Here is a 224,740-nt window from a genome sequence, read left to right as displayed (position 1 = left end):
AAAAAAAAAAAAAAGACCAGGTGTGGTGGTGCATGCTTGTGATCCCAGCACTGGGTTGGCAGAGGCAGAAGAGTTGCCGAGAGTTCAGGGCCAGTGTGAGCTACATATCTAGGCCCTGTCTCAAAAAAAAAAAAAAAAAAAAGGAATGTAAACAAGCTGGGTGTGGAGGCACAGGCCTGGAGCCGAAGCCCTTGGGAGGCTGAGGCAGACAGTGAGTGAGTTAGCTGAGGGCTGGCCCAGCTGCATGCAAGACCCTGTCTCAGTCCCTGCTCCAAAAAGAGACCACACAGGCATGCACAGGAGACATACACCAAGTGTTATTAACACCTGTATCTGGATGGATCACGAGTCAAGTTGTTAAAATTCATTTTAAAAATTTTTCAAAAAACTTTGTGTATGAGTTTTATAGTAAGAAAACATAATTGATTTTGAATTTATTTTCACTCTTTTTAAATGAATTAAGAGGTACCCTCAAATTTAGAGCTCCAGAGACTAATCGCTTATTTTGATTCCTTTTTAAAACTAGGTAGTTACTCATGGAATTAGCCCAAGGTTTTTATTTAAAACCTACACCTCACAGTGATTTAACAATTTAGATTAGATTTGCTGTGGTTCCAGGATGTGGTATTGGGATGTAAAATAAATGTATGAAAGCTATCTGATGAATCTTTTCAATTAACAGTAATTGTGCCTCAGATAAACCTGAGTGGCTACGATACTGCCACTGCACAAAGCTCAGATGAATCTTTTAAGCAAGTAATGTGCTTTGTGACAGAATTTAGCAAATATTTCTACTTAATCATAGTTTTAAAATAACGCTTGTAATTCTTTGTTCCTTTTAGTTTCCTGCCTGTGATGGCTCCCATAATAAACATAACGAGCTGACGGGAGATAACGTGGGTCCACTCATCCTGAAGAAGAAAGAAGTATAACAGGAATGATGTGGGATTGATTCAGTGTGTGCTGTAAAGTCTTGCAGTATTTTCTCATCCTTTGTGTATAGAAAATCTCTGAAATGGTGGTCTTAATTATTACTAGGTGAATAATTATTTCTGCCGGTTTATTTTCTTGCTACACTACTGTTTATATTTGATATTTTGTATATTTAAACATTTATGTAGAAATAAATTGTCAAGGCTCATTCTGTCTTCAGAGAATTAACATATCTTCCAGCAATAAAATCAATTTCTCTCATTTTATTTATTTTTACTTTTTTATTTTTGAGACAGGATCTCACTTTGTAATTCAGGCTGGTCTTGAACTCACTCTGTAGCCAAGGCTGGCCTTCAACATGTGTTGATCCTCTTGCCTCTGTCTCCTGAGTGCTGGGATTACAGGCCTGGGTCACCTTGCCCAGCTTCCTGTCATTTTACTTGAGAAAACCTAAATTTTGGCAGTGCATCCAAAACTGTTTGGATATTTCTATTTCAACAGAGTCTATACTTTAAAAAATTTCCCCTCCATTGTTATTTTTTGTATAGCTTTCGTTTTGATCAGTTGTGTGGTTTACTTCTTTTGACTTTCTGCAGCCCCTTTTTTTGAATGGACTGGGGATGGAACTCAGGCCCTAGCAAGTACGGGGCAGATGGTCTACCACTGAACTCCATCCACAGCTCTCTTTTTAGGGGTACTAAGAAAAATGTTGACATGAAGAATTACTAGAGGTCACAGATATAAATTTTGGTGTATAGAGATTGTTCCTCGTGAATATGAATACCACAATTTCAGAAATAAACCAGACATAAAAAGTTCTAGAAAGCAACAGTTATTTAAAATTGTAGAGGGTTTGCTTACAGAAGGTGTGCATGTGTGTTTATGCTCCTTGGCTCATCGTCAGTGGGGTGGGGTGGCAGGAACACTTGCAGGTAAACTCAGCAGCTGTTGCAATTTGATTTAAAAGTAAAACATACCTGAGTTCTGAAACAAAATTATGTTTATTTAAACATTTTCTCTTTAAGCCATTAAAATGAAGTACAAAAAAGTTTTCAAAATAAATTCACTGGAGAATCTAAAACACATTCGTAATTTTTAGCCTACAGTTAAGTCTTTACATTGCAGTTCTCATATTACTAGCTCCTGGAAGTCTATTAAAGGTGAAATCCATTTCCTTTGGACGTTCAGTCCTCCTGGTAAGCAGCCGAATGTCACCGAGCGTTCCGAGGGAGGCTTGTGCTATGTGTGGGGGACTTGGAACTTACTCCGTGGGACATCAGGGGGCTTGCTGTGTGACCTGGCTTTTTCATGACCAACAGCAAGGATTTTAGGGTTACACATGTAGTCTGTGGTTTTTTGTTTTTTGGAGAAGGTCTACAAGGCTTTTGTCCAGAATTGTTACTCTTTCCTCTCCCCACCTGTCAGTGGGGGACGTAATGTAACACTGCTCTCACTTCTTTGGCTATGAGTATTTTTTCTGAGACCTTTTATTCAGCATCTTTAAGCCCAGACTATTGGATTAACCAATGCTTTTTCAGCATGTGGTTGGACTACTTCGGAGAAAGTTCTCACCAAAAGTTGGGATATGCTTGTCTGTGGTTATAAAAAGGCTTTTCATTTTGTAAAATCATTCACAACTCATAGCAACATGCTTTTAAACATTTCAGCAGGGTGTGGTGGCACATGCCTGATATCCCAGCGTCAGGAGGCTGAGGAGGATCATGAGTTTGAGGCCAGCCTGGGATGCATAGTGAGGCACTGTCTCAAAAAATCAAAACTAAAACATGTTCTAGTGGTTTCCATAGTTAGATTTCACAGGCGGTAAACTTATTAAAAATGTGTAGTCTCAAATGAAATAACCACCTTTTAATTTGTCAAATAAGAATACTTACAAATTGTGGGCCGGGGATATATAACTCAGTGGCATAAGTGCCTGCCTGGCAAGCGCAAGGTCCTGAGTTCAATTCCTGGTACACACCACCCCCGCACAAAAAAATTTACAAATTGAAAACAAACTCTCTCATAAAAGGTTAATGTTAATATACAAAAAAAGAAATGGAGCCAGGGGTTGTGGCACACACCTGTAATCCCCAAACTTTGGGAGGCTGAGGCAGGAGGACTACAAGTTCAAGTCAAGCCTGGGCATTTTAGTGATATAGTGAGACCGTCTCAAAACCAAAAGTAAACAAACGTCTGGGGATGTAGCTCTGTGTGAAGGACCTGGGTTAAGTCTGCAGTACCACAACAAACAAAAGGTAGCCTGGGGGCTGGGGATTTAGCTCAGCGGCAAAAGCGCCTGCCTGGCAAGCGCAAGGTTGTGAGTTCGGTTCCCGGTACTGGAGAAAAACCAAAAAAAAAAACCAAAAAAAAAGGTAGCCTGGTGGTGTATGCCTGTAGTCCCAGCACTCTGGGAGGCTGAGGTAGGCACATAGCAAATTTGAACCAAGCTTGGGCAGCTTAGCAATTTAGCAAGACTCTGTCTTAAAAAACAGAACCAGAAAGGCTGGGCATGTAGCTCAGTGCAGAGGTTCAGGGTTCAGTCCCCAGTACTGAAAAAGAAAAATGTTTACTGCCTTCACATTTCTTTTGTTCAAATATATTAAAGACCTGTGCCTAGTTTCCTTCCTGTGTGGAGTTTTCAGAAACGTGAGGTTGGTAGGAAGCTGTTACTTCATTAGTGCCTTTGCATAAGCACTGGTACCCTTCCCGACAGGGGAGTCTTATCAGGTGGACCTTGGAGAGGAGACCCTATAGCCCAGGGTGCTATAGGGACCCCGAGAAGTACTGCAGCTCCCTGAGGTGTGGCGGCCTTCCAGAGTTCCTGCCTAGGGTGACAGTGCTGGGGCCGCCATGCCTGCTCCTGGGACAGCCAGTCATGCCTTGCTCAGCACAGGTACTGCCTGACACATGCGTTTGGTATCTGCGTGTGCACAGTGAAGCGAGCTGTAATCAAGTACAGCACTTGTGATCAGATCTGAGTTCAGTGCCTTGCGTGAGTCACTTCCGTATTTTGTAACCTAGTTTGTTAGTAAGTTTATGGGAAGCCAGTTAAGACAGCTGCTACTCTATATGGGTCTGCCCTTCCTGTGGATCCTGAGTTGTCCATCAGAAACTCCTGGAAAGAACTTAGGAACTCTGGTTTAACGGGGTTCTTTTTTTTGAGCCAGGGTCTCACCATGTAGTCCAGGCTACCCTCAAACTAGTGGCTATTCTTCTGCCTCAGTCTCCTGAGTGCTGGGATTACAGGCGTGTGCTATCCTGCCAGGCCTTATCAGGATTCTTAAGAGATTGTGGTAGATACTTTATTTGGTGGTATTTGGGATTAAACCCAGGACGTCAGCATGCTCAGTAAGCAAGTGCTGTACACTCATCTACAGCCCCAGCCTTTTTAAAAAAATTTGAGACAGGGTCTTAGTGTCCAGGCTAGCCTTGGACTTGTGATCCTCCTGCCTCAGCCACCCAGATAGCTGACATTATAGGTGTGCATGGTGACACCCAGCTGGTGTTTCATTTGATCATGGTAGAGACATGAAAGTGACTACTACATTCATTGCCAGTGCGTTTGGAGCAGCACTGCACTCTGGAGAAACCCAAGTTCGTAATGCTTATGCTTTTGAAGTGAGTGCCTCTGCTCCCCATCTTCAGAGTCTGCTATTTTTATTTATTTATTTATTTATTTATTTATTTATTTATTTATTTATTTATTCGGGAGGGTCTTGCTGTGTATTTCAGGCTGACCTCGAACTCGCAGCCATCTTCTCCTGCCTCAGCCTCCCAAGTGCACAGCAGTGTGCATATCTTTACTTCACACCCAATTCTAACAAGTTCATTTGTCTTGATTTCTGCTTCTGAGCAAATCACAAGTATGGAAAGGATTCTACTAGAGATGGGTAAACAATAAAATGTGACAGCTGGAGGGAAGACGACTGAAAATAAATTCAAAGTGAACATGAAGGGCGTAGCAATTTGAGAGAGTTTAGCGTAGGATCCTGTGGGACATCACTGTGCTCTAATCTCCAGGGGTGTGTAGTGGTGAATTGGGTGCGCAGTGCAAGGCAGTTAAGAAAGCAGGATATTAGCTGAATCCAGTGACACCATTTCCACTTCAAACAGTTAAAAGCTTGGTGCTTTGCTGAATGTTCCTTGACTGATGCTTGACTTACTCCTTGCTGTGTGAAGGCTTTAATCACAGGATCCACATTCAGTCAAAACATTTTTCATGCTAATGACTGTAATTTACTATGCAATTTAATTGTTAAAATACAGGAAAAACTAAGCGATTTAGGCCACATAAATCATGTCAAATGATCTCCACCTCAGAGAAGGCTGACAGTCATATTTAAAAGCCATGTGATGACCTCATTGATATTGTCCCACAAGGTTGGATTTAAGGACACCTATAGCTGGTTGATTTGGGGCTCACTTTATCATGTTGAGCAAATTAACTAGTTTTACTGGTTTGGTTTTGTTTTTTGAGACAGGGCCTCCTATTCATGATGGTTCTCCTGCCTCAGCCTCCCAAGTGCTGCGATTACATACATGTGCTATCATGCTCAAGGTAGCAAATCAACTAGTTTTGTCTTTTGCAGAAATCCATTTAGAAATGACTGGTAGCAGACATCATTTTAATACAGTATAAACTAGATCCTCACTCAGTTTCCTGTCAGTTTGGTCTTGAAGAACATTGAAAGTCCATTCACAAAGATAGAACTGTGTCTTTTAGCCAGAGGCAACAGCACTCTGGTTGTAGTTGAGTGCTCGATTCATTGTTCACTTAAAACCTGTTTTAAGCAGCTCTTGTGAGCATGTGTATTTGAGACTGTTTTCTTAGAACACTATGGTCGTGTAGATCGGCCACAATGTTAACAAATTCTTTATTAGAAGGCTCTAGTTTTCTAAAATACTATAGAGAAGGGTTGGACATTGAATAATTGCAGAGCGGAACCTTAAATTTCCCTTAGTACCTTCATGCATTTCTCTGATTGCCACCTTGAAGACTCTGCCGCATCCATTCCGTACATGTGAGAAACACAAAGTAGAAGTAGCTTAGAAGTAGTCTGTAGCTCTGCAGGGTGCTACCGAGCAGGGAAGAAGATGCAGTGTGTTGGCTCTGGACAGCAGCACCCTGCGGAGCTAGAGGAGATGGACGCTTCCTAGAAAAACTTAAGTGACCAAAACTAACCCAAGAAGAAATCAAAAGTGCTAGCATGGGCTGGGTGTGGTGGTGCACGCCTGCAATCCCAGCACTTGGGAGGCTGAGGCAGGAGGATGGCTGCAAGTTCAAGGCCAGCCTGAATATATAGTGAAAGTCTGTCTCAAAAATACAAAACAAAAAAAAACCAACAAAACACCCCTAGCACAGCAATTATAAGTACAGAGTGCAAAAGCATTTTTAAAATCCATACCTAAAAAGTATTAGAATAATACTTACAAGAAGGATAATGTGATGTTTACCCCAAACTTTTAAAAGAAAGACATTTACAATTTATTGCATACAGCTAGTACATACTAATATGAAAACCTGGTAAAGAAATGGTACCATATCAAACCAAGCCAGCCGTAGACCAATCTCATCTACACATGTGGGTGAAAACTCAAAAAACTATATTCAAAGGAGAGAAGTAGTATACTTTGGCCAAGAGCATTATACTGCAAGTGTTCAGAGATGTCTCAGTATCAGCTATACATTAACACAGTTACATGTATGAGTTAAAGGTAAGACATCAATAGAGGTGGAGAGGGTTTTTGGTAAATAGTACCCTTTTTAAATGATTCTTGACTAAAATGAAAAATTTAAATAGTATTTATGAAAAGTACTATAACTATTTTAATTATTTTTAATCATAAAACATTTCAACTAAAAATCAAGAACTACCAGGAGTGGCTGCTGCCATATTTTGATAATTAAAGACTTACCTTGGAGGATCTGTGGATGTAACAGGAGTTTTGTTTCAGTGCTCGTGATCAACCTAGGGCCTTATACATGCTAGGCAAGTACTTTACCACAAAGCCACATCCCCTGGCTGTAACAAGATTTCTAAGTGAAATAACCAGTGTACACACAGAAAGACAGAAAACTTTGTTGATGTGATTATATGCCTAAGAAATCACGACTAGGAAAAGCCATGAGATCTTGAGAAGGTATTAGAAACAAGATGAATACAGAAACTACTAGCAGTAAATACCTTGAAATGATAATGGGAAAAAATAAATTTACCAAGATACATTATAAAAATAACAAAAGCAATTAAGAGCTGGGCATGGTGGTGCACCCCTGTAATCCCAGCACTTTGGAGGCTGAGGTAGGAGGATCAGCATGAGTTTGAGACCAGGCTGGGCTATATAGTGAGTTTAAAGCCAGTCTAAACTATGAAGAGAGACCGGGTCTCAAAAAACAACAAAAATGAAAGCAATTAAGATTTGAACAAATAAACAGAATAATTACTATTGTAAAGATATAAATCAAATTATATATACATTCAGTAAGTCACATTAAAATCACAAAATTTGATTAAAGTTCATATAGAAGGTTAGAAAATTCTAGGAAAATAAGACTCCTGAGAGGTGGTTTCTCACCAGATAGCTGCACCTACTCTGCAAGTACTGGAGTCAAGTCAGAAGAAAAATAATTGGATTAATAAGCAAGAACGGTGAGAAAGAATCTAGGTATAGATAAAAATCTAGCTATACCTGAGGATTTAGGTATGGATGAAAATATGACAAATGTACTGTCAATTTAAAGAGCAAAATTAGACCCTCAATTTATGCTGAAGGCATAAATTGGTTTTAAAAAGTGACTTAAAAATATATATGAAAAGAATATATTTATGAAAATATATAAAAGGAAATTAGATGGCTGAAGATCTAGGCAAAACTTTTCTGGCAAAAGATAACACTTCTGACAAAAGAAACACCCAAGTATTAATAATCTGTAATAATAGGGGAATCTCCATGTGGGTTAACAACAAATAGAAAAAAACAAAAAAGGAAAACAATACTAAATTGCAGGTATGACATCCCATTTTGAAATTATCTAAATTAAATGTGTAAGCCAGGTGTGGCACATATCTGTAATCCCAGCACTGGGAGGCTGAGGCAGGAGGATCGCCATGAGTTCAAGGCTAGCCTAGACTATATATAGAAAGACCCTATTGCAAAAAAAAAAAAAAAAAAACTGTGAATATAATAGAAATTTACATAACTGTTTGACAGATGGAGGTTATTTGGTATTGGGAATGGAACTTAGGACCTTTACACTGAGCTACAGTGTACAGGCCTAGGCCTTTAAGTATTTTTTATTATGAGAGAAGTTCTAAGTTGCCCAGGTTGGTCTTGAATTTGGGATCCTCCTGCCTCAGCCTCCCATAATAATGGGATCATAGGTACACACCATGGCTGGCTTCAAAAAGGTTATTAATGACATTACCCAGAGCAGTTTTGGTTATGTGGGGATGTAGAATGGAGCAGAAGTTCTGTGGAAATCGCTTGAATAATAAGTTGTAAGATAGCAGACCACAGTAAACTGAAATGTTGACTCCAAAGTAATATCAGCAAGTAAACCACAAACATGAATGAAATATAATAAACCATGGTGTGCCGAAAGACTAAAGAGTCACTGCGTGTTCCACAGGTGAGGCAGGGATGCCTTTGTGCCTTGGCCCTCTGCGGCTTATTCCTTCCCAGCAGGCTGAGACCCACTAGCTCCAAAGCCCAGCAACAGCCATTATTCCACAAGCAGATGGGCATTTTTAGCTTCCACATGGGAGCAGGAATGTGCAGTATTTGTTTTTCTGACTTATTTTACCTAATGTCTTCCAGTTTCATTCATTGTTCTGCAAATGACAGGATTTCATTCTTTTTTAAAAGTGGATGAATAGTGTAACATTGTGTATACCTAGCACATTTTCTTTATTCATACAAAGATGGGCAGCAAGCTTGATTCTGTATCATAGCTACTATGAATAGTGCTGCAGTAACCATGGGCTACCTGGATCTGCTGCTTTCATTCCCTTTGGATGCCAGATTAGGGAGAGCCAGATCCTATGGTAGATCTATGGTAGGTTTTTCAGGAACCTCATACTGTTCTCTATAGTGCTGAACAATTTACATTCCCACCAACAAAGTAAGAGTTCCCCTTTCTCCACATCCTTGCTTGCATTTGTTATGTTTTCTCTTTTTGATAACATCCATCTTGACTGGGCTGGGCTGACAGCTCATTTTGGTTTTGACCTTCTACAGGCCATAAAGGGAAGAGTGGAAACTGCAGTTGAGTAACAGGCACCAGAACACAGTTACATGGAAAAAGTGAGTTCTGGAGTTCTGTAGCCCAGTGGTGACTGGTTCACAGTAACTTCTGATGTATTTGATGAGTAGCTAGAAGAGGAGCTCGGAGTGTCCAAAGAGAAGGCAGTGATCAGGAGATGCAAATGTTAATTGCCCTGATTTGATCTGTTTTTTTTTTTTTTTTTTTTTTGGTTTTGGTTTTGGTTTTTCCCCGGTACCGGGAACCGAACTCACGACCTTGCGCTTGCCAGGCAGGCACTTTTGCCGCTGAGCTAAATCCCCAGCCCCCGCCCTGATTTGATCTGTATACAGTGTACCACACTGTATCCCATCAATATGTACAATTATAATAATTACTTAATGTTTAAGGAGATATACTTGCAACATTTGATCATTACACATTGTACATGTATTTTGTCATTACACTATGCCATACATATGTACAAATTAAAAATTTTAAAAGATACATTAAAAAACCACCAGTTTTGGTTTATATCTAGATGTCCCCCGACAGCCTCATGACATCATAGGCAGGACCACTAGAGAGTAATGGTATATTAGGGTCATTATAGTGTACTTGCTGTCAGGAGTTGGGCTTGGGAGTAGGCACGTCACTGTGAGTGTGAACTGGAAAGTTATGCCTCCCTTTCTGGATCATCCGTTGACACTCCCTGCTCTCCCAAAGCCATGCCCCTCTGCTATCTCATCCTGACTCAGAGCCAGATGACCATGGATTGTTAACATAAGCCAAACAAACCTTTCCTCCTTTAAGTTTTGGGTGTTGGGTATTGTGTTCCAGCAATGAGGGAAGGAACTTAAGATTTTGGTAACAGAGAAGTGGGGTCATTGCTGTGATGCTACCTGACCAAATGTGTGATTCAGAAGCCTCTGTCTTTTTGAGACAGGGTCTCGCTATGCAGTTCACGCTGGCCTTGAGCTCACTTTGTAGCCTAGGCTGCCCTCAAACTTGCAAGGATCCTCCTGCCTCAGCCTCCCGAGTGCTGAGATTACAGGCATGCGCCACCACACCCGGCTTCGGAAACGTTTGGAACTGGTTCATGGGAGGAATTTGGAAAAGTTAGTGGGTGCAGGCTAGAGAAGCCCTAGAATTCTATAATCCAAACTTGATGGGAGAGTATGGTCAGAGTGCAGAAGACCAGAATGCTGACAATAATGCATCCAGGATAGAACAAGCTGAAGTGATTTCAGTTACAAAAAAGGACTTCATTGGCAGTTGTACTCCAGGTTAGGAATGTTATGCTTTGGCAGAAAATTAGTTTACATTTTGCTCATGACTTGAGATTTTGGGGGAAGCTGAGATTAAGGGCAGTGGGCTAATTATTCTGGTGGAGGAAATTACAAGAAAGCCCATGGTTGAGGCTGGGTATTATTGGAGGCTTTTAGCCAGATCTGTATTGAGAATCAAGAGCAAGTGGCACAGCTGAGTGATTTTAAGTTTTGAGTTTCAGCAGAAAGGAAGCTTCTGTAAAGTTGAGACCTGTAGGTGGAGTAGAGGAGAGCTTGGTTGCTGTAAAGATTAAAGAGAAGCCAAGTACTTTGGATTAGAACAATAGGAAAAATGGCTGGAGGGCATGTCTGAAGTCTGCTGGCCCCACCTTTTGAAGGGTTAAAATTACAAGGATGAAAGACACTGCTTTGAGAAGAAAGTGTTCTCCAGAATGGGCCATCTAGGGAATTTGTTTCCTGTGATTCTGTTCATAGTGCTGAGCTGTGTAGGTACTGAGAGCCTCTAACAGATTCAAAGGGGCCGGCCACTGCTCAAGATGGTGATATTATCTACGTGGTGCTAGTTTTATAGGCATGCAGAATACAAGAGTTGTGTGGTCAAGAAGGCTTCCAGCTAGATTTCAGAAAGTCTGGGAGGCCAGGCAGTGTGCCTCCGAGAGGGAGAGGGTAAAGTAAAAAGTGCAGTGGAGACCCCAGGAAGTTGGAGAAACCAGGAACATGGAATGAGGAAAGCCATGAGCAGTGAGTAAAGCCTGTACAAAAGGGAAATGTGAGGGCTACAACCACTGGCAACGCTGTAAGGATGGGGCCACCTAAGCCCCACGGAATTTACATCTTGCCACAACTTGCCCTGGGTGGTGGACATGGAGCCACAGGCTTAATATTTACCCTGCTGGGTTACAGTCCTGCTGTGGTCCCACTGGTTCCTCTCTTCCTGTTTCTTCTTTTTGGAATGGGAATGTTTACCCTGTGCCACTATATGTTCGTAGTGTTTAACTTTTCGATATTTATAAGGGCTCACCACTAAGAGTTTGCTGTCAGTCTCGGATGAGACTTGGGACTTGGGCTATTCAGCAGTGCTGGACCTGTTAGACTTGGGCAACTCTTACAGATGGACTAAGTGCATTTTACATAAAGAGCTACACAGGAGTCTTTTGGGATCCAGGGGGATGTTATTGGTAGATGTGCCTCAAAGGCCTCATGTGCTCATGGGGAAGCTTTTGTAAGGCAGTTGGATTATGGGGGCTTTTAGTTGACTTGGTGTTAGGAGGTGGGGCCTGTTCAGTAGAGGTGGTAACTAGGGGCGTGGCCTGGAGGGGTTCATCTTCCTCCTCGGCTCTTCCCTTCTGTCCCTCCTTCCTGTCTGCCATGCCCCTCTGCCATGCAAGGACTGAGACTACTGAAACCTGAGCCAAAATAAATCTCCCCTCTTTAAATTGCAGGTGTTGGCTATTGTGTGTCAGCACTGACACCCGAGAACACCAAACTCAAAATTTTACATATCCAACTGCTTTAAATATCTCCAGCAAGCGGCATATTAGTCATTGAGAGCCTCTGGCTTCACATATCCTGTGTGACTGTTAAAATCTGCCTGGGCTATAGACCCTGAGCTGCTGCTGTCCTTGGAGTTCTATGTCCTGGACACTCCAGACTGTGCTGCTGAGTGACCTCCCTGCTGAGTGACCATATGCTCTCCCTCTCTGAGCCTCCTTCCCTGAGTCTTACTCGCCTCCTCCCCACTGGGGTACTGGAGCCCAGGCCTCAGGCCTCTGTTTATTTTAATTTTTTTATTAGTAAATGTTTGTGATACATAATAATTATTCATTTTGGGAAATTAGTACACATATTGTATCTTGATCATTTTTTATCACTTTTCCCCTTTTCCCCTCTCCTCCCCACCTTCCCCATCTCCAGAAATTCTGACTTCTCTTGCTGTTGCGGCCTTATGCCCAAAGCAAACAGGTCAAAGGATCCCCAAATAAAGCTTGCTTGTGTGATCTACTGCCACCTTCTGGTCATATCTTTTCCTTGTGTAGCACTGAAATCCTCAAACCCACCCCCTTACACTAGTACTTAATAATCTCTAGTAAATATTCAACAAGATATCAATCTTAAAATTATGGATACACACTAATATATCCTCAAATCCAGAATTAATAGAGTTGCAAAGAGCAATTAACAAATTTCTAAATACAGCAAGAGATTGTAGCACATCACTCTTACCATAGAAATCAATGGAGTAAGGTTCTTTAGATGATACAGAACCCCAGTTAAAGAGTTCATATTCTTTCCAAGCACACTTGATATATTTATAAAAGTTGATGAGACATTAGGCCTAAACATAAGTACCAGATTTGTGTCTTCGTTATAAAATATAGACACTTACTAGAAATAATAACAAAGTTATGCAAAATAAATCCAGAAATTTTAGAAATTAAAAATGTCTTTCCAAATAATGTGTGGAACCAAGAAGGAATTATAATAAGGATGAGAACACATTTAAAATTGAATGGAAATGAAAAGATTGTAGATATATATGTATATAAAACAGCTAAAGTAAGACTCGGGAATTTACCAGAAGCAATCTACTTTCACAGGAAAGTCATTTAGGGTCTTGTTTGAGACCTGTGTTTACCCCTTGTCGCAGTATAGTCCAGAGACCAGTGGGCCGTCCAGATGTTCTACAGAACATATTTGTCCATTGTATCTATCAGTTACAGTAGACTAAGAAGTGGCATGTATATTGGACATCCCAGTGAGGCACACACATCCCCAAGAGTGGGAGAAAACCTCTACATGAAGGGGCTTCCACATCAGTAATGATTTTAGGAAGTCCAGTGGCCTAGCATGTATCTAAATTGGACAAATAATAATAATATTGATAGTTATTATGTTGTTTTTTTGAGACAGGGTTTCACTCTGCAGTTCAGGCTGGTCTTGGACTCACTTTGTAGCACAGGGAGGCCTCAAACTCACAGTGATCCTCCTTCCTCAGCCTCCTGAGTGCTGGGATTACAGGGATGCGCCACTGTTCCTGGCCAGGAAAGTAATTATTGCAGTTCACATTTTCACCACCAAGAAGGAAGCATTATAGGCCTCTTTGAATTTTTGGAGGCAGCATAATACAACATGCTGAGGAACACTGCTCTGATGCTTGTGCCGAGTGACACGGCTGGCAGCTTTGATAGGAAAGGACTGTGCAGCAGGTCCAGACTAGAGTACACGCAGCCTTAATGTATGGGCCATACGCCTGAGTAAACTTTGTGGTATTAGAGTTGTATGCAGTGGGAAAAGGCACCATGTAGAGATGTGGCAAACATGATAGGAGACTCACAACATCAATCTGTGGAGTTCTCCATAGCTAAGTTGATGCCGTATACTTATACAGCACACTTACACACCTTAACAGCTCCTGGCATACCACTGAACTCAAGTGGAGACGGAGTGCCTGCAGCAGGCATTCAGTGACCATGTGACTAGATGGCCCCTTCATGGGCTTGTTTTTTTAACTCTACGATGGCCACAGCCATCTATAATGAAAGGGAAAGAGCACATGGAAGGTAAGAGGACAAAAGCAGGTGGCATGAGCAGGTGGCACAGGTCCCCATGTCAGCAAGAGCGGTGGCACTAGATTCTCTCCCTCAGCTTGCAGCCATGTGACGGTTCCTGTGTGGTGGCAGGAGGAAAAACGGTAAGCTTAGTTCACTGAAAGGCCAGCTCCGGACGGGGATGCAGAACTGAAAAGGCCTCCTTCAACTCTAGAAAGTCAGCAACAGATCACATCCTACCAAGGATGTTCAACACGTTGTCAGTAAATGTGATATAACCCATGAATGAAGGACAGAGATTGTGTAAATATTTCCACAGATGCATGAAAACATTTGACCAAATTCAGTACCTTTTCATGATAAAGCTGGAAAAGAGTGTACCTTATACAATAAGCCCATTGACAACATTGTACTCCACAGTGAAAAGCTGAAAGTTTCTTCTCAGATAGGAACAACACAAGGATGCCCACTCTCACCACTTCCATTCAACATTAATGTTCTAGCCTGGCAGTTAGGCAACAGAAAGAAAGAAATACAAGGCATCTGAATCAGGAAGGAAGAGGTGATACTGTCTCTATTTGCAGATGACACAATCTTATACAGATGCTGCTCACTTAACAACCTACCAGTTTAACGACTGTTTGGGCTCACAACCCACCACTTGGAGTTTATAACCTGTCTTTTTTTTTTTTCCTTTGGTACAGTTCTGTACATCTTGTTTATACAGCCTGAATGTCTTTTTTCGGTACAGTACACCTTGTTTACACAGTACTGTAATTTTTGCTGATTGTATTGTACAGTCCTGTAGTTTTATATTTTGTTATACGTTACTGCACCTAAGAGTTATGCAAATAAAAGCAAAGTCATCAAGTTGGAGTTTCCTTTGACCGTTTCTTTCTTCTGAATATTGTAGTGTGCATAGTAAATATGATTACTCATTTAGTGACTGATTTCCTCAGCCACCTATTTGCAGGAATGGAACCTAGTTGTTAAATAGGGAATGTCTGGAAATGGAGAGTATATATATATATATATATATATATATATATATATATATATATATATATATAAAATGGGAAATATATTCAACTCTTTGCTACTATTAAAGTAGCTCTGTTTTTATTCCACACTGGTTGGCACTTGTAAATCTGAATTCATGATTCTTCAAACATTTCTTAGCAATATGTATTGAAAGGGCCTGGAAGTAAAGATGAGCCGTGGCAAGGAACATGTCTGGCACCAAATATTTGCTCCTAAATACCCTTCCCCCTGAAAGAGTCCTGGCATCTTTGAATATGACTGATTGTAGGGTGGTAAGGAGGAATGAGTTTCAGACATGTGAGTGTCAGAAAGCAAAGAAGTACTTTAAGTTGAATGAAGTCATGTCTAAAAGGTACAGAAGCTAACATAGAGAGGCTTTCAGTGCCCAATTTGGAATATTAGAAATCACACAAAAAATAATGCTGGCCTGGCACATGCTACAGAACATGGATGGATCTTGAAAGCAGTACCTTAAGTGAAAAATGCCAATCACAAAAGTAACATAATATGGTTCTATTTATATGAAATCTCCAGAAAGGCAAAGCTGTAGAGACAAAAAGTAGATGAGTGGACGCTTGGAGTTGAGGGGTTTAGGGGGAAGTGGTTAGTTACTCCTAGTGGATTTAGGATTCTTTTAGGGTGGTGAAAATGTTCTACATTTTATTCGTGACAATTCTTAACTGTAGTTAGCTTTTCATCACTGTGACCAAATACCTGCCAAGAACAACTCAAGACAGGAAAGGTTTATCCCGGCTCATGTTTTCAGAGTGTTCAGTCCACTTAGATGTTTCTTGTCACAGGCTAAGTGGCAGAAGAAGGCTGCTCACCACGTGGCAGCTGGAAAGCAGAGAGAAAGGGAAAGCCAGAAAGGAGGCAGGGACAGGAATATACCCTTCAAAGGCACTCTCCTGCCTTTGACCTGCAGCTAGGCCCCCTTCCTAACTGTCCACTCAGCTAATGGCTTCCAATCCATGAATATAAGATATGTTTATTTAGCTATTACCTGATTTTTTTCATTAGCAATGTCATGATCCTCTCATTCACTAGGCGCTACCTCTAAACATTGCTGCATTTGGGACCAAGCTTTCAATGGATGAGTCTTTGGGGGATGCTTCATATTCCAACCATAACAGTAAATATATACATATCACTGAACTGTATACTTTAAGTGGGCAAATTGTATAGCATGCAACATATATCTCAACAAAATTAAACACAGTGACCTTCCGATGACCCCCTCAGTTTACTACTCTATTGAAAAACAGTAAATACTTTCAAATGATCAAAATACATACATACTTTGAAAAGCAAGCAAAGAAAAAGAAAAAGTATTCATCTGTATAAACAAATGAAAAGATAATAAATTTCATTGGGCACCATGGCAGCTCTAGCACATCAACTCTGAAAACTGGTTGTTAAAGAACATTGCGTTTATCTTGTCTTTTATGTAGGAAATATAGTTCATAAAAACCAGAGGAAAGCTATTTACAGGGGAATGACAAGTAACAACTACTGAAAGAACAAAACAACGCTCATTCTTCAACTCTTACTGACATAACTGATTTGTGAGGAAATTGCTAGGGCAAAGCTTGAGTTGAACACTGTATTGGAATTCCAAGGGAATACACACACACACACACACACACACCAAAAAACCAGAAAGATATATACAGATTGGGAAGACAGAAAACTGCAAAAGGCATACATTTTTATGTACAAAATCTTAAATCATCAGCAGAGATAATGGAACTCATAAGTGATTACTGCAAGCCTGTGGGGTATGAAATTAACATCTAAGTCCACTGTTTACCTCTCTACAATTAAAAAAAACCAACAATTTACATTAGCACCAAATACACTGATATAATTCTTATAAAATATGTACATGATCTACATAAAAAAGACCACAACTAATAAAAAAGCTACAAAATAGCTAAATAAAAAAGATACTGCATGTTCATGACCTGAAGACTAAATATTAAAATGTAGCTTCTTTCCAACTTGATCTACAGATTCAATGAAATCATAACTGGAATCCCTGACAGTTATTTGGTTAATACAGACAAACTGATTCTAAAATTTCTATGGAAGGGAAAAGTTCCAAATTCCTGAAAAGAAAGGGCAGAGTTGAAGGACTGACCCTACCCAACTCCCAGACTTATGAATAAGCCATAGTCGTCAAGAAGATAGGAAGTTCATGACAGACTATTGTACGATTCAGTTTATTAGCAAAACTGCTAAGGCTATCAGTATTTCTGTGAGGGCTGGGGATTTAGCTCAGTGGCAAAAGCGCCTGCCTGGCAAGCGCAAGGTCGTGAGTTCGGTTCCCGGTACCGGAGAAAAACCAAAAAAAAAAAAAAAAACAAAACAGTATTTCTGTGAGCAACAGCCTTGGCCACAGGCCTTATGTCTGAAATATGGAATTTTATTGTCATTCTTTTCTAAATCAATATTTACAACTTTGATATTTCTGACCCCAGTAATATTTTAAATACTATTATATATGACTAATTTACTTCATTACATTATAGTCAAAAGCTTTTGTAACTTCTGCATTTTAGAATATATTGAAATCTTGTTTTTTATATCATAATTACTTTTTTGAGTGCTTTGGACTTTAAAAAAATTACACAGAGCCAGGCATAGTGGCACATGCCTGTAATCCCAGCATTTGGGAGACTGAGACAGGAGGATCACTGCAAGCTCGAGACCAGCCTGGGCTACAGAGTGAGAGGATCACTGCAAGAGGATCACTGCAAGCTCAAGGCCAGCCTGAACTGCATAGCGAGACTCTGTCCCCAAAGGACAATAAATAAATAAATAAATAAATAAATTAAATTAAATAAAACAAAATGAACCCTTTTGCTCAGTGAAAGACACTGTCAGTGAAAATACAGTGGGCTGGGTGGAAACCTGTCCAGAACACACATCTGAGAGAGCCCTGGTATCCAAAATATACATTCAGAGAGCTCAGAATTACAAGACAATTAAGCAAATTAAAGAGAGACAAAAGATGTGAACGGACACCTCACTGCATTGGCTTTGCGCCACTGCAACGAGGTGTGTCCAGAGGCAGCCAACTTCCTAGCAGAAAGGTCGTGTAGCTCAGAGTCTATCCAGCATCCCCGTCAGCACGCTGCCTGGAGAGAACAGCGAACTCATGATGGTGTGGAAGAGAGGAAAGGGAGGGAAGGGAAGAAAGAGGAGGAGGAAGAGAACGAAGAACAGAGAGAGAGGTGGAGGAGGAGGCTAAGAAAGAGGAGGAAGACAAGTGGGGAGGAGGAAAAGAAGACAGAAGACAGCCAGCTGGCCAAGTCCCTCACTGCCTGGAGGACAGGCCTTCAAGGACCGAAGTTCCCCTCCAGCCCGCCCTGCAGCACCTCCTAAGGAGCAGCCAGCCACACCCGAGCTGGCGACATCCAGCCCCCAAGCCTGGCACTCACCCAAGCAGAGAGTTCAGGAGGGTTGGATGGAGACTCGGTTCTCCATCATCACCGGACGGCAGGCAGGTGAGCACTGCTGCTCGGGACGTCATGTCGTCCACTAAATGCAAGCCAAAGCGAGCAGCACCTGCAAGGCTGCTGGAGCGGACGTGGTCCTGTGAGGACAGGAGCGCAGCCTGGCGATACACAGGTATTCACACGAGCCTGCTGCACCGGGGTCTGCACAGCTGCAGTCCCGCCACACAACCTGTAGATGCGCGGTGCCCACCAGCACGGTGGACTCTGGTCTGCCAGGTAGCGCAAAGCACTGGACACTGCAGAGATGATGCTGAAGCAAGAATGCACACGATACCTTCACTCCTACTGTGACATGCAAGACACTGGTAAGAAGCCTGCGTAAGAACAGGGTGCTTGGGAAAGGCCCACCTGCTGAATGGGTCAGTGGTTTCTAAGGGCTCGGGGAGAGATGTACAGGCGCACAGTATCCTCTCGGCCAGGTGGCTGCTCACACCGAGCCCTCCCAGGCTGCCAGGGTGCTAGACCTCACCATGTCAGCCATGCCAGGTGCTGAGCTCCCAGTTACCCTGGACTGCCAGCTCCAGATCTAGGAAACCAGGAGTCCTGCGGACACAGCTGTCCTGACACATTGACAGCAACAGGGTCCATCCCGTTGGCTGCTGCTTGAGCCAGTTCTGTGGCTGGTTCTCAGTGGCATCATGGGGTTCCATGAGCTATGCACAGTGACCTGCTGTCCCCACCAAGGCCAGGACTGGCTGCTCAGTACGGGTGGCCACCTCTCCTGAGGAGCGCAGACAAATGGTGCTAATGATCACGTCCTGTTATTTCACCCATACCCCCTACCCTGCTGGTCAAAGCTCTGGCTCTGTTGGACATGAGGAACTCACAGCTCCTTCTCGCACCAGGGCTCCAGGGTCCTGTGGATTAAGGCGGATGCATTCAACCGGGGCCCCAGGCCCAGCAACCCCAGGCCCAGCGCTGGCAGGCAGTGAACACTGCCACAGGTGGCCGACTGTTCAAAGTGGGTCAGGAACCGTGAAGAAAACTTGTGCTTTATGAAGACAAATATCTAAACCTCAAAGACTTTAATATTATGGGGAAATTTGTCAACTATAAAATAAATTATAAAAAGAAAGGAAATAGTGAAGCTTATGTATTAAACAAACGTCATTTGGCAAACAGAATGTTTCCTGGGTTACTTATTGATTTAAACACAAAGAATCAACCCAAATAGTAAAATATAAAAATATACCAATGTTTTACAGGTTCTGGGAAAAAGAATTTTCAGCAGAATACAAAAACATAGCGCATTCTTTAACTTGTTTGTAATGCTTTAGTGCGGCAGAGTGAAACATGTCTGTTTTCAGTAACAGAATCAATTACTGAGCAAGATTAAGTTAGTCCCCAAGATGAATGCTATTACGCATCATAAACATACAAGAATAATAAAGAAAGTATAATTTCAATTTTAATTTTTTAGAGACAGGGTCACACTATGTAACCCCGGCTGGCCTTGAACTCACTATGTAGCTCAGGTTGGCTTCAAACTTGCAGTGATCCTCCTGTCTCAGCCTCCCAAGTGCTGGGATTATAGACTGTGATAGTCTCGCTTCAATAAAAATTCTTTAAACAGTGAAAAATGGATAAAGACATACCTGATAGTTTTACATTGGCACACAGATTTCCTCAGCCAGAATTGAGTAAAAAGTCTGTATTGCTAAGAAAAAACCTCCCACACTGACAGTCATCTGTTAATCTTTCATTTCTGCAGCCTGCCTTTTAATGCCTTGGTTTTAAATACCAATCAAAAATATACAGTATTTTTCCATTTGTGATTTTATTTTTGCAAATAAAAACTACAGATAATTTTTCATCTAAAAACTGTTTAAGCAGAGTTCCTTTCAAGTGTACTGCATTAGAAGTGTAAGGCTAATGGTGGCTCTTTTTCTTAACATTCATTCAGGTAGTCACTAAAATGAGAATTAAAAATTTATTTAGCTGACCCACTTGACGTTGCCTGTTAGTCCTAACACTTTTTTTTCTTTTTCGGATCAGTTTCTGAGGTGAACTAACGGGATGGGAGGGCTGTTCCTCTTGTCTGGAAATGCATGCTTCTTACCAGGTTCAACATTCACGTGTGCTTCTCTGTGTCATTTGGCTCGTTTACTTTTTATTATGCTTGGTCTGTATTATGACATCGAGTTCAGCCTTACTGACTCAACGTTCCCAGGACATTTACAGATTAGCTTTGTTCTTGAACTATGAAGACACTGAGCATTCATTTTAATGCTGTTTTATCAAATGCAGTTTGGAAGCAATACATCAGAGGAAAGCCCTGCGGATGAGCCAGGTATGTAGCGAGGTCTGGGTCCTGTGTACAACCTGCACGCACTTGTACCTTAGCCTTCCCTTGTCCTGAAAGAGAATCCATTAAGACCAGCAGGGGTGGGATGGCCATGACCTTCAGTGCCCCCTGTGTCCGGGCAAGGGCAGCTCCATCTTGCTTGGGTCACAGTGACGCGACAGGATCCTGGGCCCCAGGATGCCGATGAACAGTGCCCCGTTTGGGGCTGTGATCAGGATGGCTAAAAAGGCCACTGTCATCACGTCCTTTGAGTAGGCCACCAAGTGGGGCGCCTTGAGCCGCGCTGTCTCCAGAGCCAGGGGACCTAGGACGGCCTGTGATGGAGGCGGGGTGCGAAGCAAAATGCTAATCAGAGGTAATAGAGTCAAAGTAAACGTTCCTGTTAAAAGAAACAAAATCTAGTACTAAACTATTAGAGAAAGCCGAAAAGTGCTGAGCAGTCTGAGTTCTGCTTTTTCCAAGCAGACAGACCTGGAGGAAGGGATGAGTACTAGCACAGCCGCACAGGGCTGTCCCCCCAGGCTGGGCTCACTGTGCCCTGGCCTCAGAGTTCCAAGTGCGTAGGCACTGCTTGTCTGCTCTATGCTATCACCAGGTCAGCTGCCCAAGGCCCTGCACAACCCTGAGGGTTCTCAGTCTCTAGGCTTCCTTGCTCAGCTCATTTGTGTGTGTGTGTGTGTGTGTGTGTGTGTGTGTGTGTGGTGAGACAGAGAGAAAGAGAGAGGGAGAGAGAGGGAGGGAGAGACATAGCACCAAGCATAAGAGGACTGGAATCTGGCAAACTGAGTGTGAATTCTGTTTTTGCCACAGCTGGGTGAGTGATCTCTTAAAGGTGACTCAAGCTCTCTAACCTAATTCCTTGTGAAATCAACATACTACCTCACTGGCTATGCGTGAGGGTTAATACGAGAAGCCAATGAACACCTGGCACATAGTAGGTATTCAGATGGATGTGCATTCCTCTTTCTCCTCACCCACTCCTCACCCCTGCCAAGCGATGAATGCCTTTGAAGTCTTCATTTTAGAGTGACCACGCTCAGTCATACATTTTTTGCAAGGTGTTTGTATTATATTTATTTTAATGACATGAAACAAATTCCTTGCTAAACCTCTTTCTTCATATTAGCTACTCTAGGCAAAAAATTGCCTTAAAATTTTTAGGGATGAAATACAAATATATATATATTTCAGAGTTGCGAAGTATAGCAACAGCATGTTGGCTTACGGTCACTGTGACAAAATACCTGAGAAATAACGATGGAGTGAGATGGCATGAGAGAACTGGAGGGGAAGGGGCTGGGGACAAGATACAGTCCCTGAGGTCATGGCTTTATCCCCACTCCGCCAACTAGGCCCACGCTCCTCAGGGCCCATCATTTCCCAGTGACGCCATTATGTCACACGTGCAAAAGTGGGTTAATACGTGGCGGGGGGTTGGCCCCCAAGATCTAGTGACCTCCCATGAGCCTCGCTTCTGCACATACAGCAGCCTTTGGGGGGCCTTTCAGATCTGGACCATAATAGCCTGCTGATAGAAATATTACCTCTGATAAGGGACAATAAGGCAAGAGAGCCCTCAATTTAAGGTCAGCTTCCACATCCCAAATCAATGACTAGAGACAGGACAGCTTATTGTTCACTGAACATAAGCCAGCCAGAGTACAGGATGCTAGGGACAAAAGATAAACCAGGGAACAAACTACAAAGACTCTTCCAATTTAGAAAAGGGTTTAAACATGAACGTGTCAAAAATCACTCTTAGGGGATAATGATGGTAATAATGGTGATCCTAACAATACTACTTAGGCACTTCTAAAGCACTCATCATGCAGCAGGTACTGTTTTTCAAGCTTGACATTTAGGAACTCATTTAACCCTCCCGCAGACCCTCTCTGGGAACTTCTATTAGACGACAAATGAGTACCATGTAATGACTGAGATTTAGGATTCTTTCTTTAGCAGGATGCAATGAGCAAACTAATCTTAAATTTATGAACTAAATTCCTTACCCTTTTACGATGTCCCATTTGCTTACTCTAATGTTCACTGGTATTTCTAAATAGAGTTAAAAAAAAAAGAAGTCCAGCCAATTCTACTTTAGGAGCAGAGAACGGAGGAAGAGGACAAAGATGAGGAAAGTGTTAAATTTTGAATTTAAGATATTTGCTGATTCAATTCATAGGGAGGACACTATTATTATCTCTTGTGTTGTGACTTTACTGCATACATAATTAATTTTGGCCTGTAGTTACAGCTTGGTGGTAGTTTACCTAGCATACACAAGGCCCTGGCTTCAATTCTTAACAGTGAAGAAAAAAAAGCCTTTTGCAGTCCCTGCAACCAGCTTGATACTCTTTTCGGTGATGACACATGGCCTGGACTCAGCAGCAAGGATCAGGCAGAAAGAGAAAATACCATAGGACCCGGGTGAATGCGTGGTCTCTTTCCCAGGTTTCTTTTCTCCTGCTTAAGGGAAATCTGAATAAGAAAACAAAATTGCAAGTGTATTGCTGGAAGGAGGGAGAATAGGCAGATATTCCCTCTGTAGATTTACTATTCCCTACAACAGAGGTTAAAAACAAAAAGTCATTATTTCTATTTATTCAAAGGTAAGATAAAATGACAGCCTCGTTAACTGAGCACCCCCATGAGCCAGCAGTCGTTATAAGCACTTCACACGGATTATTTCATTTAACCCCTACAACACTGTGCTGCAGGAGCTGTAACTATACACTCTGCTGTAATATGAGAAAAAATGAGGCTTTAAGAGATGAAGTCATTTGCCTAAGGTTATAGGCAAGTAACACGGTATTCAAAACAGACAGTGTGATCCTATCAGTTTGCTTTCTTCACCATGATAATGGAGAATTTTGTTACATGGAAATTTATAAGCTTCTGTTTTGCAACTTGATAAAGAAAAGAATTCCAGGAAATGAAGGTGTGATACTAAGTTAGTTTAACAGTCAGTAACAATGTCTTTCAGTGGGAGAAGAGTATCACTGAAAAAGAGAACAAAACTACATTTCCTTTTTCATCCATCCATCCATCCATCCATCCATCCATCCATTCATCGATCCATCCATCCACCCATCCATCCATCCACTCACCCACCCCATCCATTCACTTTTGCAGGCTTGCAATGCATATTTACCCGCTGCCTGCCAGGCATTGTGTTAAATGCTGGGGAAAAGTAGTGAAACAAAAACAAAAAACAACAAAAACCACTGTCCTCCTTCCTATATAGTATCTTGGGGGGATTTAGTCACTAATCAAACAGCCATAAAAATAAATGTATAGAGCCAGGCATGGTGACGCACACCTATAATCCCAGCCCTTGGGAAGCTGAGCTGGAAAAGATCACTGTGTGTTTGAGGCTGGCCTGCGCTACTGAGAGAATTCAAGACCAGCTCAGACTACATAGTGAGACTGTCTCAAAAAAAACTACAATTAAAGACAACATTTACATATTCATGTGGTGGAGTGAGTGGCCGGATTAGGAAATGTATAGTTTAAAAATAAATGTCTCTACTTTAAAATCTTAACATTTAGCTCTATAATGTTTACCAAAATATAAAATTCCAATTTCCACATATATTATCATTTTATACTTTAGGAAAACAGAAACAATATTTGCATAAAATTAAAGAAGTATTTGTCACTAAAAGTACACTTTCAATTTTTAGGATAATTACTTTTAAAAGTGAGATTCTTTAAAAATTACATTACTTTCAATAAACAGTTACAATCAATCCAGCATTTCATTTATTTATTTATTTTTTGGTACCGGAAGTCAAACTCAGGACCTTGAGCTTGCCAGGCAGGTACTGTGCTGCTGAGCTATATCCCCGGCTGGAATAACATTTTTCTCTAAGAGTTAAAAAAAAAAAATCACCAAAACTAAAATTATTACAATGATTTAACATATTCTTACCTGGACTGTTGCTTTGGGCATCCACGATAGAGCAATAAATATTTTCTCCTTAAAAGTAAAACCAGCAAAACACATTAGTGCAAATGTGCTTAAAATTCGGACAAATACTGCCAAACAGAGGGTAACGACACAAGTGCCTACAACAGATAAAAACACATGTAAGCAATGAAGTATAATAGGAAGAAGTGTTTTTTTTATGCCTAGAAATATGATTTCTAGGCTGGGCGTGGTGGCGCACACCTGTAATCCCAGCATGCAAGAGACTGAAACGGGAGGATAGTTGCAAGTTCGAGACCAGACTGGGCTACAAAGTGAGCTCTAGGCCAGTCTGAATTGCATAGTGAGACCCTGTCTCAAAAAGACTAAATAAATGAATAAATAAAATTCCTGAAACGTGAAAGCATTTTAAGGCCGCTGCCTCTGTGTTTTTAAAGTAAAAAGAACAATGATAAAGAATGCAGATATGACTGAGGCGGGCACATAAGGTACCAATGACCTTGGGGTGGGACCGCTGTGACAGCTACAGAGACGACAGATGCTCAGTTGTGAAATGACAACTTCTGAATTGAATTTACTCAACTCTGAACTAGTATACTTTTGGAGAAACACTTAAAGGAAAGCGATAGCATCTGATGCTATCTAGTATTTCCCCTCAGAGAAGAATCTTAATCTCTTTCCTCAGATCACTCAGGAAGGTATTCAGGGCTCCTTCTGGTCAAACAAATGAGTAAACACACAAACAAACACAGGAAGAGCAAACGCAGTGTATTAACATGGAGTTTTTTAAAAAAGTAGTTTACAGCTACTTAAAATACTATAAGGTATTCATAGGTATTCACAGTTTTCCTAAGTATTTTTGAATCTTATACCTTCTGTGCTCTAATTATTCTTACCAATAGCATTTGATTCAAGGGATGAAACAGATACTTCTGATCCAACTAAGCCAAAAAGAAGAGGTTCAAAAATATCCCATGCATTTGTAATAAGTTTTTGGACTCTAATCTGAGGAAAAGAGAAATACATTTATAGTTATTTGTGGCTACATGAAGAGAAGTGCACTTAAAAGTCGTGTTTAACATTTAATAGCCAAGATATTTTATTTTTATGAGAAATGTTACAACCTAATTAATAAAAATGGAGTAGGCCAATCCTTTATTCAAATATTTATATAGAGTGCAAAGCCAGCTTCAAAAAAATTTATGTAGAATTTGATGAAAAGAAAGCCACAAAGCTATTAAACACATAGTATTAGTATTAGGTCATTAAGTCACAGAATACGAGAGGTCTTCAGCATTCCTGCAGTATCCAGTAAGAGTTCCAGCTTGTGTTTGTGAGGTAACTAAACAGAGACAGGAGCCCATCCTGCTTGCTGAGAACACACAAGGTCATGCGCACATTGGGTGGGCGGAGCTCCTGCAAGGCAACTGGGAAGACCCACACTAAATTATCTCCGAACCCAATGCTAGGAAAGTGAACCTGAGATGTCGCAGGCTACTATGAAAACAATAATGGCAACAAGAACCTTCTCGTAGTCTGTTAGGCCTACTCACAAAGGACTCAGGTTGATTACTTCAAATTATTTTTCCTTAAATCTAAACCAAGAAATGTATACTGGATTCTTCTGTGGTTGCCTGTCCAGCTCTGCCTTCAGGGATGCATCTCTCTCAGTGTCATTTTACAGTTCAAAGGGAAATGACAGGGAAACCCCTATGGCATAACAGTACTCCGGCTTTTCTCCAGGAATTGGTATGAGATTTTAGTCTCCATCTGGGCTTCTTGTTCATTACAGATACATAAGAACTTTGATGTCCATTGCTTGGGGCATAAACTGCTTTTGTAATTAGTCCCTTGAAGACTGGATTTTCTGATTGCCATTTAGAAAAGTTTTAAAAAGGGGAAAAAAAGGAAAACAATATTGTCACTTCTTTATGGCATACTGTCCTATTTGTTACTTTTAATCTTTAAAACCCATTTATTATTATTTCTTTTATACTAGTTTTGATTTTATTTCAATTGAATTTAGTGAATTAGTAACCACTTAATTAGTTTTATAATCATGATTATATTGGAATACTACACAAAATGCTAGAGTTTTGGGTAGGGAATTTCTCAAGCAGGTTCTAAAATTAATCTAAGAAAGAATATGGGGGCCAGGCATGGTGGTACACACCTGTAATCCCAGAACACAGGAGGCTGAGGTAGGAGGACTGCTGTGCGTCCAAGGCCAGTGTGGGCTGCATATGAGTTCAAGGTCAGAGCTAAACTACACAGCAAGACCCTGTCTCAAAAAAGCAAAACTACAACCAAACAACAACATCAACAAAACAAAACTACAACCAAACAACAAAAAACTACAACCAACCAACATCAACAAAACTACAACCAAACAACAAAAAACCTACAACCAACCAACATCAACAAAACTACAACCAAACAACAACAAAACTACAACCAACCAACATCAACAAAACAAGACAAACCTACAACCAAACAACAACAACAACAAGTAAAATGAGGGGGCAGCTTCTATCTTGTATTTATTTTGTGATACAAAACTGTACTGATTAAAAACAGAGTAGTACTGCCATAGAAATACAAAGGTAAGTAAAATTAATAGGATAAGTAGAATATATAGGAATCTATATATGTATGTGTGAGAATTTAGCTTATGTTAAAAGAAGCATCCAAAACAACTGTAATATATGTATAAATAATTCACTGAAAATTACTAATTTATATGGACATATATGAAGGTACATTATCTATTATAAGTCTATATGTGTGTATGAATACACATACACATGTGTACATATATCTGGAAGTAAGGACTTCACAACATTCACAGAAATTCCAGATGAATTAAAGAACTAAATGCCAAAACATATAAACAAAAAATACTAAAATCACTGTATTCTGCAATTATCCTTTAAAACTGAAAGAGAAATAAAAACCTCCCATGACAAAAAGAATCTTAAGAAATTCATGACTCCTAAGCCAGCACTGCAGAAAATACTTGAGGGAATTCTAAACAGAGAGTGAGCCTAACATCAACGAAAGCCCTAAGGAAAGGATACATCTAACTGGGAGAGCAGTTAAATGAAAGTAAAACAGAATGGAATCAGTACTGAAAAAATAATATGATAGGAATCAGCAAATACTTTTTAATAATAGTGCTCAATATACACGGACTCAACTTCCCATTCAAAAGACACAGATGAGCAGATTAGGTCAAAAAGCAAAACCCAACTATAGTACATGGCACCCATAAGAGACACCATCTCATCCACAAAGAAAGACATACACTGAAAGTGAAGGGATGGAAAACAATACAGCTGAGCCCCAAAGCACGCAGGAGTGGTTATCTTAATCTCAGTCAAAGTGAATTTCACGCCAAAATTGATCAGAAGAAACAAAGTCACTACGAAATGTAAAGGGAACAATTCAATGGGAAGAGATAACAATTATAAATATTTATGCACTGAATATGCACCAGATTTCATAAAACAAACAAAAATCACTTGACATATAGTGACAGACTCCAAAACGATCATAGAGGGAAATTTTAATACTCTACTCTCACAAATAGGTCAAGCAAACAAAAACTCAACCAAGAAATACCAGAATAGAATATACCATTGAACAAACGGGACTTACCAGATATCTACAGAGTGTTTCATCCAGTAACATCAGAATACATCTTCTTGACAGCAGTTCATGGAACTGTCTCCAAAATATACCATACCTCAGGCCATAATTCACATTTAAATTAAAGCAAGAATGAGTCAAAATAATCTCTTGCAGTCATTCTATCATTTCCCAAGAGAAGCAAACTGGAAATCAACAGCAAAACAAGCCACAGAATCCGTGGAAACACATGCACAGTAAATTATACACTCTGGAATAATCAATGATCACTGAAGAGATCAGGCAGAAAATGAAAATGTCCCTAGAATCAAATGACAATGGCAATACAACATTCCAGAAACTGTGGGCCACAAAGCAGTTTTAGGAACCATGAATAGCCATGCATGCTTACATTACAAAAAACAGAGAATGATCTCTAATAACCTAGTGATGCATCTCAAGGTCCTAGAAAAACAAAAGCAAGCCAAATCCAAAACCTGTAGAAGGAAAGAAATCATAAAGACAAGAGCTGAATTAGGACAATAAACCACACAGAGTCAGTGAATCAAAGAGCTGATTATTTGAAAGGACAAATGAGAGCAATGCAATCTTAGCCAGGTTTACCTAAAAAAGGAGACAAAGACACAGCTCAAGGAAGTCAGAAATGAGAAAGGTGAGATCACAGCAGACACCCCTGAAATCCAGAGGATGATAAGCAGCTTAATTTTGAAAACTGCTATTCCAACAAATTGAGAACCTAGAAGAAACGGATAAATTCCTAGATGCATAAGGTTGACCAGGATTGAACCAAGAAGATACAACAATCCTGAATAGATCAGTAACAGACAATGACACTGAAGCAGTATTAAAAAACCTACCAACTAAGAAAAGCCCAGAACCCCATGGGTTCACTGCTAAATTTTACCAGAACTATAGCACAGAACTAACACCAAATACTCCTTAATATTTTTAAAAAAATTTATTTTAAAGAAAAAGAAACAAAAAAAATATAAACAAAAAACCAAAATTCCAAAACAATATGATAGGAGGGTAACAATGGTCAACACATTGCATATTGTTATCTTCAAATCAGTTACTCAGAGTACAAGATATCAGCATTTAATTGCCCAAACAATATTAGCACAAATCTATCTCTTCCACAAAATGAGAGAAATTAGCAGTATAATTATCTTAACTTTTATATATACTTACATATATATATATTTTTTTCCCTTTGCTTTTCCTTCTTTTTTCCCATTCCCCTAAACCAGTTTCTCTTTTCTTTTGAAGTTTCTTCCCATTTTACAATATCTATTGTACATTTTGGATCACATTTACTTTTTCAGCTTCTCACATTAGAGAGACAATATGATATTTACACATTTGCATCTGGTTTATTTCACTTATGAGTATGGTCTCAAATTGCATCCATTTACCTATAAAAGTCTCCAGTTTATCCTTCTTTATGGCTGAGTAGTACTCCATTATATAAAAAGACCACATCTTTTTTATTCATTCTTTGGTTGATGGGCATTTGGGTTGTTCCCAAGATTTAACTATTACAAATTGTGCCACTATAAACATGGATGCACATATATCTCTGTAGTACGATACTTTTAATTTTTTCTGGGAAGATACCTAGAAGGGGAATAGCTGGGTCAAATGGGACCTGCAATCCTAGCTTAAACTCTTAATGAAACTGGAAGTAGCAGAACAGTGCCACACTCATTCTATGAAGCCAGCATTGCCCTGATGCCAAAACCAGACAAGGACTAACAATAACAACAACAACACCACCACAAAACTATAGGCCAATATCCTTGATGACCATAGATGCAAAACTCTTCAACAAGATACTTACAAACAGAGAGCAACAAATCATTACAAAGATCAAATATCATGACCAAGGTTAGCTTCATCCTAGGGCTGCAAGGATGGTAGAGCATATGTAAATTAATAAATGTGATATGCCACATAAATAGAAGTAAGGATAAAATGACATGGTCTTCTCTATAGATACATAAAAAGCCTTTGACAAACCAACATCCATTCAGGATAAAACACTGATGAAAGTAGTTAAAGAATGATCTTAGTGCTAACTGATAAAGACCATTTATGACAAATCCACAGCCAATATCATACTAAATGGGGAAAAACTGAAAACATTCCCTTGAAAATCATGAACAAGACAAGGGTGTGCAATCTCACCACTTCTGCTCAATAGGTAAATGAAATTTTAAGCAGAACAATCAAGCAAGAGAAAGAAAGAAAAGAGATGTGAATAGAAAAGGAAGCGGTCAAACTATTATTATTTGCAGATGGTATGAACCTTTCTTTACCTGTGAGACACCAGAACTCCACCTGAAGAATGACAGCTAATAAACTAATTCAGCAAAGTGGCAGAATACAAGATCAACACATGAAAATGAAGAGAATTCTTGTACACCAGTAATAAACTCACCAAGAAGGAAATCAGGAGAGCAATCCCTTTCATTGTAGACTGAAAAATTAAATACCTAGGAATCAACCTAAGCTAGAGGTAAAAGACCTCTATAATGAGAAGTATGGTACTCTGAAGAAAGAGACTGAAGAAGACACTGGAAAATGAAGACATCATCCTATTCCCAGGTAGACAGAATCAATTTTGCCAAAGCCATACTATCAAGAATGGCATATGGGTTTAATGCAATCAGAATACCAACAGCATTACTCATAGAACTAGAAAAAATACTAAAATTTATATGGAACCAGAAGAGACCAAGAACATCAAAACGATCTTGAGTGAAAAGAGCAAAACAGGGGGCACTACAGTTCTAGATTTTAAATTATACTATACAGCTACAGTAAGAAAAACAGCATAGTACTGTCACAAAAATAGACACATAGACCAATGGAATAGAATAGCAGACACGGCAACAGACTTATACACCTCTAACCATCTACAGTCTTTGACAAAAGGGCTAAAAAACAAATGCTGGAGAAAAAATTGCCTTTCCAACAAATCGTGCTAGGAAAACAGGTTATCCACATGCAGAAGAATGAAACTAGATATGTCTCTCTCACTCTGTACTAAGATGAAAATGCAAGAAAGATGCAGGTATAAAAACAGAAATATTAAATTTCCTGAAAGATACAATAAGAAAAACACTTGAAGACACAGGCATAGGCAAGGATTTCCTGAACAGAACCCCAGTTGTTCAAGAAATAATACCATAGGTCAACATATGGAATTATGTCAAAGTTAAAGACCAGCACAGCAAAGGGAACAATCAACAGAGTGAAGAGAAACCTTTGGAGTGGGAAAAAAATTTTGCCAGCTACTCTTAGAGAACTAGTATCTAGATATATAAAGAACTAAACAAACAAAAAACCAAAAAACCCACAGCACCCTCACATAAAAAATGGGCAATTCAAATGAATAGATACTACTCAAAAGAAGAGGTACAAATGGCCAATAGGTACATTAAAAAATGTTCAGCATCTTTGGCTATTAGGGAAACACAAATCAAAACACTAGAGTCTATTTTATCCTTGTCAGAATGTCTATCATTAAGGACTAAGTACAATAAATACTGGTGAGGATATGGGGAAAAGAAACCTTTCTACATGTAAACTAGTACAACCACTATGGAAATCAGTGTGGAGATTCCTCAAAGAACTAAAAATAGAAATTCCATTTGACCCAGCTATCTCTATCCTGGGTATCTTCCTGAAAGAGTTAAAGATGTATATTAAAGTGATATGTGCATATCCATGTTTATATCAGCAGTATTCACAATAGCTAGACCTTAGAAACAGCCTATATACCCATCAACAGATGAATGGATGTAGAGAAAATGTGGTATATATGAAAAAAGAAGTATTACTCAGTTATAAAGATAAATCTGAGTAATTTGAAGGAAAATGGATGGATCTTAAAACCATAATATTAAGCAAAATTAATCAGATACATAAGTTTAAATATCACATGGTTTCTCTTATATGAGAGCCCCAACATATAAATAACTTAAAGAGCAAAATAAAGGAGAGAAGGGCTGGGGATACAGCTCAGTGGCAAAAGCACCTGCCTGGCAAGCACAAGATCCTGAGTTTGATTTCCTGGTACAAACAAAACAAAACAAAACAAAACAAAACAAAACAAAACAAAACAAAAACACCAAAAAAACCAAAATAAAACAAAAAACCAAAAATAAACCAAAATAAAGGAGAGATAGTACAAAATAGAGAGGCAGATTTTTTGTTTTTGAAAATGAGTAAAGGGATCTGGGGGAGGGGAGAAAGGAGTAGGGCAGTAGTGGCAAACTTATGGCATGTATGCCACAGTGGGCTGTTTGTATCACTGAAAACTCTAAAAGTTCACCATCACTGGGATAGGGGATTAAAAATGTTAAAGATACAACAAATTTATCTATCTATCTATCTATCTATCTATCTATCTATCTATCTATCTATTTATCTATCATCTAATTCATATATATATTCCCTACAATAAATGTTACTTTTATATATCACAAACACATACTAATAAAAAACTATCAAAGTTTTAGACGGCAGTATAAAAAATAGTATATCTTCATAACATTCATAATGTTAAAATCTTGGATGAGGAAGTCTTTCTTAAACAAAACACAGAGTCCAAAATCAAAAAGGAAAACCTGATAGGTTTGGCTATAGGAAACTTTATTTCATACACAACTTCATACAAGTGATACCATACACAAAGTTGAAGATAAGCAAAAATTATATGCAACACATGTTATTATATATACATATATCTGTATGCTATATATATATGATATATATTTATATAAGTATCAGTAGCCATAACATAAAAAGAAACTATAAATTAGAAACAAAAAAGCAAATACACGAATAGGAATGGACAAAGAATACCAATTTAAAAAGAATATGAAGAAGCTTAGTTCACTACTAATCAGAGAAATATGAAAAGGAAAAAAAGTGTTATGTAGTGTCTTACCCAGGTGACTAAAAAAAAATAGAACCACTTAAGATATTAAGACATTCTCCTATGTTGTTTGCAGAATAATGAAAATTTTTTGAAGTAATAATTTGGCAGTACTTATCAAAATAAAAACAAACTATCTCTTAACCCATAAATTCTACTCTAGGCAACTACTTCTAAGAAATATGTGTAAAAGACACATGAATAAGACTATTCATAACAGCACCTTTTTTGTTAAAAATGGAAAAAATCTAAATGTCTACAGATGGTTGGTTAGAAGAAATAATTAATTTTGGGAAGGGAGTTACACATTTAGGAATGATGTAGGATGAAGGAATCTTCTGCATTTTATTGTTTTAATATTTTATGAAACTATTTCCATGGATGAACTGTATAACTAAAATTTTAATGAGTGAAGTAATTCTATTACTAAGTTATATAATCATATTACATAAAATTTATGAAAAAAGAGAAGCTTGATGTAATGACTATTTCTGAATGCATTTTGGTATATTTCTAAGTACTTTTCTTAAATATTTTAGTGCTTTGACTGATACATACAGTTCCATGACCATGATATATATATATATGGTAAGTTATTTTATCTTTTAAAAAATATTCACCTTGTCCTTGGTCCATTTTAACCCTGCTGTGAAACATAACACTAGCGTGAATAATCCTCCAGCTCCATGTAAACCAATATGCTGGCTGCCTAGTACAGCAGAAACAGACATACTCAAAATAAGGAATGCTCTCTTCATTGGAACTTTTTCCTAGAAATAGATATTTAGAAATTGGTTTACATTAAATATGTAAGAGTTAGCATCATCTATCATTTTTTTTGACCTTTTGCTAACATGTCCCTCAATATGTTAGGGTCTAAAATGTTGATTTTCTTCCTAAGTGTTTCAGCAAACTTGATTTCTAGTAATAAAATTTACAAATATTAAACTTTCCTTTACTGATATATATATATATAACTGATACCAATCAATAAAATGGCTATAATATTTTAACTGAAAGTGAAGGGGAGATTCATATAATCTTCAGTTTTATAGAAGCTATCCACCAAAGTTTTTAAAATAAATTCTTAATATCTCTTTAGTCAAAGTAATTGTTACAGGTAAAAGGTGGAAGGTATCAAAATACAATAGTAATGGTATATCCTTTAGAGCAGGAAAGTGTTAATTTTAATAATGCTGACTCTGTCAAAGAAGAGCAGGAACAAATTTATGTCAAAAAATGTACAGATAAATGGGAAGCTATCTTTTTCCAAAAATGTTCAAGGGAAACTTTGGGGGAAAAAAAGATTAGGAAAAATTGTCAGACTTAATAGGCAATCTAGTGGAGAAGGTGGGGGCAGAATGAAGAGAGATGCTCAGATTTAAATACATTTTCCTTATTTGACAAATTAAGAAGCAGAGACATTAGTCAAGGCATTGTCAACCTGTACAAAGCATGACTGTGCTCGGGCATGGAGGGCTCCTTGAGGGGAGAGGGTTAAGTGTGGAATTTAACATTTCACAGATGTCTCCAAAGTTCAACTCTTGGAAAGAAATGTCTAATGTTACATGCTGTGGTTTGGATGCTGTTGGAGGCGTGGTTCTCAGGTAGAGGCACTGGGGAGACCTTGTGGGAGGTCCTGGGGCTACTGGGGGCATGCTCCCTGGGGGACAGTGGGATGCCGGGTCCTTTCTCTCTCTTTTGCTGCCTGGCTCCTAATGTTAATGGATTTGTTCTGCTGCATACTTCTGCCATGATATAGGCCCATGATGACGGGCCAGTTGATCATGGAATGGAACCTTCAAACTGTGAGCCAAAGTAAACCTCCACACTTATAAGTTAACTATCTCAGGTTGTTCATTGTGGTGATGGAAAACTAACATCCTGCAGTTCTACAGAATACATAAATTTTTAAATTTACCTGATCTTCACTTGGAAAATACTGAATAAAAACTCCGAAAACAGTTCCTACCAGCACACCAACAAGTACGTCCCATAAAGTTGTTAGGACGTTATGAAGTATGCTACCTGTGAGAGCACATAGAAAAAGATACTTTTCACAGAGAAATATTTGCACATCAGAAAATCAAATCTATGTAGTTTATGAAGAAAAGTAACATTGTGTAGAACAAATAAATAAATTGGACCTTTAACAGTGATACATATAAAAATGTATTGGGATCTAATTGAAATTAAATGCCTACTCTCAAATAATTTAAAATATACACAAAACTCAGAAATTCCCATTGTTTGGGTCAGAAAACAAGTAAGTGACAAGCCACAGTGTACACCTCTTGCACGCTCACCTGTGAGACCAAGTGGGGTGGAAAATGGGGAGAAAACGACAGGGAAGACCATGGCTCTTGACATGTAGCCAGTAGGGCTATATGAACAGTTCTTCGCTGATGTGCTACTGTGCAAAATAACAACAATAACAGCAGAGTAAGATAATTTTACTCCAGGGTTGAGCCTAGAAAGAGCCAAGGAGCAACTGAGTTTCCAATACCTATTTTATCTATAGCTATTAGGTATTCATATTTGTAGTTCACAGTAGTAAGTAAAAAAATGACAAACAACTCTGATCCTCAGTTACAAAAAAAAAGTTCATTTCTGCTCTGGGTATCGGACTCGCCGAGGCAGCAGTGGCAGATCTATGGCTCAATGGCACAGGGGGCACCCACAGCCCTCTCTGCACTTGAGCCAAATTGCCCCAGTATTGTCCCTGCAGCCTAACATTCAGGTTTAATCGCAGTGTTGGCACTTTGATAAAAAAAGTAGGTTTTGGGTTGCAGTTTGGGCACTCGTATCTAAAAGGTTCACCATCACTACCCTAAAGGATGTATACATTTTAGGATTTTTTTCATTAAAAATCATAGAAAGAGTGGTGTCAGCAAGATGGTGGAATGAGAAGCCCAAACCCTGACCACCTACAGACTAGAGCAAGCACCAGCATGCGGTCCAAAGGCTCAGGGCAGCACCGCAGGCCACGGAGACGTGCAGCAGTCCAGGTGCGTGCAAGGCCAGGACGTGTGACATGGACGGTGGGAGCAGCTGCTACATGGTGCCTGTCAGGGTCCTTCCCTAAGCTGGCACAGGCTGGCAAAACTGAGGAGAACACCGGACCTGCCACTTCTCCATCAGGAGGAGACCAGGAGAAAGGAGCACTTTTTGGAAGTTCCCCAAGGCACTAGTCTCTCCATCCCCGTCTCCCAACCTGTGTACTGTGAATACCAGAGAGCTGCTGAGAACAAACAATAGGTCAGAGACGGCTCCAAACTCAGGGAGCCTGCAGTGTACAGACAACAGGGAGCAAAAGCTCCACAGAAAGGCCCTGAGAAACCTATCTGAATGGAGTGCATGCATGAGCCTGGAGCGGTCACAACTACAGCACCCAGAGGCTGGCCATGGTCAGTCAATAGCACAGCATCAGCCAGTAAAGACTGGCAGGAGAGGCAGTCTTCTTAAATGCCAAACCCCCGAATAAAGAGTCATAGCACACACACAGAAACAGGACACAGGACCAATGCAAAGGAGCAACTAACTCTCCAGAAACTGACCCTAAGGAAATGGACACTTGTGAAATTGACGAAGATTTCAAAATAAGGCTAAAGGAGGTAGCTTAGTTGTAGAGCTGTCTACCATACCTTAGGCCCTGGCTTCAAGCCTTAGCACTGTAAAACAAACAAACAATAAAACAAATAAATAAAAATATCTTAAGCCCTGTATGAACAAGAAGGTCAACTATATAAAATCAGGGAATGACACATGAACAAAATGAGAATATCAACAGAGATGGTAACTCCATATAAAAAATACAGAAACTCTAAAACTGACAAGTACAATATTAAAGTTGAAAATTTCAGCAGAGGAAATTGATAGTAGGCTGCATTAAGCACAAGACAGATGCAGTGAAATGGAAGATAGTTTATTTGTGCAGAGCCTCGGGCCTTACAGGCTGCCATTGGGCAGACCAGTGTATGCATGGTGGTACGTCAGAAGGGAAGAGAGACGAAGAATGGCCCCATGCTTCCCAAATGTGAGGAAGAAACGGACATGGAAGAAACCTCAAAGAAACTAACTGGGATAAACCAAGAGACCTAAAAACAAGGCACTGGCACCAAACCGTCAAAGTCAAAGGCGAACAGGGTTCTTGAAGGCAGCAGAACAAAGCACCTTGCTTCACATGGGAACTTCCACGAGATGGCTGCAGAGTTAGCAGACAATGCCCTACAGGCCTCATGGGGTGGGTAATGTACCCAGGGTCCTGGACAAAGATAACCCTGCCAACCAAGAGCAAGACACTCAGCAAATCCAATCCATCTTCCAGAAACAAAAGGGAAACAAAGTCTTCCACAGATTCGTGAAAGCTGAATGAGTTCAGCACTGGGCCTGCCTTCCAGGTGTGAGGCAGTACTTATGGGACAACACACACAAGTGTACAAAACACAAGCTTTTATTTTAAAGGTAAACATACAGACAATTATAGAATTTTGCAATACTTTTAGGGTGGTAAGTGAAGAACTTTTAATGCAAGTATGGAATTTATTTCTTTTTAAGTTTTTGTTTTTTGTTTGTTTTTTTTTGTACTGGGGATTGAACTCAGGACCTTGTGCTTCACAGGCAGGCTCTCTGAGCTATATTGCCAGCCCACAAGTATGGAATTTAAAAGATAAAGTAAAAATAAATTTAACCAAGTGAGCAAATATACAATATAAAAGATGCAATTTGTGACACTAGAGCAAAGGGCAGAGAAAAAAATGTAAAGGAGTAGTGTTATGGTTTGTATTTGGAAGTCACCCCAAAGCCTCGTGTGGTCATGGGAGGCAGGCTTTTTGGAGGTAGCTGAATCTAGAGTTTGTGATTGGTTCATTGTCTAGTGCTGGGATTGGCAAAGTGAGTGCTACACCTGCCCTAGGGCGGGTAGCTTGTATACAATGTAAGGGAGGAAGAAAGGCTTGCTTTCCCCTTTTCACCCTTGTTGCTTTTGCTGTCTTCCGCTGCCATGAACTGTTGCCCCTTTGCCATGCACCACCCTGCCTCAGAGCCAGCGAGTTGTGGACTGAAACCTCCACAAACTGTGAACTAAATAAAACTTTCCTTGCTTAGTTTTGGGCATCAGGTATTTTGTTTCAGCAACGAGAGAAAAGTAACCAAGACAAGTAGAGGTTGAAGTTAAGTGTTACTGGTTTAAAACAAACTGTTGTAATCATAAGGTATTCTATGTAATTCTGTGAAACTATAAATAAAAGACCTATGGAAGATACAGAAATAAAAATGACAAAGGAATCAAAGTGTGTGTCTATAAGAAGTTAAAAAAACACAGAAGGAGGCAGGAGGAGAGAAAAAGGGAGAAAATAGGAATTAGACATAAGCAAAATGGCAAGCATAAGCCATTCTTTTTCAGTAATTACTGTAGATGCTCCACAGATTAGTTCCCTAGCCAAATGACACAGATGAGCTGAACGGATTAAAAAGCAAGATTCAAGCCACAGTATGTGCTCTGTATAAGAAACTCACTTTAGAGCTAAGGACACACAGAGACTAAAAGTGAAAGGATGGAAAAAGACATTCCACACAAATGGTGACCAAAAGAGAGCAAGACTAAGAAAAAATAAATCTGAAGTCACATACTGTCACAAGACACAAGGACATTCGATAATGACGGAAGGTGAATTGATGATACATACCTAGCAGCAGAGCACCCACACATGTGCCTTTAACACAAGAAAAAGCAGAATTGTGAAAAGTAGAATCAAACTAACTTAGTATACAAAGTCTACCAAAAAATGTATACACACTTCAGGAAAAGAAAAACTTGTATTAATACTTTAATACTAAATTTATTGAGACATCTTGAGTTTAATACAAGCTATGTTTGGCCTCTGCAATTATAAGAGTTGCTAAAAGGGGTGGCCATTAGCTTCCAGACATTTAATATTTTTCTTTTCCTGAGGTGTGTATGCATTTTTTGGGCAGACTCTGTATTTAGGAATTTCAGTTTAATAAAGGTGATGTTACAGAGATGTAATATCCAACAACAAAGCTGAAAGTACTTTAGTTACCTAAAAGTGAAGTTAGATCTCAAAATAGGCCATGTTCCAAAATAAAGATGTATGGAAGATATACTGCACAACATAAAGTCTTAAAATTTTACATGGAAGTTTACAGAATCAGGAGGTAGGAAAGGAATTTTAAGATGTAATCTTGCTTGGTTTTTCAATTCCTTTGGGTCACCACAAATTAGGCTTGATGTCACCCTCTGCTATAGGTTACTCATCCTATTTGAAATTGCTTGACATAAGCTTTGTGAAAACACAGGCTATCTGGACTTGTCCATCTGCTGTGTTGAGGGGCAGTATAAAACGTCATCACACATGCAGCTCTGGGGTAGACTGCCACATTTACATTCTGGTTCTCCTACCTACAGCATCTATGGCTTTGACCAAGTTACTTGACTTCTATTTCTCACTTTCCTCATCTGCAAATGAAGGGAAACATTCATGGAACTTAGAGCAAGTCCTCTAAGATGATCACATTGTTCACTGTTTATCCTCAGTGCTTGGCACAGAACCTGGCATAATGAAGAGGACTACAAAAATACTTCTGAAGGAATGAATGATACCACTCATGGAAAACCATGGCCAGAATTCACACGAAAAATTAAACTTTCTGAATGGCAAAAATAGAAAACTAGAAGGCAAATTACAAATAGGAAAATCTATAGTACGTAAAACAAAGAGTTATTACTCTTAATTTTATGCAGAATCCTAACACATCAAAAAGAACAGAAAACAAACACATCTATAATAGGAAAAAGACTTTGAAGAGAAGCAATTCACCAAATATTCCAAAATACCAATGGCAACACATATGAATAGCTGTTTAACACCACCAGGACTCATTCATTTTAATGCTTTAATAATACAGAAGACTGAATTTCAAACACTGCAGATAAAGCATTAGTACCTGTGAAAATGCCTACTTTCCCGATGTCTTCAAGACCAGATTGCACCTGAGAATCAAACTAGTGTGCTTGGATCCTGCTCTATCACAACTCAAAGAGGCACATGGTTATCCCCGCTTTGCATGTTTATATTGTCTTAATGTAGAGCAACAAGTTATTCATTAGGATGGCCAAAAAAGAATATTTCAAAATCCCTATTAAAGTATTAGCAGTACTAATAATACTGATGCTCAACATTCTCTTAGTGAAAACTGAAAAAATCCCAAAGCACCATGAACAGATAAACAGTAATGATATGGATTATCAAATTAATCAAAATGTTTCCTCTTAAAATAAAACCACTTTGTTAAGTGTTTTCTTAACCCACTGAAATTTTTTCCTTGGCCTGGGATGAGCTTTCTATCAAGAATAAAAAGATGTGATGCTGAGAAGTCTTGGTTCATAAGTGGAGAAGTAAAGCCTGAAACCTTGCTTGAAGAGCTACAAAGGTCATGAGTGATCTGGTAGTTTGGAATTTCATGCTCACCTTGGGAGAAGATGAGGTTCAAGAACGTATTGAACCCCGTAATAGCCACGATGTCATCCATACTGCTGGCAGCGATCAGCACGGTGGGAATGCCCTTCTCTACGCCGTACCCTGCCTCCTGCAAGCGCAGCATGGATGGGACCACAACTGCAGGAGAGACAGCACCTAGCACAAACCTGAAGAAAGACACCTTCGTCACCAGTGCTGCACCGTGCACTTTACTATCGATGTTCTTATCATTTTAACAACTCCATGTGCAGAAGTTCTGCTTTCAAGTGAGAGCATTCAATGGTGGGAAAGTTTTCCATGCATTCTTTAGCACTGGTTACGATTTACAGACTTGTGGGTCAAGATCAGGGACTGAGCACAAATTTCAGCCTCTCCTTCTTTCACTAAATCCTTTGAAATAAAGATAGAAAAATTAATGGGAAATTCTATAACTTGACTAGAAAATAAAAGGAAAACCCTAGACAAAAAGTGAAGTGTGGTCTTCAAGGTGAAATATAGACAGTGTAGTACTTAAAAAGGAAACCATAAACTAAAAAAAAGATTGCTACGGAAGATGCAGCAAGTGCTCCATGCCCAGAAAGGGGAGGTTGCAGAGAGAGATCTGGAGAACCAAGGGACTGTCACTCCCAGTACCACTGTTAGAAAGGCCCCTTCCATGGCACTCCTACTTCTTGAGTAGCTCACCAAGGAATGGGATGTAAGGCCCCTCCTAGCTATGCTCATGTGGGGAAGGGTCCCTGGCTCCCCTACCCGCATTAAGTTGAGGCACCTGCCAAGGTCAGGGTGGAACTAGAGCATTCTGCAGCTTGGTGCATTTCTTTAGCTGGGCTGGGAGTGCTGCTTAGTGGCAGAAGCACCCACCCAACATGTATAAAGTCCCAGGCCCAATCCCCATACCACAGAACAGTAAATATGCAATGACAAATTACAAACAAAAATCCTTCTGCCTTAGCTTTCCAGATAGCTGGGACTGTAGGCCATATCACTGAGCCTGGGCCTTATATATTATTTTTCAACCTAAAAGATATTTTAATGCTTTAATAATACACAAGACTGAACTTCAAATACTGCAGATAATGAAAGTATTAGTAAATATGGAAATGCCTCTTTTCACAATATCCCTCTAAAATTAACAGAGAAGAGGGACATCGAATGAAATAAAAGAATAAAAAAGAAGAAATCAGAAGAAATGTGAAAAGAAAAAAATGTTCTCCCTCATTGCTGAGATGCTTGAATGAGGGGGACGGGTGGATCAGTATGAGCTACACTGGTGAGTGTCTCTCTGGGTCCTTCTAGGCTGTGTGCCCCGTGGACAGAGCCAAGGCAAAGAGTCATTAATGCTCAGTTCTGCTGTGGTGCCCGCCAGGGGCCTGGCAGCAGCGATGGTGGCTGAGGCTGTTGAACCTCTCAGTAGCTCCGCATGCTGATGTGAACTCGCGTGGGACACAGCACTCAGAACATTCCCTCTGGAGCTTTCCCGGCAACTCTCCACAACCAGGGCAAAAGTTGGCACCGTGGCGTATCGCCGAACACCTGTGCAGACAGGGAGCCCAGGGCCTCACCAAGTCCTGGGTTGGAGCAGGGCTGGTGGGATGTGGGGCCTACAGGACCCTGGGGGGCTGTATGTTCCGACGCCACAGCATACACAGCATCAGGGTGTGTGTCAGGGGCTTCTAACTCCTGAAACTGAAGCTCAGATACAGGTCACCTCTCAGGATGGCTCTTGGTTCTCCACCCAGGAGAACACGCAGGAATTACTCCTCCAGAGCCAGCTCACTATGCAGACCCAGGTCTTTTCTCTATTTTGAGGGTGTGTTCGTGGGGCTCTCTGAGTCACTCTCACCCACACTTCTGCTGATGGGGTATTCCCAGCCCCATTGTACCTCTGGGCCACCATGTGTCAGGGCTGGCACAGTCTGTCCCTCTTACTCTTACTACCTGTTGTCCACACTCTGTGGGCCCCACCATCCCTCTGCTGTTGAGTTCCGTGCTCCCCATGGTGCTCACCTCAGCATGCAATTGCACACCGAGCAGGAGTGCTGGGTGCCTCTGTATGCCATCTTGAGTCTGTTCCCCATGCCCTTTGTAAGGGCTTGACTGTGCCATGTAGAGATGCCCCTGGTGCTCTGCCAGGCCAGTGCACATTTGCCTGAGCCACTGCACACTGGCTACTACCACTGCTACCTGCAGGTTCCTAAGAGGTATGCCTGCGGAGGAGACTACCTTGGGATGCTAGGAGGTCTTGCCACCACCTATGCACCGCAAGAGCTCTCACCAATGTGAGGGTCTACAAGTATAGTCTCCCTGCTGCTCTGATGCAGTTTATGCTCCAGACTTCCCGGTGGCCTCCAGAAAAGACTTCTCAGAAACCGTGGGGTTTCCAAGTTCAGTGTGCTTGGCTGCTGCACACTGGAATCACCCATTGTATTATTTATTTCTTTTTGCTTAACAAATTTTTGAACACTATCTCACTTTTTCTCTGGGTTAGGAATCTAGGTAGGGCCTAGCTGTATACCTTGGACTCAAGACCTCTCATGAAATGAATAAGAGAAGGTCAGCTTTCAAGTTTACATGATGGTTGATGGGCTTTTGTCTCTTCCCAACAAAGCTACCCCAGGGCAGGGCAGCTGGCATCCTCTGGGACCAACCACCACAAAGAATGCAAGACAGAAACCACAGTCTTGTTATAGCCTAATTTCAGAAGTGACATCCCATTACTTCTTCTGTATTCTCTTCATCAGAAGCAAGTTAGTAAGCCCATTCCACACTTGAGAATAGGCTCTTGCCCAAAGGTGTAAATATAGGAAAGCAGGGATCACAGGACGTGATCTTAGAGGCTGAGCATGCACTAAGAAAGCACTGAACAGTGAGGGTGCCCGGCTCCCATTCTAAGACACTCTGATCTTATGGAAATGGAGTGTGACCTGAGGGCTCGGATATTTTTAAAAATTATGGTAGAAAATATAAATATTTACTCTTGTAACTACTTTTAAGCATATGTCAGTAGTGTTAACTGTATTCCCATGGTTATATAAAAGATATCTAAATAAGTACTCATTATGCAAAACTGAAACTACATCCATCAAACAACTCCCTTTTCCCTTCTTTCTCCTCTCTGGAAACTACCACTCTGCTTTCTGTTTCTGTGCTCCTGACTACTCTTGATAGCTTATGTAAGTAAAATCATACAGTATTTGACATTTTATGACTGGCTTATTTCAATTGCCATAATGTTCTAAAGTTCAACCACGTTGTACTATGTGATAAGATTTCTTATGGCTCAGTGATAGTCCAGTATATGTCTATATCCCATCTTCTTTATCCACTCATCTTTTAATGAACATTTGGGCTGTTCCACCCTTGGCTCTAGTTAATAATGCTGCAAAGAAAATGAGTATCTCTTCAACTATCTGCAAATATCTCTTCAAGATGTTTATCTCAATTCCTTTGGGTGAATATCCAGAAGTGGGATTGCTGGATCACATGGTAATTCTGCTTTTGTTATGGAGGAATCTTCAAACTGTTTTACATAGTGGCACAGCATTTTTACATCCCACCAGCAATGTACAAGGATCCAGTTTCTCCATATTACAGACAACATTTTTATTTTGTAAGTATTGTTTGTGGCAATATTTTATTTTTGATTTGCATTTTTCTAGTGGTTATAGATGTTGAACATTTCTCATATATTCATTGGCTATTTGTATATTTTCTTTGGAGAAATGTCTATTCAAGTTACTTGTCCAATTATACTTGGGGAATTTTTTTATGTTATTGAGTTGTAGGAATTCTTCATATATTATAGTTACTAATCCTTAGCTTATAATTATTTTTCCCATTACAAAGGCTACCTTTTTATTGTTTCCTTTGCTGTGTGAAAGTTTCAAAGTTTGATGTAGTCCTAGTTGTCTATGTTTGCTTTTGTTGCCTGTGGTTTTGTTGTCATATCCAAGATATCATTACCAAATTCAGTCCCCAAAGCTTTTTGCCCCAATTTCATTCTTTTATATGTGGATATCCAATTTCACCTCCAGTGTTTGTGGAAGAAATGTCCTTCCTCAACTGTGTGATACTGGCCTTTGTCACATATCAGCTGACCATATAAGTGAGGGTTTAAGTCTGACTCTGTATTTTATTCCATTGATTTCAGTGTCTGTCTTTATGTCATTACCACACTGTTTTTATTATTGCAGCTTTCTAATACTTTACAGCATTTTATAAGTCCTTGAGTTGCTCTTCATTTTTCTTTTTGTTCCTCTAACTTGGTAATTTCAAATGGTCTGTGTTCAAGTTCACCAATTCTTCTGCTTGGTTCAGTCTGCTATGGATACCCTCTAGGGAACTTTTCAATTCAGTTATTGTTTCTTCAGCTCCAAAGTTTCTGCCATATACATAATACAAAATAGTAAAGGGTAGCTGAAAATGTAGATGATCATTGAATTCGGTTTATTTCATGAATGAAAGTTTAGTTTACATTGGAAAAATCAATCAATGGCACTCACTATAATAAAATAAAGCAGAAAATTTATAATAGAAACAAAAAATTGATGAAAGTTTACACACATTTGTGATAAAGAAATCTTTTAGAAACCTAAGAGGGGAACTTTCTGATTTGAATAAAAGGCAGCTATAAAAACTTCTGAAAAATAGAAGCTCAAGACAATCACCAAAGGTTGCTGTCAAAGATGCCTGCTATCACAGTTCCATTCTTCTGTCCCCTCTTGCTCACGAGGATCTTGCTATGTAGTCCAAGCTGGTCTTGAACTCCCTATATAGCCCAAGCTGGCCTTGAACTTGCAATCTTCTTGCTTCAGCTTCCCAAATACTAAGATTACAGCATATACCCCTGCAGTTGGCTAGCTACTTCCAATGAACATATGGAACCGGAAAGAAAACTACATGCCATGCATATTGTAAAGGAAGCAGTAAAGCTCTCATTATCTGTAAGTGACATGGCTGTACAGGTAGAAAATCTGAAGAAACAAATCTAAAGTAATGTAAAGATAAATTGTTTGTATTAATAAGTGAGTATAGCCAAATGTTATGGTTTGGATAAAAATGTCCTGTAACAGGCTCATGTGTTCAGAGGTGGGGCTTTTGGAAGATGAATAGATCATGGGGGTGCTAACCTTAGAAATGGATTAATCCACTGATAAGCTCATAGCTGAATGTGCTTGTTGGGAGCCATGGGAGCTGGAAATTGTCATAAGTGTGAGGGCAAGACAGAGCCAGAGTGCCTCAAGCAGTCAAACTACCTCCGTCTTCAGAAAGACATCCTGCCTGGACAATTACAGTCATAAGTTGCAAAGCAACATTACCTCTTGTGATACTAACTTTGCAAGAGTATAAAATAAATCCCCTACTGTTGAAGTCAGTCCTCTTGCCTATCAGGTAAGAGGTAACTCCACCTGACCCCAGCTATTGTCTCTTGTCTTTATTTCTAAAACTTCTCACCATTTTTTCCCAGGGACCACCGAGAGACCACCAAGTCCCACATGTGCTGTTAGGAGGTGGGATGGTTTTGATAGAGGAGGGTCACTGGGGGCATGTCTTTGGAGGGCATCTGTCTCTCTCTGGTTCTTCCTTGCTCTATGCTTCCTGGATCCCATGGGGTGAATGAGCATCCTTTCTCCACTCTTCCGCCAGGCTATTTCTGCCTTGGAGTCATCAGACCACATATGCACTGAAGCCTCTGAAACCATGAGCCAAAATAAACCTCTCTTCCTCAAATTGTGGGTGTTGGGTATTTTGTCTCAGGGAGGAAAGTGACTATTACAGTTTGTCACAAAAAGATTCAGATTGGCAATAATTTTGGTGAAAGTACTCCAATAAGAGGATAAAGACATCCAGAAGTTGCTGGAAGAGAGACACAAATTATTCAAATATCTTGGTAATGCCTATTTTTCTTTATTTTAAAAGGAAAGAAATAAAGCTAAGATGAAAGGAAATAAAGGTGATATTATTAAACCAGCATTAAAATGCTAAGTACTGCAAGATGAAGGATTTTGAGGCAATGACAGCAAAATATAGTAAACATGACAAAGCGATAAGAAAAACAACCACAATTCAATCTCATTTGCGATCTTAATGATAAAATTCTAAGTATGAACACATTGAATCTATTTATTAAAAGAATAAAAAAGCTGTCACACAGGTAAATACATGGATGGTTCTACACTAGGAAACTGCCAATATAATTTGTTACATTATCAGATTAAAAGGATGAAATTGTACCAAATTTAAAAAATGAAAACAGACCCTCTTGGCAAACAAGTACAAAAAACATTGCTTAAGCTATTAAAGAATGCCTATCTCCACATGTTAAGAGTTTAGATCTAGAGTAGGTGGGGCTTTGGGGAAGTGAATGGATCACAGGGGTGTGATACTCACCAGGGGTTATAGCTAAATATCATGTTGGGAGGTGAAGCCTGATTGGAGGAGATGGGTTGCTGGGGGCAAGGCCTGGCAAGTTGATCTCTCTTCCTCTACCCTTACTGGCTTTCCACTTCCTGCCACCATGCCATGAACTGTTTCCCTTTGCCATGCTGCCCTCTCTGGGAGCCAGCTGACTATGGACTGAAATCTCTGCATACTGTGATCCAAAATAAACTTCTTCTCCTTAGAGTTTTGGGTGTCAGGTATTATATCGCTTAGAAAGTAACTAAGATACCACCCTCCAGTACACAGAGCTATAGACAGCACAGACCTGTTGGAAAAAGAGCGGTTGGCACATAGGAAATCCTAAAAATGTTAATGACTGTTGTGTAATGAAATGTAAAATGCAACATTAACAAAATTTTACATGAACATTTTATTTTGAGGCTAGGACTTCCACACTTCCCTCCTGGAATTTGGCCACCTGCATGAATGTGATATTACTACCTGTAGAACTTGTTATCGTTTCCTGTGCTAACAGAACACGGTAGACTTGGATCACACATATATCTGGCTTGTAGGTAGAACTTGAAACCATTAGAATGTAGAGAACAGTGAGGGCCAAAATGAGGAAGAATAAAAACAAACAAAGCCTGATATCATGCCCTAAAGTATTCCTCTTTTTAAGGGACAGAAAAAAAAGAACTGTGAAAAAAGATTGGAAGAGACGTTTCCTGGGTTAAAAACTGTCATGCACTGAACTATGTCCCCTTCCTTGCCAAATCCTATGTGGAAAGTCAGCATCAATGGGACTGTATTTGATGACACAACCTTAAGAGAACTGACTATAGGCTGGGCATGGCGGCCCAAGCCTGTAATCCTAGCTACTGAGAAGGCTGAGGCAATAGGATTATAAATTTGGCCAATCTAAGTGACATAGTGCAACCTTCTTTCAAAATAAAATAAAAAGAGCTGCGGATGTACCTGAGTGGTAGAGCACTTGCCTAGCATGCGTGAGACCCTAGGTTCAATCCCTAGTACCGCAATAAAAAAGGAACCAATTAAAAATCAGGTCATAAGAGTGGGGCTCTAATCAAAAAGGACTTGAGTCCCTCTAAGGACAGAGACACTCAGAATGCCTGTGAGAGAACAGGCCAAAGAGGACACAGCAACAAAATGGCTATCTGCAGGCCAAGCAGAGAACTCAGGAAAAACCAAAGCTGCCACCATTTTGATCTTGACCCTCCAGCATCCAGAACTGTGTGAAATAAATGCCAGCTGGTTTAGCCACTGTTATGGCTTGTGTCTAGATGTCCCCCCAAAGCCTCATGCAGTCATAGGTAGAGCTTTTTCAGAGGTGGCTGGATCTAGAGTGTGTGATTCAGGGTACAATGCTGGGATTAAGGGTATGTGACTACTAAGTTGATCTACTGATTGGTTTGCCACTGTCCTAATTCTAGTAGCCTAGATAGTGTATAAAAAGGGAAGAAAGAAACTGTTAAGATCCCTTGTTGCTTTTCTAACTTCTGCCTGCCATAAATTGCTCTCTCTGCAAAGCCACCCTGTCTTGGAGCCAGCCAATTATGGACTGAAACCTCTACAAACTGTGAGCTAAATAAACCTTTCCTCTTTTAACTTTGGGTCTCGGGTATTTTGTCTCAGCAACAAGAAAAGTAACTAAGATAGCCACTAGGTAAAAAAATATGTAGATAAACATAGGGATAAATAAGTTAAGTGAATATAGTACAAAATTAGAATAACATTTGGGGACAGCAGGGTAGCAATAAAGAAGATTTTAAGATGAGATGTGTTTTATTGGCTCATTTTATATTATTTTTTGCTTGAAAGTTCTTTCTCATAGCTCTTACAAAAAAAAAAAGCCAAGTGACACACCTGAAGAATAATCATAATACATATATTGGACAAAAACCTTGGGTCTAGGATATAAAGATAATTTAAAACGTAAGAACTCAATTTTAAAAACTGGTAAAAGATTTGAAGTGGCACTTCATCAAAGAAGATCTACAAATAGTTCCGGCACACAAAAAAGCACTCAGTGTCTGTGATTATCAGGAAAATGTAAATCAAATCCATGACAGGATTCTCTAAATTTTCTACATTCTCTAAAAGTGCTACATTGAAATCTATACTCATATGGAAGAGGCTGTGGATGCCTTAGAGTCCCACCTACTGGAGGCATCATAAAGAGAACATCGCCTTTATCTATAAAGCTCTGCTATTTCACAAGGTAAACTCAGGGCTGAAGGTGCCATGGTGCAGCTCTGGGCTCAACACCTCAGAAATGTAACAGTATAAAATGGTAATGCATTTGAGTAATGTACAACAAAAATTAATTTAAAATCCATTGGCTATGACAATAGGTATCCAGAAAGTGAACTTGCTACAAACTTCACGGGAATGGACAAGCAGAGGCAAAAGTTAATTGAAAGTGAAAAGGACTTCATGTCTAGAGATAGTGATTGCAGACTTATGTTGAAGAATTTGGACATAAGGGAAAGGATGGTGGGAAAGACAGTTGGGGCTCTGATTACAGGGAAAGAATTTTCTTTGTTTGTCTTCAGAAAATGAGAGTTTCTATTTATATATCTATATTAAAAATCTCTTCTAGGGCTGGGGATATAGCTCAGTGGCATTAAGTGCCTGCCTGGCAAGCGCAAGGTCCTGAGTTCGATTCCCGGTACCAAAAAATAAATAAATAAATAAAATATAAAAATCTCTTCTATACCTTCATACACACATACAGTGACCAAGGGACCATTTGATAGGATAAGACAGACACATGCATTACAACATGGTAGGGAAGGGACAGGCTGAGCATGTGCGCTTCTTAGCAGTGCACACTGAGAAACTATGAATGCTTGTCAAGGATAGGGTACATTTGGGACATGGCTCTGCTTTTGATCAACTGATTTCCAAGGTTTCCCACAGCTGTGAAAAAAATGTCAGTGAAAAGCTGTTTCTTCATTAACTGTGTATTTTCATAGTGGAAAAAAAGCAAAAATAATTACCCTAGTAGAAACCCCCACTGCCAAGGGAAATCCATGATGAAGTGGGAAAAAACAGCAGCGCTGCATGCCTCTATGATGCATGGGCCAAAAGACAGCCGGAAGCAGACTCTCTTCATCTGCCGCAGAACCTGAGGACAGAGTCACACACACAGCAGGAAAACCACCTAAGCACATGCTGAAGTGCAGTGTCTCTTCAGTACTCAGCTTTTGCTAACCCGAGTCTCATGTGGCCACCAGTCCCAGTGGGTTTGAAACTCCCCGAGTTCACTTTATATATAGTCATCACACAACGGCTTACAATTTCACACTTTGTAAAATATGTTCTCATACTAAGAAGATTCACCTCTGTAGGATTAAGTAACTATTTTTACATTTTCCTAACACATAGTGTAATGAGAATATCCTATAGGTTTTCTTCCCTATAAATTTTTAGCAATTAACTGTTCATTAACTCAATACTTATAAGTAGAAAATATCAATATACCAAAAAAGAAAATAACTTACAATTATATTAGTAATTTAAAAAGGGAGAACTTTTCAATTTCTCCAATGGTTCAAATTTTTTACCCAAGACTCTAGCAAATTATTGCTAGCTACAACTGTCTGTGCTCTCAGGATGGTATTCCCATCAAACCCATACATTTGCCACATTGACTTGCATAGCTGTTATATTCATAAACACTCATCTTCTTAAAAGCCAAATAGATTTATGACCCCTAGGTTGTAATACTTTAAGAAATATTCTTTTTTTTCATGATGCTGATGCTAAGCACTTTAAAAATAGCTTTTAGTATAATGCAAAGATAATCAGGAACATAATTCCATGAAGAAAAAGTTATGAAACTTTTCAATCTCTTTTAAAAATTAGAAACAAAAAAAAAGAGAGAAAACTTTGCCTTTTAGCCAGGTGTAGGGACATACACCTATAACCCCAGCATTAGGGAGGCCGAGGCAAGAGGATCACAAATTCAAGTGCTCCCCAGGCAACTTAGTGAGATCCTTCTCAAAATTTAAGAATAAAGAATAAAGGCTGGAGATACAGTTCTGTAGTACAACAACCTTGGGTTTGATCCCCGTACTGAAAAAGAAATAAAGAGAAAGAAAGAAAGAAGATAAAAGAAGGAAGAGGAGGAGGAGGAGGAAGATGAGAAGAAGGAAGAGAAGAAGGGGAAAGAAGAGAAGGAGGAAGAGGGGGGAGAAGAGGAAAGAGGACATGGATATATAGATATAGATAGATATAGATATATAGATGGAGAGAGAAAAGTGGGGGAGAGACCTTATACTGTGCTAATTGGAAAGGAAATAGTCTCCATAAAAGAGCTTCCCAAACAATACAGGTACATGAGGGACACTGATCGCTATCCAAAGATGAGAGATGATCACAAATAGATACCTTACATCATAGCAACTTCTCTTCGTCCAGGTAACAATGACAGCTAGACACAGAAAGTAAGGTGCCAGTATTTTTTCAGTCTTAGTTTTGCTTACAGACTCCACTTAGAATAGCTAGAACAAAAATTCTGCCTCTTTTTTTCTTTCCTACCTGCCTCTGCTGTTTGAAAGAGCTCAAGATATAAGTGGAAGTCTACCTCAGGATCGAGTCCAAGCCCTGCTCGTATTAGGATGATGGTAAGGGCAGTGCTTCTTAGAGCTGAAGACCACTTCATAGGAACTTTAATATGCTCACTGATGGATGGAATATTCCTGATGATAAAACCAGCCAGTAACATCCCTTAAAAATAAAAAGTAAAAAAAAAAAAAAAAAAGAAAAGAAAGCATGTTTGGTTTAGTTTATTTTTCAGAGAGAAAGAAAAACAAGGGCAGCTTACATAGGAGTACAAGCAGAGGAAGCAGCAGGAGTGAAGGATGAAAAGAAAAAACACATCCAAATTTGGTGCAGTGTGTAACTCAGTTGTTACCTAAAAGAGGACACCTATGATGGCTGATTCATTGTGTCAACTTGAGAAGTTTAGAAATTTAACTAAATAACTCAGCTGGGGGCCAGGGTCTTCACTTTGTAAACATCCTCATCCTGTGCAAGAGGAGATGGTATGAGTGCTACACCTGCCCCAGGACGGGTACCATGAATACATATAAGGGAGGAAAAGAAGCTTGTGCCACCTCCCCGCCCACACACCCTTTTGCTCTTGCTAGTTTTGCTGTCTTCTGCTGCCATGAACTGTTGCCCCTCACCATGCCACCCTTTCTTGAGGTCAACCAACTATGGACTGAAACCTCTATAAACTGTGAGCTAAATAAACTTTTCCTCTATTAACTTTGGGTGTTAGGTATTTTGTTCCAGCAATGAGAGAAAAGTAACTAGGACAATACCCTAGATAGAAATTCCTCCACTAATTTTCCTCTATGTAGCTGGAGAGTTATAAAATAATGGTGATAAAGAACAGTGTATCATGCAGGTGAGCCAGTGCACTGTGAATATACACAGTAAAGATGCACAAACAGCTTACGTGACAATCACAGAACTGCTGGATGCACTAATCACTAATATAACATAATATATATATCTGTTTTTGGAACCAGGAATCAAACTCAGGGCATTGCACTTGCCAAGGCAGGCGCTGTGCTGCTGAGCTATATCCCTAGCCCTAATATATAAATCTTGTAATTGTATTCAAGTTATGTGGTCTACACAAAACTCAGTCTCTCCTAAATTTTTCTTTTTGTGAAAAATGCAAACTTAAAATTAAGTAAAAATGTCTTATTCAAAGATAAAGCAACAAGAATCATGTATTGAGTATATTCAAATTATTTTAAAAATAGGTTTTTAAAAATCTATATATACAAAGAGAATAAATACATCCACAAAAGCTACATGAACATTATGTGGTAATGCATATACAAAAATTACATAGATCATTGAAATATTTCTGAGTTGTATCTATTCCAACCAGAAACTGTTCAAAATATACAAACAGTCTACAACAAAGAAAAGAAAGCTTACCCTATACTTACCAAGAAGAGGTGGAAGTGGGGGCACTGCAGGTATTCTAATGAGTTGCAAAAGTGTCCCCCCAAGAATGGCACTATAAAAAATAATTACTAGTCCAAATAATTTTCCATCAGGGAGAACTTCAGGGCCTAAGAATACCCAGAGTGTACACCAACTCATAAAGAATATAACTCCTGAAATATAAAAAAAAATCTATATATCCACATAAACGTAAGTATATACCAACAAAAGAAGAATTTTATCTCATAGCCAGGCCTGTATAATTATATATAGTATAGGCTAACACTACTAACTAATATGGCTAAAGAGAAACTTCTTAAGATGTATTCCAAAGACTCTTGTTTTACGTGACAAGTTTTAAACAAACTTTTAAAAAATTCAGTATTAAGGATTGAACCCAGGACTTTGTGTATACTAGCTCTATCACTGAGCTATATCCTAGGCCTTTTGAAAATTTATATATAAATTAAACCTCATCTAATTTATGTTTGGGGTTCAAAGTTACATGATTCTCATGGGTTAGGAATATCCAAAGTTCTAAACCTAGCTAAAAAGTATCCTCTCATGAAATTATTCATATGGAACTTAGCTGATACTAATTTAAAACATCTCAAAGTTTAAATAATTCCCCAAAATACAAATTCTATTGTTTAAAAAGTTTCAATATATGTGCTAATTGGTTTCATTTATACTATTAATTTATCTTAGTTTACTGAAAAGAAAGTTTTGTGTTATTGTTTGTTTCTTTTTTTCAGTATATGTGCTGGCCAAGCCAGCACTGTTTCTTTTTTACAAGAACCTTTTTGGTTTCTGTCTTATATTCTGAGTAACCAGGTGATAACAATATGCAATGTAATGACTACTGTTATTTTCTTATTATTTGATTATGAAATTTTGTTTTGTTGTTTCTTAAAGTAAAAAATATCTCAATGGACACTACTGATTCCAGACTGCATAAAGTCTCAAAAGCAAAGCCCCACTGAAAGTGAACTTAAAATAACAAGTAATACCTCATGAGCCAAAGTCCATAGGTGTGACAAGGAAGGGGATTAGGTGGGTTTTAAATAAAAATCCTTAGTGCTGCTTTCAATCCCCAAAATTGAACATAAAATTCACAGAGAAGATTAAATCTATTAAGCAATATTTTTGGCTTTGAAAGGTTCAGGGAAATATTTTCTCTTTCTCCAGTTATTGCTTATCACAAAACTAATAATCCAATCAATACAGATTAAGCAGCAGTTTTGTTGCTTTTTGTTTTATTATCCACTACATATATTTTCTCCATTTAAATTTCTGATTTCACATACCGTTTGTCATTATTTTATTGACTATTCCTTGTGGAGGACAAGAAAAATATATCCTCTTTTTTGTCTGTGGCATTGTTTCCTCTGTGTTTAACAGGACAGTTTCCTTAATTCCTTTATGCTCACCACTACCAGGATCCCTGAAGGTCTGAAGGAGAACAATGAAATATTTTAAGAATTATCCTTCCCATACATTTTTATGAATGTACTAAGCCACTACATCTTGTCAACATGGCGAACACACGTAAGTATTTAGGGTGTCCTGTCAGTGCATTTTGCAAGGTGCCATAATGCAGACTTTAATATACTCGAGTCCCCAAGTTTCATTTAACATTTATGTATACTGAAAAGCGAGCCTCTAATGTGGTCATAGTAATAAACGTGTCTTACCTTCTGTCTACCTCAGTTTGATCTCCAAAACTTTTCTGAAATGCAAAGTACAACTAAATTGGGAATTAAGTGAAATATAACTTTATAACTCAGGACTCATTTGATAAATTATATGGCTCCAAGATAAATGAGAAAAGTATAGGTCAAGTCTTCTGAAATTCAGGCATGCTTCCATTAGTATTTATAATGTATTTATCTCTGATTTTTTTTTTTTTCTGGTACCGGGAATTGAACTCATGACGTTGCGCTTGCCAGGCAGGCGCTGTGCCACTGAGCTAAATCCCCAGCCCCTTACAATGTATTTAAATAGCATATATGTTTATTTTAATCTTCTAATGCTCTAAATGAATCTCCAACAATGAAACTGTGGATTTAGAAAATCTTTGGTTTGTGATAATATTGAGACACTTCTCCCAATATAAAAAGCAGAAATAGAAACAATTACATCAACAACAATAAACCCCGAGGTCTGTTTGTGCTGGAGTAGAGATGTTCAAGTCTGCTCTGTGGTCACTGCGCTGGAAGGATGTGCACACATGCACACCACTATGTGGAGTGGATTGCTAATATTTTGAGAATAACAAAAAAGAGAACAGGAAATGTACCAAAGGCTGGAGTGACTGACAGATTAAGGAAAGGGATGGCTAGCATTAATGACAGGGAAGTCGAAGGCATTACAACACCTGCTGGTAGAAAAGGAACTACATGGCTCTTTAAGACCAAAATTTCCAAAACTGATGATCAGTCTGTTTGATTTCCGGTATTAAGGCACTTCCTGCAGTTTCTGCCACTGTAGCGAGGGACTAAAAACGTAATGGTGAGGGCTGTGACAAGTCATATAGAATAACACCACAGTATTTTAAGGTTTATAATTTAAGAATTTTTAATAAATGGACATAGACTGGGGAGAGTTTCTCTCAGATAAAGTAATAAGAAGCAAGGGTGAGTGTTTAAAATATAATGTAAAGACTTATCTTTACTTCTATTACTTTAAATTACTAAATTTTCCTGGCTATGACAAGAAATAATAGGCCATGTTTTTCTTATTCCTAAAATCTATGCTATTTATTTCCAAAATACTCTGTACTAATCACGTTCCATCTGTTTTGTTCTTTCTGGTCATTGCCTAGGTCCCATTAAGTAGCGCTTTCAATATTACTACTTTTCACATTTAACCAAACATATGGAAGAAATCAAACAGTAAATTTTAGAAACAGACTTAAAAATGAGATTTTATATCATAAACTGCAATGTAGATTTAATTTTTTACCTGACCAGATGGAGCTGATTGGAAACTTGTATCTTTCTCATCTTTACTTTCTAATATTTCAGTGTGCATGCTAAGATTTAAATGAAAAATATTTGAAAGAAAACCAGGACTATAAATCAATGTGAAAACAAATATGATTAAGTGACATTATTTTAAGATGACTCTTTGTGGTCAATTTATATCATAGTTCACTGAGATATTTTTAGAGTTAAAAAACCTAAATATTCATTTAAACCTGTTTTAAAAAATTATGTAGAAATTTAATACTTTTCACTGATTCATAATGATGACCCATATCTTAAAAGTACATATGAGAAAATTCTGTTCTTTTTCTCATGCACTGAGGTTGTTTGTACAAAATAATCTGCACCACTGATTTACTCTGTCTTCAGTCATAATCCTCTGAAACTCAAAGAAATTTAAAGTGAAATATATAAGATGGCTGGCCAGAGGTGCTGGCCATGGTTGCATTCACAATGAAGCCCCCATCCCAAACAAAAAGAATGCTAACTGCTGTCCAGTTAGAATAACTGGGGAGACTGCTGGAGTATAGTGTGATTGAAGCAGCTGAGGACACCAAACCAGGATAACATTGTGAAAGGAATGAGACACTGTGTTCCAACTGCCTTGTCACCTCAGTCTGGATCAGCTTGAAATGAGACAGTCTTCCAAGACAAGAAAAAGGCAAATGGGAGGGTTCTGGCTACTCTTTTGATGCCACAGATACCTGCAGATTTTGCTTCTGGGGAATCATGCAGTTCTCAGGGACCCTAAACCTGGTTCAGGGAGTTGCCAGAGAATATGCCCCACTGCACTGCTCTGGAAAGGGAGGTCAATTCATGTTGTACTTTCCTCAACCCAGGATGTCACTGAACAGTGCTATTCTGGGACCAAACCTAGCTGCAACTAGCTCAGACGGACCTCCTGCAGTGGCTGCAGCCCCTGTTGCCCAGTGAAACTTAAGAAGGCCCACTCTTGTGCAGTGCCTGGTAGAGTACCCTACTAAGTCTGACGAGAGCTCTGTGCCTCCACTCTTATACCAACAATGCCTTGCCTGCCTGCAAAGTGGTGGACATCCCACACTCACAGATGTGTAAGTCACACCCAGGGTCCTCAGCAAACTTGCCACTCAGCAAACTTGCCACTATAGGCAACTATTTGCCACTGTGTTGATGAAAGCTCAAGAAGCTATAGAAAGACCACACTCCTGTACCCATCTGGAGCCAAAGCCAACACAGTTTTGTCAACTAACACCTTATGTTCAAAGTCTTTTATGATGAAGCCATTCTATAAAATTGCTAGAGATAATAGGTTCATCAGATGTGCAGATATTAACAGAGTGACACAAGAAACATGAAAAAGCAAGGTAACCTTATGTCTTAATAGGAATACATCATATTCTCTAGTAACAGGACCAAAGAAAGGAAAACTGATGAAATGCCTTAAAAAAATTCAAAGTAATGATCCTAAGGAATGAGTCATGACAGAAAACAGACTGATAACAGAAATTAGGAAAATAATTCATAATATGAATGAGAAATTTAGCAAAGAAAGATAATAAAAAAGAATCAAACAGAATGAATAATGCTAAAGAACTCAAAAAGTAAAATAAAAAACAGAGCTGAGAGCCTCAATAATCAATTAGGTCAAAGAGAATTTCTGACTTTGACAAGGCCTTTCAAATAACCCAGACAGACCAAAACACAAGAAAACAACAATAATGACTCAATCAACCAACTGACCAGCACAACAAAGCAAAACAACCAAAATGAAAATAAAAAATCTATACAACTATTTGCATTATGTGTGGTTGAGAAGACAAGAAAAAAGAAAGATGTAGAAAAACAATTCAGTGAAATAATAGCTGAAACAAATCTTGAGGAAGCCATGGATATCCAGATCAAGGAAGTTCAATTCAGTTTGCCTAACAAGGTGAGAGAAGAGCCTTTTCCATGGCATATTATAGTCAAGCTATCAAAAGTCAAAGAAAAGAAACAATTCTAAAAGCAGCAAGTGAGAAACAGCAGCCACATTTAAGCAAGCTCCCTCTTCCTATTACATGAACTGCAGATTTCTCAGTAGAAAGCATATAGGCCAACAGAGAATGACACAATATATCCCAAGCCTTGAAAAAAAAGTTGCAAACCAAGAATATTATACCCAGTGAAAGTATCTTTCAGAAATATTGTCTTTCCAAGACAAGCAAAAACTGGGGAAAATTCATCCTCCCTTGACAGGTCTTACCTAAAAATGCATCAGCCAGTTTTAGAAATAGAAATGAAAGGAAGATGCCTACAACCATAAAAACAAGCACATCAAAGCATTGCCTTAGTCACTGTCGTGCTGCTAGGACAAAACACCAGAAACCCACCATTTAAAAGAGGAAGAGTTTATTTTGACTCACAGTTTTAGTCCATGGTCAGCAGAAACAAGATGGCAGAGGAAAAGGTGTTCAACCTATGGCGACCAGGAAGAGAAGGGAGGAGCCAGGTTGGAAGACATACCTTTCCAGGTTACACCTCTAGGGGTCTGCCTCTTCTTACCAGGCCCCACTTCCTAGAAGCACATCCAGCTGTGAATTCATTACTGCGTTAATCCACTATTGAGTGTAGCACCCCTATAAGACAATCATCTTCCAAAAGCCCAAACTTTGAATATATGAGACTTTTGGGTGACATTCTCAATCTAAACCATAGCAATCTACTTCTGGCCCCTAAAAGGCTCAGGTCCAGTTAGTGCATCCCTAAAACTGCTAAGGTTTTAACATTTCCAGAATTGCTAAGACGTTCAAGTTGAAAGTTGTCTCTAAAACTCAAGGTAAACTCTTAGCTGTGAGAGGGCCTATAAAACTAAGTAAGAAAGTTAAACATTTCCAACATATAATGGTGCATTTCCATTCCAAAAGGGAAAAATATGGGCATAGAAAAGAATGGAACAAAAGCAAGACCAAAATTTAGTAGCTGCAAAATTAAAACCAGTAGTTCCATATCCAGTAGCCGGGGCAGGTTGATGAGAATTGATCTCCAAAAGGCTTGGGTAGCTCCACCTTTATGGCCTTGCTGGCTACAACCTACATGGCCTCTTTCTCGTGGCAGCTCTGCTCACTACCTATGGCTTTCCTCAGCCAGACATTCCACGTTCCTAGCATCTCCAATTTCCTAGGGTCTCCATTTCACTTTTGACTTCACTCTTACAGCTTCACCCATTGCTCCATCAGGGCCACACTGTATGGCCTTCTTTCTGAAATCTGGGTGAAAGTCTTTATAACCCCCTAACTTTTGCATTTTGCATGTCTGTAAAACCAGCACCATGTGGATACAAAGGTCTGCATTCCTGAACAAGCAGAACCAATATCATTATAAAAACTGATATATAAATTTAATGTAATTTCTATTACAATACCAATAATATTCTTCACAAAACTAGAAAAAAATCCTAAAATTTATATTGTACCAGAAGAGTACCAGAATACCCACAGCAATCTCGAATCTCTTTAATAAATGGTGCAGGGAAACTGGTTATCAAAAATGGTGCAGGAAAAACTGGTTATCAAGAGGAATAAAACTAGACCTACCTCTCTTACCCTGTACTAAAATCAAATAAAAATGGATCAAAGACAGTATAAAATAGAAAATTTGAAACTATCAGAAGATAATCACATAGGGGAAACACTTGTAGCCACTTTGCAATTCAGAAAAGGAAACAATCAAGAGAATGAAGAGACAACCAACAGAATGGGAAAAAAATTTTGCCAGCTTCTCTTCTAATAGATAACCAAAGTCTAAAAAACTTAAAAGAACTTAAAAAAAACACGAATACCTTGCAACAAATGAACCAATCAGAAAAAGGGCAAATGAATTAAAGACACTTCTCTAAAGAAGTACAAGTGGCCAATAAAGACATAAAAATGTTCATCATCTTTAGCCATTAAAGAAATGCAAATCAAAAGAACTCTAAGATTCCTTGTCTTCTTTGTTGTTTTGATTTTGTTTTTGTGGTATCAGGAATTGAACTCACGACCTTTTGCTTTCCAGGTAGGCCCCGTGCCCCTGAGCTAAATCCCCAGCCCTAAGAGTCTTTCTTATTTCAAAAAGAATGACTACCATTAAGAAACCAAAAATCAACAAGTGCTGACCAGGATGTAAGGAAAAGGAACCCTTCTACACTGTTGGTAGAAATGTAGGATAGCAAAATCACTATGGGAATCAGGACAGAGATTCCCCCCAAAACAAAATAGAAATTTTACTGGACCCAGCTGTACCTCCTCTTTGGGGTATGATCATGTTTATAGCAGTATAATTCATGACAGCTAACCTCTTGAAACAGCCTGTATGTCCATCAACAGACAAATGAATAAAGAGAACATGGTACGTATACACAGTGGAATTTTAGCCATAAAAAAGAATGAATTCATATAATTTCCTGGAAAATGGGTGGATCTTGAGCCCATAATGTTAAGCAAAATAAGAGTAAGGGAAAGGAAAGATGGTAGGAAACAGGGAGGCAAACTTTGATAATGAGTAAGACAACAGAAAGGGAGGGGGATTCTGCGGGGGAAGGGAATTGAAATAATCAAGAAAAAAATATAAATGCCAAAAAATAAATGTTAATATTATGTATCAAACATATATCAAAAAGAAAACTCTATCAACCATGTACTTTTTTTGCCTTTTTATTTCAGAAAAGGAACTATTAAAATAACATCCTTAGGAAATAAAGAAAGAGCCTTAAGATAAACTTGAAAACAGAACACAAAAAACCAAGTAAGTCATGGAAGGTTAACTCATTTAGAAAGAGCTCACTGGAAATCAAGTATGAAGGTGCCAAGTAAGAGCCACACAATACCTCATATGTGCACCATTTGAGGTGCCCAACACCCTGGGCTGGGATTGCATACAGTATTAGGGAGCCTCTCTTCAGCCTTCTCCTGTCTTAAAGGCATCTCTCCCTCTCCTCCATCACACACTAGCTCTCAGGGCATCCTTTCCTGGTTTCTCTGGCCATAAGATGAGGTTTTTTTTCCCTGAGTTTTAGCTATTTTTAATGCATAAACAGGGCCTGCCCTTAAGGAAAATCCATTAAAAGGTAAAAACCAACAACAAAAGTCACTACTAACAGGGCTTCCTCATATTTTCTTTGGCCCACTTTCTAGATCTTCAGGCCACACGAGTACATTTTGTGTTGTAGTTTTGGTCTCCTGTGTTACCCTCACACACTGGGAGATTTGAGGCCTATCTTAGTTCAAAAACGATAAGAGCAACAAAATTCACTTCTGTAGTTTGTCTGTCTTTCACAATCCACCTTATATGCTTATTTTTCAGTCATCAGGTACTTGTGCTTCATATTTTATTCAGAGCTTTTGGTTATAAGCAGCAGAAGAGGTAAGCTGTGGTGGGCCTATTCCATCTCAGATGGCACTGGGAATCTTTGGGCTTCATGGAAGGAAGGACCATACCTAGCTTTACTCCTGATTGACAATGCCTGGCAGATATTGATACTCTAAATATCTGGAGTAAGCACTGACTAGATGGAGAATTTAAAAATGCCAGATACATGATATAAGAAAATAACTTCCACATAATTAACAAGAAAGCCAGAGTAAGTGATCCCCAAATGGATTCATCTCCCCATGCCTGGCCGACAAGGCACTCAAGAGGCTTCTGCATCATTGCTTCAAAGTGGGCCCACACACAGCTCATGCCAGCAGCAGACCTTACTTTCATTCACATGATACAGTGTGGCAGGCAAGGAGTATGTGAAACTCAGAAAGTCACGGAAGCCTCACTAAGCTTTCAAAGGATGGGCTGGAAGGTTAGGCATTGTATGGCAGGGCTGGGGTCTTTGTAGACAGTCCTCGGCAGAACAATACATAGTGAAGTGGTGACGGTGAAGTTGAAGCTGCAGTGGAGACACCCAGACCATGGGACCCCTGCAGAGGGAAGCTCAGGAAGAAAGCAAAGCAAGCCCCAGAGTGGTCATGAAGGAGGAGCTGCCTGGTCATGAAGGAGCAGGAGCCAAAATGAACCTTTCCACTTCATGACAACGAGGGAGTGGAAAAAGAGATGTAGGATTTCATGTTTGTTCTATTTCTGGTCTTGCTTTAGTCTAATCCTTCATTTCTCTGCCCACAGTCTTGCCTTTTTGAATATGAATGTTGACCCTGTGCTTGTCCCACCACCATATGTTAGAAGCATGAAACTTTTTTATTTGTACAAGTGCTAAGAGCTGAGCTTGCCTTAAGTCTTGGGGGAGACTTTGGACTTGGGACTTTCTGGAAATGCTGAAGAGGTTAAAACTTTGGAGATTCTCAGAGGTAGACTAAATAACTGCATTTTTCTTGGTGAGACAGACAGAAGCCTTTAGGAAACAGGATAAATGCTACAGTCTGGATGTGGAGTGTCCCCCAGAGGCCGTGGATTAAGGAAAGGCTTGGTCTCAGCCAGTGGCACTGTTGGGAGGGCTTGGAATCTGTGCGTGTGGCCCAGCATTAAGTCTTGGGCCACTGGGCGCTGACCTCAAAGGAGAATGGGAGGCCAGTCTGTCCTCCAAGTGAGGGTTTCCCCTGCTGTGTGCTTGCCACCGTGACACAGTGCCCTGCCAGAGGTCCACAAGCAGGACATCAAATGTCTGGCAACTGACCAAACTGAGCCAAAATGAACCTTTCCACTTCATGACAAAGAAGGAGGGAGGGGGAGATAGAGTGGGGGAGAGGGAGAGAAAGAGGGAGAGGAGGAGACAGGGAGAAGGAAGAGAGAGAGGAAGGGAGGGAGAGAGAATGAGTAAGTTTTTCAAATGAATTTAAAAAAGGAAACAAATTATATGGCAAGATACTTAAAAACTGTGTAGCAAAAGCAGATAAGGAATCAACAGGACAATTTAATATATATATATATATTTAAAAATACATATATATAGAGAGAACAAAAATCTAAAGAGTAGAAAGTATAAAGAACTAGGACACTGACTGGAATATATAAGTATAATTTTAAATGGAAGGAGCTGAAGAAAAACTAAATATCTGAGTGAGGTAAGGATGAAGGCAGGACAGGTAGAGTATATCATGTCTTACATCTCTCTCCACTGCCCAGGTCCCTCTTTCTAAATACTGTACCTGTCCCCCTTCCTCTTTGCTTTAGATATGTTTATATTTCCTTGGAATTATTTCTTTCCCTGGATATCTCTTTAATTTATTTGAACAATTTTCAAAATTAGTATTACCTTGATGTAAATTTTGTAATTTAGCAGGGTATGGTGGTGCACAACTATAATTCCAGCACTTGAGAGGCTGAGGTAGAAGAATCACTGTGAGTCTGAGGCCAGCCTGGGCTACACAGTGAGTTCAAGACCAGCCTGAACTATATAGCGAGACCCGCATCTCATTAAAAAAAAATTGTAATTTAAAATGTAAACTACAGAGTTTATTAATTTTGCTTTTTAATAACTGCTTTTTAAATAGTCAATATCTTAGAAGAACACTTTGGCAACATACCTGAGCAACTGTTTAAAAAATTTTGATGTTAACAAAAGCCTATCTGTATATTTGAGAAGTATTCATGATGATCTGCTGTCTATGGGTTACAGAGGCTGCATCTTGTTAGGTCTTCCCATTAGATGTGTAGCTAGCTGGCACAAATGAAAGAATGAGGGGTCTGAAATCAGAAATATACTAGTTGTATGATCTTAGCTAAATTATAATCTCTTGTCATCTTTTAATGGGTACAGTGCTGTCTACTTTTGTTAGTTTATGATGACACATAGGGAGAGCAGAACCAAACTCAAAAACAGACAACTAAATATGAGTTTACTGGTTAAGCTTACTAGAAATCATGGAACGCTTTCTGAATATCAACAAAAATAAGTTTTCATACTGGTTTACAGGACGTCAATTTTTGTTTATTTATTACTATCTTTATTTCAGTAAGTTTCTCAAAATCCTTTTCGGGGTGAGGCAGAATATAATACATACACCCATCTATAGATATGGGGACAGAGTGAGATGTCTGTGGAAGTTCTAGCAAAAGCCTTGGTATGCCAAATGTTTACCAGGATGTGCTGCCAACATTGCACTGCTGGGCTTTGCTTTTAAAGTAGTGGTAAATTTTGATGGATTTAGAAGTTCTGTTTTTACCTTGTTTTATTAGAATGTCTGTTTGATTATACATACTAGTAACAGACACAGTGTGGTGCTGTGAAAACAACTGGACAATGTAAACTCTCCATTTTTGATTTGCTACATAGTACAGCGTACATTTCTTGCCACTTCACCTACTTGTACCTCAATTCCAAACCTATAAAATGGTTTACAGAAGGTAGATTTTAGACAATCCAAGGACTTAATCAGCTTTAAGTTTGTGATTTATATTCTCTGATGGGCCAACTGAGAAACAGAGTGACAGAATACCAATACTTGCTGCTTGGGAACTTCACTTTTTTTTTTTGGTGGCAGGGTACCAGGAATCAAACTCAGGATCTCACGCTTGCTAGGCAGGTACTGGGCTGCTGAGCTATATTCCCAGCCCCATCATTTCTTAAATAAATACTACATATGTTGTATTTTCCCAGGTATTCATATGCAATACCATGGATTTATCTGGGCATTTATATGTAACACTATGGATTTATCCTTTCAGAGCAGTGTTGTAAATAGTGACATCTAGTGACTAAACAACAGATCATTTGGCAAAAGTTCACAGCCAATTCATTAGTTTTCTAAATATAGATAATTAACTTTGTGGTTTAGCTAAATAAATTAAGATTGTTTCTCACCTATCCCTTCTATGTATTTAAGAAAAACAAATCAAATTTTACAGTAGCTTAATGATTAGATACATAAGAATGTAAATTTCCCTTGAGTCATACTGTATACAGAGTTCAGTATTAATTATAAATGAGACTTCCCATGCTTTTATTTGTCCTCTCTTATTTGGTTGGCATATCTTCACTGAATCTCTTTTTAAATCATGCCCATTGGTTTAGAGTTATTTCAAACAAACTTTCTGCACACCACAACACAAAACCGGATGTCATTTTTACTTCTTGAATTGTCATACTTCATTTTTTCACTTGCTCTATCCTTTTTCTACATCTCTGGTTATCTTTTCTGGGTCTTCTTTACTAGCTTCTTCCATTTATTTCTTAAGTACTGGGGTTCCTCAGAATTCTCCCCTATGCCTTATTCTCTTCCCACTCTATACACACATCTAGAAAAATATTCTATTCCTATGGCTTTGATTATGACTAATCCACTGATATGTTGGCCTACAGACACTCTCTTGAGATTCTAACTAGTATATCTCACTACTTATTGCATATATCTACTTTAAGTTGCACCTCTTTGCACTTCAATTCCAAACCTATAAAATAGGTTAGAAAGGGAGGATTTTAAACAATCCAAGGACACAGATACAACTGAACTAAATATCTTTTCCCATCAAATCTATCACTTCTTAAGAGAATTGCCTATCTTAGGAAAAGAAACCACCATCTACCTAGTTGCTGAAATTACAAACTGAGAAATCAGTCTTTCTCCCCCTACTAAATCACTATGTTGTCTACTGCTCTCCAGATAAATTACCACTACTACAGTCCAGACCATAAGTTTCTTTTTTCTTAGATATTGTAATAGCCTTCCAACTGTCCTCCCCACCTCTAGCACTGTTCCTCCTCAATGTAATTTCTACAGTGCAGAACAACCTCCTGAAATGCATGATTAAGAAAACTCTCTGCTTAATATTTTTTAGTAGTTAACCATGGAAGAAAAACAAACTCCTTAAACCGCCATATAGGGCTCTTGTATCTATTTATCTCTTTGTTCTTTCATTTGACAGTCTAAACTTTAGCCATACTAAATTTCAGTTCTTCTATTTGCCATGTCTCACATCTCAAAACTACACACCCAAAGCCCACTCTTGTCCATACCCCCAAAACCTACATTTGTACATATTCCCGTTATCCAATCTCCTCTTGTGTTTTCGAAGACCACATTCTTAAAGTATATGTACTCTCTGCTATGGTTTGGAGCTAAAATGTCCCCCAAAGTCTCATGTGTTCAGAGGTGGGGCTTTTGGAAGGTGACTGAATCACAAGGGCACTATATTTATCAATGGATTAATCCACTGATGAGTTCAGAGCTCAATGGGTTAATGGGAAGATAGAGCACCATTGAATGAGACAGGTCACCGGGGTGTGGCTTTGTGGAGTATACGTTGTCCCTAGCCCCTTTCCCCCTCTATTTCTACCCCCTGCTTGTGGCAGCCATGAGATGAGCAACTATGCTCCACCATACCTTTCTGCTATGACGTTCTTGGCATAGGCCCCGCAATGGAACTAGGCAACCATGACTTATTGTTAAGGTTTGGATCTAGAACGTTCCCCAGAAGTCTTGTATGTTCAGAGGTTAGGTTTTTGGATGATGATTGGATCATGGCAGGTGTCATATTCCAGTGAGGAGTTCACAGTTAAATGTACTGTCAGGTGACGAGGACTGGTTGGAAGAGGCAGGTCTCTGGGGGTGTGACCTAGAAGGGTTTATCTGCATCCTTGGCTCGATCCCACTTTCCCTCCTTCCCTCTCTTCTCCTCCCTCTTTCTCTCTGTCTCTGACCTTCCTTCCTAGCCATCATAACATGAGCAGTCTAGCAGGCCACTCTGCCATGCTGTTTCTGCCTTGGAGCCAGCCTACCATGGACTGAAAGTGTGAGCCAAAATAACCTCTGCTACTTTAAGTTGTGAGTGTTGGGTATCGTATCTCAGAGATAAGTGACTAAGACAGATTTTGGTACCAGAGAAGCGGGGTTGTTCCTGTGACTACACCTGACCATGTCATTTGGAACTGACTATTGGGATGACTTAGGAAAGGTGTAGTGATGCTGGCTAGAGAAGTCCTAAGCTGGATGAGAGATTCTGGTCAAAGATCAGAAGAATGTTCACAGAAATGCAGACAGTAAAGATAAGGCTTGGAGGTTTTAGTTGGGAACAAGCAGCCCATTGGCAGTTGGACTGAAGGCCATGTATGTTATGCTCTGGCAGAAAATTTGTCTACATTTTGCCCATATCCTGAGACTTCAAGGGAGACTGAGATTATGGGGAGCAGACTAATTAATTTGGTGGAGAAAATGTCAGTGTCCAGGGTGTGGCATGGGTACTGTTGACTGTTCTTTCGTCAGATGTACAGTGAATATCAGGAATAAACAGCAAAACTAGTGTGAAAAATCTAAAAAGTTTATTATTGCCAGAAAGAAAAAAACTGTGAAGTTGAGTCAAAGAAAGATTATGGTTCTGACAAGATTAGTGTCTTTTTTTAAAAAAAAGACAAGTACTTTGCTTCAAGAAAATGAAAAAGATGGCTTGAGGGCATCTCAGAAATTGTCCAGGCCCTATCTTTTCCAGGATGAAAGATATAAAGCTTTCATTTGAGGAGAGAACCCCTGAGCTCCCCATTTGAGAAGGACTTCTTAGGGAATTGGTTTACTGGGATTTATTTCACAGTGATCAGCTATCCAGGTACTCAGAGGTCTCTAGGGCAATGGTCAAGAGGGTCTGGCTCCTGCTTGAGTGGGGAGCAGACCTCGACATCATCCATGCGGTGCTGGCTTCACAGGTAGGCAGAATGTAAGTTATAAGGTCATGAAGGCTTCCACCAAGATTTCAGAAGGCCTGGGATGCCAAGCAGTGTGCCTCTGAAGGGGCAATTTATAAAGCTATGAGAGTAAAGCCAAAAGCACAGTGGTGAATCCAGGAAGCTGGAGATGCTAGGAACCTGGAATGTATGCTAAGGAATGAGGTGGACAGTCAGTGGGGCCACCCCTACGAGAGAGGCCACAGGAGCTGCAACAGTTGATACCAAAGGGGTGCAGCCACCCAAGCCCTTTGGAGCCCACATCTTGTCATAACTGCACTGGGTGTTGGACATGGAACTACAGGATATATCTGCCCTCCTGGGTTTTGGCCTCATCCCTTTTTATCCCATTATTTTTCTCTTTTGGAATGAAAATGTTTACTTTGAGCCATTGTATATCACAAGTATTTCACTTTCTTATTTTTATAGGGGTCCACAGATAGTTTGCCTTGATTATCAGAGGAGACATTTGACTTAGACTTTTTAGTATGTTGGAACTGTTAAGAACTCCTAGAGATGGATTAAATTCATTCTGCATAAAGAAACAGATGCGATCTTTTGAGGGCCAGAGGCAGATTATTAAGGTTTAAATCTAGAATTTTCCCCCAAAAGGCTCATGCATTTAGAGTTGGAGCTTTTAGAAGATGGATTATGGTGGCACTAGATTAATCCACTGATGAGTTACAGATAACTATGGTCTTAGAAAATTGGGATTGGTCAAAGATGTAGGTCACTGGTGTGTGTGTGCGTGCGTGTGCACATGTGTATGACCTGGAAGGGTTTTTCTTTCTCCTTGGCTCTCCTTTCTTTCTCTTCCTCCTGGATATTATGATATGAATAGCTTTTCATCTGCCATGCCATTTCTGCCCTGGCGCTGGCTGACCCTGGACTGCAACAGTAAGCCAACATAAACATTTCCTCCTTTAAATTGTGGATGTTGGTATTATGTCTCAGTGACAAAGTGACTAATACACTTACTAAATAAACCAAAGATTTATTTTGGCTTACCTCTTAAACTATGAGCCAAAGTAACTCTTTCTTCCTTTAAGGTATTTATTTTATCATAGCACATGCATACACACACACGCACACACACACACACACAAAAACTGATGGACACTCTCTCTTATATCAAATTCATTTTGCTTAAACGCTATTAGACCACATGCTTTAGTATCTTTGTCTTTAAGAACTCTTTATTTCGGTGGACATGGTGGCACATGCCTGTAATCCCAGCACTTGGGAGGCTGAGGCAGGAGGATCATTGCCAAATTCAAGACCAGCCTAGGCTATAAAGTGAGCTCAAGGCCAGGCTGAACTGCATAGCGAGACCCTGTCTCAAAAAAAAAAAAAAAGACTGTTTCTCTCATCTTACATCTTTCTCTAATCAGCTCTCCGTAGTAAAATATTATCTTGGGATATCTACAGTGCTATATGCACTGCTTCTCACCACATCTCTCTTCATTGTACTTGTCAAAGCACATAACTACTATGTGTTGACAAAATCCAGCATGCAGGTATCTTCATTTTAATTGACCTCTCTGTACCATTTAGTACCATCGACCCTGTTTCATTGTCTTGCTTTTTATATCACAATCCTGTTTGGAGTTTCCTCCTAATTCACTGGCTATTCCTCCCTCTGTTTTGCTTACTTTCTCCCTGCTTTAATCACTGGAATGTTCTCAATGAGGATACTTATTCTAGGTAGTTTTTTCCTACATGCTAGTGACTCGCAATTTTTAATTTCTTGTCTTTTGCTCTCTTCACAAAACTCAAGATTCTGAACTTACCCAATCAGCATTTAAAAATTAAGGTAAGCAAAATAAAACCCCTCCCCTCTTTCTTTGCCAGTCTTTTCCATTTCGCAAACGGCACAACCACCTATTCACACTCAAGCAAAAACCTAGAAGCTAGGAGCAACTCTTGCTGTTTCCTCACCCCCACATTCAAAATATCACAAAATCTGCAAGCTCTGCCTGCAAAATGTATGTCATGCGCTTCTACTTTTTGGTTACTTTATCTCAAACTTCTGTCATGGCCTCTTGAATTTCACCATTGTCTTCCGCCAGGAATCTTGCTCCCTGCCCCTGTGATCCATTTGCTGCGAAACAACCTTTTTTAAAAAAAGCTAAAGCAATCATATCACTCCCTTCGTCAAAATTCACTACTGGATTAACAATTTTTCACTTAGTCACTGCATTTACCGTTATGCAAAACTCCTTGTTCATATACTGCTTATCAGTTTATTTTCTATCTTCCCTAACTAGAATTTAAGCACCATGAGAACAGAGATCTTTTTAGTCTTTCTTGGCATTGTACTCAAAATACCTAAAACATTTGGAAAAGTACGATTTTCTAAAAATTTTCCACCAATGCCTGTTTCGAAGAACATCACTCAACTTCTGTATTTGACTAACATCTGCAGTGACCACCGCCAGACTTAGCTCTGGTCCAGTGAATGCCGCCGTGGATAGGCTTGGCTCCTTCACAAGCGCGTCCCTTCCTTCCATCAATCATAGGTACTGAGTGTATACTGTACTATTTTCAGGTACAGTTTACTTCTAGTGTTTAGTTTCTGTGGCGGTTCAGATCTGGGGTATGAATCCACCGCTAAACGTGCTGTTAGGCGATGCGGCCTGGTGGGAAGAGGCTGGGGACATGACCTGGGTTTATCTCCTCCCTTCTCTCTCTGCCCACAGGATGAGCATGAAAACAATCTACGAAAGGAGAAGCGCTATAAAATGGTACAGTACTCCTTCCTCTCTGCACCTGCCTGTCTGGTAGTGGGCAGGGGCTCACGACCGCGGAGCACCGAGAAACAGTAGTGCACACTCTGCAGCTCAAGGAGGGATACACACTAACGTCTCCTCCCCGCCCACAGTGACGGGGAAAGGAATTCCCTCGGCGACAGCCTGGGTGCCCTTCTCGCACTCTCACTAGCAGCAATCCTGACTGCGGCCCGTGGGCCAGCCCCCGCCAGGGCTCAGCCTGCCCCTTGCTGTCCCCCGGCCCGGTGTGGGTGTGAGGCGCCGACACCCTCGTGTGCCCCGCACAGACCCTGTGTGTACACCACCGGCGCTCAGGGAAGGACAGACCCGAGCCGCTGCCTCACTTGCACGTCCCGGACGGTGCGCGCGGGAAGCCCGGCAGGAAGGCAGAGGACGAGGGGCGTGCGACGGGCGGGGAGGAGGTGCTGGAGGCTGCAGGGAGGACGCGTGCCGAGCCTAGAAATCAAAGAAAGCGGGAGCACGTAGGACTCCCACAGCGACCCTCCGCGGCGCCCACAACCGACAGCAAGCCACGCGCTCCGCGGCGCGCCAGGGCGTCTGGGGCGGGGCTGCGCCACGGCGGGGAACCAATGGCGGTAGAGAGGCGGGGCGTCGGAGCGGGCCAATTATGGGAAAGGGGCGGATCAGGCGACCGGCGCAGTTTTGTTTAGTCGGTCGCTGTGCTGCGCGTGTAAGTGACGTCACTCTGCCGCATTTATAGGTGCGGTGGCACTGGGTTCTCCCGGTGGTTTGACTTTATTCGAACCATTTCTTCCAGTGTCTCTTCTGAATATCGACCTATCGGATTGTAAAAGCCTGCTGGATATTTTAACTAGGAAGCAATGCCTTGGGTTGCAGGTGTCGGAAGTAACTTCTCAAAACTCATGAGGTGTTTTCTTGAAATCAGTTTAAATACAGCCAGATAGTGGAAAATCAAGGTCTCCGAGTCAGGACTGCCGGGGTTCAGCGCTGCCGCTCAGTGTCCCTGGGACCTCGGCGAATGCAGGCTCCCAGAGCTGGTTCCTTCCTGCGAGAACGAAGGACACTTGCCAAGTTAACGCCACAGGGCTTGGTAGGAAGAAAACACTTGGTAGAGGGTTACCAGTATAAACCCTTTTATGTTTTGCTCATGAAGTCTTCTGTTCCAAGTTTCATAGGAGGCAAAGTAGAGCTGTTGCAGTTGAAGGTGGTTCCAAAGGTGTCCGTCAAGTTCCTCTCAAGGAATCCCCATGCTTTCTAAAACAGTACATGGAAAACAACTGTTTTTGGGAGTGTGGGGAATTGCTCAGACTGTTTCAAAGCTAAGGACACCTGAGGACGTGACCTTGCTTGTCAAGCGCAAGGCACAATGGGATACAATTATGTAACTATGACTTTGCACAGGTAAACATGCATGCGCTGCTTACAGCACTATGTAAGAATGTAAACATGAGATAACAACCTGTACAAGAATTATACAATAAAAACAGGCGGCTCTGGCGCTGCAGCTTTGCTTTGCTCCATGCTGCCTGCTGTTATTGATGTCTTGCATACGTGCATTCTTTAACCTTGGGACTTCCACTGCGAAAATCTCCCTTGGGCCCCCTGAGCAGGCCGACAAGGTACAAGCCCAAACTTCTTAGGAAGGCAAACTGCATTTTCCTGACGCTCAAAACAACTTTTACTTAAAAACCCTATGTTCCTTTTGCCTCAGTGTTTTATCTAAATTGATTTTGTCTGCTGAGGACGTTCTCTTTTCTCTTCTTCCAGTGTAAGGTCTGGTTGCTTTGGATATTAAATGTCCCCCAAAGCACATGTGCTACAAGCTCAGTCTCCAGCTTGTGGCACCTTCAAGAAGTAGTGCTTCGTGGAAGTTAGGTCACTAGGGGTGGGGACACGGGGACTCCAGCCCCTTTCCTCTGCTTTTGTTCCCCGGCCATGAGATTAGCAGCTTTGCTCCACTACACATTCCCTGTCATGATGTAATACCTTGCTGCAGGCCCCAAAACAACGGGACCAACTGACTATGGATTGAAACCATGAGCTGAAATAAGTATTTCCTCCTTAGAAGTTGATTGTCTTGGGTGTTTTGTGATAGCAACGTAAAGCTGACTTACCCAAGATCTGATTCAAATTACACCTCTTTCTTGAGTTTCCATAAGAACTCACTGTAACACCTTCCCACTTTCACCATGTTGTAGATATCTCAGCAAAGGAGAGAGGTTATTTGCTTTCTGGTTTTAGGAGAGTAGCTAGTGTCTTTGTGATAGGGTTTATAAAATGTTTTGTTCTCATTGGGAAAATCAGTTAGACCCTCCAGGGATACAGGGAAGAAGGACAAGGGTTCCAGCTGAGAAGGAGGACTTGCTAGGAATCCAGTGGCCTGTTTCAGAAGCAATGGAATACTGGAGAGTTAAGTGCTTTGGGGTCCCTGTAAGGAAGATGAAGCGTACATTCAAAAAAGTTTAGAAATTCTCACCAGGTCAGAGGGCTGAGGCTAGAATTAATTTGAGTTAGTCACTAAAAAAAAACGTGATGCCACTTGTTCCTAAAGTGGCAAGAAGCATTTTCCACCTGTTACATATTACTACATAAACGATTCATTTAGAAATAGGACATTCTCAACACTTAAAAAATTATGTCCACTTATTTAAAGACAACATAATGAAAATAACAGTGATTTTAAATAACTTTATACAGCTGATACCTTTTATATAAATAATAGCTATTTAAAATAAGTCAATTTGCAACAATGCCAAAAGCAAGAAACTTGAGTAACAAAGTCTTACTTATGGCAATCTATTGTTTTTACTATACCCGATATGATAGAAGTTATTTTAAAAATATCTTCCACATTAGTACCTTTGTACTTCTGAAAGGCCTTCATTAAACATACTTAGTCCTTGATCTGTTTGGTGTTTCAGTGCCTTCTTTCCTGGTCTTATATCTATTTGTCACTCTCAAGTGCCTGTCATTATGCTCCAGGCTTTATTGTTTTCCAACTCTTCTAATATGCCAGCCTTTCCCTGTGCTGTTCCCATCTTCACCTACTCCCTAATACCTACGCATGTATCCGGAGCCTCTCCACTTGAGGTCCAGTTCAAGTAACACCTTCTCTGAGAAGCCTTCCTCAGTTTCCCCACTGAGAACAAGTTTTGAATTATTCTGTGGCTTACAGCTCTTTGTACATATTTCATTGCCTTGTAAGGTTCCTGAAGTGAACTAGTATGTCCGATTCATATTTGTATTCTCCAAAGTGTCAGGCTCCCTCTAGAAACCAAGTTCCCTTAAAAGCAGAGCCCTTGGACAGCTTGTTCGTTGCTGTATTCCCTGGTGTTGCACACAATGCCTGGCACAGTGGCATGTAGTAAGTGTGTTTTCAGTGAGGTAATGAGTGCATTTTGAAATAGAAGTTCCACAAAGGCAGGAATTTTATTTATTAAAAATAAATACATGAATGAACACCTGATTGTGAAAGCTCAGCATTTACTGTATATAATAAAATATTCAAATTATGTATCTTGATAAAATTAAATATATTTATGTTGTCTTTCACTCAACTAATTCAGTAGATAATATAACTTCCTAAAAATAAGACATCCTCCAAAATGGTATGAGTAAAATTTAGAAGACTCAAACTGAAGAATATTTATATTAAAGCCAGTTTCAATTTTCTTCCTTGCCCTTTTTTGTGTTCTGTCTTCGACAATGAAAATGTATTATTTTATAATCAGAAAAATTATTTTTAAAATAATGTAACAGATGAGACTATTTGTAAACGAATGTATGACAGGAAATCTAGAGGACATCCAACTTCAGTCAAGGTTATTGAAGTTAATGCCAGAGAAAAATATTAGATTGTTGCAATAACAAAGAGCTGAAACTTAACTATTTGTCTGGAAACATAAACTCTCAGTAGAGAGGTGGACGTTACTGACTCTAGGAAAGAAGGTGTTTGAAGAGCAAGAATGCACAGTGTCAGTTTGCATTGTCTTTGGGAAAATGACACTCCTGTGAATTACAAACAATTATATTCTCCCATCTCTAATTCATGTGTTGAAGCCCTAACAATCCAACGTGATGGTATATGGATGGGATGTGAGGAGGTAATGCAGTTATAACAACCCAAGTAAGTAAACTGGACTAAGCAGACAAAGAATGGAACTGTTGTAAGGCAAGAAGTTACCTGAAACTAGATGTGGCCCCCCTCTCAGATTCAATAAATGTTTATTAAGTGCCTACTATGTTCTATACTCTAAAATGGTTCAAAGATGACTAAAACAAGTCTTCTAAACCCAAGGAACCAAGTTAATAGCAGACAAACATATAAACAACCTGAAAAGGTCAGATAGATGTGTTCTGGTGGACTGGAGATCAAAGGAATTGTTCTTATCCCTGACTGGTGGGGCTAAGTTTGGTTGGTCAGTTTGTGAACAAACTAACTCTGATTTCACCAGCTGAGTCACTGAGAGAAGAGTTGTGGCTTTTGGGCTGGAGATGTAGCTCAGCTGTAGCTCAGTGGTACAGAGCTTGCCTGGAACATGTAAGACTCTAGGTTTGACCCCCTGGCACCTTAAAAAAAAATGAAGAAACAGAAGCAAAAAGAAAAGCTATGACTTTAAATGTGGTGATAAAACCAAGGCTTCACGCAGGGAGCCCATTGGCCTTTTCATTCTGACTTTAATATTACCTAGCAATAAATAAATTCCTCCCAAGACTTTTCAGTCATAAGCATAAGGTTTCAGAGATCATGGAAGAGATGGAAACTTAGATGGTGGCTGCCACAGTGATCACAAATCACGAAACTGATGAAAGTTAACGTAAGTTTAAGCAAGCTACTGGGCAGCTGAAGAGATACTGGAATTGCTGTTTCCCTTGCTAACTTTGAATTGTAGGTATGTCCTTATACGAATTAACCCATTTATGCCAAACACTGAAATTTTTCCAATGTTTGTATGAAATTCATATATGTTACCCAGAAAAATTCAAGGAACAAGAATTTGAAAAGAACACATTTCATTATGTTCCATTGTTATGGGCATCCCCAAAACGGATCACTAAACATTGAAGGGTAACAATATAAAATGAAGAAGTGTTTGGAAAAAGAAGATAGATCAGACATAGAATACAACACACAGTGTGCTAAGGACAAGGGCTCAAACTGCTGCATAAAGATATAGGCACACTTTTCACTCTATCATAGTTTAAACATTACACATTTCAAAATACATCTTGCTAGAATTAGCCTGTGGTAACAGCTTTCTGATCATTATGTTCAGCATTTTGCTCTTTTCACCTCTAAAGCTGCACAGAAGTCTGTTGAGGAACTTCGTCTTCATTTTGATGTTCAAGCTTCTGGAGAAACCCGGGGCCCAGCAAACCAATAAGTAGGGCTCCAATGGGGGCTGTGATAAGAATGGCCAAAAAGGCCACTGTCAACACATCCATTCCATAGCGTTCTAACTGCTCCTCTCCATGGGACCGTGCTGTGTCCAAAGCCACCGATCCTATTGCAGCCTAAAGTTGAAGATAAGAGAAGCACACATTTGCAAAAAATAATCTGCTGTTTCTTTAGCCTAAGAAAGTTGTGTTAGTCTTCTTTCAAAGTGTACTGCAGTTGGCTTTGACTACTTCTTCCTGCCCTTGCATGGGGACAAACTGATGACACATATGTACCTATTTGTAAGGTTCTTAAGTATCAGGCACATACATCTCAAGATGTAAGGAAAATACAGGTGTCAATGTTAATCAAAAGCATGTATAGCATAAGTTCTACATACTAAATGTTTTCTTGTTCTTTCTATTTTTGTCTTTAAGAATGTGGAATTAAGAAAAAAAAAGAGCTAAGCATGGTGCATGCCTACAATCCTACCACTCTGTAAACTTTTTGTTTGTTTGTTTGGCACCGGGAATTGAACTCATGACCTCATGCTTGCTGGGCAGGTGCTGTACCGCTGAGCTAAATCCCCAGCCCAATCCTACCACTCTGGAAGACTGAGGCAGGAGGACTGGAAGTTGAAGCCCAGCCTGGGCAGCTTGGTAAGATCCTGTCTCAAAAACAAACAACAAACAAACTAAAAAGAGATGAGATTGTAGCTCAGTGAGAAAGCCCTGGGTTCATTACCCAGTACTACACTGGGGAGGGGGAGAGATAGAGATAGAGAGAGAGAGAGACAGAGAGAGGAGAGAGAGAGAATTTATTGGATTCTAATGTGTTATTTTTGAGCTTAAACTAACTTTGAAACAACATGAACCATGAAAGTGTTCATGTCTGAAACAAGATGTTAATATAGTTCGGTGTTTAGATAACTCTGGCTCCAAAGTTGGTAGTATGTTTTATTTACAATGTACTACTGGAAAGTTTTATGAAAATTCTCATTTTTTTCAGAGGTAAAATGTAACGTTCTGAGAGCACATAGGGAACAGTCTATTAGTCAATGTGATTATCTCAGAACAGAGCAACATTTGCCTCTAAGATGATGAAGCTGAAGGGGAAAAACTGCGCATCAGACAGCATGGCAGAGACTGACAGCTGCCCACAAACATCTTAAGTCCCATGTCTTTCTACAAGAAGGCTGCCGAGTTGTAGCTGGTCACACTGCTGTGCGCAAAACTTCCATTTCCCCAGCCCTTTGGCCACTAGATGTCGCTGTTCATCGAAATTGTGGCCACTAAGAGGTGCGTGCGGGGGATCAGAGCCACCCGTAGGTGCTCCCGGGAAGGAACGGCTGCGTTTTCCGTGAGGCTCCCTGTTCCAAACCCCGGGCTGCATGTGGCGACTATGACTCGTGGGTGGGCGGCATCTGCTGAGGATGGCAATCACCAGGCCTCTGATGGAAAGGCGGACAGTGATCTCTCGTGCAGTCCCTGCGCCGAGGCTCTGTGTTACTGTGGGGTTCCCTGTGCCAGAACTAACCTGACAGTTTATGAGTTCCTTGCAAGAACTTCACATATTACACTACAGTGTATGTTTCTCGTTCAGTTCTCTGCGTCTGTGTGCGTGTGTGTGTGCACGCGCATGTACCTACCTTTTGGGATTTGTATGTATGCCATACTGCGATTTAAAATAGATTTCTTATAACGGAAGATCACGGGAAAGGAACTTTTAAACACTAATACAGAGTGAATCTCTATATGAAAGTCTTGTTTCTTGTGTAAGATCCACAGAAGTAAACAGAAGATTCTATACGATCCAGTCAGCCCTGCATGTCCCTGCTCTCCATCTATAAATTTAACCAACTACAGACTGAAAGTATTAAATTAAGTTGCATCTGTACTGAATACGTACAGACTTTTTCCTTGATGTTATTCACCAATGAGGTAACAGCTATTCACATAGTACTTACACTGTAGTAGGCTTTATGAGTAATCTAGAGATGATTTCGAGGCCAGGAGAGGATGTGCATAACTTACATACTCGGGGATGTGGCAGAGTGGGCCAGTGGATACCCCAGAGGGTACCGAGGGATGCCTTCTACAACACACACAGAATCCAACACATCCTCGGTAATTTCTCCATATTTTAAAATACTGCTTTGATGGTAGGAGGATGGTATCTTTGAAGTAGGAGCGTCTAGAAACACATCTTCCATACGCAGAATCACTATTTTGATATTTACCTACTGATGTTACTATAAATAGTGTTAACCACTATGTAGCAGTCTGGTGGACAAAAAGAAAAAACCCTGGGATAAAGCCCAAGCCCAAACCACATACAGTCTGGAAAATAATTACAGAACATACGCATCTTTCAAAGCCTTCTAAATTAAGAACATCTGATTTTCACTGCATGAAAATAAGTCTGCGAATATCAATAAACTGCAAATTAATCAGACAGAATAGTTAAGTCTCTCGTAAGTAATCCCAAATATACAATACTATGTATTTACTATATAAGTCATTGCATACTTGCAACACGTTATAATTATACAATTCTAATTTAATTAACAATTACAGGTATTCTAACAAAGGCACAATCAACATCTGAAGCACGGATCCATAAGTGCTCTCTTTGTTATCTGTTCATTAGAGTACACAGATTTTTGGGTCAAGAGAGTGAGACATTTCTTAGGAGTTTGAGCCAGTTGTGAATAATAATAGCAATTAACAATCTTGAAAATCAAAATCAATACACTAGTCCCCCTTATCCTTGGGGATGTGTCCCAAGATTCCCAGTGCGCCTATGAAACAGACAGTAGCAAAGAATATCTATCTAACTATCTATCTATCTATCTATCTATCTATCTATCTATCCATCTTTCTATCTATATCTATATCTATCTATCTATCTATCTATCATCTATCTATCTATCTATCTATCTATGATTTGCTACATGTTTTTCCCTTATTAAGCTAAGAGTTTGCACCTTTTAACCTACAGGAAGCAACTGATGTCTCCTCTTTGGCATATGCAAATCACAGGCACCGCCATGCCCCATGCTCTGGGCCATTATTGTGTAAAACAAGGATCACCTGAACACAGCCCTGCCACACTGCAACAGGTGACTTGATACCTGAGACTAACAGGTGTGCACAGCATGGACGTGCCAGACAAAGGGAAGATTTGTGTCCCCAGGCGGACACTGCAGGATGGAGTAGGACAGTGTAATGTTTCATCCTGCTCTTCAAACAGCAAGCAGCGTGAAACTTATGAACTGCTTCCTTCTGGAATTTTCCACTTAGTATTGTTGGATTGTGACCAGACACGGGGAACACACAAGCCACAGAAAGCGAAACTGTGGATAAAGGAGGACTATTGTAAAACATTTACTGAGTTTTTTCAATAAATCTTTTCTTCATTGTGTATCCTGGAGTCAACAGTAATACTGACATGGAAGTACTTCCAAACATCAGAATAGGCGATGCCATTTCTGTTGTACTCTCTTTTGGAAGATATTGAAATAAAAAGAGTTCATATTGCTTTAATTAAAGAGTTCCGAATAAATAAAAATTCAAACAAATCCCTCCTGTTGCTACTGCTTTTTACTCATGCAGGGGTTTACAGGACTTATTCTGATGGTGTAAAGGTATTTTAATGAGTCGTAACATTTTAAAACAAATATACTAAAAGCAAGGTTTTCATTTTGGCCTCTCTCATGCTAGGTGTAATTGTATCACTGAACACCTTCCCCAGACTTCTATGTTATTTTTTGATATTTTAAAAACTTTGAGACAGGGTCTCAGTCAGTTGTTTAGGCTGGCCCAGACTTTCAACCGTCCTGGCTTCAGCCTCCCACGTAGCTGCAGAGTGCAGGTGTGCGCCACCTCACCTGGCCCCAGATCAGACTTTTAAAGAGTAGATTCACGTAACTCTTTATAAAGCCCACTGGAATTACTTATTGTCACTACATTGCAATAAGCCTTTTTATTCACTGTTTTAAGGGATCATACAGAATCAGCAGTTGAAATGGTAAGCTATCTTGCCCATCATTACCTGGACTGTTGCCTTCGGAAGCCAAGCAAAAGAAATAAATAACTTTTCCTTTATGTTAAAACCAGCAAAACACACCATGAGAAATGTGGTCAAAATTCGTATGAGCACTGCAATGCACAAGGTGGCAACACAGAAGCCTGGAAGAAAGATTTGATTTTTAGAAATAATGAAATACTAGTGGAGACATTACAAATCATGTATAACTACTGATCCAAAATACTACCAATAGGAATAATGTAAAACCATTAAAACATTAAAATATGAAAATGTTTAGTCATGACTTATCAAAAAATCAGTATTAAGCATCAATTTGTTTAAAATGTTTTCTCTAGATTAAACCCAGAAATTAAACATTTGAATTCTTACAAAGGAGATTTAAATGTTTTATCCCTTATACTATACAGCAAGATCCACGCTTTCTTCCATGTGCTTACTTAATAAGAAGCAATTAATATGTGCAATAAGCTTTAAACCCGGTACCAGTATATAAAAATGTAAAACATAGTGTTTCCTTCTCTGCAGTTGTAAATTGGAGGGAGGCAGAAGCAGGTATACTGTGTGGTGAGTGAAGCTTGTGCATGAGAATAGAAGAGGCAAAACTATTTTGCCAAAGTAGACGAGCATCTTTTGCAGAAGGAAGGACTAGAGGTGGCATTTGTACTTATCAGACACTATGGGGTGGGGAGCATGGCAATCAGAAAGGGCTTGGACTGCTACCATCTTAAACACAGAGCCACAAAATCCTTCCATGAAGGGACACAGAGCAGCCTCACAACAGACTCTCCCACACTGTGTGTCTGGAGTTCAGAAGGGATAAACCAGCTTCTCAATGTCGAAGTGTAGCTACTGCAGGGGTATCTGCGATGAATCTGCAATGTGGCAGTTTATGTGGAAACTTCTGGAAAGTTTCTGTGGTTTTGTTGAAGAGTGCTTCGCCAAGTTGGGGTGTTCAGAAGCTTCTGTTGCCTGCTGGATGGGACACAAGAGAGTTGCTTTGGTACTATGCAGTTTGTACTTGATGTCTCTGGTGCAGGTGAGGCCAAAGGGGTGACACACAGGGATACCACGGACAGCGCTGGAAACAGCGACAAGGAGCAGCATTTGAGCTACGTTTGGTGTGGAGGAGACAAAGGGCTCCACAACACAGCAGGATTCAGTGAAGAGTGTTTTAAAGATGCAGTAACACCAAATGTTGCTAAGAGATGAAATAAAACAAAGACTGGATTCATTGAAATATCTTGGGAGCGCATGGACTGAGGAAAAGAACCGGTGCTTAAGTCGAAAGGTGAAATGGAGCTGTTTAGCTATTGGTTTTTTTTCTTTTTTTTCTTTAATTTGGGAAGAAAGAAGAAAGTGCAGTAGGAAAGGGGTAAAGGGAAATGGAGAAAGTACATCTATTATCTCTCCTATTTTAACATACGTTATTTTACATTGTGGTATGATACATATTTACCATCCTAACCATTCTTACGTGTACAGTTCAGTAGCATTAAGTATATTCATACTATTGTACAACTAATCTTCAGAACATTTTCTCCTTGAAAAACTTAAATGCCCTTCTCGTCTGAGATGAATACACACTTCTCACATGAAGAAATACAAATGGCAAATAAATACATCAAAAAATGTTCAATGTCATTAGTCATTTGAGATGCAAATTAAAACACCACTGAGATTCCATCTCACCCCAGAAAGAATGGCTATCATCAAGAAATCATCCCATAAAAAATTCTGGAGGGGATGTGGGGAAAAAGGAATTCTTCACTGTTGGTGGGAGTGTAGACTGGTGCAACCACTATGGAAATCAGTCTGGAGATTCCTCAGTAAACTATGACTAGAGGTCCCATTCAACCCAGCTATTTCCTTCCTGGGTATTTTTCCAGAAGAACAGAAAACATCACAGCGATATATGTGCACCCATGTTTATAGCAGCACAATTTGTAATAGTTAAATCTTGGAAACAACTCAAATGTCCATCAACTGAGGAATGGATAAAAAAGATGTGGTATTTTTATACAATGAAGTATTACTCAGTTATAAAGAAAGATAAACTAGAGGCTTTTATGGGTAAATGGATGCAACTAGAAACCATACTCATTAGTGAAATAAATCCGATTCACATGTGTAAACATCATATTTCCTCCCTACTATAAGAACCTGAAAGAGTAAATGAAATCTGAAAGGTACAAGAGATATTGTGAAAGGGAAAAGAAACTGCTCAGGTAGGAAGGGGAAACTGGGATGAAGGAGGGGAGAGGAAAAAGAAAGAAGGAAGACGAAAAAAATATGTGTGTGTATATATATATATATATATATATATATATATATATATATATATATATACACCCACACACACCCACACACAGGATAGCCAGGATAATTGTACTCCTAATATCTGTTGGTTTATTGAAAGGAATGGTTAATGTGTAATTGTTTGATCAATTTTGCATGCCTGTATCTGGTTATATGTGCAACCATTTTGAAGTTGACATTATCTAATATAACAACCAATATTAATATCCTATCACCATGTTTTGCAATTCTGTATCATTTTTATTGCTCTCTCTGCTGTTTTGTTTATGTATTTGTTTTTGTTATTTTGGGTTTTTTAATGAAAAACCAAATTTATATGTATATATAAGGATAGCTGGAATAGGTGTATTGCTGATGTCTGTGGTTTATTGAAAGGAACAGTCAATGCTTCAAATTTTCTTTTTTCTTGACCAATTTTGCACACTTGAGTTTGGTAATCAGAATGACTGGTCTGAAAACAATATGCAGTATAAGAACCATTGTTGAACTCTTACCATCTTGTACGGTGAAACTCTGCATCGTTTCCAAGGTTTTTTTTTAATTTTTATTTATTTATTTTTGGTTTTTACTTGTCACTGTCTTGGATTGTTAGGTTAAGCTTGCATTCTCATGTCTAGTGGACCGAGCAACTTCACTGAAGATAACAGTATGTGATCTGTTATCACTGTAAATTTGTATCATTTTGTTTTGAGGTCATGTATCATTTTGGTTGTTTTTGTGTTGTTTTGATTTTGTCTTCATTGTTGTTTTGTCAGTTTTTAAAATTTTAAAATAAAAGAAAGCCTTAAATGCCCTTCTCGTTAAACAATTATCCATTCCCCCTGCCCCAGTGCCTGAGAAGCACAGTTATACTCTGTGTCTATGAACTCAGCTGCTCTGGGAACACCCTGGAAGCGGCATCATGCAGGGTTAGTGCTTTTGTGTCTGGCTTATCTCACGTAGCATGAAGCACTCGAGGTCCGTCAGTGTTCCAGCATGTGTCCAAATGGAAGGATGCCTTCTTTAGGATAAGAGATTAAAAGCATTTAAATTCTAAAGAGGAAACAACTAAAAGGATGTTTGGATGTGGAGGAGGAAAAGGGAAGAATCTATATTTGTAACTGAAGGAGGTAGCAAGAGATGGGACTCTCACATGGGGTAAGGACACTGCGATGGAAGAAGAGGAGAAAGGAATGGATACAGGTACACGAGTCAACAGAAGCGCAGTGTTGAGAATCAAGACAGTGTTCCTCTGACGGCTTTTGAGTGTATGAGGGACTAGAAGAAGAAAAAACAAACATTTCTACTCCGGGTGTATGTATTACAGAACTAACAAATTATCTTCAAAAATTCTGGGCCATGATCAGAATAAGGCTTCATGAACATTCTTATCCTTAGGGAAAAATAAAGGGTTAAATAGTCACTGTTTTAGGTAAGCAAGCATTACTGTCTAACTAACCACTTTAAAGTCTTAGGTCATAATTAACTTTTTATAGAAGTGAAACAATAGGAACCCCAAACATAGAACTACTGACGATATCTCAACTGAATATATATATATATATATATATATATATATATATATATAGAGAGAGAGAGAGAGAGAGAGAGAGAGAGAGAGAGAGATCAGATTTATCAAAAAAACCACTTTGAAATTCTTACCAACAGCTTCTGGTCTGAGAGATGCAACAGATACCTCTGCTCCAATCAGGCCAAAAAGAAGTGGCTGGAAAATGTTCCAGGCGATGGCAATTATCTTTTCAACCTCACCCTAAGAGAAAAGCAGAACACATACAGACATTTTTATTATGGTAAATGACAAACTTTAAGAATCTTACTAATTTGAAATCTAAGTTATTTGATCTGAGGACACAGCTTTCTGACATGTGTGAAGGAAAATATTCAGAAAAAGGAGGCCCCGACAGGGCTGCAGCTTGAGGCAGAGTGCTTGCCTTCTGTGTGCAAGGCCCTGGGTTTCATCACTGGGACTCAGGAAAACAAGGAAGGAAAAGAAGGAAGCCAGGGAGAAAGGTGCCTATATTCTACCACAGGGCAGCCCGCCCGCCAGAGAGTCACAGTGTGGCCCAGGGGAGGGGAGATCCACAGGGTCTTTCCCTGTGACCCTGCCCAATCAGTGCAAAAGATTAGGAACTGCTGGTCCGAAATGTTTGAGTCAAAGTGTGGTGACTTCTCATCCAAAGAACGAGTGAAAGCAATACAAATCAGTATTGAGTGTGGTCGCCAGACTGGCAGCATCAGGATTGTCAGGAAATTCATTGGAAGCACAAATTCTCAAGTCCCAGTGAAGTCTGCCTAAATCAGAAACTGGGGTATAGAGTCCAGCAAACGTAATTTCAGCCTTCCAGATAATTCTGAATCATTTCAAAGTCTGGGAAACATCATTCTGAGCTGATGAAGTACTTCATGTATTACTGGTGGAAAAGTAGACATATACAATTCTAGAAAGCAGTTTGATACTATGCATCAAAGCCCTCAAAATGATTATATTACTGAACACCCCCCCCCAAATTTCAGGAACCTACCATAAGGAAATGATCACAAACTTTCAGCTTGATTTAAATAGCACAATATGGAATGGAACAACAAATATGGTACTCCATGCATGTTCACATATCCATGTGTGTGTAGATAAAGAGATAAAACGCATAGGAGAGCAACTGCTGCTACGAATGGAAGAAAGATGCAGTTTTCTTCTGGGTGGTGGATTACACTGCACACCTGTGTAGGAGCTGGGCCGCAGGCAGCTCAGGCCAAGTCATGGCGAATGCAGACAAGGAGAGTGATGGTCTGGCTGTTACAGTCTCCCTGTGAGACCCGCATCCTAGTTTTCCTGCAGCCTGATGTGGTGAGAAGGAGCTGGCCCCTCCCTATTTCCCCTTCCTTTAGGAAGCTCAAGTTTCTTTCCTTGGAAGAGGCCTCAAGCTCCCTGGGTTTCCCAGGGGCTGAAGCCCCTCTTGGACACCATCCCAAATCCTGTGGCTCATCTGGGGCTTACTCTTTCCTAGCTCATTACTTACGAGTTTAGAGGCTTAATTTTGAATTACAAGGTTTAGAATCACAATGTTTATAAAGCACTTGGTATGTGTCAATGAAATACATATAAAAAAATGAAACGTGTCCTGCATAATAATGCTACTATCATAGGGTAGTACAAGTCACTTTTGGAGTCAGATCAATCTGACTGAAAAGTATTTTAAAAGAAAATAAAAATAAATAAATAGAGGATATCGGGATATGAGTGTGATATAAACTTAGGACAAATATGATCGTGAATCACCTCATTTTATATAAGTACTGCGCTGACCAATTGCACCACTGGGCTTTAATCATCTCATTTTAGAGGAGGGATGCCTTAGTAGAGGCTGCTGAAGGAAAGTGGAATTTGTGTCACAGTGTAATTGATGTAAACGCTATTTGTCTTGGCATAAAACCAGAACAAACTAAATGTCCATTAGCAGGAGTTTGGCTACCTACAGTGTGGCCCCACTGCAGTGCGACAGTCTGCAGCCCTGGCCACCGTGTAGATGAGGCCCTCAACTCCAGACTGACAAGAGACCGGGAAGATATAGGTACGTGCATTGGGGAACATCTGTGTATGTGCAGAAAACACCTCCCACGGTAAAAATGTGATTAAGGGTTGGCACCTGCACATAAAAGATTAGTCATAAAAACATCAGAGTAGAAGTTGAGCTGAAAGTCACCTTTTCGTCGCTCCATCCCAAGCCTGCCAGGAAGGCAGTGACCAGCGTGCAGAGCCCACCTGAGCCCGGGACACCGAAGCGCACGCTGCTGAACACGGCCAGCACGGACAGGCCCAGCAGCAGGGAGGCACGGGTCAGCGTCAGGGCGGCCTGTGGGACAGAGGGACAGCACATGAGGCATCTGCTATGATGGGCTGCCCAATGCAGGGTTCAGAGGAAAACGAAAATGTCCCTCGTGAGCATGAGCACAGCAGCTACTTCCTCTTCCTTCAAAGAGCAGAGGTATGTGCATGCAAACCTAGCCCTGCTGTAGGAAGCCTGTTCTCCGCCTCTGCAGTTAGTGCAGACTTAGCCTGGGGGAGCAGCAGAGAGGGCAGGGTTACAAGGCCAGCCTTTCAGCATTCTTGCTTCGCCTCTCCAAGCTGTGACCTCCTCTCTCTGAAAGGACTTAGGCCACAGGGTTTGGTGAAGGTTAAAGCTGTGTCACTAAGCAGGTGTGGCGGTGCGCCTGGCATCCCAGCACTCTGGGAGGCTGAGGGAGGAGAATGACAAGTTCCAGCTGAGCCTGTACAACTTCGTGACCCTGTCTCAAAATTCTAAAAAATCTTAGAAAAGCCTGGGGATGTAGCTCAGTGCAAAGTCTCTGGGTATAATTTCCAGTACTCCTCTCCCAAAAGAAAGAAAAATATATCTATTCTTTGCAGACACCTGGTCTTTCTCTCTTTTGACACCTGGTCTTTCTTTCCAAGTTCTTGAATACCAGGAAAGTTTTTAAGAGGTTAGAGCAGTTGTTTGCTGTTGTCCTATCGCCTAGGCCCTGTCCTTCCCTTTTGACTTTTCCCTCTTAAATCCCTGATCGTGGAAGTAGCCTCAACAGTGCCTGCCTTGGGGGCACTCAGTCCAGGGTGAATCACCTCCCTCCCTGCAGCCTTGCTGCTTTCTAGCCAGTGACTGTGCAAGCCCCTTGTCCCATGAGCCTAAGTTTCCCTGTGGGTTCCAGGGTGATGGGAACAGTAGATTGTGTGTGGATTGCACCAGACAGACTTCCCATGGGACATTCAGCGGTGGTGGAAACACCTGTCCGCTGCTGCTACATCAGCTGGTGGCTGGCGACTGAGCAGAGGGCCGCCGTTTAGCAGTAAGAAACATAACTGAGCTATTGTATTTCTGTCTGTTATACTGTATAATTAGAGTAATCCTATAATTTTTTCCTTCTTTCTTCCTTTTTTTTTGATACAGGGTTTCCTTATATACACAGTCCAACCTGGCCTTGAACTTGCTTTGTAGTCTAAGCAGGCCTTGAATTTGTGATCCTCCTGCCTCAGCCTCCTAAGAGCTCCCATGTACCACCAAGCCTGGCTCTATAATTTTCTTTTACACATTCATAAAATCTTTTCAGATGTTTTTACTTGGAGGGTTTTGAAGCACAATAAAAATTCAAATCAACATATAGTTTGCTAATAGAAATGTTAAAAGTTCTTTAGTTAAGTTTTTAATGGCATTCAAAATGTCCTGAAATTTCAGAATAATACCAGTTTTACCAAAAGAAAACATTTTCATGTGTTTATCTACCTTGAAAGACTTAGCAGAGTAAAGGAAAATAAAACTTTGCTTTTCATTACAAGATCATTGTGTACCATAAAGAACCTGGCTTTCCCTATAGAGAAACATTTTGCTATATTATAATGAAATGTTAAGATTTATCCATTTGATAATATTAAAATCTAACAAAAACAAAGGCCAAAAGCCATATCCCTTAATTCAGCTGAGTATTATGAAATTTTAAAAAACTTGCATAGCCTATTACTTTGGAATTAATATTATTTGTTTTAGAATGAAATATGAAATGTTCAGAATGGAAATTAGAGATAATAATACCAGGATTGCACTAAAATCTTATATACTTAGCCCTATGCATAAATCTCATAAATAATACTGATATAGCAGTGAGCAATTTTAAAACAGGGACTCATTCTCCAAACACATTCTTCATATCCAGCTTTGAGGGACGTGTTCTAGAATGTTCTTCCAGTGACATTCTAGAGCATGACATTCCCACAGATGACTTCCTTCACCTGGTCATGGCTTGGAAAGTACCGAATAAAAAATCCAAGAAGAACTCCAGCTGCCACACCAATCACCACCTCCAGAATACCTTTGAGGACATTAAACATGGTGGAGCCTGGAAAACATACCCAAACAAAACTTCAGACAGAATCGTACACCCATTAACTTGCAAGCATTGGTCTGTAGTCATCAGCATGAAGAACCTAAGTATGTGAAAGGCTGTCCTCATGAGCATCTTCTCATTTCCACAGCCGTAAATATAAGTGACTTAGCCGGGTATGGTGGCACCCGCATGTATTACCAGCACTTGGGAGGCTGAGGCAGGAGGATCACTTCAAATTGGAGGCCACTCTGGGCTACATAGTAATTCAACTATGGCCAACCTGAACTACATATTGAGACCCTGTCTCAAAAAAAAAAAGGTAATTTAAAATGTCTAATGAAATGGGCATTTCTTACAAGAAGAGTACAGTGGTTCCTTGGTTCACAAACTTAATTGTTTCCACAACTCTGGCTGCAAAGTGAATTGGATAAGAGCCAAAACAAATTTCCTTAAGGTCAACATTAAACCTGACTATTGACATTTGTTCTACTATTATATACGAGGTTAGTAGATAGATCTAGCTAAGTTTTCAAATTACCATTTAAGAGCTTGTTTTTGTACAAAGTTATAAATAAACATTGACTTTAATAGCTCTGATATGTACAAAATAAAGTAATTTGAGAATCTGGCAATGAAAATTAAGAATCTTCCTATTCCTTCTTAAAGGTCTATTATAACAGTAAATCTAAAAAAATACTTTTGAAATGTCTCTGGATGCTCCTCTGTTTGTTGCTTAACTCTTTTGAAATATTATAACCCTAAGGGAGGCCCATATTGTCCTTTGCACCACACAAGATTAAGGAAACTTTAATTTAAAAAAATTTCTGAGCACGTGTACTGAAAATTCCACTGAAATTGCTTCCCTGAAGAAAGCCATTCTTCAAGATGGCCCTGAGGGAAAAGGTACTCCCGTTACTGTGGTTTCTCACTGTTACGGCAATTACCCCTTTATTTAAAATGACTGCTTGGAGTAATTTTTCTTAGCTAGCATTGCTCTATTAGGTAAATGGTGCTACTGTCAAAAGCACTGAGCTGTGATAGGAGCTTTCCACTCAGCTAGTGAACAGAAGTAGCTAATTAGTTCCAATTTCTTGCTTGATGTGGTTGTTTGTAAAACCTCTTGAGTTCCACTCTTAAAAATTCTAATTGAGTGAAGCCAGCAGGGCTCAGGTCCACAAGGTCTCAGGACAAGCAAGGTGAGGAGACAGAGCCCACCAGGCAGGTTCTTCAAGTTGTCACCTTCCGAGCGCATTGGTTTCCATTCTCAAAGGTTCTGATTTCATTGGTGGAAGGGATGTGTACATTTTTCTTAACTCCCCAGGTAATTCTAACGTGCAGCTAAGACTGAGACCCACTGTTTCACACATGTATATGTCAGAACACAGTGAGAGAACAAGTTTACACAGGTTCCATAGCATTAAAAGGAACACATGTGTGGTGACTGGACTCAGTAGGTAAACCCGGAATCTTTGCTAGTTCCTAGACTAGAAAGTGACACGATGAAAACTGCTTTGGGAAGACAAATTTCCCAGGGCCTGGGTGGAGGGCACCTGCTGGAGCCAAGTGGTGGGATGAGACCACTTCCTCAGCAAACCAGTGTGGAATTAGCACGTAGGAGCCCACATTTAGAAGAGGGCTGGCAGGAATGGGGGAGTAGGGACTTCCCCGGACACTGTGCTTCCAAGGAAGAATCTAAGGCTGAACTCAGGCTACAATTACACTCTGTCAATAACAAGAAGTGCGAAGTTTATTTCCCAGTTTTGGATGAAAGATAAAGGAACAAAGTGAAATTGGTGCTGTGCCAAGGAACAATAAAGGCATGGAATCTCTTCTCAGCCTTTTGCCCATATCTGCTTAACAAAGGTATTGAAGCATGGTGTGTGTGCCTGAGTGTGGGGTGCTGGGAGGGTGTGCCTTAAATTCCTTTTCTATTACTACTTGCAAAACACACAAATCAGAACCTTACTGAGCAATGATAAGGCACCCATTAAACATCACAGCTGTTCTTGCCCATCAAATATTGACAAGGAGAGAGCACAAACATTCCTGTTTTAGAAGCGCGCTGCTCCTCCCAGCAGGGCTGCTCTCTGTACTGCGTGCCCACTGAGAAGCCCACTCGTCCTTTGTCTGAAGTCTTCATGGTTAAACTTGCCCAGATCTCTGCAAACCACAACTTGAGCACCTAGGCTTGTGGCATGTGACTCGCACACCCTGCACTGAGAGGAGGGAAGGGAGTATGGATCCGTAGCTCCTGTCCCTCCTTAGGTCCACAATTCTTGCTGCTGGTTTCCATATTTTTAACCTGCCTTAAGCGAACAAGCCATGCTTATAACATTTAAGTGATGTCTCCAAAGGAAAAGAGCAGCGTGTGGTACACAGATTAGTTTACCTGTGGAAAAGGCTATGCCCAGGCACGTGTTGAAGCCGGTGATGGCCAGGATGTCATCGAAGCTGCCCGCAGCCATGAGTAAGGTGGGGACCCCCTTCTCCACCCCATAGCCTCCCTCCTGCAGAAGGAGCATAGAAGGCACCACCACAGCTGGGGACACAGCGCCTAGGACGAAACTGACACACAGAACTTCAGACATAGGACAGAATCTCCTTCTATTATCATGTTAAAATCCAGAAGAGCCTCTAATTTTTAACCTCCACTCTTTTAAAGGTTAGACTTTGGACAACGATAGTCTTTCAAATGGAGGAATGCCAGTCCAGATACACATGGACAGGGGTGTTCTCTAGAACACTCCACTCCAAAGTCTACCATGGGTAACCTATTTGGGAACCAGATCACCTAAAATAAATATTTTATATTTATGAATGGCATGGAGGAACTAATAGGGTGTTTGGTCCAGGAAGCTGTGTTTGAAACAAAATGTTCGTGTTAGGGCTTTTGAAAACTTGCCATGGACATCTGAACTGGAACCCAGTGACACCGGACCTTCCGTTAGGGCTCTGTATGTGAAATAAGATGCAGGTCCCAGGGAGAAGGCCATGGTGACTGGAAGTGGCACTAGGGACAGCAGCAGCTGTAAGTGAAAGCACCTGAAGGGCTTCCTGCGCACCACCCCTTTGGAACACTTCCAATGAGCTAATTTCACTCTCCCCACAACCTTGTCAGAGAGAGGCTGTGTGTCTTCCTATTACAAGCAAGGACACTGAGGCACAGTGGCACTAACTGCCATGCTAAAGACTCCACCCTGGGAATGGCAGAGCTGGGTGGAGCCCATGCAGCAGAGCTCCCGACTTGTCACCATGAGAAGTGGGAAGTCCTTACTTCCTGCCTCATATCAGTTCCAAACTCCTACTAAGGACTTGTTCATACCCTTGCTGCTTCCCACGGCTTGTCACCACTGGAAGTGAAAAGCTGAGCCGGGAGGAAGGGACAGAAGAACCATGGAGGCAGAGGAAGGCTCTGGTCACTGCTGAATGTGTGGCATCCTTTGTGCAGACTCTGGGGTGTGACCCAGCACCTGTCATAGGCATGGGGTTGGGTGCAGTCCAAAGCCCATGGCCTCCTCGATGGGCTGAATGACCGCATTCTGCAGAAAAGCACTTGCAGAGAGCAGACCCTACCTGGGAGAGGAATACTGAGGCCATGCTGGATTGGCCAGGTCAAGTTTTTTAGTGTCCTTTAAAAAACACTCATATATACACTGTGGTGTGGAATCAGGGAAAGTCCCAAGTGTCACTGCATATCAAAATGACAGAGAAAAGAATCCTTACCCCAGTATAAATCCCCACTGCCATGGCAAACCCATCAGGAAGTGGGAAAGAATGGCGGCTGCACATGCCTCCACGATGCAGGGACCCAGGGATAGACGCACACAGACACCTTTCAGCTTCTGCAGGGCCTGGAGTGTAAGCAGACATCCTGATATGACACCCTCTGTACCCTCACAGAGCATGCGGTGCTCAGCAGCCCCTGCAGCCTTCCAACCACACTCGGCTACAGTGAATTTTCTGGGTACTGTTTCACTTAACAAACATTTCTGCATTCTAAGCATTTTGGAGGCAGCTTGCGTTGTCTTCACAATGACCCAGTGAGATAGGTAATATGATTATCCTCACTGTTTTGGAGGCTCTCCTTTCGAGTTAAGTCATTTACCTAAAGTCATGAAGCTGGTGAGTAGCGGAGCCAGGTCTGCACCCAGCCATGGTTTGCGGCATCTGCTCCGAGGCCACACACTTGCTGACTTAATCGCTCAGCATTAGTTCACTTATGGTGTAGGCCAGGAATGAGGCTCCTGGGGTGAGGAGCATCATTCTCCAAGAATATACATTCCTAGGGCCAGGGATAGCTCAGCAGCACAAGTGCCTGCATGGCCAGTGCAAGGTCCTGAGTTCGATTCCCGATACCCCCGCCCCCCAAAAAAAGAATGTACATTCCTGAACTCAGAGATGTGCATGCAAAGGGCATCAGGAGGAGCCTATTCTGGATGTCCGGCAGTGCGGTCAGCCTCCCGCACTCACACACAGCTTTGCACAACCATCACCTGAAGCATAGCTTGTATCTCCATCAAGGGAACAGCAGCTTTTTTACTGACATTAAGTCCACCTTTCTCTGAGAAAGAATATGGAGACATTGTCTTGCTTCCTGTGAAACACAAGGTGCTCCCTGCAGAACAGCCCTGCAGGAGATGCATCCTGTTTTCTTCTCAAGAATGTCACACAGTGTCCATGTCCTTTCCTGAAGCTAGGGGACCCCAGATGTTTGGGACAGTGGAGGAACACAGTCCCTGCTTAGTAATTAGAGATGCATGCATCTTACCTTTGAGTCCAGCCCAAGGCCAGCGCGCACCAGTATGATAGACAGTGCGATGCTTCTCAGGGAGGAAGACCACCTGTGCTCGATCTGCACATTGTCACAGATGACTGGGATGTTCCTGAGCAGAAACCCAGCCAGCAGCATGCCTGGAACAGCAAAGCCCAATGGGACCAGGGGGTTTTAACAAGAGTTTCCAGCCCTTCACATGTAAAAAGAATGGCTGTAGAATCTTCCCCTATGCTTAGCCTTTGGATGAAATTAAGTTAAACTTTTAATTAACAAGATTAAATAATTCAATGACTTGGAGGAGCAAAGAAATAATTTACAATGCATATAAAAGGAAACATCAGAATAATTAATATTTCCTAAAAAACTGACCATAAAAGGGAGAGACAAGACAGGTCAAGAGAACGATCAAATCCTATACAGAAAATGTTCTCAATGTGAGTTCCACCCCTCCCTTGCACACAAGAGAGACTGGCGACCAGCTCCTGAAATTCCGTGCTTTGCAGGATTTCCTAAAACCTCAGTGAGTGCTTAGCATAGCAGGTGCTTCAGTTCACCCTCACAACCACAGCACTTTACAAGAGATGCACAGCTTACTTTGCAAACACTTTAGAAGTGAATTCCGATCAAATGCACACCATCCTGTTGTGTCAGCTGTGACTTATCCTTTATTCTGTCACTGAGCACTGGCTGATGCCTTCAGGATTTTATTTATTTATTTATCTTTGGTACTGGGAATTGAACTCAGGACCTTGCGCTTGCCAGGCAGGTGCTTGTGCCGCTGAGCTATATCCCCAGCCCTGCCTTCAGGATTTTAGACTCCACAGAGTACTAGAACTCAGTCGACAGACAGCAGGACTGCACCTCAACAAGCTTTCAGCCTCTAGGGCAACAAGACAAGGGAACAACCCCAGTGTATGACAGCACAAGGGTGCTGTATGAATTAAGAAGGGGCAGGGTGGTTGAGGGTAAGGGCAGTTGCAGTGGAAGATGCAGTGGATGGAAGAAAAAGCAACAGCTTTAGGCACTGCAAGCAGGAGCTGAGAGTAAGTGATGGGCATGGTTTGGGAGGGCTCTGCCCTCCTGGTGCCAGCTGCCCACCCCAAGGAGTGTTGTGTCAGAGACCGTGCGGCCCTGTCCTCCACTCTTCTCAGCAGGACCAACTACACCTGTGTCTCGTCAATGCCTCAATCCACATCTTAAAGCTGGACCTGCGTGAGGACAGACACAAAGAATAAGCACAGCCGGGTGTGGTGGCGCACGCCTGTAATCCCAGCACTCGGGAGGCTGAGGCAGGTGGATCGTTGCGAGTTCGAGATCAGCCTGGCCTACAAAGTGAGTTCAAGGCCAGCCTGAACTGCATAGCAAGAGACCCTGTCTCAGAAAGACAAAAAGCAAAAACAAAAAACAACAAAAAAAACACAACAAAGAATAAGCACAGCTTTTCATGCCTTGCTGCAGATGCAGGGCGCATGGAGCCTTGTTTTCAGACAGCTCTCATCACTCCCTTCATCTAGACAAAAGCTTGGAAGGTCTCAGTTCTGCAACCTGGGCTTTCTACAGTGTCTGCTGGGGAACAGTATGAACAGGGCTACAGTTCCTGTTTCTGAAAGGAAAAATGAAAAGAGTAATGTGAGGAGTGAGCAAACCATGATGGTAATTTAAATTAAACTTTTATTATAGTAAATGATACATTGCCACAAATCCCCCTCAAAGTCCTCCCCCTCACTTTAAACACACTTATCCCAGCGTTCTTGCCACTTTCTCCTTCTTCCTTTTTAATTTTTTTCTTTTTGCCACTTTCTGAAGCAGTTCTGGAGTCCTCTTTCCTGAGTGTGTTTATGCGGTGTGATCAAAAATAAGGTGAATGCTGCTGCTTAGTACCACCCAACACAAAGGCAGGCTCACAATAGCATCCCAGCATGGCCTCATCCAGCTCATTCTCCAGATCTTGCATGAAGTGACTTCTCCTTCTTCCCCAAAGTCAAAATGACCATGAAAAGAAAATGTTTTAAATCGATTCAGGACATCAAGGCAGCCACAACAACACATTCAGGAAAGAGGACTCCAGACCTGCTGCAGAAAGTGGCAAGAACAGTGGGGTAAGGGTGTTTGAAGTGAGGGTAAGTATTGTGAGGGCGATTCATGGCAATGTGCTTTTCACGATAATAAATGTTTTAATTTAAACATTCCCCATATTTTCCAAAGAAGTTATAAGCACCCGGTCATATCCCCAGCTGCAAACTCCCGTCTCAGTCCCCTGTGAATCCTCACAGATTGCTTTGTTACTACTTGCCAAATTCCTGTGTCCACAACCACAAAACTGTCTGCAGTTCAATGAGATTTAAGGGGTAGGGGATATAGCATGGCACTTTGGCTGGCAAGCATAAGGTCCTGAGTTCGATTCCTGGTACCAAAACAAACAACAGCAACAACGACAAAGAAGAGATTTAACACAGCTGGACTGAAAATAAATGGGTGTCTACTCCCTGATTCAGCAAAGAAGTCACTCATATTTGTGATGAGCCAGTCACTGTGAATGTAGACCTGTATTTTTCTTTATGTTAATGAGTAAGGTAAAAATGTACCAATGAGAACATATGTCAACATGTCACTCTTGGTCAACAGTATGACTTATAATAAGCAAGGCCTCATTTATACATTCACCAATTTCTGTGTTACAGATACTTCCATCAGAGGTGATTTTAAGGTACTAACATGATGTCTCTGAGTGTGGAACTGGGATAGATGGTCAGTGGCCGCCATGACATGGTGTTCCCATAATCTCAAGGGCATACATAAGGGAAACACGGTAAAATAATGAGGAAGTGATCAGTTTCCAGTATTGATCACTCTTGTCCTTTAATGTAAGTTACTTATTTCTAAGTTTACATAATTTATTTTTTATACATCACTTTTAACAACTAGCTCACAAAATCCCTCAAACTGGACATTTTGCTTTTGTTTCCAGCACAGCAAATATGGAAATATTTCATTTCTTTTTTTCCCCAAAGCTTTCCAAACTACTATTTTAAAAAAATATTACTTACTTTGAAGGAAAGAAAACGTGCTTCTGCACTTACCAAGAAGAGGAGGCAGTGGAGGGAGTGTTGGTAACTTAACAAGCCCCAAAAGTCTTCCTCCAGTGACAGCACAGTAGAACAGAATGATGATTCCAAATAGGTTTCCTCCTGGGAGACATTCACTGCCAGTGATGGACCAAACTACAGCCCACAGAAGGACTGCCATGATGACTGGAATAAACCAAGAAAACCAGTTCCTGTCAAAAACTTGTCAAATACATGTTTCAACATTATCTAAAATAATTCTTAAACACTGAACCCACTGCCTATGAGCAACAGAACATTATGTACTGCAAACATATACCAATAAAAAGAAAAATTTAATAAAAATAAAATGAACATTGCATAGATAAACATTTGTAACTGTGTATAAAGCAGAAGCATCAAGAATATGAACAAATGGGTAATCACCAAGCATTTTAAGAAATAAGGTATCACCAGTCCTTTAAATCTGCCTGTGTGCCCCACCTCACCCCCACCTCCCTTCCTATTGCCAGAAGGAACCGCTACTTTGATTTCTCTTATTTTTCTTTACAATTTTATGACATATTGGCAGTTCATATGAGAAAGTGAAACAACCATTATCGTTACCCTTTTCACAGAAATATGACAATACTTGAACTCCAATCATGCTTCAGTCTTTTAGTTCTAAGACAGATATGATCGCGTTGGGCAAAGGGCAGGTGAATTCCTGGGGCCTTAACCTGTTACTCATTAAAAGCCTGAAGTGTAATTTCTTCTGAGGTGGGCAGGAACCTAAAAGCTGCTTTTGCTAAAACAAACAACAACCACCAGTGATACTTCACGTGGGCTACAGATGCTCAAGGCTATCTGAAAGCGGAATGAAGCTTGACCTTCATTTTGCAGCTGTCTCCTACACCTTCCATCTCTGGATCAGATTCCTGCTCAGATCTTCATGCAGGTGTCGTGGTCACTGAGAGAGCACCTGCTTAAAAGCTGGTAGTACAAGGCTGATTAGCCCAAAATTTATATAATCTATCTCATCCCCTTCAAGACTGAAGGACTCAGGATAAGAAATTTACAGGGACACTGAGTTTCCAGGCGGCATCTAGAAGTCTCTCGTCACTGCCTTAATCTATGGTCATCTTGGATTCCAGCAGTCTCTGCAAAACAGGCTGCCCTGAGCAGAAACAATCATTTCATGGAGCCTGGACCCCCTCCTCCCAAGCAATAGGGACTCACACAGCCTTCCTGCAAACCCAGAACTGACCTCCTGCTTAACTGTACTGGAACCACCTCAGCCATTAGAAGGACTGGCTTCTCTCCTTCGTCCATTGGCCAGGCTGCTCTGCAGTAGAGCTGTACCTCTTCCAGACCCCAGGCTGAGTTCTGTCCCAAGCTTTCTTATTTCTAATTCTGCCTAACAAATCTGCCAGTGCCTCTCTCTGACGGGTCCGGAAATGCTTTTCTGCAATGACACCTCAGGAACCTGCGTGGGCCAGGTTGATGTTCCCATCTCCTTTTTTTAAACTGGTGCATATTAGTGATACAGAATAACAGGATTCATTTTGATATACTGGTACACGTCTACAACATATTTTGATTAGTTTTTATCTCCATTTCTTCCTTCTTTCTTTTCTCCCCTCTCCCCCTAGTCCCCTTACCACTTCCAAAAGTCTACTTTCTAGTTTCGTATTATCTTTTAATTAATTAATTAATTAATTTATTTATTTATATTGCTCACATAAGAGAAAACATGAGCTGTTTAACTAAGACTGGCTTATTCACTTAACATGATAGTCTCTAGGTCCATCCATTTTCCTGTAAATGATTTGATGTCATTCTTCTTTATGGCTGAATAACACCCCATTGTGTATGTATAACACATTTTATTTACCCGTTCATCTGTTGATGGGCATCTAGGTTATTTCCACAGCTTAGATATTGTGAATTATCTTCTCCAAACATGGGTATGCATGCATCGCTAGTGTGCTGTTTTAAATTCTTTCAGGAATATATCAAGAAGTAGTATAGCTGGGTCAAGTGGAATTTTTATTTTTAGTCTTTTGAGGAATCTCCCTACTCATTCCCATAATGATAGTTTATATTCCCATGAGCAGTCCAGGAGGGTTTCTTTTTCCCTACATCCTCACCAGCATTTACTGTTTTTTGTGTTCTTGATAATTCTCACCCTTCTGACGGGGATGAGATGGAATCTTGGTGTGCTTTTGCTTTGCATTTCTCTAATGGCTAAAGATGTAGGACATTTTTTTGCATGCATTTATGGTCATTTATACTTCTTTTGAGAAGTGTCTATTCAACTCATTTGCCAATTTGTTGACTGGATTATTCATTGGGGGTAGTGGCGAATATTTTGTTCTTTATATATTCTAGATATTAATCCTCCGCCTGACGAGCAGCTGGCTAAGAGCTCATCCCATCTGTAGGTTGTCTCTGTTGATTGTCTTTCAGACTCCGTCTCTTCTTTAGGGGGACCTCTTTGGATCCCTTCAGGTAAACACTATCTTTACTTCTTTTTTACAGCGAATGTTTTCTTAAAATTATCCACATACTTAACTTTTTATTTTTGCTTTTTTAAACTTTAATTTTTTTTTTTTTTTTTTTGTCTTTTTGAGACAGGGTCTCACTATGCAGTTTAGGCTGGCCTTTGGCTCAATTTGTAGCCCATGCTGGTTCTCGAACTTGCAACAATCCTTTTGCTTCAGCCTCCTGAGTGCTGAGATTACAGGTGTGTGCCACCACAACTGGCTAAACTTTCAATAAATCATTTATTTGTAAATCAATAAATAATATACATATGCAAAAACCTAAAAATTGAGACAATCATGATTATATTAGTAATCCATAAGCATGTGAAATGAGACCCAATTTGCAGAGCTGAACACAGAATAACTTTTATTGCATTGTTGTCATTTTAATCTGTTTTTCTTTTTTTTTTGTTGTTCGTTTCTGGCACCGGGAATTGAACTCATGACTTTGCGCTTGCCAGGCAGGCGCTGTGCCGCTGAGCTAAATCCCCAGCCCCTTAATCTCAATTATTATTACAATTCTGGTTATTTTCTCTATTTCACTGAAGATTAATTATAACAAGTGGTACATTTTTACCTATATAACATAGCACCAAATATAAATAAGAACTTATGAAAGAGCAGAGAAACTAAGGATTGGTGTTTCAGAGTATCTACATTTTAAATATTAAGTCTTTCCACATTTTCTCCTTATACAAAAGCTACTAAATAAGTTACATTTAAATGTCTGACATATTTCTTGCTTTGATATATGTTCATAAAATCTGTGTTTAGGCTTACATAGCTAGATATTTAAAATATATACTTCTACGGATACGTCCGCTAGTTGAAATAAGTTAGCACAATCATTTGAGTTGGTTGTTAGTATACTGGGCAGGGCTTATTTCTTTTCTTTAGATTCTTTGCACACGTGAAACACGACATAAGAGGTCCTGTTTTGTCATGAACAATGCAACCATTTTTAGGTTGACCTTGGCAAATCACACAAGATTCAACAGCATTAAGGGGATAACTAGATTCCACAACTTTCTTCTTTGTGTTGTGTTTCTTCCTTCTCAAACTCTAACATCTTCTTGGCTGCTGTTAGGAATGTTACTGGAAGTTCATGGCTGAGAACAGTCCTCACTGCCTTGTGGGAGGCTTGTGCGACTTTGTTATTATTTTCATCAACACATGACTCTCTGGAGTCATCTACTGCAATTTTTGGGCCATCAGGCACATTCAAGCCCTCATCCACTTGTGTTAAATGTTCTAATTTAGCTTTCTCAGGAGTTTCCTCTGTATCTTTCCCTTTATCTCCCGGAAGCCAGTCCTCATGAAGGGCCCATCATCTGCTACAGTGTGATGGAAGGGGAGGATTCATTTCGCTGCATGAAGTACACTTTCAACTGTCAGTAAGGAAATTTCAGGATCTTCCTCAAATAAGTCTGCATCACCTTCCCCTGCCTGACACACAGTAACTAGATATACTTCACCATCTTCACCTGAGTTCTTGTCCTTCACTGAGACTATAATCTCCTGAATCAAGAGATTCAACTTCAAATCTACACTGAACTGATCTGAACTGAATCCTGATCCATCCATTCACCTGAATGTTCACTTGTACTACCATCCAGATCTGATCTGATGGAGTCTTTGTCAATTCACAGCTATTCTTTCACAACATATCTCTCTTATTCCACACAGAACCTGTTCCCATAACCCTGGGCCTAGGCTCAGCGATGATTCTTCTCCAGGGCCCAGGCCACTGGGGAGCTCAGACCCACTCAGGGCATCCAGGAAGGAGCCCTCGGGCAAGGAAAGCAGCCGGACCTCCACTGGGGAGGGGGTAGGCGCCAGGGGGTAGGGGCCAGGCTACGCCAAAGACTAGGCTTCTTGCTGCATCTTCCAGTAACATGGGCCACCCATACTCACCTTTTCAAAAAATCATCATTCAGTATGGCATCTCAAACCTTTCACCTAGGACAATTAACTTGATGCAAGAACGATTTCCGTTAGTAAACCTATTTTTGTCAGAATGTGAAATGTTTTTCAAATGATTCACTACTTTGTAAATTTGTCTTACAAAATGATATACTCAAAACAGAAAAGCTCGTGGGAAAGACTGTTGTGGCAAACCCTGCAAAACTCAAACCTTACAACCAAAGCACCAGTAAAAATAAACACAAGCTAGTAACAGTAACAGCACAGCTGAATCTCTGCTGACCTCTGTCTCTCACTCAAATTGTTCTTTGCAGACTTCCTACTTCAGATGCAGATTCATGCAAACATCAACCTTAAATACAGAGCAACCCCATCCAAAATGGACCCACATTACAGCCTTCTCCATCTATCAAAAAAAAAAAAAAAAAAAAAAAAGAACAGAGGGAAGATTGTTGGCAGTTTTTTTTCTTTGTAATGTCTGCTGTTTCAGCCACGTGAGTAGCTGTACTAGGAAGCTCAGTGCTGTGGGACATTCAAGAGCTCTTGATGCACCTACACCAGCTACTAAAGTCTGAAAACAAGCACCTCAATGGAGAGCTCAGTTTTAAAAAGTCGCCATGCAAGAAGGCTTCTGCTTGATTGCAAAACAGTATACATCCAAACTTTTTTGTTTGTTTTCTATACACCTTTCCTTTTCTTGTTATTGCTTAATGCAAAATATGAATATACTAGAACAATTATGCCTCCACAGACACAGTTCCCTATCTGCCATTGCTCATGAGTTACTGTGAGCTATAGAAACGTTCTGTCAGAACTCACGACATTTCTCATGAGGACCTTTGCTACTAAATTGTTTCTTTGTTGTCTGAAATGAGTCTTTATCTTGAAAGAAGTTTTTGTAGGCACATATTAGATTTACCTCAAATGGCTGGTTAAGGATTATTTTCTCTAACTTCATTGAAACTATTATTCATTGGTCTTCTGGCTTTTATTGTTGTAAAGTCTTTTTTTTTTTTTTTTCCCAGTACCGGGAATCGAACTCATGACCTTGCGCTTGCCAGGCAGGCGCTGTGCCGCTGAGCTAAATCCCCAGCCCTATTGTTGTAAAGTCTGATTTGACCCTTTTACAGAATTTTGTTTCTTTGGCTGATGTTACAATCTTCTGTACTGGATCTGCAATTTTAGAGTGTATTTATGTGAGTCTTTTTGGTTTGCTTAGGATTTATGTTTTTAAAACCAGTTTTGGAGTTCTGCCCGTGTTTCTTCAAAGACTTCTTTCTTATTTTAAGAAGGTTGGACAGCCACTCTATTTCCAAGTTGCTAAGCCTAGTGTTCACATTTCACATTTTTGGGTACTGCATTCTGGGAAATCTCTTCAGCTCTACTTGCCAGTTTATCAATTTTATTTTCACTTCTTCTGCTGTCTACTCTGTCAATTGAGTTTTAAATTTTAATTATTGTCCTATAGGTTCTTATTCAGATCTGTAAATTTTTAACAGCTATTTCTTTTGAATTCCTATTTGTTCTTTCCTCTTTAACTTCTTTACATATATAAAAATGCTTTATGGTCTATTTTATACTAATGCAAAATTATAAAATCTCTATTTTTGTTTCTTTTGTGTGTGTTTTAAATTTTTTTCTTTTTTTGTAACAATGAGCTCTCCCTTTACCTTTATCTGTTGGTTTGAATGTGATAAAGTTCAAACTTAGGTTGAATGTGAGTTTTCCAGGTAGGGTCTGCGTTTGTCTCTACCATGTGCTTACAAGTTTACAGCCCAGGACCCCTGGAGATACACACTGGGATGGAGTTTTTTTTGTGTGAATTGAGAGTAAAAATCAGGATAAACTTACTGACTTTTAGTGGAGACTCCCCACAACAGAGACAGGCAGGTTTAGCTGCAGGCCTCCCTGCAGAGCAGGTTCATGTTCAGCTTCCCACCACCCCCGGGGCCAGGACTCAGGGCTTGAGGACTGCAGCACTTTTCCTTTTATGTTCTCACCCCAGGCAGGTGATAGCTCGCCTTTTGTGTGCTCCGATATTCTCAAAATCAGTTTCACGGTAGAAACCTCCAGGGGGAAAGCCAGCTTGTGTGTTTGTTTATCTTTCCTACTTGTATTTGTTTTGGTTTTTGATCACTGTTTTGATAGATCCACAGTACATTTAAATAGGCTTCATATATTGTTTTCAGATATTATTACTGGTTGAGGTGACAGGACTGTTGATTGAACCTCATGTCTTATTGTATTTTAGCTGTCTTATTGTATTTAGCATATCATTCATTTTTACCCTTTATGTCTGTCTTATTAGAAATATTTTGACTAGAAATGTGCCATATTTTAAAAGGTAACAGTTAAAAAATAATAAAAAGTACAGACAAGGTATTAAATTATCTGTGGTCCTAATCATCTGGTGTATATTCTGGAACCAGGTTATCACTGCATGTACTAAATAAAGTTTGAAATTTTCTTCCATGCTAGTTCAGAATCTTACTCGATTTCACTAAAAACACGTTCAGGGTGTAAAGTATAACATATTGTACTTGGCTTTTATTGTCTCAGATGGAAATGATAAAAACATTTTCTAGAGTTCCTAGCTGCAGTTTAGCGGTGAAGAATTGTGCCTCATTTTTCAGTAATAGCACATAGGAGAGACTGTATATTTATTCCAATGATATCATTTCTCAACACAATTTTTGAATTGTCTTTATAGACAATTTTCAAATCCCTTGTCCTTTTTTCTACCATATTCCCCATTCCTTAACATATAGGGGATGATCAAAATATACAATGAGTGGTTCAATTAAAAATGTATTACAATAAAAGACATACGGGCATTCATCCCCCTCAACGTACCCCCTTGGCTTTGAACACACTATCCCATTGTGCGTGCCACTTTCTGAAGCAGCTCTGAGGTCCTCTTTCGCGAGTTTGTTTATGAGGTGTGGTAAAGCATATGGTGAACGCTGCTGCCAAGTGCCACCCAACAGAAAGGCAGGCTTGTAAAAACATCGTGGTGTGCCCTCTTCCACCTTATTTACCAGGTCTGGAACTGTGTGACTTCCGGCTCTTCCCCACAGTCAGAATGACCAGGAAAGGTAAACATTTTAAATTAATTCATGACACTGAGGCAGCTATGACGGTGCAACGAAAGCCACTCACGAAGGAGGATATCGAGAACTGTCCAGACAGTGGCAAGATCGATGGGTACATGTATTGGAAGCAAGGGGAAGTATTCTGAGAAGAACCAATGGCAATGTGGCTTCTACTGTAATAATTTCTAAAAGTATGAACAGATTTTTTAACATAGCTAATACATAACACAAACACAACACACACAGACTCTTCCTTTTTGAACAAAAAGGCATCATTACGCATGAACATCCATTTATTCATCTAATTTATAACACAATAATCTTTGGGTGCCTTCCAAAGCCAAATCTATTCCCTAAAGAAAGATATAACCCAATAGTAAAATATTCAAAACAGAGCTGAGATAAAATTCCCCCCCTCAAATCTTGAAAGTGTTTTTAAAAAATGGCAGCCCTATGGCAGTAAGTTGAGCTGCAAACCAAGGTCTTTACTTGTGAAATGATAGGATCATTTTGAGATAGAAACTGAGCCCTCTTCACTAAAATATTAGTTGAATTAAACAGTAATAGCAGCTAACATGTATGTAAGTGACTTCTCAGACATTTTTTCACCACAGCCCTTAAGTAATTCTGCAGATGTACTCAGGTATACAGAAGCCACAGCCCCTTGGCTTCTATTCCGCCCCTTCTCACGGTCATCATGCAAGCCTCCGGTGAGGACGCTGGGACCCTGTTAGCTGGCCCTTGAGTGGCAGCGTGGCGCAGCTCCCCTACACAGTGTCTGTTCACCCAGTTGTTTTGATGTGAGGGAGAAGTAAAATTCCTCTTGTCCTCTGAACAATATGATTTTGGAATCTCACTGCACATCTGAAAGATCCTGTCCTGCGCCCATCCTTCCTGGTCACCTACCGTTTGTGACGCTTCTGTTCAGTAAGCCACGAGGAGGGCAGGCCAGGGCCTGTCTCAGTCTTTGCAGACAGTTTGAGTCAGGTGGAGCTTCCTGTAGCTTTTCTTCATGGCTGTTCAACAGGTTACTCCCTTCAGTGGGTTCCCTTCCATCTACGCCTCTGGGGTTCATGAATGTCTCCTGTAACTAAAGGAATTGTAAAAAAAATCTTAGAACTGTTGGTCTTCTATGCATCAGTACAGTTGCTGGTTCATCATGTGACAAAGCAAGTTGCTATTACTAGATCACACTTTATAAGGAACCTACAACTTTCATTCCTAACAAATCAGCAAGTGCTTGGAACAACAACTGCATTTGTAGTATTTAGCACCAACCTAATCACAACTTTAGAATTAGAAATGCTGGAGTCCCATACAATAAACATAACATCAGTTTTGCAGCACTGTACTGGGTTTAAGAATTGACATAGTTAACAGAGAACTCAGCATAATAGCCAGTACATAACCAAAGTGGCTCAGGAAAACATAACTCTGTGTTCAAAGCCAATTCACATTCATCCCTCTTCTTGAATAGAAGCAACAGGAAGAGGGAAGAAACTCAGAGCATCCTAGGGATTAGGCCGGGAACACCACCCAGCTCACAGGCTCTCCGTTCTGTCAGCCTTAGGTAAGAAGGTGCTGGCAGCCTTGGGTGGAAGAGCTGGAGGTCCTGAGCTAGGGGCTGAAGAGTGGGGAGAACTGTTAGTTGAGAGGAAGACAGCACAGCTGTTAAGCGTGGGAAATGATAGTAAAGGAGTGGCTATTTGGGGCATTTCACCCCAGCTTTTACCTGTGCTCCCTGATGCCCAGCGGCTGTGCAGTTCATCTCTTTGGATGGTTCCAAATCTTCACATGGCACGGGTTTAACTTCGTCCCCCATGACTTGTGATTACAAAGAAGACAATACAGGAAGTGCAGCGGGATCTGTTTTGAAGAAGAAACAATAAAGATAGAGCCATAACCTGAAAATCTTTGGAAGAAAATTGTGCTTTTTTCTTCCCTCAGAACTCTGAGTCAGGTGTAGTGGCACATCTCTGTAACTCCAGGACTCTGGAGGCTGAGGCAGGAGGGTTGCCACAAGTTGGAGTCCAGCCTGGGCTACATAGTGAGGTAAAGGCCCACCTGAACTACACAGCAAGATCATGTTTCAGAAAACCAATAAATAAATGAAAAAGAATTCTAATATTTAAAATACTTTATTATTAACTGTTTTATTCCACAATTGTGGTGTGATTAAAAAACATGGTGAATGTTTAAATTTTTAAAATTTATTATAGTAAAAGACATATTTCCATTAATCCCCCTCACTTTGAACACACTGCAACATTCTTGCTATTTTTTTTTTTTTTTTTTTTTTGTGGGTACTTGGAATTGAACTCAGGACCTTGCCAGGCAGGTGCTGTGCTGCTGAGCTATATCCCCAGCCCTCTTGTTACTTTCTGAAGCAGATTACAATTTACATTCACAGCAATTTCATTCAAATAAAAACCTTATATTGTGTTCTCATCCAATTTGGACCTGACACTGTGTGGCTTCTGGCTCTTCCCCAAAGTCAAAATGACCAAGAAAGGTAAACTGTTTTGAATCAGTTCAAGACACTGAAGGAGGCAGGACAGTGCAACTAAAGACACATAGGAAAGAGGACTCCAGAGCTGCTGCAGAAAGTAGTAAGTACCATGGGATATATGTGTTTGAAGCAAGGAGAGGATTTTGAGGGGGGTTCATAGCAGTATGTCTTTTACTATAACAAATTTTTTAAAAATTTAAGCATTCACTGTATTTTGTGATCACACTTCATATTATATTCATCTTACCTTTTCACTTGTCTTGAAAAAATCCTCATTGATGAATCATTTTTTACTTTCTTTCCCACCCTGTTTTTTGAGTCATACTCTGAAACATCTGAGCAATCTCACTACCTAACTGTCCTCTGGAGCAGCAAGGCTCCAGGGAACTTTCCAAAGCTGATGTGAGGAATGAGTCACTGAAGGGAAACCTCTAGACTCCATCATTTTCAGAGAAACCAGCATCACTAACTCCTTCCTGGTTCTTATTTCTAAATAGTGTTAAAAAAATAACACCACTGACGAATACCCACAGTATCTTAGGTCCTGTGGTAGGTGCTATGGTAGTCTCTTGCTAGGGGTCGTTATGGGCAATTTTTAGGTTGCTAAAACATGCCCTCTATATTCCATAGACTTACAGTATACCAGGAGAGAGAAACTTATACCAAGAAGGTGTAAGGCAGACTACAGGTTCACTCAATAAATGCCCATATTAACCCCTCCTCCCTTGATTCCTGTGCTGTAGAGGATGAGAAGCCAAATACTCCAATCCCTGGCCACTGCTGCAGCTTGTGGGGGCCATTTGACACAGTTCTGTATGAGATGTAGGTGGGAGTCCCTAGCAAGGCCTTTGAAAGAGCGTACTCTTCTTTCTTTGCCCTCCAGCATTTCCCTCTCTCCTTCCTGGAAGGCAGATACAGTGCCTGGAGGAGCAGCAGCCACCTTTCAACCATGAGAATGGAAATTCTATACTCAGGACAGGGGAGGGCTCAGACAGGAGGACTGGTCTCCGGGAACACCTTGGAGCAGCTGCAGCAGTCCTCCACTGCTGGACAAGGATGCAATTGTTTAAGCCACTGTTCTCATGTTTTCTTTTGGCTAGTACCCAAATTCATCCCTCGTCTCACTGGGGCAATGAACATTACGGTACAGGTAAAAGAAAAACCCTGCAAATTTGAATAATCGAATAAAAATTATAAGAGAAAAATGAATCCATGGTTAATATGTGCAGACATTATGCTAGGCCACAAAGTCAAAGATGAATTAGACAAGATCCCCTTCCTCAAGAAATCATTTACTTAGTTTAACAAAAAGTGCAAGAGGTTTGTGTTTAAGATGTCAAAGAATTCCATGACGTTATATGACCACTACTTCCTTACAAAACACAATGTTAACCAGAGCGAGATCTCACACAGCTGTCAGTTTTGATTTTAACTCTATACGAAATATAAAATGTGAGAACAAAATAACTCGAAATTTATGACCATACTGTTGTCACATGTGGCAGCAACTATTTTCTGTAAGGTGAGCAAATGAACTCCCTTTTATGAAGCTGGTGTGAGATGGTTTCACGTCACTTGTCACCAAATGAACCCTCAGTTACAACATCCACACTTGTGCTGGACCTGAAGGATAACAGACAAGAAGAAAGGTGGTTCTGAATCTTCAAGCCAATCAACAGACAAGATATGACATATGTGGACCAGCTGTGTGTCACTGGGACAACATACCTGACAAAGAACTGAAAGGAGGAAACCATAAAAGTTTCAGAGATTCCAGTCCATAGTAGGGGCCTCACTGCTTTTAGGGCTGTGGTGAGGGAGAAACATGAGGGCGGAAGGGCGTGGTGAGGGAAAGCTGCTCACTTCCTGGCAGGCAGGAAGCACAGGGAGATGGAAAGAGCCAGAGAGCGAGGGACAGACAGAGGGAGGGAGGGAGAGGGGAAGAGAGTCGGGGAGGATGAGGTTGGGGGAGGGGGAAAGGTGAGGGAAGCGGGAGGGAGAAGGGAGAGGGAGAGAGACAACACCTGAGGCCCACATACTTCTTGCCCATCCAGCGAGGAGCTCCCCAGTGGATTAACCCTTGAGCGCCCGCTGGTCCTGCCACCTAGCCAGGCTGTGCCTCTGAACACTGCTGCACTGGAAATGAAACCATTAGTACAGGAGACCTCGGGGGAGACTTCATAGCTGAATGTAACAAATGGGAACATTTTCTGTTTTAAAAGAAATGAAAATATATGATACAATATACAGATTTTCTTTACAGGAAATGTTAAAGTAAAAAATTTGGCAGTCAATAAAATAGGTGTCAGTTATTCACAAAAATTAAGTACAATGCGTGATTTTTCAATGCTGCTAATTAAATGCCATCCTGAGTTTTCCCTGTTTTCATGGAAGTTTTTAAAATCCAAACATAAACTTTTTCCTTGGGCCCAGAGAAGGTTCAAGAAAGCTGCTAGGGCTGATTGAAATGTGGTAGAAATACAGAGAAAATGGATGGTTTCCATGTAACCAAGAATCACAGGTCAATGGAGCAGTAAAATTTGAGAACACTTGTGTAAATTAGAAAGTCCTGTCCCTTTAACATTCACATGAGAAAACTAAGCTGGCTGCGCCACACTCCTCTAATCCCAGATACTTAGCAGGCTGACGCAGGAGGAATGCAAGCTTGAGGCCAGTTTGGGCAGCTCAGCCAGACCCTGTCCCAAAATAAAAAAGGGCTGGACATATAGCTCAGCACTTAGTAGCAATAAAAACAAAAAAGAAAAAACAAGCCAGCTACAGCCCACAGAAGCTAAATAGCTTTTCTCAGAAAACATAGCCAATATCAGTCATGCTTAAGAGGAGAACCATATAAACAGTTGTGAAATGAGATTTCCACCCAATCAGTGTATTATGCTTTTACAGTCTCTGCTATTTTTGTTTAAAAATCTCACTTGTCTGTATCCATATTCAATTGCAACTTTGAAAACATATTCCAAAAGCAAATATCAATAATTTTATTTTCTACTTTGTGTTATCTTCAGTTTTACTTTTTTTTGTTGTTGTTTTTTTGCCTGGTACCGGGAATTGAACTCACGACCTTGCGCATGCCAGGCAGGTGCTGTGTTAGACAGGCGCTGTGCTGCTGAGCTAAATCCCCAGTTTTACTTTAAATGGTAAGTTTATAGAAATCATAAATCCAGCCAATAACATGAATTCGATCAAATTTTCTGTTAAGCCTCTTAACAGGGAAGTGGAATTTGAGTGGTAAGAGTTTTCATTTTTCTTTTCTGTATTTCTGTATCATTGAGATTTTTATAAGACGTTCTTTTGCAATTTTAAATACATTTAATTGAGAATAGTTAATGATTATTCAATAGGTCACTCATGTATAGCTCTATTTATTTTCTTTAGAAGCCACTTGAAGATACCAAAGTATAGTACAAAAACTATTGGTAATCTCCTACCTCTTTTGTCTGTAACTCACTGTTATTTGTCTATTTGTTTTCCTGAGAAACTATCTTGTAGATAACAATATGTAAAACAATAACCATTGATAATTTCCTACCACTGTAATTTGGTAAGCATCCCCCATTATTATGTGTTATCCTTCTTTTACTCTTTAAAATAAAAAAATTAAATATATTTAAAAAGACAATCTGTGCAATTCTTAGCTTTAGAGAAAAGAAAGTGATACAGATTTCCTTGGTAATGATATTGTTCCTAGATGGATGTAGTGATTTTATTTTGGATAACATAATTCCACTTTCCACAATTTAAGATCATTTTTATTTTCTTTTTGTGGCCTTCAAAGAAGATGGGGAAACTTCCTAGAATCTTCTACAGAAGTTTTCAAACACTTTTAACCCAAAAAGTTTCCACCAATTGAAGCTTTATCTGTAAATTCAACAAGTGGGACGAAGAGAGGCAGAGCTACAGGATCTGTGCCCATTCACCCTCGTCCCCTGGCAAGGGACCCATGCCTTGGAAACCACTTCTATAAACAGTCCTCCACACAGAGAGCTGTGTTAAATCACCCTTCTCTATTTCAGTTCATTCTACCAATCTAATGGTTTAACGTGCTTTCTGAAGTAGTTCAGAGGAAATAAAAGGTCTATCAACTTACAAATGTTCATAGGCTCTTGGTCAAGTAAAATACACTCATTATTATCAATTAAAGACATTCATAGTCTTTACTGTCTCTGTTACTGTTCTCTGTTATTGCCTGGGGTATGGGCAGGCCAACATTTAACGGGGTAACCTACTGAGAATATGCATACATTGCTTGCTATCCATGAATGTATGTTCCTTCCCAACTTCAGATGTTGGAACTTGACCTCCCAGGAATAGCATGGGGGTTTGGGGTGGTTAAGTCATGAACAGTCTGCCTTCATGGATAGCATGGTTCATTCCTTCTTCCACTTCTGCAGTCAGAGAGTAAGCCCTCACCAGGCACCAAGGCACAGGCACCCTTGCCCTGGGATCAGCAGCCTCCAGAAATGAAAGAAACACACTTCTATTGCTACATTTCTAGGTTACCCACTTTGGGGTACTTGGTAACAGCAGCAGGACAGATTAAGATATTGGTGAAGCATCCACCAGCTAGGCTCATGCACTGAAAAGAGCATCACCATGACTGTTCTTCAAATATTCTGTAATGATGACACAAGCCACAGTCTCCTGCCTTTGCTCTTCACCTGCTTGTGTGCTGGATGCAACGGTTCTTGGGCTCATAGCCTGTTTCTGTGGAACAAACATTCCAGTTTCAGGACTGCTTTATCAACTCTGATCTAACGCTTATCCTTCAAAAGAAGCCCTGCCTGGCATTGAGGGATTCAGATCAGGCCAAAGAGGGCTTAGACTTCCCCTGTGATGAGGAATATTTCCCTCCTGAGAATGACCTTACCTCAAAAGTGTCGGTGTGTCACTGTGGGTGCCCAAATTACTGAAGGAAAACAACTGCTGTGCTATTTTGTTAATTATCAGATGACTGGGTTGACTCCCAGGAAGGAAAACACTATGTAATAAGATGAAAACAAGGAAATTATCCCAAGTAAGAAGCCAAATGTTTTTTTCCTCTCTTTCTTTCTTCTCATAAAGAGCAAAAGTATTTATTAAAGATTACAGTATTACTTTTAGGTATGCTGAAATGAAGATCTCAGGGACTGAAGCTCCTTGACCGTGGGAGATATGACTTTCTGCCTAGCTCAACCATTTCCTCAGGGGTGGATGATGGCAGGCCCCTTCCTCAGCTCAAAGGATAAAATCAGCACTGGCTAGACCAATCTCCATAATATCGTTCCTTGTTGGTTTGGGGCTGAGAATGATGATTTTTTTTTTTTTTTTGCCAACAGAATTTTTAGCAAGGCTACTGGGTTCCAGTGGGTTAGACTTTCCTGCCTCATAAGTGATAGAAAGACAAGAAGCAAACTTCTCCTTCTTGTGTCCTTACACCCCATGTGTGGGGCTGGGGAGCTGGGGTTTGTATGGGAACTGTATTTCTTGGAGGTCTAGCAGCCAACACTCATCCACAAAGGAAAATTCAAGATTAGCTAATCACAGAAAGCATCCTAGAGCCTTGACATCTGTCCCTGGGCTCCCGAGTAAGCCCTGGACCTGGTTACTCCCAGATGTCTCGCGTGAGAAAGTAAATTTGTACATTTGTTTTCCTGTTTAATTTTAGTAGTATATGTTTGTCACATATAATCATTACATTCATCTCGGGGAACTGATACATACATTTGTATTGCATCTTAAGAATGTGTATATTCGAAGGGACTGGGCCTAATATCCTGTTCAGGCAGCCAAAGCATCCTAACCAGGGCAACAGGTGACTGTCATCCAGCGCCAGCTCCGAGGGCCAGGGGAGGAGCAGGATGAGGAAGGTCTGCGGCGGGCTCCCTGGCTTCTGACCCAGCGCCAAGGCTCCCTAGGGGAGAAACGTTCACAACACTGCCTCTGTGTTGACATTTCTCAAAAGCTTCCAGAAAAACATTTTAGAAGCTACAAATCAGTGCCAGCTTTTACATCAATAGCAATTATAGGGATTGTAAGATTATAGGTTTCCTCTCCTTTAGCCCTGGAGTGATTATGCTATTTGAATACTAGTGGGAAAAAGTTGGGCTTATAAACACTTGACTATTTTCTAAATTGCTACTTATGAAATAAACAAAACTACAACAACCAAACACGACTACCGCTCCTGCCTGGCCTTCCACTTGTTGCTTTTTCTTTTTGTAAAATTCTAGTAGTCATTCAAAATCAAATTTGAAAGTCATCTTCTCAGTCAGCATTTCCTAACTCCACACAAACTCCTTTTTATTTTCTCTGAGGACTCACTTACTAATTTATTCATTCCTTTAACAAACATCTCCTTCACTCTTGCTCCATTCTGGGCCTTGTCTCAGGGACTTGGAAGAGAGGAGTCTCCCACAGTGCATCCACAATCGAGGCAGCAATGATCAACTCCAGGCAACCTGACGGGGTGCACTGAGCTCCTGTGGCAGGCACAGGAGCCGGAACCCTGGGCTTCTATGGTGTGTGAGGCACCAAGGTACAAAGATGAGGAAGATGCAGTGTCCGTGTGTTCAGGGAGGGATTAAGACTAGTCTGTCACTAAACCAGTTTCCTTTGCTGCCCTGGCTCTGGCAGTGTCCCCTGTCTCCCCTGTGGGTCGGTGTGGATGTGGCTGAGGTCTGGCCACCGGTTTGGGCACAGACAATGCGTGCTATTTCTATTGCTCCTCCATCAGGGGCTCCACGGTCTTGGGATGTCAATGCCATATATAAGCGGAGTTTGGGATCCTGGCCCTCAGGTGAACACTTGCCTGGACCTCACACGGTGAGAATAAGGTTTCACAGTGTGCACCCGCTGGGATTTGGGTTTACCTCTTCCAGCTGCTCATGTTGTCTTGTGGGAACTCAGTGCTGATGAAAGCAGCGTGGGAACAAACAGAGCAGGGAGAGAGCTGTCTGCTAGGCTGGGGGGAGGGGGAGGACGGTGGTCACATGACCCTGGAGTTGAATGTTGAAGAGATGAGCATTTCAGGCAGAGAAACCACATGGGCAAAGGATGCCATGTGGAAAGGAAGGCTGGTGCAGGAACTCCACCAGGTGGAGTAACTGGAATGTACCAATGCACAAGATGAGGCAATAGAGGAAGACGCTGCGTCCACCCTCGAGCCTTGGCCTTGTGGTCACAACAGCTTGGGGAGGCACTTATGCAAAGTGGACAAGCTTGTGTGGGGCACAGGGGTCTTGCTGTGTTCTCCAAATCTCAAGACAGTGTCAAACACATGAGAATCCTGGGAGAGGCACCACGCCACTCCTTAACCTTCCTTTTATTAGGAGCCAGGCCTGCACTAGAGTGAAGAGACCTAGGGCTTCTGGTAAATGCAAACTTCATATAAGACTTAGAATAAAGAAAAGAAGGGATATTTAAAAGACAATAGAGCTTTTCTGCTGACAAGACATACTGCATAGCTTTATAAGTTATTCAAACCATTCTAGAGCTTATCACAGTTGTGGTTTCCTAGCAACTGTGACATAGGACCACAGAACACTGAGAATACCTGCACACTATACTGGTACTCACCCGGGGAGCACCGCTAACACCCACATGTCTCCAGGTTTGTTTTTTTTAAATTTTAAATTTTAAATTTTTTTTTTTTGTCTTTTTGAGACACGGTCTTGCTATGAAGTTCAGGCTGGCTTTGAACTCACTTCGTAGCTGAGGCTGGCCTAGAACTCGTGGCAATCCTTCTGCCTCAGGTCTCCAGGTTTTAGATAAAGACATTTGAGTCTTTTTCTCCCAGAGGAAAAATGTCCTACCAGTGGAGTTTTTTGTACTGACCAAGAATAACAGGACTAATAGTTGGTCATGAACCAGACATTAGAGAATCTTTTATTAAAGTATTCTGTAAATGGCTTTTCTGTTTTGTAATTTTGTTAGTTTAGATTTTTGAGACTGGGTCTTGCTATACAGCTCAATCTGGCCTTAAACTTGCTAGGTAGCCCAGGCTGGTCTCAAACTCACAGCAATCCTCCTGTCTCAGCCTTCCAAGGGCTGGGATTACAGGTCTGCGACATCACACCTGGCTTGTTTTGGATTTTTGAGAGACAGCCTTGCTATTTAGTTCAGGCTGGCTTTGAACTCACTACAGAGCCAAGGATGGTCTCAAACTCATGGTGATCCTTCTGGCTCAGCCTCCCCATTGCTGGGATTATAGGAGTGTGCCATCATACCTGCTATCAGTAAATATTTTTAAATGAAGAAATGTTATATACTGTATTTGTAGAGCAAGATACTTCAGAGCTCTAGTCTATGAGTAACAAAGGCCTTCAGGGGCCAGGCAGGTAACAGACACTGTGGGGTATGGGCTCTCAGAGAGGGTCTAGCCCACCTGAAGATGGTCAAATCACTGTGGCTCCAGATTTAATGCCCTGGCTTTACTTCCCATATAAAGAACATGAAGAGAGCTGAGAAAAAATGGCAGAGTAGAGACTGGCAGCAAAATATAGCCTCTCTGGGACCTGGAATCCAGACACCTGGAAAATGAGTGAAGAAAAAAGAAGTTGATCCCCAGCCATCAAGAACAAGCTGACAGGAAAACAAGAAACTACAGAGAAAATGGAGAAACTGAACACAATGCAAAGAAATGAACAGAGCAGTCAAGAACACTAACCCTGGCTCCCTGGGAGAAGCTCCTGTATCTGCAGGCACAAGAAAGCTCAGAGGGTCACCAGCCACACGCAGAAGCAACAGACTAGGTGTGCAAGCCCCATGGATATTATAGACTGCAAAAATAGCATGGGGCTTTACTCTGAAAGTAACTGCATCCACATGGAAGGGTAGAATGGAGAAGAAATCCAGTGCAGCGCCAGTCACATTTGAGAGTGCAGCCATTTGGTGAAGGGATTAATTGTTTACAAATGAGCTACTATAGGAACCAGAAGCCAGAACAACCATAGTTCAGGGTTTCTGGGTCACCCTACCACAGGGACTGGGAAGGAGAAGGCCACAAGAGACAGTCACAGAGAGGGTACAGGGTAGAGATAGACTCCCTGAGAAGTTTAAGCTCAGACCAGGAAGGATGCAGAGGCTGTGCCCTCTGTGATGAGAAGCCAGGATGGTCAAGTGTGGTTTTCAGAAGGGGCTGGATCTGAAAGTGCTGGCATTAAGTTCAGCAAGTAGCTTCACTCTCCCACTCCCTGCTGCCTACATCCAGCAGAAAGCTCAGGTGTCTGTTTGCTTTCCCCTATTTACCAACATGAGCAGGGATACACCTCAGCTTGGATGATTGCCACAGCCTGGGGTATATGGACAGAGGGGTCTCTGGAGCAAGAGGAGCCTCTGGAGCAAGAGGAGCCTCTGGAGCAAGAAGAGCATCTCACAAACCCACAGGCCATAAAGCTAGGTAGAGAAAGTCATGACTTGGGGCACACAGAGGAACACAGACACTGGGAGTGGCTGGAGTGAATATGGCCCTAGGATGAGTACTATTGACCAATCATGCTAGCAGGACTCAGCAGGCAGGGAAGGACTCAGCACTCAAACACAAAAAACTGAGCTGGAAACAAAATAGGACATAGTAGTGACTTACTATCTCTCTCCCATATCTGGTGGGTTCCAATATTGCTGGGTGATGGGGCAACTACACTGCACCTTCTCTTCTCCAAATTAACAGAGGTGGTTGGATCTTGGGACTACAGTGAGCCATGCCCACAGCATATAACAAGAAAGCAAAAACTAACTAAAGAGATCTGCATACTAGTAACAAAGTCTTTTTATCTTAATCAACTCTCAAAGCACACACATGCACATTTGCACATGTGCACGCACACATACATACACACCAATAGAAACATGATAACACAAGACAATAAAATTGCCTCCAAAAACTCCCAACTCCCCAAAGCTGATCTGTGGGGCACTGATGGGGAGAAAAACAAAACATCAAACACTTGAATTATGTGAAGTGATAAAAGAAGGAATAAACAACAGATCAGTAAGATGCTGGGCAAGCTCAGAGATGATATAATTAAAGAGCAAAGCAGGAAGTATCACAATCCAGAATTTCCAGTTATATTACAAAGCTACCATAAGAAGAATAGCATGATACTAGCACAAAAACAGACATGAGGATCAGTGGGACAGGACAGAGGATGCCAAAACTGATCTTTGAGAAAGGGGCCAAAAACATGCACCGGAGAAAAGGCAGCATCTTCAGCAAATGACGATGGGAAAATTGGCTATCCACATGCAGAAGACTGAATCTACACCAGTATCTCTCACCATATATAAAACTGAAAATCAAAGTGGATCAAAAATCTAAAAATTAAAACAGAAACAATCTGCTGGAGGATAAAATAGGTAAAACTCTCAAGTACATAAGTGTAGGCAAGGACTTTCTGGACAGAACCCCAATTGCACAAGAAATAGCATCAAGAATCAACAAATGGGATCATGTTAAATTGAAAAGCTCCTGTCCAACAAAGGAAAAACGCAACAGAGTAAAGAAAAACCTACAGAAGGGGAAAAATTTGCTGGCTACTCCTCAGACAGAGGGCTAATATCTAGAATTAATAAAGAACTCAAAAAAATTAGATCTCCCCAAATAAAAGATCTGATAAATAATGGGCAACTGAAATGAACAGATACTTCTCAGAAGTACAAATGGCCAATAAATACATGAAAAAAACGCTCAACATCTTTGGCCATTAGAGAAATGCAGATTAAGACAACACTGAGATTCCATCTTTTTTTTTTTGGTCTTTTTGAGACAAGGTTTCTCTATGCAGTTCAGCCTGGCCTTGAACTCAGTGATCCTCCTGCCTCAGGCCACCAAGGGCTGGGATTACAGATGTGCGCTATCCCACCCAGTTCTGAGATTCCATCTTACTCAAGAATGAGTGCCTGTCATCAAGAAATCAAATAATATTAAATACTAACAAGGCTGCAGGGAAGGAACCTAGCATTGATGGTGGGAATGTAAACTAGTGCAACCACCATGGAAATCAGTATGGAAATTCCTCAAAAAGCTAAAATGAGATATTCTATTCGAGTTAGCTAGGTATCTTCCTGAAAGAGTAAATACACATATCACGTGATACATGCACACCCATGCTTATAGCAGCACAATTCATAGTAGGTAAACCTGGGAAGTGGCCTATATGTCCATCAAAAGATGAATGGGTAACAAGAATGTAGTATTTTACAAAATGTTATACAACTCTGCCATGAACAGTCATGTGTAGGAAAATGGATGCAATTCAAGAAAATAATGTTAAATGAAATAAATCAGACACAAAAGTTTAAATATGAATGATTTCTCTTACATAAGCAATTCAAAGTATAAATAATTTAATGAGCAAAATAAAAGATGGATAATAGAAAAAGATATGTAGATCTTTAGAAATGGGAAGGGGACCAAGAGACGGAGAAAAGGGAGAAGATGGAGACATAAAAAGAATTAAAATGTATCATGTACATGTACCGACTACACATGATGAATGTAAATGTTATGTACTGCCAATATGTGCCAATAATAATTTTTAAAAATATCTAAATATTAACACAGAAACACTAAATCTACTGGAAGAGAAAATATGTAGAAATCTTGAAGACATAGATGTAGGCAGAGACTTCATGAACAAAACCCAGACCACATGGGAAATACTTCAAAGGATCAACAACTGGGATCTCACCTTGTTAAAAAAAGCTTTTGCAGTGCTGGGAGTGGTGGTGCACGCCTGTAATCCCAGCACTCGGGAGACTGAGGCAGGAGGATCATTGTGAGTTTGAGACCAGCCTGGGCTACAAAGTGAGCTCAAGGGCAGCCTGAACTGCATAGTGAAACCCTGTCTCAAAAAGACAAAGAAAGAAAGAAAAGCTTTTGCACAACAAAAGAAATCACAAGTGAAAAGACAACCCACAGAGTGAGAAAAAATTTTAGCCAGTTGTCCCTCGGACAAAGGACTTATATCTAGAACATATAAAGAATTGGAAAAAATCAGACCCCTCAAATTCAAAGACCCAATCCAAACATGGGCATCTGAGATGAATACACACTTCTCAGATGAAGAAATACAGATAGCAAATAAATATATGAAAAAATGTTCAGTATCACTGGTCATTCAAGAGATGCAAAATAAAACAACACTGGGATTCCAACTCACCCTGGAAAGAATGGCTATCATCAAGAAATCAACTGATAACAAATGCTGGAGGGGCTGTGGCGAAAAAGGAACCCTTCTCCACTGTTAGTGGAAGTGCAGACTGGTGCAACCACTGTGGAAATGAGTGTGGAGACTCCTCAAAAAACTAGGATTAGAGGTCCCTTTCAAACCAGCTATTCCTCTCTAGGTACATTCCTGGAAGAATTAAAAACATCATACCACGGAGATATATGTACATTCATATTTATAGCAGCATAATTTGTAAGAGCTAAATCTTGGAAACAACCCAAATGCCCATCTGCTGGGGAGTGGATAAAAAAGATGTGCTATTTCTATACAGTGGGCTACCACTCAGCCACAAAGAAACATAAACATGAGACATATAGATAAAGGGTTGCAACTTGAGACCATACTCCTAAGTGAAGTAAATCAGACTCACGTGTGTAAACACTGTATCGTGAGAAACTGAAAGAGTAAATAAGGACCAAAATATACCACAGACATTGTGAAATGGGAAGAAACTGTTTAAAAAGAAAGAGGAACTGGGGTGGGGGAAGGGGGACGGGGAAAAGAAGGAAGGGAAAAGGGAAAAAATACAAGATAGTTATACTATTAGTTTCTTAGTTCACTGATAAGAAAGGTTTGTGCTAATACTGTTCGGAGAATTTTTCATGCCTTATCTTGTACTCTTAGTAACTATTTTGAAGATAGCAATACACAACGTATTCACTATTTCTCTTCTATTATTTTGTTCTGAAATTTTGTTTTCTTCCATAAGATAAAAAATTTAAAAGGTAAGGCTTTTATGTTGACGAGACATACTCGCTACCTTTATAGGATTATTAAAATGAATCTGGAGCTTAACATAATTGTGGTTTCTTAACACCTGAGCCAAAGGATGGCAGAGAATTCGCCCTCACTACACACAGGAAGCCCACACAGGGAGCCCCACTTCCCACACCCTGCCTCCAGGCTTTGTGTGAGAAAGATGTGAGTCCTTTTCCTCCAGAGGAAAAACTCATTCTACCAGTGAGGTTTGTGTACCGACAGAATCAACAGAACACACCTTCTCCACAGAGCTAATGCCTAGCTGATCATGAAGCAGATATCTGAGAACCTTTTGTTACAGGAAGTTTCTGCACATTTTATGAGCTGAAGACCTGCTTCACACTGTAACGTGTGGAGGGAGGGGTTTCAGAGATCGAGTCTCGCGCATCACAGTTCTGAAGCCTGACACTGGCTCCTCCTGGGCCTTCCCTGCCCGTGGGACCCAGCTGAAATCAGCAGGAAGTCGCCTCCGGCTGACCTTACCTTGGAGACCCTATCCAAGTCACCTACTTTCTGAGTCCCAATCTTAGCCGAAGGGAAGTGAGGAACGCCGCTGGGGGTGAAGTCCTCAACTCTGCTCCACTCCTACAGTGCCTTGCGCGGAGGATCTGAGAAGTCCTGGCACGAAGTCAGCGGGGTTGGCATCCTGCAGGCTTTCAGGCCTGGAAACGCCGAGACTGGCAGCCTCCTGGGGAGAGGCGCGGCGGGAGCCCGAGCCCCGAGTTGCCCGCGCGGTGGACGCTGATTGTGATCCGCTCGGCTCCGTCTTCCTTTAAGGCAGAAACCATACGCATGGAACTCGCACGCGCACCTCCTGTGTCCAGGCCTGCTCGCCACAGAGCAGATGCACGGGTGATGACACTGAGATTTCGCTCCTGACGGTGGGAAACCGAACTGCAGGGAGAACCCGGCAGCAGCAGCAGCGCGCTCCGGAGGCCCCAAGCCCGGCGGAGCCCCAGCGCCTCCGGGGCAGCCCGGAGCCCCCGCACGGGCCGCGGTGAGAAGGGGGCGGAGGCGCGCAAGGACAGCAGCAGCCCCGCAGCGCGCATCCATGCACACACCCACACCCACGCGCGCACATTCATACACGCCGCGCGTGCCACTACGCACACGCGCGCGCACACGCACCCACGCGTGCGCACACGGCGCCCGCCGCCTCCGGAGCCGCCCCCAAGGCCCATGCGAGGCCCGGCGACCCGGCCTCCTTGTCACTCACCGGCGGCGCCCTCGCCGACCTCAGGGAGCCCTGGACCCAGACCCTCACACGCCGGGGACCCGGCCGCGTGGATGCGGAGCCCGCAGCTCGGCGCCCGGGTTGGGTCGAGTCGGATCGGGTCGGTCCCCGCCGTGCCAGCGCGCCCGGGTTGTCGAGGAGTGGTAGTGGCGGCGTCTGTGTCCCCAGGCTGCCGCGCCGCCTGTGTCTCGGCCTGTGAGCCCTATCTTCCCACGCGTGCTGCTCACGAGGGTGCTGATCGGGTGACAGATGGCCGATAGTCTTGGTACAACTTTTATGCCTTCTTCAGCACGTTCCCTCGGTTTTGGATTTTAATCCTCCCCCAGGGAAGGGATTCTTTTCCACAGTTCTCACTTCCCTGTTTGCGGCTTCCTTCCCTTCCTATTTACCCTCCAAGGTGTGAGTGTGTGAGTGTATGTGATGTGTGTCTGTGTGGGTGTGTTCGCACCCCTCACCTGTGTCACTCCTTGAAGCAGGCGCGCCACGATCCTCTTTGGGAAAGGTCTTTCCTGGAGTGCGTTCCCTCACTCTCCTGGGGTCTCAGGTCCTCCCTCCTGAGCAGCCCAGGTTCTGTCACACCCGCCCCAGCTCTGAAATGACTGCTTTCCTAATCGGAAGGCTTCCACTTTGAAGCCTGCAGAAACTTGTAGTCATACCAGCTTCCTCTTCCACAGCATTAAAATACATTTTTCCTTTTCTTTCAGTCACATGGTATTAAAGGATGCAGCACCTGATTTATTTATTTTTATGTTTTGTCTTTTTGAGACAGGGTCTCGCTATGCAGTTCAGGCTGGCCTTGAGCTCACTTTATAGCCCAGGCTGGTCTTGAATTTGGAACAATCCTCCTGCCTCAGCCTCCCCAGTGCTGGGATTACAGGCCTGTACCACCACTTCCGGCGCAGCACCTGATTTAACCTGGGCTTGGAAACCATGGAATTTGGGCGTTAGACTGCACTTTATTTTCATTGCTTGTAATGTTTATAATGCTCTACTGTTAGCTCTGTGCAGACTGACTCCCGACATCTGTGGACCTGAAATTCATTTTGGAGAATTCATTGTATGTTCATTTGAATTCATTCGTGTATAGCTATACATCTCAATGTACTTTATTCTACTCACAGAATATAGTATTTCATGATATTCTTACAGGCTTCAGGATTCCATTAATACAGTAGGTAAGAAGTTACAGTGTTTTGACCATGAGGCACCAAAGGAAACCCAAGTCATTTAGCCCAACTGCCCAATTTCATAAACCAGAAGCTGAAATCCAGGATAAGTTGGGGGCCCTGGTCTAGGTCCCACACCAAGCCATCCACCGTCTAGTTGTGCAATGCCTGGCCCAGACCCCGAGTGCAAATCTTACCATCAAGGGGCTTGTCAGCAATGCTCTCAAAATATCCTTTGCTCTGAATTTTAATCATATTTGCCATCTGCAGAATGTTCTTTTGTTGTAGGCAACTGAGTTAGATAGAAATATTATAGGCAGTCAGACAGGGCTAGGCCCTCAAAGGAGCCAGAGCAGATGAGATGCCTTGCAGCTGTGGGGGACCACAAGCACCTCCTCTGTGGGCCAGATTTTAAGACAAAACAAATGCATACCTCCTGTCTTGGTTACTTTTCTCTTATTGCTAAGACAAAATACCTGACACCCAAAATGAAGGAAGGAAAGGTTTATTTAGCTTACAGTTTGTGGAGGTTTCAGTCCATACTTGGCTGGCTCCAAGGCAGAGTGGTACATGGGAGACGGCAACAGTTCATGGCGACAGAAGACAGCAAAAGCAACAAGAACAAAATGGAGGATAGCAGGCAGGAGAGCAAGCCTCTTTCCCTTCCTTATATTGTATGCAAACTATCTGCCCCAGGGGCAGGTGTAGCACTCACACCCACAATCCCAGCTTTGGAGTATGGATCAATCATAAATCTAGAAGCCTGCCCCATGACTTCATGAGGATTTAGGGGGACATGCACACACAAACCATAACACCTCCCTAAAAATAAACAACAGGGATTGGTATTCTAAATAGGTATCAGTCACTGTGAGAAAGCCAGGAAGAGCCACTGACCCAACCCCCTACAGGAAGAGCCCCTGTACTGTATTCATGCCTGGTTCCTATGTGACTTGCTTCCCTATTTGATCCTGATTTAATAAATTCTACCGGAGCACAATTATACTTGTAATCTTATTGACTGACTGTAGCTTCATCCCATCTCACACCCACCTTGCGATTTCCCATGTTTCCCACCTTGGACCTGCCTCCCACCATGGATTTGCTCTATAAAAATCCCTAGAAAAGGCAGGTTCCTTGGAAACCCATTCTAGACCCCTTCTGTCTTTCTCTGAGACTGAAGCTTTCTTTCCCTCAATAAATATATCCTGCTCTTAATCTTGTTGTTCCTCACATTCATTCTTTGATTTTAGAGAACACAAACTATCACTATTATGCTAGACTTTGGTGAAACAAATCTGTACTTAATGAAAAAAAAAAAACAACTCAAACTGACCACACTGGCACCTGAGTAGCTATATATTTCTTAGGCCCATGCTAAATATAATTGCTCACTTTAATAAACATTAGTGCAGGAAAATTGCACTTAATATGTGATAACATGTTATGTATAAATACATTTTTCTTTTACATAACAGATCAAAAACATAGTTCTAAATCTAAACTCCTTTCACTGTTATTGAAGCCAAATCCTTCCTACCTTTGGTGTTCATTTATGATGGTATAAAAATTTTAAACTAGGCTCTATATGCAGTATAGGACAGAAAAATTGCACAGAAGCTTTTAGTAGTTGGGATTTAGAAGGAAATAAATTGTTTTTCCTTTAAAAAACCCTTTTCATATTCTCATTTTAATTTCATATGCTTTTATAGACTAAATGTTTCTGCCCCAAATTCACATGTTGAGACTCTCACCTCCTATGTGGCCGCCCTGGGAGGTGAGACTTAGGGGAGGTCATGAAGCCAGAGGCAGGGCCTTCCTGTTCGGGACCAGCATTCTCACAAAGACACAGGCATGCTGTGTCACTTCTTTTCCCTTGCTGTGGGAGCCACGGTGGGTGACCACTGCACCCCCAGAATCTCCCCAAATGTGGACCGGCCTGCAGTGATCTTGGGCTCCCAGCCTCCAGACTGTCTGAACCATGTAGTTCTTTGTAATTTTCATAGCAGCCTGAACTAAGAAGTCAGATGCTTACAGATTAAAGTTTATTTTTTAAAATAACTCTCCTGCAACAATTTTAATATTTTTTATTTGATTTACTTTGCATGATTTCAGGAGAGATTCCAAAGAGATGAATGTATTTAGAGACCCAGACTCCAAGCAGTCACTAAGAGGGCTTGTTTTCAGGGATGTCATCTGCAGGAGCGGGAACACTGCAGGTTTTCTTCACACCCAGATGCGCAGTAGCAAGAAGGAAGGGCCTGCCTTCCGGGAGGGATGCTCTGCGGTCACAGGCTCCAGCCTCCGTCGATGACCATCGAGTGGCCAGTCACGTAGGCTGACTGCAGGGATGAGCGCAAGGAGACACACAGTCAACCAGGTGGGACCCAGGCTGTGTAGCTTCAGTCAGTCTATGGCTGGGATAGCTGGACCACTGACTCATCCTCACAGAAAGCACACTTACACATTGAATTTGGGAGAATCCAAATTAAATTTCAGATGCTTTGGAACTGCTGCGTGTCCTTGAGATCTGAAGATAAATGGCCTCTGGCAACTGGGCGTATGGCACATTCTAAGCAGGCTGTTAGGCTGCAGTGTTCAGAATCACAAAACTAGGGAGGTGAACTACAGCCATTCCCCAAACTAGGATAAAGTATAGTCCAAAATAGCACATCTTCACTCCTAGCCAAGTTTTAGGCCACTGCTAAAGTCTTCAATATATCAAACTGCATGAAGTGTGTTTAAAAATTTATTTGAGCAATAATTATTATCATTTCTGAAATAATATTCTGTACTAGTCCCACACATCCAAATCTATCTAAAACTGCAGGATCATAAAAATAATTATAGGTTTATACTCATAAAATGTTTCATTCTGCAAAGAACTAAAACTGAAGCAATCCTTGCAGAAGATAAAGAATGTTTTAACTAAAAACGGACAATAAAGTCTCTAATTTGAATTCTCAGGTTTAATTTGATCTAGAGTTTGAAACAGAAGGAGCAGAAGGAAAGATGTTATGAGTGAAGATGCTGTAGGAGTTCAATATATGAAAGTTGATCGTATAAATTAGACAAACTAGGGATTATTCATTATCTTACCAAAGAAACGACCCTAACCTTCCCAAGTTTTTTCAAAAACCAAGCTCCTGTTTTGGGCATGAACAGCTCTGGCTCCTCTAAGAAGCCACCAGTCTTTTTGTGGCCTATTTCAAGCCACACATTTGCAGCTGGTTGGCAGTTGGAGGTCTACCGCTCATCGCCAGTACTTCTAAACCCAGGGGCTCTTCGGAAGCTGCGGACTCGGAGCAACACCCAGGCTAATTTGCTTACTCCACTGTTTGCCTAACATCGTCCCCCGCCATTGCCAGTGCTGCTAGTGGCTCTGAGTGGTGTAACTGCCGTCACTGAAACTTCCCCACTCTGGGATCTGTCGCTTTCTCCAGCCACCCTGAGTGCACCATGTGCTAGAAAGAGGACTTGAGACCCTACCCTCCACTGCAATGGTGCGGAAGGTGGGACTCTGAGGAGGTGGCGAGGCCACACCTCCTCCCTCCCCTTCCCTTCCTTCTCTCTCCCCAAGTACACGTCTCTGTTTAATCAATATTCAGCGACTGCAACCAGGGGAAGGTGTTTTGTGCTCTAACCTTGTAACATAGGTTTTGCTTTCTCAGTGAATGTCCTTCAAAACCTACAAAGGCCAGTCAGGAAGAATCTGGTTACCAGTCAGGGGCAGTGTGGAAGAAGTACAATTAGTAATTTCCACACATGATGACAAACCAGCAAAGGAAAAAATAGCCAGTGGGCTTCTCCCGGACTGCGTCTAAAAGCCTCGCACCAATCTGCAGCCCTGAGCTCAGTGGAGTCTGGTTCACCCTCAAACCATCTACCTGAAGCTTGCATGGTCCTTAGGGGTCTGTGTGTTTGACTACCACTTAGTCAGGGCTTTGCATCTGTAATCTGAATAAAATAAAAAAAAATTGAATGCTTCAATTTTTTAGTCCTTCATTTTGCTTGCTATAAGGTTTTGAGATAAAGTTCTGTGAGGAAGAGTCAGTGGCTCAGATCAACGTGGCCTGTCTTTGAGGTCTCCCCTGTACCGTGGTGTCTCAGCACATCCCTGCCATCGACTGTATAGTGACATCACCCTGACGAACACACAGTGACCCAGAGGCCCCGGATGGGAACCCTGGGCGGGAAAGTGCTCACCTCGTCAGAAGCCAGGTACACACAGAGCAGGGCCACTTCTTCCGCTGTCGCAAATCTCCCTGTTTTCTGTCTCTTCAGGAAACCCTTCAGTGCCTGCGGACAGAGACCGTTCCACACATCAGGGATGGGAATGCACATCTGTGTTCCCTGTCACATCCTTCGGGGGATGGCCTGGTGCAGACCCCACAGAAAGGCCTCCAGTCTGCCGCCTTGATGAGTCCCAGCCGAGGCTGTGGGGACTTTTCCACCCAAGCTCAGTATCTGTGATGGCCCAAGCCACAGCTACTGTCACAACTCAGAAAGCTGATGCGAAGGAGGAAGGATTAAAAATCAGGGCCCAACACACATAGTGTAAAGTTCCCACCTTAACCACTGTGTGTAGTTCGGTAGTGTTCAGCACCGTCACACTGCTGTGCCTCTGTCACCAACCCACCCCCAGGGCCGTCTGAAGCTCTACACCCAGGAGGCACTGCCTTTCCTTTCTTTCCTCAGCCCTGGCAATCACCACGCTACTACTTCTTGTCACTCTAGGCAGGAAGAGGACGTTTTTTAACCCAAAGTTTAAAGACATGTAAAATGCTCGCTGTACCTCCTGAGGGTCTTCTCTGGCTTGTATTCTTTCTTGCAGAGATGGGGTATCAACCGTTCCTAAACCAAAGGGGGATATTTAGCTTGGTTACTTATTGAACCACAAAATGATTGGTAGCTAAACTTTAGACTTCTTTTTTATACGACACAACGATCATTGAAAGCCTTCTCCTTTAACTAGAAATGACAATTTCACTCCCACTTGCCCAACCTCCTATACTAGCTTTATAATAGCTTTAACAATAGGACTGTGATTTTTAAAAACACAGACTATGATTCTTTGTGACACTGAGACAGCAGCGAAGGGTCCGATGCTCCCCAGGAAATACTTATTTTTCTTTCTGCTGCTGCCCCAAACAGCTCTCAGCAGGCCACAGCCACATGAGATGCTCCGAGCTGCTCCTGGAGGTGTTTGCCTTGGCTGCAGCAGCTTTGGCACAGACGCAGCCCAGAGGACTTCACTCATAGCCTGTCAGGATGCTGTGCCCTCTGCAGCGCCCTCAGCCAAGCCTGTGAGGAGTCCCGCCCCATCTGTGACCAGCCGGGGAGTTGGGCACTGCATGCACAAGCTTGGCTTCTCCCTGTATCAGCAAAGCCTCCATACCTGTGGCATATTGGGCCGTGTGACGTTTAGGCACTCTTTCCTTTATGCTGTAGCGTAGCCCCAATAACGCCTCCCTCGTATGGCATATTTTTTGCCCGTTCGTGATTTCAATCTCGAGCAGGGAATGCTGGGCTGGTACACTAAGAGCTGGTGACATCACAGGCTCTTGGTGCTAAACCAACTAGGAGCCAGGGCTGCTACCACTAAACATGGCTAGAAGCCAGAGAACAGACAGCAGGGGCAAATTGCCAGGAACTGCCCCGGGGGGTGCACCAGATTGCTGAAACTCAGTAGCTGCTTACCCTGAGCAGCAAGAAGAGCTGCTGATGCTAAGGGTTAAGACCCGCTGGCACTCAAAGCCCAGAGCTGTAAATAAAGAGCTACACTTTGCCAGTTTTTGAGTTTTATACAAATTAAGGAAAAGGACCCTCCACCGGTTGGTGACATCTTGGTGGCCCGTACTGGGACCCTTCTCTTTAGAGGTCCCTGAAGAAACAGCCAGACCATGGTGATCAGCAGGAAGGGAGAAGCCTCAGAAACACCAGGCCGCCGACATTATTCCATCACACATGCAGCCTAGAGACGCTAGCTGGTGACGTCCCTAAGTAGGTCCCTAGGAGGCATGCAACCTTCTCAGGGATGTGCAATTTAGTCACAGTGCGTTTACATGGTGACTTACGGGTCCTAAGGATTTTTTTTTTTTTTTGGTTTTTCTCCGGTACCGGGAACCGAACTCACGACCTTGCGCTTGCTAGGCAGGCGCTTTTGCTGCTGAGCTAAATCCCCAGCCCCACGGGTCCTAAGGATTTTAATGTGTACTATCTGAGCGGATCTTCACAACGCTGAGACACTGAAAAAGTGCATAAGCACTTTTGCCAGTTTGAGATCCAGCTTGATGCAGTAATCTCAGAATCATTCTTTGTTGTCAGGTTCACTGTCGGGACTCGCTGGGGATGCTTCCAGAGCGGCTACAACCCCTGGGAATTTAGGTGACTCTGTATTTCCCTCATCAGTCTTCCTCTTTTCATTGGTTTCAAATTCCAGGTTTTAATCACGGTTTTAAGTTTCTAATAAAAATATAATTTAGAATTGTTTTACACTAAAATAGGAAAGTGGGAATGACATTAAAGACTTAAAGCTGCAATTGGTTCACATCCTCCACAGCAGAGGGCTCTGCGGACCTGTTCGCTGCTTGCGACCTGGAACCCTCTTGAGGGGACCGCTTATTCACACAGAAGCGTAGTCTGCAGAGCCGTGTGATCTTTCTGAGGCTGTAACAAATGAATTTACACGGCATCCTCAGCTCCTCCTTCAGACCATGCTCCTGAGAATGCCACAAGTTGGATCCGGTTCACTGCAGCAACAGTGGTCCCCTTCTGTCCCGCTCCCAGCAGTCTCCTCCCTTCCCTTGTCAACTGCCTTCTTGGAATACAAACTTTCACCAAGAGTGTGCACTTTTAGCATGCATGATGCTCTCCTCAGCACGTGCCTCCTGTGGCCAAGGGGACACCCATTGCTTCCCGCTCATGACCCCAGGAGTAGCTCTTCTGGGACAGCTGCAGATGAATCCCCCCGCCACTGGCCCCAGCTGTGTCCACCACACCGCTCCACACACGGTGCCACAGCAGACACCCGTCTGACGCAGAGCCACCTGCGTCATCCCAGACACCATGTTCTTCCTCAGGGCTACTCTGTGACTGGCGCCGTGAATCACGGCTAGTTCCTTGTTCCGCAGAGCTTGAGAGCATCTTTTCCAATCTCATGAAAAAGCCAGCTGCTGAAACAGCCACATTTTCCAAATAATTTTGCCACTTATTCCATGGGGTAAGTGGCACCAAGAATAGCTAGACGCAGACCACACGAGTGTGTTCCGAACGCTTTCATGGAGCCTGCGTCCACTCCTTCCCCACACCCTGGCCAGCCTTCCAGTTTGGGAAGGTCCACAGGTCACACTCCTCCAAAACTTCCCAAACCAGCTGGGAACTACTGGAAACTCTGATTCTGGCTATGAGCTACTTCAGAGGACAGTAAGGGTCCTCATCAGGTACCCGGTACTCATTTTGTATGGGTGGAACCAGCAAAAGGGCACATTTATCAAACAGACCCACCCACAGGTGCTAAGACAACGACTCATCCACAGAAAACAAGGAAAAGTAGATTCTGTCCTTCTTTCTTTTTGTGAGGGGTTGGCATCTTCTTAATAAAGAGACAGACAGCAAGAACGTTTGGCTCTGAGAGCCCTGATCTGCTGCACCGCTGAGCTCTGTCTCTGTAGCACCGAGAGCGCGCGGGTCACCTGAAGGCAGATGGAGCATGCGCAGTGTGCTCATCCCATCGAGCGCACTGACCAGGAAGGATCAGGCAGACCCCGCCTGCTGGCCACAGTGTGGGCCCTTTTCATAGCATCAAAAAAATGAACACGACATTTTCGACTAGGAGCCACCCTGGGGCCTCCTCAGCTCTGCAGGTCTCATGTCCCGTGAGGCTCTGTCAGTTTTCTTCCCTTTTCTGTCTAAGCAGGGCCCCTTTTTCCTCTTTCCCCTAATGAGGTCACCGGGCCTTTTCCACTTGATCTCGAGCTGTCCCACAGGCCTGGGTGGCATTTGAACTCTCTGCCCCTGTGGCTTATGCCCATCAGGATGGGCCCTCCATCCTTACTGACACCTGGGCTGGCCTCGTGGGAAGGTGACTTTTCTCCTAAACCCGACAACAGAATACAGCCCAACCCTCTGGGGATGGGTCTTCTATGGCGGCCGCTCACCTGGGCACACGCAGTTGCACCTGATGCCCTGCTGGATGAAGTCCGCGGCCACTGACTTCGTGAGGCCGATCACCGCTGCCTTGGAGGCACTGTACACACAGCGGTTCTCCACGCCTAGAGGGAGCAGAGACCGGTGCCTCAGTGAGTCCCCAGGGCCACGCACACTTCCTGCCACCCTCCTCCTTTCTGTTAAGCAGACTGCTCTCAGGATATCTCCTTATTAGGTCTGTTTCCGCATCTAGGCAAACAGTGTCAGCACCGTGACTCAGCGAGCTTCGGCGCCGACACGCGGCCCTCACTGAGCAGCGGTGTCTGCTCTCCCCGCCAGTGGGGAAGTCCTTCAGGAAGAACCCAAAAGAAATAAGGGTGAACAAGAAACAAGGCTAAACCAGAGACACCTTCTGCACTCCTCCCTGCTGCCCGGTGCCCCCTTTAGACAGAGCAGTGTCACCTCTGTGGGGATTTCTTCACTTTCCACTCCCAAACCCGCCCACCGGGCTGTGGTGTCCCGTCCATCCTGTGGGGCCTTTCCACTACTGCCCTCTCAGGGCGCAGGGGGACTCTCTCTGCGAAGCCTTCACAGCCCTGCCTGAGTCTGAGTCTGCACTCTCCCCCACGCTCTCCCCGACGCCCCACCCCACAGCCGCACCCCTGCAGGACCACAGACCACTGCACGCCAGGCATCGTATGTGCCTGTCCTTGGGGGTTAATGAAGTGGCAGGTGTTGCCCTCCCCCAACTCTGTTCGTATCCACTAGAAGGAATAAAACGGAAAGCCAAGGAGGAAGAACTTTGTTTAATTTTATGATTGCCTTATGTCTACAGCAAGAGGTCTTATTGGTTAAGACACTTTATTAGTTAAGGAACTAGCACCAAGTTTTAAAACGCAGTTTTGAAATTGTAGATGGGTTTTAATGATATGGGCTGTGCTTATTCTTAAAGCACAGCTCACATGGTTGTGTGTGTGTATGTGTGTGTGTGTGTGTGTGTGTGTGTGTCTGAAAGGAGGCAGTTCCCACCTTTGATGCTGGAGGCCACTGAGGACATGTTGATAATGTTGCCGGATTTCTGAGCAAGCATCTGAAAATAAAACAAATGCTGTGAAAGGTGTCCCCTGGCAGTGCCCCCTTCACACGCCCTCTGCAAATCCCCCCAGCTGTGCTTTGTGGCCCATCCCGTCATCCTCTCCTCCCATAGTCCCAGTGGGTGTGAACACCCAGCAGCTTTCCAGCGAGCACGCCCTGCCCTCTGCCCCACCGCCGGCTGGTGCTGGTGGCACGAGTGTGCACCCTCACTGGCCTTCCCATGTGGCGCCACCTCCTGCTGTGGGGCTAGGGCATCAGGATGACTGGAAGGAATCCTGAGCTAAAGTTCCTGCTGCTGGGAAACTACTAGTGCACTGCACACGTATTTATTGTGCATGTGCAAGCTATTGTGCAAAGTCCTGCAGATTCAAAGATTCACAGTGTGGCATGTACAGTGGCTTCTGCTCTTTCCAGGCCATCTCCTTCCCAGCACCAGCTCAGCGCCAGCTATCAGGGTATAAGGCCCCCAGGTTTCCCATTCACGTGCACCTTCAGACAGGGACAACTGTAGGGCAAGGTGCCACACACAGTAGTGCAGAATATGATGTATGTCCCCCAAACTCTGGTGCAGGCTAGAAAGTCCCCTGGAGATGCCCTCTAGCTGTATCTAGTTAGTCCTACTCTGCCCAGACCTCCTGTCCTCAGTGGCTAGAGCTCAGCTCCACCCTTGGCTGATCCACGCATCTATACACAGACATAAAAGACCTTCAAATATCAGGTGCCAGGCCAACTTCACATTTTAGCACTGTGCCGGCTGTCAATCACGCTTCACCTCCAAAGCTCCAGCCCGGGGTGTGTGTCATGGTTAATGACATGCAGGGAACCCCTAGAAAATCAGGGCTGGAAGTGACAGTGCCATCCATCACTCTTGTTTTTAGACAGAAGATCTAAACACTAGGAGAGAGCCCGTGCCATGCCCCACGGCTGATCTGGGACAGAGCCAGATGTGCACAGGAACTTGATGCCAGAGTCCACGATCCTGAGCCCAGTGAGGCACAGTCACTTTAAACAGTGGCCCCGGATCCTTCTGCTCCCACAGCCTGGTCGTAAATGTCTCTGGCTATTTCACAGGTGCGTGTCAGTGCCTTGTGCGGACACTGTTACAGTAGATGCCTTAAGTTAAGGCAAGCTCAGTAATTTGCCAGTTGATATTGACACACAAAGTTCACACGAGTTTAAACCTCAGCATCTCTGTACTCCACACCTCCTTCCTTGACGAGTGTTGGAGAAACACTTCAGACCTACAGCAGGTGGATCCCTTACATGTGACGCCTTCCCCAGGGTGACCTAAGCTCTCCCCTCCTACCAGGGCCTCTGCTCCACCCACCCCCATATCCTGTCTTCAGAGAATGCATGCAAACTCCAAGTGCATTACGTCTCATAAGCTCCAAACAGGCTGAAAAACGAATTCACATATAAAAAATGGCTAGTTCAGCATTTGCTGAAGCACCCATAGATCCTTCCAGGCACAAACCGGGGTTAAACAGCTCCTTCATTATCAGATCAGTGCTAATCTCCCTGTCACTGGCTGAATATCCGAGCAAAGTATCCTCCAGCCCTGCTGTGCCGTCAGCAAAGCTCCGGTCAGTCCTGGCTCGGCGGCATTCAGAGCTGCCAGTGACCCAAGCCAGCGTGGTGGAGCAAAACCTCCTTTCTGCGGTTCACGGGGGCTCTGTTCCAGCCTGGAGCAGGGCTAATTCTAGGCTCACCCAGACAGAAGCCGGGGACATGGGTCCTAGAGGCCTGTGCCTGGATACTGGGTTCAGAGAGCTGCATATTTGGGTTCCACCCATGTGCTCATGATGAGACCTGGGTGGCCAGAGGACGTGATCAAGCAGGACTGCTCCTTGCTGTCCCCCTTTAGGAAATATTCCCTCCAGGCACGAGCCTGGAAGTGAACTGTTACTAAAGGTCATGAATGAAGCCAGCCTGCCCTTAGCTGCTGTCACTTCCAGCACACGCAGGTCCCTCCTGGGTGCCCAGCGTGGAGACGGCTGTGTGCCTACCATGGTGGAGGCTGCCTCACCTTGGGCAGGAACGCCTTGGTCATCAGGAACATGCTGCGCACGTTGAGGTTCATGGAGAAGTCCCAGTCCGTCTCCTCGCAGTCCAGGATGGTTCCGTGGTGGACGAACCTGGACGGTGAAGAAACGGCGGGGAGAAATGGCCATCAAGGGCGGGACGCAGCTCGGTGGCAGAGCGCTTGCTTGGCCCGCTTGAGGGCCTGGGCACAACCCCCAAACACTTCAGACCTACAGCAGGTGGATCCCTTGTCTGCGCCAAGCAGACAAAGAAAACACCAAAGACACAACCAAGGAACCTCAAAAACAGCAACAGAACCGCCAGAGAAAGATTTCCAACCCATCTGTCGGCCATATGTATTTCCATTATTTACCAAGCCAACGTCTTCTCCCTCAGCAAGACTTTCAGCGATTCGCAGGGAGCATCGCAGTATGCTAGTACAAATCCCAGAGACTTAAGCTAAAACTGTAATGTCCTTCTTCTAGAGACAAGGGCAAGAGTTTGGGGCCACCGAGTGTAAGAAGCACGGCGTCAGGCGCACTGGACGTGCAAGTGAAAACAGCGCAGAAGTGAGGGGACAGCCGCCCTCCTTTTTCTAGTTCAAGAGCAACAGCGCCCCCCGGTGGCGCGGAGCGAGCATTCTCCAGGAACGCAAAGCAGGCGAAGCACAGACCTAGCATCTCCGGGGTCGAGCCTCTTTGCCAGGGTCACTTCTAACACGGTGGACAGACAAGGCGGAACAGAACAAAGCCCGCCATCAGCACACGGGTGTGACTGGCTCCTCCGCACCCAGATTATGTAATGCGCCATGACCCGCCGCTTTCCGCAGGACCGCCGGCCCTCCTGCTGGCAGGACCCTCGCGCTGCCTCTATGTCCCCTCCCCGCTGCTGAGCCGTCCCGCGCGCTCTGACACTGCTGTGTCCACCACGTCCCTGGCACGCTCCTCCACGAGTCCACGCAGAGCATTTGTAAACAGATAACGAGAAACCTCTGCTTCCCGTCAGTGTCCACGCGCAGTCACGCGGGTCACAGCTGGCGGGGGCCCCGCTCGGGCCGCCCTCCGTGACTGTGCTGCTCGCTGAGCTCCTGTGACGAAAACCTGCCCCGGTCCCGCCGTATCCCCACGGAACAGATCGCGGTCCTCAGTGAACAACCTCACCGTGCTATCAAAATGATCCTAATAAGAGTAACAGAAAAGATTCCGAAAGGAAAGTGACATCAAAAGGTATACATTACCCAGCAACGTTACAGAGAACATCAACCCTGCCCACTTCCCTGGAGAACTGATCGATTTGCTTCTTCTTTGTGACATCCAGGACGCGGGTCTGAATACCTGAAGGGTAAGAGCAGGCTCTGTCACTTACAGCTCAGGGAGGCTCTCCTCCGGGGGGAGAGCTGTGGTTTACAGAATGCTACTCTGCTCAGGTAGGCTGTGGAGCACCGTTGATCACTGTGGTCTTAACCATTACATCTACTGAAATGTAGAATCTCATTAAAATGTAAAAATCTCACAGTCTCATCTTTTTTTCCGGGCACTGGGGATTGAACCTAGGGTTTTCACACTGAGCTACATCTCTAGCACACAACACCCACCCCCCACTCCACACACACACACGCTTCATTTTTATTTTGAGACAAGGTCTTGCTTGGGGGTACATGATGGACTCAAAGTTGGGCTTCTCCTGTCTCAGCCTCCCAGAGTGTTGTGATTACGTTTGTGCCACCCAGCTTTAAAATTCCAGCATGACAAGCTCAATAACACACCCATTTCTTCCCCTGCTGCTCTGCTTCGGAGTTGAGTTATAAGGGTCTTTCAAGGAGCAAGTTAGCAAGTTTACAGGGAGGTATGACTGGCCCCACCAGCTGGTTGTCTGCGGGAGCCTGGGTGTGGGTGCTGTGTCCTGAGTTCTGCAGGAGTTAGGGGTGAAGGAAGGGTGGTGGCTGCGGGGCACAACCTGTTGCTATTTATAAGCTTCACTTCTGATGTCTTTTCTGTTTTTTTTTTTTTTTTTTTTTTTTTCAGAAATAACTCTCAGTCAATTTAAAGGCTGGCTACAAGGGACCCAGCACGGGGTCTGAGAAGCAAATCCCATTCTCTAGTACAAGCAGCATTTACTTAGGGCTGGCTGTGGTCACATGTGGCTGTAACCCCAGTACTCTGGGAGGCTGAGGCAGAAGGACAGTAAGATTGAGCAAGGCCTGGGCCACTTAATAAAAGGACCAGGGAGATAGCTCAGTGTGAGGGCCCCAGGTTCAAGCCCCAGTATGCAAATAAAATTAACACATATGGTTTAAGGATTATTTTGGATATAGGAAGAAAAGATTTAAAAAAAAAGAGAGAAAAGATTAATAAAGAAAATAAGGCTGAAGTTTGGATTTAGGAGGACTTCTCTGTGCCACTCGAGCTCGGGGCTGTGTAACCGGCCCACCCCACTGCCTCCTGGGTGGGTCCTCCACCCGCAACCCTTCGGGGTCCCTGAAGGATGCGGGCCGGGGCCAGGCTGTCTGGAGCAGCTGCTCCCACACCCGGCTGGCGGCACCGGGAGCAGAGCGAGCTGGGACTGCAGTGTGTGTGCGTGGAGTGAGTGTGGGTCTGGATACTCCGGCAACACAGCTGCAGTGTTGGTCAGGGTCCGACCTTGTGGCCTACGACGGCGCAGTTGTGAAGACCCAGGCTCAGTACAGCGCTGCACATGGTGTGTACTCAGAACTGTGTACTCAGAACTGACAGGGGCAGTAAACGGTGAGGATTCTCCCTACACACAGACACTCATAGACAGGCACCCACGGGGACACACACAGAGACGCACGCAGAGACACGCAGACGCACGCAGGATTGTGTGAGGTGTATGACCCTGGCGTGGTGATTATTCACACTATACTGCACGCGTGTGTCAAACACGACTCGGGGCTGGGAGGGGGCTCAGTACGGGGCTCGCCTGGCTCGGGAAGGCCCTGGGCTTGCTCCCCAGCACCAGAAACAAAGAAAAACAAACAGGGAAAAAGAAAAAACAGCACCTGCTTACCAGGCCCGAGGCCCTGGCTTCAGTGCCTAGCACACACACACAAATATCATATACACCTTGAATACACACAATTTTTATTAACTATGTCTCAATAATTCTGAAAAAAGACAATGTTTGAAGCTCATATAGTGTAAGTAGAAATACTTAATATGAAGAAAGGTAAAATATTCTCTTAATAGTTTTTAATATCGACATGTTGAGATGATATTTTAAATATACTGGGTTAAATAAATATATTATTAAAACTAGGGCTGGGGATATAGCTCAGTGGCACAGAGCCCGCCCTGAAAGCGTGAGGTCCTGAGTTCAATTCCCTGTACCCCCCCCAAAAGACAAACTAGTTTCCACCTGTCTCTGTTTGCTTTTTTATTTGCCTACTTGGAAATCTGCAAACACACAGGAGGCACATGTCACATTCTTACTGCAGGAGGAAGGGACAGAGCAGAAAGGTGTCACTCACAGTCAACATCGCAAGTGCTCATTTTCACACATAACTTTGCAGCCAGCGAGTAAATCTCTGAAGACACTGGGTAAATAAAACACTCGAGGTCCACCTCTCTCAAACAATTAAGCACACAGAGTGTCGGGTGCTTCCCAGAACAGCCTGAGAGCAAAGGGCCGGGTCTAGCAGGGGGCCAGAGAGTCTCTCTCTGCGCATGCCCGACCCTGCCCGCCTGCAGACCTTGCTTCTCACTTACCGCGCTGCCTTGCTTACCCGGGCACTCTTCCAGCTCTTGGAGTTTGGACTCATTGATATCGGTGGCTATGACTCTGGCGCCTTCTTTTGCAAAAGCCTGAGGACAAGGAGCACAAACACATTCTTTGTTTCCCAGGGGTGAAGGCACCCTCATGAATGCGAATCACTGGTCTTCTTCTACCTTAGTTTCACTGTTGTTATAAGACGGGTGGACTCTATAAAACGGGTGGGATCTCAGACTCTCCAGTCTCACCACCCATCCCACTGTCACCTCTGTCATTCACCAGCACAATGTGGCATATACAGCACTGGTCATCTGATGTGGCCCTCGAACAAGACAGTGTTTCTTAAAAAAACTATAATTCTATTTTTAACACCTCTCAAATACTGCTAGTCTATTATCACAGCCTATATACCATTTCTGAGCAGGTAACTAAACTCCAAATAAGGGAAAATTGGCTGGGTATTGTGGTGCATGTCTGTAATCCCAGTTTCTCAGGAGGCCGAGTAAAGAGGACCGCAAATTCCACCCAGCTTGGGAAATTTAGCCAGATCCTGTCTCAAAATGAGAAAAGAAAAGGGATGGGGGTGGAGCTCAGGGACAGAGTGCTTACCTAGCATGTGCAAGGCCCTGGGTTCAACCCCTAGGACTGGAAACGAAGTGAAAAGAAACGAAAGGAGAGAAGGGGAGGGATAGGAGAGGAAAAGGGTCATTTCTCCTCCAGGGACAGCAGGAACGCTTCGTTCCACCTCCTGTTCTGCTTAGAGCATTCCAGCTCTGTGGGGATGAGGCAGGAGAGGACAAAGGTCCCCTGATGTTTATGACTCTGGAGCCCTGAGTCTGAAATGGTGATCAGAAAGCCACGCACCCGTGGCCCCTGCAGTGCTGTATGGTGCACAGAAATGCATTTCCTGGAGTCTGCGGTGGTCACAGCGAGGGCCCGTCATAAGGCAGAGGCATCCTTCCTTCCTCTAGGCCGGCAGCAGTGACATTTGTAATTTAAGACAACAGAAACCTACAAGCTAATTTAGAAAAGACAAGTCTGGGCAGCCCTTCACTCCTGTAAGAGCCCTGTCCAGCGGCCCCAGGCCCTGGCTTCCAGCCCCAGCACCAGAAAACGGGGGCAGAACAAAGGAGTCTCAGTGCTGGTACACAGGGCTCAGTCCTTCAAAGCAGGGTGGGCCGACGACTCACCAGGGCTGCTGCTCGGCCAATGCCCTGCGCGGCCGCAGTCAGGACGATGACTTTGCCGTCAAGTCTGCCCATGGGGACCTGTGGGGCAAGGAGAGGGGGTGCACTGGTGGTTGTCCCTTCGGCATGAGCCCTAAGAACTGAAGCTGGTGCCTGGCAGAAGGTCTGGTGTCTGGACCACCGCTCCTCCGGTGCCTGGTGTGCATCTCAGAAGCGGCAGCTCCACCTCGGCTGCGACAGTGCCCAGGGTGCTGGGCCTCGCCCTCCTGGCCGCTTCTGCAGAGGGGATGCTGCCAGTGAGACCGTCACCGGGTCCCCGCCCCACCCTGCCCACAGCAGTGGCTCCGAGTCCCTTCCTGGGACTCGACTCGGTGCTCCTCTCATTGTCAGAGTCTGCACTGTCAACCGAGTGTGCATATCCTGGTCCCGTGTGGAGATTTCGGATTTGGCCTCCGATCCATGAACAAAAGGACCTGGAATGAAGTCATGTCCCGCGTCCCCACTCCACAGACGCGGAAGCAGCACCTGGCCCAGGTCCCCGGGCCACTCGACGGCACAGGCAGGGCCAAGCCTTGGCAGCCTGCACGGGGCCGTCGCTGCTCTGCTGCAGGTCACCAGGCCGAGGAGACATTTCACCGGACATCGCCTGCAGGTCTGAGGGGGCAGGCCCCCTGGGGAATCCGGGCCCACGTGCGGCACGGCCATTGTGTGACAGCACCACGGTGACGGGACAGGAGTGATGGGGGTCACACGGCCTTGGCCAGGCTCCTGCTCTGACCTCATCCTAAAGCGCAATATGGCTGCTCTGGCCCAACTCATCCTCGCCTCTGAATCCCAGGCAGGGGCAAAGGGAGGAGCAAAAGCCAACGTCTTTCAGAAAGGCCTCCTTTTCTACTGGAGAAGAAAGCGCTCAGGAGTCTCCGCCCAGATTTCACCGGCCTGATCCACATAACCCATCCACATAGGAGGCCCAAGGTGGGGAAGAGGTCTCTTCCTTAGGGAACAGCAGGAGCGAAGTGAGCTGCACCTGCGCTGATGGCCCACAGAGGGTGTGCAGCAGCCTCAGGGGCTGTGGGAGCGCTCAGGCAGCCCGGCTTTCCTCTCCAATGTGTCCCTTCCTTCCAGACACCCAGGTTTCCCTGCTGGGGACACATGGAAGGCGGACAGCACCAGACAGGCCCTTTAGGAAGGTGCTGAGCCCTGACCCTAAGCCGACACGGAGGGGCTGGGGATTGGGAAGAAATCTCGGGTGTTGGGGACGCACTCAGTGAACAGTGAGCGGAGGACCTTGTTGCGCTGGGCCCAGGCCCGGGCTCTGACCAGGGCGATTTCCTCGGGAGAACAGTGCAAACCGCAGGAAGAGGGAACGGATCAGCGCCTCTCAGCAGCTCCCGGGTGAAAACCCAGAACGCTGGCTCTCTGATAAGTCCTGGGGCAAAGAGGGTAATTTTCAGTCAGCAGGCACAGAGGACATTTTCTCACAAAGTGAAATGTTCACACCGGGCAGAGACGGCAAAAGTTCCCCTCTGGCTACTTGGACACAGTCAGGGGAGAGCTTGGAGCGCGTTAAGGCTTGTTTACAACTCGTCCTCGTCTGCTAGGGTTAAACTCAAAAGAGGTACGGGGCACAGAAGCCTTCAAAGTCAAAACTCCTCCAGCCTGGAGTTCACCGGGAAACCTTAGGAAATCTTACCTGCGGGGAGGCAGACAGCCCTCGGGCGAGAAGCAGCAGCAGAGACCTTCGTGCTGAGCAGTCAGGCGCTCAGGGACGCACGCTGGGACTTGTAGTCCGGGATCTGTCTGCACTGCCCACAGCTCGGGTCTTGAAGTTTACGAAAGGAATCTCTCCAGCCGTTCACTTTGTGTGTGAGCTGCCACCTGGTGGTGGGATCTGGAACTTCACTCCAAGGAGAAGGAGAGCTTGGAACAGCGGTTTGCAGCTTGCCGCTTGCCGCTTTCTTGGAGGTGCACACCTCTCCTTGCTTTGTGCCTAAGTGCTGCTCCAGGGTGGTCGGGACTGGCTGGGGAAACGAAGGAACCCAGGCCACTGAGGATTCGGACCTTCACAAGCCCTGAATTTCGGTTCACTAGGGTTCCACCGTGGCTGTCAGTCGCGATGCACGGTGTGTTCCAACTCCAGCCCACGTTGCCGGCAGAACGCCCGCAGCCCTTCTGCACTGGGGGTGGGGAGGTGGGGTCCCAGGCCTGCGAGGAAGAGCTCGGGGGTAACAGCAAGAGTGCGGAGACAAGGCCCCAACAGGAGCAGGTCGCGGGAGCCACTGGGTGAGGCTGGTGACCCGCACGTCTGTGCCTGGTGTCAGGAGCAGTGACCGCGCGGTTTCTGTGCTGCTGCCTCGGGTTTTTCAGTTTTATTTCGGGTTTGCTCACTTTTTATTAGCGCATGTGTGCCAGACGAAATGATCGAATTCCCGGAGGGAGCTGTGCACAGACTTCACACACCTCAATTCTTCTGTCCCGGTCCCCGCCCTTCCCTCCATGTCTCGATCCCCTGTCCCCTTTCTCAACACCCACACAGCTCCTCACACCCCCACTCAGCTAGTTTGTGGTTTTTGTGAGGCCAGAGCACAGCCCGAGAAGGAGCGGGGCCCCAGGTTCTGGCCTTGGGTCAAATCTGGATTTAACTGCCGTGAAAAGCTTCCTCCGGGGGCTGGTTTTCAGGTTTGCTCTGTCACTTGGAGCGAAGTGAGTCTCAGCATGCACAGTGGTTAGGGTCTAAAGATTGAAGGAAAAATATCCAGGCTGGCCCATGTGTCCCCGCTCGGTGAGGAAGCAAACTCCGCCCAGCTCCTGACCTCTTGGGTTTCCCATCTGTGGGGTGGCATCGTCTTGGTGTGTGGGAGGAGGGACGACTTGGAGCCCATTGGCCGACTTTGCCTAACACTTGCTTAACACATGCTGGTGAAAACGGTTACCTACCGTCACAGACATTGTTATAATTGGTGCTGAGAATTGCTCTTCTTGATGTTTAAACCTCCTTTATATTTCTGTGTGTGCCCAGCTCTTCCCTGAAGTCGTCCCTCTGTCCACTGTGGCTTTACCCTCTAGGCTCAGGACCTGTTCGAACCTGGTTGCATGTGACGCCATCCCATTCTGCTGCTACAGTACATGGGCCCAGGAGCACAGGAGGCTCTGCTCCCTGGGGCAGGAGAGCAGATGAACCTTGGGGCATTTGGGGTGTCAGGAAGTGGGGAGGTTTGGGAACTCCATGGTGAATGGCCTGAAGGCCCCCTGGGGTTTGGAGTGACACCCCTGCCGTCATTTGCACAAAGAGCCCTTTGCTTGCTGCTGGGCCTTAACAGAAACTAAATGTTTTCCACCAGCCACCGTTTGAGCTGCGCTGTCCATTGAGAGCTGGGTGACACATAACCCTTCCCACCGAGTGCTGCTGGGTGGGCAGAGCAGCACCCTGTAATCAGGTGGGAGTGGCACTGTGACTGGTAGGTCTGACTGTCACCTCATCTGGGTGGAGAGATGTCCAGGAAATTAGGAAAGCGCACTTCCAGGTGTGTCCATGGGCATTTCTGGAGATGAATGGCGTGCAGGATAGCAGGCTGAGGGGAGGACCCAGCCTGACTGTAGGTGGTCCCTGGCCCTCCCTCAGGCTTTTTGCCTGTGCTCTGCCTCCTTGGTTTCAGGAGTTGCACAGCTTTTCTGCCATGTTCTCCCACCTCAATGTTTCTACCTTGGTCGGTTGACCATGAACTGGTACCTCTGTAACCGTGAGCCTAAATAAACCTCTCCTTTACAGTTGTGCCCGGGGTTTTCCCCAGCAATGGCAAAGCTGTTAATATGCATGCATTTTTGTGTGCCTTGACTGGGGCACAAACCCAGGATCTTGTGCTTACACAGCAAGCACTCTGCCACTCATAAGGCCCCCCGCCCTGTTAAACTGTGAGACTTATAGACTGAGGGTCTCATGGAGTGGCCCAGGCTGGGCTCCAACTGTCAATCCTCATGCTCCGACTGTTGAGTAGCTGGAATGAGAGGTGTGCACACCTGGCGTAATCATACTTTCAACAGCCGTAAAGCAGTTTTCCTGTTAAGGGAACTGTGCCACTACTTCGTGTTACTTTTTGTTCAGTGGAGGAGCGAACATCAGAAAGCACACATGCAGCTCAGCTATGGCGTCTTGTTAGGATGAGGAAAGTCAGATTTGGAGGGCCAGGTCTGAAAAGGATACACAAGGGATCGTTTTCCCCTAGGTCTGAGTGAATCCCTATGGTAGTGTGCTTAGGGAAAATGCCCAATCCCCAGGCTTTAAAATAATGTATATCATGTAATCTATACTCTTCCCCTTTAAATAAAACTTACCAGAGAGCCAAGGTTGTCTTACCGTCACTTCACCTTTGGATGATCTTGTGCACAGCTGTTTTAATTAGTGTTTCTGTCATATGGCCCAGAGCAAAATGGTGGCACCCAGGTCTTCAGTCCACTGGTTTCCAGAGGCCTAAGGAGAGCCACAGAAGACTTGCACTGGACCGTTCCGGCTGCGAGGCATCCACACCGGCAAGTTCCAGCTTGCATGTGAAGTACCACACCAGTGACAAGTACTGGGACAGAATTTTGATGTCAAAACGCATCAAGCACCCATGAGTTTCCAAGTGGTCCAGTCCCGCCGCATGACTGTGTTAGGTGCTTCCTAGATCCACAGTTGTTAAGCCATCTGAGGGCTGCGGTATCTCTGAGAATACGATATGGTGTGGCACAGGCCCTAGCACCCTCGAAACATTGACCCTCACACAACAGCACCAGATCTAAGGAGTCCTGTGGATGCACAAAACCCGTCCACGTGTGCTATGGGTGTGTGGGAGCTGGGTCAGAAGACTGGCAGGGACTCCAGTTCTGCTTCTGCTCTGGTGTGAGTGGTAGGACGAGTCTGTAAACTGCTTCCAGCTGGGAGTGCTGTGTGAGTGGCACAGAGCCACACAGAACCCAGGCCGACCCGGGGCCGGGCAGGGGAGGGCAAGGGGCTGATGAGAAAGAAGGGTTAAAATCCAAGGGACATCAGGGCGGCAAGTGAGAGGACGTAGCCCCTGGTGCCCCGTAAGAACTGACATCTAGAAGGTATGTCATGTATTTTCTTTTTCTGTCTTTTTGAGACAGGGTCTTGCTATGTAGTTCAGGCTGACCTTGAGCTCACTTTGTAGCCCAGAGTGGTCTCGAGCTTGCAACAATCCTCCTGCCTCAGCCTCCCAAGTGCTTGTGTCATGTATTTTCATAGCAACCTCCTGACCGTCAGCAAGAGCAGAGGACGAGCCCTACCAACAAACCATTCATGTTGTGACTCAGAAGTACGCGTTTATTCAGCGTGTATGCATTTAAAAGTTTATAATTTTGTTCACATCCAAGTGCTATGTGAATAACAAAGCTGTGTACACTTTGTGCCAACGCTGACAGACTAAAATTTCCCTTGTAACTTTATTCTTTACAATAGATAAATAAATAAAGCAGTCAACATTTAAAAGCATTATATGCAAACAGGCCTTGCTGTCACCATTGTCAGCTATTCTTGTTCCTTCATCTTCCAGTTGCAGCGGCAAGTGAAAGCCGAACCGAGCTTCCGCTGGCCACTGCCATGGAGGGGAGGGGACACGGTGGGCCGTGAGCCTCGGCCCCAGGCGGCTGGACTTGCAGGCCACCAGCCCTACTGCATCCTGCACTCCGGTGCGTCCCTCAGCGAGGCGCTGGGCAGGACCCTGGGGTCCACGTTCTCCGCGTCTGCAGCCTGCTTCTCTGAGAAAGCAGAGAGAAACCGAAATGAGCCCTGTGGAAGACTGCCCGGAGGCGGGGGTCAGACAAGGGCAGAGGGAGCTCGGGAAAGCGGCCATGTGGCCAGTGCGCCTGGGCCTCTGAGGCGTATTCCTGTCCCACCCAAGACACACTGACCCCTGGCCGGCCCTCCCCCGCTCTTCCTGGGCGCCCACCCGGCACCTTCCCTCAGGCACAACTCTGCAGGATCCAGCCCCATCTGGCCACACAGCCCCTCAGTTGTAGAACTCACTTCCCTCCAACCTCACAGCAGGGCCCGCCTCATAAACGCATCACACAAGAAGCTGCGAGGCGGGGTGGGCAACGGCCGGCTGCACCTCCCCTGCACCACGTGGCTCAGCCTGCGCTCACCCCGACGCCTCCATTACCCATAGCCGGGACAAGCCAGGGCCCATCCGCACCCCCGCACCGACTCCTCGGCTGGAGTGAGGGCCAGGACTGCGCTGTGGGTCTTGCCCGAGACACAGAGTGTGGCTCGGCCAGCTCTGCTGTTGGTGGAGTAGGTGAGCATGACTCCGCCAGGACCGAGGGCCTGGGGCACGGTCACCACGCCCAGCAGGTGCCGGCGTGCACTGCCCTGAAGGGTCCCACAGAGCATCTGTTAGCAGGCAGGGCTCTGCGTCCTTGAGAAAGCGCCTGTCTCTCGGGGACGTGGAGGGCTTAAGGGGCAGAATAAAGACTTCGCTTGGGTAAAAGCAGCTGCGCCAAGCACCGTGGCTGGAGGAACGGGCTCACTGTGGAGCCAGCAGCCGGCCAGCACCAGTGGGGTGGCGCAGCCGCACTCTCCTGGCCCAAGGTGGCCATGGGCCCAGGACTCAGGAGTCACCAGTGTCACCTGTGTCTTCTTACCTGGGCTAAGGCCTAGGCTCGAGTTGTCAAAGTAGCGAACTGGACGAGGGCCCGGAAAGGACTTGGAGCGGGGGTCAAAAAACCGAGCCTTGGGCGAGTCCTTCGGCATGGGAGCTTGTGCGTTGCGCTCCCCACACTGAGCAGGGATGTCTTGCCTCTTCTTAGGGGTTCCAGGCACCTGAGCGGGTGGATCTGGCAAATTCCCACAGGTCACTTCTTGGGGAGCCTCTCTGTTGAGGGTTCTTTCCTTCCAGGCTTTGACCTCATTGGAAAGTTGCTGGTTAGTGCTGGAGTGTAAGGAAACAAAAATGGGACACTCTTAGACACTCTTAGACTGCTCAACCTCGAAGTGCAGCCCCTGTGGGAAAACCAAAACACAGCAAAATACACAGTAAATTTTACCATTTTGTCACACTGACATTGCAATCTAATGTTTTTTGTTGTTATTACTTGTTTGTTTTTGAGACAACTTGTAATTCAGGCTCGGTTAGGTTCTGAACTAGTGATCCTCCTGTCTCAGCCTCCTGGGTGCTGGGATTGAGGGTGTGAGCCATCTTGCCTCGCCAGCCTAATGCTTTCTGTGTCTAAACTTTGTGATTATGGAATGTTGAAAAAAAAATTTAAAATACAGCAGTAGGTTTTCACATGAATCAGGATCAGCCGGCGTGGCTTATCTATTTCTACTGTGCTGTAAGAACTTGCTCAGCAGTCTTCTGACTTGCGGGTGAACCTTTATGAAATGACACGCCTGGGCTAGGGACACAGCTCAGCGGCACAGTGCCTGCTTTCACCACCGAGCTCCTCCTACCCGTCTTCTGGATCTCTTTCGATGATTTCGATTTTGATCTTCACCCACTTCCCTGGACTGCAGTTCTCTCTCTCGTCTTTCTGAAGGTTCTGCCTTTGTTCAGAGCCCTCACTGCGAGGCACTGTGCATCTGTGAGAATACTTCTGCCCTACTTTCGTCTGCTGTCTGAGCAGCACGCCTGGCGTACAGACCCTAATCTACGCTGGGAGAAGAAGCTGCACAATGAACTCTTTTCACAAAGTCGAAGCAAGAGGTTGTGCTGCTGGCCCCTCAGAGGCCCTGCGCTTCCCTCTGCTGACGACTAACACACAGCCGGAGCTGTGACCGCATTCGTCTTTCTTGGAAAAATGCCACTCAGAGCCCACACACACCAGGGTCCGGGCCCTGCTCTCACCTCAGCAGCTTGCTCTTCTGCTGTTCCAGCCGCTCGTTCTGCTGCTTCAGACCTGCCAGCTCCTTCTCCAGCCGCAGGTACCCGCTCTTCAGGATGAGCGCCTTGGTGTTCTGCACGATGCCGCTGCCCCCGCCGCAGGTCAGGGGCTTCTGGGGAGGCTGCGTGTCCCTGGGCTCCGTGACCACTGCGGGGCAAACACCCTGGCTGGTGACTTCACTCACCTCCGAGGTCCACTGAGCGCACTGAGTGACTCTGGCAGCCGCACTCCACCCCTTCTCGGAAGCTGCCTCCCTTCTGATATCTCTGGACTCATCCTCAGCTGACTCCACCCCAGCTGTGGCTCATAAGGACCTCTGTACCCCCTGCTGCGGCAGCTGCCCCAGCTGTGCTGGCCTCTGTGTCCCAGCATACAGGGCACCTGAGGGCTCCACCTACACTTGCTGACCCAACGGCACCTGGCGGCAAGTGCTCCACACGGCAGAGATGCCCACAGCCAACACTCGCAGCCCTGAGGAGCACAACTTGGACTGTCCCCTGGGTGGCGACTAGGGGGCTGCTTTGCTTTCTGGTGGCCCACTGCACACAAATCTGGTTCCATGCACAGAATTGTGGGAAACATCACGTAAAATTATCTCCCGGCCATGTAAATGAGGGTCTAAGAAACATAATACCATAACTTTCTGTTCAGACTTAGGTCTCAGCCCCAATATATCTCATTATACCTATGCAAATATTTCAGAATCTGGAAAAATCCAAAACCCTAAGAGCTTCATGTAAGGAAACCCCAACCTGCACAGATGTGAAGGTCACCCACAAATCAAGGCTAATGTCCTGACCCCGTGTAGTGGAGAATCTTCACTTGTCTTTTTCCCTACAAGTTTTCCAGATGGAGCTGATAGCACTACTGCCCTTCGAGGACACCCAGGAAGCTCAAACTACGGACTGTGCTTGGCACCAGCTAAATGTTCACAGTGGTGAGGGATCTCCAGTGATATGGAAACAGTAAAGATCTAGTAGCAATACAGAAGTGAGACCACAGTTTTCAAAACTACGCTGAAGAGGAAGATGGGGTGGATCTGAAAATGCCCGAGTTGCGTACTTACTTGAGGTATCTTGCACTTGTTGATTTCTTCTAAGATTTTCTTTCAACCGCCGAATTACTTCGTCTTGATGTTCTATGGTGGTGCGGGCAGAAGTCATTCTAACAAGAATAATAGTAAAAAGGTGTGAAGATCAGCAAGTACTTTTACACTAAAGCAGCAGGACCCTTGGTGAGGATCGCCTCCTGTGATGCATTTCCGGGTAGGTGGGGCCCGGCCTCTCCAGGGATATAGCTCAGTAGTAGAGCTCTTGCCTAGAACAGGCGAGGTGCCAGGTTCAATCCCCAGCACTGCACACAAAACAACTCTTAACATACTATGAAAATATCTGCTCAGCATCCTATGATTAAACACGCTTTGTAATTAGGAACTCAACAGTGTTAAGTTTCACTGAAACCCTAAGTTCTCATCAAAGAAGGCTGGTTAAAAGCGTGAAGGAAAAAGAAGAAAAAAAAAAGAAGCACGAAGACTCACAGAGTGCTACCTTTCGGGCAGAATTACAAGTCAGCAGTAGACACTTATTCAGGACTAAGAAGTAGTAGGAGCCAGAAGATACCTTCAGACATATTTAGGGAATCAGGCCTTTCCCTTTGTTATGACGCGAGGCCCCGACACATGGAGCAGCCTGGGTAAAGCGATGTGCTCGTGCCCGGCATACTCTCCACGTTCAGTTTCCTGACTCCCTGTGGAAAATTCCTTCCATTATGTTACAGCACAAACGACTCTGGGCCTGCTGTAATGGAGACCAGTAAACAGAGGTAAATCAATACAAAGACGGTCTGCTCTGGGGCGCTGGCTGCCTCTAAACCAAGTATTATCTTTATACAAACATACAATAAGAAGAGAGGGTGAAGTTAAGAGGCCAACAGAGACCTTGGTCAAATCCTACATAAACACAAGTGCGCATCCCCCCTTTCTCTGAGTGCTACTGATAAGGACTGAACAAAGACATACTTCTTCTCAAATTCCTTGGCAGTCTGCTTCTTCTCCAGGTCTAGTTTCACCAGCTTTGTCTTGAGATCTTCAATTTCTTCCTTATATGGCTTAGCTCCTAAAGCAGCTTTGTCCTAATTTTTATAGAGAGGAGTAGAAAAATTAGTCTCAATTTCTCTAGTTTTAAAGAGTCATTAGCTGCTTTTGCTCTAATAGGGACGTTTCAAAAGAGCAAACTACAAATACACCCAAAACCAGAGCAGCATCACCCTGACCAAGCAGTAACTGGGTATTTAATGCAAAGTATATGTGAAGCTAGGACTTCAAGACATAACTTCTATTTCTTTAGACAAGTACTTTTTTTCCAATGAAAAAAATGGACACACTGGCAGAATAGAAAGATGATGAAATGGGTGGAGAAGGGTGAGCCGGGCACAGGAGATAGCGTCGGGCAGCAACAGGAGCATCGCCTCAGACCTGGACCCAGGCCCCAGGCCTCAGGCCCCAGAGCACCGTGGAGACAGTTGGTACTGAAGGATGAAAGCTCAGGTGGGCACAAATGGATCTGGTTTCTTCTCAGAGTAATATACAGGCTGTCTACCTGTTCGTTTTTCTTGTAAAACAATCAGCGGACTTGTGGCTAACGCAGCCTTCTCACACACAGCTGTCCCTTCCTTGCTACTGCTGGGAACAGTGCAGACACAAGACTAGCAGTCACTTCAAGACTGCAGCACAGCAGGGCAGAGTACCTGTGCTCAGCCTACTTACCCCTCTCCCTCCTCCTACCTGCTAGCACATGCCAATCTTTTTACCGTTTCTCTAGTTCTGCCTTTCCTAAAATGTCACCTATTGGGAAATGTATAGTACGTGGCCTTTTCAGATTGGCCTCTTTCACATAACAATACATTTAAGATTCTCCACACATTTGCATGACTTGATAGCTCATTTCTCTTAAGTGCTGTGTAATATTCCACTACATGGAGTACCACAGGTTATTTATCCATTCACCTATTTTAGCTTGAACAATGAAATTTGACATTGCAGGAATTTTAGGACGTTGTAGTAAAAGAGAAGAACATAGCAGTAAATTATTTGTCAAATTTAACAGCTTGAAAACATAAATTTTATTTATAAAATGACAAGTTACCTGAAGTGCTTGGATCATTTCATTTGATTTTTCAAGGAATTTATTTGATTCATTAACTTTGGCTTGAAGTTTTGCTATTATATCATGGGACATTTCAATTTCTTTCTGCATCTTTATAATCTTGTCTTCCTTATGTACAGCACTTTCTTTAGCTTCACGCAGGGAAATTTCCAGCCCCTGAATTTTCTGTTAGAGGAAGCACATATAAGTCACAGGGTGAAGTCAGAATCACAGTATGGTGCTGAGACAAAGATGACCATCTTTAATGCAGTGCTGCATTAACAGAGGACAGAAAATTAAAACCAAATATCAATCTACAGTCATGTTATTGCTTCCATATAGGAGATTTTTGGATTAAAAATGGCAAAATTTAACATAACCTGCCAGCAAATTCTTAAATGATACAGATGAAAAGAGCACAGAGCTCCGCAGAAGGCCCTGAGTCAGGGAGCAGGAAAGCTTTCCGGGGAGCCCTGCCCACACACTCCAGTGGGTACCCACACATGCTGGCACACAGAGCTTTCCGCTGTCAACATATGCAGATTGCTCACATTTTTTGTTCTCGTCAGTACAAATTTCATTTTATGCAAACATCATCAATCATTTAATCAGTCACTTACAAATGAATATTTACGCTATTCCCAGTTTTTTGCAAGTATATATTAACTTTGGATAAACTTGAATAGCTGACTTTTTCATGCTTATATTATTCACATGCACATACTTTAATTTTTCTTGTCTTGTCCCACCTAGAATTTATTTTTGTTTAAGGAGGGACAGGAAGCAGGCTTGCTCTTTCCCAGGTAACTAGGCTGCTGTTGCAAATCACACATTAAGCCCTTGATCTTTTCCCTCACTATGTGAGCAACATAGCCATCCAGAAAGCCCACTCAGCTGGGTGCACTTCTGAGCTGCGCTCTTCCGCATGCCCACATCTGCTGGGGTATTGCTTGGGTCAGTGAGGATGGAATTTCCCCGTGCTTCTGTGAATTACTGCTTTGGAAGGGAGGTTTCATCTTTGCGCTGTTTCACCTCTATCAGCTGATGGAATTATACAACGACCTGCAAATCAGAACACTGGACTCGTGATTTTCCAGTTTCCATTGGTAATTAATGATTGAACTTGTGACTGGTTTTATTATCAGTTATTTGTTTTGGTAAAAATGATAAACTAGACCAGCTGTGGCGAGCCTACAGCACATGTGTCACAGCCAGCTGTCTGTTATCACTGAAAGCTCTAAAAGGTTCGCCATCCCTGAACTCTAACTTCCTCTCGGGTTCCCTACTCAGCATTCTCTGTGCTATCACAGTAGCGCAGCATGCTGGTCATGTTTGCCAGCCCCCATGGAAGGGACGCTCCCAATGTCACTGGATTATTCAAATAATACACTGATCCTTACACACAAGGCAATCTGCGAAACAGGCTTGCTATACTTTCAGCCTCTTATGTTTTTATTGTGACTGCAATATAACCAATGTAAAATGCACTGATGAAAGTCAGATAAGCTAAATAGCTATTTTTCTTCCAGTTACTGTCTATTCCACATAGGGATTACATTTCTTTTTCTTTTTTTAGAGATTACATTTCAAGAGAAAGCCATGTGACTTAGGGAATTTATAGTGAATGCTGACAACACCTAGAGGGCAATAACCTATATAGTATGAATCTGGTATTCAAATTAAGCTATAATTTACTTGTTTTACAATCCAAAGGAAGATGTGGATATAGTCTATCTTTAAAATTAGTTTCAGGTGGTTGGCCACAGAATTATACATAAAAACCCAGCCAATCTCTCCTTCTCACACACACACACACACAGAGAAACACACATGCATGCATGTGCTCACATCACTTCATGCACACGTTTGCTCCCATGCCATGGTGAAGATAAACCCTGAAGGATGTGGTTGGACACACTGTACCTCTGTGGCCAGCTGCATAGCTCCTTGGGTGAGCTGAGGACTCCTGTTGGCCTGTGTGGCGGGGTCACCATGGGCGCCGGACACTGAGGAGGCAGCCAGCACCTCGCAGTCTCTGAGCAGCGCCTTGCTTTCTTCTCTTGCAGATTCCAGGTACTGCTCCCACTCTCTGCGCCTGGCAGCACTTCTTTCTTCAAACTCTGAGGACTCATTTATCATGGCCTAGTGAACGGCAAATACCGCAATAGTGTGAGAAAACACTACAGTCCCAGGAAAGTGCAGATGCTGACATCGACTGTGTAGTGCACCCTGGAACAGGGTTCCTGGTGGTTGCTTCCGTTCTTGCTGGTCCAGGTACTTCCTGCTGACAATGGGAATGCACAGAGTAAGGCTGGGCAGGGCTCACTGGTCTGCAGAAGTGACACAATTCAGGGTCGTGCTGACACTTGGGGAGGAGATGGAAGTGTGCAGGCTGAAGACCTTAGCTGGGCCACAGCTGGTGATGGAATTGGCTGACGCCTGAGAGCTGGTGAACTTAGCAGTCACTTCCTACTCATGCCACTCCTCATGTTTTTAGGGAAATGACTCGCCTGACATTTGGTAATTAGTGTGTAAATACTATATTTCTGTTTAGAGAAAGCATTTAATCAATACTCTCTTCTACATCAAAGAATTACTCATACCTTTTCACTTCTTGTAGAATGCACTTTCCATGCTTGTCACTAACACCTTGTGGTTGACTGATCATTTCTCTGAGGCTTTACGGTCAATCGGCTAGCACAGGGTCTTACAGGACTCCGGACTGAACCCAGGGACACTCCACCATTGAGCTACATTGCCAGCCCCTTTTGTCACTTTATTTTGAGACAGGGTCTTTCTAAGTTGCTCAGGCTGGCCTTGAAATTGCAATCCTTCTGCTTCAGGCTCCCAAGGAGTGGGACTATTGGTGTATGCTACTGCGCCTGGCTCACTCTTCCATTAATTTGTTCCTTCTGGCATCCTGGACTCTTTTTGGCTCTGGTCTGCTGACCATTTTTTTTTTTTTTTTTTTTTGTGGTACCAGGAATCGAACTTGGGATCTCATGTTTGCCAGGCAGGTGTGATTCCGCTGAGCTATATTTCCAGCCCTGGTCTGCTGACCTTAAACCACATAAAGTTATCCATTTATACTCTCATGGTGCCAGAAGAGGCCACATATCCATGCTGACCCACACAGAGAGATCTCTGCTTTCAACCTAACTGTAGCTGGGCCTTTAATATTATAAGAAAAGCACCCAAAAATACAGAGATTACCTTGTCAAATGCTGGTTTTGTGCCTTTCTTTGTTGATGTGGACTATTTTTTAAGAGTCAATTACTGTTTCACCAGGTTACTATTCTACAGATGAGATGAGCTACCCATTTAAAAGTGTTTCATCTAAAAAGCATTATCTCTTATTTCAATATGGTTTGTTCACAAATAAAATTCAAGTGTCAGAAGAGAAATCTTTAAACACATGGAATAAGCTGACCTGGAGGCTATGACTGACCCCAGCGCCCTCTGCTCTCAGTTCTACCACAGAAGCAACCTTCTGACACTGTATTTCAGCAGTCACACGTGGGAGGGAGTGTCAGAAAGAGAACAGACATACTGATTAATAAGAAGCAAAGCAAGTTACCAAACTCACCTTGAGCAATGTTGCTTCTTAGCAATCAAGTCATTTGGGACAATCACCTTGGGATCTTGGGATGAATAATAAAAATTTCAACTTGGAAATCCCTGATCTAGGATGTCAGGAACTGCACAACTGTGTGTAGGGCACAAGAGCAGCTGGATCCCACAGATCCCACAAGCGGCTCATGTCTGACACAGGAGAACAGACAGCACACAGAGAGAAAGAAGTATTTCAGCAATGTCCCTACCAAACTGCTCATCCGAAGCAAAGAGAGGATGCCAGACACAGACTGTATGCCCTCGTCAGACAGAACAGAACAGCACAATGATATAATTTACAACTTAAAATGGATCATGGGCTTTGACATAAAGTAAAAAACTGTGTAAAAGTCCTAGTACATAACAGAGGTGACCTGAGGAGGTCACCCAGGTGACCTTGGGTCTGACAACGATTTTTCAGCCACGGCCACAAAGGCAAGATCTAGGAAAGACATAACCAACAAGCTGGCTTTCTTCACACTAAAATGTGCATCGTGAAAGGTAGTGCTGAGAGACCGGAAAGATGAACTGCGGACTGAGGAGCATGCATTTCTGCAAAAGACACACCTCAAAACGGACTGTTATCCAAAATATAAACACTAAGGTTCCCTTATCTTTATAGTTTAGGTTTATATACAGTACTTAATTTTTTAAAGCATAACATGCTACAGGAGGAAGGTTTCACAAAGTCAATTTTTCATAAGCATATATAAATAAGGCATACTTAAAATCAAGCCATTCTAGAAACAAGATAGAAAAATTAAAGCAAAGGACAGCAAGGATGAGGTCGCATAAAACATCAATACTTACAGTTATTTTGTTATTATAGAAGCTATTCACTTGGCAAATGCTCTCGTATTCTTCCTGGAGGCCATTTTTGAGTTTTTCTGTGTCAAAGTGAGTACTCAGCCACTCCTCCAAAAACCGAATCATTTCTTTCCTATTATTCAGTATTTGCTGAAGTTCAATTTTTATGCTGGGGAAGTCGTTTTTTGAGAAGTCTTTGAGAATTTCCTGTGTGAAAAAGATATGCAACTGCCACCAGGAAAGTTTGCATAATATCAGATGAGCTGTACGGCACCATAAATATCATAAACAGGTAAATATCTCCTGGACTCTTATTCTTCATAATGATTTAAAGCAAACTACGAAATATAACCCCGATTTAAAACTTTCGTTTCTTCGCAGTAACATTTCGGCACCCTCTATGTGACAGAGGCACATCCTCAATTCTGCCTGTGAAAGCGGGACTCTGTCAGGACCACACATCTGTGACTGGTTGTCCCCATGCACCAAGGGTCCTCGGTGCCGGGCAGCCGTGCACGGAACTGCGAAGCTGCTGTGATGAAAGATTTTCTGACTCCCTGGGTACACGCAAGAAGTTTCAGAAGGGGGCTACTGTTTTTGAGACCTTTATACATTCTGCGTATTAGTCTTCTAGCAGAAGAATTATCGGCAAAGGTTTTGGAAACCGATTCTGGGATTCCACGAGGCCCTGCTTGCTCATGCTACACCCACTCTCCTGCGTCCGGGGCAATTGGAAGGCAAGTGACCTATCACGGGCCGTCTTTATGTCTTGGCAGTTGCCACCCCGCAGCCCACTGTTCGTTTCTGGTAAATGAAAGTGGCCTTGCGCACGTGGAAAGGAGGCCTATGTGATAAGAAGGATTAAAATCTAACTGAATCCACTTAAAATAAAGTGTACCTCAATATGCATATCCAGGAGCTCGTTCAACTTGCGGTGCCTGGATTCTGAGGATGGCCCCGCGTCCTCCTGCTGCAGGAGCCGCATTTTAAGGTACAGTTCATCCTGCTTTTCTACTTCATCAATGAGAGCCATTTCAAACTTATTGATGGATCCATGCTCTTCCTCCTTTATCTCTGCTGCATAGCTTAGTTCATTCTTGCAGAAAAAAATTAAATACATTGGAGAGTGAAACTTTTACTTGTGGCTTTGTGGTTAAACCCTCCTCAGCCTGTTGCCCCCTGCTGTCCACACAGTTCCCAGTCAGACACCCGGGACGCATTTTCTGCACCCTCTCCTGCCACCTGTGTTGTACAATCAATGAAAGTGCATCATACCCTCAGGTCTCCTTGTCAAGTGTGTTTAGATGTTGGGCCGCAACACGACGATCATTTCAAGGTCACATGTTCGTGGAGTTCAGGAGTGAGCTCTGGAGATCTGACTGTGTGTTTATGGGATCGGAGAGGCAATCGGGGAGGGCAAAAACCTGCCCCCCTCTCCCCCCGAGCCACACTGCGTGGTCATCTGCGGGGCCATCTTGCTCCATGCTGACGCATTCCGCTCTGCGACTTGAGGGAAAGCACTCTGCCTGCTTCTCTTCTGCCTCTGAAAGCCCTGCTCCCCAGCCCTAGCTCTCGGAGCTTCTCCAGGGTGCTGTCACCCTACTGCTGACCCTCTGCCTTCCGCGGGACCTGACCCTGCTCACGCAGTGTGTTCCCTACCACTTGTCTGCTAGCAAGTCCCAGACCTCAGCCCTGACTTTTCCCCTGCCAAACCTCAGACTCACAGCTGAATGCCAGTTGGCTTCTCTTATTAGATGTCTCATCACGGGGATTTCAGCCTCAAACACCTCACCCTAAATCCCTGAACTCTCCTGCCTCATGCCCTGCTTCGCTTCCTTTCTTCTTCGTCTTGGTTAATGGTACCAACTAGCCTCAAACCTGGCCAGTCACAAATCCTGGGACCCAGTCCAACTTGTCTGCCTTAGCTGTACGATCACCACAGGAACCTGGCTCTGAAGCTGCCGTTTTTTTGCTCTGTCTTCTCCTCTCGGCCCCGGAAACCTCTCCAGCAGCACAGTCACAGTTTCTCATGGCACCCGCCCCTCGTCTCCTCTCAGTTCAGTGGTGAAGGAGCTGCACACTATCCTCTTCCTGCTCCCCCCACTACCTAGACACCTGTCCCTTGGCTCTGTCCCTCGGCTCTCCATCATCTACAAGTCAGCCCCAACCCTGCTGCCACAGGCTAGCCTCCACGCAGCCTTCTCTTCTGTGACTCCTAACGTGTGCCATGTCATGCTGCCTGTATGCACCAGTATCCCTGCATGTTCCCTGGTTACACGGCTGCCTCACCCACCAGAGTACGAGATGTCTGGGACAAGACTCAGATCTGTCTCCTGAGCACTCTGACCTGGTGTCCAGGCCTCTGGGCAAAGCTTGGGTTTGTTGAGTGAATGGCTACTATGTGTACTGAGAATCCTACACAGTGTTCTGGGGCCCGCATACTCTTTGTATTTGTGGTAAGGATTCTAACTAGCAAATCACGAATTCCTGAGAGTACTTCAATGCACGGAGAGTGGTGCCTGAAGTTTGCAGCTGTGTTTACCTGGATATTACTAAAAAATGGTGGTACCTTAAGTTTCTTGATGACTCTTTGGAATTCCATGGAACGGTTCAGGTTGGTAGCGAGCAGTTTTTGAAACTGTTTGGTTTCTGGGTACGGAAGGGAGAGGTTTGCTTTTACTCTCGTTGAAAGGTCTTCCTTGATTACAAGTTCCTTCTCCAGGTCAAGAGACAATCCATTTAAGCATTCATATTGATTACGCATCTCCGAGTATCTCTTTAGAAGCTCCTAAAGGAACATTAAAATTCATTCAGTTTAATAGTAAGTAGCTGTACTGCTAATACTGTGACACAACTTCTATTTCACACTTTCTGTAGGAAAGACAAAGACCTTCATGTTAAAAAAAAAAGAAACATAATTTGGGATTATAGAAGTAATACATTTGTGGGAACTAAAATAATAGAGGAAAATAATGAAGAAAGCGAGACACAACATTGTCATCACTTTTTCAAGGGTGCTGGGGATTGAAGCCAGGGCCTTGTGCCCGCTAGGTGGGTGCCCCAGCCCCATGATACTGTCACAATGCCAGTGCATTTTGTTTTAGTCTTTGGAGCCCTCATGATCTGAACGAGCATCAGCCAAGTCTGACAGGAAACCTGAGTGAACTCGATCTCACATCTTCTGTTTCTCATGGCTGAATGCGGTCTACAGGTTCCCACAGACAGTGTGAGTTACCAGAGGCCATGTGGAACCAAGGCCACTGGCCCTATGCTGCCTCGGGAAGGCCACCGACACGCTCTTGATCGGCTGAGACTGTTTTCTAACCCTTCACCAGAGCTGGGGCTCTGGTCCCTTCTGATACAGGAAGTCCCTAAGCCTTGTGCTCAACTACAGCATGACCCGTCAGTAATTATCATGACTTTCTAGAGGATCAGAGGAAACATATAAACTACACATGTATGTGGGTATAACCTACAAAATAGACACAGACATTATAACCAGGAAGAAATGAAATCATATTTGTACAAATGGACAATTTCTACACTTAGACCCGGCAGAATCAAATTCTTATTTGTTCTATCAGTTTGCCAGCTGTGCCACCATGGGCGATGCTACGCTCCCTGTCTTGCACTCTCACAAGTGCAGCAGCATGACCTCTCTCCTGGGGGCGGGTGCCGACAGCTGGGGTGGCACACGGAAGCGCTCAATGGGGTGACCAGTCGCGCAGCACGCTCCCTGGAGCAGGGGAGGACATGTTCGGGTCACGTGCTGCAGTCCCCACACAAGTCCATGTTTACTTCTGGGTACTAAGGAACATCACAACGAGCCCTCGGTGTTCAGTAAAAAAACCTACTGTTTGTTGGTCTGGTTCCCGGGGAGGAGACTCCTGTCCTATCGGTTTGAGTGTGAATTACATTATGACACTGAGTAGTGGCTGCTACTAAGAATGTGACAAAGATGGACCACTGCAATCGGTCCTTCAAATGTCTTCCTGCTCCCAAGCTATGCCAGCGCAGCAGTGCGCTGTCCCCTTGGTGTGCGTCAGCTCACTGCCTCCTGCGGTCATAGCTCTTGACAGCTCTCCTCACCCAGAGGAGACCCCGAGAACTGTCAGGCCCCACCACCTGTGACCACTGCCCTGGCTCTGACTGGCCTCCGCTCCTTGTGCTCCTTGGGCCACCAGGCTGGGGCTGCCCGGAAGCCGGCTGTGCATGAGGTTCCTGTCTACATGGCTCTTCCTCTGGACAGCTGTGTGGCACGACCCTCTGGGCCTTTCGGGTATGTGCTCTGCTGTACCCTGTGCAGGAGGCCATCACAGTCCTGTGCTCCCCTGCTGTCTGCACAGGTGCGCACACGTGTGCACGCACACCCCTTACAGGCAGCAATGCTGAGGGAAACACCGTGTGGTTGCTGCCCCTACAGAGGTCCCTGTGAGTCTGTGCCAGGCCCAGGAAGCCCCTGCCGGGCACAGCAGGCCCACATGGGTGACAGGGACACTTACTCCTATCCGGAGGCCCTTCTCCTTCAGGCTTCCCAAGAGAGGCTGCTCTCCACCACCGGGCAACATCCTTCCAGAGTGCACGGCCTTCCTGCAGGGCCGACGGTCCTGGGCAAAGGAGCAAACAGTCAGCCACACTCAGAGGGAACATCTCATACACACTTCTGTCAGACTCAGCAATGGCAGCAAATACTGCACGTCAGAAGGTGAGCGGCAGTGCTACCACGTCTCGGTGTGATGACCGCTCCCCACGGGGCAAAGTGGGAGAACCACCTAGTCTCGGAGACAGAACTTTGTCTCCATGATTGCAAACTGGGTTTCAGATTTACTTCTGCTTCCTGCTCTTCCAAATCTCTGCATTGCAATTACTCCTGCCCGGTACATACAATCGCAAAACCACCTGCACTGCTCATGTTCCGAGCCCTGGTGATACATTCTTCCCCATACCTTGCAACAGAAAATACCTCGTTTATAGCCTACATTTCTGACTAACAAGTACAAAACAAAAAGCCCACTTTCTCCTCCTCAGCTGACCTATCCACTGTGGTACCCGGAAGAACAACCAGCCCTTCAATAAATACTTGTGAAATTAAATCCCTCTATCAGTTCAGTTAGGGCCGCATAAGGATGACTGTCAAGTAGTCAGTGCTTTGCTGAGATTATAAATAATACTGTTATCTACTTTTCTATTAAATTATGGAAATGAAAGTATTTTCTAAAGACTGTATACAGCTATTTGTTTTGTTTCTCCTTAGATTAAGTCTTTTAAGCTATATTATTCTGACTTCCCATAGGAGTATAGAATATAGAAAAACTTCTATAAGAATGTAGAAAAAACTTCTATAAGAATATAGAAAAACTTCTATATTCTTCTTGCCTTTCCTATTCCAGCTGTTTTAGCAGTAAGAGCCCATTTTTATTTATTTATTTATTTTTGTCTTTTTGAGACAGTGTCTCGCTATGCAGTTCAGGATGGCCTTGGACTCATAATGATCCTCCTGCCTCAGCCTCCCAAGTGCTGGGATTATAGGTGAATACCACCACGCCCAGTGCAAGAGCCCATCTTTAGAACTCTAACAATAGTGCTATACAGATGAGTGCTTTAATCCTTGATGACAAGTCTCATCTTTTAGTATCTCATTTATAATAACACTGTTTCCTGTTTTAAAAAACTTTAGAAATTATATTAAAGAAATTATATGAAGGAAAATAGGCTGCTTTATTTATTACATTTTTTCTTAAAAATAAAAAAGTAAGTGGCGTTTTCTGGAAATTTTTTTTTTGTGTCTCTTTGAAAAACGTGTTTCCTAGTTTGTAAAAATTAGTATAAATCTTCCCACTAACCTTTACTGCTCAGAGAAATTTCCAGAAAACAACAACAAAACACCCCATATTGGCTCTTTTTTCAAAAAAGCTTGATTCTTACAGAGAGGTCACAGCGAGGGGAAGACTGTGAACTTGAACTAGCTACCACTTTCCTTCCGGCTTCTCTGAACTGGCCTCTGTCCCTTTCGAGAGACTCTTTCATCCTCCTGAGCTTGCTGTTCTCCTTAGCTACCGTCCTGATTTCTTCTAGGTTTTCATGAAGTTTCTTAGTCAAGTACAAATTATCCACATCCATACTTGGCACAGACACAGTGTGGGCCTCAAATTGCTGCCTCAATTGCTCCATTTCATTCAATTTTTTATGACTTTTATTGACATCTTCTTTTACTTTAAGAAGCTGAAGCTCTTTTTGCTGAAGTTCTTGGATCTTGAGATAATTACAAAACAAGTTAGAATGCAAACGAAGGGAAAGTGCCTGCGTTATATCTGTACATATACGAAGGCTGAGTTTCCCTTATCTGAAATGAGGTTTTGATTTTGGAATATTTGCAGATTTTACTGGCTGAGAATCCCCAATGCAAAAATCTGAAATCTAAAATACTCTGATTTCTTCAACTTTAAGTTGATGCTCAAAAAGTTTTGGATTTTAGAACATTTCACATTTTGGATTTTAGGGTTAGGGATGCTCAGTCTGTACTCACACTCACATATCTATATCCCTTCTCATTTGGCAAATAATTCTGGACACACTTAATCCCCAAACAAGAAGAAAACATCACATACCTTCTCCTGTAATTCATCTTTTGATTGATCTAAAGATTTCTGCATGTTTGAAATCCAAGTGGTCTTTTCTGAAAGCCTCTCTCTGAATTTCTCAATAGTTTCTTGTTGTTCTTTCAAATGCTCATGAGCAATTTTTAGTTCTTGCTGTGCTTCCAGATCCTTTATTAGGGATAAAAAACAACACTGACTGTTCTAATGATTAGTTCAAACAAGTGAAAAACCACACGACCAGTTAAAAAGAAGCACCCCGCCCCCACAGGAGCAGCCCGAGGGACCCAGAGTCCCTCCTACCCTGGGCCCCACTATTGCGGCCCTGCATCTTTCTGTCCTGCCACTTGCACCCTTTTTTTTTTTTTTTTTCTGGTACCGGGAATTGAACTCATGACCTTGCGCTTGCCAGGCAGGTGCTGTGCTGCTGAGCTAAATCCCCAGCCCCTCACTTGCAGTCTTTCTAGAGCAGCACCCTGGAAAATGCCCCAGACCTAGGAACCCCAAGTAGCCAAGGCCCTCTTGCTGGCCATAGGGGTGGCTTTTAGACTTTGGTCACCTCAACCCCCCTGCAGAGGACACTGCTGTGCCCTGCCCAGATGTGTGCCTGCGTCAAGGACGCATCTCAGGAAGAGCAGCTTGTGCACCGAATGTGTACTGCGCTAACTTTTTAACGGAAGCTGCGGAAGGGTTTCCTGAATCACGACACTGCACAGGGCCACCTGCTCTCATGGCAGGAGGCGCTCTGTCAGTGAAAGTGGACCAGGCAGTGGGATGGACGGCGCACCACTCACTCTGGCTGCGGCCTCCTGCAGGGCCTTCCTGAGCTGGTTTCTCTCCAGTGTGAGGGCCTCCTCTATGCTCCTCAGGTGATCTCTTTCTTTTGCCACAGATTTTATTTCTTCCAGGTTTTCATGAAGTTTCTGAGCCAAATTTAAATTTTCCATTTCCATTTTACTTAGCGTTAAGCTCTGGTCCTTGAGCTGTTTCTGTGTCTCGCTGACATCTTCTTTTAATTTAAAAAGTAGATTTTCATTCGTCTTCAGTTTTTGAATCTTAAGGAAACCATAAAATAATATGTTAGGATATAACCTTTTTTTTGGAGACAGGGTCTTGCTATACAGTTCAGGCTGGCTCTTGAACTTACAGAGATCCTCCTGCCTCAGCCTGAATGCTGGGATTACAGATGTGCAGTACCAAACCTGGAGATACAGCCTTTTTAAAAAGAGAAGGTTAAAAATAGTTTCTAGATTAAGACTGTCATCTTCCCCATGGAGCATGGTAGAGCACTCTGGGAGGCAGAAGCAGGAGGGTGGCAATTTCAAGCCCCACCTGGGCAACTCAGCGAGATCCTGTCTCAGAAAACAAAAAAGGCTGTGGATGTAGCTCAGTGCAAAGGTTCTGGGTTCAGTCCCCAGGGCCACCTAGAGTATTCTCTTATGTTATTCTCACTGATATCCTGCATAAATCCACACTCAACTTTCTTTTGAGGTAAAATGTAAAGCACACTGATCTTAGGCGTGTAGCTTAACTATTCCTGACATATGTAAAACTATTATCCGGACCAGAGCAGGGGACACCGCAGCACCCTGCAATGCTCCTGTGCACCTCTCCTAGGAGTGAGCACTATGGTGACCCGTCGTCCCTGGCTGGCTTTGCCAGCTTGTGACCGTCACAGCCGTGCCCTTGCCTGTTCTCCTGTGGCAGACGCCTGGGCTATTTTCCATTCTGCACTATTTTGTGAAGGCTGCCGTGGGCACTCCTGGGGTCTCTGATCTCTTCCGCTGGGGTGTACACCCTGGGAGGGGACACTGGGCCTCACAGGGATACCGCGGTGAGTGCCGTCCTGCTAATTCCCAATGACCTGAGATCCCACAGAGTTTTAGGAAAGAGCAAATCAGACACACAGTCAAACAAGCTCCCCTCCCGTACCTTTTCTTGTAACTCAGCACTGGAATTTTCTAAATCTATCTTCATATTCGACACTTCATCTGTCTTCTCTGAAACCAGCCGTCTGAGCTCGTCAGTAGTTTCCTGGTATTCTTTCAGATTCACATGAGCGATCCTGAGCTCCTCTTGCTTCTGCAGCACCTGAAGGAGAGTCACACAGCTTAACGCTGAACGAAGGGACCCCAGTCCTCAGCGAGACACTGATGCTTCTGCTTCTGCACTCTGCTGTCAGAAGTTACAGCCGCCCCTTGCCCATGTCTGCACTGTTTCCTACCGGAGAATCAAACACACTGTGGACCCACTGCGGGCCAGCCTGTGGCCCTCAGCTCAGCCTGGCTTCCTGGGCGGCTCCCAAACCTGCGTCTTTCTTTCTTTAAGGGTCACATTGGATTTTTAAATTTAATTTAATTTAATTTTTTGTCTTTTTGAGACAGGGTCTCATTATGCAGCTTAGGCTGCAACTCACAATGAGTTTTCACCTCCTGCCTCAGCCTCCTGAGTGCTGCGATTATAGGAGTGCGCCACCACGCCCAGCTCACATGGGATTTTGACATAGTCCTCCCGGCTACCAGTTTCCTTCTAAAGCACATTTGCGGTTCCCATCAATAAAGAGCACTGTGCCTGTGTGTGTGTACATGTCTACACACATTCCTTAGTCTAACCTCTGAGTCAGTGTAACTTACTGCAGCTTCCATCCTGCTTATCTGTTCTTTAAGTTGGTCTCTTTCCACTTCAAGTGACTCCCGTAACTCCCTCAGAGCATTTCTTTCCCTGGCCGTGGCTTTCATTTCCTCGCAGTTCTCGTGTAGTTTCTGAGCCAGCTCACGCCTCTCCGTTTCCATGTGTTCCAACCTGGCTTCTTGGTTCTTCAGCTCATTCTTCAGAGTCTCCACTTCATTCACCTTTCTCTGCATCGCACTCATCTCCTCTTGGGTATTAAGAAGCTGTTGTTCTTTTTCTTGGAGTTGTTCATTCTTAAGATATAAAATTTTTATAATTATCATTTTGTCTATATTTCCCCAAATTTTTACATAAAATCATTAACATGGCCCCACATATTACTCCAACAGAGATCGTCAAGAAGCATTAAAAAAGTAAACTAACCTTTTAGACATAGTGTTTGTAAGAGGTTAAATCGTGCCCTTCCCCAAATTCAGGTATTTGCAGATGTAATTAGGAAGGCCCAGCAAGAGACCTGAATGGAGCAGGGCAGGTTCTCAAGGCAAGGACAATGAGTTTATAGGAGGTCGAAAAGGACAGAGAGGCCCAGACCAGAAGGGCACGTGAAGAAGAAGCAGAGCTGGGGGTGGTGTGGTTATAAGCCAAGAAATGCCCAGGGGAGCTGGGAAACACCAGAAGCCCAGAAGAGGTACGGCTGGACTCTTCCCTAAGCTTTCAGAGTGGTTGCTACAGTTGTGTGCTTCTAGGACCTTTGCTCTTAGCTTAAATAGAAAGATCTCTGTGCGTGTGTTTCAGAATCCCTCAGGCCATACAGTTTGCTACAGGAGCCTTAGGTCTTACACATGTATTACAACAGTGCCCCACTTCTATTCAGGAAACTGCAGACATTAAGAGATGGTACTTGGGATTAAGTCTCAGTACATCTTCATACGGGCAGGATCTTTGTTAGCTAATGTATCTCAAGTGCTCAGGACAGTGCCTGCTGAGCAATGCCAATGCCATACGATTAGTGTAGAAGACACAGGCCCATCCCAACTATGGACTCTAGAATAACACAGTCTTCACAAGCAACATTACTTAAGATCTCACCCAGTACAGTGAAGTTGTCTGAAATATCAGCGATGAGATCTGTTCATTGTGCATTTAGGAGTATGGGAATGGAAAACAGTTTAGTCAGGAAAATGGCTGATTTAAGAACTGACCTTTTCCTTCAGCTTTTCTTCAACTTCTGCCAGCCTCTCACAGGTCCTGGCAAGCTCTTTGTCTTTCTTTATGGCACAGTTCTTTTCCTGTGCTACTATTTCTTGTTGCTTTTTAAGTTCATCTCCAAGAATTCTTAATTCTTCTTGATTTTCAATGGTCTGGAATTTTTTAAAAGTTGAGGTTAAAATATATATTAGCTTATATTTATAAAATCAGGTTAAAAAAATCAGAATCTATCTCAGCCTGCAAAATAAATTAGGGCAAACTATATAAAAAAAGACTAATCTAAAGAAAGGGAGTCTTTTGACACACAGACGCTAAGTATCTACTTTTCATCTGTTTGTTATCACTCAGTTTACATTTCCATCATATACTCACAGTTAGATTTATCATTGTTGCCAGTGCTCAGCTTATTTTGATGTCTAAACCAAGAGGCAGCTGCTGAGCTTTCAGAGACAGAAAAGGAGACCAACATTACAGGTTTTCCAGATGGTCTCGCTATGCAGTTCAGACTGGCCTTGAGCTCACTTTGTAGCCCAGGCCGGCCTCAGCCTCCCGAGTGCTGGGATTACAGGTGTGCACCACCATGCCCAGCTCTAGTTTTGGTTTTAAGCACTGATCACTAGCAAGTCCAGAGTGGCAGTCACGGTGCTGGCATGAGGTGGACTAACCTGTCATTAAACTCACAGTGATGTTCTCAGGTATCAAGGGCACAAAAATATAACAAGAGATGGAATAGAATGAATGTCTGAGCACTTATTTCCAGGAAGCATGGAAAATTAAAACAACAAAAAAACACTGTGATCCATAGTGAACTTCTCAAATTATTAATTTCAACCTATACCAGTATTAATTGCCTCTAAATACAGATATCAAAACTAGTGTAAAAATATCGGCAACACCAACATTTGAAAATAAAATTAAAAAGTTAAAACAGCATAAGTACGAATAACACTTTGGCACAAATGTAAGAAAATGTGTAAAATGATCTATACACTGAAAATCTATCACACATCACTGAGACAATAAATTACAGAAGACATGCAATAGCCAAGAAGCATAGGAAAAAAAGCTCAACACCCTCATTCAACACAAAGGAAAAGTGAATGAAAACAATAAGGTCCACATTTATCAGAACAGCTGAAACACACCAATAAACACGAAGTGTTGGTGAGGGAGAGTCTGAATCCCCTGGAATTCTCTTAATTTGCTGATGGGGATATGAAATGGTAAAACCGACTTGGAAATCAGTGGCGCAAATTCTCATGAAGTTCAATGTACATCTCCCGGTGACCTCGTAATTCCAGTGAGGGGAGCTCACAGGTAGAGCCCATAGATTTCTCAAAAGTCATCAAACTGTCCATTTACTGTTGATAGATTATACCTCATAAAGTTGGTAGAAATCTAAAACAAAGACAAAAATGTATCGCCACATACATATAGTGCTCTTACCATTTCAATATTTTCCTTTAGATCAGTCCTCAGTTGTTCCTTTTCTGCTATAATACTTTCTAACATTTGTTGAAGTTCATTTTTCTCCTGTATTAAAGAACTTATCTTCTTTTGTTGCTCAGCTACCTCACTGTCCACCACATCTGCAGTCAGTGCTCCAGTTCTTTTGGCTTCCAAATTCTGTTTTTCATCTACGCCAATCATCTAAAATAGAAATTAAAGAAGGATTTCTCAAGCACTTAGTAACAACCACCTTAATACACTTAATAAAACAGCCAACACTTAGGGACTGTTATGTGTCGGGTACTATTCCCTCATCTCAACGTATCTCGTCTTCCCACCACCCGTCGAGGTCGGTGCTATCATGGTCCCTGCCTGCCTGGTACAGAAGTGTTGCTCCAGGGAGGCCAGGCTTCGTGCCCAAAGTCACGTGCCACTGCCTGTGCCCTGCACCCTTTCATGGACAAGAATGACCTGGACAGCTGTCAATAGCATAAGGATCTCCAGGTACAGGTTAACCTGACTTTATGGACGCCGACTTACTTCAAACCATTTACCCAGCTAAAAGATAGATGCCCTTCCTTTCTATGCATGGTCTATAAACATTTTCTGAGATGCATACTTGCAATGCTTTGTTTTTACTTTTGCGGAAGGAGCAATAGACTTTGGACTCTATTACTTTATCTCCCCCCCCCCCCCCCCGGCTTCCTCCCAACTCCTCTCCTAACAATAAAACTTCATTTTTCAGAGCAGTTCTACTCATAAGAAGCTGGAGTTCTACAAGAAGACAAAATGATTTTGATAGAGACCTAGCTCATTTTGTAATAGTATAATTTATTTTTGTTAATATATATATTTCCATACTTCTTAAAAAAGCATGTCATAATAATTCATTAATCCATCAATACACCATAACCAAAGGGAACCTGACATATGAGAACTTCTGGGAAAGGAAGATACAAGTTGACATAGTTCAGCCCATACTGAGCTCATGTTTTTGGAAGTATTTATAATGATCTATAACCACATTAGAAAAAAAAAGAAAAAAAAATCACCCCAAAAGGCCATCAACCGCACAAAGTCACTATTAGAATATGTTTTCTTCCAGAGTTTTTCCATTAAAAGGTTTTTATAATCATTAGCTATTCTTCTTAATTTACATATAGGTATGATGTTTTTAGCCCATCTTTTCTACTGAGGTTGTACATGTTTCCCCATGCTGTTAAGTAATCTTCAAATGGTGATCTTTAGTAGCTGCTTGGTTTGCTATAGAGGATATAGATAAAACCAGATTTTGCTTGGCTCCAATTTCAATGACTGGAAAAAGTATGAACACCGAGCTAACTACATGACATACTAATTAGTCTTTTGGGGCTGGTCTGTAAGATTTTATAATTCAAAAGCTTGTATCTTTATAATGTAGATAGAAACACTTGTCTGTAATGATACTCAAGGTACACTGCAAATCTGAACTCAGAGTTGTTATTTAATAGATATGGAGTCTCAGTTTTGCGAGATGAAAATAGTTCTGAAAATTGGTGGTACAATAATATGTGAGAACTTAACACTATTCAACTATAGACTTAAAATTATTAAGTGGTACATTTTATATTATAAGCATTTTACCACACACTAAAGAAATATATATGCTATATACTTTTTAAACTCTGGATGTGTGAGGATTATTTTACTCAACTCCTACTGAAGGATATTTTAAAATTATAGTAGTTAGCATGCTGGGTTAAATGGTATAGAGTATAATAAAAGTAAAAGATATTATTAAACATCTGTTATATGTAGTTTAAAGGTATTTTGGGATAAGAGAAAGCTATAGCAAATCACACCTTTGTGTAAATTCACAGGCAACTTCCCCTGTAATGGACTGAACTGTGAACTCTAAGCAACTTTAGTATAGAAAATCTGATATAAAATAAATGTTTTAGCCATAATTAATTAATAGTAGTCAATCTTTCATGTTAAGATTGAGAAAGGCCTTTAAAGATATTCAAAATACATCAAGTCTCAGAAAATATTAACTCTTCAAAGTCTGAATTAATATCTTTTTTGCCCTTTTCAAATTGATTGTAAGCAGTTTTATTAGCTCTTTTAAAGACATTAAGGTTAAGCTTGTAATACTGTTGGTTATTACCATTGTGAATTAATAAAACTGAGACTACATGACATATTTAAGACTAAATAATTCATAATTAAATCCCAGTATTTGGGATTAAAGATAAAGTTTATATAGAAATATAAGGAAAAATTAGAAAATCAACACTCTTAACCTTTTGGTGAGATTCACGCTCAGTTTCTCTGACGTCTTCCTCTGTACGCAAGTTCCTGGACGTCTCCTCGGAAATTCTCATTTTCAGGGTGTTAATTGTTTCCTGGTGTTGCCTCAGGGACTCCAGGGCATTTCGCAACTGTTCCTGAGTGTCTATATTCTTCATAGGGAAACATGAAGTGATTTACGTTAGAACAGAAAGCGTCGTCATTTTAGAACTGCTACTTGGTCACAAGTAACAAGCGATGGCTCCTGTCACAAGCTTAGGCCCGAGTGCCACACCGTACCATGCCCACTGTGTCCTGGATGTCGCTGTGGAGCTGGTCCCGCTCGGCCTGCAGGCTGTCTCGGAGCTGGCTCAGGGCTTCCTTCTCCCGGGCCAAGCTGCACACTTCTTCCAGGGTGTGCTGCAGCCTCTTGGTCACCAGTGCCTTCTCCTCTTCTGTAGCTCGCAGCTGAGCATCTCTCCTCTCCAGCTCCTCCTTCAGTTGCTCCACCTCAAGCAGCCTCTCTTGACCCTCAGCTGCTTTCTGCTGAAGCTCGGGGGTGTTGTGAGAAAGCTGAAAGAGAAGACAGAGCGGGTAGGACACAGTGAGAGCACAGCACTCTATGGCACGTGCAGAAATCAAACTTCAAGACCAAGCGGCATTTCCCAGAGAGCATTTGGCGCCAACCTCGGTCTTCACAGCGTCCAAACTCAGACGAAGGTTTTCTGCTTCTCTGGAGAGACTTTCCACTTCCTGGTTCACTCTCTCATTCTCCTCTTGGACCAGCTTATGTTTTTGCTCCAATTCCGTGTGAAGAATTTTGAAATTTTGCAGTTCTTGCTCAGTGTTTTGATAATTCAGCTGGGCAGCAGTCAGGTCCTCTTTAGTTTCCCCAATTTCCTCAAGTAACCCTTGGATCCTGCTCTCCTTCTGGGTCACTTCGGAGCACAGCCTGTCTCTTTCTGATGTTACCATGCAGAGCTCCTCCAATTTACCTTGTATCTACGGGTCAGAAATAAGATCTGAGGATGTTAGAAGTGTGCGGCAATTTTCAGGAGAACAAGTTTTCCTGTGGGGGAAGGACAGTCATTTATATTAAGAAAGCTGTGGCTGAGGAAAGGCAATGACTTATTGTCCCATTCCTCTAACTTGTCTAACTTCACCTTTGGGGCTGTTTTCTAATCTCTTTGGGTTCTCGCAGGGATCGCATGTTGCAGGAAGTCTGTGGAAACAACAGGGTGCTGATTTCCTCGCTCTCATTCTAAAGGATTTTCTAACTGTACCCTGCAGCGGGCATTTGGGGTTCTCAGAATTTCTTATTTTTTTTCAAAAGGCTTTGACTGCAGCTCGGATTTCCAAAAAGTTAATGAAAGAATAATTTAAATAATGCTTAATTGTTTAAAATTTAAAAAGCATTATTTAAAAAGTTAATCCATATCCAGTTTATGTACAGCTAAACCATTGTGAAAAGCACAGGGAGAGGGAAATAGAGAGGACAGCCCAGGGAAGAGGAACACACAGGGGTCACCCTCACGGGGGAAGAGGCGGCTCTCTGGGCTCAGCTGTTAGTCTGGTAACTGTTTTGGTGCTAAAAGGCAGCAGTTTACTTTCATGGTTCATGTTAGCTAAAAGGCTGAGAAGGGATACCGCCTAGTTTTAAAAAGTAACATCATTTAAAAACAGTGCTTCTGAAGGCCTTTAGTATAGTACTGGCATGTGTAAGTACTACTTCGATTCCTGCCATTTTTATCTCTTCTAGAAAGGGATGAAAAGGTGGCAGGCTGTGGGCTTACAGCATCATTCACTTGCCTGACAGCCCGTATGGGCTCCTGGAGCTTTACCATGCCACCCCTTCAGTGCTTTATTTATTTATTTTACTCAATGCAGTGATAGGACTAGTAGAGAAAAGACGAGCACCAGGGAAAGCCCACCTATGAGGAGCACAGGGGTCATGCTGCCGGGTGCACTGGTGAACACACTTCCGGTGCATAAACAATGACATGCCCAAGCCAGAAGACAGCTATTCACCTTTCCACCGCTAATAAGCTGAGTGAAACGAATACAGTCTCTCTCTTCGGCTTCATAAAAATAAACTGTATCAAAATACTTAAAGCAGTATTTCAAAGATTTTTATTTCAAAATGAGGGTTGATTGCTTAAAATTCTGCTCACCTCTTTCCTCAGTGTTTCTACTTCAGGGGGCAGAGATTTGAGCTCTGAAAGTGAGTTAATTTCTTTCTGTAAAGCTTCATTTTCTTTAACTTCTTTACTTAGTTCTTTCTGCAGATCTGCAATTCTCCTTTCCAATTCCAAATTGCAGAGCACATCTAGGAAGCATTTGGTAATTTAGAGAACAATGCTGGCAATGGTAATCTAACTTTTAATCGCTCTTGAACCAACTTCCTCAAAATCAGGACCAATGAATTTGAAAAATCATTTAAGCTGTGATGATTTGAACCTTGTGGAAGTCTTTATAAACACTGACCACCAAATCCAATTGAATACTAACTTACTGAAGAAAACAGAATAATGGATTTTTACTTACTACACTGTGGCCAAATCACTTGGATACATTTTTAGAGGAAGTCAGATTTGCAAAGAGATGTCTGAAATTATGAAATACCTTTTGGAAGTTTGCCATCTACAAGGGAGGTGAGTTTTGTTATTTCATTAAAGGCAGATTGTAATTCTTTCTCCAGATCAACTTGCATTTTCTTTTTTGCCTCCAACTGGCTTTGATATAACTGAGTATCAATTTCCATTTGTTTGCAAGTATTTGCAAGTTCTTTCTATTAAGAGAAACACCAAGAAGTCACAAAAATGTATTGATCATTCTAACAGCTTTGTTACAAACTTTTAAAACCTTTCTTACCATTTTCTCTTTCAGCTCCAGATTTTCACTTCGAAGAAAGGCTGATTCTCTCTTGGCATCAAGGGCTACAGTCTCAGCATCAAACAAAGACTGTTTCATTTGTTTTAGGTCATCACTGTTTTCCTAGACAGATGTGAGATCTAATTTTAGCAGATTTGAGTAAATTAGAAACATGTACGCAGATGTCATTCCTACCTAGTCACAAGGGGTGAGCATGTGCTAATGATTACACAAATGGAAAGATATCATGTTTTCCATAATGAAAATATAAAAGCAATGCACGGGGCTAGAGATGTTGGTCAGTGATAAGAATACTCACCTAGCATGTGTAAGGTCCTGGGCTCAATCCCTAGAGCCACCAAACAAAGCAAAACACAAAACAAAACCAAAACAGTCCCCATAAATACCAATGTATGCAAATACTATAAGAAATCTGTCACTCTTTAATAAAAAAACAAAATAGTACTTGAATTATAATGGGAATACTTGCTATCTATTAATGAAATGAAATTTATTAAATCATGCTGAACTATTTATGATCTATACCTTATAGTTACTTATCAATTCCAACACAAATGATTACCTTAGTATCTTTAAGCATCTTACTTCTATAAGCATCTGTACAAAAACTGAAAACAGAAGCTTTCTGAATTATTTATCTATTTTGTGGTATGGGGGAATCAACTCAGGGCCTATGCACTGGGCTAAAATTTCAGTACCTTTTTATTTTTAATTTAGAGACAAGTTCTTGCTAAGTTGCTGATGAATTTGCTTATTTCTAATGGAAGCTTGTCCCTAACTTCCTTATGCTTAATCAAAGAATGACACACTGAACTTCCTATGAGCATTTATTTGTAAAGTGGCAATGATCTGAACAGTCCCTTTGTCACAGGGCTGACAGATGAAATATGAACACCTTGGTGACAACTATGCACTGTGCACAGCTGGCCCAGTGTCAACACCCATGATTGTTGCAAAGGAGAAATGCAAAAGGACTGCACAGGTAAGGGAGCCCAATCTTTTTTTTGGGGGGGGTTTTTTTGGTTTTTCTCCGGTACCGGGAACCAAACTCATGACCTTGCGCTTGCCAGGCAGGCACTTTGCCGCTGAGCTAAATCCCCAGCCCCTGGGAGCCTGATCTTTACCGATGAGAATGGCAAGTCTGGTGGGGCATTCTCTGACTTCTGGGAGTCTATGTAGTTCTTTAGGTTCTTAATCTCAGCTTCTTTTTCTCTGAGCAGTTCTACATTTAAGCTTAATTCATTCTAAAAGAATCAAAGAAGAATGAAACAGAATTTAGTATTTGATTTGGATTTGACAGGATTAAAAAACAGTTTAAACTCACAGTAAAATTCAAGTGTTAGTACTTAAAGAATAATTCTTCTATTTTCTGTCATCATGTTCAATGTCATGTATGTTTTATAGTTCTCATTATCAACAGAAACATCAACATGAATGCTCACCTCGAGGTCCTGGTTATAAACTTCTGCGTGCTTAACTAAATTCTTTAGGTTGGCGATTTCATGAATTAGTTGCATCTGTAAGAGCATGTGAACAGGCACCAGAGGAAGCCGATAGTTAATAAAGCAAAAGCTTCAGATTTCCCAACAGAGGTACAGGGCTGAGGCCAAGTGTTCAAGCTACCACAACAGAGCACCTCGGTATTCAAAACTGTAAGAAATGTGGTCCAGACCCACAGAACCAGCAAACAAGGAGAGAATCTCAGCATGACCCCGATAGTAATGATAGAATCTGCTTTATTAGCTACTGTGACATTGGCAAATTAGTAATCATCACTTAGAGGAGTTAATAAAGTGGTAATTAAAATTCATGATATACTTTTAATACATTTTTGTTTTGGGTAAGTACAGAAATATGTTTATCCTATGAGTTTTTTTGTTTCAGTACTGGGGATGAAACGCAGGGTTTCTGCACTGAGCTATGTCCCTAGCACCTCCACTCCTTTTTAATTGAGATAAGGTCTCACTAAATTGCCCAGGTTCAGCTTGAATCTGACATCTTCCTGCCTCAGCCTCCCAGAATGCTGGGATTACAGGTATGTGCCACCATATTTGGCTGAGATTTTTTTTATTACCATAAATCAATCCTTCGTCTAGCTGTACACTGACATAGTTTTTTAACAAGCTGTGATTTGGAATTGAGGCTAGGATTAGGGTTGTGTGATGGTTGATATCTATCATATCATTGGCCAACCAAGCTACAAAGGTATGGGATTATCAACTATTACCTTGATTTATTCTATAGAAAATATTGCATATATAATGCTATTGCATTATACTGTTCAACTATCTAACAGTATGAAGGTATAAGTATTTCTATTAATGTTTCTCTTCTCCCAAATTATCTGTAGCATTAAATTTTTGAGTACCAGAAAATTCTGTGTTCGAAACAAATAAACTGTAATTGACCAAGAAACGTATTTTCCTTAGAATGATTTGAAGTTCACAGTCAGATGAGCACTTAAAAGTGAATTCTAATGGAAAGTAGGGGATTTAAGAAAATGGGATCTTGTCAAGCAATATTTTCTGGATGCTTAACTAGTTTGACTAGTTTTAGATTTCAGACCAGTGCTAGAGTTGACATTCCAAAGCTAGGTCCGCGCTGAAAATAGAAATGTATGAGCCATGTGTGCTTAAGATTTTTATCTGGAATATCTAAATTGGCTTCATCTTTCTGATTCCTTGCCCATTTTTGACTGTCATGTAGAAAAAGAAGAAAATCACATTCACCGTGAATAAACAATAATCTTCACTTCATTTTACATTTTGATTTTCACAAGTAGAAAGGGATTAACTCTGGTGTAAGTGAAAGTGTAAGGTCCAAATGACATGCTGTTTAAGGACATTCAAGCATTTAAGCAAAATGTGTGAGAAGGAAGTACAATTTAACTATGTTTAGATCAGCAGTTAACCAACCCACTGTGACATAATATTAAAAATTTTGGCAGATGAAACGAAATATTAAACTTCATAAGACAAACATCTAAACATTTCCAACTTGTGAAAATTATAAAATTAAACAAATCAAGTTAAAAAATACGTAAATGGATAAGATTTTTCTCTTACCACTCAAGCGTTATGATCCTTTTTTTTATTTCTCTAAAATTTATTATTTAAGCATCCTCTATCACTATGTTCCCACTTGAAAATAATCTGTGATTTTTCATAAAACCCTTAGGAAAACTGGGGAAATGAATATCTGTCCCCAGACCATAATTTGGCTTTTGGTTAAATTTTCTTCCAAAATGTAGGTTTTAAGCTCCAAATCTGGGCTTAAATCTAGTACTTTTATCCAAGACTCCATGCTCTAAGACGAAGCCAACTTTACTGACTGAAGCCCAATCAGAATCAGGTCCCCCGAGAAGCAGCTCCACGGCAACTCACACTTCCCCTACACCCAGACACAGGCTCTTGTTTTGTGGAGGGTTGCAGATCACTCTGCAAGTCTGATAACAGACTTGTACGTATTCTTGTTCCAGATGAATATGTACTCAAAAATTCTGCAAAATAACTTCATAGTGTCTGTGGAGGGTAAGATATTCCACATTCAGGAGTTCCTGAAATCTTCGGGCAATTTTGAGTGCCTACAGTCTAATGGCTTCATTCATTAATCAGTTTCTCTAGCTATTCTCACAACATTTTAACTACTTAGGAATAGATATACTTGCTAGAGAAAAAGAAATTCATTAACACATGGCATCCACATAGCACTCAACTAGATCTATATTAGCATTTGCAGAGGTCTCAGAAGGGAATGGCTATTTCTTCAGGACAAAGCCAGGAGATCCACTAAGCCCCCACATGGATGTTTTCAATTGCTTTTTCTAGCAAGCATGATGGATGCCAATGTGATTTAACTGTTTTAAAAACAATACAAGCTAAATACTGTATTTCTTAAATTCTCTACATTGTGTACATGTAAAAAAAGGGTTAATGCTTGTTAGCTCAATCTTAGAAATAAAAATCTTTCAGAGAATAGTATCTCTTTTTAAAGTATAGCTTTAGTTTAATTTGGGATCTCCACTTGTCTTACCTCTTGATCTTTTTCAGTTTTTCTTTCCAGAGTCTCAAACTCATCCAAGTCATTTTTTTCTTTTAATTTTAATCCCATTTCTTCATTTTCTCTTCTTAGTTGTTCATAGTCTAGTACCAGATTATCATATTTAGCACGAAGTGAGGTGAACTCACTTTCTAAGTTTTCCTATTATAAACAAAAACAAATTTCCCAATCAGAAGGGATTCAGAACACATAGTCTTTACTTCTTTAAATGAGGTGAATAATACATATACCTTTGAACCATTGGTGGTTTCTCTCTTTCAATCTTTCTAATAGTCTACATTTTGGTAAACTAGCTTACTCAGGACAGATGTTTATTTTGAAAGTAGTAGAATAAAGATAATATAAATAAATATAAGTCTGCTTCTTACTTCAGGGAAAGTCCAAGCGGGAAGGTAAACATTGGGAGCCCACTTGACCACAAACCCTTCAGCGCCTCAGTATTAAAGCCGCTGATGTAATGCCTCATGCGTCTGACTACTACTTTATTTTTCAGATGACTCAATTCAGGAAGAAACAGTATGTGTGCCCTCTCGGTCTCTAATGATGGTTTTACCCTACCATTATGGGAAAGAGGTTAAAAAAAAACAGCTTAAGTTAGGAATTTAAAAAAAAAAAAAAAAGACAGCAAACTCCTACACTTTGTGTCAGGGATACAAAAGCACTTTGTTTATATTAACCAATGATAACAATTACCAGGAAGTGTAACTGTATTCCAAATTAAACTGACATTTTAACAGACACATGTACACAAGAATGTGGCTTGTCTTAAACATGAGCAATCTGGAGAGTAACCCCAGAAGCTAACCTACAGCAGTGCTCACCACTGCCTCCCTTCTTTCTGGCTCCGAGGCACCTGCTGGGAGCCCTGTGTACCTGTAGGCTCCTCATGCGTGGATTCAACTAAGCTCAGAGAGAAAGTGCGATCATCCACAGTGGTTTTGTCTGTGCTTACATGTAGGCCTCTCTTCTTGTCACTGTTCTCTTAAGAATGCAGTGTATAACTACTGTGTGGCATTTCTACTGTTAGGGGGCACCAGTAACCTAGAGATGGCCCAAATGCACCACAGGATGGGCGTGGGTTATGTGCAAATGTGAGTCATGCCGTTTAAGTAGGGATTGGGCATCTACAGCCAGGGCATCTGTGTGGGGGGGTCACAGAGACAGTGGCCTAAGGAGGCAGAGGGACAATGAATGGTACATTTACCTGTATTTCTCAGTGTCATCTAGCAACATTATCTCCCTCTGGTGCATCACTCTTATACTTATGCCTGGGAATGCTGACGCTTCTCCCCAAGATTAATTAAATTAATCTTTTACCTCCACGGGATTTCCCAGAACAAACCAGATGGATACTAAGGTTTCCTGGTAAAGAACTACAAGCAAACACTTACCTACTAGCGCACACCTGCCTTATAAACATTTTAGCCTCCCTCTAAATGTTTCGTAGTTTTTAACTAGATGTCAAAAAAAGTGAGGGAAATCTTCATTAGAGCCCAAACTGTCTCTGATATTAAGTCAGAGCTGGAGACAAACTACAACCACAAAACCAACACAAGATCATGTTCTGTAAAATACATTACCTCATTTAGTAGCTTTGTTGCGGAATTCCACTCTATCTCTGTTAATGTATCAAGAGTGTTGCTGAAGGTATCAGACTCCAAACAGAAAGCTACAATTAGGGGAAAAAGAAATGTATATGTTAACATGTATAATGTTCTCTAAGAGTCAAATTAAACATTATTAAAAAAGTGTGACAGAGGTAATAAATAATAAGCTCACATTAGTTAGTATTTCCTCAAGAGTGTGAATGCCTAGAACACATGTCAACAGAGGCGATCATTTACAGTACTGGGTGAACTAAGACAGCTGGTGGGATTAGTGATAAAACATGGGCTCCTTATCACACAGAGGTTAAAAGGACAAATTCTGAGTTTGAAATTTGATCACTGTAAGCAGATTTAAAAATGCCCCTAAAATAAGATTATAATGCTTTAGGTATAATTTTGAAAGATTTCAACATAAATGCCATCCTTTAAAGACTGGCAAAGTTTAAGACAGATGTTACATGAATACTATACTAACTTAAATGAATAATAATCAGAACAACAATAAACAAAAATATCTTTCACATGTATTTCAAACTAGTACATCATTCTTGAGACCTCACATTTGTAGAAAATTTCATGAAAGTTTACTTTCTAAAAATCACTTATTTTTAAACCGTAACTTCCATTGTAATCCTAAAATACATTTTATTTCAACATATTTATCATACTGAGTTACGCAGTCTGTCTTTACAGGGAAGCCTTTATCAGTACATGTGGACAGGACTCACACTCATCAATTTCCCCTAAGGGAGCAAGGGCATTCCTGGGCGTTCTTGTCGTCACATTTGCAGGCATACTAAATTCCTTCACATAGTTTGAATCCTTCATTTTGTTAATTTTGCCAAAGCACCAAGTGACTCTTCGTTTTCTTTTAGCCTAAAAAACAAACACAAGATTCTTTACCTAGATTGGAGTTCAGACATAATAAAACAGGAAAGTAGTTACTGGTTTTGAAAGCCATTGATTATCTTACTACTTGAAGGACACTCTGAGATATGAAAAGATGGTCACATTTTTCAGGCCAATGTTTAATACCATGATAAATCTGATGAAACCACCGTTCTCACTTCTTTTTGTTTTTGGTGCTGGGAATCGAACCCAGCGCCTCCACCGGCTGAGCAGGCAAGAGCTGTACCCTTAGCCCCTAAGTGAAGATTTTCTAGAACTCATGCGAAGGGCCCTTGGCAACTTACAAAGCTTCGGGAACCCTGGGGTTGTGTGGGAGCACTCACTGCGCTGCACCCCTGGGCACCCTGCTTCGCTGGGAAGGAGCAGACAGGAAGCCGTGCCCAGGTTGCCAGTGTGATTCCCTTGGGAACCACTCTTTTTAGGTCCCCTGATGCCAGTCTCTTCCCCTGGGCTTGGGAAGCCAGTGCCCACCAGCGTGCCTTGCTCTGACCCTGCCATGTACTCTGGGGTCTGTGTCCTTGGGTATCTGCCCATCTGTCCTCCCCGCCATCCTCCTCCCAGCTTCATACTCAAGTCTGCTTTCGTGTTTTGAAAAAGACAAAAGCCTGACTGCTCACTTGGCTCTAGCTACTGCTTCCTTCCTGCTCTTCCTCGTGACAGACCCACCCACTCCATCCTCCCCTCTGAGGGCCCGCTTTCTCCTGTTTCTTACCCTACCCGGCTAGCGATGTATACAACACCTTCCAGGCTTCCTGACTCTCCTGTATCCAAGGATAAGAAGCGTTAAGCACACAATAAACCTAGGCCTGCTGGTTCTGTTCACTGTAAGCGTCCATCTTCTGCATTTTACCTTTAATTCCTGTTGCAACGTGAGAGAAGACGAGGTCACCAGCATCCGTGTTAAGTTGTGAATTTTCTCATCCTGTACTTTTTGAAGCAAATCTTTTTCATCCAAAAGCTGGGCTAATTGGTCTTTTTCCATTTCCTGGGCCCGAGTTTTTACATTTACCTACCGCATGTAATATTAGGTTATGTTAATAACACATGTAGATAGATTTTAAAACTTTGAAAGTAGCTTAAAGGACAGAATATTACATTTTCATGTCATTTACGAGAATTAAAATTTTACTGAAATAAAATATACCTACATGTAGAAGCCCGCATGCCATAACCATAATCAACAATTTCTCAAACACATTTCTTCTCATCATTATTCTTTACATTATGCAGACAATAAGGTTATTAAGGCAACTCTATTAATAGTCCAAGAAACATATGAATAACAGGCAGAGAAGTCAAGAGAGCCAAGGTTGAAAATCCAAAGACAAAGGTAGAGAGACGTTATTGTCTTATAAGACTACTGTTTGATATTTTAGCTCACTTTTTAAAAGTCCAATAAAATGAAAGATTTTTACAGGCCATGGGGTCATGGTGATTAAAACAAATCACTTAGAATGGCAGGACTATGGTATATTGTTAGATTACTATCTCAGGGTCAGAAGAGAAACTCAGGGGATATGAAGAAAAATAGAAGGTAGTTTTCAATAACTATACAATATTTCTCTTTCTAAACTAACTCAATATGTACCTGTGAAATTAAAATAAAGCGTCACACTCACCTCCTCTAGCTGCCTTTTGAGGTCCACTATTTCTTTCCTGTATCTTTTCAGGAGCGCTTCATCACTTGATACCTCATTGACATAAGGAGTATTCTTCATATATTTAGCAGTGCTGGCAAACTGAGAGCATATAAAAGTATAACACGTTCAAACTAAACATTTCTAACAATGAACAACGTTTAGATTTCTTGTAACAAATTTTCTTTAAAAACAAAACTAAAACAGAATAATACTGTCGACAGTGAGCTAAACAAGTTTTTATACAAGGAGCCTTCAAAGTTTTCTAATGATTCTCTGCAACCCGCTTAGCCTGGCACATGGTCTTCAGGACAGTTAAGAACACCCACTGCAGACAGCTGATGACATGACCCCCATGCACCGCTCTGTGCAGTCCTGTCCACCCAGGGGCACCTGCCCTACTCTGAGGGTCCACTTCTTGCCGAAAGCACCTCCTTGCCTCTGAACTCCATCCTACTTCACCTCTGCTCCAAAGCAATCATGCTGGAGGATGAGTCTCATTGCCACAGACCTGACTTTCTATCTTTGCACTGCTGTCAGCACCTTGACCCGGGGCTCAGCAGCTGACTGGCGCTTCCCCAGTCTGAGCACCAGATCCACTTTAAGCGGCACATGAAGATGACTGTTAAGTAACACTGGACCCTTCACTAACAAAGCTATTCTACTGACATTTAGTTCCTCTTTTTTTGTTAACAGAAAATGCAAAACAGGCTCAGAATAAAGGGGTCCATCAGTGAGCAGAAATTTAATAACTATAAAATATATGTCTTTTTTATGAGCCAGGCATGGTGGCACATGCCTGTAATCCCAACACTCAGGAGGCTGAGGCAGGAGCACTGCTGCAAATTCGAGATCACTCTGGGCTACAAAGTGAGCTCATGGACAGCCTGAACTGCAGAGCAAGACCCTGTCTCAAGAAGACAAAAAAAAAATCTTTTTTTGTTATTTCCTATTTGTAGTGTGGATCATGCAGAGTTTGCTTTTATTACAAATTAAGCATATAAAGTGAGTTATGGTAAAAAACATGGAAGTGGGATTCAAATGACTGAAGTGTGGGAAAATTAGATCAAGGAATGCCATTCAGTAGACAACATCAATTTTACTATAATAGGCGTGCCAATGTCAGTTAAAGAAAATTACATCTAATTTAAGTTGGTGATTTTTAAACTGCTCTTGCTGGGCTGAAATAAAAATCAAACGCACCTGCAGAGTGCTCAGGGTTTCTTCAAAAGATGCTGGCGTGATTGTGCAGATGATACGAGTTTTTGCATTTCCTCCCAAGGAATTCTGGAGAATTCGTGTTAATTTGCTATCTCGATAATTGATGAAACCACTTAGCATGCCAAGAGTTTGGGGAGAAAGAGAATTGAGAGTTTTATGTAACAAAAGCGGTTGGCTTTTAGTGCAGAACACTTAGTCAATTTTAAAAACTAATTCTTTACAAGTTATGAGACAGATCAAAATGATGAAAAATACTTAAAAGACTAAATTCAGTAGCATACAGTCACACATATAGGAAGTAATGCTCAGAGAATCTCAGAGCTTTTGTGTTTGTGACAGAAAACACTCGAGTTTTTTTTTTTTTTTTTTGGTACCAGGAATGGATCTCAGGACCTTGCGCTTGCCAGGCAGGTGCTTATGCCACTGAGCTATATCCCCCCTCCGAGTATTAATTTTTAACCCAATGAAAAACATAACAGGCCAATGGATAAACTCACCCAATTTGTCCATCGCTTAGTTTCTTGATCACTTGTCCCAAAATAAATAAGCTTCGATTTATATTACAGCCTTCCTTGAGTCGCACACCTGAATATATCAGACAAGTATGAAAACCGACCACCACTGCATGAGATGATAAACTTATGTACAAAGTTATGAGAGAAATCAGACATGATACATGCAATGGGAAAGTGCTTGTTTTGGGTTGGACCAGAGCCCCGCTTCAGTCTAACTGGTAGGGGCTCTCTTCCTGTTCCTCTTCTGTGAACCAGAGAGGTTATGCCCTGAGAGAACAGCAGAGGGAGGGAGAGAAAGCCTGTTTCCCTACAGAACTCCTCCCTTAACTCCTCAGTTTATTTCTTCTTTTTCCCCTGTCATTAAACACAGGTACCCATGGACTTCCAACCACGGTGGGAAGGTGATTACTGCTTCTTCCTTCCCTTGCCTATCAGTCACCTAGTGTCTCTACTAGGATCAGGCCATACCTTTGCAAAGGCCTAAGATGTCAAGAACATCATGTACATATGGGAAAGACCCTAGAATCAGAACATTAGCGCTGAAAAGACGCCTCCTACTACTTAATTTCCTTGCTGATACGAAAGCTTAGGCTATTTTTCTGCGACTCTCTGGGCTTCCCAGCTAATACAATCCTATCAAGAGCTCAATTTTAGTTCAACAGATGCTAGAATAGTCCCAGGTAAATTAGATACAGATGCTGGTGTTTATGTTAAAGAGTTTTATGGGAAATTTGTATTATTTTACTAGTTTTAAAGATGCTTAGCAGCATGTTTCATCCCATCCATTAGGAAGACAGAATAATGTGGTTCATGAGTTCTATTTACCTTCAGCTCCTGTTTGAGCAGCTCTTTCACTGCCAGCAAGGTCGACCAAATTCTGCAGGATGAAAGCAAATCTTTAGGAGGGCGATTTTTGTAATAATTTCCAACCCCCTGAAAGAATGTTTTTAGTACATGGCCCGTCTGAGTGCAGCCTCTGGGTCCTGGCTCCCACCCCATGCTCTGGCACCTCCTTCCCCTAACCTCTACATTTGTTCCCTCCTTCTTTAGGATACGCCATATAATGCAACCAGTGTAGGTCCTTTTCTACTGAGTACAGCACTTCACCATGGCAGACATGACCCTTTGTAACTTGGTAGGAGTGGCAGCAGCTTTTGCTACTGCTTTGTTGGTTCCATGTTCTAGTCCGCCGTTGCTCCACTCAAGGGCCAGGGCAAAGGTCACCTTCCCAGTGCAGCTCTGCCAACTTCTGTCCTTCCATACTGTGAGCGAATCACTCCTCCCACTGATCAGCCAGAGCTCTTTACGGGTGTGACTTATTCTCAGAGCACTGATTTTGTTGGGCTGCTCATGTGTGGCCCTGACTACACCCTGGCATCTTTAACAGCAGGGATCTCTCATTTAAAAAATAAGTGACTTCCTATCACACTCCAGACAGTGTGTCAGGTTCTGGGGTAACAGCAGAGAACAAGACAAATGAGGTCTCTGCTCACAGTCCTATATGCCCTACCTGGTGGAGAAGGCTGGGAGAGGAGAGGAGAGAAGGAACACTAAGACGTGCTGTGACAAATGTAATTGAAACGATTTGAACAGAGAGCTGGGAGCCACAGAATATCTTTTGAAGTGGGGTGGCAAAAAAGGCTCATCCTTAAACTAAGATTTCAATGATAGGGAAGTGGGAGCGTTATGAAAAGATCAAGGCAAACTGTACTCACAAAGAACGGCCCATCCATCAGGCCTCAAAGCAGAGCACCATGAGTGTGTTCAAAGACACAAAGGGCAGTGTGACACAGCTGGTGAGTGGAAGCTGGGACAAACTCTGGGTTTCCCTAAACAAAATGGAAGCCCTGGCCAGAGGGCCTCACGCAGGGGCAGGGACACGCCTGATGCAAATGTCTATAGCTCAGCGGCGCCCTGGCACAGAGAGCGGGCAGCCAGACAGGAGGCTGTGTAGGATGCGGGGGGCAGGATGGTGTGGTGCAGAGGAGGCGCCCAGAGGCGCCACGCAGGGTTACTTCATACGCCGGATGGGGCTTCTGTGGGGTCGACTTCTTCGTGAAGACACCCACAGCAAGGCAGACTGAAGGCTGGGCCAAAGGTCTCTAAAAAGGTCACCGAGGACAGAGTACAGGATGACGAGAGAAACCATAACATAGCTCACTGAATAAGTATTAAAACTAAATTATTGGGGCTACGGGTATAGCTCAGTGGCACAGCGCCTGCGTGGCAAGCACAAGGTCCTGAGTTTGATTCCTGGTACAAATTTAAAAATAAAACTAAATTATTAAGAGAAAGTTGAAACTATAGTGAAGTATCACAAGCTACAGTTGGAAAATAAAAGTTTGGTTTTCTTTTTGTTTTGTTTTAAGTTAAAATAACATGAAGTCCACTAAAATAACTGATATACTTTCACAGCAAAATAACGTAAAGTAAGGAATGGGTGTTGTGCATGCATGTAATCCCAGCACTCAGGAGGCTGAGGCAGGAGGATTGTTGCGAGTTCGAGACCAGCCTGGGCTACGAAGTGAGCGCAAGGCCAGCCTGAACTGCATAGCAACACCCTGTCTCAAAAAAGGAATGGATGTTAATTAAAAACTGATTTTACAAAATCTGAGAATGAATAAATGTATTACAGATTAAATTCCCCCCAAGGTTTCCAAAGCAAGTAAGTTAATCTTAAATCAAATCCCACACCAAGCTGAAGAAGATGGCCCTGACGACGTGGACTAGATTAATGATGGAAAGGGACAAGAAAAGAGCAAGCAAGGGACAGTGGTGACACAGTGCAAGAGGGGAACAGGAAGCCACACAGTTGGGGGAGCGGGATGCACGATGTTAGTGCGCACACACTCAGGAGAGGCGCGGAGCAGGACCGCAGGCCATGAGGGAGGCTGTGGGGTTCAAGTGATATCACCCCAGGGGCTGGGGTCTAAGGCCCTGCCTGTGGGCTGGGGTGCAGCTCAATTTAACAATAACCCACAACTTGCGGACCAGTTTGGGGTGCAGTTCAGTGGTAGAGCAGCTGTGGAGCACATGATTAGGGGAGACAAAAGACAACATTTGAAATATAAGTATTCTCTTACTGTTATAGTTTGTGTCTGGATGTTCCCCCCAAAGCCTCATGCAGTCATGGGGTGGGCTTCTAGAGTTTATGACTGATTCATGGTCCAGTGCTAGAATTATGGGTGTGAGTGCTACGCCTGCCCTGGGGCAGGCAGTTTGCATAAATGTAAGGGAGGGAAAGAGCTGCTTGGTGCTGCTGGTTTCCCCCTTTTGTTCTTGTTGCTTTTGCTGTTTTCTGCTGCCAGGAACTGTTGTTGCCCTCTGCCATGTGCCACTCTACCTTGGAGCCAGCCAAGCACAGACTGAAACCTCCAAACTGTAAGCTAAATAAACTTTCCTTCCTTAAATTTGGGCATTGGATATTCTGTTCCAGCAACAAGAGAAAAGTAACTGAGACACTTACTGTTCCTAAGAAAAAAATTAAATAATGTGATGAATGTTTTAGCCATTCTACCTAAAGGTATTTTTTGTTGATCACACAAAGCTAATTTATACTGGCTGAGTAAAAAAAACCCTTTCATTTTCAGATTACTTATCCTATTTCACTGGTGATTAGAAAAACCTGAAATCCCATAGTCTTTATGTCTATAATTTAGGAGATGACAGTTGTGACCTAACAGGAAGAAAGATCCCCAATTCTTTCTATAACATTTTAGCTAGTAATCCAATGTTACTGATGAGACCAGTAAATTGCTAATTTTTTTTTCCTATTTAGTTAACAGTTCTTATTAAAGCAAACATGCTACAGTTAAGTTAGTTTGTTTTGGCCCAGATGGTGCCATACTATGGTTCAGGAACACTTACCAAATGGGACACTTTGATAGAGCCATCACAGTTAGAAGGTTCACCTTTCTCTCTGCTTTCCAAAATCTAGACAGAAAGGGCAATTTGTATAAAAATTAGTGTATGAAAAAAAAAAAAAATTAGTGTATGCTTACTTGGAATGACCAGAGGTGGAAAGAGAGTAATTACTTACCATCCTAAAAATGGTATGTGAACGACTGCTTCTTTCATTCATTTTTGTTATTCCATAATGTCTGTTCTCTGTAAAATGAGTTATATTTCAACTATATATATTGCAGGCCAAGAAAACCATTAATTTTTACTTTAGCCTAATAATAAGTGTGACTTGATGTCTACTTTATTTGCATTTAACAATGAAACAAATTGATTCACTGAAAAAAGCTGTTATAAGTGTTTTAAAGAAAAGAAATAGAGTATAGTCTTACTTTCTCCCTTTGTGATCCAGTTCAAAGCCATTTCTGATGTATAGACCACTTCTTCTGTGAGATCAGCAACATACACATTCCTCTGAAACCAGTTTAATTATGAAAAGATTAGAGAAACAATCAGAAAATATACTTTTCAAAAAGAAGGTATAAGCTGGGTGCGGTGGCGCACACCTGTGATCCCAGCACTTGGAGGCTGAGGCAGGAGGATCATCGTGAATTCAAGACCAGCCTGAGCTACAAAGTGAGCTCAAGGCGAGCCTGAACTGCACAGCGAGACCCTGCCTCAAATACCAAAAAAAAAGAAAAAAAAAAAAAAAAAGAAGGTACAAACTATTGCAGAATTCATTTGTGGAAGTTAAAATGTGGAATCACTATTCTGTATGAAAATAGCAAGCAAATCTACAAATACCTACAACAGTACCTCCATCAAAGTACACCAAATTCCAACCTGATCTTTCCATCTTGCTGTTTTTAAGAACTTCAACCAAAATATTACAGCTGTATTTTAAAATTATACACAATAAAGACAGAGCTCGGGGCTGGGGATTTAGCTCAGAGGCAAAAGCGCCTGCCTGGCAAGTGCAAGGTTGTGAGTTCGATTCCTGGTACCAGAAGAAAAACAAAAAACCAAACAAACAAAAAAAAGACAGAGCTCTATGAACATTTAAATTATGCAAAACAATACCAAGAAGAGTCTGTTTTAAAGCCACCTTAACTCCACCACTCACATTGATATCTTCTCGAACTATCAAAGGTTTCATTTTTTGGGCACTGCAGAGTAAATCTGTAATGGTTTCATTGTATATCTCCATGTAAGACACACGCAAGAGAAATTCTCTATCTGGAAACTGGAAGAGAAATATGTGTAAAAACATCAAAAAGTCTCCCATTAAGAAAATCTAATATTGAATGCATATTCATTAACATTAAAGTGGCAAGAAATGATCTTCATAAAAAAACCAACTTATGGTTGTAAGTCTAACAGTAATAAACACAAAAATATAGAACTATCACTTCAGAAATAATACAAAGCATGCTACCATGAAATAAGAGGGCATACAATCTAACTCTCTAGACTCAAAATAAAACCCTGGAAATAGATGTTCTTATTTTAATGAAGATGCAAATTTAAAACCAACTCTTAACTAATTAGGTTGCATATTCCAGCCTTCTGCTTCCTTTCTTCTTTTCCCTACATCTACTTCTTATTTTTCTGTAATAATCACTGGTAGTGACCCACAAGCAGTGTGGAGCTAACCCTGTGGATAAGATTCGCTAGTACTTAATGCCCACTTGAAAATGTTACTGTTGCAGGATCCAAGAGAACAAATCAGCAAACTCTAAGCTCCACAAAGTTCAGCTGTGGGGATAAAACTGAATTTATGCTATGCTTTTCTTCATGGGTACCAAGAAAGGAGTGCAAATGTGTTAATCAGTGTAAGAAAAAAAATTAAGATTTCTATCTGAGCCAGATATGGTGGCACATGCCTGTAATTCCAGTGCTCAGGAGGCTGAGGCAGGAGGACCGCCTTGAGTTCAAGGCCATCCTAGGCTACATAGTGAATTCAAGGCAGGCCTGAATGACACAGCAAAACCCTGTCTCAGAAAAAAAAAAAAAAATTCTATCTGATTGTAACTACTTTTACCTGTATGCATTAGGAAGTCAGCTAAGCCATTACCTTCTTAATTTTCTGGAAGATATCATGAATTGCCCTGGGTATAACTCCCAAACAATCTTTTGAGCCCATCATAGTATGTGTTTTTCCAGAAGCTGTCTGCCCATAGGCAAATATAGTCCCTATAAAGACAAAACACACATGCAAAGATTGAAACTAAATCTATAACGTCTAAAACTCAAGATACTGTTGAATAGACACTAAAAATAAAATATTTTTGCAGCATAAAATGAATACCAACCATTGTAACCTTGTATGGCAGAATCGATGATTGGCACTGCTATTTCTTCATATACATTTTTAGTAGTTTCATTATTATGAAAGACACGATCTAAAAAACACATACAAAGTAAGTCAGCTGTGTTTTCATTCTGAATTAGTAATTGCCCAAAAGCAAGATTGTCAGGACCTAGGCTGATAAAATATTTGACAATATCTGCTTTAGTGTTTTTATCTTCTGAGAATGTCCCTCCCAAATGTAATAAGCACTGGCTGCTGAGGACGCTACTGCCTTGTGCTGCTCTGCAGCAGGTACAGTGCTGTGGCCGGAACACAGGTCAGAGCCTCATTCTTCCTCTTGTTATACTTGTATAATTCCGCCTCCCCCCTCATTAAAATGGGGCAGGTAGCAGTATCTATGGCGTAGACTTATTGTGAGGATTGAGTGAGTAGATTAATATACACGAAGTGCACAGAACAGTGTGTGGTACAAGGTCAGTGCTTTGGACATGTCAGTCAATAATGCAATCAACCCAGTCACCTTTAAGCCTCAGGTCCTCCCTGTGAGTGGCAGGCACTTTGAAGACACTAGGACTAAGCTATATGCCTTACTGTGTGCCCTGCAAAGCTCATCCTGTCACCACACCTCTCCTCCCACCACAGTGTAAATTCCACGAAAGCTGACCTGGTCCCTGATACACTTGAACAGACATGTAAGACACATCTGTACCATTTATTATTTAAGATGTTTGATTCAAAATTATTGCAAAAAGATAAAGATCTTAAAGATGACGACATTGTGAAATATTCTGGATTTATAGTTTAAGACTATAGTCTATGGTCTAATGGAGAAAATACTAGTTTCCATCATAAGGTAATATGGTTGTAACTATATCTTAAAGATCAATTTATTACCTTATGTCATATACGTGATGGATAAATGATTTTTTTCCAGTGAAGCAGTTAATAGATCTTTAATGACAAGTGTAATATTACTGACATGCCTTTGGTTAATTTTTTTTTTTGGATCCAAGGGCTCACTCTGTATCTCAGGCTGACCTTGAACTCACCATGGCAGAATCTTGATTTCAGGGCGAGCTTCCTGCCCCAGCCTCCCAAGTGCTAGGATTACCGGCATGTACCACAATGCCTGGTTTAGTGATAGGCCTTTTGTACTCTTAATAGTAAAAGGATAGTAGTAAAATGATAAGCTTACCAAAATTGAAGGATTTACTTCCATCAACTTGATAAACAGCGTTACTGTCAGTTTTCCAGTAAACATGGGTAGCTTCTCCAAGTTCATTTTCTCTAAAAAATAAATACACTGTGTATAAGTACAGCATACATGATACAGAATTCTCGTTATAGGAAAGGTAATCTAAAAATTTACACGCTCTGAAGAATATTTTGGAAGATGGTTCGGCTCTCTTAGGAGGGGCTTAGACCCCTGTCCTTGGGCATTTCCTAGGGAAGCCTGTCCGTCACCCCCATCCTCCGGCCGTTGAAAGGACAGACTAAACGTGCACCGTGATTATGTCCCTCTTGCTTTGAATCTTTAGCAGCCTGATGTGCTTAGCATGGCTCAAGGTACCTGGTTCATGTCACTTCTCTAACCCTCTCTTTTTGTAAATTCCTGTATACATTCTAAGTACCCACAAATTGACCGACCAAAGGTTTCCCTGAAATGAAAGATGTCACCACTCTGTGCCTGGAACACCTTGTCCCTGAGCCATTTACTTATTCTTTTATTCCTGCAAGGGTCAGGACTCGGCAGCCGCCAGCCTGCCCCATCCGAAGCTGGGCACAGCTTCTGTACCGGCTTTTCCCTGCAGCTGTCTTTGCCGGGTTACTGCAGGAAACTCTTGGAAACACGAGACTCCCGACGCCGGGACTTCACGTATGGAACTCCGGTTGCTGTTTAACAACAATTTCTCCAGCACTCAGGGTCAGCGTCTCTGCCTGCAGCCTGAGGCTAGCAAGGCGCAGAGTCTCTGGCCGCGCGCCCCGCTTCTCCTAGGGAGCGACTGGTAACCACGCCGCCCCTGGCAGCCTGACTTGGACTTTATTCCCGGTTCCTTTACTGCAGGGCAGGTCTGAAGCAGCGAGGGCGGAGTGTGGCTCGGTCCCTGTCCCTTGGCCAGGGCCGGCAGGCGTCTGCACCCATGCAGGAGCTCTCGGCGCGGGGCGAAGGCGACCCAAAGCGCCGGGCCCTGCCGGCGTCGTCAGGGCTTGGGGTCCCCGAACTCCGGCCGCCCGGGGCGCTCCGCCTCACGGCCCCCGTGGCGCCGGGCACTTACCTGCTGCTCAGTGGCCGCAACCGCACGCACACAGCCACAGCCGCCTCCTCCGCCATGGTTGCCACCACCCGTCGCTCGCCGCCCCGCCTCGAGTTTAAACTTTCCCCGGCGCCGCACCTGATTGGGCCGCACCTCCATGACGCCACGGGACGTTCCACTTGCGTCGCGGAACTGGGAGGAGGCGGGCTCGTCCACCGCTCTGGAGTTGGGGGGGGGGACAAATTTAAAGGCTGGTGGTGGTTGTGCTGGTAATAGAGGCAATAGCGTGCAGCTGCTGGAAACCAACGGGCACCGTCCTCTCCATCCATCTATGAAGAGTTTGCAATCTGTAAAAGAAGTGACATATATACATATGTAAAGATATATCTATGTTTATATATGTATTTGTATGTTTATAGATCAAAATTACAATCTTAAAAAAAAAAAACTCACCCAAACGTGAAAAGCAAAACAAAGAAAAAGCAAAAAAACCAGAGGACAAGAGTTGAAACTTGCTGTTTCAGAAATGTAAGAGGCCTGGTGCACGCCTTAGCAAGTCTGCGTTTAGATTTTTTGTTTTCTATCTTGTTTCCCTGGCTGTGAGTTTCTAACAGACTGACCTAAGAAAAACAATTCCTGGAGCCTGGGAAACTCATTTAGCAATGTGTTCAAACTTCTACTGCCTGTAGAGGGAAAGGGATTCTAATCCTTTGCCCCAGTAGAGAGCTTGGTTTTCCTTTGCCTTAAGTGTGTCATTCAGTATTGATTTAGGAAGCGAATTGTTTTCCTTCACCAAAGATGTAACCTTAAATCATTATAATTTTTCATTATTGCAAGGAGTTGAAAATCTTGCTGATTTAATAAAAGTATTTTAGAAGGTCACTGGCCATATCAACAAAAACTGAAGATTTGTGTGTTCTTTATGCCAATAATTCTACTTTTTTTGGTACTGGGAATCAAACTCATAACCTCAGGTAGCTAAGCTATATCCCTGGCCCAGTAATTCTACTTTTAAAAATTTCTGTACAAGTACATTTGATCGGTTTGTTTGTTTTTTGTCTTTTTGAGACAGGTCTTGCTATACAGTTCAGGCTGGCCTCGAGCTCACTTTGTAGCCCAGGCTGGTCTTGAACTTGCAACGATCCTCCTGCCTCAGCCTCCCAAGTGCTGGGATTACAGATGTGTGCCACCACGCCCCGCTCTATACAGGTACATTTGAAGCGTGTGCATATACTTAGTGCACATACACACACATGGGCAAAGCTATTAATTTCACCACTGTTTACATGAACGAATGGTTAGAAATGCATTAAATGCCAATAAATGTGGGACTATTCAATGGAGTTCAATGGAGGCATTATATCCACACGGAACACTGGGAAGCCAGTAAAGAGTGGTCTGGCTGTCTGTGTGCACATTTGCAATTTAACCAAGCTGCATCATTAACTAAAAGAAGACCAAAGTGCAGAATTGTTGTGCACAGAGTTGTCCAGTTTGATATTTTCAAGAGCGATTTATCTGCCTCGATTTGCATATATACTCCATTGGAAGGATATATAGATTATGCTTAATTTTCTTTTTTGGGGGGAGTACTGGGGATTGAACTCAGGACCTTGTGCTTGACAGGTAGGTGCTGTGCCACCGAGCTATATCCCCAGCCCTATGCCTAATTTTCTTATATTAATGAGCACTGAGAGGATAGATCTGCCTCTCACTGCATACTATTTTATTTTATTTTTTTGTCTTTTTGAGACAGGGTCTCACTCTGCAGTTCTGGCTGGCCTTGAACTCACTTTGTAGCCCAGGCTGTCCTCAAACTCCCAGTGTTTCTCTTACCTCGGCCTCCCTAATGCTGGGATTACAGGTGTGTGCGACCACACCGGGCTGGATACTATTTTATGATTAATATTTTAATCATGCAGGCACTGATATGAACAGTAAGTAAAAATGAATGTGCTCACTGAGATTTGTCTTGGTTAACAACTGTGAACTAATATAAACTGCCTTTTGCCATTGCTAGTGGTGAAGCCATTTGGCTGTATTTGGGAAGACATTAGAGTGTGGATCAGTGCTCCCATGTGCCACCATCTTGACAGCCTGTGGTTACAGGGAGGTGGCAGCCCCAGAAGAGGAGGCCTAGGAGAGGGCTATGGGTTGTGTCCGTAGAGGGGACAGTGGATCTCAGCCCCACCCTGTCTCTTGCTTCCCAGCACCATGGTGTGGACCTCGTCTCTCTGCATTTCCCACAAGATGCGCTGCCACAGGCCCAGCTCGATGGCCACCCTCCAGGGGCTGGAGCCTGCAAAACCATGAGCCCAACCTGTCCTCTTCATGAGCTGGCTCATCGCAGGTCTTTGGTACAGGAGTGGAAAGCTGACTGACACAGAAGATAGTGCAGAATTAAGAAGATGTGTTTGAATTGTTTTTTATTTTTTAAATTGTGGGCAAATATTGCACACAGTTAGCTGAAGGGAGGGAGTTTATGAAGAGGAAGAAGTGACATGTACTTAATGAAAGTCTCTGAGACAAAAGCAGACTGGTTCAAGAGCAGAGGTGACACATTAGCCCTTCACAGCTATGCTTATGACAGTTGTTGTAATTCATTCATTCATTCTTTCTTTCTTTCTTTCATTCTTTCCTTCTTAGGATTGAACTCAGGGCCTTCACACTGACCTGCATCCCCAGACCTTCTAAAATTTTTTATTTTTTGAGACAGTGTCTTGCTTAGTCACTAAGTTGCACAAGTTGGGCTTGAACTTGTGATCTTCCTGCTTCAGCCTCCCAGAAGGCTAGGATTACAGGTGTGTGCCACCATACCTGGCATATGATGGTCTTTCATATCATCATCATAGTAGGTATATTTATTAAAGATTTACTCTATGCCAAATTCTATTATATATTCTATGTTTATATTTTCATTTAACATTTAACTTACCAAATTTGTTCATCAGGAGATATTCATGACAAACATGTACCAATAAAATAAAAAATTAGAAAAGGAAATAGTCACTGAATAACTAAGTGACAGATATGGTGCTAGGTGGGAAGGCAGTGCATAGCATCCACAAAGTACCTGCTGGCAGAGCTCTTATTCTCTTAAGGTAGATGGATAACACACAGATCTACACCTAAGAGTTAGCCAACTTGGGAGGGTGAGGGGCAGAGCTGAGTAGACAGCGGGACAGTGAGACAGAACCCAGGCTGTAGAGTGGTCCTGCTCCTGAGGCAGTGGGCCAGGGGTCCTGCAGGCTGTCATGAGGCATCTCCATTATCAGGGAAGGGAGGCCTGTGAAAGGTACTCAGGATACGAAGCAAGGGAATCAGAAGGGATGCATGAATTCCTTCAAATAAGTCCTCTCTACTATTTGGCTATGAAGCTAGAAGCTTCCAGTGGGCTCCTTGTGTGGGTTGCTGTCTCCCTGCCCACCCACCTGCTTGCCCTGTGCTTGTGCAGGCTGCCTGTAGGTTGTAACTCTCCCTGTAATTCTCCCTTCTGACTCCTGGGTCCCCCCATCGTTGTCACCTGCCAGGCTCAACAGCAAACAGATACCTCACTTTCCTCATCCACTGTAATGGCTGAGGATACTGCAAACCGAAGGCCTCTAGCACCAGAATCCTGTTCCCTCACCTGTGCCGTCCACAGCTTGCAGCCCCCGGGGAGGCCTCTCTCTGGGTACCCAGGCTACAGACAACTCTCCAGCTCCTGATCTCTCCAAGTGGATGTTCAAGGTTGCTAAATTACTCTGGGGCTGCCTTGAGACTTCTCAGAATGCGGCTTTCATCTCGCCTCCTGCTGTCTGCCTGCTCCCAAACTCAGTCATTTCTCCTGGAACTCATCCGTGTCCCTGCTCACCACCTCACGGCCTGTGGGTCCTCAACACAGCAAGGGGAGTGATCCTCTGGTCAGGTCAGCTCAGGGCCAGTCACCTCTGTCCGGACACCACTGTTACCCTGCCACCCACTGATTTCTCTCAGGATAAAACCCAGTCTCCCAGTTGTCTCCTAAGGCCTGTCCCTTTTCCTTTCCTTCTCTTCTTTTCCTTCCTTTTCTTTTCTCTGGGAATTAAGATCAGGGCTTCCCCATGCTTCACCTGAGCTTCCCCTCCGAGCCACACCCTCAGCCTGCCTTGGCTTCTCCTCCCCTGCGCCTGACTTCGTGTACTTTCCTTTTCTGTCTCCACCCTGGCCACACTGGGCCCTGTGCATCTTCCTGAGTCTCAGCCTGATCCCCTCGCCCTGCTGCTCCCGCTGGAGGGTGGGCTACACCCAGACACCACCATCTGTGGGATTTTGGGCTCTATTGAAATGGCCCTGCTCAACGCAGGCTGCCCATAGCTGCAGTCCTGTCTGCTACTTCTGTTTCTTTACTCCTCTTCTTTTCAAATATTTCTTTTGGAGAGGGTGGACTGAGTTGGGAAACAGATTATTCTGCATTGTATATTCTTTATAATTAGGGATAGTCTAACTGTGTGAATATTAAGTTTCTCTCAAGTTAAAGAGATTATAAAATAGAGTGTAGTTTATGGACCGATTGGGTAAGTTTTACTTTCCAGCTGTGAACTTGTATGCACTGCTTCCCTGTCATGGGCACACTGAAGCTGACAGGCTTCGTGTGGAGCAAGGTAAAAGAAGGCAGGCTTTCATTTAATTGAAATAGCCAGGGAAAGAACAAAGATTTAATGACTTCTCTGTAAGTAAGGAATTTCTGGAGAGGCTTAAAATTTGGATACACACCATGTATTTGATAGGTAATTAAAAATATTTATTAACTTTTTTCTTACCTGAAAGATTAATATGTCCATGTGGATAACAAATTCAAACAGCACAAGAGTTACAGTGAGAAATCTTCCCACATTTGATCCCCAGATAGTTACCTGTAGGCAACTGTCCTATTTCCTAAGCTGTTCTCATCATTATAACTCACAAATGTGCACGTATGCATCTTTTCCCATATTGTATATCTTTCTACACAAATAAGTCTCTGCTATGGATGCTACTGTGTACTTTGCTTAAAGTGTGATCTTAACATAAATATTTTCAGTCAGTGCAGGAAGGGAAAGTGAATTTCTGGAGCACGCTGGTTGATATTTTACTGTTTTCCCTGCAAATGTATTATTTACACCCAAACTGAAGGGGGCACTGTAATCCTACCAGAAAGCATGGGATAGCTTTGGATAGTGCTTTACAGTTCTTCAGTGTGGTACAAATTTAAGAATTTGGAGAAACTCATTGTATTAAAAATACTCATCACTTCAAATTATTTATCTGTCTTCACTTATTTTATGCATTTTATATAAATTAATTGTAATATGTTTATGTCATGTTATCACCTTTCTCCTTTGATGGGAGTAAATTTTGTTTAATAGATACGCTGCATAATTTCCAAAGCATGATTCCTATTTTTATTTTGGAGACATTTATTTGTAATGATCACAGGCATAATGTGTTCTTTCTTTTACTCGTGGTTAAAGAGGATTTACGTGGCAGCATGAAAACTGCTCTGACCTGGTTCAGTCCAAATCCAGCATTTCTAAGATATCAGACCAGAAAATCATTTATTTCTGTGAGTAACCATCTTTTTCATCCACAAAATGAGGGAGTTGGAGGAAAGGATTTCTGAGGTTCTTTCTGATTTCAAAAAGTCTATGAAATCTTCATTTAAACAAAGGATAACAATTTAGCCAGGCGTGGTGGCACTTGTTTGTAATCCCAGCACCCTGGGAGGCTAAAGCAGGAGGTTCACAAGTCTGAGCCCAGCTTGGGAAATTTAGTGACTTAGTGAGATCCTGTCTCAAAATTAAAAATTAAAAATGACCTGGAGATCTAGCTCAGTGTAAAGGCCCTGGGTTCAATCTCTAGTACCACAAAAAGAAGAAAGGAGAGGAAAAAGGAAGGAAGGAGAGTAGAAAAGAAGAGAGAAGGGAAGGAAGGAAGAAAAGAAGGAAGGAAGGTAGGAAAAGAAGGAAGGAAGAAAGGAAAAAGAATAAAAAGAGCGAGTGAGCTATGACGAAGGTCTTGGTTTTATTCTCCACTACTACAAAACAAAAGCAAAACAAAACAAAAACAGAAGCACAATTCTTGAATTGCCAAGAAAACGGATGTTAAATATTTTTGCCACAAAAAGTAGGTGAGGTAAACATATGCTAATTAGCTTGAGTTATCTACAATGAAGTAATTTATAATTCCACTACTCTAAAGAAACTGTCAAAGGCTGTCCAGTGAATGTTTCCCGTCTCACTCTTTTATCAAATTTTGTCTTCCCTAAAGTGTCTAATATTCATTAAAATTCTTTCTCACTCTTTAGTGTATTTAAGGAATCTGTATTGATAAATTACTGCATACTTTTATCAGGAAGGAACTCATTTTATATTTACTGATGTAAAATTTGCTTTTTACAGTAAGAAATCAATATGTAGATCTGTCTTTCCTTATTGGCTACACAATAGTCCAGTACTTCTCTACTTCATTTAGTTCTTCTTTCATGCTGACACCCCAAATACTTTGTCCAATTATGCCACAAGCAAGAATATGTGAGTGCCCACATCCTCATTTCATTGTTAGACATTATCAATGCAGTGATTATATTTTTTCGATTTTTTTAGGGAAAAAGACATTTAATTATCACTTTAATTTTCAATCCCCTAATGACTAGTGGGACTGAGCAGACACTTGTTGCTTTTAGTCATATTTACATCTTACTTTTTGAATTACCCATTTGGATTGAAATAGACCTTTGATCCCTTGCTCATTTTTTCATGTGGATTGTGGAACTGAAGTATTAAGGGTTACTTATCCAGTACATATTTTCCTCTAGTCAGTCGTTCATCTTTTCAGTTATGCACATGTGTAGTTCCGTGTCTCCTCTTTACTTTTGTTCACTTAGGATGTCTTTCTTCTCTTGGAGCTTCTGGAAATGTTAGGCTCCAATTTTTTACTTTTGTAATTTTATTTCTTACATTTACAGATTTAATTCTTTCCTTATCAACAAAGTTACCTATAGTCACCACCTTCACTTTGCCATTTTCCAGCCCATCTTCAGATATTTATAATTTGCCTTAACATCCCTCCATGTTAATAAAATTTCTCCTCTGAGGTTTATAATTAGTAAACAAATAGACATTTTAAATTGCTTTTGAGAATTTTCTATTGGCTTTGAGTGCTAGGTTGTCTCCAAAGGTGATTTCTTTGGAACACAGAACATGTCTGTGGTGGGATGAGGGTGCACTGTGGGGAGGGGCTTCTACTCCTCGGAGGAGCCTGTGAAGACAGACATGCTGTAATGGTGGATATACCGTGTCAATCTGAGAAGTGTAGAAACTTAACTAATGACTTGGCAGTTCTACATCCTGTGGGGTAGAGGACAAGCCCTAGAGTGGCTGTTTATGCCCAAGATGTTGTAATGGTTGATTCATTGTGTCAACTAGAGAAGTTTAGAAGTTTAACTAAGTGCCTGAGTAGAGGGCCAAGGTCCTCACTTTGTAAACATTCTGAGCCTGAGAAAGAGGAGGGCATGTAGATGGTGTGAGCACTACACCCACCCTAGGGCAGGTAGCCTGCTTACAATACAAGGGAGGAAAAGAGGCTTGTTATCCCCTGTTTTTGCTCTTGTTGTTTTTGCTGTCTCCTGCCACCAGGAACTGTTGCCCCTCTGTCATGCCACCCTGCTTTGGATCCAGCTAATTATGGACTGAAAACTCTACAATCAATGAGTTAAATAAACCTTTCCTTCCTTAATTTGGCGCATTGGGTATTTTGCCTCAGCTACCAGAGAAAAGTAACTAAGACACATGCTCACGATGGTGTCTTTCCAGATCAGGATGGGAAGCCAGAAGGTATCTTCAAGTTTAGGACCAGAGCTGGCATAGAGTCATTTCTGCCATCTCCTACTGGGCTAACGGCCCCAAGCTAGCTCCAGAGAGAGGACACATGGAGAAGCACCACCTTTCCTGACACTTACATGAATTGGGCCTAGCAGCTTCGCCTGGTTTCCAGTGCACATAGCCTAACAAGGTACCCTGGTTAATGCTGCATAGAGTCAAAAGACCAACAATGCCCAACTGATTCCACAACAACATCCAGACCTTTTGGTGTGGTTCTAATGAAGCTTAATGAATGAATGGAATTATATAATTTTCACCAGAACCAATATGTGGAATTGTTTTGTCATTCCTATAGGCTTGGTTTTTAGATTTTCTGAAACTTACCATTTCATTGTGTCTGCATTTTACTAAGTCACCCATCACTATTACTTCCTTGACCACCACATGGTACTATCAGGTACTGTGTGGGGTTCTGAGCTCAGCTCCCACTCATTCTCATTTACTTCTTTGTCTGGTTTGCAGCTAACTTTCTGGCCTCCTCTCTTTGGCCTCCATTGTAAGGTCTTGTCTCAGCTTTACTTTTGGATGTATGGTTCTTGAAAGATTCATTCAAAGACTTCTGTTATTTCTATTCTCAGTCCTGTTAATTACCTTAGTTATGATTCACAGGCTGATAACTCCCAACTCTGAATCTCTAATACAAAAATCTCACCTGAGCTTTAATCACGTACGTCTAATTCTTTACAAGCCATTGTGTGAGCATTCTAGTTACCTCAAAAAGTTGAAAGCTAGCCTCATATTTTTGTTAAATCAGTTCTGTATTCTACCTTGTAGTTTCCAGTTGTGATTCAGCAACAACACAGATCCCTAAGAGAAAAAAATGGAACACTTTTAAACTCCTATTCCTACTCAGAGTTCACAGTTAATTATCAACAATACAATATTTGGATTTTTCCTCCTAACTTTTTTGTTGTTGTTGTTTTTACACCACTGGAGGTTGAACCCAGGGCCTCATGTATGCTATACCACAGGTAGTATACCATGAGACACATCCCCAGCCCTTTCTAAATATTTTTTAACCCTTGCCTTCATGTGCATCATTTATACTGCAGATATATTTCGGCTTCTCTTTCCCTTGCGACTAACTTCTGTGTTTTTCAGGATCATTTCAAACAGCATTTTCTAAGAAGCCTCTGATTCTTTATCCTCTGTGTTCCTGTAGCACCATACGTACTCGACTTACATTCTAAGTAATGTGTATCTTCCTTACTATTCAGTGAGTCTTTGAAAGTAGGACTCTCATTTTCCTTGTATTCTAGTTTATTATATTATCAAAATGTTTCATGTACACTGTTCTGAACCGCATTTGATGATTGTTGTCCTGTCTTCAACATCTTGATGATATAACAAGCAATACAACAATAGAATAAATGGACTACTTGCAAATAAAAGACTGTTTTTCTTGATAATTGTTCCCTGGCAAAGTTATTTCTATACTAAGAGAAATAATCAAAAATATCCATGAAGGAGCAACCCACTTTCTGGGTCCCCTTCTATCCCCCTTAGACAGAAGCTTTCTTCCTCTCAATAAATTCTTCCTACTCTTAAAAAATAAATAAAACAAATAAGTAAATAAATTTTTAAAAAAGGTTAAGGATATAGCTCAGTACAAAAGTCCTGTGTTCAATCCCCAGCACCACAAAACAAAAATATCCATGAAGTAGCTGTCTTCCTGAAAATGGTGTATATATCTATATATATATGGCATATATATGATGTATATATATATGGTATATATATGATATATGGCATATATATGATATATATATATCCTATAGGTATAACTAATTTGAAGCTTCTGAAATGTGTGTGCCAGTAATATTGAGGGCTACATACTTTTATTTGAAGATTTATGAAAGGCTGTATAATTAGCAGACCAAATTGACAATCAGGACATGTACTTTACATTTTACACAGTGGGTTAAGAATGTTTGGAATTTCCAAGTGTTTTGTTTGTTGTTTCATTGAATTTTACAGCCATAAATGTATACATTCTAGTGCAAGAGTATATATTGATGTTTAAAAAATAAAACACATTAAATATGGTGATATGTAAGAGGCACATATCAGTAAAACATCTTGATTGAACTTTATTATTACTTATGATTCTGTAAGCATTTTAAGCACAAGGGTTTCGTTTTAAAAGCTATTTTCTGAATATTTTGGCAAATGTACTTGTGAGATCAGCATAAATATACTTGGTGCACAGAATAATAATAATGTGGGTTTACTTGAGATGTTAGTAGTATAGCTTGCTACAGCAAAACATCGAGTTCATTCTTGGAGTAAAATGTCCATTGTTTTCATTTTTAATTTCTTCTATTTCCAAGCGGATTTGTAATTTGATTTTTCTGGGTCTGAGCCAATCTGTCAGTTTATGAGAAACTACTGCAATTAATGGAAAGTGAAAGCAAATCCCAAGGAACCCCTAAGACAGAACTTGTTTTTCTATTTTACCACCAAAGACCCAGTAATAACTCAATACTCTAAGAACCTATGAATCCATTATTTGGAAACATATTCAAATGTCCATAATATTGAGTGAAGAGACTTGAAAGCAGCTGGCTTCAAGGGCAGGAGTGGCTTGTAGAGAAAGCGTGGGGACTGAAAGGTAAGGAATGGCTGTTTTTGTTGTTAGCTTTTTTTTTTTTTTTAACACTACTGGGTTTGTACTCTTTGTGCACAGGTATTTCAATAAAAATAAAACTTCACTTACAAAAAGAAATTATCAATCCCAAACTGTGCATGAGTCTTATGTTACTTCCTGTGGGAGTAACAAAAAGGGAGCTGGGCTGGCCTGTTTGAGTGGAGCTTCCCCCAAAGTCCCTCCTGGACTGAGGGACCACAGAGGAGAGTGAAACATGGGGGATTGGAGGCCGAGGCAGAGGGAGCCATGAAGAAAGGGCAGGATATGTGTGTGTGGGTTAAATACTAATGGAACCATAGGTGAGAGACACCCCAAAGAGGAAAAAGTACAGTTCCCTCCTAATGCCATCTCTCTACTCTGCTTCCCAAAGCCCTTGTGATGAATGGACATTCTGTCTGTAACAGGGAATGGAACCAGAAAGCCACTATTCCTGGGGATCTTTGATGTGCGGATTCTTTACTGAACCCTGGTCTGGCCTCTGTGGGAAATGTGAGAGAAGAATCTGTTCTGTGAAGAATCTATTTGTTGAAACATTCTGAATCCTCTTTGCTTGGTAACTGAGGAAATAGTAAATAAAATGAAGATGTCTCTAGCTGTACTGAATTGTCCTTACTGATCTTTGTACCTTGACTAGGCTTTACTGTTTGACTTAGTCTGATGGATCCTGGGGACAAAGTTGGCCATGTTGACTTCATGGTTTATGGTGTGAGCTGGTGGTGATGGTGATGAGGATGAAATCTTCCCTTTGCCAATCATGGGTGTAACTTGCTATGAGCCCTTTGACTGTGCAAGCTGGGTTCTCATCAGCGAGATTCTTCTGGTTTGCCAGACAACCTAACAGGTATCTCCAGATGGAATCAGGGAAAAGGGAAGTGGAACTTTGGCTGGCTTCCTGGGCAATAATAACGGGAGTTAATAACCCCTGTTAGAGCCAATGCCTGGAGATGGTCATGGCAGCTCTTCCAACTGGATGGGGATGGACGGCATGCTTCCCATCTGTTCCACAATGAGTGTTAGAAACTGTTTTTGTGTTTTCCTTTCTTTCAGGATCACTTGAGTTTACTAATAGGCAAACATTGAGGAAGATTATGGACTAATGATCAGTTTACACAGTTATGGTCAGTCTTCTCTCTTCCACTGTCCCCATGAAACAGGAGCTTGGTCATTTGTATTGATGAGGTCAGGATACATCACTTCAACTACATGATTCTGATGGCATGGTTGTTGGAAAGTGTCTCTTTGTGCCAGGAACTAAATGCGGGGGATGTGCATTTGAACAGAGCAGATCAAAATATTTTGTTCAAATTTTGAATTTTTTATTTCACTCATTTTAACAATAGCTTGAACCAAGATATTTGAAATTTCATCTATATTTCCATTCCATGTGAACCTATTGTCTTTATTCTCTCTTTCTCTCTCTCTCATACATAGATACACGTGGACACACACACACAAAGACACACACACACACCTACTGACTTAAAATTTGGGGTATCTGATAGTAAATATTGAAATACAATTGTGATTTTAATTTGATTGTTTCATGATCCATGATCTTTTGCTAAAGAATATGGAGTATATTGTTTTAAAATCTGAATCTGTTGTGTCTACTTATCTTTTTTCTCCCTAAAATGTTATGATCTAGAGTTTTTTCCCCCAGGAGATGTTTTTAATTACAACCTAGCAAAAGTTAAATAATCACAAGTTTTTATGTTTTTCAAGCACAGTGTTTTGTCTTTGGAGCAGTACTTATTTTTTTGTTTTAATTAGCAGTAAAGTTAATAAAGTTGGATTTTGTTATAATAATGAATATTTCTGGTGTACTCTTTTTTTTTTTGGTACCAGGAACTGAACTTAGGACCTTGCACTTGCCAGACAGGTGCTTGTGCCACTGAGCTATATTCCTGGCAAATATTTCTTATTATATAAAAAATATTATTAAATATATATGATGAGAGGCCTTGGTATTATAAAGTCACCCCCTTGGGCATTTCTTTACCTCATTCTACTTCCTACATCCAAGCTTATTATTCTGTGGGGTTTTTCTTTTTGGGGGGGTACTGGAAATCTAATTCAGGACCTTGCACTTGCAAGGCAGGCACTGTGTGGCTGAGCTAAATCCCCAGACCCAAGCTTATTATTAACAATAGGTAAAATATAGGAGAGGGAATGAAAATAAAGTAAGAAATTTTATGAACCAGAAATGGTATAGCAGTATAAAGTGGTGAAAATCAAGGATGTGCTGGGAGTTCAGCTGCTATGAGAATGGGGACAAAGAAAACCCAAATCTAAAACAAAAATAGCAAAGACCCAAACAAGAAAAAGCCAAGCTTGGGTTTGCTACAGCGGGACTTGGATACTCAGCAGAGAAGACTGATGGCATTCACTCGTGGTGCCCATGCCCAGTATAACTGGGAGGCAGGCGTTCTGACCACAAATATGAAGCTTGGTTCTGAGCTATTAAATTTTCAGGGGAAATAGAGGTGGGCAGAGACAAGGGAGACAAGCACCTTTAACTGGAGAGAAAACGAAATCCTAATTCTGAACATGGAAAATTAAGTTTAAGAAATGTATTCAACACCATAAGTACAAGATAATTTGTCTTAAATGAAAGAAAATAAAATGCACAATTCAAAAAAATCTTTTCAAACAAGTACACTGAAGCTCCTTAATGATGCAGTTGAAAGAATAATGCAGAACAAGAAAGAAAACCAGGCAGAAATGAAATAATGTAGTTACGAAAAAAATCAGAAAATTTGAATTTCACATACCAGTGGAATTCAAGAAAATATTTAGATTGGTAGAAAAGGGGAGAGAACCATAACATATACTGGGAATGTAGATGGTGGAGTTTGGGGAAGTGGGGATGATTCACGGGACGAGGAGATGGATGGGGAACAGCTCCCTGTGTAGGGGTCATGCTGCATCTTGGACTACACTTTTACTACTTGTCCACGTCTGGTGAGCTGCAGTGCCCATAAGCATAAGAAGTTATGTGAAGTGAGTTTGTTATTCCTAGATAGAAGCCCAGGAGTAGTGATGAGCTTGTCCCCCAGCTCAGAAAAGTTGCCCTGGCACATGAGCAGGCCACTTGTACCATGGCTGCAAGGTGTGGAAAGCAGCTTGTGGTGAATTTTGTGTCCTGGGGGAAACAGGACACATTGGCCTAAAGTGCTGAGGACAAACACTTTCCAAAAGTGATGCTGAGAGCCCAGGAGTTCTGGCCAGCATCTCCTATGTCAGGGTGTTGCCTCTCTAGCAGGTGCTACAGTTATTCTTAATTATTCTTGAGAATTATACATGAGGAAAGAGGGAGAACTAGATTGGGCCAAGGCCACTCAGAGAATTGTCTTATGAGCTTATATGTGGAAAGTTATATGGCACACGAAAACCTAAAGAAAGGAAAGAAAAGAAACCCCTTATTGGCACATGGAATAAATTCTAACAGGTCAAAAATCAAAGACAGAAGTGGTGGATTGGAAGGTAATACTTAGGAACTTGTTAAGAATGCAGCCTGGATATACAAACTGATGAAAAACTTTATAGACAGAGAACATGAAATAAGGGCTGCTTAGAGAAACCACAACATAAATACATCTAACAGGAGCCAGAAGAAGCAAGCGGAGGAGAAAAGCAATATGCAAAGAGATAATTGCTGGAGAACTTTCAAAATTTGAGAAATATGTGATGTAGGTTGAAAGTATATCCTGAAGATTATACATGATCATGAACAGCAACTCTATGTCTAGAACAAATTTGTGAAAGTTGGAATAAAGAGAAAGTTCTGAAAATTTTCCCGAAAGGAAGAAAAAGATGACAAAGGGGATTGACAGACTGAAAGAAAACTCACCCGGAACATATGACAGAAGATACTGTAGGAATTACCTTCAAAGCTCTTGGGGAAAATACATTTCAACTAAGTGTTCTATCTAGGTAACCTACCACAACAGTGAGGGCCATCTAGACACACCCACAGATGTAGAAATAACCAAACCTTACTAGCATATTTGAAAGGGAAGAAGCAAAATGGAAGAAAGAGGAATGAACCTGGGAAGGAGCAAAATATGTTAATAAATTTAATCAGTCTAAAAAGAAGACCATAAAAATAATCTGGATTATTATTATTATTTAGGATTTGGTTGTTTAAAAAACCGATATGCCTCTAGCCAAAAAGGCTTTTGTTTGATTAGGAAGACGATTAAGTTTGGTGTCTTCTATGTCCTTTAGATGAGCAAACCCTGTTTAATTGACCCAAGTGGTGTCTGTGGTCTGGGATGTCTGCCAATCTCTTCCTACTAAGGACTGTAACTTCCAATTGGTAGAGGAAATCTATAACTCCCAACCAAGAGGAAAAATAATACATACTTGTGTGTGTGCATGTGTAGGAGCCTATGTGTATATGCACAAGTGGGTGTGCATTTGTGGAAGGGAAGAAATCAGGAAAATTTTATCGAGCCAGCAGGAAAAAGGAATAAAGAGAAAAAAGAATACTTACTCTTACTAAATACTAAATAAGGCTGGAAACAGATCTTGATCTATAACGGATGAACTATTGATACATGCCACAATGTAGGTGGCTCTCAAGATAATTATGCTGAACAAACCCAATCTTAAAAATTAAATACCATCTGATTTTAATAATATAAGATTTTTGAAATAAAATTTTGGAGATTAAAAAAACACATCAGTGGTTGCCAGGTGCTACAGATGGAGGGTGGAAGTAGAGCAAGTGTTGCTACAAAGGGCAGGGTGGGGGATCCTCATGGTGCAACAGTTGTCTGAATTCTTGGGGGTGGGTGCACAGATCTACAGTTGTGATGAGAATCACACACATATGTGCATGCACACACAGAGACACGTACACATGTACACACACACAAATACATATACAACTAGTGAGGTCTGAAGAAGCCCTGCAGATTGTACCAGTGTCATTTTCCTAGTTTTTGTGTTGCCCTATAACTGGATGAAAAGTTCAAAACACCTATGTGTGCATTTATTTTGCAGTTTCTTATGGATGTACAATTATTTCACAGTGAAAAGTTAAAAAAGCAAAATGTAGGCCTGAAGCAATGTCCAGACAATATTAACACAAATCTTTCTTTTCAATGAACAAAGAGAAACTAGCTGTATAATTATCTTAACTATCTTGTGTGTGTGTGCATATATACATGTATATATATATACATATATAATTTTTTCCCTTTTCCTTTCTGTCTCCTTTCCCCCATTAGTTTCTCATTCTTTTAAACAGTTTCTTCCCAATTTACACTATCTATTGTCCATTTTGGTTCTTATTTACTCTTTCAGCCTCTCACATTAGTGAGACAATGTGTTGCTTACTATATCTTGTACTCTGAGTAACTACTATGAAAATAACAGTGTGCAATGTGTTAATTATTACTACTCTCCTATTAGCCTAATTTGAAACTCTGTTTTATTTTATTTGTATTTTTTTCTTTCTCTAAAAAAATAGAGAAACTGTGATGGGGAAAAGGGAAAGGTACGAAGGGTAAAGGAAAAAAATATATATATACAAGATAGTTAAGATAGTAATAAAACTAGTTTCTCTTAGTTCATTGAAAAGAAAGGTCTGTGCTAATATTGTTTGGACCATATTTCCTGCCTATATCTTGTACTCTGAATAACTGCTATGTAGACAACAATGCACAATGTACTAATTGTTACTGTCCTAGCAGCCTATTTGGAAATTCTGTTTTATTGTTATGTTTACTTTTCTCTCTTTAAAAACCATAAAATAAAATCACTGGACAAAACAACAAAAAAGTTAAAGAAGTAATCTATTCAGTGGTTAGCAATTTTTCAACCAATTATCCTAATTTTTCTGTTAAAATTGAAATCCCCAAGTTAATATATAAACAGATTGGTTTCTGTGAATGTTGAAAATGGACTCTTCATGCTCCAATAATACAATTATAAGTGTTTTACTTTAATTCTTTCCTTAGGAAAAGAGGGATTTTAGTTTGTTCCTTTAGACACGCCCATATACCCTTACCAATAACTTTAAGTGAAAAGTTATTTAATTTTCAAAAATTGTCACCTATGTAGGCATGTAAATTAGAGGCCAGGCATTTTTGTTTGTTTCTCTAGCCTGTAACAGAACACGTGATTCCCTTAGTTCACATTAACTAGAAATTTAGGTGAAATAGTTTTGGTCCATCTTTCTGTTGTTGTTGGTCTGTTTTCACACACTGTTGTTTGTCCATGTTCTCCTTAAAGTCTGGTACATGAACTTAAATCAATCGACATAGCTGGTCATTGTCAGGTTTCTCTGGGTATTGGGTATTTTGACCATTTTTGATCTGGATATTAACTTTCTGTTAATGTAAATGAGCAAACATATTAATCATTTTAGATATTTTGAGCTATTACTATTCCACACTTTACTTTTGTTCATGAAAACTTCTTTGGTATTTCTTTGGAGTTTTTAACTCATATCTTCTTGTTTTATAGTGATTGAGATTTTGTCCCTATATTTGAAATTTTCCATTTTACTTTTAAGCTTTATCTTTTTGAGTTTTGCTTATTTCAATTTATGAAGAATAGTTTCAGTTGTGATTACATCACCTATTACATTGGTGATATTTCATCCCCTTGTGTCAAACACAATTTTGAGAAGCACGATTTATTATCTAAATTTTTCACAATTTTGAGAAGCACGATTTATTATCTAAATTTTTCAGAAAAAGTTGAACAGAGCTTGTTATGGTTTCTATTGAAGAATGTTCACCCAAAGTCCTCATGTGGTCGTAGGAGGAGCTTTTGCAAGAGGGTTGGACTATTTAGGTGCTAGAGCCGACTTGCTGTTAGGAGGTGGGGCCTGGTTAGAGGGGGTGGGTCTCGAGGGATGTGGCCTAGAAAGGTATATCTCTCTGGCTCCTCCCTTCACTGTCTGCTCCCTGGCCATCCTGATATGGGCAGCTCTCCTCTTCCCAAGCCCTTTCTTTATACAGCTCTGACTTGGAGCCAACTAACCATGTGCCAAAAAATCCCCCACACTTCCTTTAAGTGTGCATGTTGGGGATTCATCTCAGTGATAAAGAAAGTGATTAAGACAGATTTTGGTACTAAAAGTGGAGTTGTTGCTGTGACTGACTGTGTGGTTTAGAAACTTTCGGAATTGGTTTGCAAAGGAGTTTGGAATGGTTTGGAGATGCCAGCTGGAGAAGGCCTAAAATTCTGTAAGCCAAGCTTGATGAGAGATTCTGGTCTGATCTCAGAAGAAAAGAAGACTTACAGGAATGCTGACAGTAAAGGCCAGGCTCAATGGGTTTCAGTTTAGAATAAGGACATTACTGACAGTTGGACTCCATGGCAGAAAATACGTCTACACTTTGCTCTTGTCCTGAGACTTTGTGGGAGACTGAGTTTAAAGGTGGTGGACTAATTAATCTGGCAGAAGAAATTTCAAGTCAGCTCAGTGTTGAAGTGATGTCATAGGTACTGCTGGTAGCTTTTAGCCATTTGTCTACTGTGAAAAGCTGGACTTGGAAAGTTTGAAAAAAGCAGAGCTGAAAAGTTTGAAAAAAAAGTCCTCATGTGTTCATAGGTGGGGCTTTGGGAGAGGGTTGGACCATGGGACCAGCATAGCTGACTTGATGTTAGGAGGTAGGGTCTGGTTGGAGGAGGTGAGTCACTGGGGACGTGACCTGGGAGAGTGTCTCTCTCTTTCTGGCTCCTCTCTCTTATCTCTCCTTCTAGGCTGCCCTGACTTGAGCAGCTTTCCTCTGCTCTGGCCCTTCCACCATGCTGTTTTGTCATGGAGCCAATTGACTACAGACTGTAACCATGAGCCAAAATAAGCCTCTCCTCCACTTAGCTATGGGTATTGGGTGTTTGTCACAGCAACTAAGAAAGTGACCAAGATAGAACAAAGTCAAGGATAGAGCTCTATTTCAAAGCTCTAGATGCTCCTCAGTTGGAAACTTATTAATCAGCAACCTAGTTAATATTTTCAATAACCAATTCTACTACCTAGCTATTATGTCTAACTTATACCTCTGAATCTTAATATGTGGTGACCAAGAATGCCTCAGTTCCTTGTCAGCATTATTCTTTTTTTTTTTTTTTTTCTTTTCTTCAAGTAGCAGGAATTGAATTCACGACCTTGAGCTTGCCAGGCAAGTGCTTTGCCACTGAGCTAAATCCCCAGCCCCAGCATTACTCTTCTTATTTATTTGTGTAGCATGTAATTAATATGAATTTTATTTAGCTTTCTATTATCAGTGTTTTCTATGCTCTGAAACTGTCTGCTTACTAATATGTTCTAGAGAGTTACCATTTGTGCACATTATATTTTGTTAGTAATACATTTAAAAATATTGTCAGAATACATTTAAAAATATTGACATATTTGTTTTTTCCCTACTCCTAGCATTGACAGTCATTTCATAATATTGTCTGCCGTCTTATTAGAATTTGGTCTTTTAGGGACCTGTAATAATTTAAAGTAGTATAGTTAAGTTCTTTGAGTTTATAGTTAGGGAAAGCAAAAATCATGCTCCAGGATATTTGTATAATAGAATTATAATTTGTATATGTAAACATGTGTGCATATCTAATTTTCTGTTGGCCAGTAGTGTTCTTGGCTTTCTCTCTACCCCTTGGTGCCTTCTGCTTCCCTCACAGTGTTTGTTTTCCCTGGTCCTCCAGCAGGAAATGTTTAAGGAGCCATCTGGGAGTTCCTTGTCTTAGTGATGTAGAAGTGGCAGAGGGGTGAGGGAAAAAGAAAGAGAGTGTTGTCTGACAGTGGGGAAGAGATTTTTCAGCAGATCTTTCCCAGAAGTTGATGAAGTGCCTTTATTTGCATTGGAAATTGATGGAAAAAGAAAGGGAGGATTTTAAGAAATACAAATGTGAACCACGTATCCTTGTCATTATGCAGGAGAAAAAGAACTTGGTATTTGTGTAAATTTCTGGGTTTTGTTCTTTTAAAGTTCTCTGTACTGAGTCTGGACTGTTCAGGCTCTTGGCTGTAGTAATGAGGGGCAAGAGCCAGAGAGAATTTATATGTTATATAAACTATACAAAGTCTAGGAATATTGTCCTCAAAGTTAACAGAGATACCGCTGAAGAATAGGCTTGGGAAAGGGTACAAACTTTTAACTGTAGCTAGCTGTTGATTTGATGCATTTTGGCAGAAATTTTTTTTTATTTAGAATGAATAATGGAACAAATAATTATGTGCATTATTTATTTGGAATAAAAAATAGAAAAGTAGGTAGGCACCTTTTTTTTTTTTTTTACAGATGATTTGGGTAAAATCTATATACAGTGATATATGCTAGCTTCAGCTACACACGCCCATGCCTCCTGACAAGTGCACGTCACCGACATAAACACAAATCCACTGAGACAGCGCGTTTCCATCACTGCAGAAAATTGCCTCCCTTGGGTATCTCCTTCCTATCTCCTTTTCTGGCTGTAATTGAATTCCTTCTTAATGACACTTGTTTTGCTCTTCTAATTCATGATAACCTATGTTTCCCTAGGCCACATCAACCTGAACTAAAAATAGGAAGCCTGAAACCTAATCAAGGAGTGTTTCTCTGGAGCCTTTGTGGTCATTGCGGGTGAATGTTAGTTCATCTCAAAGTCACCTGAAATTTAGTAAAATGATTAAAGGCAAAATCATTACAAGCCACACTTATACATAATATAATCTATTAGAAGACACAATGGAAATAAAAGATTCTATTTGTGAGAGAAAAAGAATGAATAGAAATGGCATATCTAGGGATTAACTTAGTAAGCAATGTTCAAAACCTGTATGAGGAAAACTTTGGGGCACCCTGACATGCACAAAATTACCCTGGCACGAATGGAAAGACATACCTCATTCTTGGCTAGAAAGATCAAATATCCTAACACGGGCACTTCCCTAAATTCATTGTAAATTTAACACTATCTAAATAAAAGTTGGATCAATCATTTCAAGAGTTGTACCAGTTAATTACAATTTTGTTTGGAAGAACAATAGGCAAGAATAGAGAGGAAAATCCTTAAAAAATGAGAAAGGATTTGATTGTTGGTCCTGTGTAGATATTAATCCAAATGGAGCACATGTAAATTTTAAAAAATGAAGGCATAGTAGCACTTGAAAAGATAAAGAGAATCCATTCAAATTTTTCAGAATCACTTTCCTGACAAAGATTAAAGAATTTAGAGTAAATAACATTAATTTGTATGAAACAAAATGAATATGTTAATGAAAAAAGAAAATCAGAATAAAAAATATAAGCTGGGAAAAGTATTGCAAATATATCACAGAGGGTTAATGTCTCTAATATACAAAGAGTTTCTAAAATAATGTGGAAAAATACAGGTAGTCTTACAGAAGAATGCTTAGAAATTAATAAAAGCAATAATGAAATGCTAATTTCTTCTTGTATATAAAATGTGTAATCTTGTGGATAAGAGAAATGCAATCTAAAGTTGCACAGACAGCAAATTTTCAGGAAAATCACAATGGACATAATCTGAAAACTTGACAATATATTCTCCTGGTAGGTGGGAATGGAGAAAGTTTTAAGCCCTATAGAAAGGATTTGGAAGTAGCTAACAAAGTTATATTTGTCTTTCTCTCTAGCCCAGCAAACCCTGTTTTAGAAATACACCTCACGTATATATACACAACGCCTTTCATTGTAGAACTGTTTTCTATTGAAAAAGACTGAAAAAAGGCAGGTATCCATGAATGAGCAGTCGGATAACCTATGAAACATCCACGTAATGAAATACCATGCTCCTGTAAAAAGGATTAAAGAGTATGTCTACATCCTGCTTTGAAGTGCTCTCTGCGATAGGTTATTAAGTAAAGAAAATCAAGAAGACTGTGTATCTTATCCTTACTTTTTATCTAAGGAAGTAATTTTTTGGGGGCTTGCATTAGGAAAATGAAAGGGTAACCAAAAATAAAAAGAAAAAGAATTACTTATAAAGCAGGGTTTCTCAGCAGCTCTCCCCCTGATATCTTGGCCTGGAGAATTCTTTGTTACGTGTCCATCTTGTGCGTTGTAGGAGGATTAGCAGCAACCCTGCGTTCTATAATTGCTTGACGTTGCCCACGCTGTGACAAATACGCTTTGCCAAATGTCCTCTAGAGGGCACAATTGCCCTCATTTGAAAGCCATACAGAGCTTGGCAAAGGTAGAGTAGGGCTGAAGAAATGGGTACTGGATTTCTTGACAAAACAGCAGTTCCTAAAGATTGCAACTAACATGGAACTAATTTAATTGGTGGGTCAATCACATAGATAGTTCAAGTGACTTTGAAGAGAATACTTTGACTGTATATCCCTAGTGATATCCTGTAAGGAAAAAAGTATTCCAGACAAGTAACAATGTTTTCTCAGTAATCAACACTGTTCGTAATAATACTGACATTATTGCTCAGGAACCTAAGCAAATAGGTAATTATGTTAACACTTTTAAGAAGTAATAGTATAAGAGAAAAAATATATATAAAAGTAAAACAAAAATTAAGTGAAAACTCATTCTAAATTTGGGGTGGAAATACCAACATGAATTCATGATATATTTCTCTTTAAAAAAGTATTTCCTAGCTGTTCCTGTTGAAAAATACCTGAGCAACTCTTTATGGTACTGAAGCTATGGTCTCTAAAATTTTTTTCCCATGAAAAGCAAATAGAGCTTCTATTTTCTAGAAATAGAAGCTAGAGAACAGTATATATAACTGTGCAAGGGGACTGCTAGCGAGCCTGACAGGATCAGAGCAGGAGAGTTTACAGCGGGGCTTTGCACACTGGAGAGCTGCAGGACCCAGGAGCTGCTCCGTCAGGAAGATGGAAGCTGCAGAATGAGAGAGGCCCAGGACGCAGCCCCAGTCCAGACTGAAGGCCTGGAGCTCCCTGGAGAGTTGCTGGTGTGAGCCACATTGCAAGGCTGAAGGAGCTGGAGCTGATGTCCACAGGCCAGGGCAACAGCAAAAGATGCACCAGCTCAAGTGAATGGAGCTCTCGCAGTGCAGGTCAACCTCCTCCTTCTTCCCCTTTCAGTCCACCCAGAATGCAATACTCTTAGATGGTGACACCCATTTCAGGTGGGTTTCCCCTCAGTCTGCTGACCCACATGCTATTCTTCTGTAGAAACACTGCAAAGACACACTGAGAACTTTACTAATTTGCTAGGGCTTCTTAATCCAGTCAAGCTGAGAGTTGCCATTAACTACCACAGATGACAATGAAAGAACTTCCCCCCAGCAAAGAATAAAAACTGCACTGATTTATTTATTTATTTATTTTTATTTTAAAGAGAATAATAATAAAAAAGAACAATAGTAAAATACCAACAACACAGTCAAAAACAAAACAAAACACAATAAAAATAATACAGGTTTTCAGAACAAAATGATAGGAATTAACAGTGGCACTTATATTACATATTGTTATCTTCAATGAAGTTGCTCAGATTACCAGAGGTAAGAGTGCAAGATTGATCAAACCATTAAAGGCAGTAAAAATAAAAACAAAAAAACCCATTAGAAATGATACAGTTTCACTAGACAAGATGGTAGGAATTCACCAATGGTAGTTATATTGCATATTGTTGTCTTCAAATTAGTTGTTCAGATTACCAGATATAAGCATGCAAAATTGGTCAAAGAAAAAGAATTAGGCATTAACTGTTCCTTTCAATAAAGCATTAGACCTCAGCAGTACAGTTATCCCAGCTATCCTTCTATATATATATATATATATATATTTTTTCCCCCTGCCTTCTTACTTTCTTTTTCTCCTTTCCCTCATCCCAGTTGTTCCTTCCTTTGAGCAATTTCTTTCCCTTTCATAATATCTATTGTACATTTTGGGTTTTATTTACTCTTTCAGATTCTTACACTGGGGAGGTGATATGATGTTTACACATGTGGGTCTGATTTATTTAACTTGTGAGTATGGTCTTTCACAACTGCACTGATTTAAAACACATGAAATGTGTTAAACACGATGGCTTCATAACTGTCTCTGCCACTTTCTGGTTCCAGGGACAAATACAAGATATCCACAACTTAAAGAATGAGAGCCTTATTTTGGCTCATGTTTTCAGTCCCTAATCCACTGGCTCCAAGGCAGGGCAGCCTGGCTGAGGGGCCTGGCAGAGCACAGCTGCTTGCAACATGGCAGCCAGGAAACAGAGAGAAGGGAGGAGCCAGTGAGGGACGTACTCCCTGCCAGGCCACACCCCGAGCGACCATCTCTGCTAACCAGGCCCAACTTCCTAACAGCACGTTTAGGTCTAAACTCATCAGTTGACTGATCCACCAATGAGTGTGGCATCCTCACTCTCCAGTCTCCTCCTAAAAGCTCCACCTCTCAGTACATGGAGCTTTGGGGCCATCTGTGGTAGATATAAACCATAACAATAATGATACTTAGGTTAAAAATCTCATTGCTACTTTTGGAACATTTTACAGAATCAACTCATTATTCTGAATCTTGGTAAATAAAGAGAAAGTATCAACACTGTATTCTGTCTTTCTTACCATAGGGTTCCTAGGGTAAACATATACTCACAGGAGATGAGGAAATATTTTCCTTTATTTATTTATTTATTTATTTATTTATTTATTTTTTGTGTTTCTTCTGGTACCAGGAATCGAACTCACGACCCTGCGCTTGCCAGGCAGGTGTTGTGTCACTGAGCTAAATCCCCAGCCACAACATTTTTCCTTTCTTTCTTTTTTTCCCCCAATATTTTTCTTTATTGGAGCATTCCAACTAATAAACAAAAAATCAAAGATTTAAAATGTTATCTAATAAAAGAACAGATCTATCTGCTAAAAACATCATAATTGAGGGTCAGCTCAACAACCTCTGAAGTCAGACAGAAACAACAGGACATTACTTATTTCTTAGTGGAAGTACACAAAGCAAGCTGTGAATTATTCTTGGCAAAGGATAATTGACTGATAATTGACCTGAATCTGATTAAACTTCCAAACTTAACTACCCATTTACAGGAAATACAGGTGAAAGAATAATATGTTAGCTGCAATCACAGAGATACCATCAGAAAAATCCAGAATGTGTGGGAAACTGCATGAGAATAAAAATCTCATTTCCTCAATTAAAAAACTACAAGGAAAAAAGATGGGGAGGGAAGCCATAAATTAAGAGAGATTCAAGCAACTTGTCAACCTAATGCCACATGTAGACCTAACTTGGTTCTTGATTCAGACAAATCAACTCCAATTACAAACAACATCCATCAATCATTGGAGACATTTGATAATATTAAAAGTATACTTAATTTTTAAAGTCCCATGTTTTAATAAGAAGAATGCTTTTCTTATAGGAAAATATACTCTAGTATTTATGAGTGAAATGGACCGTTTGGCACAGGCTTCCTCCAGAGTTGGTTGGAGTTTGTAGTAGGCGTTAGGCGTAATGTATTTATAAAGATTGTACTTCTTGAAAACATGAAAACAAGTTGCTTAATGGGTGATTCTGCCTGTCTTTATCATCCATTAACATTCCACTATCTGTCTCTAGAAAGAAATGAATATTCTTTGTTTATTGACTCCCTAAAATTACATAAAAACTTTCCACTTAGTTTAAAATTTTCCACATTTTCAGCACATTCTGGGCTTAAGTCTTTCTGGAACTGTGTTAAGACTTTATGCCACCTCTGTGATGGTTATGTTTAAAATTTCAATTCATCATATTTTTCTCTTCTTCTCTTTCTCAGTGCATATAAAAGTTGTGCTTTTAGTAGATTTGACCATGTCCAGTATTTCCTCTGCTATAAGATACTAAGTTTTCATTACAAGTGAGTCCCAAATAGCAGGTTAAAATATTTCTTCAATTTTGTACATGAATATATTATCAGAAAGGGAAAATACACACACACAGACCATGATTTATCTGAAGCAGAGTTGTTTTTTCTTAAAAGCAGGACTTGACTTTCAGTAGATTCTTGGATAAGTGGTCATTGCTATTTCTCTTTTCTGCTGATTTGTCACCCATGTCAGGGAAGTGTCACTCCTCTTTTGTATGTATGACTTTCTCTGACATCATCATGTCCCCTTTCCCTTTTTTCTACATGCTCTGCAGTAGGTAGGTTGGCACAGCAGGGCTTCTGAAGCAGTAAGTCCCATTCTTTGTGAGTCCATGCAATGGCTGTTAAGTTCTCATTTACAGAAACTTTATTTTCAACAGAAGCAAAGGGAGAAACAGCACGGTGTGCCATGGCCCTCCTGTTTCCTAAACAGGGCTTCAAAGTTGCCCCCGTTAGATTCCCTCATGTCTGACAGCTGTTCCTCACAGCGAGCCATGGCATTGCCTGCCTCACATCAAAGATATTCCTTTCTATCTGAGTTTCAAAAATGATTTATCCCCACCCTGGGTCTTATTCTGTAATAGCTCAGTGATCTAATTATAGGAGTCATTTGGTTGCTTGGGTCAAAACTCTCAGTTGATTTTAATAGATTCTAATGGTGCTGGCTCTGTATTCTGTTGTGGAGAGGCAGCATATTTTACTAGAATGGAAATAAATGCAGTATTTTGGCTCTAGAATTTACCAGCAGCATGACTGCCTAGGATGCCATTGCTGTCTCAGATCTGAAAGGCAAAAACGATCCTACTTGGACTTTCTGTTAATTTCACAGCAGTGCTTGGCAAACATTTCCCGTACCCAGGCAACTCTGTTAGTGCGATTGCTGTACCAACTCTTGAACTTATGGTTTAAAATTATTCTTTTCTTCTTGTTTCCATCTGTGTAGCATCAGGCAGTACCTCTGTTAGGAGTTTCCATTTTTAGTCGTATTTCTACCTGAGAGGCAAGATGATGGGACAGCCGAGAAGCCTTGACTTTCCTTTCATTGTGTAATTTACTGGTTGGTTTTTCATTTGTATAGTTAGGATTGATTTCATGAAGTTTTCCAGAGGATGAAAAAGAAAGGTGACAAGGCAATCTGGATTACTTATTTTAGAATCTCTTGAATCCATGTATCCAACTGTAGTACAAAGTCCTTCTTTGATTTTCATTATTTCTTATAACTCATGTTTTAAAAAACGAAGTCATTTTCTCAAGCAAATATCTGCTCATGTTTTCTATCTTCACTGAGTAAAGCTATGGCATGTCAACTGGTCCTAGTCAGAACTCATCTCTTTTAATTTATACATTTTTAAGTGTTACTGAGTTATCTTTACAAAATCTTAAGGCTGTGGCTTTTGATTCCCGTAGTATCTCCACATTAGACATTTGCTCTTTTTACCTGGGTTATTGCAACCACCTTTGTATTATTGCTGAGAAAAACTAGGGCATTTGTACCATGACCTGAAAATAGCCACTTTGTATTCCAAGGCTCTTGCCAAGGGAAGTGGACATTGTATGTGGACAGGGGCTGCAGTGTCTGTGTAAGTATTACCTGTGGGACAGGGGCCCCAGGCAGCTGCTGTTATCTGCAGAGCTGCCTTCCTGCCCCATGATAGGTCAGCTGTTCTGGCATGCACTGGAGGAATGCAAGCTCATGGTGTCACTGCTGTGTACTTTATAACCCTCCCTGTAGTTCTTGCACCTAAGACAGGGCACTGTGGAAGGCTGAAGTCCAGCTGGCTGCCCCTGGAAATTTCCAGTTCTCTTTGGTCATTTCCCTCTGACTCCTTCCACGAGGGCTCTGGTGATGTCCTGTCTGGCTGCTACCACTGGACCCTGTCCATCCTGCTGCCAGGGCACTTTTTGCATATTGACATATCCATCTCTTGGACATCTGAGCCACTAGGCCTTCCAGCACATCCTGGTGACTTTCCTATCCTCCCACCTACACTGGGTTCTACCCTTTTCTGCTGGTTTCAGTTAATCATGTGCTTTCCTGACTTTAATAAACCTTAGTTCTCAAAACTATCTCTGGGTATTTTCTTATTTCTCACTAGCCCCCTGCATCACCCCATACCTGGGTTGTGGTCAGGACAGCCCTCTAAATCTCCTTTTGGCCTGAACACAGATTGTCTGTCCTGAATCCAATCCTTTCTTTTCATCAGTGTTGGTAAGTGCTATTTGGAATATATACCTAATCATCTAATTTCTCTGAAATGTTAAATAACAACAAGAAAATGACCTTATTTCTGATGTGCAAAAGTTCACCTAATGTCCCCCCATCTCCAAGAGTGAGGTCATATTTTTGAAGCATCCAGTAAGTCTTATTTTATAAAATATGTCTTTTTAAAAAATCTTGAATTTCAGGTATGTTTTGTTAAAATCCTTTTTATGTACCTGTGGAGATAACTGTATTCCTTTTTCTCTCCTTTGAGTCATTAATAGATTTTGCAATGTTGAGCAACTTTTGCATTCCTGGAGTAAAACCCACTTTGTCCTCTTGTATTTTCCCTTACACATGCTGCTGGGTTGTCTTTGTTAATACATTAAAAATGCTCACACTGATAATCGTATGTAAGATTACTTTGCAGTTTTTTCTCTCTCTGTGAAGTTTATAAATTAAGTATCAGTATTTTCCCTGAATCTTTAAGTTGAATTTGGGTGTTTACCTTTATATGTGCTCAGAGATAGTTTAAATAACATTGAGATTGCAGGACCTAAAAATATCTAGTAGAGATCTCCTTAAAGTGTACAAGGGGTGGATTGAAACTTCAGAGGCATGGTGACTACTGCTGATCCCAGAGGCCTCTACAGAGAAATGAACTAGTGGAATGGAGCAGTGAATGCTGTGCTGCAGTGGCTGGTGAGTTATTCGGGTTCATATATCCCTCCTGAGAGTGCAATTGGCTAATAATCATTTTTGAAAGGGGTCAACTGAAGTTAGAACTCAGAGCAGCTGTGGGTTGGCTTCATCTATCAGCTCCAAGTGTCAGGGTGAGGCGCAGCTGAGTTCAAGCCAGCAGGCAGCCAGGGAGCTGAGTTCAAGCCAACAGGAGTCACTTGGAGTACTGGGAGAGGGATCTGTTGTTGAGAAAATAAAATAGGGGCTCCCTTAGCTCTTCCAGCTAATCCCAACTAGAAGGAGTTAGAAACAAACTTTACTAGAGAGATTCTCCTGGGAAGCCAGTCAAAGATGGAGTAGATAGATTTCATTTCACTCTAGAAAGAATGACTGTCATCAAGAAATCAACCAGTGGGCTGGGGATATAGCGCAGTGGCACAAGTGCCTGTCTGGCAAGCGCAAGGTCCTGAGTTCGATTCCCGGTACAAAAAAAAAAAAAAAAAAAATCAACCAGTAATAACTGCTGGAGGGACTTTGGGGAAAAAGGAAGCATTGTACGCTGTTGGTGGTGGGAATGTAGACTGGTGCAACCACTGTGGAAATCAGTGTGGAGATTCCTAAAAATCTAGGACTAGAGGTTTCATTTTATCCAGCTATTCTTGTTCTTCGTTACTTCCTGAAAGGATTGAAAACATCTTCCCAGAAGAATTAAAAACATTGTACTACAGTGATATAGGTACACCCATGTTTATAGCAGCTCAGTTTGTAATAGCTAAATTTTAGAAACAGCCCAAATTCCCACCAACTGATGGATGGATAAAGAAGATTTTTTTGAACACAATGGAGTATTACTCAGCCTTAAAGAAGGACAAACTTGAGGAATGTCTAGGTAAATGGATGCACCTTGAGACCACACTCTTAAGTGAAATAAATTGGACACACTATTCAAATATTGTATGATTTCTCTGGTGTGAGAAACCAAAAGTATAAATAAGGACCAAAATGTATAACAGATATCAAGAAATGGGAAGAAAATGTTCAAATAGGAACAGGGAGAGGGAAAGGAAGGAATGGAAAAGGGAGAAAAGAGGAAAAGTCTTCTTAAAGATATTTGAATTTATGTTCCTTATATGGTAGTTCATCTTTTTTTCCATTTCTTTAATAGATATTTGTTTGTGTAGTTTTCCATTTTTTCTTTCTTTTGCTGGTTGTATAAAGTTTTAATTTACTAGAAAGATTTCCATTTTACCCATTTTAAAATTTCTTCACAATAGTGCAAAGTAGTCTTTTAAAGACTATGTTCTCATTTTCTATTTTTAGTTAATTTCTGGGTTCATATAGTTATTTAACCCTTATCATCTCATTTGCTCCTCATTTCTTATTGTTAGTTAGTATTTAAAATTTTCTCCACATTTTATAAAGTGTTTTATTTATATATTTTTTCTATTATTTTTCTGTTTCTACCTCATGAGTTTGAATTGATACTTTTTATTAGTATATGTTTGCAATACATCACAATTATATTAGTTTGGGGGATTGGTATATTGATATAGTATATCTTGATTATTTTCAATCCTGTTATTTTTCCTCTACCCTCCTCTTAACTCCCTTCCCTGGTCTCCTTACCCATTTCCCACAAGTCTGCCACTTTGCTTACTATCATCTTTCCTATATATATGTTTATATATTTATGTCTTAGTTTCCTCCATGTAAAGAAATCATGTGATATTTAACTTTCTGTGTCTAGCTTAGTTCACTTAACATTATGTTCACAAGTTGCATTCCTTTTTCTGCAGTTGGCATTATTTCCTTCCACTTTCTGGCTGAACAGTATTCCATTGTGTAGGTACATCATATTTTCTTTATTCATTTGTCTGTTGATGGGCATCTAGGCTTAGCCATTTTTTTGTGCCACTATGAATACAAGTATGCATGTGTTGCCATAATACGATGTCCTTTGACTCTTTTAGGGATATGCCTATGATGGTATGGCTGGCTCAAATGCAATATCTGTTTTTAATTTTTTTGACAAATTTACACACTGACTTCCATAGTAATTACTATGAATTTCTACCAAAGAATACATGCTAGGTCATTTGAGATACATAAATATGACTGTAATATTCATGATAAAATACATGAAATATATGTATTCAATAAGTATTCTATGAAATTTTTCTTTTTTATATTGGAGAATTTTGGAATATATTATGTTTACTTGGAAAGAACATTTGTATTCTCTAATATTTTACCAGTCTTGCTTTTGCTATTGAGTGGTCCATCTGCCTCTGTCATTTTCATCCAAATATGTTAAAAAGATCTTTTCATGGGTTAAGATTATTGAACTGGAGGGAATGAAGAAAAAAGTGTGAAAAGTATCTAACTGTAATGACAACTATTTTGGAGTACATGAAAGAAAGAAACTGATATTAAAAGGTGGTTTCAAAATGATTGGAAAGTCCAAGTCCTTCAAGATGATATGATGAAAGGCTGATAATATTGTTGGGTTTCCATAGCTATTTTTAGTTCTTTGGTGTAAGGCAGACAGCGTCTTTGTAAAGTCATTGATAATGCAGTGCTCCATGTAGAACATGTGCCTCTCATCTCAGGAACGACTCTAGAAAACCAAGGTTGTGATGCGGGTGCTGAGACATAACTGGTGCCCCCAGAGGTGTCCAGAGTCCCTGCTGTGGGGGTAAGAGCAGGGCAAGGAGGAGGAGAGTGAGGCAGAGGCGGCTGTCTCTGTGAGTGCCAGTTACTTGAATTTGCTATCAATGGATTGTCCCAACTCGTCCTTGGCACTGTTCTATATACCATGATTTTAGGTTTAAAATAGTTTACCCAGACAATGAAAATGTTGAGGTTACGCAGCTAAGTAGCACAGAATAAGTGATGTCTAGTAAATTGTAATGGATTAAGTGTGTGTGTACGTGTGTGTGTATGAGAGAGAGAGAGAGAGAGAGAGAGAGAGAGAGAGAGAGAGAGAGAGAGAGAGGAATTTAAAGAAGAAAAGTTGAAAAAGATAACTAGTCATATAAAAATGCAAAATTGAATTAAAACTATGCAGTAGTCTGGCTTATATTTTATGTTTGAATTACCTTGCTTGTTTTGTTGAGATTGGAAAATAATCAGATCAAATCTAAAATAAGATAAGCATCTCCAAAAATTCTGTTAGGTTCATTTTTATTGGATTAAATGCAGCTTTAGTGGAATGAGGTGGGAAGATGAGGGTAGTAAAAAATTATAGGAGGGAACTTGATGCTGGAGAATTTAGAAGCACCATATGAACTTGTTAGGTCAGCCCTATAGTTCAGTATCTGGCACTATGCCTAGCTCATAATGAATGTTCAGCCCTATAGGGCTAAATTGTGGTGGTGGTAAGTGTAAGCTAAACAAACAATAAAACAGGTTTCCTACTGTTTTAATATAAAGTCTATACTGAGATATAGATTTCTATGTCTGTAGTACAGGAGTTTACATATTAGTTTTGAAGTAATAACATTGAAAGTTTTTTTCTTGATTTAAGTAGACTTGTCATGAGTTTGTGGCTGCTATTTTGATTTTATTCATCAGTAGTTTAAACAAAATAAAGATTTTGCTATTTATTTAAAATGTAAAACTCTAGGTAAGTAACCAAATTCAGTAGTAAGCAAAATATTTCTTTCCGCATTTTTAACAGGATAAGCACAAACTTTCATAATATCCACACTCTGCTCCAATGTGTACTGCTGTTTATTCACCCTTCCTAAATGTCACCCATAGACTTTGCCCATTAGCAGTCTGTTCAATATCTTCACTAGCTGTCAGGAGCTGTTCTCAGCTGTTCCTGTGTGTGGGCACCTTGTGCAACCAGCTTAGGGAAAGTGACTTTTTTTAGTGACTTCTCCTGACTTAGTGTCTGCTGAGGGCTGCTCTCCACCTCAGATATGGTGCCTGTTGAGGATTCTGCAGGTGGCAGGGGTGCCACACATGGAAGGTGAGGACTCTTAATGAGTCCCTCTCATCAAGATGTTGATTCCATTCACAGATTCATCACTCCCACAAGCTCACTCACCACTTAGCACTGTCACACTGGGTAGCAGATTTCAACCTGTGAATTGGGAACACCATTGCTCAGACCAAGCATCTTCTCCAAAGGAGGAGGCAAAGTGTTGAAGCATTGTTTACTCTTCTTGTTGATATTCCATCACTCAAATACTGTGATGCAGAACTGACAGCACTGCCCTGTGCCACTTAACTTCAGGAGTATGCCCGGAAAAGGTGTCACTGGGGGATTCCCTTATTGTGCCAACATCACAGAGCTGATTCACACAAAACTAAATGCAATAGGTCTTTTAATGAGCCCTCTCTGCCTCTCTGTCTCTCTCTCTGCCCCTCTGTCTGCTTCTGTTTGTCTCTCTGTCTCCATCTCTCTCTGTCTTTGTTTGTCTCTATTTCTCTGTGTTTCTCTGTCTCTCTCTATCTTCCCCTGGGGATTGGTCTCAGATATGGGATTACAGATTACAGGCTCAAACCCAAAGCCTCACTCATGCTGAGCCAGTGCTCTACCACTGGGTTACCGCACACAGTGTGGATCCTTGCTGCAGTGAAGGGATGTGGTAAATACGAGATGCAAAAGCCTCTGCTGCGGTAACACGGCACACTCTTGCAGTCAACTACTTTTATTATAAGTAAAGTAGAAGTAGTGCAATCTAGAATGACAGTTAAAAGTATAGAATAGAAAATATATAAACCAGTCACAAGGTCATTTGCTATCATTATCAACTATTGTGAACTGTACCTTATTGTATGTGCCATACTTTTATTTTTTTTATTTTTTATTTTTATTTTAAAAATAAAAGGAGGAAAACATTAACAGACAGACAACCTTTTACAAAATAGTAAAAGAACAGTACAGACAATACGGAGTTACAAAGTGGTAGGGAATTAACAATGCTTGCTGTATTACATATTGATATCTTCAAAGTGGATTCTCATGAAAACGGATATAGACATGCAATACTAATCAACCAAGGACTCATTGACAGTTTCTTTCAGCAAAGAAATAGAAGACAGTAGAACTACCATGTTAACTATCCTGTATATACATACATACAAAATTTCTCCTTCTTTCCCTTCTCTTTTCCCACATCCCAGTTGCCCTTTACCCTTGAGCGGTTTCCTATCATTTCACAATGTCTATCATACCTCCGAGTTTAAATTAACTCTTTCAAGTTTTACACTAGTGAAACAATGCAGTGCTTGCACATGTATGTTTGAATGTGCTGTACTTTTATACAAATGGTAGTGGAGTAGGTTTGTTTCTTTCATCAGCACCTGTTGGAGACCACTACCAAGTGGCTCTGAGCAGAATTTAATATTAACCAATTGTCTTTCCGTGTTTACTTGTTAGTTATCTGAAGCTTAGGCACCTTGTCTGAAGATAGGTAGTGGACTCATAGTAAATAAGCCTCTGTGAGTCCCTGGTCACCCTGAGGCCTGTATTGGCCTGTGAAGCTGTGACTTCTTAAAGGACAAGATAAGGCCACAGCTGAGGATGTCTAGCTTCAATACCAACTAATTACAAGGAGACTGCACCTGCAGGCTCCACACTCCTACAATAAATACAAATGTAAAGTTAAGGTAGTTCTCCTGATTGACATAATTTACTACTTGGGAAAATTCTCCCAGGGTCCTGTGAGATTCCCGTGTTTTCTTGAGTATCCTCCTTCTTTGTTTGAAAATCAAGTAAATACCGGCTTCCCGGAGAAGTCTTGGTTTAAACTCAGAGAATATCGAAACTGTAAGAGAGTTAGTCCCTCCTGGAGCCCTGAAATCATTACTATTGTCTCATTTATTTAAGCCTTTGCCGTCCACTCTCTTGGGGGATTGTGGGTCTGATCATCCTGCAATAAGTAAGGGTTGTTTAACCCGATAAGCAGCACCTCACATTTTTGCTTTCTGACATTGCAGTGGCTACAAATTCTCCAGGCAATGGGAGTTTTTCAGCTTTGTTAAAGTGGAGGCTGCTATTGCTGAGGACAAAGCGACTTCTTCCATTGGCAAGGACAGCTGACCAGAATTTAGGGGCTCCTGGTCCTCACCTTTGTCAGGATCCCCACACTTGTCCCCATTCTATGTTACAGGAACCATTCTTACCAACCAACACCTTTGTTCTCACAGTGGCTACTGTGCAAGGCGGGTCTCCCTGGGGCTGTGACCCAAACACCCATAAGATGAGACCTGTGCTGTGTTTTCAGCTAGGACAGCTTCAGGACATAAGGAAGCACAGGAGGATTTCAGGTGATTTATAGAGCACTTAAGGTGGGATTTGAATTCCTGAGCTTATCCTTTCCTTTTACCACTTTGTCCAGCAGTAGTAGGAGCAACCAGCTCACCTTAGTTTCTACATTAGGATTCTCCTGGGGAACAGAACCAACAGAATGCATATGTAATTATGAAAGGGGATTTATTAGATCAGCTTACATGATTAGAGCTGGGATTGTCCCCTGATGGCCTTCTTAAGGCTGGGAAGCCAGGAAACAAGTAGTTATTCAGCCCAAGGTACTGGAAGCCTCTGAAAAGAGGGGCCAAGGATGCAACTGCAGCCCCAGGCTGACTACCTGGGAGCCCCTGGAAAGTTGCTGGTGTGAGTTCTCTTTCAAAGGATGAAGAATTAGAGTCTGATGCCTTCTGGAGATGACGGCTGCAAAAGCGCGCACCTGCTCAAGATCTGAGATTGTGCGTGCCAGTGAGTTTCCTCCTCATACTTTTCGTTCCATGTCGGCCCTGGCCTGTAGGGCAATACTGTTCACACTCACGTGGAGCTTTCCCTCAGCTCGCTGTCCCACATCCAGTGGTCTCTGGAAACCCCCCCAGACACAGCAGAAGTGTGCTGTACACACTTTCCAGGCACTTCTCCATCCTGCTGCCGGCTGAGGTTAGCATCACACTTAGAAGCTGTTCAGAAGGATCATCCACAGAACCACCCACTCTTTGCTTCTTACATGCTGTGCTTACAGCCACCGGTGCAGGGGCTGGGGTGTAGCAGGTATTGGAGCACTTTCTTGGCAAACACCAGGCCCTGGATTTGATCCCAAACACAGGAAAAATGAAGATAAAAGAGTACCCAAGGCAGCATTTTGTATGTCTCTATTGTCAGTTCATGCCATGTTTTATCAGTACTCTTTTCACTGCTAGAAAAAGAGTCACTAGGGTCTCTAAATCTAATCAGATTAGAAAGCTAATTTCCCAAAGTGCAGAAAACTTGTTTAAAATTGTGTTACTTAGTAGAATCATTCCAGTACAAAAATCTGTATTAATCAGGGTTCTACAGAAAAACAGAAACAAGTGGCTAGGTGTGTATAATTTGTATATGTAGGATAATATAACATATGTGTCACATCACATATATGCATATACATTTATACAGAGGGAAATTTATTGTAAGTTACTGGTTCTTGTGATTGTGGAGGCCAAGAAGTCTCACACTCAGCTTCTGGTGATCCTGGAAGGCCAGCAGTGTGGTCTGAAAGCCCCTGGTGATTTCTCGTGTGTCTCTTCCAGAGCGGGAGATGATGAGCAATGGTGCATGCCTTTCCTTCAGTCTCTTGGTGGACTGGATGGTACCCATTAACCTCGGGGCACCATTACTCAGCCCTCTCATTCAAATGCTCATATCTTCTGGGGACCCACACGGGTCCATCCAGAAATAATGCTTGATCAAAAATAACCTTGGCTTCTCCTGATCCAGTCAAGTTGACATAAAATTACTTCTAACTCTGGGAATAAATTCAGCATTCTAAAAATGACAGAATTTCAGGTGAAAATGACCCGTGTTCTTGATGACTTAATTGAACCCACTGAAGTTACCAACTCCAGAACTGCCCATGTTTCCATTTTTGCTGTGCAAGATAATAAATAACAATAACAAGATAGCAAGATGATAAACAATAACAATAATAAACA

At 41.9% G+C, this 224,740-nt stretch overlaps 5 protein-coding genes and 1 pseudogene across 16 annotated transcripts in view; 1 reads left to right on the top strand and 5 right to left on the bottom strand.

Moving 5' to 3' along the window:
* The window catches only part of Cisd2 (CDGSH iron sulfur domain 2), a 16,203-nt gene extending 15,004 nt beyond the window's left edge, over window positions 1-1,199 (top strand). The window contains exon 3 of the mRNA XM_005406245.2: window positions 843-1,199. Coding sequence (XP_005406302.1) covers window positions 843-932 — 90 coding nt within the window. The 3' untranslated portion in view covers window positions 933-1,199. The remainder of the gene's footprint in view (window positions 1-842) is intronic.
* Window positions 1,200-20,334: 19,135 nt separating this feature from the next.
* Window positions 20,335-71,049, bottom strand: Slc9b1 (solute carrier family 9, subfamily B (NHA1, cation proton antiporter 1), member 1). 3 transcript variants are annotated; one of them, XM_005406240.2, is made up of 12 exons: window positions 70,967-71,049; window positions 56,239-56,308; window positions 54,582-54,726; window positions 53,277-53,447; window positions 51,893-52,035; window positions 50,304-50,431; window positions 40,891-41,066; window positions 35,322-35,428; window positions 34,021-34,170; window positions 25,704-25,812; window positions 24,811-24,947; window positions 20,335-21,193 (listed from the first exon to the last, which is right to left on the bottom strand). In XM_005406240.2, the coding sequence occupies exons 2-12, from the start codon at window positions 56,305-56,307 to the stop codon at window positions 20,978-20,980; spliced, it is 1,551 nt and encodes a 516-aa protein (XP_005406297.1). In that variant the 5' UTR covers window position 56,308; window positions 70,967-71,049; the 3' UTR covers window positions 20,335-20,977. The 3 variants fall into 3 exon arrangements, with proteins under 3 accessions (XP_005406297.1, XP_005406299.1, XP_013360834.1); XM_005406242.2 differs by lacking the exon at window positions 56,239-56,308; XM_013505380.1 differs by lacking the exon at window positions 70,967-71,049 and having other exon boundaries at window positions 24,811-24,858.
* On the bottom strand, window positions 70,084-125,772 carry Slc9b2 (solute carrier family 9, subfamily B (NHA2, cation proton antiporter 2), member 2). 7 transcript variants are annotated; one of them, XM_013505377.1, is made up of 13 exons: window positions 120,779-121,042; window positions 105,330-105,463; window positions 104,504-104,687; window positions 96,073-96,243; window positions 92,987-93,129; window positions 91,942-92,069; window positions 90,608-90,783; window positions 88,124-88,230; window positions 86,049-86,198; window positions 83,989-84,097; window positions 80,035-80,171; window positions 75,898-76,118; window positions 70,084-71,858 (listed from the first exon to the last, which is right to left on the bottom strand). In XM_013505377.1, exons 2-12 carry the CDS (start codon window positions 105,417-105,419, stop codon window positions 75,900-75,902), a joined length of 1,614 nt encoding a protein of 537 aa, XP_013360831.1. In that variant the 5' UTR covers window positions 105,420-105,463; window positions 120,779-121,042; the 3' UTR covers window positions 70,084-71,858; window positions 75,898-75,899. The 7 variants fall into 7 exon arrangements, with proteins under 7 accessions (XP_013360831.1, XP_013360832.1, XP_013360833.1 ...); XM_013505378.1 differs by lacking the exon at window positions 70,084-71,858 and adding an exon at window positions 72,113-73,032; XM_013505379.1 differs by lacking the exons at window positions 70,084-71,858; window positions 120,779-121,042 and adding an exon at window positions 125,696-125,772 and having other exon boundaries at window positions 74,015-76,118.
* On the bottom strand, window positions 98,799-103,344 carry LOC102027875 (annotated as a pseudogene).
* Bdh2 (3-hydroxybutyrate dehydrogenase, type 2) lies at window positions 123,560-139,482 on the bottom strand. The gene is made up of 10 exons (XM_005406232.2): window positions 139,364-139,482; window positions 137,674-137,751; window positions 136,497-136,575; window positions 133,992-134,088; window positions 132,759-132,867; window positions 130,667-130,727; window positions 129,649-129,762; window positions 126,285-126,343; window positions 125,696-125,788; window positions 123,560-123,831 (listed from the first exon to the last, which is right to left on the bottom strand). The coding sequence occupies exons 2-10, from the start codon at window positions 137,743-137,745 to the stop codon at window positions 123,778-123,780; spliced, it is 738 nt and encodes a 245-aa protein (XP_005406289.1). The 5' UTR covers window positions 137,746-137,751; window positions 139,364-139,482; the 3' UTR covers window positions 123,560-123,777.
* Window positions 139,483-142,969: 3,487 nt separating this feature from the next.
* On the bottom strand, window positions 142,970-189,126 carry Cenpe (centromere protein E, 312kDa). Of its 4 annotated transcripts, none has more exons than XM_013505426.1 (42): window positions 189,023-189,126; window positions 188,723-188,916; window positions 187,510-187,601; window positions 186,316-186,405; window positions 186,078-186,196; window positions 185,127-185,246; window positions 184,396-184,477; window positions 184,143-184,210; window positions 183,971-184,036; window positions 180,929-180,980; window positions 180,086-180,173; window positions 179,571-179,700; window positions 178,350-178,469; window positions 177,581-177,739; window positions 176,550-176,697; window positions 175,795-175,883; window positions 174,188-174,355; window positions 171,280-171,399; window positions 170,135-170,257; window positions 169,886-170,051; window positions 169,435-169,589; window positions 167,951-168,265; window positions 167,564-167,836; window positions 167,278-167,436; window positions 164,993-165,196; window positions 163,540-163,698; window positions 162,340-162,630; window positions 161,639-161,797; window positions 160,501-160,761; window positions 159,719-159,877; window positions 159,036-159,362; window positions 157,613-157,717; window positions 155,680-155,898; window positions 154,009-154,206; window positions 153,114-153,317; window positions 150,615-150,833; window positions 148,692-148,877; window positions 147,566-147,678; window positions 146,615-146,712; window positions 145,512-145,695; window positions 144,310-144,596; window positions 142,970-143,424 (listed from the first exon to the last, which is right to left on the bottom strand). In XM_013505426.1, the coding sequence occupies exons 2-42, from the start codon at window positions 188,896-188,898 to the stop codon at window positions 143,336-143,338; spliced, it is 6,540 nt and encodes a 2,179-aa protein (XP_013360880.1). In that variant the 5' UTR covers window positions 188,899-188,916; window positions 189,023-189,126; the 3' UTR covers window positions 142,970-143,335. The 4 variants fall into 4 exon arrangements, with proteins under 4 accessions (XP_013360880.1, XP_013360881.1, XP_013360883.1 ...); XM_013505427.1 differs by lacking the exons at window positions 188,723-188,916; window positions 189,023-189,126 and adding exons at window positions 171,598-171,672; window positions 188,591-188,700; XM_013505429.1 differs by lacking the exon at window positions 171,280-171,399.
* Window positions 189,127-224,740: the final 35,614 nt, after the last annotated feature.

Source organism: Chinchilla lanigera, unplaced genomic scaffold (genome assembly GCF_000276665.1).
Source record: "Chinchilla lanigera isolate Chin_1 unplaced genomic scaffold, ChiLan1.0 scaffold00095, whole genome shotgun sequence".
NCBI lineage: Eukaryota > Metazoa > Chordata > Mammalia > Rodentia > Chinchillidae > Chinchilla > Chinchilla lanigera.
Note: the sequence above shows the minus strand (reverse complement) of the source record. Positions and strands in the feature narration are given on the sequence as shown.

Coding starts and splice junctions, on each gene's coding strand:
- Slc9b1 (XM_005406240.2), bottom strand. CDS start 56,307: ATGCACACTGAAATATTAGAAAGTAAAGATGAGAAAGATACAAGTTTC. Junction 41,067..50,303: donor CAGTGGGGGTTTCTACTAGG/GTAATTATTTTT, acceptor GTCTTTCTTCAG/GTTTGTGCTAGGTGCTGTCT. Junction 34,171..35,321: donor ATTTTCCAAGTGAAGATCAG/GTAAATTTAAAA, acceptor ATCTATTTCTAG/GAAAAAGTTCCAATGAAGAG.
- Slc9b2 (XM_013505379.1), bottom strand. CDS start 105,419: ATGGGGGACGAAGTTAAACCCGTGCCATGTGAAGATTTGGAACCATCC. Junction 88,231..90,607: donor GGGCATAGCCTTTTCCACAG/GTAAACTAATCT, acceptor TATGTTTTCCAG/GCTCCACCATGTTTAATGTC. Junction 80,172..83,988: donor TCTCAGACCAGAAGCTGTTG/GTAAGAATTTCA, acceptor TCTTTCTTCCAG/GCTTCTGTGTTGCCACCTTG.
- Cenpe (XM_013505426.1), bottom strand. CDS start 188,898: ATGGATGGAGAGGACGGTGCCCGTTGGTTTCCAGCAGCTGCACGCTAT. Junction 185,247..186,077: donor TCTTCCAGAAAATTAAGAAG/GTAATGGCTTAG, acceptor TTTCTCTTCCAG/TTTCCAGATAGAGAATTTCT. Junction 160,762..161,638: donor GTGCTGAGTTACAAGAAAAG/GTACGGGAGGGG, acceptor GGTTTCCTTAAG/ATTCAAAAACTGAAGACGAA.
- Bdh2 (XM_005406232.2), bottom strand. CDS start 137,745: ATGGGCAGACTTGACGGCAAAGTCATCGTCCTGACTGCGGCCGCGCAG. Junction 136,576..137,673: donor TTGGCCGAGCAGCAGCCCTG/GTGAGTCGTCGG, acceptor CCTTGTCCTCAG/GCTTTTGCAAAAGAAGGCGC. Junction 125,789..126,284: donor CCAGAGAAGACCCTCAGGAG/GTACAGCGAGCA, acceptor CTCTGTCCGCAG/GCACTGAAGGGTTTCCTGAA.